Source organism: Scleropages formosus, chromosome 18 (genome assembly GCF_900964775.1).
Source record: "Scleropages formosus chromosome 18, fSclFor1.1, whole genome shotgun sequence".
Lineage (NCBI taxonomy): Eukaryota > Metazoa > Chordata > Actinopteri > Osteoglossiformes > Osteoglossidae > Scleropages > Scleropages formosus.
In genome coordinates this window covers 11,550,912-11,839,269 of record NC_041823.1, presented here as the reverse complement: position 1 = coordinate 11,839,269, position 288,358 = coordinate 11,550,912, and the positions used below count along the sequence as shown (strand labels likewise).

General features: G+C 42.2%; 10 protein-coding genes and 1 pseudogene across 19 annotated transcripts; 2 read left to right on the top strand and 9 right to left on the bottom strand.

Annotated features, from left to right (window-relative positions):
• Positions 1-23,780: 23,780 nt before the first annotated feature.
• On the bottom strand, positions 23,781-72,770 carry rapgef5b (Rap guanine nucleotide exchange factor (GEF) 5b). Of its 2 annotated transcripts, none has more exons than XM_018740757.2 (26): positions 72,199-72,770; positions 66,667-66,711; positions 66,245-66,351; positions 65,602-65,723; positions 65,195-65,363; positions 61,634-61,715; positions 58,948-58,996; positions 57,088-57,158; positions 55,289-55,417; positions 46,605-46,735; positions 45,753-45,853; positions 36,411-36,489; positions 35,370-35,514; positions 34,919-35,016; positions 33,033-33,063; positions 32,170-32,245; positions 30,857-31,006; positions 30,459-30,556; positions 29,568-29,690; positions 29,087-29,265; positions 28,217-28,307; positions 28,070-28,120; positions 27,522-27,609; positions 27,234-27,298; positions 27,104-27,158; positions 23,781-26,207 (listed from the first exon to the last, which is right to left on the bottom strand). In XM_018740757.2, exons 1-26 carry the CDS (start codon positions 72,379-72,381, stop codon positions 26,089-26,091), a joined length of 2,637 nt encoding a protein of 878 aa, XP_018596273.2. In that variant the 5' UTR covers positions 72,382-72,770; the 3' UTR covers positions 23,781-26,088. The 2 variants fall into 2 exon arrangements, with proteins under 2 accessions (XP_018596273.2, XP_018596274.2); XM_018740758.2 differs by having other exon boundaries at positions 30,902-31,006.
• Positions 72,771-78,871: 6,101 nt separating this feature from the next.
• On the bottom strand, positions 78,872-83,928 carry LOC108927367 (solute carrier family 40 member 1). The gene is made up of 8 exons (XM_029260068.1): positions 83,826-83,928; positions 83,541-83,608; positions 83,116-83,275; positions 82,736-82,851; positions 82,197-82,323; positions 81,301-81,561; positions 80,234-80,914; positions 78,872-79,131 (listed from the first exon to the last, which is right to left on the bottom strand). The coding sequence occupies exons 1-8, from the start codon at positions 83,926-83,928 to the stop codon at positions 78,872-78,874; spliced, it is 1,776 nt and encodes a 591-aa protein (XP_029115901.1).
• A 4,056-nt stretch (positions 83,929-87,984) lies between these two features.
• On the bottom strand, positions 87,985-97,108 carry LOC108927368 (sodium-dependent neutral amino acid transporter B(0)AT3-like). The gene is made up of 12 exons (XM_018740628.2): positions 96,931-97,108; positions 94,182-94,322; positions 93,291-93,425; positions 92,979-93,160; positions 92,413-92,523; positions 90,733-90,845; positions 90,442-90,570; positions 89,669-89,825; positions 89,341-89,545; positions 89,055-89,214; positions 88,774-88,936; positions 87,985-88,179 (listed from the first exon to the last, which is right to left on the bottom strand). The coding sequence occupies exons 1-12, from the start codon at positions 97,106-97,108 to the stop codon at positions 87,985-87,987; spliced, it is 1,869 nt and encodes a 622-aa protein (XP_018596144.1).
• Positions 97,109-104,374: 7,266 nt separating this feature from the next.
• fhod3b (formin homology 2 domain containing 3b) lies at positions 104,375-234,936 on the top strand. Its single transcript, XM_029246040.1, has 25 exons — positions 104,375-104,918; positions 116,410-116,516; positions 125,753-125,817; positions 172,183-172,250; positions 178,904-179,009; positions 196,809-196,903; positions 199,091-199,202; positions 200,611-200,705; positions 202,125-202,268; positions 202,933-203,186; positions 211,659-211,778; positions 212,833-212,967; positions 213,784-213,834; positions 216,825-217,015; positions 218,533-218,958; positions 219,664-220,562; positions 224,555-224,713; positions 225,777-225,959; positions 226,435-226,554; positions 227,216-227,377; positions 228,459-228,649; positions 229,168-229,360; positions 232,679-232,859; positions 233,186-233,350; positions 234,048-234,936. The coding sequence occupies exons 1-25, from the start codon at positions 104,754-104,756 to the stop codon at positions 234,128-234,130; spliced, it is 4,470 nt and encodes a 1,489-aa protein (XP_029101873.1). The 5' UTR covers positions 104,375-104,753; the 3' UTR covers positions 234,131-234,936.
• A 2,549-nt stretch (positions 234,937-237,485) lies between these two features.
• Positions 237,486-242,761, bottom strand: smpd5 (sphingomyelin phosphodiesterase 5). The gene is made up of 8 exons (XM_018740642.1): positions 242,471-242,761; positions 240,048-241,271; positions 239,644-239,719; positions 239,377-239,517; positions 239,066-239,155; positions 238,813-238,876; positions 238,390-238,549; positions 237,486-238,023 (listed from the first exon to the last, which is right to left on the bottom strand). The coding sequence occupies exons 2-8, from the start codon at positions 241,179-241,181 to the stop codon at positions 237,916-237,918; spliced, it is 1,773 nt and encodes a 590-aa protein (XP_018596158.1). The 5' UTR covers positions 241,182-241,271; positions 242,471-242,761; the 3' UTR covers positions 237,486-237,915.
• A 1,559-nt stretch (positions 242,762-244,320) lies between these two features.
• On the bottom strand, positions 244,321-249,371 carry LOC108927403 (speriolin-like protein). The gene is made up of 4 exons (XM_018740674.2): positions 249,026-249,371; positions 247,459-247,737; positions 246,725-246,864; positions 244,321-244,947 (listed from the first exon to the last, which is right to left on the bottom strand). The coding sequence occupies exons 1-4, from the start codon at positions 249,207-249,209 to the stop codon at positions 244,615-244,617; spliced, it is 936 nt and encodes a 311-aa protein (XP_018596190.1). The 5' UTR covers positions 249,210-249,371; the 3' UTR covers positions 244,321-244,614.
• Positions 249,372-251,524: 2,153 nt separating this feature from the next.
• LOC108927322 (RNA-binding protein 24-like) lies at positions 251,525-256,899 on the bottom strand. Of its 4 annotated transcripts, none has more exons than XM_018740556.2 (5): positions 256,334-256,687; positions 255,918-256,099; positions 254,417-254,540; positions 253,957-254,008; positions 251,525-253,166 (listed from the first exon to the last, which is right to left on the bottom strand). In XM_018740556.2, exons 2-5 carry the CDS (start codon positions 256,089-256,091, stop codon positions 252,833-252,835), a joined length of 684 nt encoding a protein of 227 aa, XP_018596072.1. In that variant the 5' UTR covers positions 256,092-256,099; positions 256,334-256,687; the 3' UTR covers positions 251,525-252,832. The 4 variants fall into 4 exon arrangements, with proteins under 4 accessions (XP_018596072.1, XP_029101900.1, XP_018596071.1 ...); XM_029246067.1 differs by adding an exon at positions 256,721-256,899 and having other exon boundaries at positions 251,526-253,166; positions 255,918-256,492; XM_018740555.2 differs by having other exon boundaries at positions 251,526-253,166; positions 255,918-256,684.
• A 168-nt stretch (positions 256,900-257,067) lies between these two features.
• LOC108927455 (E3 ubiquitin-protein ligase NHLRC1-like) lies at positions 257,068-261,928 on the bottom strand. Of its 5 annotated transcripts, none has more exons than XM_029260133.1 (3): positions 261,844-261,928; positions 259,079-261,472; positions 257,068-258,962 (listed from the first exon to the last, which is right to left on the bottom strand). In XM_029260133.1, the coding sequence occupies exon 3, from the start codon at positions 258,909-258,911 to the stop codon at positions 257,673-257,675; it is 1,239 nt and encodes a 412-aa protein (XP_029115966.1). In that variant the 5' UTR covers positions 258,912-258,962; positions 259,079-261,472; positions 261,844-261,928; the 3' UTR covers positions 257,068-257,672. The 5 variants fall into 5 exon arrangements, with proteins under 5 accessions (XP_029115966.1, XP_029115964.1, XP_029115967.1 ...); XM_029260131.1 differs by having other exon boundaries at positions 257,068-261,228; positions 261,394-261,472; XM_029260134.1 differs by having other exon boundaries at positions 257,068-259,253; positions 261,394-261,472.
• Positions 261,170-265,574, bottom strand: LOC108927369 (phosphatidylserine synthase 1-like; annotated as a pseudogene).
• Positions 265,575-271,022: 5,448 nt separating this feature from the next.
• LOC108927387 (uncharacterized) lies at positions 271,023-287,138 on the top strand. 2 transcript variants are annotated; one of them, XM_018740652.2, is made up of 6 exons: positions 271,023-271,213; positions 282,647-282,797; positions 284,239-284,352; positions 285,208-285,264; positions 285,991-286,095; positions 286,861-287,138. In XM_018740652.2, the coding sequence occupies exons 1-6, from the start codon at positions 271,173-271,175 to the stop codon at positions 286,993-286,995; spliced, it is 603 nt and encodes a 200-aa protein (XP_018596168.1). In that variant the 5' UTR covers positions 271,023-271,172; the 3' UTR covers positions 286,996-287,138. The 2 variants fall into 2 exon arrangements, with proteins under 2 accessions (XP_018596168.1, XP_018596169.1); XM_018740653.2 differs by lacking the exon at positions 271,023-271,213 and adding an exon at positions 279,967-280,055.
• LOC108927388 (membrane-spanning 4-domains subfamily A member 4D) lies at positions 275,212-278,033 on the bottom strand. The gene is made up of 7 exons (XM_018740654.2): positions 277,993-278,033; positions 277,329-277,495; positions 277,031-277,129; positions 276,472-276,528; positions 276,185-276,295; positions 275,664-275,780; positions 275,212-275,566 (listed from the first exon to the last, which is right to left on the bottom strand). Exons 2-7 carry the CDS (start codon positions 277,485-277,487, stop codon positions 275,534-275,536), a joined length of 576 nt encoding a protein of 191 aa, XP_018596170.1. The 5' UTR covers positions 277,488-277,495; positions 277,993-278,033; the 3' UTR covers positions 275,212-275,533.
• Positions 287,139-288,358: the final 1,220 nt, after the last annotated feature.

Here is a 288,358-nt window from a genome sequence, read left to right as displayed (position 1 = left end):
GAAACGATGCACTACTGCAGAAGACTTGCAAAAAGCAAGACTTTTTGCATATTCTGAAATTCCTATGGTGGCAAATTGGATTTGAGCCATCAAAGTAAGCATCTTACAGAACAGTTCCATGAACCTTGAACTCAGAGTGGTGCAGTGTTAATGCCCTGACCATGGCTTTTGTGCAGTATAATAATAATTATTATTCCCTGACACTTACTAACCTTCTCATATGACTGCTTTTTAAATTCATACCTTTCTAAATGTTAAGTGTCATGGCAAATAAGCAGATTCTGAAATTCAGTGGCAGTCTTTTTCTTCTCTAGTATCAGATCATCAATTAGACTGACAGTATACTTTTGCAATCTGCTGATATTTTTAGTCTGAATGGGCATGTGTTGTGAAATTTTGTCACATTATGCAAGACAAGAAAAAGTGTATAAAGAAATCTTCCTATTATCTATTGATTATGATCTGGGTTTATGAGTCATAAAATCTATTCTAGAAATTGCTGGAATACTAGAGTGGTGGCTAAAATGACTGCCTGTACTATCTCCAGCACCACCGGGCTTTGTTTTATAAATTTGGGGAGGATGTTAAAAATTAGTGGGATACATAGTTTGAAAAGGTGTGCAAAAAGTGGATTGAACCATCAACACTTTCATCCTTCAGATGAGGGACCATCTTGTGTTGGTGCCTCAGTTCTGGGGTTTTTACCCTCAAAGTACCCTTCTGCTAGATGGTTGATCACTACGCCCAGATCTTTGAAGAGTTTTAAATGTCACGTATATGCACATATTTCACATAGGTACAATATCGGATTGAAGTATCACTTAAGAAGGAAAATAAATAAATAAATGAATGAATGAAACAAAATTTTATTCTACTACCCAAGGACTCACTATGTTGTATTTTTATGAACAATTCATGGATGGTATTTGGGGATAGATCTGCCAAAATAAACAAAGCTTAATGAGTTTTTCTGTAGATTGATGTCGCTGCAACGGCCTCATTATTCTCTAACATGTGGCTGTGACACAAATGCATTGTCCTCCCATTTTGGGCATCCACCAGACCTCCCCTCTCTCCACCTGCACCTCCCCTTCCCAAGAGCACTCTGCTGCTACTGTCCTCATTTTAATGCCCTCACTTCAAACACCAAACCAGCGAGCAGGTAAACAGAGCACTAATCACGTAATATCGAAGCGCACCACATTCTCACAGCTCCGTTCCACTCTTAGCCTTGTGGAACATTCCTTTATTGCGTCTGCTCTGCCTGTTTTGAAGTTGACATCAATTAGAATTTGTAATAGGAAGAACATGTCAAAATTCTGACTTCACAGCCAGTAGGTGTTGAATTCGTATCCAAAATTCCCCAAGGTGTTCTCCTTGGAACAGGATGATCATACCGGAAAAGTGATCCTCTCTGACCCAGGGTGGTGTTTTTCATATCCAGTGACACACTATGTTTGAAGTGGTTTTTATTAAAGTATGTCTGTAGTTCTTCATTATGAATAGTTCCAAGTGTTTCACAGTGAGTCTTTGGTGTTAGAAAGGGATTATTTAATGATGTGGACTGAAGTAACTGGGCATTAAAATTTCAGTAGGCTTTCCTGGAGCGTATTTCAGCGCTAAAGCTGTTTTTTTTGTTTCAAAACTAAATTGCCAGAAAAGCTATGAATAGAATAAATAAATGTTATTTGTGAAATTATTGATTATTGTTGAAGCTGACAGTGCTTCATGGAGTTTTGGAGGTTGTGGATACGCTTTATTGTTTGTAGCTGCCAGTCATCCCTGTGATTCAATATTTATGTCCTCTTCACTGTTTGCAATAACTTTTATTATCAGAGCACCTGGCCATATGTCACTCTGTGACAAAGAGGGTTTAACACTGGTGGGTCATTCACTCCTACATTGCATAAATTCTCTTTCTTTTTGTCTTTTTCTCTGTTTATCCCTCTCTGTATTTTCTTTCTGTTGTACTTCAGTCCATAACAAATTAATGTATATATACATATGATCCTGTTACTGAGCGGCACGTTGCCTCCATATTTTGCACCTTCTCTAGAAGTAAATAATTTGAAATTTTAAGGAAAAAAACTCTTTCATTTTTTATTTTTTTTTTGCACAATCATTACATAAATCGTTCTATGCTATTGTTTCAAAATAAGTTCACTAAGTTGCTTGATTGGCTTTTTTTCTTTGACACATGGTAGGAATATTGAATAAAAAAAAGGAATAGAAAGGTAATCTAGGACAATCTGAACCCCAAGCAGTGAGAACGGAGGAGCCGCTCAGCTTGATTTAGTCTGGTGGTCAACAGTGGAAAGATGGCAGGAAGTGTCTGGAGTTGATTAATCTATAGCTCTGTCCCTGTGTGCATACTTTAGCGATTACTTCAGCGATTTACACTGTTTACATTAATTATATACTCCATCAGCAACAATATGAAAGTATTTTGAAAGAGAACAAATTAGTATTTAATTATAATTGTTTTCAGTCTCAACTTCAAGTTCAAGTCGTCTTTATTGTCATTCCTCTATACAGCTTGTACTCAGTGGAACGAAATGCCGTTTCTCCGGAGAGAACCTGTGCAGGGACAATATTATTATTTTGCAATGTTAATGTTACACACAGCCTTATGATAACAGTAATACTGTGGAACTAATGCTTTCACTGAATTTGAGTGTTTGAGATCAACTTCTTAGTTGACCCTCAGTCAAGAAAAGTCAAGTCTGAGTCTTAATGTATGACAGAAATCTATTGCTGGGCAGTTTTAAACTTGTAATCATGGGTTAATGAATTCATTTTCATGACAGCATAAAAACGTTTTATCCCTTGGATCAGAGACATTAGCCAAAGGATAATAACAGCCATACCCTCCGTAAAGTTGCGTTTGCCTGTGTAAACTCTTTAGACCAGCAGTTGGTGTCAGAAACTCTTGACACTAGGGTCATAGGTTGAAATAGAGTGTCCTTGCAGAAAATGCATGCAAAGACAAGCACCCTTGATGATAGTAATCAGTATAATAGTCCAATTTGTTTCTGAAAAGTATGTGGTCAACTGGATGACAACCAGTTAGACCAAGACAACCAGTTAGAGAGGACCAACGTCACCCTCCTGTTTGTCAAGAACAACCCCCATGTGCCTGGCGCAATTGATGTGGTCACTCCGGACAATCACTGCTTCAGATAACATGGTACAGGTAGTACATACAGGACCACAAACCAGTTTGGGAAAATCCAAAAAAGCCACATGATGCACACATTGCCAATGTAGACATGTATAAAGGTCAGAACCTAGTGCCACAAATATAGCTTAAGGACTGAATCATCTTGTGATGGTCATCACAAGATACTGCAGTGTTTAATTTATATTAAGCAGATGCAGCAGAAATGTGGATGTGAACATGCACTAGGTCCCTTTGCTTGTTGTGAAGTGACCCAACCATGACTGCGGTATCGTAACATTTTGCTCCAGTAGTAACTGCAGGAAGAGCTGCATCCTGGAGGCACCTCAGAGGTATGCGGTACTGGTAGGCGCTGGGGCAGTAAAAACATTAAAATATCACGGTACTACTTTAGGAGATATCACCCAGAAAAGGATTAAGGAAAATATTATACCTAATTAGGAAATCGCATTTTCATACATTCTTACACAGTTTTTTTAGATATATTTATATAAAATTCCCAGAATTAAGCACAATTCTATCAATGTCACTGAGTCCCAGCATTCTGCATTACAGAGTCATTAAATACACTAAAATCCAGGTGTGATCAATCCCAGCACCCATGATTAATGAGTACAGAGCAGAGTTTCTTTCAGACGGCATTTCTCAGATCAATAGAATCTTAGCTCACAGAAGAGATATTGATCCTGTGCAATCCCGTTCACCCTTTTACCATCTGCAGAAGGGATAATCGTCAGATCCAGTTAAAGACCCCAAGAAAATATTTCAATGGGCTGTGAATATGCCAGTTCTTATTGCTTCAGCCAATGATAAGGAGCAAATTGTGGTTAACCACTTGTGAGGGTTGTTAGTCAACAGAGCAATGACTGAAGACTCATTAAAAAAATTGTTGCATTTTTATATTGATAATATAAAATATTGAATATTGAATAAGTATTGAAATACTATAAAATACAAATACTATAAATACCATATATAGAATACTATATATAAACACTATAAATAGATATACTATGAAAACCCATATTTCCAGAATTCAGCTAACCATAAATATTTTATCAGTGTTCTTCTACCTTGCAATTTTAAATTTAAATTTAGATTTTTTTTTCCAGTTTTGTTGCTTCTTGAATGGTAAGCTGGTGAGGGTAAAAGGTTTTGCTGAATGACATAATAATGACGATAATTGTATGTTTTGCATGTGGCACACAACAAGCAGCACTTAAATAGCAAAGTTCATACTTATGCAGTCCAGGAGCCTTACAAGTTGTTTTTAACACTCTGACACCGTGACATTTGGAAACTTTATTTTAATTTGTACCACGAAGAACTCGATTAATGAGCTTAAATTACTGTTCAAGTGCTGCAAGTAGCTCTCAGTTCTCTTTTGTCTTCAGGATCAGGGGTCAAGTGTTGGTTTCAAAAAGCTCTGGCATGAGAGCTGCTGTAGGTATGTATAGTCCTTTCTCACTTAGCGACCACTTGCGTAAGGAATGATACTTGTACTTTAATAAAAAGTACCAAAAGAATCATAGAACTGAGGACAAATGTAAAGTCATTAGAATAGTACATTACAGTGCTGTTCTGTCTGTTCTTTCTTTGTTCCATGCATTGTAAGGGCTTTCATGCTCAGAAAACATGAGCAAATTTAATAAATATAGGCTATATTGTATCCTTAACACACACAGTCTGAAGCTGCTTGTCCCATGCAGGGTCACGGAGAGCCAGAGCCTAACCCGGCAACACAGGGTGCAAGGCTGGACGGGGGAGGGACACATCCAGGACGGGATGCCAGTCTGTCGCAAGACACCCCCAGCACAACTCGAACCCCAGACCCACCGAAGAGCAGGATTTGGTCCAACCCACTGTGCCACCGCACCCCCTGCAAGACTTGTAGGTTGCTTCATTTGGACCCTACAGTCCAGTTGCCCTGCTTAGCCGTGTGTACACAAACTTTTGACTGGTACTGTAAATAGTTTATGAAAACAGGTTAACGTCTTATTCTGAAGCAATTTTGAGTGAATGACTAACACCAGTTCAAACGTGCGTCAGGAACCCTGGGAGCTGTGCCCTGGAGAACAGCGGGATTCCTCCTCCAGCAAGACCTGCCTCTCCTCCAGACATTGGATTCCCGGCAACCCATCTAGTTTAAGGGATCCAATTTAATTAGTGTCTGCAGGATCTTGCTCAGCGCACACTCGCTCACCCAGCCTCCTCAGATCCCCGCAGTCAGTCTCCACGATTGCCCATGACTTTCCTGTGTAAACATTGCCTTTATCCTTAAGTACCAAACGAATGTTTCTCACCATAAATAAGCTCTGCACTTGTGTCTACCACCATCCTTTGTCTCCAAGTTGAATTACAACACACCATCAGTTAGCGAATGTGCGGCATGGTGGTACAGCAAGTAGTGCTGCTATCTCACAAAGCCTGGTTGGTGCAAGAGGATGTGGGTTTGATCCCCACTCTGTCTGTGTGGGTTTTCTTTGGGTGCTCTGGTTTCCTCCCACACTCCAGAGACATACTGTTCAAGTTCCCCCATAGTGTGTGAGTGACAGAGAGAGAGTGTATTCCACTGATGTATGGATGAGTGACCCAGTGTAAGTAATGTATCTAGCAGTGTAAGTTACCTTGGTGAATAAGGTATGTGGGCTGATAACACCACAGAAAGTTCATTGGAAGTTGTTTTGGAGATAAGTGTCTAATAAATGTAAATATAAATGTATGTAGTGAAGATGGTCCTGCACCTGTCTCTCTTGGCTGAGATCAATACCAGTTTATTGAGCAGGTGGTGGATGGGACTTAGCCAGAGGTTTCAAGTGAGGTGTTTGAACCAACTCTACAGGACAGCCAGGAGAGCTGCAGGAGCTCAAACCGTGTCCAGCAACACTTCAAGATGCGTCCTACCTGTCACACTTTGCTCACAGCACAAAATGTGACGATAGACCCTTTAAGGAGGTATTTTCCCAGGGGAAGTAAGATTTTAAAGAGATGTTCTGTGAGAGGGACCACTTTTCTACAAGCAATGAGCCCCATAGGCATGATCTGAGAGAGAGCGAGAGAGAGAGAGAGAGAGAGAGAGAGCGAGAGAGAGAGAGAGAGAGAGAGAGAGAGAGAGAGAGGTAAGCAACACTCCCAACTCCTGAGTGTATAGCGCCCCTTGTTGGAGAAGCACTTCAGTAGCCAGTAAATAACATTGTTAACATTTCTACCTTCCATAACATTACTACAGTTAGACAAATCATTGCATCAATTTGCAATTTACGTTGTACTAATATTTGGGAAATTATGTACATTTCTACATTTCTATATTTTTCTATCAAACTTTCACTGGTGGTTCATTATTTATTTCTTTGCACCCGTGATTGAATTCATATTCTTCTTAAGTGCGGTAATTACACTTTTTATTTAGACATACTGTACATCTGATAATCATTCTCATCTTGTGAAAGTCTTTGCCCACTGTTGCACTTTTAATTAAAATCTCCTAATTAATACACTGCAGATGAATTAAACTTTTCTGCGGATTGCTCATAATTAGTTCTCGACTAACGAAGAAACAAATAAGTAATTAGGTGCACATTAAGTGCAGTGACAGAGTGAGAAGTCCCAGGGTATTATTAGTTTCTCTTTGGCAGTGGAACGATCACTAGCCAGGATCATTTATGCTAATAAAACATGTAATTAACAGTGGCAGGATGGCCCTATAAAGCGGCCCAGCTGTTGGAGGCAGGAATTGCTGCCTGTTAGTGATGACCTTCCGTAAAGAGACACGACAGACATTGGGAGGTATCTAACACACGGCCGTATCGGTGCAAGGGGCACCCCTCGATCTGGTCCCGGCTCGTGCCACTGGACTATGGCTGATGGTAGCAATACTACGTAAAGAGATGTATGAACCCCTCAGCTTTAACCATTATTACATTTACATTATGAAATATGAGCTGCAATGTTTTTCCATAATGAGACCAATTTTATGTGATAAAAATGAATATTTTGTTGCATACCTGTTTTTTTTTTTTTTTAAATCCAGATCACCTTGATTTCATCCATTTAAGGAGCTGCACATTTTTATTGAATACTCTGTACTCTTGAAAAAAAAATCCCAGCAAGGCAAATGGGATAAATGCTGTAAATTTAAGATTCTCTGTACAAAAGCATCAGTTAAACAATACATTAATAACTGCACACTTGCATACTGTGTCATTAACTGTAATGTCATTTCTTAACATGGTCATTTTCATTCATGGATTCAAGCAAAAAAAATAAATACATATACACTATATATATGTATATATATATTTTAATTCTCTGGTACCTTCTTGTATACATCTTATGTTTTGTCTAAATTTATTTCCAGCTTGCTGTGATTAACCATCACAAAGGCAGTTGTGTCTGATGCAGAAGCGAACAGTTTTGGAGGACGTGAAAAATCACCGCCTCTATGGTTCTGGCCCATTGTGCCCCAATCAGAAAATGATCTTCCTCATTAGCATTTAACATGTTATGCTTTTCCAGCACACTATTGCTTAGTTTATCAAATATCAACATAGCTTGAACTAAATAAAAGAATTTTGTCCGAACAGTAGTATAAGTGGTTATCAGTCAACAGTAATTTAATTTACAGTCAGGAGTAAAAGCTTTGACTTCATCTCAGGACACATAATGACTTTTACACTCAAAGAGCATTTGTATTTCCTAGGTGGAACAATCAAATAGCTCACAGGAAGTGGGACCCAAAGTGAAGGGTTCAGATACAAAAGCCTGAAAGACTATCCAAAAACCTGGCCATCAGACAGACATTAAGCAACACAAAGAGAGCAGGTGATGCAGAGGAGCAGAAAGTAAACTCTTCTCTTTCCAGCACTGTCATGATTCCTCACTCTGTCTTCCAAACCTGTTATTTGCAAATTTAATGGTATTATAGCTTTCTCATCTACTGATTTGGATAGGATCCGTTGGTTCTACCGGTTCAGAAATTTCTCTCGTGATGTTCGTAGAAGGTCACGCTTTGACACGACTGTGTTGCGACGATGGCAGCTTACACACATGCAGGATTCTGATGCTGAGCTGGTCAAAGAGGAGTCTTCCTGATAACCACAATGGCTGCACCAGATACCCTCAAAAAGGCACGGTTCCTTTGGCAACGTATTGTTTCATGACGAAGGAAGCATCTCTTGGAGTCACCCCAAAATATAAGCCAACTTGATACCACCGAACGTGATGTGGAGCTCAGATGGGTATTTTTAGTAGGCTGTGCTCTTCTTTTCAACTGCTATGATGAAACTGTTGGAGCTGAAGAAGTTTCCCGACCCAGTGGGTGCTAAGAGCAGTGTGACAGCTGCAATGATGGTGCTGCTGTTACTCCACAGTCAAGTGCTCAGGTATCCCAGCTGGAGCCCCATGTGTATCTTCATGGGCAAGGAAATGTGTCACCTTGTCAGTCTCATCAGCATGACAGATACCCTGCTGATCCTGGCCTCATTCTACCTTCCGTTGTTTCTTGTCTGCAGTACTCAGATCGAAGTGGTTGATGGCTTTACATAGTGCTTTATAATGACGGCAGAGGCGTTCAATTATATATTATCTCTGACTGACAAAAGCATAGATCTAAAACTTAAGAAAGAAAATCTTTGAAGCCACTCCAGTTTAGCTGGAGGAAACTGACCTTTTCTCTTCCAGTGTTATTAAATTCACTTTTGAAAAAGGTTGAGGACATTATGGATAGTGTTACGTTTTATTTTATTTCGGCCTGAATTGGAGGCCAAAAATGCTACGGCTATGGATTTTGGATTTTGATGTGGATTTTGATGTGTTTATTTCCTCATTTCCTTGAGATGGATGACTTCTCTCAGTCATTGGTGAACTATGGCAAGTAAAACATTTCGAAGTCAAACTTGTACATGGTTAAAGAGATTCCCTGAACAACCCAGTTCCACCCAGGTCTGGTGTGCACAAAGTGCTATGGTGCTGCTGGCTTCCATACCTGAGCCATTGACATTGTCAGAAGCAATGAGGGGAGATAAAACGTTTGTGTTTTTCACTGGGTATTTGTGAATGATAAAAATAATTTTTGTGCAGGAGAATTATGAAATTGACAGAGATCAGATACACTTGAATTAATTGCATGAAAATGAAAATATAACAAATAGTTATTTATTTTTGTTTAGTCATTTGACTGACACTTATTAATAACATAAAGCTGCCTAAAATGATTTACGCATCTTTACAGCTGTGCGATTTCTATTGGAGTAATTCAGAGTAAGTACCTTACTCAAGGTGTAGAGCGGTAGATTTTGTTTCAGGCGTACACCCAGTCTGTCATGACTACCAGAAAAGCTTCACTTCATCCGACAGTCTGCTTTTGGGTATGACTTTATATCCCATTCCTATTATATCAAAACAGGACAGCAGTAGGACATCTGTGTGCAAACAGGCATCGAAATAAGTCCGGTGCCAAAACATTTTATGCTGGATAGGTAAACAAAAATATTCCTCTTCAAACTGTTAAAAAAATCCATTGTAATGATGTTTTAAAAAAGTTCATACAAACATGCCTCTGTCTTGCTGACATTTCTGTTTTCCTCTTCCGGCTTTGGTAGGGTTTTGAAAAGTGACCTCCAAAGCCCTGTTTGAGAAGGTCTTTGCCGAGAAAGTGCACTGCCAGGAGGAAGCAACCCGAACCAGCCAGACCACAGAGCTGGCCAACCGGCTGGTCAAAGGTCTCGAGGTATGAGACTCAGTGGCCAGTGGGACAACTGAGGGTGGGGGTGGGATGACTGCACCATCGTGCTGGTCAGCCACCTGGAAGGAGCTGCTGGGCTGCAGAGATTTGAGCAGCCTAGTGGCTTCAGGAAAACCAGAGGGGAAACAGGGAGTAAGTGGTAGACCCCAGGAAATAGCTGGACTGGATGATCTCCTGGTCAAGGTCCAACTCACATTTTTTTCTGGCCAAGACTGGTGAAGGCACTGGAGAGCAAAGATGTGGGCGGAAATGTTATGTTGAGATAATGTGTCATAATTACCACAGAGTGATATATGAAAAATATAACACTATTTTTTTTTACTTTTGAATTCAGATGTTTTCTGTAAAACATAAGGTTATCCATTGGATCATAGACCCTCTTCGTTGCTAATACCTCCCTGAGCCTGAGGTGCCGTATGAGTTCATCTGTAATCCCAAGTCGAAAAAGGAAGGGGCAAAGATTTCACTAGTTATTGATAGCAGCCAATAAATACTTTGTGTTCCTACTGAAGAAATGAAGGCAATTGCACAGTTCCTCTCTTTCAACATTTTTGAAAGTAAGAAACTGACAAAACGTTAATAATGCAGAAATGTTGCGAAATTTTTTTAAATACAAATATCGATGAAGACAACTTCTGCATGTGCATTTAAATTATTTTGGGGAAAATGACATGTTTCCATATGTATGTAACACTGATTTAAAATTCTGGAGAATGACTCCTAATCCCAAACTTTTACAACTGAAAGAAAGATATGTGTAAAACATCTTCAAGCAAGTCCATTCTGAACAGTGGGCTTTCTTATTTGGAAAAGTAAGAAATGATGGAATGTGGAAGGATGGTGTTTGAATATATCAAGATAAATGATTTGTCTTCATGCCATTGACCTGGAAGCAATGGAGTTTAGACTAATAAATCAGACACTCTATGTTAATCATTAACTTACTTCAAAAACCTCAACAGCTGTTGGAAATTAAAAATGGTTCACCCCAGACTGAATGATATTACAGGCAATCCATAATGCATTAGAATAAAATGGGAGTGATTTTTAACTGTCTTTGAATTTATTATGCATTTTCTAGGTGCATGATTTGTTGTTCAGGGGTCACAGAAGACTTGCTGAAGCCCCGAATAGATGTAAAATTGATTCTGAATGAGATTTTAACGTTTTGGAGGACTGCGGTTCGATGTGTTGTGTTTTTCATCTCTCCAATCAGCACATAAATATTATGCTTCTGCATGTTTGACTTGCCATTTTCAACATTTGTCATAACTGATACCTTTTTGAGTAACCGCTGCCTTCATGTGATTATAAATGAGAAGACAGTGTCGATCAAGGCCAAATGTAATGCTGTGACCATTCCGAATGCATAGGCTGCGCAGTTCTTACATTCAGTTTGCATTCAGTAAAGCAGCACACTGGACTTAGTGAACTGTTATGCATATTCAGGAGCTAAAATTGTCTTTGAGATACCAGATTTGTTGTGCAGGACAGTTCAGTAGGGGAATGTAAAAGTGAAACCAGTCTTCAATCATTTTGATTTAGTGTTTGTGATGAGACATGTACAACATATATACATGCGTTTACATGTATGCATGCAAAATAACACCTCTTCTGATAGAAATGCAACCTAAATAAGCCATGTTACTCGCTGTCTGTGTTGTGTCCATCTCAGCCAGTCTCAACCTGCTTCACGATGTTAACTGATTAGTCTGCTGAGAAATCTTAAAGTTGAGATGTCCCTTACAATAGAATGCTTTTGAGTTATACACTCTGATGTCTTTATTTTGAGAGATACGTGGTGAGTCTTTGCTAAATAGAGTTGTACCTATACAAATATGACTGTGTAATAGAAGCAGTGATATACTGAAACACACACCAATACTCTAGGGTCCCTGTACATGGAGAGCTGCCTCTTTCACATAGTCTAAGCAAGTGTATCAGTGGCATTGAATTATCTAATAATCTACATTGTTTTAGGTGTAATGCTGACCTAAAATTCATAATGCAAATTTTTTACAAGACGCTTTAGTAATGACAGCAGTTTTCTGTGTACATGCATAGATTGGTTCAGGGTTTCATAGCTTTAGGTTCTGAAGTCCCGAACAAATGAAAACTGTAAATTATGTTTTTGGTCAGTTGTTCTACAGCATAAAAATATTGCACTTATGAATTAATGATAGAATAAATTTGTTCACAGACGCAGCTGAGCTCCTCAGGGTTTATAGTCACTCCTGAGTACCATCCATGCTCCGTGATGCCATCCCCCTGCTGATAGCCAGCCTGGACCTAGTCCTCATGCTCATGGATGGTGCCACCATGGCAGCCTGGAGCACCAAGGGCTTGCCAAAAGACAGGATGTCCTTGGAGAATGCTGCCATCCTGGCCAACTGTGAGCTCTGGCTGCTCCTCGTCAAACACCAGCATAGGAAGTAGCATGAATTTGCAACTGGGTCAGACCCATCTCAAAGTGGTGTGACAGTGCCAGGAGGGCTGAGAGAGACTTTACTGAGAGTTTGTTTTGTTTTTGTAGAGCTACATCAGGTATCTGTTGACTTTCTAATTATGTCATGTAGTTCAAAAGTGAATGTGATCACAAGTTTACTGCATACTGTGCATTATGCTCAGCTTGTATTAAGGTTTGCAGCCCAGATGCGTTGAACTAAGTTTCATTCAGCAGAAGTTTTTAGAGTCACTGAATTCTCCTGGTCATTTCTAGTCATTTAAATACTACAAGCCATGGTCACATAGAATTAACTAAGATCCTGGAGTAGAGGGTCAGCCTGCTTCTGGTTCTGCTCCTGGGCAGAAATAAAATAAGAAAAGAACATCGGTTGCTGTAATCGTTGTAACATCTTTGCATCATAGGTAAATGGCTGTTAGTTTAAATGCTGCATTGACACTTACAGGTTCACATAGTTTATTCTAAACTGAGTATGATGACTTGGGGTCTTAAAAGGCTGCTTTTGATACAGTCATTCCATCTAATAATCAGCTCATTTGACAACTGTTAGTGTAGTAGTTAGAGCTGCTGCCTTTGGACCCAAAGGTCACAGGTTCCATCTCCAGCTGTAGTACCCTTCAGCAAAATACTTACCCTAAAATCACTCTAGTAAAATAACCCAGCTGTATAAATGGGTAAATAATCAAATACCTTCATAACATAAGCTGCTTTTGGGGAAAAAAAAAAAGCATGAAGTAAATGATAACTAATCTATAACAATTTTTCCCACTTTAAAAAATATTTGTGCATAAGGCTTACTAGTACCTTGAATTTCCCCAGAAAAATCTAATTACAGATTTTATCAGTCTTAATTTCATTTATATTTGTATACACAAAGGATGACTAATGCCATTTCTGACAAATTAGATATTTCCTGACAAATTTGCATGAAATTATCAGAATAGTCATTTCCATCTGAATGTTATTTTGCATGGACTCTGTGATTCAGAAATAGAGCCACTAGACTAAAAACTATGTTTTCAGGGATTTTTAATTTTAGATAAAATGTTTAATTTGTGTAGGTTATATCTTAGAGGTGTATGTATTGATCATACTTAGAAAAGTGTTGTTTGTGAAGGTTACAGCATCAGCCCCTTTGGAACATAATCTGACAACTTTCAGGGTAAGATTAGAGTTAGGAATAGGGATAGGGTTGGGATCAACCCTAAATTCATGTTTTTATCACTATATTACTTATAAAACTTATAATATCGCTTACAATTGTCTTATAATGCAGACCATAACACAGACGCAAGGATGTAATGATATTCTGTGCTCTCTAATAAACACGCTAAGAAATTTTGGATATCTTTCAGATTAGACATCCCGTATAAGTATGTTTATTGTGTGTTTTCATCTACCATCCTGGTCAAGTTTGATCATCTTATCTGCATATCTGTCCGATATTTGCAGAAACAAAACCTTATTGAAAATATGAAATTGCCCACCAGACAAGATAAAAGAGTGCATGAAGGTATAGGTAAAAGCACGGTGAAGGTATTTTTGCAGGGTGTGATGCCACTAAATTTTGGTGCCTTTCCTGCAACGGCAGCTGTGAGCGCCTGTGCACTTCTACTCTTTCTTTTGCACTTAGAAGAGTTACACAAACGTGAGAGAAGACGACCATGAGACGCATGAATAGGAAACATCTGTGGGGAGATTCACTGAACATTTCCCAGAGCTGTGTTTTCTGAACCCTGACAGTTCCTTGTGGTAAATCCAATAACAAGATTATTCCTTGTAGCTGACCTGCACGCTTGTTCTGCACGGTGATGAATACGGCACGCCGAGGCACCCATGATGGATTCGCCGTGGCTCCGCTCCTGAAGTTCATTAATAATTGGAATGTTGTAGAGTGTGAAGTAATGAATACTAATTACTCCTTTCATGTCGCACAGTGGCCCACAAACCAATCCATCAGCTGGGACTTTAATTTGGTGGAGTAATGATTCTATCGATAGAACATTAATTCCATCTTTTGAAGATATAGAGCTGAACCAGACCAAGGCCACAGAAAAGTTTGCACTACAATTTGAGGTGTTAGTTGACAATTGCTGGGTAATTAAAACAAGGAAGAAAATTGTCTAGTTCAGCTGGTTATTCTTAATTGAACCGAAATGCAGACATGGATAAATATTGGCTCCTGGGAAGAATTATTCCCCCTTTTTTTTAAAGATGCCATTGACTTAATTGATCATAGCTACGTTTGAAGGCATTGCAGTTTTCCGCATTCAGTCGAGCTGCTGGGCTATGGATCTGATGAAGGCCAGTGTTACGTGTAACTTATTTACATATCATCTAAGAAAATAAAATCAGGAGTCTAGTGAAAAAGTCGTCATAGATTCCGAGTGTACTTGCTGTGAGCGTCGCACACCCCATTATTCCAAAAAATCTTGCCACAGGTTACACATTAATAATTTTTTACAGGAATCCTTCAGGACCTGGACCCCTAATTTCCTCCACTCCTGGCAAAAAGGCTTCTTCATTCATGTCCAGATGGAATCAGTTGGTGTGGAGACCAATGGACAGTGGGGTATTTGGCTCTGAAGAGTCCTCTGCCTGTAAACTAGTCATTGGCACTAAGGCTGAAAGTCGCAGGATTTGGTACCGGGGTGACTTGTGTTGGTGTGATGTTGCACTAGTACATCTCGACCTGTGAAAGGGTGCTTCTCAATGCCATCAAGCAAGGCGGAGCAGTCAAAGGAAGTGCGAAAGGAAGCCTTCGGTTTCACAGAGGCCATCACCTGCTCTGTATTCCTCTACGCCGACCGGGGACAACCTGACCTTCCTGTCACAAACCACGTTCCAGGCATGGAGTCCAAGGGCCCTTCAGGGGCAGAGCTCTCCTGTCTCTTGCAATCACTGGACTTTTCTGCTCTGCCATTGCCTTCAGTTTAACACAAGAGAGAGCCTGCCATCCTGTCACATTGATTAGCGCTCACCGTTGTTTTCCTTTATTCCTTATAGACACTGGGGTCTGATGGGAGGGCTCAATGCAAATACTTGTCATGGCACATCTTCTTCCTTCTCGGTACAGTCTGGATGTCAAACAGTCCTCCACACCACTTATTTTTGTGACTGCAAATAAAATCTGTGGTGAAAGGAAGAGAAAATTCCTGTAGGGTCATCTTAATTCCAGCAGTTCTATGGATGACTGGCTCCACCTTGTCTTTTGGTGCTGCTCTGTTCCCAAAACCTTGACTCTAATATTTCACGTCTACTGTAAAGACCAGCACGTACTTTCTTTTAGTGACTGTTGTTAATAATGATCATTGCTGTAGCACTGTTAGTGGTTTTTATACCTGTGACAGCCCTCAAACACCTTTGAAAGCTAACCTTTGACGTAAAGAAAACTAAGGGTCCTGTTAACAGGATCATCGCAGTTTTTCCTGAGCCACTCTAGATAGAACATAAAGCTGGTTCGTTGACAGTGGGCACCGGAGGAGGACAATCGCTGTGACTACCAGGTCTTCATCAGTGCCGAGGCCACTGAAGTGATGAGAAGCGCATCATCCCCCAAGGTGTCCCAAAGAATGTCATCAAAATCAATGAGCCGCCTAATGTGCATGCAGTTTTCTTCAACTCCGTCCAGGTAAGATCTGAACTACATATTAACTTCCGTTGGACTTTAACACACCTAGTGCTGTAAAACTGAGGATGAATGGAAACTGCTAATGAAGTAGCACATAAAGTAACCAGTTAACTGTTCATCACAGACAGAAACACAGGGGGGACAATGGTAGGGTAAGGCCTACTAGGCTGGAGACCTCCTATTCAAATTTGCTATCGGGCCACTTATTGATCGCTACTGAGAATAAGATTAAAATTATTCTGACATTACTCTTGCAAAGAATAATGAAGAAATGTAGAACAATGTTAATGAACCTGAACAGACAGTAAAAAAGGAAAAAGATTGTTAAATGTATCTAATAGAGTAATGTTCACAAGCAGAAATGATCGGTTATGTCCTTTAGTTTGAAAATATTATTCATTATTGGCATCATTCAGTCTCAGCAGTAGTCTCCCGTCAAGCATAATTTCCTGACTTCTTCAAAAAGAAAGCCGTGATTTCACTTCTCAATTAGATTTTAATCTGCAGAAGACTGGCATTTATTTCTCAACTTTTTGTGATTCTGGTCACAACCAATTATGTTACCATAGAAATAACACAGGAATTTGCAGGAATAAATGCTCTTCATTATATTAACAAAACAGCAACCTGTATGAGCATATACACAGAATTCATTAGGTAGGCAATGAAGCATCACCCGAAATGTAATTACAAACAGCCAGTGTGACAGTTCACAACATAGCATAAATGATAACCATAATTAGAGCTGATGATGGAAGCAATTTGCCGAACAATACAGGTACAAACGATTGCGAACTTGTAGGATTTGTCACTGTGGGAGTGGATGTTTCCCCCATTTTATCCCCACAGATAATGGCTGGTAACTTGAAAAAGGACTCTTATTGTTTTCACCAGTGTGAAATGAGGTAAATTACAGGGTATAGAATTTTTTTACAGGAAAAACTTGCCTGAGAAGTCATGTAACTGTAATATTTCCAAGCAGAAAGTTTTTCTGCAGATATTCTCTGAAGGTTGCGAGAAAGGAGAGGAGGGGTTCCTGACCTGCTGTTCTTGTGTCAGTATGTGGGAGTCTTTACCCTCGGCACAGTAAAAGCTAGCAGCTCAGAATAATGGCAGGGATTCTGGATCGGAGGAGGAGGAGCTGTCTTTTACAGTGCGAAGGGTTTAATGTAAGTCCTGTTATTTATATAATGTCATTTAATTCAACTGCATTTAAAGGGAAAGATTTAGACCAGTTATAGTTACATAATAACACTCAAGTTTAACGAGAAATTTTTGCATGCCTTAAGGGCCCTTGTGGTATAGGTTTTGTTTTCCCTAAGAGATAAATGTTGAAGATCACAATAACTTTAACAGCATCTGACACTGGTGTCCTGAATAGAAAGCAGCTCTCCAAATATATTAAAATGATATAAGAAATACTTTATACAAACTGGCTCAAGCCTGCTACAGAAAGTATAGTGTCTGTAAAATCTTTCATGTACATTCAAGATATGACATTTCTGGTTACATCTTTTAAGAAACCACATTTACTTGTACATTTGGAATATGGTAGAGCCATCAGAGATGACTGGAACTGCAGACGCCATTACAAAAACCTGCAAGAACACAGTATATAATAACAAAATCCAAGAACAATTAATATCTGCAGTCTGAAAATTGAGTTTAATAAGCCCCTCAGGAGAGTTGGAATTTAAAAGTAAATACAGCATTAGAGTCAGCTTATTCATTACAAATGACTTCATACAACTTTTTTACAATACAGATGTTCTACAGCCCAAGTGATTTTGTACTTCAAGTGCTATTCAATGAATCCATTATGGTAATAATGCGCTTCAGAAGTGAAAGACTACAGTACAGCATAGTAAGTGACTGCTGCCCCCTACTGGCGACATCGCGTATTGGAGCAATTTAGCATAAATCTCAGCGCTTTCAGTCACATCTCAAAGGTGCGCTTCGGGATAAAATAATCAAGGGTCTAAGGGTCTGTTGCCAACAAAGCATAAAACAGCACGACATTCAAGAATAATTTTCTCATTTATATAAATTGGCATTTAAGTCACGATATAGGAGTACTTCCTTAAAAATGCATTAAGCTCATAAACTGGGGCGTAAGTGTATTTCACAAAACGACCGTTGTGGGTTTTTGACCCTTTGACCCCAAGAAAGCCCCATCATTCTTTTCTTCCTAAAATTGTAACCTCTGGATCATGTTGAAATTGTTAAAATGATTAAAACCCAATTCAGGGATACTCAAATCTTGCAATGTTCCTGTCTAACTCTAAGAATGTATCGAGTTAAGCGCTGAAAAATAGCTGAAGTAGTGATTTCTTGTAGTGGAAAACAGAAAAGCAATCACGAAAACATGAGCTTTGCCACAAAACAGAAAAATCATTCATCCCAAAACACAATAAAACACAATATAAACGTAGTTCCACACTGTCCCACACTCAGGCCCAACTAGTTCCTTCCCAAAGTCTGTCTTTACACAGAAGGCCACAGATAGCAACACCTGATGCTCATTCCCTCCCCATGTGAAATGAAACCAAGGAGCAGAAGTAGTAAAACCTTCTAGGTAAGAAGGCCTGCAGGTAGACGGTCCAACAGAACAATTTGAATGTCTTCATCCAATTTTTTTCAGAGACAGGGCACCCAGAAAACTGGCCCCTTCCATCCCTTGAGCTTGAGTTTCTACAGATGGTTCTGGTATGCAAAGTCTTTTATCTTCAGTGTTGGTGGGGTTGGGAGTCATCAAAAAAGCAGATGTAAGTCTGCACTTGCCAAGAGTTTTCGTTCAGTTTCCACCGTATCGCTGAGATGCCAGGATGTGATGAACACAAGTTGCTTTCGCAAAATCATAGGGACTTCTGAACAAACATCCTGAAAAATCCAAGAGAAACTGAAGTAGAATTCTGAATCTGATTTCAAGTTAAAGGGTAAGATCAGAGAGTAGACTAAAAACGACGAGCAGACGTTTTCACAATAAAATCGGCGGAAGAGAAAGGGAGGGTATCAGCCTACTTCAAGGTGTGATCACTTTCAGAATATGGAACGCATCACAAAATATTTTTTTTCAGACAGAAACAATCGTCCCTACATAATTCAGCAGCTGTTAATGTAGTGGTTAGATCTGCTGCTGCCTTTGGATCCACAGGTTACTGGTATGAATCCCAGCTCCAGCTGCAGTATCCCTGAGCAAGGCACTTACCCTAAATTGCTCCAGTAAAATTACCTTGCTGTATAAATGGGTAAATAAGTAAGTAGCTTAACAATGTAGGTCACGTTGGAGAAGAGCATCAGCTAAATAAATAAATGTAAACTCATCACTGTCACTACTTTGACAGTGCAAACCCTTTCTCCAATGACAAGGGTATAGAAATAGCAGGATGAGAAAAAGAAACCGTAATGTCCAAAAGTGCCCAATTATCATAAATGTAACAATCTTTATTATTTCCAGTGTATAATAGGGCAGTAAATCAATGAAGGATGGTACTGCGGTCTCACAGTGCCTAGGCTGGTCTGGTGCAGGCTCAAATCAGGCTCAGGCTGTGTGGAATTTGCATGTTCTTGCCATGTTCGCGTGGACTTCCAGCACATATGGATGTCACATTAGGAGAGAAGGGTTGCAAGTTCTATACCCGACTGTAGCTGAGGAGCTCCTCGTTTTCTTACAGTCTGGCTGAGCTGTGATAGATTTCTGTAGCGTTTCAGTGTGGTGAGGATTACTGCATGACCGAAGCCCTGAACATGGCCAAGCACCACTGCAATTGTTAAACTTCATAAGCACATAGTAAAGAAGGGTTAAGATGCAGTAACATGTTCAAGCTGCATGATGCACAATGTTTGTCACAGCAAACAGGAACAAAACTCCCTGGAGATTACATACACGAGTAGAAATTGACTTTTAGATCGTATTCACTTGACATTGACCTTTTGTACAGAGGAATACTAATGGATCACTCTAATTCGTCGTCCATGGCAGGAGAAATACACGTCTGGAGTATTTGAGCAAGGCCTCCGGGCCAATGCAGATTGCAGCCTTTGTAGAAATCACCCCGGGAAACGACAGAGGCACTATATGATCTTAAAAGTGCTCACAGGTAATCAAGATAGACAATCATTTTAAGCAATAATGTGATTCCCATTTGCTATTGCTGTCCCTGGACCAGAAGCTCAGTTGCTCTGATGAGGATGTGATGTTGAACCCCTTATTGTATGTTTCTTTAATCAGGGGCTGTGTGCATTGTGTGTATTGTGTTAGGCTCCTTCTGGCATCCATTAGAGATGTGCAGAACTCCTCCATTTGTCAGAATCCTGATGAAATATTACACAGAGTCCTGGAGTCAAGGTTTCATCTCATCCTGCAGGGTAATGATTTCTTCTTTAATCTTCGCCTGACAACAAGGTCCCACTGAGATTAAAATGATCTGTATATGGGATTGATGGTGTCAGTGCATTGATTGGGTAAGAATTATTTCAGTTTGTTTTTTGGCACCTTTTGTGTGGGCTAAACATCAGTTTTCCTGTGCTTTGTCTAGGCCTTATTGTGCAAGGTTGCTGTCTGGAAATGGCATTCAATATCATACAATGTTTATCATTTTTACTACATCACTTACAATTACATGCTTGTGCTACTCCTGTGAAAGCCTTTAGGCAATAACTCTGAATAATCCAGTGCCAACTTTTGATATTATTTTTAATATGCTGAAAGGTGACAATGTAGAAAAAACTCCAAGACTAAACAGATTCCACATTTTTACTTGTATATAATCAACATAGACTATAATGTCTATTTATACAATATGACCATGTTTTCTGTTGGGGTATAGTTTAAAAAAAAAAAAAAAAATTGTATTACCGAGTAGTCAAAAACATTCATTTCTACTAGAAAGGACTTGAAAAGAACTTCACACATGCCTGCCAGTGTATACAGTAGGTATGGGTCTCAAAATCCAAACACTACTAAGCATACAGACCACAGTTAAGCAATAAATAATCTATGTTAAACACGAAACAGGGAGGATGCTACAAATTTATTTGTTTTGGAGAAAAAAAGTGTAGAGTGGCATAGCGGCAGTAGCAGCGTAGGTTTAAATTCATCTCAGTCTGTGTGGCGTGGACACGTTCTCCCTGTGCTTGGGTGTTCTGGTTGCCTTCCACAACTCAAAGACACGCGTTTCAGGCAAATTGGTTACTCTTAATTGCCTGTTGTGTGTGAATATGTGAGTGCATATGTGTAGGTATAGCTTCCCCATGATCAACTGGCATCCTATCCAGGGTTTACCACTCCCTGCCTAGCATCCAGTGATGCCAGGATACGTTCCTGACCATCATAACCCTGACAAAGGAAAACAGGGAGTGAAGCAACAGTGAGGAATGCACATACTTCTTGTACAATGGTATTGAAATAAGCCTGAGAATATAGTTGCTAAGAGCAAGCTGAAGACTGCTAGGAGGCCCCCCACTCCACTACATTTCCCGATTGAAAGAATCTTTCACTTGGGAAGAACGTTAGGGCCGGGTCTTCTCATCTTTATCGCCAACCAACAGCTTGCTGGTATCATGGCTGGGGCAGATCCCTCCTTAGAGGACAGGGACAGAAGACCATGTACAGCACAGACCGCTACAATCCATTGCAACTAGCAGGGAGAGGCATGCTCAAAGTACGGCACAGGGGTCCCACCCCGTCTTTTCAGTCTGCACAGATCCTCTGGAGCCTTAGGAGACAAACTGTGGCTCCAGTTTAGCACTGATAAGAAATGTTTTGGAATAAAAGTTTCTCCAAGTTAAACTTTAGGAGGACAGAAGTGTTGGAAGTGTGTAAGTGCACCCCCTGCAGGCTGGACTGGCAGGTGCAGCCATTATGGTAAGAGTTTTATCGCAGCTCTAAGCGGTAAACACACACTTCAGCATTCCTCAGATCAGCAGCGCCAGTACTTATTAATCTCCTTCCTTACTCTCGATCAATAAACTTCTGCACACCAGCCCGTGAATTTCAGTTATAATGTGTGTATATAAAACATACATAATATGTATTGTATGTATTTAACTGAGTCTTGTGATCTGTTGTGTTTATGCAAAAGTATGCTGGATATGAACCTTAAACATTTTTAAACATTAACGTTTTTTTTTTTAATCCTGTGCTGTGAAATGCTTTTTGTTTACTCTGAGCTGTACTTGGCTTTGGAGAAATCTGCTAAAGGAATGATAGGTAATCAAGCCAACCAACTGTGAAAAAATTGGCTTCAAAACGTGCACGTATAAAGGTCTAGACACAAGTCCATGTAAAACAGATAACCTTAAAGCCAATGAAACTACTATGTAGTATTTTGTGGATGCAGGTAAAAAGTGACCACAGATGATTACATATTAAGAGATAAGTCCATAAAAAGAAATTAAGACATATTGCAAACTCAGCAATGTCCACTAGAAGTCACTGTGGAGCACAATCAGAAGGAATGACATGAGTACTAGTGGTTACCGTTCTGTATTGGCATTTTACATACATACATTTTCGGAACCGCTTGTCCCATACGGGGTCGCGGGGAACCAGAGCCTACCCGGTAACACAGGGCGTAAGGCCGGAGGGTTCTGATATAAAATATATCAAAGGAAGGTTATTGACGTTGTCACAGACTGAGCTGTGACAGGCAAGTTGGTAGCAAGGAATCGGTAAGATGCCGGCAAAATACCATCAACGAAGTGCTGAACCTTGTTGCTTGTTCACATGCATTTCACTTTGTACTGCTACATTACTTGTTTTGGTCCAGTATTCCATTTAACGCTTTCTGTTTGAACTAGATTGGGTGTCGGGAAAGGCCTACCGGTATCTGTCCGTTTGTCATTAACTAATAACATTTCTTTTATCAAAGTATGACAAGTACATGTAACTGGTTGTAAAAAGTAAATGCATTTATTGTTTTTAAAAATCATTTCTGTAAACTTTTTGCTTACCATTCAGCTATCTGGTATTCTGTGGTGTTTGGTACCTTGTATTGCAAACCAGATTCATTGAACCATTTGGGGTATTTCTAGGTGGGAGTCCTTGGGCACAACCAACTTGACAGGGATAGGGATATTTATAGTAGAAAATCTTTTGTATTGTTTGTATGTTTTAGTATTTATGTTGGATGTAATTTTTGGGGGGAAATGCACTTTGGAATAGTTGAGGCTGTTATGGTATAACCAGAAGGGTGGAGTTACTGCTATATAAGTTTGTATTAGGTCACTAGGGGGAGTTGCCAATTGATGCAAATTTACACAGACAGACTCTCATGCAGTAAATAGGAGAGCTATGCATTGCTGTTGATGCAACGGGTTAAGCTCATGGCTCACAGGCCTCCTGTTCTTTGAAACTTAATGTTTTCTTTTGTATTTGGCTGGGGTTAATGTGTTTTGAAGAACACCTTTTAGTAAAGAAAAATAAACCTTTGGTCCAACTACTTCAATTCTCCACTGCCGCCTCCATCCGTCGTCCATACCCTCACAGACGTACTAGACACAAATTATAATGCAAGATAAATGAGTCCCTTTACAGCTGTTTCGAGACTAGTTGCGTGGACGCATGTTATGATTTTAGATTTTATTTTATGATAAGTTTAATCATACAGAAATTACACAAATTTTCCAGCAACATAAAGCTGAGCTAAAACATTTAATTGTCACCTACCTGTCAATGCATCACCTACAAAGAGTTTTACCTTATGCAAAGACAAAAGAGATTGCGCAAAGACATAAAATGGTCTTGGTCTGTATGTATGTCACATAAAACCTTTAATCTGTCACTACATTTTTAAAATACTGCAAAAATATGTACAGTTAGAAGAAAACTTTGGAAGAACAAGCAACACCAACATGCTATAAATGTATTGCTTTCTCATTTTTCATTAAAAATTACTGTATTCTCCCACACATTGTAAGCATATTTCCAGTTGAAGTATTACAAAGCATTTTGTTTCCATGCACAGCAGTCTGTCTATGTGTTCTGAGACCCATGTCATATAGACTGAAACAAATGCATCTTTTGCATTAAAAAGTTACTTATTTCTGAAGGATTACTGTGTTATTCAACTGTATGAACAGGAACTATATTTTATTTTCAAATACTAAAACATGTTACTATTGTACAACATAAATAAAGGTATAAAATAAATAGCTGATACTGACTCAAAAGTAAATTCCCTAAAATATCTAATAGTCTGTGCACACATGCATACACACACGCACACACACTTCTTTCTTTAAACACAAATACAGCAGTGTCTTAAGTGCCCTGGTAATTTTACATGTTTACTTTATATATATGAACAGCAACTGAATTTCACTAAAAAGATGCAATTTCAATAAGCTCTAAAATAAATGCTTGAGAGAAGTGTAATAAATCACTGCTCTGCAAAACAAAGATTTGTATTTCATGAAAAAAAAACATCATTCATGTCTATGCCAGATTCTCACCCCATATAAGGGTCCACTAATGTGAAAGTGCCTAGAGTAAACCCAGCAAAGTGTTTCTGCTCAACTTCCCAGATGCTTCTAGAGAGGTTTTGCTTACGGTCACACTCTCCTTGCAAAAATTGGGGGAAAAAAACGACTCCTTCCTGTTTATGTAGGACTTGACTTTGTCCAAAACATTGTTTACCACAAAACAATGCATCACATAAACCTATCTAGTCCTGCACCACACTATTTTTTGGGTACAAAAACCATGCAGTGCACTCAAAAGCAGAAGTGTTTCAGCTGTCTGAAAGCATGGACAAAACATTACCTGTTTGCATAACATTAGTTGTACTGTACACTGATAAGTACATAGCAAACAACAATGCTACATTTTAAAACTGAGCACAAAAAACCATAAGAAATGCTTGTGGAATGAAAATTTAAATTTGTTATCTTTGTTCCAGTTATTTTGCTTGTATTGAAACTGTTGTGCAAGATCACTGTGACCCAGCATATGTTCCGGAGTTTTTGCTTATTTCTCCTACCACATGCTCTTGTGGGTATCATTGTACTTCTGATATTTTCAAAGGAGAGAATCCTGTATTCATTTAGTATCAAAGGAATCATACATCTCTTTGCATCACCCCTACTTTACTTGGCTATTTCACTGTGTTAGCTACTTTTATACCATTCAAACATTCCGTCTTGATATAATGGCTTACCATCTCAAACAGGTAAAAAGTTGTTTAAATTATTTTAATATTTGGCATGGACAAACTACAAATTAAAAATAATGTACTGTGTGGAAGCAGAGTTTGCTGCACATGGAATTTTTACAGCAGCATAGAAAAGCCTTTTATCCTGAATGTTGAGCACTAATAGTTGTGTCATTTTTGTATGCAATGCATTTATTCCATCTCTCTCTCTCACGCACGCACACACAGAGTAACCTTAAGGTCAACATTTGCATAATTTGAAGTGCAACAAGGGTGTGAGAACACGGGGAGGGATATGATGGTATCTGCTCATACACTGCATTGGGGAAACAGTCATACTGGCTGATGACGAACTGGATGACTATGATGAGGGACAGGGAACCTGTGGCAGCCAGTTGGTAATGATTATCATAACACTTAACAGACGGTAATACTGTTATTCCATAAACATGTTCACATTGCTGATTGATTTTGACACCGAACTGTCACTATACGTTGTTTCAGTTGGAAACTGAAAATGTGTATGTTGCTTCAGCCATGAGATATGAACCTGTCTTGACATTATAGAACAATACAGCCTTGAAACGCTGAAATATATTTTACTTTTGGATACTTTCAGACTAGAAATTTATAATAAGATGTTTGATGATAACAGGGGACTCCAGTGATGATTTAGACTGAGCATTCATGAAGCAGATGAAATCATCCTAGGTGTCCTTTGGTGATCAGTGTAGGATGCGTCTCCCCCCAGTGGCCAAAAAGGGCGCTTCCAATAGTTCAGGTCTAGCTTGCCTTTAACAGACTCTGCAATGAGTTCAGCAGCAGTTAATCCAGCCCATAATTTTCACTTCTAATGGTCGTATATCAACATATTCAGGGGGGCTTCTCCTTCCCCAAAAGCGCTTAAGGCAGGCGGCCAACTCACACCCGTGGCTCCAACCTGTGTGAGAGTTCAAACAATGTCTGCTGATTGTCAATGATGTGCAGGCAGCTGATGTAGGACCTCACTTCTGGGCTCTCCTTCTGGACCACCTCATTTTCTGAGAAGAGAGGAAAGCTTTCATTCAACAGCAGAAGGTAGGTAAAACCACAACAACCTTGAAATTTCAGGAGGCCACTGTGCTACACAGGGGGCACGGTGGCGCAGTGGGTTGGACTGGGACCTGCTCTCTGGCGGGTCTGGGATTCAAGTCCTGCTTGGGGTGCCTTGCGACAGCCTGGCGTCCCGTCCTGGGTGCGTCCCCTCCCCCTTCAGCCATCTGCCCTGTGCTGCCAGGTTATGCTCCTGCTCCCCGCGACCCCGCATGGGACTAGCTGTTTCAGATGATGTGTGTGTGTGTCATTATTGTACTACACTTATTAAGCTAGTGTGTTTTTTTTTTTTTTTTTTTTTTTAAAACAGATCCATGAAACCTTTCCCAACATAGGAGATAAAGCCAAGGTCTCAAAGGTAACACTCGAAGGTTAAAGAATTAATATTTTTCTACTTATCCCCCAGTTTTACTGTAAGGGGTCTGAAGCAGGACTCACCCTATCTGAATAGATCAAGGACATGTATGTGCACTACATTATTCATTTAGCTGACACTTTCTTCAAAGCAGCTTATAACAATTTATCCATTTATACACCTACTGGACCAATTTAAAGCAAGTTTCTTAGTAATGGGTACTACAGTTGGAATGACTATAATCCTTCTCCCTTGAGGCCCAAGGTAGTGGCTTGACCCACTATGCTACCTGCATGCCAATGAATTTATACTAGTATCCCAGCTGCAGCACCACTGGATTAGGCCTTAAGGCTTCAGTTAATGATTTGTTGTGTTAATGTATAATTCAGCACCTGAATGTACTATCTATACATATACTTTTCAGACTAATTTCTAATGTCCTGTTACTTTGTGATCACTAAGTCAGAAACACAATGTGTGAGTACTCACCCATGTGATCCATCTGACAGTGTCGAATGAGACGGACAGCATCAGCAATCATGTGCTAAGAGAAAAACAAGGAGGTTATACACAATCACCTGTCGTTGCTACATGCTGGAAAGGATCCGTATTTACTCACCAATTTTTCAAAATTAACCAGGTTATCAAGAAATGTCTTGTTGCCCTCATGAATAAATGTGATGTCTACAAGAGAAAGGAAACAAACATTTAAAAATGTTTTCCACTCATGAATATGAACAAAAGATGGGCAGCAATTTACAAAACAGGCAAACATCATTCTGGAAAATTTTATTACTTAAAATCCATCAATCTGTGAAAACACAATTTAGTTTACCAATTTCCTTGGCTTCTGAAATGTATCATTTAACATAACCATCATAACAAGTACAGCACTGTGAAAAATTACCCTTCAGGAGGAGTGGCATGAAAGGGATTTTGGGAGGCTTCATCTTCTTAAATGTGTCCCTGTAGACTTTATGATTCATGGATGGATCCTGTGAAGACAAGTCAAGGGTTGAGGCTATTGAGCTACAGGCTGCTGTGTTTCTGGTGTTATCTGTATGGGTAGAGGAATATTCTCCACACTCCACAGTACGCAGAACCTGTATTGGCTCAATACATTGTTATTCCGGTCAGGCCTTTGTCCAAGGTGACTTTACAATATTAGGTTTGCATACTGCTTACAATGATTTACCCATTTATACAGTTAGTTCATTTTTACAGGAGCAGTGCAGGGTGAGGATACCTTGCCCCATGGAAGTAAAGCAGGAGGACAAACTGGAAAACTTTAGATTGCAAGCTGTTGGCACTAACCACTATGCCACCTGGTGGCATTGATATGGAGATCTTAAAGGACATTTTAAAATTAATCCTCTTAAAAGTAAAACAATTCAGAACTCTTAACTGCTGTCTAAATCATATAACCATGGAACCTTAAGAGCAAGGATAACTTACAGTCAGCATTTCAAGTTCTGAAAAAAGCTTCCTGAATTTCCCTGGAACTTTCTGCAAAAAAGAAGGAAAGGAAACATTTTAAATCTTTGACTGCTTCTGTCATGAGTACTGTCCTACACCACATTCATCTGTTCTCTGGCTCATTACCTCCCAGGTCTGACTCAGCCGACTGACCGCTGCCGTGTTCAGGCCCATAATGATGGCGAAGAACGAGTTGAGGTTTCGTTGGGCTTTGCAGCTGAGGGGGAGAGACACAAAGGTCAGCTGATGGCGGATTTCACCGTTGTCACGTTAATGCTTTGCAACAGATGGTCCTCCATGACAAAGGAAATCAGGGCTTTTCTATTAAATCTGAGGCTTTCACTAGAACAATGAGACACACAAACTCCAGCTCCTAAAAAAGGTCCTGGCTTTGTGAACTGAAGGGATTGTTAAGAATCAGGAGTTTAAACACAAGCTGCATATAGGAAGTGACACAACAAACAGCAGGGCTTTAATGATCTAACATGAACAGCTGGAGGGAAAATTTTACCTCCCCAGCAAACACTGGCTTTACCTTCACCTGAGCCTGGCCCAAACTTGACTTAGTGTGCACCAGTGTGCACTTTTGGGAAATCAGATAGTGGCATGCTGAAATCCACAGTGATTTTACAGGTCATTCAGGTGTCAGGCAGCTCAGACACACTATAGAGAGACAGATGGAGTGGTGTACCCAGCTGTCCCAGTGCTGGCCATATGGCTCAAAATTGTACACAAGGCGGGGATATGGCATCGTGTTCCTACATCTGCTTTGAGACCATTCATTTGTGTGGTTCAGACATACCAATTAACCACTAGATATGCTTTTCCCATTTTTTTTCCCCTTCCAAGGACTAGTCCAGCCCATCTAAGAAAGACTATTGTGAGAATACTGCACTTTCTGCCTTCCCATTTTCTGACAGCAAAAATGAAACATTCCCTTGTATGTGTGGATATGTGTCTCTAATAAGGTATTATCAGCTACTGTGGGTCTCTTACTGGGCGGCGATCTTCACAAATTTCTTGAGCAGTTGCACACGCTTGGCAGGTGTGGAGCACAGAAGCACCTCTGTCATCACCCACAGCTGCACCTCATTGCAGCGCTGCAGCAGCAGCTCCAGCGCCGCAGTGCGCCCCCCACTGGCCTGTCGGCTCACCGTGTAGTATACCAGCTCCTGCTGCAGGGTTCCAAAATAGTAACAGCAGACATGCTTCAGGAAAAGTGCAAGCAACATTAGCCATGCTGTGCTGACAGTGTGTTACGGTGCACTTATGGGCACAGTCCTGTTATTGGGTGCAGTGATTCAGCTCCTGAACCAGGAGAGCTGAGTCTAACAGGTTTGCCAGCCCTCATTACAGCACCAGTGAGAGTTAACCAAGAAGGAGTGTTCAAGTGGTTGAATCAGGTGGCTCAGTGTCCAACTTCAAAGAATGTGCCACAGTTCGCCTTTCAGGGCTCAAAAGCCTAGTGCAGTGTTACCTCATGTACAGAGTTGAAGAGACTCCAATCAAAGTTGGTCAGGGCGACAGCTACGTCCCACGTGTTCATACTGAGCATGCGAACAGGTCTTTGCTGGAGCTCTGTGTTGTCTGTGAGTGGACTCTGCAGGAAACAAATACATGGCATGGTAAAAAAGAATTTCATAAAATAACCAAAATACAAGCTATACCACAACTGGTCAAAATTTTGTCAATTCACTCCAGATCAGAACTCATTTCCTGACTTCTTATGCATGTATTGAGACTGGGGAATAAAACCTGACTATTCATTTAGGTGATGCTTTTCTCAAAAGTAACTTAAAATGTTAAGCTACTTACAGTGATTTACCAACTTGTACAGCTGGGTAATTTCCACTGGTGGAATTCAGGGTAAATACCTTGAACACGGGAAATAAAGCAGGAAGTGGGACTCGAACATGCACCTTCTGAGTCTAACCACTACATTACCTGCTGGCCCGATTTGTGTTCCTTTGAAAATCAGGAACTTCAGAGGAAAAATTTCCTTTCAGCATTTCAAGCTCTGAAAAGCACTTTGGGGATGATCGAACGGGCACTGCTTTCTAGCCGTAAGTCCACCTGATGATTCCACCAAAGTAATGTCTGAACAGACTAATTCTCACATGCCACCGAAAGGTGACCTCTTCAGTGTCTCTTATGATCAAAATAGCTTCCAGAAGACAAAGTGGGTCAATAATTGAACCAGGATATAGTATCCTTGCAGAGACTTTATGACACAGTTTACAGAAAATCAGGCTGAGAAATCAGGGTAATATTTGATGCTTACAAGCAGGCTGCAAGAGCACAAATGGACTAGAAAACACTCAGAGCTGCTACAGCAAGATGGTTTCTTCTGATAGACATTGAATCATACCATTATCTGACTGAAATCCTTCCTGCAAATGAGAAGTCTCCTTGGAATGGATAAAGAGTCCATGTACACCATATCATGGGGCTGCAGAATAAGTTTTTCTGCACAGAAAGTACACATAAAAACAAACACGTGTGTTACACAGACAGGTTAAATTTAATGAAAAATAGTTTCACTTTATAACCTTATGGTTTCAGGTATAAAAAGTGAAAAGTTCAAGTAACGTCAAAGTGCTTAAGTCTATCATTTATGTAGAGAGTACAACTATGAGTTGCATAGTTTTCATACAACAAAAATGCTGGTAAATGTATTGATGAACATGGCACAGAACATAGTACCCTTTAAACCCCTGTCCTTTCTCCAAAGTTTGGGTCTTGAGGATAACGTCACAGAGAAGTTACCACCACTGTAGGACACTGTGACCAGTGCCAAGTCCTCCTCCACACCCTCCATCCTGTCCGCCACGGCGTCAAGCACCTCCTGGGTCACAGCTGTCACTGGGATCTTCACACTGAAGTAGGAGTCCACAGTCACGTAGACATGGCAGAACACTGGGGTGGGAGAAACAAAACATCACTGCACCATTCCTTTTATTTTATCCCTTCCCTTTTCCCCCCTTCCACCCAATCCATTGTCACTAATCACTGGTGTAGTGCAGGGTCATAGTGGTCTGGAGCCTATCCTCTAAACATAGAGCACCAGGACGTCATTCCATCGCAGAAGAAAAATCACACACTCACTCATTCACTCAAACACTACAAGCAATTTCACTTCACCTAAAACACCCCTTTGGACTATGGAAGGAAATCAGAGCACCTTAAGGAAACCCACACAGAGGGAGCTGGATTCAAACCCATATCCTAAGTCATGGCCCAGGAACCATGAGGCACCAGCACTATCCACTGTGCCGCAAACTAATATTTTGTAAAAATTTGACTATTCACTTTTTTTGATCATTCCTCTGAAATTAGTTATGCCACAGCCATTAACTGCCATTACTGTAATGCTAGTCAGAAAAAAGGTCTTTCTGTTGCAGTTCAAGCTGCAGTTTTCTAAAGCACAGGGCAAGGTCTAATCCATATTCTGAACACATGGGGCTGTAATCACAAAGCTGCTGTACTGACCGTGTGTGAGAACTAAGTCCCAATGACAAATCAGCTGACTGTGCCAAGCTGGGCACGAGGCAGAATTAATTCCATTACGCACCATCTGGGCTTTCCATCACACTTCATATCTGTGAGCGTCAAATCCTTCCAGGTCAAACAGCTCCAGCAGATCGTCTGTGCCACTGATGCGTCAGTGCAGCCATTTGTGGGACGCAAGGACCTTGGTTTCTAGCCGACAGGGCTTTGCGGATCTCACCTGTTGCGCACTAAAAAATTTGCCCTGTCCATGCAGAGCTTTGAAGGGCAAGTTGTACATCGTAACTGCCATGTGTGACACGTATGACGGGTACCTCGTGACTTCAAAGCCCAGGAAATACGAGCATGTGCCTCCTGGAGTGAAACTGAAATGCATACCTTTTAATGCTAATCTGAAAACCTCCAATGGCTGAGGGCCAGCGTGAATAACGAGCAGGCGCTCGTTCCGAGGAACTAATTCATCATGGCCGTAAATCCCCACGGAACTGCTTTTCCCTTTGGTCACCTGCGGCAGAGCCTCATACGTTCTTGGGTACATAGGAGGAAGAGAAATGCTGTGTTTTACTGCCTACCTTCCTTCTCCCTTTGTGCTCCTCTTGACTGCAGCCAGTTTTCCTTCACACTTGTTTGATGGAAGAGCACTTTATTCTGCAAGAAGAGGAAAAGTCAGTGCTGCTTATTTTATATTCTGAAAAGGTGTTTTGGAAGCATGGTTCCCTTGGGAAATGTGCAGACATCATCTTTGTTAAGGTTATATTTGGTGTGCAGAAATTGTGGGGGGGGGGGGGGGGGGGGGGGGTGTGTGTGTGACTAAATCTCATACTACAACCAAAACACCTCTGTAAGAAGCAAGAAAACTTAATTCTGTTTTCTAAATTGAAACAACATGGTTTTGGGTTAAGCCAGATCAAACTGTAATGCTCCTTATTGTTACTAACCATTACTTAACTAATGCCTTTCTCCACAGTAATTTACTATGTCAAGTTGCTAAGCTACTTTCCATTATTCAGTAATTTACACCTGTGTACTAAAAAAAGTACAGCAATTAAATTAAATTAATGGGGGAACTCATTTACATTTATTCATTAGATGATGCTTTTTCTCCAAGAGGCTTACAATGTTAAGCTGCCTACAATTATTTACCCATCTATATAGCTGGGTAACTTTTAATACAGCAATTCAGGGTAAGTACTTTGCTCAAGGGTACCACAGCAGTAAAAGATTTCCACGTGTGACCTTCAGATCTGAACCAACAGCTCTAAACACTACACTATCAGCTGCCCCATCATTCAGGGTGAATATCTTAGTTAAGAGTACTACACTAGGAGTGAGAATTCAAATCTAAGTCCTTCAAGGCAACAGCTCTAATGCCTATATTACTTGCTGCCTCAATAACTACAAATTAAACAGTAAAAAGGTTCAAAAGAGATTTTACCTTTCTGTGTGGTGAGTACTCATCCACTGTGCTAAGGAAGAAACAGTCCAATCAGAAGCATGTCTATGCATATTAAGCCAGTTTAGTAGAGATGAAGCAAGAAAATCTCATTACATTTGTGATTTCATGCATACCGTAGCATAGCAAACCTGAAAACAGTCGCCTGTGTCCACCCTATAATTAAATCGTGTACATTAACAAAAGTGTCCTCCGCAGGGCTTAAAGATCTCAAGCTGACCAGCTCAATCAGAGCAACATGCTAATCAGTAATCACAGCATGTCAATAGGATGGGTTGGTGCAAATGCTGCGCTTCATTCACTCCTGTCCCTCTGACCTGTCTTTCAGGCATGTAGGACAAAGAACCAGAGCAGGATATTTCTAACAACCTTTAGAACTTGTTCATTTGGACTTGGGCTTTTTGCAATAAGCATGGCTTGATAGAGATCCACCATTTCAACATGAATGCATTTGTGAGGCAGACATTGTTCTGCTAGTATACAAGGAACAAGGCAAATTTCAAGCCTGGTTCCAGTGATACACTATATCTGTTCCTGCAATGATTCTATATAGAATCAATGCCATGTACACTGGCTCCTCATATTGAAAAATCAAGTTATGAATTTTCAGAGATAGAATTTCCTACTTTGTTTTCAAATGCATTTTCCCTCACTTCTGAAATATACGTCTTGTTCAGTAAACACGATCTATGTCACTCCACCCAGCCAATAGGTGTCAGTAAAACACATACAGAACAGGAGTTTGAGAATACAGTACCATTATTTAACCCCCTTCCATAGTGTTTACAGTTTGTGTCTGGTGTTGCCGATTATCAGTGATCAATGCTGCATATGTTTACGGGATGAATCTGTGAACAATTTGCATTAAATAGGAGATTGAGGCCATGAAATGCTTTCGGTTTTAGATTATTTTTATGTAGCTCAGTGTTAATAAAAATACAAAATCAAGTTGTCTCAAACAATTTTCACAGATTTGTACAAAATCAAACTTAAACTGAGGGACTTTGACTTTGATGGTTGTTTTGATAGTGACCAAGTGGTAAACATGACATTAGGTTTGAAAAACTGAACTATGAACACACTTTCAGTTAATTGTATTAGTTATATGATGTTAGTAAGTGTATAGAACTCACAATATGTAGTGGAAACATTTTTAGGGGCCTTATGTAGCCTGTGATAAACTGGGCACCTCTAATTCAGGATTCACTGCGGTTTAGATTAAATTTCTTAAGATAACATCCAGTCCTAAAATAACATCTTAAAACACTCCTCTGAACTTTTAAAAGCACTTAAATACTTAAAAATGTACAAATCACTTAGAAACATATGGGAGTCACTGTGGCTCTACATCCACCAGTAGAAGCAATCTGTGTCACAGAGGGAGGTGTATGAGGACAGCTGTTCCCCAGGGGTCCATCCCAATTGATACTGACAGTCCCCAAGGTTCCTGGACATCCAGAGGGGGGGGGGGGGGGGTGTGGCATTGCCCCATCTCAACACAGAGCACTCCATATTTCTAAAACTCCACTCAGCTGAATACCCTCAGTGGCTTTCTGCCCATGTCTTTTAAGGACAATTTATATTAACTAAAAAAATCCTCTCTCTGTTTGACCAAAATCACACACTGAATAAGAGCAGGTGATATATTTATTTTACTTTGGCTCTATCATAAGCACTTACAATATACCATCAACAAGTCCCATTTGAACTCAAATCTGTGAATACGCAGTACATAAACTGCAAACATCCAAATTCTATGTGAGTGATCAAAGGAAATAAAACTGGATTAATCCTCATCAGATGGAGTGAGATGTATATGATTGAAGCAAAATTTCCTTGCATTATATGGATCTGCAGAGGTCACTTACTGTCTTCGAGTTGTACGCAGAAGCTTCTGAAATTCTTTTAAGTCTTTCTCCAAGGATGGGAATTCATACAGGTCATCCAACACATATCGATACAGAGTCTGTAGGACAATAAAAACAGCTCATCGTATGCCACAGTGAAGTTGTGCCCAGTATCAGCATTTCTATATTGTTTAAAATGAGGACCAACCCAGGCATGCCAGTTAATAAACCAAACTGTTACAGAAAAATTGCAGAAGGGGTTTAAAAGAGGATGAATATGAATCGGACTCAGACCAGCACTCTCCCTTGAGCGAGTGACTTATTCTCCTCCGGTTCAGTAAGTAAAGCCCAGCTGCTTAAAATGAGATAAAATTGTAAATTTGTGTCTTGCTGTATAAAGCTGAGCATATTGTATAAACAGCTGAATAGGAAATGCAGCCCCGAGTGCTTGTGTCCATCAACTGCCACCTACCTTCATGAAGATCTTGACATGCTCCTCCTCCCGCAGAAAGTCTCTGTACAGACCAGTCCACTGCGACACCAGGTGCAACACTTTACGCTTCCTGTAGAGCGCTTCCTTCCCCTCCTCCTTTCCTCTGTGCTTCTTAGCACAATAGGTAGGCCCAAAAGTTAAGGAACAGAGCAACTTAAATTGATACAGGACACTGGATTCTATTTCAGCTCTTGGGAAGGTGGGGCTCCAAGCTCTCCCAACACTGATTCTAAACACCTCTCAGGTGACACCTGTCAGCTTTCTCCAAGAGGACACGGTCTGTCACTCCACCAAGCTCGACTGTGCCCTCCATGATGACATACTCTGAACTGCCTGACTAAGAGCACATGCACTCGGTTTCAGCTCAGAACTCCATAGCTGACGTTTGACAGTCTCACAGCGGCAGCTGGGAACCCAAACCCTGGTAATACAAAACTGACAACATGCACTTTCACCAAGCATTTATCAATTGTTGCCAAGCTATGCATAGCCCAAGGATATCACTATCCAGTTAGTCAGTATGCAGTTAGGTTACGTTGTGCGTAAGGCCTCAGGGCCATTCACACCCATTCACCGTGTACCTAAGCTTTGTGTGTGCACAAGTCTCCCTGACCATCCTAGGGCACATATGCTACTGATAAATGCATCATAGTCTGGGGAACTGGGTTAACATTTAAATAACTTCACAGTAACACCAGTATGAAAATATAAAACTGAGAAATACTGCAAACATCACAAGTTTTATTTATTTATATAATTTAAGCACTTTGGTTTGAAAAGAGTTAAGCTGCAGTCATGAAACAGTATGGTCAGACACTCCAGCATTATTCATATTCATTTTGTTAATGGGTTCCTTGGTCTATAAAGAACACAGCTCCCACAGGATCTCAAGCCTGCGGGCATCTCTCTGCTCAATGAAACTGACTAAAGGACGACTATGTGTAGATGTCTGGGTACGGGCAGTCATCTTCAAACTGTACATTTAGCAAAACGGAGGTGTCACCCAACACAGAAAGATATTGGCCCAGTAGCGCCTGACACAAGTCGCTCGTCGACATGAACACCAAGTACGTCAGCAGGAAGTCATCCAAGAGCATGTCTGAAAGAACAGAAACTAGAATAAAAAATGTCCTGATGCAAAGTGGAAGAGCATGAATGAACACAAACTACATGGCATCTTTCATATTATTAAACTGTCAAATATTTAAAAGGCTATGAGCAAATTTGACCATTACTATTTGACATTTAGTGGCAATTTCATGTAATTAACAGAAGCTTCTCATACTGAGGCACAGCTCATTAAAGTGATTAAAAAAGGGACAGAAAATGTAGAAAAAACTACCCCCATCACCATGACATATAATGAATAATTATGAAATAATTTCTGGTCGATTCTGAAAAAGATGTGTGTCAAAAAAAATAAATAAATAAATAAATAAATAAATAAATAAATAAATTCTGCCACATTCATTTTGAATATGTGTGATGAATATAGTGGGCAGCTGGTAGCATAGTGGTTAGACCAGTTCAAATCTCACCTACTGCTGTAGTACCCTTGAGTAAGGTACTCACCCTAAATTGTTCCAGTAAAATTGCAGAGTTATACAAATGAGTAAATAATTGTAGGTACCCTAACACATTTAGTCACTTTGGAGAAAGGGTCAGCTACATTAATAAATACAGATGCTCCTCAACAAACAATGGGGTTATGTTCCGATAAGATTTTTCCACTTACGATGGGTTTAAGTAGAGAAAGAATACAGTACTGCACCTACCGAACATGATAGCCTAGCCTACCTTAAACGTGCTCAGAACATTTACCATAGCCTACAGCTGGGCAAATTTAAGCAGGAGACACACATGGGCATTTAGCCGACATGATGGGATGCAAAAACACAAAATTTAAAAAAAAAAAAAAAAAAAATGCTTCCAACACAGTATCGGTTATTTACACTTACAGTTGTTTACACCGGTTCACTTAATCGCTAGAGAGACTGCAAGTGTGGTTGGGTGTATGCTGGGGCTTGTTGCCATCGCCCAGCATTGGGAGACGGTATCACACTGCATATCACAAGCGTGGAAACAGATCAAAATTCGAAGTACAGATTCTACCGAACGCATATCGCCATCGGACCATTGTAACTTCGAAAAATCATAAATCAAACCATCGTAAGTAGAGGAGAATGTGTATAGATGATGTATGAATGAATAGATTAGTAAAATGAAAAATGCAATTATGTGACAAATACACCAAGAACAAAGACTGTTGAAATTACTGCGTAGACTTGGTTATAATTCCCTGTTATTATACACAAAAATTTGAAAAAGAATTTGTAAAACAACAAACTGGTTTCTGTTTTTGACAGGAGTGTATGCAAGGGTTTCCTCCATGTGCTCTGGTTTCCTTGCTCAGTTCAGAGAAATGTGTTTCAGGTGAACTGGGGGAATTCAAATTGCCCTTAGTGTGTGCATCTTTCACTGAATGAGCATGTGATTGCCCTGTGATGAACTGGTGTTCTGTCAAGGGTGAACCCTGTACTCTGCTTCCAGGATAGGCTGTGGACTGCTGCGACTCTGAATTGGGCAGTAATCGATAATGAATGAATGGAAGCAGTTTATTAACATGCTTCATCCTATGCCACTAGAGCATCTGCTGCTTTAATAAAAAAAAAAAAAAAAAAAAACAGCACTGACAGAAATAACCAAAAGGAACACTGTGTGCTTGGGATACTTTTCATCGTTAAAGTTACCAGTGGAGTGAAATAGTACTCTTATAAAACCAGCTGCATCTAAAATTATGAACTATAGAAAATATGAAGATGACGCCTGTATTCTGCAAGGAGCAGAAGGATCTGCTTTAATTCTCATCACAGATGTTGGTAGGAAGAAAAACTAATTGCACTTAATCATGTCTGCATCTATGTCTCTCTTCCTACTAATTTAATGCACACATTGTATTTTTTTTTTATGAGACGTACGTCACTTTGGAGAAAAGCATCTGCTAAATGAATAAATATACATGTAATTTTTGAATCGAGGTGTCACAGCAATCTCCGATGACATGTTCATTATGACTGCATCCCGTATTTGCTCTCTGAACAACAATTTTTGTTTACAAGATACAGTTACACTTGTTCTGGAGTCTCATATCACATGATTTTGAATACTAATGGTGTTCAGTTGTTTTTAAGCCAGTTACCAAAAAGACATCATTAAAGGTAATGCAGTTTAAAAGGTCTCCCTCTTGTAAACAAACACACACACACACACACACACACACACACACACACACACACACACACACACATTTTCTGAACCGCTTGGCCCATACAGGGTCGCGGGGAACCGGAGCCTACCCGGCAACACAGGGCGTAAGGCCGGAGGGGGAGGGGACACACCCAGGAGGGGATGCCAGTCCGTCGCAGGGCACCCCAAGCGGGACTCGAACCCCAGACCCACTGAAGAGGAGTACCTGGTCCAACCCACTGCGCCACCGCACCCCCCTTCTCTTGTAAACAGCAAAATATAATTACATGTACTGCTGCAAACAAATGGCAATTATGTAGCCTTGTAGAATGCATGGATCTGTCTAGTCCTGAAAGACTAAGGATTAGAATTTAAGAGGGAATACTTCAAAGAAATGGTTTAACAGTTTTTTTTAATGTCATGGAATTTTTTGCTGATGTATTCTGATCTAAATACAGGCAGTCTCGGGGTTACGAACATCTGACTTACATACAACCCGTACTTATGAACCACCACCCATAAAGCCTATTATATTAAAAATTAGAGTTATTGTACATACAGTGATAACAAATAATAACAAACGGGCACTACTTTGCGATGTGCATCAAAACATCGCACGTCTACAGCAGTTCGTTGGCTCATGAGCCCAAGGTGGGACAAAGATCTTGTTTTTCTCATTAGGACTCTCATGCCCACGACCTCGCCCCAAACGTCTGCACCTGCCCACAATCAGAGCCGCGGGGTATAAAGCCGCCGCACCAGCACACTCCAGTTGAGGAATCTCATTTGAAAAACCCTCTCTCTCCAGCGCTTTCAACTGGACCCACAACAACCTACCCGTCCTTCCAAGTCCATCATTCTCCTCAATTCCTCGTTCCTGCTCCTGATGTCTACGGCTCCCGACACTTGCATTGCCTCCAACATTAGATTCTCCCCAAGACCTACGTTTGTGTATCGACCAACCCATGCATTTCCCTGACCACAAATTTCACCTACTCCCTATGTACCAACAATAAAATCCCGTGATTGGGTCCACACACACACACACACACACCTCAGTCTCCTGCACGCTCAGTATGATACGAACCAAGTTGCTGTTAAGTGTATCATGTCTCTCCCATAAAAGGAAACTGTCGTGACCCAATACCATGTTACTGCATGCTAAATTAATTCAAATATATAGAAACATTACTCATCAAGACCTGTCCAGCTAAATTGGACCTTTCCAGAAAGTGCTTCACAAGCAAAAGACATGATAGCATTAAAGGATAAAAACATGTCTGAACCTTAAATCCTATTAGTGCCGGCATTTGCTCACTTCTCAGGGAGATGTTATAAGTGTGTTCCCTTTAATTCCATACACACTCCTCAGGGCTTTGTGTGTGTTCTCCTCCATGGAGAACATTCAGATTATTATGGTAATTTGTGGCGTGCAGCTGTAAAATCTCCACTTACTAACAGAGACACAGCAGTCATAAAGATACATTCTATAAACCCTTCACAGCCCTTGCCTTCCTTTGTCTTGGTCCAAAGAAACACAAACTAGCCTAGCCTTGCAAAAATTAGATTGCATTATTATTCAAACGTGAAATGAAGAGATTTTACTCCAGCTTTCACAAAAGGCAAAGCGTTTATACGCAAAAATATTTTACAAACAGAGACTTACTCTAACACCAGCTTCAAATTTATAAAAACTACAGAAAGAGAAATTTGTTTTATAATTTAGAGTAATGGGGTACAGCACTGACAACTTACTGCTTCACATACACCTGGAAAGAGATGCTCATACCTCACCTCTACATACAGTAAACAAACCCGAGCAGAACAAGCACAAGGGACGGCAAAAGCTGAATCACAGCAGCCAACCAAACTGCTGCAAATAATAAACAGACATTGAAATGCATAGTATCTGGAAGCTTTCTGAGAAATCCTGGTGTATTTAAATAACAATGCTAATGCAACATGAGATTACTACATCTCCATCCCTGGGTGCGAAAATGGATGACTGATGCAGCAATATGGAGATAAAGGCTTCATTAAGTGTCATTAAATCACCCCCTGTGGCTGTGGGAAGACTGCTGTTGAAAAACCTTTCTCCAGAGCTGCTGACACACTGACAGCAGAAAAAAGCTGTGTGCATCCAGGGAGACAGTCATCATTCACAGGGGACAAGAGCTCAGTGAAGCGTCTCTCCATTGAGGAGAAAGACAGGTCACCCGCACCCTCAAGAAGCTGTTCTCCACCTGGCCCCACCCTGCCCATGATGCTCTACTATCTCCTACTATACCCTAGGAGTAATCCTCTTATTTACATATGGTGACAAAACATTTAGACTTATTTTCAGGAAGTTTCAGAAAGTTGAACTTTCACACAAGAGTTATATTTCAATGTAAAGTTATACCGAGTTCTTAATTCTATGTACTGTACAGTGTTATGATAGATTATATGAAGAAACTGTGCTCAACAGCATACACAACAGCAGACCATGATGCCACTGCAATCTATAGCCCCTCTTCCCACCACTTCCACAAGCCCTGCCTACCACAAAACAAGTTTTGGCAGGAGTTAAGAACTTTAATTCCTGTTAGAAAAAGAGAATCAGATTATCTGGGTACCAGATCAGCATCATCTTCAGACTAAAAGGCATCTTATTCAAAGGTACACTGGGTGAGGACATTTGTGCAGAGGAAACAGTAAAACAGGAGAGAGTGCAAGGAAAAAGGAGCAATGATTTGCAACACAAGTGGCTCCAATTCACATCACATATGAATCTGGACTGAGAAAAGGGACAATACAATAAAACGGTGTTCATTCACACCGAAGACTAGGCTTGAGAGGCAGTACTCTTCACACATTTTGTACATAATGGTTGATATCTGTGTTAATGGCACTAAGCAATTAAAAAAAATCTTTATTAGCTCATTGGATTGCTGATAGTATTTTTTCCCCCCCTTTGCCGCAAGCATCCCAATTAACACATAAAACCATAATCCTGAACAAAAGTGATTATGGTATTACTACATTGACAGCATTCAATGAACTAGACAGCAGTATAGGAGGAACACCATTTTTGTATGAAAAGGAAAAAATTTAAATCCTTTCTCAGGCATGACATTACAGTATAAATTTATCTATTCAACTAACACCTTTTTGAAAGAAGATGAAGTTAGGTTTATGTACTAAGTTCCTAACAATTATTTACCCATTTATAAAATGGTGTAATTTTTACCGTTTCATTTGAGGGTATGTACCTTTTTCAAGGGTACTACAGCAGAAGCAAGGATCTGAACCCAGCTCCTCTATTTGCAGTGAGGAAGGCTGCTCCATAAATCTGAGGCTTTATTATATTTACCCTCATGGTTAACAATGGATATCCATCTTATGTCAGTGTCCTCTCTGTCTAGCTGAGGGATGCCTATTGGAGGACAAACTGGAACTGAGAATCCCAGCAGACAATATGTTTATATTGTGTAGCAGAAAAAAAAAATACACAAAGCTGTGTGTGAATGCTTTGCAACGCTGATGAATGCGTTAAACACTACACAATGACATACACATTGTACTCCATCTGTTTATTACAAAGATAGGAATAAATCAGGCAATTACATTGTTGATTATCAAGAAACATCTATGAAAAGCTATAAGAAAATACTGCCCACTGAGCAGGGATGTCATCGTCTTAATACAGCCTGGTCTGATATGATAACATTTGTCATAGGAAAGCCAGATTTTTCTACTTATTAACCCATATTTTCATCCTTTACCCTAACAACACAAACAATGCATGTCAATTTTCTCTGCTGCATTCTCCCCAGTGAGGACAGAGTGCTGTCACAATAATGATCTGTGTACTGCACAAACATCTCCAGATCTGTACCCTGCTGTCTCACAATCAATATGAACCCTCAGGGGCCTTGAGCCCGAGGGCTAAATAAGCCCAACCGGCTTCTCCCCATTGTCGCTGGATCCATAAGGAAAAATCTTAAGGATATATGCTGCCCCACAGTTCATACTGCATATCTTGAATTGTCAATGAATACTGTCACCTTAAAGAAACCCATATCACTCACAGAGTAGCTCGTACACAAACATGCCTTCAGTTTGCTGAAAATGCCAAATTCACACTGAAACACTGGTACTCACACTTCCATTGGAGAACCTAATGAGTCAAAAGTGACTAGGGATCAGTTCATGGATTGGGCAATTTCCATAACTCAACTGTTACATTTAATTTTTTAAACTGAGTTCCATGGAAACCACAAGAGTACAATGAAATGGAGCAGCAGGTGGTGGTGTGGTTACAGCTGTCCAAAGACCCAGGTTCAAATCCTGTTCTTGCTGCAGTACCCTTGATTAAGTACTTGAGCTAAATTGATACAGTAAAAATTACTCACCTCTCTAAGTCATAAATTGCTTAATATACAGAATTAACATAGGAAATTAATGATTCACCTAAATAATGGTTAATAAATTTTAAAGGACTTAAATTCTGAATATGGGGAAAATTAAGAGGGACAGATTTCTGCACATTTTCAAAATTTTTACAGTAAAAATGTATTTAACTGTGTGCAACTGCTCTAAATTTTTCAGCTAAGAAAAACATTACACTTGTCATGCTCTTTACAAATCTGCTACAGATGTCTATCTTTATTCCCAGAGTACTGAGTTCACAAACAGGTCTGCTATCTCTAGAGAACGATTACAGACAATCAATGGTACAAAAAATTTTACTGGAATATAGTCAAAACTGTCCCAAAAATGTTACATGCAATCACTTTATTCATACCAAATAAATGTAAACTGACTTCAGTACCATACTTCAGTGGTTCAATACAAAATACTATTTTGCTTGCAAATAAATATATACTGTAACAGTACTATACCACTGTCACTTCTAGACATGATATAAATGTCCTGTACTTATGCATATAAGTATTTTCACACACATACATGGCAAAAGCAGATGCAACCTTTTTTTTTTTTAAATCACAAAACGCAAATCACATGCAATCTGGTGAAATGCTAGTGAGCTCATCACTGCAGAAGTGGATCACGAACCTGTTCTGACCAGACTAGTGCTCCTAGTTATAGTATTTCTCACTATCGGATGGACATTAAGTCTAGGACGTGAATCCACAAGAAGACATGGTCTACTGTACATTTGTGAGTGAAATTCCCCACTTTGTTATTCAGAGGACTTCTGGGTAGCAGCCAAACTTAGCAAAAAGCTTGAGCAACACGTTACACTGATTAAGGATTTAAACGGGGACAGCACAAGCATCACTGAGAAGGTCCAAACAGAGGTCTGCTTCAACAGGCTTAACACACACACCCTCATACATGAACAGCTTCAAAAAGTATTATCAAACAAGTCATTGCTGAAAACAGGACTAACCCACACACAAACTGCATTAAACACAGTTAGCAATGGACATGAACTATGAACTCTGGGACAATTAGGCACTATATGAACATATCCTCCACTCTTCCCCCTTACAAATAATTCTAAATAATTATTCATCCATTTAGCTGGCACTTTTCTGCAAAGTGACTTACCATATTACATTGCCACATTTGTATATTAAGCTGCTTAAAACAATTGACCCCTTTATGCAGCCAACTAATTTTTACTGTATTAATTCAGAGTAAGTACTTTGCTCAAGAGTACTACAGGACTGGATGTTCAAAACATTGTCTCTCCACTGCCAGGTGATAGCTCTAACCACTATGCCACCTGCTGCCACATGCAGTATAGCACATACACCTAGATACATATAAATTTCTTTTAATTTGAAAGCAGGTATACAAAACAGAAAAAAGTGCACAAATCTCTGTTGAGGTTTGTAATACAGCAGGTAGCCTAGTGGGTGGAGTTGCCACCTTTAGACTTGAAAGACCCAGGGTTGAATCCCACCTCCAGCTATAGTAACCTTAATGAAGGCTCTTACCCTAAAATGCTTCAGTAAAAGTGACACAGCTGTACAAATGGATTAATATGTAGCGATTATATTTTCTTGTGCCGTCGATCCATACAAACCTGCAAGTCATAGAAACCTGAAGAGACAAATATTTTTAGTCCCAGTGATGCATCTGACCGAGCACTGATGACATGCTAATGATCTCATCCTGGGAGGAACATTCACAGACTCAGCATGTGGGGAAGAAGCCCTTCCCCGCCCCCCCTGGACTGGAGGCTCACCCACGAGCGCTTCCATCTACCCCCTGCAGCGGTGCCCTGGCTGCACCGAGACGACCAACCCCCAACATAGCCGAGGGAGCAGAGCATGACCATTTGATGGCACAGAACACAACCCCTGGACAACAGAGGGGAATTAATTTGAATAAACAAAAAGCACAGCATTGCAGCCATTTATGAAACAGGTCTAGGATTTCTCTTCATCACTGGTGGAGATATGGCTGCACCAGAACCTGGTGCAGGACCCCTAGCCATTGTGTGGCTAATGCTTGACACAAGGGGGTGGTTTGTGTATTTGGGGACAGCAACACTGGGCACAATGCCCCTTCACACTGCAGCGCCTGTGTCACCTGGCTCCGGTTGGCTGCACTCCCACAATAAAAGACAACTTGTGCATCTGACACATAGCAAAGCCTTTCTAATTGGTCTTAGAATCACTGAAAACCTGCCATCAAATCCCATACAGCCCTTAAAAGTGACAGCCTCTTCTACCACACCCATTTAGAACATACACAATATTACTTAGAATAATTTTATTCATTTAGCTGACACTTTTCTTCAAAGCAACTTCTTGTGCTAGGTTAATATACTAAGCTGTCTGCAGTGATATACCCTTTTATATAGCAGAGTATTTTTTACTGGACCAACTCTCGGCAAAGTGACCAAATGCTACCTGCTGCTGTAGAACATTTCTGACCCTTATTGTAGGCACATGTACCCCTAAGCAGTCACATACTGCAACGAATGCGTTCAGATGGAAAAGTTACTGCAAAGGGAAAAAGAGACACAGACAAAGACACTGACAGAGACAAAATGTAATGATAAATAAATAAATGTAATGTAATGCAAGACACACTGTGCCCACAGCAAATACCAAACAGGAGGACTAAATGGCTACAGTACCAGGACCAGTAACGCACCTGCCTCCTTGCACTGTGTCATCTCCTGGTTGCCATCCAGCTGCAAGTCACTCAGGAGGTGTTCCAGGATCCTCTCCGGCGTCCCGGACATGACCACATACCTGTCAGAGACAGAAGAGGTGCTGGAGGAGGAGTCGGCAGGGTCCTCGTCCACAGAGGATAGCGACCGACTGCTGCTCCACTCCTCCTCCTCCGTTTCGTCCTCGCCCTCCTCATCAATGTATCGGAAGTAGGGCACATCAAAGGTTGGCATGGACGGTGCCTCCGAGATTCCACTGCTACAACTGCTGTCATCAGAGCCTTCCTCATCCTCCTCCTCCTCCACCAGCGTGGCAGGCAGCAGCCCATCCTCCGGCCATTGGCTGGCCATCCTCGGTGTGCCTTCGCCCTCTCGATGCAGCCACTGTCAATGCTGCATGCTTTGGAGAGAGCACCCACCCCTCCCTGTGCAAGCTGCTCGCCTCCAGGTCCAGGGGGCTTCTACTGCATTACAGAGGAATGATCACGCCCCCTCCAAACACTGTCCCAGGAAGCTGCCCTTCTCGCAGTATGAGGACTGGAAAACTCCGCTTACTTACTGCAGCTACAGGAGCCCCTGCTTACACTCCCAGTCAGTGCAAACACTCACACATCTGTTTGCGTGTGTGTGTGTGTGTGTGCACAGAGCACTGCGGTAGCCTGGCGCCAAGCAGCTTGTGTGTGTGCATCCTTCTGAGTGCACCCTTCATGTGAGAAAGAATGACTTAGGGAGAGGGAGAGAGCGAGGCAGGGAGGGAATGGGGTTGAGAGACGAGGGAGCGAGCGAGAGAGCGAGCGAGGGAGGGAGGGAGGGAGGGAACAAGCAGGGCTTACCTCTTGTCTTTTTCATCCTGCCTTCCTTCCCCTGAGGCAGGGGAGGCCGGATGCGCAGACAGCACACGCTGGAGAACCAGAACATCCCGGCTGTGCTCCTTCAGACTGACTCGTGCCTCCTGACTGTTAGCCTGTGGTAGGAGAGGAGAGAGATACAGACAAATCAGAACATTAATGGAATATGGCAAAACCGTGTCGACTGCTTTGTCCCCTCAGCATACACCACAGACTGAAATGACTTCTTATCGCAAGGTCTTCTTGCATGAACCTTGTCACAGATTATCTTTTAATTATTATATCCAATTAGTAAACTGCCATCGCATTCATACGTATAGTGGAATTCTTTAATCTCAAATCTGTCATCCCGAAATTATCTGCCAGTCACGTTTGGTTTGTGTTTCCTTTCGATCCTCTGCGACTCCAACGGTCTGACTGCATCAATGGCATCTTTCAGAGCCCTCAAATACAAGGCTGCTCACTGCCGTGAGGACAAACAGGGGGAGATAAGATAACCGTTTGGAATCCCAGCAGCCACTGCAGTGGGGTCTCTTTACAGGCACCATGTTATCAGTCTTCCCCAGCCCTGCTGTAGTTGTAGGGAATTATACCCAACCAAACCCCAACTACCCATCCATTATGGAAAATATGTGTTCTGCAGTTCACAGGCCGTTCTATGACCACAGAACCTCAATGCACCTCAGAGGGCTGGAGAATCACTTGCCAATGCTGCCAGACAACCGGGACTGAGCAGAAACAAGGAATGAACACTGCAATCTGCCAACATGGAAAACATCTGACATGGAAGACGGAACCTTGTTCTTTGTTGCCACTTTCTCAACATACAGTTTAAGGAAAATAAGAGTGAAAACAGGCAAATATCAAAGCACACATACTAACTGTAAACCCATTCTCTTCTTCCCTATCTCTGCCTCCTAAGTAGAACATCAGCAGACCATCACTTATGACCATTATCAGGAAATGCTGATAGAGAGAAAATGCATCTCAATTCCCAACTAGCACTGATGTTTCTGTTTTTCGGAGAATCTGATAAAAATATGCTGCATCTTTCTAGTGCGGCATGCAAATCCAGCTGAGTTCAATTTTTTTTAAAGAGGCAGTTTTACTAACCAAGCAGTTTTAGAGCAGTTAATGGTTTCAGTCCAAGGCCAGTTCTGCTTGCCTTTACTCACGGATTAACTGCACACTTCTGAACTTTAAAAAAAAAAAAAAAACATGGTGGTTGACAAATGCTTCCCTACTTATTTTTCTTCTTCATTGTCCACATTGAATTCTGCAGTCACGTCCCATCACGTTTCATCGCTCTCACCTAGACTGATCGGTACCATTTCTGTCAGCCCTCTCCTCTCACACATCATCTGGATCGCCTGCCTACAGCTTTTTTAAACCCCCTGCAACCTATAGGCAATACAACTTGTCAGGTACTGGGAGGCCAAAAAAACAGTACTGCATGAGGATACATTCAGATGTGCGTCAATAGTGGGTGAATACAGTACATCCTATACAGAAATTCTGCAGATGTTACCACAGTGTATGAAAGGTGAATTTAATCATTTATCAAATGCCAAAAAGGGTATAAAATGTAAGTACCATAACATCAGCACAACTTGAATACTGTTAACTTTCCAATAAAAATAATTAATGATAATAGAGTATGACAGCTTAACATGTCAAGAAAGCTGATCGGTCAGGCAACTCGGTGCAGGAACGAATGTATAAATACATGTGCTATTTGCCCAATCCGTAGGCGAGGCTCCGAGACCAATTCCATTCATGTCTCTGTCACAAAACGTGCAGAAGAATAATAAGGTCAGATAGAAGGAGAGACGGGGGTGCTGTTTCGGCTTTCGCACATATGGCTGAGGGGCTTTATTGTGCAGATTCCTTGTCATAAAATACCTCCAGAAGAGAAATTCACAATGCTGTCTTTTGAAATAAACAAGTCTTTGATTCCATTTATGGCTGATAAGAGTGCCAGTCCTGTACTGTCATCCATCAAGGGTTCCACAATGGAGAGTTTTTTTTTTTTTTTTAAATTTCCACCATTAAGAGGGGGGGAAAAAAAAAATAAATAAAACATGGAGAAATTATTTTTTTTTCTAACACTTAAAGTACTCTCTGCACTCCAGCCTCAGGCCTGTGGTTAGGAATCACACAGGGGACTGTGCCATTGTGATCAGAAGCTAAGAGCTCTTCCCCAATCGACTCGGTACAAATCCAGCTGTAAGAGCTTTGAACCTGCCAGGCCTATGCATTGCCCTGGAGAGGCACGCGTACCGCACAAATCATATAAGATAAATGTAATATAAATTTAAATGAGGGCCGATATAACAAAAGGTCTCTTAGTCTCCTTCCAAGTATAAATCACTGACATGTGCAGACAGAAATTGAGTTTGATTATGCAGATATGAAAAAAATGAAATAAATTGGCGTATTGTAAATATTTAAGTTACAAGAAGAATAAAACAGAAAATGTGCAAGATGAGCAATGCTCGCTCATCATTGGATACTTCCTGTAGCTCCATTTGAACCGTTATCAAAGATTAGGTTCTGAACAAGAGCAGAAAATTGCTTCAGTCATACATTTGTCCAGTTCTTGTATCCATACTGAAGGAACGTAATGTGCATTTACTCTGAAGACCACTCAGTACCCACTAAAAACACTGCCATAAAATACACAAACGGCCGCAGCCCTAAATCAAAGCAGTAGGATATAGAAACAAAACTTAATCAGTTGTGCTTCTTAATTCTAAATAAGCAAAGCAATCAGTAACCATAACCCTCAGGTTCAAATAAACCCAAGCACCTTTTCAAGGAAATTTTGGCAACTGGTGGGTCATGGGATGTGCCTATAAGAAACAGCAGCCACTCACCAATGTTAGACAGTGTGGTGTTTTTAAATCACAAAAACACAGCATTCACTGTCACCCTGAGACAGAAAAGGATGGAAAAAAACTGCTTCTTCTCTCACTCCCCTTTGAGAGTCTCTACAGTTTCAGGACTTGTGAAGTTCAACCAAATTAATTATTGATTCCCCTGATGCTCTGCAGATTTTTTACTTTCCACAAGTTGGAAAGAACAATTTCATCATATGAAAGTCTTTGATTTTCACTCACAAGGCCTCCATTGTCTAAGGTGCTGAAGCCCTTTGTTTGTGTAGTTGTGTAATTTGTTGACCACTTCTAAAAAATATAGAACTGGCTCCACGGTCTCACTGATCAGGTCAAGGGGACTCAGAGCAAGTTTTAGTACAGCTCAGCTTGTGCAGTAGGAGAAAGCCACAGATGACATATGGAAAGCAGGGCTTACGCACTACATGTCACAGATGTACCTCAGTGATGGTGCACAGACTCTGTGTTTGTAAGGTTTTGTTCCAACTTACCTTTCAGCACAAAGGGTTTTAAATTCAGATGAAAAAGAGGTGCTCACGGTAAAGTTTAGAATGGTATGAGCTTACATTAATGTTGCTGGATTAGTATATCGAAACAATTAACATCAAACGTTAACATCAAATGTTAATGTTACAAATAATGTTTTCATTGAAAATAAATATGCAACATTTATTTCCTTTTCCAACTGGATATTTTCCTATACCTTTTCCTTTTAACAGCTAATAATGCTGGTATAGCATATAACACAAGGTAGTAGGCAGTAGTGTAGTCGTTAGAGCTACTGCTTTGTAATCAAAGAAAACAAGTTTGAAGCCCCACTACTGCCATAGTACCCCAATCAGTTTATTTACCCTATAAAGATACAGGACAGATTTAATAAAAAAAAAAAAAAAAAAAAAAAACATTTACCAAGTTTTTGGTTAAATAACTTGGTGCACAAATAACACTGTTACTTGAGAGATGTTAAATAATAGTAAACAGTGATGTTTGAACACATTGCACTAATCCTGTATTTTTCCCTAAAAATTTCTGGTGCATTGCAGGTGTTTTCAACCTGGATTCATATTTTGAGATAATTAAAATAATGGTTGAGTCAGACCGTTCTGGTTGTTTTCCACTCAAGAACAGACACCGCAATGAGTTTAGAACTGCCAAAGCTGTTATTCTTTGGATACACATGGAAAAACAGATAGCGGCAGGAGGAAAGCAACATGCCGGTATGGATTCTACTAACATAACTTGTCTATACAATGAGACAGTCCTGAAAGCACTCCAAGACAAACAGATCTATTTACACAAGAAGCTGTCCTGTAAAATATCACAATCTGGGCAGCATGGTGTCAAAGATAAACTACTGTTACTAACATTCAAGATCAACCAACTGTATTACAACCATGAAGTACAGTCTTAAACTAAAGGATGACACACGTGCCTGACTAAAATTTATGGGTGTCATTGATGGAGGTCCAACACCTGATCTGGACTGTCACAACATCAGGTTTATGGGGCCCAGAAGTACACTGCATATTCACATGAAATGACTATACTGCAGCAGATGGAAGAGCAACATTTATATATTTTTTTTAAACAGACACCTTTACACAAAGTGACTTATGTTACATTTGAATAGTAAGCTACTTGCTATAATTTACACAGCATTTATATAACAGGGTAATTATTACTGTATCAATTCATGGTAAGCAAAATGATCAGTAGTAGTACAGCAGGAGCAGAGATTCATAACCATGCAATTTCACTGCAAGATGACGACTAATCATTATCTACCACAGAATAACAATGATGGTAACCATCAAGCCACAGCCAACTTATAGGTACTTGTGTGGTTTCCATTGCAAAGGAGAGAACAGAAGTAGTTAATCAATGCCTTATTTCTTGCATGTTTTCCAGGTACAAACAGAGAGAACAAGCAAACGCCACACATCCTGGGCTGGATTTGAACCCAACTCTGGCTAAGCAGCCCAAGAACTGAGAGGAACTGGCACTACCTGCTGTACTGCCATAGGACAGTGATACATGGGTAAACACTAATAATAGACATGCTTGTACCCTGAAGGTTGCTGTGTCAAATCAAAATCCCAGCATTGCTGTAGCAGCTTTGAACAAGGTACTGTTCTGATGAACAGTAAACATTACAGCAGGTATAGTAAATATTTTATTAATCACATCTCCAATGGTAAACAAATGTAATTTGTTTCAATTTCCATGGCTTCACTACAGCTAGACACACAAAAGTGTGCAGATTTGCCATTTTAAAAGAAGCCAGACAATTTAAGAACATGTATCTAACGAGGGCAAAATGTTCAGTGATTAAACCAATCTAGACACTATTTTTCAACAAACAACAAATATAGATAACTTGCAGTACAGTGGGTAGAGCTGGTGCCTCACAGCTCCTGGGCTATGGATTTAGACATGGTTTGAATACAGCTCAGTCTGTGTAGAGCTGCATGCTCTCTGTTGTCTATGTGGGTTTCTACTTCATGCTCTGGTTTCCTCCCACAGTCTAAATATTTGTTTCAAATGAATTGGTGACTAAATGGTCTGTAGTGTTTGTGTATGAATCTGTGTGTAATTGCCCTGCCATGGAATGTTATCCTATCCAGGGTCTACCCTGCCTCACACCCTGAGAATTCCAGGACAAGCTTTGGACTACACTAACCCCTCACTGGAATGGATGTAAAAATAAACTATTACACATGAAATGAAAGAAGAGCTAAAAGATGTTGAACCATCTATAATTCTCCTTTGTTTCCATGTCACCATGTTTATTTGACCAATTGAAAAAGTGCCCTGGAGAAGGCCATTACCAGAATACTGTATAGGTCAGTGCTGCCGTGCTCATCTCAAAATCTTCCTGTACTTGACAAAACCGGGCAGAAGTGGAGGAGGTCAAGACATGGCCGCCTGGAGACTGAAATGGACACCTGCCAGACCGAGCTGTCTGTTGGAATGGAAACTACTATATTCTCCCTTAATATTATACTACTCCTGCTATCTGAAGTTTATCATGTCAATAACACTCCAAGGTCAAACTCCACAAATAAGAAACCAGCTTCACAGGGTCTCATACACTTGAGATTAAGTAGATTAATTTATATATTCATTACATTGACTCTTTTCTCTAAAAGAGGTTCCAACACAAGGTTGATATAACTAAACTACTTAGAATGATTTGCCTGTTTATGAAGCAGGGAAATTTTTACTGTGTGAATTAAGGAAAAGTACATTTATTAAAGAAGTACAGAATACTATTTATTACCTGCTGCAGGCCCTATTCATTTGAGAATAAATACACCATAAAAGCAAATGACATTTCCCACCATCTAGCTAGTGAAAATGACATTTACTGAAACAAAAGAGGCCAGTGTACAATTTTATCATCTCAAATGTGACATTCATAGCTGTTGTTTAAAAGAGGCGGCTTAAGGCATAACTCAGGGTGGAAAGGCCAAATACTGGAAATGTCCTGATAAAATAAAGTTTGGTATTCATCTTGGCATGAGGTATGTCATTCGGCATGCTGATCGACCCTTCCTGCCATTGTAAAGACTCTGTGCAGTGCACATCTGGAAGGAAGTGGGGAACTGGAGCCCAACTACTCAGTCAGTCAGGGTTGGGCCTATGCACGTCAGTTGGGCTTGAGAGTCTAGAGTTCATTTCAGTGTTATGGTGAGTCAACAAATCAAAAGAGGCTCATTACAACCTAAAACTGCTATGTACCAACACACAGAATAGCACAAATTACTAGAAAACAATCAAATTGGGAGCTAAGGTTAACATTTCTAGTGAAGTTATTCACAAAATACAGGCAGACTTTATATAAAAATGTAGAGTGTACACCCCATCTTTCCTGGAAAGAGCTATAGATCATTACTCTGGTCAAAGTGTTGACATATGAGGGAAAATAGTTCACAACATGTACCTCAGGATTTTCCGGTTTTTGTGTTTTCTGCAGTTAGTTACTTTTCCCCACTTTGCCTCTGTTGCTGGTACACATCAGGTAAACATCATTTATTTAAGCCATTTTCCCACCCAGGTGTACATGTTTTGTTTTTATAGTTTTGATTTATACAGCAATTACAGACATGAATAGCAATGGGTAACCATTATAAAAAAAGAAATGCTTCTTAGGAGAGGTACTTACAGTTTACAAACATTGTACAAAGAATCAGTACCAAATCCTAAAGCAGAAAAGTATACAAAATGCCTAAATTTTCCTTAATGTAGAGCAAGGCAGTTCAACTAGTTTGTTAAAAACAGCTATACATGTACAACATAAATTTCAATATAGACATTAAACACAATATTGCTGTCTGTTATAGGTTTTGTGTATTTCAGCCAAGTTTGCAAACCTTACAAAAAGGCAAACTTGTAGCAATTATTGCATTTTGAACAAAGAAGTGTCTTGCACTCCCAAGTCTAAACAGAACTTTAAACTTTCTCTAACCCACTGATCCCTTTACGGATTTGATAAAAGGTAAGGAGCCCCTGCTAGAAAAATGTGAAAAATAATTTACATCGCACTGAATTTAACTGAAATTTGATTACCTTGACATAGAATTGTCATAGATAGTAATACATACACACACTTTGTCTGAAACCGCTTGTCCCATGCAGGGTCACAGGGAGCCAGAGCCTAACCTGGCAACACAGGGCGTAAGGCTGGAGGGGGAGGGGACACACACGCAGGACAGGATGTCAGTCCACCACAAGGCACCCCAAGCGGGACTCGAACCCTAGACCCACCGGAGAGCAGGACCCAGTCAAACCCACTGCACCACCACGCCCCCGCAGATAGTAATAGCATAGTAAAATTTTTAATTTTGACAATGACAGAGACCATCCATGGAAACCAGGTTAAAAACTCCTGCTTCAAAAATGGGAAAAAAAAAGTTAAAATTTTATCATATTTATGCTTTTATCATCATCAGACACCTTTCTCTAAAGCAACCTACACTGTTCAGTTTGTGTAACTATGCTACTTAAAATAATTTATCATGTTAGAAGCAAGGTCATTTTTATGGCATCAAATTATGTCAGGTGTCTCGATCAAGGGTACAACAGCAGGAAGTGGGAAGCAAACTCGGGTCCTCCAACTGCAATGCACTGAGTAACCACTACACCACCTTCTTCACATAAATACTATGCTGCAGGAGTTATGGCCAAAGTATTTGTGAACCGGGGGCACGGTGGCGCAGTGGGTTCGACCGGGTCCTGCTCTCTAGTGGGTCTGGGGTTCGAGTCCCGCTTGGGGTGCCTTGCGGCGGACTGGCGTCCTGTCCTGTGTGTCCCCCCTCCCCCTCTGGCCTTGCGCCCTGTGTTGCCGGGTAGGCTCCGGTTCCCCGCAACCCCGTATGGGACAAGCGGTTCAGAAGATGTGTGTGTATTTGTGAACCACTAAAATTTAAAAATACACAATTAAATAGCATTAACACCCACAGAGTTACTTTGTAACTTGGTAAGGTGATCGCTAAAGTGTTCTAAGGTTACGCTGCATATGTGTACTGCATCTATTGAAACTGACTCCTGGAAATACAGCCTCTTCTTTGGAATTTTCTTGGTAAATTATTGACTTACGTCCACAGTTCAAACGATAATCCATTATAACACAATAGAGTTAAATGTATTCTCAGCTGAAATTATCAGGTTTAATTTGACAAATGCGAGATAAAGCCAAGCTGTGCAACAGTTTTTTTTTTCCATGCCTGCTGTAGATCACAAAGTATCACCCATGTTGCGACCAAGCAGGCTTACCTCAGCTGATAGCTGGGAGACTCTCATACCCTGGGTCTGGAGAAAGCGGCAGCCATCCTTTGCGAGCTTCTGGACCATCTCGAGCCGGGACACATCCTCCTTGTTGCGCAGGGCACAGAATCCCCCTTGCTGTAGAGCAGAGGACAGAGAGAACAAGTACCTGAGGCCACAGTCCCAGGATATGGCAAGGGCCATGATGCAAGGCACAACTTGTGGAAATGTTTGCACCAGGGCAGCTTTCCTTCCTGACCAGTACCCTGTGTGGTATGTGATTGAGCTCTAGGTGCACATACTGAATAACCCCTCTTTGGACAAGGAGTTTTTTTTTTTTGGTGTGTTTTTCTCCAATCCCTCACTACCTTGCACAGCTGGAGAGAGTGGGAAGGGGCTGGGCAGGGGCAGCAGGAAACATCTGATATCCGCTGCAGATCCCCATGGGAGTTCTGCACCCTTTTGGGAAACAGCCTGTCCAAACTGGTTGTACAGGGACTGATGCGATTTGTTTTGAGAGATATATTTTTAAAAAAAAAAAAAAAAAAAAAGGTTCTCTCTCCTTGGAGTATATGGGTGTGCAAGTCTGCCAAAGCAGGCCAGAGGTCAAAAGGAGTCTGGATCATACAGCTATCAGGGCCTGTCTGCAGTCTCACAGGAAAGGGAAGGAAAGCGAAGGAAAGTTAAGCGGAGCCCCAAGTTCATCTTTTGGACAGGTCCAATGTACCTGATGCTGCAGAAAATGACAGGTTATCCAGTTTGCCAACATGTGAAAGCACAACAGCAGTTTTGAAGGTTCCAGCAAAGAAAAACAAATTGTTAGTCACATTTATAAGTAATCTAAAACAAACAAAATTACAGCAATAGGACACTAACTGAAGTGAATTGTTTAATACAAACTAAGTGAATTTAATTTTTTGTAAAAGAAAGGTTAAATATCCAAGGAATTAAATAGAAGCAATTTGATTTAAGCATGCTAAATTAACTGGAAAAACTTCACTGTATTGCCTAGCAATTCAACTAAATATTGAGCAATGTGTTAATCCACCCACCATATGCAAAGTCATGAAGTCTGACAGTTTCATTTTACTGTCTTTAAGGCAACTAACAGTTTTGATGCATGCATTTCTTTGCCAGTTTTGATAGTGGGATGGATTCTTTTTGAATTTGCTATGATTGATTGGATTACATACATCTGGCATCTTGCAAAAATTAGTTATGTAGAAATGCAATGCAGAGCCAGACTAACAATGAAACTGTACCATCTGGACAGGATTGAGTGGAGAGTCTTAAACAACTAGGATAAAATTTAAGCAAGTCAAATAAGACATTGACACATTTTCCATTTTAATCCAAAACTGATTATCAGTTCCCCCCCCCATTCAGTCATGTTTTTAATTGGTTCATTTTCATGTTGTTTAAATTCTAATCTCATTCTTTTCTTTGTGGTTAATAACTCTAACGAGGACTTCAAAAAAAAAAAAAAACTATACCTTCATGTAGTATTTTACCGCAGATGCAGGTGTGGATTTTATGACCAGTACGGATAAATAAGTTGTCAAAATTGTCAGCTTCAACGTTCATCATACATTTGATTATTTGCCACAATATGTTGCTACGGGACACTAAACTTTGTAGTCATCTCAGAAAATAGCATCAAATTCTTGTGATTATTTATTAACTACACTGTGCTACAGTTTTTGTGCTAACATACACTCGTTCTGTTCTTAAAAATGGGGCACAAGTCCATCCAGAGGACTGGTTCTGAGACTATCTGGGAGAAGTTGGCATCATCAAGGGTTGCCTACCTTGTACTGTGCAGGGTTTTGAGAGTCATCCTTGGTCTGCTCAGCAGATTTGGGTTCATCCTCTTCGGCCCCTGTGGTGAAACCATTAACACTTGAAGCCTTCAGGTAACAGAGGCAATAGTGGATGGAAACACGCAGGTCTAGTAACACTCAGGTTGCAAAGGTTTCTTAAGTCATACTAGTTATTTTTTATTTCATTCTGATCACTGAGAATTTGCCCTTATCCTGAGAGATAAACACACAAACACACTAATACCAACCCACTCAAACCTCTCAGAAGGTATAGAACGCTACTCAGGTACTGTAAACATAAATATGACCGGAAAAAGTGTAAAATGTGACATGACGACCAAGTGGTTAAGGCGAAGGATTGCTAATCCATTGCACTCTGCAAGTCCCATTTTCATCAATGTCTCCAAACTCTGAATTTATAAGGACAGTCGGTAGCATACTGGTTAGCGTTGCTGCCGATATAAACAAAGGTCAGAGGGTCAAATCCTACTAGCTGTAGTATCCTTGAGCAAGGTACTTATCCTAAATTGCTCCAGTAAAAATTACCCTACTGTATAAATGGGTAAATAATTGTAAGTAGCTTAACATTGTGAGTCATTTTGAAATGTCAGCTAAATAAATAAAACATTCTCCATATCCATGAACTTAGTTTTTTTTATTAACTGAATTTAGCTTGAATACGCTAAAAAAAAAAAAAAAAAGTATGTTAACTCAAAATATCTGTTCAGATTGACCTTGAACTCAGAGACCCATAGGGGTTCTTGCAAGCAGGCTTCCTGTCTGTCTGTCCTTGACAGGATGGGAGTCCTGACTGTCCAGTTGTGCCCTTCCTCTTTTACTAACAGGCAGGATCCCAGCCCGACAGTGACTGCAGGCGCAAACAGTACGCTCTGTGCTCTCATGTCACTTCACATTAAGTCAGCAGATGAGAAGCTACTCTTTCCATGCGCGAGTTACAGCCCTCACGTTTAACTGAGTGTCCCACTTATATAGCAGATACTGGCGAGGGGGGGGGGGGGGGGGACATTCTCTCTCACACAGAAGTAATTGTTCAAGAGTCCAATGTGTGTTCCTTTGGGATATGGACTGATGACTTCTTAGCCTTTGTTAATTACTGCTGCTACTATAAAACCCAGCAGTGCTGCCACCTCCATATGGCTGAGCAAGGGAATAGATGAAGTGAATTAGGCTAAAAGCTGCAGTCTCAGAGGAAACCACAAATGGTGACGATGGGTGGAGCACCATCTAACCAGATCTGTAAATACTACCAGGACTGTCAACTGAAGGATTGCAGCCAGAAGTCAGCCACACCCTGAAAACTCACAGGTTCCACTGATGTCATGGGGATCAAAATGCATTAAGGTTTCCATAAAACTAGGTGGTTTTAAAAAGGGATACCTCAACATTGTATTCAATTATTTATTCATTTAGTTGACACCTTTTCTCCAAAACAACTTAACATTTCAAGTTTCAATAGAAACTACTTGCAATTATTTGCCTATTTAAATATCTGATAATTTTTAGTGAAGCAGTTCATGGTAAGTACCTTGATCAAAAGTACAACAGTACAGGTGGGATTCCAACCTGGGTCCTTCCAATGCAAGGTAATGGCCTTAACCACTGTCCTACCCACTGGTCCCTACACCACCTGCTACTGGTGTCCCATTTAGTATAGTACCTACCGTTTTCCTTCATCAGTTCTGGACCACCACAATGCAAACATAATACATCACCCATGTTCAGTGACCCTTTATCAGTAACATCAGCTCGCATTACCGGAATCAAAACAAAGCAGTGATATGTGTAAATATCAGATGATATAAGGGTTAGAGGACAAGAATAACTCACTTGTGTTCTTTGCTTTCCTCGCAAGAGCAATGGCTAGCTCCTTCTGCACCTGGAAGATTTTTGTTTAATTTTAATATATCTGTGAATTTAGCTAAAGATATTACAGAATTTTTATGAAGGTCACCAGAAGCTTACACTATGATCTTCTACATAGTTAAACTCATACAGAATTCTAAAAGGAAGTGGAATGGGGTAATTAATTCCTTTAATGAATATTTCACTGTGACAGACTTGGATCACATTCAGCATGAACCCTGCCTATGCTCACACGATAGGCTCCAGACCACTACAACCCTGCGCTGGTTTTTGATATCATCCATAAATCCATTATGTGATTAAATTGTAGATTACACATTTGTTGCACTCTCAGGGCCAGGGCAGCTTCACCAGTCTTTAAAACCTGGAATGCTTCTTCAGGAGCAACACACAAACCAAGTACTATTCTTTTCTTTTGGAAGCCCAGCACATACAAAATTTACAATAATCAGAACTAAAACATGCTAAACTTATGTTTTTGTACGACAGTGTTTTATCTCGTAGTCTTTTCACATGAGGAATGAACTCAGACCAAAAAGGCAAAGGGAGCTAAAGCTGCTTGGACTAGCTAAGAAAATTGACAGAGTGGATATAAATGCACCCAATCTTTCTTGTATCAATACATATAAACTGTGTGTGAAGGGTGAATGGTGTCCACCATCACCAGGAACCTTTTAGAGTCATGGAGACAGAAGATTACATAAAGAACTTGTCAAGCAGTCAATACATGTTTATGTCCTCAGGGGTCTGGGGTGACTCACTCCCGCTGGCTGCGGTCAAGCACATTCCACAACCTTTGCATTTAGGTACATATACAAATTTGCTGTGTGTAGTGTTAAAGCACAGAGTGTGTTGGGGGAAATTTGGCTGATTTTAAAAAAAAAAAAAAAAAGTTTTCCTAGAGGTGTTGAGGGTGACAGTTCACACAGTAACTGGGAGAAAGTTTCTTCATGGATTCATGCTGCAATCTTTGGTTAACAAAAAAGAAAATTGTTCATACAAAATGTAAACTCAGACTTTTTAGGATCACATTTCAGATTATCTGTGTCCTCTTTAAGGGAACAATCAACTAATGTAGTGGTAACAGAAGATGGGATGGGGCAGTCAAATTATCCTGACCATTACTCTTAGAAACAGTTTCAACATTTCCCCTGTGGGGGGGTTTAAACACATGCTTATAGAGAAACTAAGTAAGGCTTGGAAACCAACATTTTTTTTTTTTTTATACAGAGAAAATGAAAATATCTAGACGCTTCTAAAAATATGCACCTCGGATTTCTGGTTTCACTTCTTTAGCTTTGCTCTTAAGCAATCTTTAAAACATACGACTGCTTTATAACAACCGTGAGAGCGGAAGGCAGCAGCCGACAGAAAGCGTCTCTGCTGATTCTGCACAATTCCTAACAAGCACACCGACAGTACAGTTACTAATAAATCTGTAATATGTGGTAATAAATTGGCTCCTAATGGTTATGCTCTACTGACAAAACAGTTCTGTAAAAGACCTTGTCCTTCCAAGGTTTTTTCACTAACCTTGGCTTAAAGTATGTACTGTATACTAAGTACTACACTATTTAATTCAGTTCTCTCCCCCAAATTCATCGCCCAGTTAACAAGGAAGAGACAGTGACACAGAAATAATATGGGTCACTGTAGAAACCTGGGGCTGCATCTGTACTTATGACAGAAGTCTGAAAGAGCTCAGAGAATGATGCACATTATTTAAATCTCTTTCAGATAAGTTGTACCCCAACTTTACTGCATGTCAAAATAAAATTTACAGAACACAATGAATGAAGCTGAAATCATTACAGAGAACTAGATAAACATTGCAAATACAAGAGTCAGACCAAAGGAGGGTTTTAAAAGATGCATTTAGCAAAGATGCATGAGGATAAAAAGATTTCTAATTAAACTTGATGCCTTCCTTGATCAGTATAAAAACAAGGGGAAACTGACATTGTCTACACTGATGCAGTAAAAAAAGGACAGCTTAATTCTGTACAAGCAGGTAAACCAAAGACTGATAGTGAAAAGACACCAATGTTTGCCGTGAATAATCAGCTTAGTCTATTTAACACACATCATGGCAAGCCTGGGCTGCACAATGGGGAAGGGGATCCAGCGTGACCCAATCCAGGCAGCTGAAGGGGATCCAACGGGTTTCAAGTAAACTGGTGACTCAAATTGTCCAGAGTGTGTGTATGTGTGAATACACGAATGTGTGTGAGTGCCCTGTCATGGGCCAGTCTCCCCTTTAAGCTGTACCCTGTGTCACTCCATATGCTTCCAGGAGAAACTCTGGACAATCACAAGCCCTGCACTGGACAAGCAGTTAAGTGATAATGGAGTGATGGATGTTGACCCCATTCCTCATACATGAAAGTTTATTACTCTAAACATTATAGTGGTAAGCCATGGCTGATCTATGACCCTGAGCAGTACACTGTGAGCTCTATGAACATGAAATTTATTAAAATTTTTCACAAAGGTTATAGTTTTCAGCATTAATATGCCATAATGACAGTGCTGTTTCAGTAACAATGCAAAAGAACAACACTGCTAAGTGCTTTAAAAACCAGGACATCTCCAGGCCCAGCACACTGCAGGACAGAGATGTGGCAATGTCAACTGTTTGTAGGCATGTTACCGTGGAGGTCAGACGCTCCAGAGCCTCCACCTGAAGGATCCGGCTGCACTCCTCTGGTAGTACCTCCACCTCCTCCTTGGACCTGGCAATAGACGCACACGCACACACATTCATTTAGCAGACGCTTTTGTCCAAAGCGACGTACATCTCAGCAAAAGTACAATTTATGCATTACGCTGAGAGAAGGAGACATTGCTTGAGACTTTCATGTCTGCAGATAACAAGAATCTAGCCATCACTTACACAAAAATCACACTTGCTGTGATATGACACAGTAAGTACAAAGGAAGACCAACTTATTACCTATAGAAATTGTATTTGAATGCTTGAGGAGTATCTGTCGCAGTTTCAAATGTAAAAAAAAAGTAGGTATGCCAATTCTATCCAGAGAACGATTATGCCCATTCAACACAGTGGATAATAAGACATGCACTTTTCACTAACCAGGGCTTCGTGGGGAGTCTTGTTTTTATATCTTTGTGCTAGCAACTTGCCTTAAATTGTTAGTGCATAATATTTTGTGAAAATGTGGGTCCTCTTGGTTTAAAGGGTCAGCTAAGCAATAACTAATATCAGCCTAACAAGAGTCAATTTTGTTAGAAGACCCATTTTAATTACTGTACAAAAAGATTTTCCTTCAACTCAAAAACCACAAATGCAGGTCTGTGAGACAACTAATGCTATTCTTTCACTGCAAAATTTTGCTCTTGTGACAAAAATGTGTGACACTAACAGAAATGCTTTCAGAGGAAGTGGCACTAAAATAGCCATATCCACCTCCTTGTGTGTTGGAGAGGGGGCTTCCTCCCCAAGACCAAAGGAATGGATGTCTCTAGGGGTCACAAAAATAAGCTGACCCATTTTAAACAAGAGAAAACAAATTGAAAAGCTCCTGCCAATCCTTAGACGATTTTCCCCACAAATGATGTTTTTTGCAAAACTGAATTTGTGCAGGAAATCATGATAAAACTCCAATTTACATGTCATACGCAAAACATCTGCACACTTTCGGTTTGTCATTCAACAAAGGTACTCGTCACATATTACACTGGTCACTTCAACTGACACGTCTGTGGACACTGGCATGAAAATGAAGGCTAATCCAGTGCAAGGCTGGTTGTTAAACAGGCCCATTCACAGTAGTTTCATTTTACTAACAGTGATCATGACATCATTATGAGCGACCCATTGTAAGTAGTGTATCTAGCAGTGTAAGTCACCTTGATGAATAAGGTATGTGGGCTGATAAGAGTTCACTGGAAGTCGCTTTGGAGAAAAGCATATGCTAAAATGTAAATGTATATCAACAACGACAGATTTTAGAATGGCAGCAAGCTGCTTGTGAGCTCAGAGTTACAGTGCCATCTGATGGTTGGCAGCTGTAGCGCACATATTCTCTCCTACACAAGGGATTCATGCAAGAGGAGGACTAGCAGGGCAACCAAATGGGCAAAATTGTATAATTTATCATGGCATTGTAACTCTGCATTACAGGAACTCATAACTGTCATCACTGCATAGAACTACACTTTAAAACTAAAACCAGGATTTATTTCATTTACTATAATTTTATATAGCTAGGCAATTTTTATTGTAGCAGCTCAGGTTACATACTTTGTACAAAGATACTGGAGCCCAAGCAGGGCTTTGAACCTGTGGCATTTGGTCACAAGATGATGGCCCTAATCACCGTGTCATCTGCTGCTCCAGGCTCTAACAGTTCTCAACCTCCAGTTATAGCCATTATTTTTTATACAAGATTTTTTTTTGTGTTTTTATACAATGACACAGTTTGTTGTGCAAGATGAAAGATTGTTAAACATTTTTGTCAGTTTACAGTGATGAAGAAATGAGAGCAACATCAGATCACACCATTCATTACACTACTACAAAGAATATTTGCCATTTCCCTTGGAACATGTACCACGCAAGTTTCGGTTTAAAAAACACCACACAACATCCAGCATCATATTGTTTCAAACAGGCCAACAGTACCATAACTAATTTCTAACCAAACTAATTTCTCATCTGCCAACTCCTGCGGACAGCTTTGTGGAAGGAAGACTGAGAGGCGTGTATACCTTGAACACGCCTACCAGGTGAGTCAGCTTAATGACTGCAGCAGGAAGAGCACTCGCAGGTGAAACTGCCCCCCCCCTTCACTCACATCAAAGGAAACCTTACACGTGTCAAGCCTTCCTATTCCTCGTCCTGACTTTGTACAGCACGTCCTTTTAGAGCCTCACTCCGACATTCCTAGCAAACTCATTTTTGTGGTACACAATGTCAATGTACTCTCACATAAAAACACTTATCTGCACAGAGGCAGCTATACATAATAAAATTCCCATTGCTTCTAAAATAGAAAAACATTTATATCTTGTTTGTTTCAGGTGTCTAGCACCACTTTCTTCCTCACAAATGCAAATGAGATTCAAAGTATACACAAATTTCAGAAGGCCTGGGCTAGTCAAAGAGCTACAGGAAGGCAATTCCAGGTCAGTGAAAAGCACCTGCGAGCACTGAACATGTATTCCATCTTTGTTTTCATCATGTCAACTCCACTGTCTGTGGTGGGACACTAGCTCCTGAGGTGAAATTTACAATTTTGATCTGTTCCCGTGCTTGTGATATGCTGTACCATACTCTCCCAACACTGGGCAATGACTGGATGCTGCGTCTCGCTGCCAACCACGCTCGCGGTCTGTAGCGATCACGCGAACGAGTGCAAACCGATATTGTGTTGAAAGCGTTTATTTTGTGTTTTTGCATCCCATCACGTCTACTAAACGCCCATGTGTGTCTCTTGCTTCTGGTGAGGAGGAGGAGAGGAAAGCAATTACTCTGGAGACGAAACTCAGGACACTTGCTTAGCATGAAAGCGGCAAGCCGGTAATGGCTACAGCACGCGAGTTAGGACTCTTGCAATCAAAGAGCTCTACCATCTTAAAGGATAAGAAGTGAATAAATGATGCAGTGAAACCATCAGCATCACTAAATTCCACTATCACCACAAAGAAAAGAGCTGGACCAATTGATGATATGGAAAGATTACTTGTCACGTGGATGGAAGATCAACTACAAAAGTGGATACCGCATAGCCTACTGGCGATGACTGGTGCTATATTTTATCATTAAAAATCGTTTCGGTGTGGAATAAAAGCTATTCAACATTATAAAATAGGCTTTGTTTTAGATAAATTTAGCCAACTGTAGGCTATGGTAAGTGTTCTGACCACGTTTAAGATAGGCTAGGCTATGATGTTTGGCAGGTGGGGTATTGCATTCCTTTTCGACGTACAATTTTTCCCCACTTACAACGAGTTTATCAGAATATAACCCTATTGTTAGTCGAGGAGCATCTATGTGTGTGACAAATGTCAATGAATGGCATTACATAGGTAGGTTAGCATATGCCTTCACAAATCTTATTCACTGTGGTACTTTCTGCCATGTGTGTATATGGATACAGACATTTGAGTTAAAGCACACCAGTTCTTCCAATGGGACACTTAAGAGTTCACAGTAAACGTGCCAGTGTCAGTGCAGTGATTTACTCACGGGCTGCTCATCCCGGTCTGTACCGGGACATACGGGACCAGTTGCAGCAGAAGTCGCACTCCATTCTGCCACTCTCCCTCATCCTGGAACTCACAGGTTTTAGCATGACATTCCTCAAAGGAGAACTGGTAGTAGGTGTTGGAGTCCTCAAAGGATATCCGGTGATCCACTGAAAAGCAAGAGGGGGGTTTCAGCCATAACGCTTATCAACCTAATGCCTGTCAAATCACTTGTAAAATAAACTGCAATCTTGTCCAAAATGAACTTAAATGCACTGAAGGTTGCATCCAATAATATAAAGTCATAATGCAAGCAGTAAGGAGTACAGCTGGGTTTTGTTTTCCACAGAATTGCTTTTCCTGGGCTTTTGTGGTAAGATCAGGAGAGTGTGATTCCAGTGATCGCACCAGACAACAGGATGCCCAGCTCCATGATGGCCTGCCAGACTCCCGCAGCCGTTCTCCGGCACTGGATGAATGCACACTGCTCCGTGAGCCACTGCACAAGCTCCACACCCACATAGCTCCTTCTGCAAGCCGGAACAGAACATCTAAGTGCCGGAAACAGCTAGAGAACAAAAACACTTATCTCCAACTAGTCATACCTGCACTTTCGCCTGAGATCAAGGCATTCATGTGTTAAGGCTTACGTGCCAATTTGTTTTTCAGCACCCAGGAAATGTTTTTATTTTATGGGGGTTACTGAACAAGGGCCTACCTCTGCTTTGGATCGTCACAGTATCTAGGTTATATAGGCCCCAACTACACTGCATATTCAAATGAAATGACTATAGACTTAAGGAGATGGATGATTATTATTACATTACTAACACTTCTTTACCATGGAACTTTATCAGGTTTGTATAACAAGCTGCTTAAAATAATACGGTAATTTAGAAGAGAAGATTCTGTTGCGATACCAGCTGATTGCTTTAAAAAACAAACTTGGGTCTCTGATTCCACACAAAGGAAGGTCACCAAGGTAGACAAGGTATGACTGACCCCACCCCTCAATACTGATGCAAAAACATCAAAAACATGAAGGAGTTACCTGAGGATCCTTGCAAACTGGACTCTATCTTTAACAGGATAGGGTCCATGTGACAGGAAGGCGTTCCTCAAAGCCCGCCCAGCACAGGGTAAGCTGTCCGAACATCCCTGACACACAGAGACAAAAACAGAAACCTCCTTCGGTGTCACCTCCACTATGTACACTGTACACAGACATCTTTACTGTTGACACATATTCCACGTTATCTAAACACTATCCACACAGGTAAAGATCTTTTTTTGAAAGACAGTGGAACCTCCATAACAAGTGTATTCATCACACATTACGCATTACAGTTACAGTTGATTATGCACTTTCTTGAACTCCAAAGTGTGACATGCAATATATGGCATACACAAGTTCTTAAACATATGCTATATTAATGACAATATATAAAATTGCATGTATGTAAATTGTCATACCTTATGTTTATCAAAGGACGCACTTGCATCTTCAATGGATTCTGACTGAAGGTAAGACAAGCAAACACAAAAGAATGACTTTTTCCAAAACACTGATGTACAACAATGTCCATTTAAGAGAACAAATGTAAACAAGCCACTGAATAAATAAAAGTGTTATGCAGCCATAGTTGGGGGTGCGCTGGCGCAGTGGGTTTAGCCAGGGCCTGCTCTCTGGTGGGCCTGGGGTTGGAGTACCGCTTGGCGTGCCTTGTGACGGACTGGCGTCCCATCCCGAGTGTGTCCCCTCCCCCTCCAGCATTGCGCCCTGTGTTGCCGGGTTAGGCTCCGGCTTGCTGCGACCCCACTTGGGTCAAGCGGCTTCAGACAACGTGCGGGTGTGCGCGCGCGTGTTCGCGAAGCCGTAGGTCACAGTCCACACACAACTTTGCACCAGAAGGTTGTAACAGACTGCATTGACGGCAATGCAGTGTTTACACCCCAGAACAGCAGACTGGCCTATTTTATATGTCAAAGAGCTAAGAAAATATAATTAACCATATATGACTCACCATAACCAAAATGTTCATATCAATTAAGCAATTAAAACCTATGAAACTGCAACTGAACTCTACTTTTTAACAAAAACAGGAGTTTCACATGACAATGGTTCCGTCATCCCACAGCCATTAGACCAACCCTTAGTACTGGTTAGACCAGTTAGAAGTTGATGGTCCCAGTCCAGTTGTCAGCAGCTTTTCAATTAGCGCCTCACCATACCAACAAAACCATCAGATTTCTGACGGGAATGAGGTAAAGTTTAAATGGATTAAAATATATTTGCACCGTTCACATTAAAAGCATCTTGACTAATACAGTCAGAGCAAAGAGCAGTCCTGCAAAAAGACTGACTCCATTAAGTTTCACGTAGGAGGCAGAAACTGTACGGGTTGCTTAAATAAATCATAGTTGTTGTGGTGTTACTTTAAAGTGCCTTTTCTTTACAATCACATAGAACAAAAGTACACCTGTTCCAGTCAGGAGTCATCATCAACTTTAAAATTGAACTCTTGCACTTTTGCTTTCAAAGCAAAGGACACCACACAGAACCCCGTCAAGCATTATGCAACATACACTGACAAACAAAGTCATTGACAGGCATTTTTAATGATACGCTAAGTGGAGCGCAAAAAATTAAAAACACATTTTTCGGCCAATAAATGTGATGATATACTGGGACAGGTCCACACAGGTTTGCTGGATACTTCTCCCTTTTCCGCACCTTCTCCTGCAAGTGCCTGTCCCTTGCGAGTACATTTTAGTGAATCCATTTCAGTGTGGCACTCCTGCAGCAGCGGGACCCTGTCACAATGCCCCGGAGCCCTGAGGCAAAAGCTGATCTAGAGGGTTTTTCTTTTTTTTTTGCATATACAAAGTCCTCAGATCTGGCTGAGATAGAAGTCTGGCATTTTAAAGATTAAAATATTGAGCTGTGCAATGTCCTCTGCTGCTTTCTCTCCCCCCATCCTTTTCAACATGCAGTTTTTTTTCTATTTCAAGCTACATCTGTCAAGCATACGGAACAAACAGCAAAAAATACTAAATATACACATTAATTAATATTTTAAATCATATGCATCACAACATCAACAACACTATTAAACTGCATTATTTATTGCACTCCTTAGCCCAGCTCCTAGGATGTTTTGAGTCTTGTTGCCTCCCAAATTCTGAATTTATTTTGATGAACATCTGGCCAACACTTGAAAAACATTATCCAAATACATTTACATTTATTCATTTAGCAGACGCTTAGCAGAAGGAACATACATCTCATAGAAAATATAATTTGTGCATTCCATTAGGAGAAACAGACATGTGATTCTCAGTTTCTTTGATCCATATGCACCAGTGTTGATCACATGATTAGCTGCATAAAACTCAGAATAGCAACGATTCCTGATCACCTTCCTACTATTTTTTTTCTTTGTACAGTCAAACAGTTGTATTTGCAGCCTAGCACATCATTGGTATGTTTAGACTTTAGATGTAAGGGTTCTGCATACTAGACATACACTCAACCCTCATACAATGAGGTCCCATACAACAAAAAAATTGCTGCAATAGCTTAAGAAAACATATACCTTTCAATAGTTCTATTGCTTTTTACCCAGTCACACATTCATTTTACTTCCACAATTGCCATTTTATTCACTTTCATTCTGATATATCTAACTCTGTCAAGAAAGACTCCTTTTTATAGAACAAATTCATCTAAATGCTTCCCATTTCGGGGGGTGTGGTGGCGGCGCAGTGGGTTGGACCACAGTCCTGCTCTCCGGTGGGTCTGGGGTTTGAGTCCCACTTGGGGTGCCTTGCGACGGACTGGCGTCCCGTCCTGGGTGTGTCTCCTCCCCCTCCGGCCCTACGCCCTGTGTTATCGAGTAGGCTCCGGCTCCCCGCGACCCTGTTTGGGACAAGCGGCTCTGGAAGTGTGTGTGTGTGTGTGTGTGTGCTTCCTATTTCCCATCACACTGACACTCAAGTGAAAGAGCAGATTCAAACAATTATCAATTCTGCTGCTGAATTTTTTTCTACAACATTACGCTACTTACAATGGTATACACATTTTTCTTTATTGCATCGATTCAAGGTAAATATTGGTAACACCTGGTAATTGTATCAATTCAAGGTAAGTAACAGGCAGCACAGTGGCACAATGAGTAGCGCTGCTCAGCTCCTGGGTGGTGCAAGAGGACATGGGTTTGATCCCCGCTCAGTCTCTGTGGAATTTGCATGTTCTCTCCGTGTCTGTGTGGGTTTCCTACCAGTCCAAAGACATGCTGTTCAGGTTCACCCATAGTGTGTGAGTGACAGAGAGAGTGTGTTTCACTGATGTATGGATGAGTGTCCCAGTGTAACGAGTATCTAGCAGTGTAAGTCACCCTGGTGACTAAGGTGTGTGGGTTGATATCACTACATAGAGTTCATTAGAAGTCACTTTAGAGAAAAGGATCTGCTAAATAAATGCACGTACTTTCATCAAGAGAACGGGAAGTCGACTGAAAAATTTGTCAGTAATGCTACTCTAACAGCATGTGCTTTGCAAAGCGAAAAACATAGGCAGTGATTTTAACTTTATATCCTAAAATGTCCATGAAGTAAATTATCAAAATATCTCTGTCCAGAACATACCCTGTCTCATACTCCAGACCTCTATGACTTTGCACTGGACAAGTGGTCACAATGGGCAAATGAATGAAAATATAGGTTTAAAAATTGTTGCCGTTACAATGCAAAAAAATTTCATAGTTTTTGCTATAGGTTGCATTAGGGACTTCATGAGGGTGTTTTTTGTCAATATGTGAACACTGAATATGGACCCTAGGCTCAGCTTCTGCCTAAACTACTCCATTTTTCATGCCGACTCCCTTTTGTTGCACAGAATAAAGTGCAGATGCATTTAACTGCACTTCTGGGAGTCTTTCTGCACATTTATAACCTCTTATTATATTCACTGAATTTATACTCTTCAACTCCAAGTTGCTTTGGTGAAAAGGCTTTCCAAAATAAATTAATGTTAGCGTAAACGGTAACATTCTGACTAACACGTTACCAGTCCCAGGCAAGCCCTCCCCCACCCCCCCAAGGCCCCAGGTCAAAAACCAGAGGCTTACACTCAACCCTCTTCGTTCCGTGTTTAAAGGGGTAACGAGAGAGGGACGCCAACCTGAAACCTGAGGCTCTGAATCTTTGCACAGATCTCCAGCTGTAACATTCTGTAGCACCATACACTTACAGGAAACCAAGCCAAATGCTCAGACCTTGTAATTCCATGCAGGTTTTCTTTTTTTTTTTAAACTGTACATCTCACGACTATTTTTGCATTTATTTAGAGCTTTTAATCAATCATTTAAGGTGGTTTGGAAGGGAAACTGGCATTCCAACAATATTACTACTGCAACCCATATGTTATGTGAAATATCCTTAACATTACTTATTCCTCTAAACATTTTATTGTGCATCTTTGCTACAAAAATCAGGCTCTTGTACATTTCTAAAGGATGTTGCTTATCCATGTTGTGGTGTATAAATTTGGGAGGGGGGCCCCCCCATCAGCTGTAAGTGAGTAGATGCCCTTGGTTAATTTCTAAAGGAGCTGGAAGCTTGAATCCTTTCTGGTGCTTCTCCGCAGGCCTGAGGTGTCACTGAATGTTTCGGTTTCTCATGACTCATTAAAGTCCAACATCAATCCCTAGAGATATAGCCATCGATGAGCATGGATGAATGCGTTTATCCTGCACCGTTTCTTAAAAATCCTCCACTGGATCATAGCACAATGCTAGATGTTTATTCTAAGACTGCTCTGAAAATGAGAGGATCTCACCAGGTATCCAAGACAAAAGAACAGGCAGGATAGAGCATGAAAATCCTCTGCCTTTGAACCACAAAAACATTAATCAGGGATCAGAGAGCCCATAAGCACCCAATGGATGTGACGTCTGTTTCAAAGGCAAGCGCTGCAAGAGTTAATACATCATACATTTAACAAACTGCATGCTGTTTGCTGGGCGGGATCCGCCGCTGAAGTCAAACAGCAATCCCTCACAAAAGCTAATCGTAGGCTCATCCCATATTATAGCAATTACACACAATGCCAGGCTTTCTGTGGACATGGTGCCATCAGTAATTTAAATGCACTCTACAGCAACCTCAGAAATGGGCCTTCCAAAGAATACCTTACCTTTAAAAAGCCAAAACAGTAGACAATGTAGTAAATTTAAGCGGCGCAGTCAGCTGTATGCTTTAGAGACCGGATTTCCATGTTAGCGCTGAAACTAGCTCACTTCACGCTTATGCTGTGCTGATTTACACTTGCCAATAAACTTTAAAAGTATGTTACTGATCATGAAATCCTCAGATGACTGACTGACTGCTGGCTTACATTCCTAGTAATAAGTCTGACGAGTGGCACACGGGTCTGTTTTACTTTGATTTACAAACATTTCGCCTGTAAAAACTGATGAACCGCCAGGATCATGAGCAGTACACCTGTAAGACATTCCAACAGAATATCCTCCGGAGACCCAGCCAGTAACTGTTGACAACTGTAGTGTAGAGGACACATTTTCAACACTGAGTTCCAATGTGACTTACTGATGATTTATGCTAAGTTTTGAACGATAACCACGTGGTTGGAAAACGGACCTGGCTTGGACAAATCTTACTCTTAGTCGCCTCAGAAATACAATCTCTAAAAACCTTATTTTGTCAGGTCTCAAGAAGATGCATCTTAAGGAAACAAACAAGTTTGACTGCTTAACAATAACTTCGTTAAATAAAAGCCAGCAAATGTAATTTATATACTTCAAATAAATTTGACCTGGAAAAAACGTGAAGAACTATTGCCTTGCTCCATCCATGCATGGCTTCCTGCTCACGTGCAGAGATAGCAGGAAATTCAAATTGGGTGTGAAATCATGAAAAGGCAGACGGCTCCCGCACGGGACGCAGCGGAAAGGTGCACGCGGTGTGAAGAAGAAGGTGCCTCACGTTCTCCACACTCCTCTTCCTCAGAGTGAGCCCGTGCTTGAGCAGCGCCGGCAGCTCGCGGATCTTCTGCTTCAGGTGGACCTGCTCTCTGGCCTTGGAGCGCCACTGGCGGCTCTTCGTCCTTCCGTCCTCCGCTTCCTCCATCTCCGTGCCGCCGGTCTCCGTCCCCGTGCCCGTCTCCATCGGCGGAGCGCGTCCCCGGGTGGATCTTTCGCTCGCGCTCTCTCCTCAGGCTGCCATCCCTCTTCTTCGGCGTCTCGCGAACAGAAGAAGAACGAGGCGCTCGCGAGCGGCGTTGCTCCGCCCACCGCCCTTTCAGCGTTCGCGATCCTGTCTCCAGGAGGGCGCGAGGAAGCCCACAGGTGTGCGGGCGCTCTGTTCGTCACGCTACATCACTTCCACCTTCCTTGTCCCCGTCACGCGTCCTCAGCGCGCGCTTCTGACGCGTTTCTTCACGCTTTACTTCTTCGTTCAAACACGGTATTTGAAATTCCTGTTCTGCAACACCGCCACAATGGTCGCCGTGGTTGAAACTGGGAACTCGGTCATGCACGAGCGCCATTGCGCGCGGAGTGCTCTTTAGGTGTGGAAGTGACATCAAATGACCCGCTGCGAGTTACTACTTTTTTTTTATTTTTATATAGCTGTCCCAATTTTCCGTAGCCGCATGACGTAGCATTTCCATAAACAGTTACAATATATGGAGAAAGAAGTTTTACCATTTTGCACTAAGTGTGTAGAAATGGTAGCAAGTTGAACAGTATGGGCAACTAATTAGACATTTTTGATAACTATCTTCCATAAATTATGTTTAATCTCCGAGATTGCATGACGAAATGCAGACTATTCAGACAGCACAGAAATTGCTTTTCCTTTCACAGGGCTTATTATTTATTTATTATCTTACCACTTGAATGGTCACCAAGGTTAAAAAGTAACATGAAAACATTATTCTCAGCATTATCAAGGGACACGGATTTGTTCAGTTAGTCATCCAAACAGTCAAAGAAATGCAGACTGTCCATCACTTGGGACATGTCGCTATTATCTCATACTTTGGGTAGGGAGACCCTGGGCTGGACTTTGAATATTTCTACCCAGTTGTGTTATACAAGTCATTCATAAACATGAGCTGTCTCATACTAATGACTACTATTTCTTGCTAATTACTACTATAGTACTGACTGTAAGGTCTCACTTGCTCAACCCTCAATCTGTTGTAGTTTATTGGAATACAAACCAAAGAAACCATGGTCTGCAACTTTCAACGACAGCTAAACACACACTCTGAAGGGTGTTTAAGTGGCCCATCCAGTTGATAGAACCTTACAATTAAAGAGGTAAGCACCATGATGAGAAAAGTGCGAAAAACTGAATCTTGAACGCACACACACATCTGTGGACTTTTATCCTTACAGTATTCCATAGACAGAATTATCTGAGATCAAGGTTCCAGGAATGTGCTGCGTATGTTACATGAGAGAACAAATATTCTATGTTGTTACATAGTCTATGGCCAAAAGGATACTGATCACACACTGTCTGAAACCACTTGTCCCAAGCGGGGGTCATGGCGAACCGGAGCCTAACACGGCAACACAGGGCGCAAGGCGGGAGGGAGAGGGGACACACCCAGGACGGGACGCCAGTCTGTTTCAAGGCACCCCAAGTAGGACTCAAACCCCAGACACACCAGCGAGCAGGTACAGGCCAAACTCACCACGCCACTGTGTCCCTTGCTACTGTTCACACCATCACAAAAACATATTTCACAAACAGAGTTGATGATTTAATGCAGAATTCATATCCTCAACAGCAGACATGATGCTAAGAGGACTGTGAGCAGTTTATACTTTAAAATTAAAATCAATTAGACAAGTTTTTTTGTGTGTGTGTGTGTTGCACAGAAAGAGTTCTGGGGATCAGCTTCACTTAGGAAGATAAGCCAATAATAAATAAAGAACTTGTAAAGACTCCTTAGCTCAAACTGACAGTGAAAATAATTCATGTTGTTTACAGCGCCATTTTCCCCAGTGGACCCATTTGGATGCAAAGGCACTGAAAATAGTACCGACCGAATACAGGAATGGAGTGCTACATCATTATATAATACACATATTGTACAGCTGTACTTGGATATAAAAAATGCATGTCTGCTTTAAATATTTGGTAGTCTAAGTGCTTTTCACCCTGTGTTCTGTGGGATTTTTCAGTTTTATTTTAGTTGCACATATTACTTCTTCTCTACCTTTTGGTAGAACAAAAGAAACAGTAGACACTGAACAAGTTAAAACTAAATCCATACAAAAGTGAACAGATAAATTGAAACAGATGTGTAAATAATCTTTCTGTGCTACAAGAAGTAAAATTATATTTTTGCAAAAATGCATGTATTGTTATTCATGCTGTGAAAAGTCTGCCTTCATTTGTGATTTATTTCATACAGTATGCAACTTGTCCAATGAGTCGGCTCATCTAGCAACGTGGTTTGTGTGGTTTCCGTCAGATCCATTATCTGTCCTACAGATTACATTGCCTGTGGTTGCAAAGCTGTATTTATTTGATACCAAAGTTCTTGCAAGGTCTTCCAGGAGCATTTCTCAGCCACTGCATTTAAAAAAACACGACAGAATAATGATGAGTTTGTCTCCCAGTGGCAAAACAGGTTTTTATTTTCAATTTTCTCTAGAAGATGACTTGTACAACATTCTGACAACTTCACTCTATGAATGCATTAATATTAAATTAAATTTGATGGATTAAAGCTGACTAATTGCGGTTAGGACACGAAACTAAGCTTATATGTTGAGACCTGTCATAAAGAATGACTTCAAACTCTGGTGTGGTTGAGGCATCTACCAGAGACACAGAGGTGAGTCATATGGGATAGTTCTCTCACATGATTAAAAATGCCTGCCTTTCACTTCTCAGATTACCCAGTTTATTTTCATTTTGGTGTTGGTAAATGCGAAAGCGATAATGATACCATCATCGCTAAGTAGCATGAGTAAGCTCTCTCAGAGAAAAGTGAAGGAAGTGAGGCCCAGTCTTCTATGGATTAATAAACAAAAAACATTATTGGATTTTTCTGCATCTTTAATTTCAACGAGTTAACTCTGCTTTTAATATTTAGATATCTCGTCCGCTCTTAATTATGTATAATTTCACCATTGTATGCAGCAGGATGTTTTTACTGGATCAGTTCAGGTTACTTCTTTATAGAGCTCCACCCAAGACCTGAGCCAACAATCTTCGTGTTACAAAGCCGCAAAATATTACTTCGAAGCAGTAGGAGTGCTTAACCACGTAGCTGTCAAAATGCTTCACCACCGATGCACTCTCAATATTCTAGAATGAACTGTTGATGTCTGGAACTGTTTACCAAGGTGAATATGTTATTGCAGAAAACCTTGTGAGCTACCAAACCACAACACCTGACCAACAAATTATTCACCAATTAAATTCCAGATGTTACACTGAGTAATGCCGTCTGGGAATGTTGTGTTGTTACCCAAGTCAGGATGGCATTTCCTAACTCCCCCTGCTAATCAGCAGTTATACACATGGCACAACATCGGCACCTGGCGCTTTTTTTTTTGAAAGCGGGATTTATTTCAGAGGAAGTCTAATTGCACTGGAGCAGGTGTGTAATTATCATTTTTCTGCTAGGTTATTTTTAAAATTGCTGCTCGACTGACATTTCAATTAATTCAGTACCGGAGGTAAAATGAGCAGCTGACTGCAGTGTTCTCATGATGCACTGCCAAAGAAAGAGTAGCTCTGAGAAAAGTCAGTGCCCAAATGTGTCCCCTTCTTTTAAATGTCTGAGGGAAGCCCTTGTGCTGCTGGGAGTGTAGAACCTCAAAGAAATACTTGACCCACAGACAGATCATGTGTGGAGGGCAGTTTGGCTTGAAGAACCACTGAAAAAGGCAGAACATGGTGAGAAAATGCTCCTCACCTTGACATGTGACTGATGCTGTCTTTTGTAGTTTGGAGGGTAACCTGTAGCTTTCCTGATTCAAGCACCACTCACTGCTACCGCAGTGATGCCTTTGAGCGTACTATTTACCCTGAATTGACGTAGTAGCAGTAGCCATCCATATAAATAGGTTAAATGCCATAAGGTGTTATGGACAAATGTGTCAGATAGGTAACTCATTAATAATCACATTAATAGTAATGCATCTTTATTATCTTGATTCAGTATTGGTCACCTTCACACTTTCTACTTGGCCTTCTTTCTCACTGATGATCAACTAACAGATTAATGGAGGATGGAGTCTCAGTGGATGGATTATCAGTGGTTACTAATGGTAACCAGTAATTCACTGGTGTCAGAGGGTCCTGATGAAGCTACAAGCTTCAAGTCAAAATTTAATCTCCCTCCTTCAGTGGAAAAATGCCAATGCACAAAACATGACATTACATATACTATGTCTTTCTTCTGTATTTTAACACAAAATGATATGTTATTCTATTTTTTACAAGTAGTCTAACTTGAAGTTTGGTTTTCTCTTAACTAAAATACTAATTTGTGTTGCAGTTATTGATTTATGCTTTTGTTATTTGTCATTACCTTCTGACAAGCTGTTTGCAACTAAATATGTTTTTCAGTTTTAAAGTGCCATCTAGTGTACATTATTGAAAGAAACATTACAGGTGTTGAGCACAGTACAGGTGCTGGAAGGAATGATGAAGGAATACAGCTGGGCAGTTTTTCCTTGAGTTTGTGATCTCTTAATAAAACATTAGCGCTTTAAATACAGTACATTCAATAGTCGTTGTGTCTAAAGCTATATTATAAATAAATGGAGTAGCTGGTAATATAGTAGTTAGAACTGGTGCCTTTGGACCCAGAAGGTCACAGGTTTGAATCCCACTTCCAGCTGTAGGACCCTTGACTGAGAAACTTCCTCTAAATTGCTCCAGCTGTATAAATGGGTAAATAGTTGTAGGTAGCTCCTTCGCATTGTGAGTTGCTTTGTAGAAAAGTGTAACCTAAATGAATAAATAAACAGTAGTAATATACTGTTTTAACTTTGATAGCAAGTAATAAGGTGGTGATTGTTTTGGCTCAGCCACAGACTGTTTTTGAAAGCTGATTCTGAAATACAAAGAAATGTTTAATGTGCACTCTAAATTTGGTTTTGTGGCGAAGCAGCTGTGAAATCCAGAAAAATCAGACAATCGCTAAATATGTGTGTTCAAGGACAGCATTTAATGGCCATAAGTTTATTGTTACAAAGTCAGTCAGACTTATATGACCTCCGGTGGTCTTATATATGTGATTTCAGACAATGTGTAACAGAAATTGTACCTATGTTAACTGAAAAAACTTAAAAGTAGAAAAATGAAAAATGCATACGGGCTTCTTGTCAGACATAAGAGTGCATATTACACTGTAGAGACAAAAGATGTGTATCGTGAGATGAAAAATAACATGCTCCAAGTCCTTTTTCAAAAAATTCTCATGTATTGAGGTAAAGGTGTGAAAAAAGACCATTAAAAACTGATGAAGAATGAAAATTTGCCATTTGATAAAACAATTGATTGTAAACTCTGATATTTTCATTTTTGTTTTCAAACATACTGTAAGTGGTGCACAGGTATATATAATATAACCGTGGATTTCAAATACATGCCGTAACAACAAAAAAGAATAAAAACCTAGTGTATGTTATAACCTTAGTTCTTAAACTCCATTACCATCACTCCGATTTAATGCGAGGAAAGCATTTTCCATTCTGAAGCCATTTTTCAACAGGTAATAATGCAGTGTTCATACATCATGTCTAAATGTGTTCATTTACATCTTTGGTTTTGAACAGTATCAGTGCTTTAGTTTACTGCGTGACTTGATTTATCAAGAACTCATCACCGAGTTTTGCTGTGTAACAGGGCTCATGTCTTCCTGATCCATCCACTGAGAAACTGACCTGAAAAAAAGGTCTAAATCACGGTGTCGCCTCTACTCTCAGAAAGACAGATCTTCTACATTTCTTTCAATAGTACACAGTCGTGACACAGGGTTCCCTCATGTTCCCTTTGTATCTGCCTGGATTATTTCCAAGTGGACGGATCAGTAACATGCCTGCCACCCATTTAAGAACAAAGTTGCTTTGTTTCACTTTGGATGTACAGCTGTCTGGAATTAATATGTTATTGTCCTCTTTTTCATTGCTTTCCCATCACAAACCCTTATCCAGAGTCTTGCCATTGTTAGTAACAAAAAGAAGAATGCACATTCCTGTTGTTGTTGTATCTTCCCACACCAGTATGTTGTGGAGGGAATGTCATCCGTGATGAATCAGCTGCTTTAGATGTGTTAGACTTGTGTTTGCTGCCAGCGTACTTCCTATGACCCGTCACAGGGTGGTTCGCGTCTTAGCGTTGACTTGTTGAGGGAGGGTGAGTAGCATCCATCTTCTCTTCACCTGAGTTTGGGGATGATGTGAGAAAAAACTGGCCCCGGACAGCGAAGAATGGCCAAAGGGGAGCATTCGTGACAGACGCCAACAGACGAGACTAATTGAATGGCTGGGAGTTTCTCTGCACTGTTACGTTGGCAATGTGAAATGTGGAAAGAGTGGGATGAAAGATGTTCATTTCACAGGTGTGAAGAATGGGGCTCCGCTGACCACTGACAGCAGGTTCCCAACGGTGGGGTTTCTTATGTGTTCAGTTGCTGTTTTCTCTTGGCCTTGCGGGCATACATGAAGTACATGGTATGTCCAGCGGTGATGAACAAGACAGAGATGATGACCAGGAGGCCAAAGTGCTGGGGCTCGGGTGCTGAGATGACCATGATGAAGTGCAGTAGGTCCATTAGGTAGTTCATGGAGCTCTGGACACCATTGACCACACCCCGCTCTGACTCACATATGTTCTCCTGAAGGAGCTGAGTTACTGTCAGGTCAAAAGACCACAGGCCTGCAGAGGACAAAACACCAAAAGGGCTTTATAAATTCTTACCTAGCTTATTATGTCTACATAGAAACCTACATTACAAGCATTCGCTTCAAAATAATGTATTAATTATTAAAAAATTATTATTAAAAACTTGATTTCTATTGGAGGGGGTGCGGTGGTGCAGTGGGTTGGACCACAGTCCTGCTCTCCGGTGGGTCTGGGGTTCGAGTCCCGCTTGGGGTGCCTTGCGACGGACTGGCGTCCCGTCCTGGGTGTGTCCCCTCCCCTCTGGCCTTATGCCCTGTGTTACCGGGTAGGCTCCGGTTCCCCGTGACCCCGTATGGGACAAGCGGTTCTGAAAATGTGTGTGTGTGTGTGTGTGTGTGTGTGTGTGTGTGTGTGTGTGTGATTTCTATTGGACTTTTTACCTAGATCAAAATCAACTAATTTATACCTGGCCTTTTTCATTTTCATAAATCATGCCATTTTCAGTTGTTTTCTGTCACTACGCTTCTCCCTCAAGTTCAGAACACAAATGTGCTTGAAACTCTGTTCATAAGTCGTTGTTATACAGCAATTCTAGAGTACTGTAATTTTTACCACTGTGTCACAAAGAGTAAAAGTTTAGTCACAGAGACATCCTGTGATTTATTTTCAGGTTTATGTTCTGTAGAAGTCTTGGATATAGTTAAAATAACTGAAAAATACTTATTTTTAAAAAATAAAATTACATCAAATTTAAAATGAATAAAAATATAAATGTCTCAGACTCCTCCGACTTCTTTAATGCCAGCTGTTGACTAATTTATCTTTTAAACATTCATGCAACGTTCGTCTTTCTACCGATCACTGGCTGACAGAAACAGACAGAAGCTGTAAACACTGTAGAAGCGAGCTGAAAGACTTACGTAGAGATAAATGAAGGAAGTGCTTTTAAAAACAAACAAATAAACCATCAAATTCAAATCTTTGAAATTCCCTTCAACTTTTACAACATGTTGAGCCATTGTATGAAAGAGGAGTGATTCACTTTGATATAATGGTACTGCTAAAGGTGGCTCAGTCTTGAATAAGATTCTCACTGGCTTATTCTGAAAAGGACCTGTGGACGTTTTGAACTCACCAATACGAGCTGTGATCACACCCAGGAAAAGGAGGATGATGGAGACGTAAGACTCGGGTCCAGTTCCTGATGGAATATTCTCAAAGAGCACCGTGCTGTTGGTCCAGTGAATGGAGGAGCGGTCTGGGAGGAGTGGTTGGTTGTTACTGCCTAGGAAAGGGTATGTATGCCTTTTCCCCTGGCTTACCAGGCCTCCGGTCTCAGCTGCTGAGGAGTTGACCTCAGCAATGGGCACCAGCAGGCTGAGATCCATGGGGCTTCCAGGTGCGAAGACAGAGCACACACACAGAGTGAGGCAGCTCAGGTGCAGGCAGCTGGATATGACCCCGGTGTTTACCAGGCCATAGGCCTTCCTCAACTTGGTGAAGATGACGGTACCCATCAGCCCTGTGATCGCTGACACACCCATGAGCAAGCTGAGCAGGGAGCCGCTGATGCCCTGGGTGTAGGCGTAACCGGTGGTGATGCAGTCAAACCCAAGCACTGTGGTGTAGAGGAAGGCCAACCCCATTCCTGCCAGGAAGACGGGCTGCCTGTAGTAGGCCTTCCAGCCCTCCTTGCAGGTGCTGAGAAGCCATCTGATCCTCCGGAGACACAGTGGCAGGCTGGAAACCTGTTTCAGGTGGATGCTGGTGTTGCAGTTCTCTATGGCTCCCTGGGTTTCCCTCACCTTAGGATCCCCTAAAAATTTCAAGAATATTTACCTGCTAATCAAAATTTTTGGAGTAACCAGTAAACATAGCATATGCAATTATTCATGTATACACTTATTACATATTTTTCTATAAAAGCAAGGTATAACTCAGAGTGAAATGAAACAGATCCCAAAATATATTATCATCCCAGAACTATAAAAATAAAATCAGAAATTAGCCTTTTTAACCTAAAGAGTGAACAAAATTAAATTTTTTTCTGTTTTGTAGAACAATGCTGTGGAAAAATAGGGTATAATGTGACATCCTGACCCGAAAACACCTAGAGCATTAGCCAGCAGAGCACACCCATGTGCCATAAGTGCCAGAACATCTGCATCACATGGAAAGTCCAGCAGCCCACTCACTCCTCACCTGGCAAACTCTCTCGTTTCTCTTGCCTCCCCAGTGTGACCTCTTCTTCCACGTCATCCACCTGCGGTTTGATGGAAAGCGCAGGGACGATACGGTACACCCTGGACAGGAAGATGAACTCCACAATGAGGGATACAAGGTTCCATCCCAGGATGAAGCCACAGCCAACGACATTGGATGCCAGGGTCATGACCTGGCCTACAGCGAGTGGAGCCAGAATGTTGGTCACTTGATCAATTCGCCGCATGGTTGCATTCATTCCTATTTCAGGAGGAAAGAGGCCAGGTGAAATGGAGCAGGAGATATTTCATGGTTCCTGAGTAGAAGTCACAGTATTAGCCACAGAACAATCACTGAGTGCAATGAAGTGGTCTTGCTTACAGCATTATCAAATCAGAATGACAGTAAATAAGATTTTATTTGTTGGGAAATCATACCGTTTGATGGCCTCGGGATATGGCTTTTCATTTGTTAATTGGTTAAGTGACTTTTCAATCAGCAGGTAAAACACACACTGTCTGAAGCCGCTTGTCCCAAGCAGGGTCGCGGTAAACCGGAGCCTAACCCGGCAACACAGGGCACAAGGCTGGATGGAGAGGGGACACACCCAGGATAGGACGCTAGTCCATTGCAAGACACCCCAAGCAGGGCTTGAACCCCAGACAAACCAGAGAGCAGGACCTGGTCAAACCCACTGCACCACAATGCCCCCACACCCCCCTCAGCAGGTAAAACAGGTGCCTTCTTTTTAATTCAACAAAGAAGGATCCTATAATCTTCACAGGACATGACTTTTGATCCTGACATGCACCAGTGTCAATAATATTTCCTACAAAGTTTTTACCAATTGTTCAGATGCACTGTAGTGTAGGAGAGGAAGCAGTGTGGCTGTTTACCAGCGAGGTGTCCACGGTTGTACCCAGTGATGACAACGATCCAGTCCCTTTGAATGGCGATGGTCAGGGCCGTGCTTGCGAGGTTAGCCACATCTGCCAGGACGATCACCACCGTATAACAAACCACCTTGTGTGAGTCGTGTGATGCAACATGTTCAGAATGAGATGCTCAGCAGTACAGCAGAACAGAACAAAGCAACGAGAACATAAACGTTCAACCATTTCTTAAATGAAAAGTAACATTAAACACTGCTTCAACTCAAGGTTTTTTCGAAGCTACTAATTTTTTCAATATTTCAACTTCCAAAAACCTTGAAAATGAACTTAAATCTAAGAAGGTTTGAAAGCATTGTACTAAATTTCAGTTCCCCAGTGTTCAACCCAATATTATTGGATTGGTTGTCGCTAGCACACCTCTCTGAAATCATAGGGGAGAGTTTCGTGATGGACCTTAGCATCCTTTTGACTCCAGCTGATGTAGATTCCGGGGTATAGACTGTCTGAGCCAGAGGTGAAATTCAAAGGAAATGAATACTTACAGTCAACCATCCATTCCAAATCTGCTCAATCCACTGTTTGTACGAGAACACCAACATCAGCACAATGCTGCATACGGTCACCGAAATGTTCTGAATGAACAAGGACGCGTGGGCCACTGGAATCAAAGAGGGAAAGAAACTACTGTGTCAGGCATTATCCTGCTTCAAATTGTAATACAACATCATGGGTAATGTGATAAGGTCTTGGATTGCAGTTCGGTTGAATTTACAGCTTATCCTTAACATACCATTATTGAAACAAAGAATTTGCTATTTCCAGATACATATTAAGCTCAGTTATGGCCGAAGTTCTGCCATCAAGAGGGATTCTCCATTAATGATCGATTATTTTCAAACAGTAGGAACCACATGCAGCACACCTTTGTTCCTGGGGTTCCGGTCAACCCAGTCTCCGATTAATGCCCCGAGAAGCAGAACCGACCCAGCCACCACCAGGCCAAACACTGCAGTGAGCAGCAAGTTCCGACCGTACAGCTCGATCAGGAAAACAGAGATGGCGAAATGCCACATGCGGTCACCCTTCAGGAGAGGGAGAAACAGAATAACCCATGAGTGATGAAATGACAAGGTCAGTCAAAGGTAAGGTCCTCTTAAATGTGGGTCTGACAGACCAGACCTGTAGATTTCCCAGCTGTCAGTTACATTCATTAAACTATAGGCATTCTCTGAGGTTTTTAGTTACCTCGTTTTGAGTAATTTTCTTTGCTGGACATTTGACCCTAAGTGGCATTGTAGTAAATACTTGTTCTGTTGCCAGTTGTCCAAAAAACGCACCACTCCTTACCCACATTGACAGCGCTCCACTGACATAGATCAGGAACTTGGGACCTTTGAGGTAGATAAGGGCTGATCCTAAGGGAGAAATTCATTTTTGGGCACCAGTCCATCACATCAAGCTGTTTATCAATCTGAAATGTACAAAGTTCAAAGTCTGACCATATCAAGTTCGTATCGCATACTAACATGAAATGATTTATTTGGATGCTATGCATACTGATTAGCTAACTGCTGTTTCACTGATACAATGATTAACATCCTCGCACTGAGCTTCCAGTGTGGGCGACCTCACCTGGTATACTCCTGGCCTTTTTTGCCCGTGCATCTCTGATGTCATCGCTCTCAAACTCCACAACTACGCCCCCGCATTCTCCGGCGTCCGCTCTGAGAGACATCCCTTGTTCTAAATGACAGGTAGCAAAGTGTCAGGTTCACTTGACCAGGGATGGAGCTGCATTGTTTGTCACAGTTACGTGTCGTTTTAGCAAATTTGATTCTGTCCATGAAAGAAATCTCACCCAAAACAGACACATAAGAAAATTGCAAATGTATAAAACAGCAATTGAATAGAAACAGATGCATAAATATAAACTGTTTCATCAAATTTGACTTTGAGCCCCAAAAACCCAAGTTAATAAGTGCTTGAGCATCAGCTGTAGACAAGCTAATGCTTCAAATGTAGCAAATACTCTTAATGTCTGCTTCCTAAATATATGTTACTTCTGAGGAAAAAACTTAATTAAAAAAATGAAACACACTTTAAAGTTGTCATGGTGGAAAACTGAGACTTGCTGGTAAAGAATAAGAGTGAAGAGGCCACATGTTGTATGCATGATGTGAAAAAGACCCAGAGCCACAGCAGGTGTGAATCAGCATGACCCTGCCTGGTATGTCAGGTTAAATACCACATTTGCGGGTTACTTGTGAATCCTCACCTACACCAATTCGTTTTTAACGCATATTAATATACATTTACTGTTTGCGCTTCTAGATTTACCCTTTAACTTATTTATTTATTTTCTCAAAGAACATCTGCCTTCATATGTGCTGCTTGCATATCATGTAACCAAGCAGAATAAGTCTGTTACAGGAAAAATTATTAAACTCTTTTCGACATGAAATTTTTTATCGAATGCAGCTAAAAATCTGCAAAACCAGCGTTCTGATGTGAGTAGATTTTTATGCTGTCAGAACCACTACACTTCAGGGAAAATGTCTAGCTGGAGCTGTGGCAGTTAAAATTTGAGATCTGCCAAGAAGCATGAAATGTCAAGTATTTCACAACTGAGTAAAATGAAGAAAAACATTTCACATGTGTCATAAAGCAGAGCAAATAAATATTTTTTTGTTTCATGAAAATTCACTCGTGTATGTATGCATCCAAGTTTTCTTAATATTTCCAACAATGACATTCCAGTCGTTTCACATATAACAATAAAATAAGGTTACATTAAGAAAATAGAGCGTCTACCTGAGCAGCGATCACGATGATTATCAGCTGGTGGTCCGGAATTTCTTGTTTTATTCCATGTGTCCTGCATAAGGATGTTCTCCTGTTCCGTAGACTGGAATTCCAGCTACAGTACTGACACCAGTGAGTAAGAGGGTATCATTGTATGAAAGTGCCAGAGAAGCAAAACAGGCAGTAGGACAACAAAGACAGCCAGCATATTCCAAAGCACGTGACACCAGGAGGGCGGACAATGTCTCCATCAATCCACATCACAGAAAAGATTCAACTCTCTCACTTGTATGACATGCACCAGGGTCTTCAAAAGGGAAAAAAGAGAAAAGAGGCCATGGGCATTCATGAGAATGTGTTGGACCATCCAGGTGAATTGGCACCTAGTAGTTCCTGCATGTTGAGCTGTGGTCTACCTAAGGAGCTCATTTTAAATTTCTCAAAAGGGTATTAGTCTTGATTAAAGGTCTTCGAACACACTTATTCCTCAAGCACTGAACAACGTTAATGCAAAGCATAAAGCCTGTTCACTGAAGGCTAAACTTTGTCTGAGAAGCTGCATTGCTAGCATAGATCGTCAATACAATATCTGTATGAGGGCTGTGGGTCAATTACGTTACAGGGTCCTGTGTGCAAACTAGCACTAACTTCTCATTTTTCTCCTGTGTGCATCTTTTTATGTGTCATATTTGTTTATGATGTGTTATCCACACGTATAATATTGTCAACTCCTAGAAGCAATGCAACATGTGAAAAGCAGGGGACCCTTTCCCAGTAGCCTAGGAAACTCAGCATGCCTATGTTTTTTCGCACAGTCAGAACTGACTTTAAACAGAAGCTTTTCTGCAGTGAGCTCCATGGAACACCGTGGCACTTTACTGCGATTTACTCCTTGGTTACCAGTCTTCAGGTCATTATGGTTTCATGTAGCCTTGTGTTTTTATTGTAGCTGAACTTCCCTGTTCCTGCACCGTTCTCTTTGGTCTCTTGTTTTTGACGTTTTTCACCATGCACATAAATTTACGCAGCTGAGTCCACTGGTTAATTCTGTCTTCATTTATTGCTACAAATATATTTGTCATATTCCAAAAGTATAACATTTGGAAAAATGAAAATAATTTGTATTTTAAGGTTTTCTCTTTGCCATCCACATCAATGACTAGTTTTCTGGAAGAACTTGATCCTGTATACAGATGACGTGCTACTGTATATTGCTCTACATTTCTGAATGCTGCACACTGTGATTTTTATGTTATTTTCGGCAGAAGCAATGGCTACATTCAATCAATACCTAGTACAGTTAATTATTCTTAAGACACCAACATGTGGCGCTACTGTACTGCATGCACTGATATCTTGAAGCCACAGCAGTGCTGCACGGCAGTCGGTTTTAGAACACACTTTATCATGGATGGACTGCAATGAATGCCTTTAGTCAAGTCACATAGTACCATTATTTGTTTTTCTTCTTCATTGTACTAAACTCTTTTATTGTGGTAAAATACACACACACACACACACACACACACACACACACACACACACACACACACACACACACACACACACACACACACACACACATTTTCAGAACCGCTTGTCCCATACAGGGTCACAGGGAACCGGAGCCTACCCGGTAACACAGGGTGTAAGGCCGGAGGGGGAGGGGACACACCCAGGACGGGACGCCAGTCCGTCGCAAGGCACCCCAAGCGGGACTCGAACCCCAGACCCACTGGAGAGCAGGACCGTGGTCCAACCCACTGCGCCACCGCACCCCTTGTGGTAAAATAGTCATGCTTTAATTTATTGTGTAACAGCACAAACTTTTGAATCCAGCAATGCAAACAAATAAAATAACAGATAACAGTGAAATAATGTGCATCATTTAATTCTATAATAGAGGTTATAAAAATAATACAATAATAAAACAACAATGAAATAAAACACACAAAAAAAACTAAATAAGCTAATCGGAAGTTAAAATAGTAAAAAACAAAATTGCATGGCCTTAGGAGTTACTGCACTGTATTAAGCTGTGTATCTACAGAAAGCTATGCCATTGTCCATTGTCAACAACCTCTTGTCCTGAGCGGTGTCGCGGTGAGCCGGAGCCTTACCCGGCAACACATGGCACGAGGTCGAAGCAGAAGGAGATATTATAATCTAAATATTCTGAAATTAGTTGTTTAGTGGGGGGCGTGATGGTGCAGTGGGTTTGACCGAGTCCTGCTCTCCGGTGGGTCTGGAGTTTGAGTCCCACTTGGGGTGCCTTGCGACGAACTGGCGTCCCGTCCTGGGTGTGTCCCCTCCCCCTTCAGCCTTATGCCCTGTGTTGCCAGGTTAGACTCCGGCTCGCCATGAACCTGCTTAACACGAGCGATTTCAGGTGATGTGTGTGATGTGCAATTCTACAACTCACAACAGATTAATAACAGGCTCCAGCTCCCCGTGACCCTGTATGGGACAAGCAGTTTCAGATGGTGTGTGTGTGCAGTTGTTTTAGTCAAGTTACTCAAAATTAGTTTTGAAAAGCATTTTTAAGTTAAAAATAGTGATGTAAAGGGTATAAAAAATTTTTAAATATCTGATATTTTTTAGCTTTCTCGTAACTATGACTCTTTAATCCTCAGTTCAGACCTCCACCTCATTCATTTTTTTGTTACCATGGAATTGAAAACAAAACAAAAACAGATATCTCTGTTTTGGATCAAACATCATTAATAAAAGATTATAAGAAATAAGGCAATATAAAATTTTCCCTTTACAATGAGCATGAAGATATGAATAGGGATCATTACTATGGGAGAATTTTAGAAGCATTCTTGAAATTCTCCAGTGAAGTTTGGTCATTTAGTCATTTAACTCATTAGCAGAGATATAAGAACTGAGAGGAGCAAAAGGAAATTGCGAGTCTCTGAATATGTTGTAGTCTGAAATGACAAGAGCTGAAAATAGTGTCTGTCCTCAAGAGGAAAACAGGACAGTTCTACATGTCTGATACGTAGCCTTCATTCTCATAGAAACTGGGGGCACGCAAGCGCTCCACGCGCTTCTTCAGGAAATGGACAAATCTGTAGAGCGCCACCAGCGGAATCAAAATGCAGGGTACAGTGGAGAGCAGCACGCAGATAGCACACACCCAGCCGGGGTACGGCAGCACCTCATACATGGGAAAATCCACCTGGGGAGCAGATACCTCAGTTTAGAGAGAGCAGCACTGGTTGAAATTACATTATATCTTTTTGAAATGCATGAAGTGAATTGAGTCTTAATCATTTTGTCCCTGAACTCAGCAGGACTGGCCTGTTTTCATTTTTGATGATACACACACACACACACACACACACACACACACACACTTTCTGAACCGCTTGTCCCATTCGGGGTCACGGGGAGCCAGAGCCTAACCTGGCAACACAGGGCGTAAGGCTGGAGGGGGAGGGGACACACCCAGGACAGGACGCCAGTCCGTCGCAAGGCACCCCAAGCGGGACTCGAACCCCAGACCCACCGGAGAGCAGGACCCGGTCCAACCCACTGCACCACCACGCCCCCCTTTTTGATGATAATCTGAAGCAAAATAATGAAAGTACTTCTCTTGAATGTGTTGCAGTAGGATGAAGACAAATGAGCCTGTTTAGCTTATCAGGAAGCAATCTTATGTATAGACCTCAGCAGTAAAAGCTTAGCTCCAACTTTCAGATCTGGTCATTTCTCAAAATCTTTCCTGTGTGGGGATGCTATAGAGGTTTTCTCTGCAGCAGGCTGGACTTACATAGTTTGGGTTCCATGCAGAATAGGTCAGCTCCTGCATGGCCTGGATAACCACATAAGCCAGCAATACAACCAGCAGCATAAGAGGGCTGATGACCCTCCAGTTGGCCTGCCAGAAAATGTTGGGCCTCCGACCCGTCATCCATTCAATATCATCGCTGAACCTGAGGACAGATGGAAACACGTAGCCTACACCTGCATGTTTGATTACAATATTAATGATCAGGTACCAAAGAAGCCATTCATGTAAAATGAACAGAAACAAACCAGCTCAACACATACCTGTTAATTCCATAGACATAAGATACAGCAGTGATCTCAAAGAAGGCAATGACGAGTAAAGGCACAGATCCAACATAACTGTTGAAAATCTCAAGCCAGTAATTTCCTGAGCCCAAAGCAAAGATGAAGGAGAAAATGAAGTACACCAGGCACATGAACCCTAGGGAGAGGAAGAGAGTCTGCTAGTGGTGTATAGCTGAGTCTTGAGTCATTGTTCAGACAGCGTGCGTTATCACTAAAGGAGGCCTATGTCTGAGTTGCGTGTTAGCTCAGACAGCTTTGTTACCTGTGAAAATCTCTTTGGGAATGCATGTGGGAACCAGTTTCAGGTCAAGCAACGGTGTGAGGACACCTTCAAGGTTTCCAAACATGGAGGACAGGCCAAGAGTAAAAAGCATGATGAAGAAGAGCACAGACCAAACTTGGGAACCTGGCATCTTGATCACTGCCTCAGTGAACACGATGAAAGCCAAGCCCGTTCCCGAGGCACTCTGGGAAGAGAGATGATCTCAGTTTGAATCTCTGCATGATTACTGGGGTACCTGCTCAGAATATAGACTCAAACACAATACACATGACCCTTCTGGATAGAACAGAGTATTGAAGTTCATTACCTGGTCAAGGAAGGTCTGAAGATCACAGACCTTCAGATGAAGGTTTGCCACTTTGGTAGGATCTGAAGTATTCAGGTAAGTCAGCCAAGTCTCATAGTTCTCAATTGTTATGTTTTGGTCTCCCATATTAAATGCATTTGTCAGGGACAAAATATTGCTGTAAGTCATTAAGACACATATAGTACAATTCATTAAAAAAACTCATTGATTCCTGTAGCACGGTCCTGATTTCAGAATAATTTAATACTCTTATGCTGATGTACATGTGAGAAAAATGTCTCAGGCACAATAACATACTGAGTAGTTAAATCTGTTTTAATTGTTTTTAAAAACTATTGAACAATACTACTTTTTTAGATGTAAATTTGTGGTAGTCTTTGGAACTAACTGGTGTAATAATGTTTGCCATTGTTGTTTCAACATATTTCTTACATTCTTACGAGCTCTTTTTCTTCTTATGACAAAGTTTTAAGTACAATATTGTTGCAAAAATACAAATCATTTTATTACACACACACACACTTTTGGAACCGCTAGTCCCATATGGGGTCACGGGGAACCGGAGCCTACCCGGCAACACAGGGCGTAAGACCGGAGGGGGAGGGGACGCACCCAGGACGGGACGCCAGTCCGCCACAAGGTACCCCAAGTGGGACTCGAACCCCAGACCTACCAGAGAGCAGGATCCGGTCCAACCCACTGCGCCACCGCACCCCCTATTATTTTATTACAACTAATTACAAATGTTTGCATCTTCATGATATTAAACTCACTTGTTCAGGCAGTCCTCGTAGTTACTGTTAGCCTTAAATCCGAGAATGGCAAAGATTGGAATCGATGCATATATAGAGGTGGCACTGTTAATGCAGCCAACAATTATAGCATCTTGCTCGCAGTTGTTTCTGAAAGGTACAGATGTGTGCAATTATTCTGACAACACACGAATGAATGAATGAATGAAGTGAGCTGGTTTTCTTTGGAAGCATTGTCAAGCAATCAAACAATTTACTTCTCAGACATGTTTAACATCTAATTTATTTTTTACTCAGATAGATTTGTCTTACTTCTGAGGGTTATAGCTGGAGAAGGCAATGAGACCCCCAAAAGCCAAGGACAAGGAAAAGAATATCTGAGTAGCAGCATCTAGCCATACCCTTGGGTTCTTCAGTATTTCCCACTGCCAAAAGATACAGTCAGAGGACATAAGTGTCACTTTCCCATGAGACATATATGTATGTATATAAAATATATGAGGTAAACCTTATAAGTATCTATCCACATACACCGATCAGCAACAACATTAAAACCACTGACAGGTGAAGTGAATAACATTGATTATCTCGTTACAATGGCACCTGTCAAGGGGTGGGATATATTAGGCGGCAAGTGAACAGTCAGTTCTTGAATTTGATGTGTTGGAAGCAGGAAAAATGGGCAAGCATAAGAATTTGAGCGAATTTGACAAGGGCCAAATTGTGATGGCTAGACGGCTGGGTCAGAGCAACTCCAAAATGGCAGGTCTTGTGGGTTGACCCTGGTATGCAGTGGTTAATACCTCCCTATCAAAGTGGTCTAAGAAATGATAATGGGTGAACCAGTAACAGGGTCATAGGTACCCAAGGCTCATTGATGCACGTGGGGAACAAAAGCTAGCCCGTCTGGTCCTATCCCACAGAAGAGCTACTGTAGCACAAATTGCTGAAAACCATAATGCTGGCCACGATTGAAAGGTGTCAGAACACACAGTGCATTGCAGCCTGCTGCATATGGGGCTGTGTAGCTGTAGACCGATCAGAGTGCCCATGCTGACCCCTGTCCACTGCCAAAGCGCCTACAATGGGCATATGAGTGTCACAACTGGACCATGGAGCAATGGAAGAAGGTGGTCTGGTCTGATGAATCTTGTTTTCTTTTAGATTATGTGGATGCCTGGATGCGTGTGTGGGAAAGAAATGGCAGAAGGATGCACTATAGGAAGAAGGCAAGTCAGGGGGAGGCAGTGTGATGCTCTGGGTAATGTTCTGCTGGGAACCTTTGTGTCCTGGCATTCATGTGGATGTTATTTTTACACATACCACCTACCTAAAGATTGTTGCAGACCATGTAAACCATTTCATGGCAACAGCATTCCCTGGTAGCAGTGGCCCTCTTTCAGCAGGATAATGCACCCTGCCACACTAAGAAAATTGTTAAAAAGTTGAAGGTTTGACTTGGCCTCCAAATCCCCCAGATCTCAGTCCGATCGAGCATCTGTGGGATGTGCTGGAAAAACAAATCCGAACCATGGAGGCCCCACCTCGCAAGTTACAGGACTAAAAGGATCTGCTGCTAACTTCTTGTTGCCAGATACCACAGGACACCTTCAGAGGTTTTGTGGAGTCCATGCCTCGATGGGTCACAGCTATTTTGGCGGCATGAGGGGGACCGGTGGTTTTAATGTTACGGCTGATTGGTGTATATATTTGTAGTTCAGTTCAATGTGTAACATCTGGTCATCCAGTAACATGGTTGAGGACAGAGTCTTGAGTGTTGTCTGTTAAAGACAAGGAATTCAGGCATCTTTGTACCCTTATGCGAAACTAGAAAAAAATGTTCAGCTATAAAATTTGGTAAAACGGTAATCTTTCCTTCATTGACAAAATGAGTAGTCAAGTTAAATCCAAGATCTCTTGAAGGTATAAAACAGTGAATCAGCCCAAGTAAGTGATCCACTACATTACTCTGTGCAGCAACAGGAGGCTGACCTGGGGTGTGAACAGGTACTTCAGGCCAGTCATGGCACCTGGCAGGGTTAGCGCTCTGACGAGGAAGATGGTGAGAACGAGGTACGGGAATGTGGCTGTGATGTACGCCGCCTGCAGAACAATATTTTAGACAGTCCAATCTGAACCTGCAATCACGGTATACACTCCTGTCTTTCTTGCACTTGCCTTCAAACAAAAGGTTAGCAGTTCGGAAAAGCAATTATCATGACGTATCGCAAGGAATGCCACTGATTTTTTTTTTTTTTTTATTTTAAAATAACCTCCTGCTATTAATGACTGACAATGGCATAGCTGACATCAGGTTTGTCATGGATTGTGTTTATTTCTGCAAGGGAAGTACACGTATATGTAATTCATTCTACAGACAGACGTAACACTCTTCTTGTCATTATTGAGAGTAAAACCTGCATGAATGTCCTAACTCAACCACATTTTGAGTAATGTTTGCAGCTAGTTAAATACAAGTGAAGTGAAATGACTTTTAAAAATATGGTCTTGTAAGGGTCTGGCACTTTTAAAAGGTCTGCAGCCTTCAGTTAGCCCACCTTGCCAATGGTCTCAATGCCACGGATGAAACAGACGTAGACAATGCACCAGGCTGTGGCCAAACATATGACGAGCCACCACTGCAAGGAGCCACTAGTCTCAATGTTGGGAGTGATGTTCAGTGTCTCCCGGTACCAGAAGTAGTTCACTGGGCTGCTCAACTCACATTCCCTCACGTATTCTGAAAGATTAGCATTGGAGGTTAAAGTGTCACTCACACAGACTAGCCCGACAAAGTACGCCATGCTTTACGGATTGAAAACATTGACAGCTGTGTTTGTTTTCCTTGGATGTCTGCTCGACTGACTTACCTGTGAGGTTAAAGACAGGACATGATCTCCAAGGAAGTGGATTTTGAAATGAATGGAAGAAATACCACAGAACCCAAGCCAAGATGGTGTTGTAGAACATGCCTACCAAGAAGGACACCACCATCGAAGCCATGCCTGCAAAGGAGTGTATGGCTCATAAGGAATTGTGTTATACGCAACCAAATATTTTCATGGGACATGCACTGATGAGTGTCTGAACAATATCTTCCAACCAACAGTGATTAAATCCACATAATAACAAACCCAAACCCAATCCCAACCATCATGCAGGCTGTTAATCATGGATAACAATAGAAAAATTACCAGACATTTATGAGTAAATTATTGTCAGGGTTAGGGTAAATAGAACACGGTCTTCAGACTTTTGAAATGATTTTCCCCATATAAAATACAGTGTTTTCGAATACAACCAGTAAAGGCTTCTGTTGTACTGCTCCTGGTGCACCTCTATAAGTTGTGAAGTTAACATCAAATTACGTGAAAACTTCCTGCTGCTGAGAAGCTACTTTTTCATTTTATCAGAATTCACCCTTAGGTGCTGGAGCTGATCTCAAGTTAAATATTTTCCACCTTTACCAGTGTGAACTGAGGGTTTTGAGCCAGTTTCTACATTACAACTGTGTACGATACCATGCTTAACTTCAGACATACATCAGAAACCAAAAGGGGTTTTTGTGTGTTGCTAATTTCAAACTACAAAATAGAGTTATTCATTTCTATGCTGCAAGAGTCCGGCATTGTGCTGAATCAGACTGGAAAAAACAACCAAGCACGGCATACAAGGATTGGAAGTGAACAGCTTTATACTCTAAAAACTTTATCCTTTGCACAGGTTCTGTTTACTATGGACAGAACTAGATGCCCACATACCTACACCACCCAGGTAAGGTGAGATGGAGTTCCAGACCCCGATGCTTCCCATTCGCAGGCGCTGACCGATGGCTAGTTCAAGGTATAACAGAGGCAGCCCCTCAAACACCAGCGCAATCAAGTAGGGGATCAGAAATGCACCTGGAAGAGCAATGATTGTTTTCATATAGGTTTGTGCTGGACAGTCAAGCCCATCTAAGATATGGAGCTGTGACTGACTACATTTTTTTCTTTAGTTGCTGCCTTTGTCCAAAGTAAGTTTCAAGGTTAGATAATCAGCTTCATGCAGTAGGTTATTTTTACTGAAGCAATTTAGATTATGCTTCTTGCTCAAGGGTACTGTAGCAGGAGCGAGATTCAAACCAGGGACCTTCAGACTGCAAGGTGACCACCCTAACTACTACGCCACCTGCTGACTCATATCCCCTGTAAATTGTATACGAAAAGTACTGTGTTCAGAACTTAACCGTTGGCATGTTTGGTTGCAATTTTCAACCGAATTTATGTATGGAGTGAATTTTACAAATATAGCAAATATAAGCTGAACACATTTAATTATTCTCTACTGAACTGTTGATGGGCTGTGTGGAATTTGCATTAATTATCTTAATAATGAGAACATGAGTTGGAAAATCCAGTTTATCCATGCACAAGAAATCCTTGTGACAGTAAGCACTGACATATCCAATTCGTTGAGACTCTAGCTAAGAAAACGATGGGGTTGACTCGAGTCCAGAGTACATTGTAAATGCTCTCTGCAGCAACTGTATATTTGACTTTGACACTAAAACACATATGAGATGTGGCTGAACAAAGGCCAATCACTCAGCCAAGGAACTAAGACTGTGAATATCACATTGTTTTTCCTCACTGTAACTGTCAATGTTATCTCAATGCTGCCCTTGCTTTTCAGTATAAATCACATAATCACCTTCCAGTATCCAAGGAACCAATGACCAGCTCCCTATTATTGTTGTTCCAATAATATGATCAATGATTCACTGAAACTTTCAGCTGACAGCTATTATCTGTTGTTTCTGTGTAAAATAATGTTTCATTTTATATAGTTTTATTAATGTATTATTTTCTCTATTTTATCTAAAGTTTTATTTATTAAATTTTTTTTAAATAGTTACTTAATGCTGAATAGTTACTTTGTTGTTGCCTCAGGATAAACATACCTAGAAATTAATATATTCAGCAGAACCTAGTATATTTTTATGCATTTGGTGTTTCATTGTACTGATAAAAATAGACTGTTTCAGACAAGTTAATACTGCCATGAAAGTGAGCTGAAGGGTGGGTGGGTGGGGGATGGCAAAATTTCCCAGTTAAGGAAAAATAGTTTGAGATGCTGGCCCAAGATTTGATTGAGAGTGTAAAACATTACCAGATTTAATTAGTATTCCTATAAAGGTCTTCTTGGCTCTGGAAAAGAACTTGTATGGACACATAGGAAAATTCTGGCATAGTAAAACATGAAACTAGCAAACTCCTTGTTGACCATTAGCCACAGAATGAGTTGAATTATTTTTTACTTAGTAAATGATTTTTTTTAGTCTTAAAGAGAGACAGCAAAGTGTAACAAAGATTTGGGGGAAAAAAACTCTTAAACTCACACTGACAGCTTGAACTGTTCATGGTCACAGCAGTGCGGATGGAGCCTATCCAAAAATCACTGGGTGCAAGGCTGAGGGAGCTCAACTCTGCAGAGGAAGCCAGTCCATCGCAGGGTAATCATACACACACACACACACACTCACCCATTCACACACTATGGGCAATTTAGCATCACCAGTTCAGCTGAATTGCATGTCTTTGGTACGTGGGAGGAAACCAATACAGACACAAGGAGAACATAAAACCTCCACACAAACTGAGCCAGATTCAAACCTGAGCAGCCCAGGTGCTGTGAAGTGACACCTGCTGCACCACCCTGCCACCCTCATCTCTCTTACAAATAGCATTTTTTTTTTTTTACCAGTACTTCGGGAAATTAAAAATCCTGTTTCCACAAAATGTATTGCAAAGTGAAGTGATTGTTATACTGACATTTTTATTTCCTTTGTGGAAAGCTATTAAAAAATCACAGTCTAGTACCACAGGAAAAATGTGGGATAGATGCAGCGGATTCTTAGAATTCACATAACGCCACCCTTGCAGTGTTTCAGTGAGTTAACAAAGCATTATATATATATTTTTTTCATTTCGCTGACACCTTTCTCCAAAGCAACATATAAGGTTAAGCAATCTGCCCATTTATACCACTAGGTAATTTTACTGGAATAATTTAGGGTAAGTACATTGCTCAGGGGTACTACAGCAAGAAGTGGGATTCATACCAGCAATCTTTGGACCCAAAGGCATCAGTTCTCACCACTAAACTATCAAAATCTCGCAAATATCACAACCACACTACACGAAAGGTCTAAACTCTAAATGTTTTTGTTAATAAGGTTATAAAATAAACAATGTGACCACGTGAAGCTATTTTACAATGACTCTGAGAACTATGCAGATGCAGAAAACATATCATCGAAACAACAAAATAATCATTTGTAAAACAAAATGCATAAAACATTTTTAAGGAGAACTGAAAGTAATGGAAGTCTAATAACTGCTTGTGTGACACTAATTCTTAAAGAAATCAAATATGAAGTTTGTTCACTTTCAGTTTTTTAACTCTGGTAATATTTTTCGTATACCCTGACATGTACGAAACTATATGTATACGTATATATTCACTTACCTCCCCCATAGATCTGGCACAAGTAAGGAAATCGCCAGACATTACCAAGACCCACAGCAAATCCAATGCAGGTAAGCAGGTACTGAATCTTATTGTCCCATTTGGGTCTTTCACCTGTGCTCTTTGATACCTCAACGTTGGCAGTATCAGCTTTGACTTCTGTTCCCTTTGCGCTCATCCTGAGTGTGTCCTACACCCAACCCTGGTCTTCACTTATGTGGTTCTTCCTGTCCAGTGTGGGCTTCTGCAGTTTTCTTTGGAAGGTTGTCAGATATACCTCAAACCCTGGTATACTTTCTGTACTTGGATATCAGTCTCTTGTCTTGTATGGCAGGTGGTGGGGGTGAGAGGGTGGGAGGTGTCTGAGTGAACACTGCAGTGCGTTGAAGGACCTGCTGTATCACAGGTTCTTGACAGGAAGGGCATGAAAAGTGTAATAGTTATTTTGCAGTCAGTGAGAAGTGAGACAGCCTATTATAACTGTTCATAATAACTATGTGTGTATGTGCAAATGGGTCATTAAAGGGAGATGAAAGCAATTCCCAGTGCAAATGGAATTATGAGTGGTGGGATGGGGGAATTAGGGATGAGAGATTTTAAAACTATATAGAAAACTTTATCTTTAAATTTTTAAACTTCAAGATGTCTTAAAAAGGGTAAGGAAAAGAATGAAAGGGAAGAAGGAAATAATTTCAGGGGGGCTTAAAAACATAAAGAGCCAAAGGTGCTGATTTATCTGACATTTTGACAGGTTGCTGTTTGATTTAGAACCATTTCTGTTATATCTTTGTGAAATTCTATAGTATTTTATTTTTTTCCACTAGTCCTCCTAAGTTTTTGTATTTATGTTTAATAATTCAATATGTACTCCAGGGAAAGGGGGGGCGCAGTGGTGCGGTGGCACAGTGGGTTGGAGCGGGTCCTGGTGGGTCTAGGGTTCGAGTCCTACTTGGGGTGCCTTGGAATGGACTGGCGTCCTGTCCTGGGCGTGTACCCTCCCCCTCCAGCCTTTTCCCCTGTGTTGCTGAGTTAGGCTCCGGCTCCCTGAAACCCCGTATGGGGCAAGTGGTTTCAGATGATGTGTGTGTGTGTGTGTGTGTGTGTGTGTGTACTCCAGGGAGCCAAAGCAAACGCTGATGAAAGATACACCATGTACTGATGCAGTGAGGTGCTACAGCAAGAAAGACACCTTACACAACAGCACTGTATATAGTGTACAAAGCATGATATACAGTACAGAGCATATTCTCCTCACAAAGTTGGCATGTTCAGCATAGCATGACATTGAGTTAACAGTGTGAATGAAAATCAACATGCTGTGTCCTGCCTTTCAAAGAAAAAGACAATTATTAACAGTCGACAAGTATTTGTTAAAACCTCTGTTTTAACTAACAAAAACCTGCTGTATTTCTATGTCGCTTATGTTATTCTAAGCCTCAACATTTTCTCAGTATATTTTAAACCATAATAACTGGCAAGACAAGATTTTAAAAAAGACATTTTTTTTTGATTGTAAGGAAAAGACTTCATTTTAAGGCTGATGTTCTCTTTGTTTCGATCTTTACTCCTCTCTGATGCAAGTAAGAAACAATGCAGAGCAGAGTTCTCTTTTGTAGGCCATTATAAATATATATATAGTGTGTGAGTGACACAGTTTGCACTGATGTATGGATGAGTGAGCCAGTGTATGTAGGGTATCTAGCACTGTATGTCACCTTGGTGAACAAGGTGTGTGGGCTGATAGCACTACACAGTATCCACTGGAAGTGGCATTACTAAATAAATAAATGTAAATGTAATGTAAATGCAAATATTGCCATAGTGGTCCCCCGCAATCCACTGTCAGACTCTCACTTGCCTGATCATACCGCCTTTCCCCAGATATTCTTCATCCTTCAATTCCTCAACAATGGTTAGGGAGTCTGCACCAACATGACATTTTTCTCCTCCAGAAGAAAGGCTGCAAATGGACACAAAGTGAGAGGAAGAGACTGACTAATACGTTCAGCTGCCAGTCACTGTCACTATGAAATGTGCAGCTTATGACGGAAAAGGAGGGAACCCATCTGCTCTGCATTGTAAGGGGTCGATTTTAGCACCCAGCTCACCAAATTCACAATAAAATAATAAAGCTGGTATCCTGAAGGTAGTGCCCATTCGAACAGGTAGGGAGTGTCAATGGAATTTCATGTTTCCTGTTTCATATTAAAACCAAAGTAGATGGCTCTGTACAGTTCTCATGCTAGAGCCATGATACACAGAACAGGGGAATCGCTGTCAGGCTCAAAGTACAAGGACAGACATTATATTTCATTTACATTAGTTTACAATGTGTATCACCCACTTGGTTTTGAATGGGAATTTGACCATGGCACCAGTACTGCAAATGTATTTATTAGTCCTATCATTTAGTTACTTGATAATGTTTTGTAATCCACACTGATTTACGTGCTATCTAATTTGGGTTGACATATCATATATATGCGTGGATATTCCAAGCAAATGGGGGTGCGGTGGCGCAGTGGGTTGGACCGCAGTCCTGCTCTCCGGTGGGTCTGGGGTTCGAGTCCCGCTTGGGGTGCCTTGTGATGGACTGGCGTCCCGTCCTGGGTGTGTCCCCTTCCCCCTCCGGCCTTACGCCCTGTGTTGCCGGGTAGGCTCCGGTTCCCTGCGACCCCGTAAGGGACAAGCGGTTCTGAAAATGTGTGTGTGTATTCCAAGCAAAAAAGCAAATCAAGACCGGAAACTCATGAACAATCGGTGACCTTTACACTACATCACCTGTCCTAAATTATTGTAAAAATATTACTGAATGAAATTCACTAGGAAAGATTAAAATTCCTTTAGCTGGTATACTGTGATATGCTTTGTGAATGAAAGGAACTCTTTTTTTTGCAAATTAAGAACTAATAAGTGATAAGCTCACAAAGCCACCCTGCATTAGGGAACAGAATGTAAGGGCATAAGCAAACAATTGGATAACAAGAAAAGAGTACATTATAAAATGCTGACGGGTTTGGTGTGTGATAGAAAGCACACAGGCAATGTCTACGTAAAGAAAACAGCAACGAGAAAGTACAATGAAAAGTGTTACATTGCACAACCAAAGGGGGGCACGGTGGTGCAGCGGGTTTGTCCTGTGCCTGCTCTCTGGTGAGCCTGGGGTTCCGAGTCCCGCTTCGGATGCCTTGTGACGCACTGGCGTCCCGTCTTGGGTGTGTCCCTTCCCTCTCCAGCTCTGCACCCTGTGCTGCCGGGTTTCAGCAAGTGTATGTGTGCATAACCAAAATAAAAATAGCTAAGTATTAAATTACCACCAATGCTGGTTTTGAAAACTAAATTACTCACAATTATAAAAGCATGTATACAACAGATTAATTTTTACAAGAGCAATGCAAGGTACCTACTAGGATGCAATACTGTAGGAGCAGCAGTTCAAAGCCAAGTCTTTTCACGGAAAGATGATGGTTTGAACCATTCGATGTCCACATGACATTTCAGAATTTCTGATCATTTGACCAAACATGCTTAAATGTAGAGGACAGTCATCATCATTAGGGATACAGTGTCACAGTGGGTAAAGCTGCTCCCTCACTGCTCCTCAGTTCTTTGGTTGACACAGGTTTGAGTCCAGGGTGTATGAAGTTTGCATGTTTCCACCCTGTGTTTGCACCACACAGGCATTCGTAGAAGAAGGTGCTCAGATACCTCTATGGTTCCTTTCATTTGACAGCCTGGCACTTTCACACACATCAAAACGTAGATGAATCTCTCCTCATTTTCATTAGTGTGCGCCTGAAGCAGGTTTTTTGCCTGTACTATCCCAAATGGAGGGGAAACACACACGTATTTACCATATATGCGAAAAGTTCTAAATTGCAGCATATATCCAGCATATAGTTATAATATACTTGCAGGGATGTATAAATGTGAAGGGTAAAACTACTTTTGTTAAAACGTAAAAAAAAAAAAGTTAGAAGATATTTTGTTAATTCTAGGGCCATTTACATGTATTAAAGAATTTCACTTTCAAATGGCGTATCTCATAATAAATTTTGTATATACCCATAATTGAGAAATCTAATAGTTTATGAAGAAGACATCCATAAGATTTGCAAGGAAATGTTATTGGAAAGAAGTTACTGTGAGACGCAGAAGTATTTCATCCGCTCACTACATGGCTCTTCTTTATGTATATGGATATAATTGTTAGTTGTGATCTAAAATTAGACAGCTTTTTTTAAAATATGTAAACATTTGTTTTTATATGTTATTTACAGTTTGTGGATCTTTGTGTTGCAGTTCCAACTACTTAGACTAAAAGGAAATATTGGAGCTATTGACATAACTGATGTAATTGAAAATAAAATATTCTGTGAGTTTTTGATTTTGATATATGTAACCTGTATTATTTTTGTGACATCTTTGTGAATAATAATGTGCTTAGTCCTACTCGTGTAAAATCAGCAGTACTAGCAAGTTGTATATTGTACGGACTGTGTAGCAATGACTGATAATTTTTTGCACATTTTGAACATGTACTACTGATATGGTTATATTTGCTCACACTTTAAAAGCTTTTATCCTTATCCCATTGCTGAAATTTAGTCTATTACACTGTGTCATTTGCTTGGCAATATCAAGACCTTGTACGGTCAGGCACTAAAGTATTGTTTTATATTTAGCACATTTTATGGAGGAACGAGTCTGCTAGAAAAGTAACCAACAGAATGTGAAACTGGAATAAGCAGTAATACGTGAAAACTCAAACTCATTCTGTAAAAATGTAATTCAATTTTTTTACAATGTAATGTAAAATTTATATAATACCACCATTTATGCTGGTGCACATTATATCACAAGTAGCTGCCTGTAGGACTGAGTCAAATAGGAAATACAAAGATCAACATGATGTCTGATATAAAATTATACAAATTTATTTAGCTGTTAGGAGTTGAAGAGAAGTGGGTCTTAAAGAGATGTGTTTTGAGATGCTTTGTGGATCCTAGGAAGGATTTGGTAGCTCTGGTAGCGGTGGGCAACCGCGGCACTCTTGCTACAGGTTTATTAGGTGCTGTAGGTATCAGGGTGCTGATCCTTTGACTATCTTGTAGGCCGTAAGCAGACCCTTGAGCTTGATATAGACAGCCAGGAGAGGACGTTGGAGACAGATGAAGAAGCGAGATACATGGGAATGCTTTGGCAGATGAAATACTCCTTGTGCCACAGCATTCTGGATTAGCAGTAGAGGCTTCAAGATTGAGTCCAGAGGACAAGACTGGAAGGGGTTGCAGTAGTATAGCTGAGGTATGACCGTGACCTGGACAAGGTGCAGTGTAGAGTGTGGTGAGAGATAAAAACAAATCCTACAAATGTTCCACAAGAGGCATAGGATCAAGTTATGATTTCAGTGCACTGTCAGAAGCAGACTTCAGTCAATTATTACTGTCAAGCTCAATGGCTAAGGCTGTTACCTTCTAATCTGAACATGCCTGTGTCAGATCCTGGTATCAGTACCCTGACCATTACATTTTCATTCGTTTATTAGGCTAACACATTTCTCAAAGTAGCTTTGGGACAACAAAGGTGCTTCGGCAGAGCACAGGATTCAAACCTGTGTCCTTCGAATCCGAAGGGATTTCCACTAACCACTATGTTACCTGCTGCACCCCAAGCAACATACTTATCCTGAATAAATTCAGCAGAAGTACTGTGCTGCATGAATGGGCAAAACATAGTAAATCTGATTGCCTGACGTTTTACATCCCCTTGGACAAAGGTGTCAGGAAAGTGAAGATAAGTAAGCGCTGTAGGGCTGTCATTCATTTGTGAAACTGTGCCCTCTGTTGGCAGATGGAAGCATAGCCAAGAGTAACAACACTTCCAAGTTGCAGTGCTCTATCTCTCTGGAGTGGAGGCCTTACCACTTCCTACAGAAAAGTGGCAAGCCAAAAAAATCTGAAAAAGTCCACATCTTACACATTTGATGTAATACAATATCCTCAACCGCTGATCATAAATGCTCATGTCTGTTGTACTAATTTTGTTACACTTTTTTTTTTCACTCACGTAAAGGAGTACCTTTAACTGGAGAGTTCCACACATAATTTTGCAGCTTCCCACTAGTTTCTTAGCTATAAAAAGGAATGTAAATGCTTTCTTCTATGAGAAATTTAATTTTCGCCATGAAAACAAAAAAAAAAAAAATAAAAATTTAATTGACATTTGTGAATAAGCACAAATTTTGGTGTTTACACCTAATCTGCCATGTATCCATCAATCAATGTACAAATTCTCTCGCTCTTAATTCTTGTTTGCTGCTCATTATATTCAGCCTCTTTTTGGTTCTTTTTTCCTTTTAGTAAATTAAGGAAAGAACTTTGTAAAGACAATACTTTGTCTTAAGTGTGCAGTGTAACAGAGAAACTGCATGCATTTAAAGATCACCGTTTCTCTGGTGTCAGTTGTGTCTCTGAACCTCTTGACTGCCTGTCCATTGATGAGAACCACTGCTTTTGCATTAAGACTATTCTTTCTGTTTATGCAAATGCATAACACCCCCAACACACACAGGGGGAGGGGCCACTGCTCCTGGAACTGACAGCATTTTGCGCCGTGTCCGTTGTCTTGTGGAACACACTGTGTTGCCAATGACAACGGTCGTAGAGCGCCGGTAATAGACACCCCTGCGGAGCGGGTCGCGCGCTAGCGCGGGGGATGCGGGGAGGGTGGGAGGTGCCAGCAAAGATTCTGTCACTTTCTTCAAAGTTGTCTCCTGATACTTTGTATTCACCGCGCGCCAAGCCACGGTTTGTATACTCCTGGTTACTTTGGAAACCGGGGGGGGGCACGCATTGTTTCGGAGAAACCACTTATTTAGTGTCTGCCCTCTTTAAACTTCCTTCAAAAGGGACAATGTGTCACGTGACGAAATTGTTCGCCATTTAGGCCAGGGTCCAAACAAATTGAAAGTTATTGTCTTTAGTTTAAACACAAATATATTTCCAGCTATTAATTTACAGCCGCGTTGCACGGAGCGTTAATACGGCTTGACCTCAATACGACAATGATGCTGCACGCACAACCGAAAAGTGTGTTATTATTTAATTGGATTTGGGCATAAAAGTGCAGCTTCTGCGAGCGGTTTAAAAAAAAAAAAAAAAAAAAAAAAAAAAAACTCACGTGGCCACCAGATGTCGCCATTTCGCAGAAAATTTTGCCCCGGTGTCCCTGAAGTTTCGCTGTCAGTGCGGACGCTTCGGCTGATGGAGGGGGTGTGGGGAGGTGCAGGGAGGTAGGTGTGTGTGTGTGTCTCAGTGTGTGTAGGGAGCTCCTCTCTCTCCTCTCCTCTCCTCTCCTCTCCAGTGTCTTTTCTGCACACTCGGAGCGAGGCTGGCAGTCCGGTCCCGGCTGCAGCAGCAGCAGCGGTCGCAGCACCTTCTTCGCTCGCTCGCTCGCTCTCTCGCGATGTCCTCGGACCAGAGCGTCCCTCGCATTTCGGCGACAAGAAGGAGGAGATAAAAGCACATACACGCAGCAGGGGCTGGACAGAGGATGTCTGTGAAATATCAATTAGGCGAATGAATCGTGGGTCTCAGATGCGCGTTTCACACACACAGCATCCGTGTGCGTTCCTGAGGCTGAAGCGGAGCCGCATCTCCTCAACTTTGTGACCTCCTCTAATCTGATGTCTTAACTGCCACGGTGCCAGACACCCGGGATTCCTGATAAAATCGCACCTTTTCAACCACCCGCAGTCTTGTTTTGTTTCTTCTTTTTTTTTTTTTTTTTTTTTTTAACAAGCTGTTTTGCATGGATGCACCATGGCCACCTTCACGTGCAGGGTTCAGTTCTTAGATGACACCGATCCGTTCAACAGCACCAATTTCCCCGAACCGACGAGACCTCCTCTGTACACCTTCAGACAGGACCTTCCCCTGGTGGACCAGATCGCAGGAGTCCACAAGACCCTGAAAGCCCCACACAAGGTAAGTCCTTCACCTGTCGGCACATCAGCCAAGTCGACTGCACATATTGGGGCTTTTTCCCTGTTACTGCGTGGAACGTGCATCCAAGAAGGGAATGACAGCTGTGTGAAGCGTTTCCTATCCGTCTTGTAACCCGGTAAATACACCATGAGTCGCTGCTGTCCAGCTTCGTTCAGCTGAATTCTGCCGTCCAAGCAACTCCATCAGTTGGGGAAGGTGGTCAGGAGATGTGTAACAGAGGTGCGTTTCCACGGTTCTTTGGTGATGTACCTCTCTGCCCACGAGGAGAACGTTGTGAGCATTGTCCTGAGGTCAAAGGTGTAAAAACTATTGTAGTGTTTTGTGTTCCGGGGTGCTTGATAAATATGAGCACACATCGCGCCAGTTAGAATCAGTTGGCACCCTTTGCTGCAGATCAACAAGATGTTCATCCATCTTTTTGGATAAGGAGACTTTGGTTTTGCTGTTGGTGCATGAGAGAAGTCAGCAGGTCAACATGTTATGGAAGGATGAGTGGCATGCATATGGCATCTCCAGGGAAAAGGTTTCCCTGCCCCACACACCTGGTAAGAGTGTATAAATTATATGGAAACTGCTTGACGTTTATTACCAACAGAGACCCCCCACCACCACCACTTCCCTCCCACTTCCGCTCCAGATAACTGCGTACCCAGACAAAACTCCGCAACCTTCATGCAATGACACCTAAGCCATGAGGACAGCAAAACTGCGAAAAGTATACTGGGCCACATACCCTCTTAAAAATGTCATGTGAGGAGTTACTTAGCTTTGTTTAAATAGAACCAAAATATTGTTATATTTAGGTTTCTGAAATTATGTTTCTATAATAGGCATTTGCACTGTTTTTTAATCTTTGTGTTTATGTATTGTTATGGTACCGTTTGTTGTTTGTTTGTTCGTTCATAGGTAACTAACACTGCTCAGTGTAGTGGCAGACTAAACACCCTCTGAAGGAATGTTTCTGCTTAAAGGACAAAAGCCTAAACTTTTGCAAAAAAAAAAAAATAAGATGCCAAAGAACACAGAGCACTGGTTTCTTTTGACTTCAGTGTGGTGACCAGAAAATCAGGACAAGTTTTGTATTAAAGTCAGATCCAGATGGTTTGCATTACAGTTGCTGTCTTTAGACATAAATTGTGACAGTGAGATTTGAACATCTTTGATCAGATTCTTACTGTGATGCAACAGTTCATTTTAGCGATAAACGAAATTCCACAGTCGGCCCACCATAGGTGATGTGGGAAATACTTACTGCAATGAACCAGTTCTTTGATGAACTCTTTTTTTTTTACACATATTGCCTTTTATGATGGGGGTGCGGTGGCGCAGTGGGTTGGACCGGGTCCTGCTCTCCGGTGGGTCTGGGGTTCGAGTCCCGCTTGGGGTGCCTTGCGGCGGACTGGCGTCCCGTCCTGGGTGTGTCCCCTCCCCCTCTGGCCTTACGCCCTATGTTGCCGGGTAGGCTCCGGTTCCCCCACGACCCCATATGGGATAAGCAGTTCTGGAAATGCCATGCCTTTTATGATTTACATTTCAAATTTCAAAAGCATCAGCTTTTGTCTGTAGTATCCTTGCTTTGTTTTTATGGTAACTACTAGATTTTTTTTTTTTGAACAACACATTATACTGGTTCAGTATCTATTAATCAACATCTGTTTCCCATCCATTCAAGAGGCTAATGCATAAAAGTTAATGACACCTGTTCTGGCTAAATGTGCCTATTCAGATTAGCTAACTGCCATCCTAGAGAGAACACCTTTAATTAGAGATATGGGGGGGAGGGGCTGTTTTCTTCTCTGGGTCCCTGTGGTTCCCCGAAGGCCGGCTTCAAGCCTTTGGAAACCACAGATGACCAGAAGTACCAGACTCCTTTTTTAAGGCGAAGGCTCCAGGCCTCAAGAGTTGCAGTATGGGCTCATTTTAATTCAGCCTAACCTCATAATTGTATCATTAAAATCAGTAACTGACAAGGTAGGTCTTCACTTGGTGATTCAGGTATAGAATGAGTTCCATTTGAAAGGGAATTATAAAACTCGTGGACCCTGTAATCTTTGACTGTTACACCCCCCACTTTAGAGTCTGCAGTATCTAATGTTGAACAAGTATATAATTTAAGAATATGTTCCTTAGCATAGGGAAGGGAGAAAGCACTACTGCGCTCTGTCTGCCATGTGGAAAGAACCCTTGTCATGGCTGCTGAGTGAGGTCCCAGGGACTGACTCATTATTGATACGAAAAGGCATCCGTAACAGACCAAAGATGTGATTAGCAGGTCAGTGAAAGAGCAGCAGGCTGGTGCCAAGGCTTTTTTCGTGACTATGACATCAGCCCCAAATGTAGATGCATCTCATGCAAATGAAGTGCACTTCTTGACTGCATGGCCAGTATATGGTCTTCGTCAGTCACGCAGAGTCACTAAGAACAGACCGACATCCAGCATGGAAAGGGAAGGGGGAAAAAAAGCATTCTATAAATAAGCAGTAGATTGTATTTTGTTTGGCTTGCATGGCGCAGTTTTGGTGTATTTGTCATTAAAGTATGTCGATTTTCAGTACAGCTGTCATTTTCAGTTCTCTCTTCAACGGTTCTTCTTTTTCTTGTTTGCGCCCATTGACAGTCCTCCCGGAAGCGCTCTACCGTTCACGGTGCATTGTTCACATACTGTGCGTTGATGCACGGCGGCGCATCGCTCCTTTAATGGTAACCGGACACTGTACCACGGAAGACCAGCGATGTCTTTAAAGATCAGTGTCACACACGTGTGTACGTACACATATTTCACCGGCACACCTCCTTGCCCCAAGGTTTACTTCGTGCTGCACAGACCCAGTGCTGTTCCTTGCGTTCCACCGTCTGTAGCAGTCTGCGAGGGTTGTGGGAAAAAATGTTGGAAAGAGAAATGTTTTGAATGGCTTTGGCTGAGGGCTGACTTTATCTGCGCCATGTGACAGCCCTACCTTCCACCTGCCAGCTCGCCTTAAATGGATTAAATTAAACTAGCTTTCTTCTCCAACCGTGCTCGATAGTCAGGCTTTCCCTCCGAGGACTTGGAGTCCCTTGGACATCGAGAGAATATTCAAGAGCTGCTTTTCTAACTAGATGTGTGTGTCAGAAAATCACTAGCCGGAATAAGGACTTCTAAAGAAACTTCTCAAATGTTTTTATTGCATATGGGGTCACACAGACCTCAGTTTTGTTCAGAAAACATTTTTTAAATAGTTTTCTGTAGTCAGCAAATTGGAATACTCAAACATCGGTTGTTTTGGGGATGCGTCACGGCCTCAAGAATTGCGTCAGGAATTTATTTTGGGTGCCCAAAAAAAGACACGCAGGTCGTAATCAAAAGTTCATTTGGTTTCCCTTTTCCCTCCGTCTGTCAGATCGACGGGCTTTTGAAACCCATCTCTCAGCACAGCGCGGCCTGCGAGTCACGAAACCTTCAGGATGCGGCGGGAGACCACAGAGGCCTGGCTCTCGTTTGGGGCCGGCCCTCGCCCCATCGAGCTGGGGGTGGGAATGCTCCCGTGACACGGAGGAGAGGGAAATAAAGCTGACAGAGTCCGACGTCCCCCAGTGCGAGTGGCCCATCCCTTGAACACATGATCTGAGCCCCAAACCAACCGTACTTAAAAAGTGATCTTAAAGAACCGCAAAATAAGCAGAGAGCAGCTCCCATGGCAAAGAGCGCACATCACACGCACCCGCCGCCAGAACTGATAAAAAGCAGCGAGGCCCGTGGGCACCGTCACTTAGAGAGCGGTGAGCTGTTTGCAAAAAAATGAGAATCGTACGTCTGCGTGCCGTGGAAAGCATCCGTTTTCCTATGGATATGTCTTTTTATTTTCTGATTTCGAGATCATTCTCACTCGTTTTGAAGGTTGGGGTACCAGTCGTCCAGAGCCTATCCCGGAAACGGGCTCAAAGCTGAGCAGGGCACCTTGGAAAGGATGTCGGTCCATCGCGGGGTAGTCAGGGTCCTACTTTTCTTGTTGATAGTGTAGCGCAGCATCACCCAGGCAGACTCAGCGCAGCCCTCATGGGACACGCAGAGCCGTGTACCGGCATTATCCCCCATAGTAACTGTCTCCATGCCCCATGGTAGGGTTGCCACTTCTGCTCTTTTTGTTTCTGCCCGTGTGTATGGCGAATAGGTCAGATAGTTAAAAATAGCTGTTGTTCCAACATGGCGTATGAGAGAAGCAGAGTTTCACCCTTTCTCTCTTGATTGTGTTTTGTCTAAGGAGTGGGTTGGAAATGGACAGAACACCTGCATTTTCAATTCCCTCTTTCAACACGTGCACACCCTGTGTTGCCAAGTCTGTTGCATCTTCCAGCAGTTGCTCACAGGTCAGTTTATCAAGTAGCCTGGTTTTCCATCTCTCTGTTTTTGGTTTTGTAAATGGCCTTAGCTTTCCATCTAGGTGTAAATGTTTCGTAAACCGAAAAGGTTTCCAAAGGTTTTATTTTTCTTTTTTTACCTTCCGTTGGTGAAGGAAACACCACCACTCTGGCAGAATCTGATGTGGTGTGGTCGCTAAAGCTCCCACAATCCATCAGCAAATTACAACTCTTTCTGCTCTGGCCACTATGACTCATCCGCACTTTATTGATGCTGCAGGCGTGCACACACACACACACACACACACACACACACACACACACACACACACACACACACACACACACACGCACGCACTCACACGCACTCGCTGTCTCGCTTTCCCTACTTTCCCCTTCCCTTGGCTGTCCATCACGCTCATTCTTTTGGGAAACCATTTTTTTTTGCCTACATATTACTTTAGAGAAATTACAGAGGCCTGTAATTAGGAGCTATGTTAAATGCCGTAAAATATAGGTCAGTCCTCTGCCATGGCAGCGCATGGGGATCACATATTATGTCCACATTGTTCTGTTGAGCAGAAGCTGCGACAGTCTGTCTGCATAGAACGGACGAGTTGATGGGGACAGTGAACGGTACCATATGCCACGCTGAACTGATCCCAGCCATTCAGAAGTGTAAAGAAAACAGTCATAAAGCATAGTGCTTTGTACCCAACTTCACACTCTGCACTGGCTCTCCGCCTCACATTAAAGCGCTGTGTGGAGGGCCGGCGCTGCAGTTTTTGGTTCTCCTATGCAAGAAAAAATCCGGCATCCCTTCTGTCTCTAAAATAATAAAGGTAAACATGCATAAATATATGACAAATAAATATGTGACAGGTCCTGGAGTGTGTTTCTACTTGCTTGTATTGCTGTATTTATCTGTACCGTGGACAGACGGGAAAGCTTTTCACTGCACGTCGTACTAAGTACGGTTGTGTATGTGACAAATAAAATAAAACTTGAACTTGACAAGAAAATACTTCTGTTTCAGATAGATGCATACATATCTTGAGGAGAGGAAGGTAATGTTTGAACTTTCAGGTGAAATGTTTTTTCCGTGTAATTGTGTATCATAAAATGTATGCGAATAATATATATGCACAGAACACAAATTTATACTTTCATGACTGAAAAGTTATTTTCAACACAGGAGTTCCTTAAGGGAACAAGTAGGTATGTACTATTTACTACATAGGCCAACAATTTGTTTCATTGGACATGTTACCTGCAAAGTGGCAACATTTCAGTGACTAGGAGTGATGATGTAGCATACAGTACTGACCTAATATATGAGGCTACAGACCTTCAGTTTCATAATAAAACTGTTTCTATGTTATCAAGCAGTTTGGTGCCCTCAAACTTTGGTGGCTATAGGTGATTGCTGAGATTTGCCTGTAGGGTTTTCTGCATGTTGATTTCCCTAAAATATGAACAGTTTTATCAGGCAGCCCATTCATGTTCTCTGCGGGCTGTGGACTAAACTTGTCCTATCATGATAATTATCACACACACACACACACACACACACACACACACCGTCTGAACGCTTGTCCCATACGGGGTCGCGAGGAACCGGAGCCTACCCGGCAACACAGGGCGTAAGGCCGGAGGAGGAGGGGACACACCCAGGATGGGACACCAGTCCATCGCAAGGCACCCCAAGCGGGACTCGAACCCCAGACCCACCGGAGAGCAGGACCCGGTCCAACCCACTGCGCCACCGCACCCCCCCCGTGATAATTATATTGAATTAAAATATTAATAGCTTTATTTCTTTACCCTTAATGACTGAAGCAAAGATATGTCAGAGATATGTCTGACAAGTCATGATGTATGGATGAGTGACCCATTGTAAGTAGTGTATAGCAGTGTGAGTCACCTTGGTGAATAAGGTGTGTGGGCTGTTAACACTACATAGAGTTCATTGGAAGCCGCTTTGGAGAAAAGTGTCTGCTAAATAAGTGAATGTGAACGTGAAGTCATATTTTCACATGCCTGTATTCTCACTGCTTAGAGCAGGAAGACATAAATGACCAGAGAGGTATTGCGGTGAAAGGGTGAGGCCAGTCCTCAGTGTACAGTAGCGGTTTGGTCAATGTGCCACTGCCCAGGGGGTCACAGGTTCATATCCAGCTCTGCTACACGCTGACCGCTCTTCCTATAGCTCAAACCCCGCAATCCCGGACTGATCTATAACTGTCATCCCGAATGAGGCTCTGTGGTGGGTTCGTGTTTCTTGCTCTCTGCATCCTGCTCTGGATTGGCAGGCACTCTCAGGGAATGAAAGTCACTTCTGGGATGCTCGGTAATTACCAGTCCGCTCCACGACTTTGGTCCCTTTTTAACGTTTCCTTTTTTTTCCCTCCCTTTTTTTCCGGTCAAAAATGGCTGGTGTCTGAAGGAAATTTAATCCGAGGACTTTTCTGTCCTTCTCAAGGCCACAGTTGTGAGAAAGCTGAACTGACATGTCGACTTGTTTTTCTTTTCTTTTCTTTTTTTTTTTTTTGAGAGTCTTGCTGAGCCTCGTAGAGTTTGTAGTTCCGTACCGATTGCCGTGCGCCTGTGCAAGTCATTAAAGGCATCAATTTTCAGCAAGGAAACATAGCTGCAATGTTCTGACTCAGCATCTTCACAGTAAAATATTGATACCAGTCAGTGTGTGTCCGTGTGTGCGTGTGTGTGTGTGGCAGAGGGTTTTCTTCGGTGGGCATTCGCGAGTGGGCTCGGCTCAGGATGCTGACGTCTTAAGCGCGGGCTCAGAATAGACGCATGAGGCTGACATGTCTCCGAACCCGCTTGCACTTGCAGATAGCCGCTGGAAGAAAGGAAGACAAACTGGTGTCTGTTTCTCATTGAGTGCGCCACTGGCACTGCTGTTTTGCAAAGCGCCTGGTCGGCATCATGCAGGGAGCTCTGCTCGCAAGCCACACGTGACGTTAAAGCCCGGTAGTGTAACCATGGTCGCTATTCCCCCGAGCTCAGGGGTCCCGATAGGCTGCACCGCTTACTCGCCCCGTAATCCCATTTTAAGCTACCTTCTTGCATTCTCCAAAATTAAAATATGTTGGTCGACCTGAGAGCGATGGGTCAGAGCTGCGTAAGTGGACTGGGATTATCCCCCATGGTTCCAGTGTTGTTTTTTGCCAAGTTTTTCTTTTCTTTTTTTTTTTTGTTTTGGAGTTGGCTGCTCGCTGGGTTGAGGAGTATTAAAAACAATGTGTCGTGCAGAAAGGGGCCAACAGTGTTGTCATATCTGGTTCTTCGAAGCAGCTTGTCGGCAGCAAACTTTGGTAGCGCGAGTCAAAAAATAGACCCGTTTATGTTTTCGGAGCTGCTCGCAGTCCAGTGAATATGGTGCGCGGGAAGCGTGAGCAGCCCCACGGGTACGTAGCGTCCCCACGGGTGGAGAACATGACCACTCTCTCCGTCTTCCTGCTCGTGGCTTTGCCAAGTTCTGGTAGGTTGCTGCTGATGACTGATTTTGGTGGCTGTTGTGGCTGGGTTTTTTTTTATTGTGCTTTTCAAGCTTGTTTTTGCAGCTTGCCCATTCTCACTTCAGCAACCCAAGCGCCAGTTGGTACCCTTAAATTTAGTCCGACTATCTTTGGCATCGTGTCTGGATTTTCTGTCAGCGGAGGGATTGGTCTCATAATCGGCTGAGACGCTCGTCTTAAATAAGACCTGGCGCTGGCATGCGGTTCTTGCCTTTCCCATGCTTGGATTCTCAAGTCTGTTCGGTTCCTCATCGAGGAAGACTTGCCGGGGGGGTCTTGACTTTCCCCGCTGAACTGGCCCGCTAACTCACACCTACGAGTCTCTTTTTTTACTTTTTTATATTTATTTCTTAAATTGACAAACAGAACTGGGTCTTAAGTCTTCACTGAATCGGTGAACTGATAAAACACAAACACATGGATAGGTAATGCAGCACAAGTGCGGGCAGGTTCTGCATTTAGCAGGGATGATCATCGCATGGTTTATGTTTTATCACAAGACGTTTCAATAAGTCAACCAAATGTTTCAAAATTCTTACAATTATGTGGCATAGAAAAATGTTTTTTTTTTTCTAGTGGAGGTTAGGGTTAGTGGGGGGGGTTTGGTCTGTGCCTGCTCTCTGGTGGGTCTGGGGATTAAGTCCCGCTTGGGGTGCCTTTTGATGGACTGGCGTCCCGTCCCGGGTGTGTCCCCTCCCCCTCCAGCCCTGCACCCCGTGTTGCCAGGTTAGGCTCCAATTCGCCGTGACCCTGCTTGGGACAAGCGGTTTGTGTGTGTGTGTGTGGTATGTTAGTCACTTGAGTCCACCACATATTTGCAAATGAAGCTTGCCTAGGCCATAGCAGTAAGAAAAATTTTCTTGCCACATCTTTAAGAGCAATGAACATATAGTCCATACGTGTTTAATATTCTTCTCCCTTTGAATTACCTCGTCCTCTTTGTGTACCTGTTCTACAGATTTTTGAAATTTGCCGTGCAGAAGGTATTGCGCTTCCTTGCAATGACCCTGCCGTGTGACAAACACGCGAGGTTGGCCTGTATATGGTGTAGCGGAGCTGGGGCCAAATCCTGTTCTCGAACGTGAGCGCAGGGGTTAGAGACGTAGAATTTCTGTTGTTTAGTTCCTGTGTGGGGAGGAAATGACCTGAAAGCCCAGTGAGTGCTATTAAAGGTTGACTAATGTTTCATCTCAGCGTCCTGGAGTATTTCACTGCTGTTCGAGACAAATGAAGTGACCGCATGGATCAAAGTGCCGTGTCCCCGTAATGTCTTTGCCACTTAACAAGGTCTATTTCCCTCTTTTTTTAGCTTGCTCAACTCATTCTAAGGGTGGGCCTTTAACAGACGCCTGTTTGTGAGCAGAAGTGATCCAGGGTATTCATTTCAAAAATGGTTCTAAGAGGCCTCAGCTATCTTGTACTTTGTTTTTCATTACCATGGTAATCCTGTCTTGTGCAGAGTGCTGTTTAAAAAAGCGGATGTGAAATGAATTGTGTTTATTTTTTAAAGTTTCTCTAAATGTTCTGGACCCGTTGATTACCTTAGGACTAAAGGAAACCATAAGGAAAATAAATCAATGTTATGAAGACATACTTGACATACTTATTTGGTTGAAAACATGCTTAAAAACCAGATATGTTCTCTGAGGATGAGGTACATTTTTACCACTGCAAATGGATTCTTTGTGTTGTCTTTTCTATTGAAGTCCTTCAGCCTCGCTCGTGTGCTTGGATGCTTGGACATCCTGGACCTCTTCAGTCTTTACAGTATTTTAAACCCATAATATACAGTCGTCCACACATTTCTCAAACCTCTGCACTTTTGAGTGTCATCTTTTTGAGTATTGTAGGCTCGATACACAGTGTTGTGTGATTTCTGCTATAATGGAATCTGCAGCTGTGCATCCATTATAGATTCTGTATCATGTTTGTATTTTATGGACATTCACGTTTAATCATTTAGCAGATGCTTTTCTCCAAAGCAACATTCATCTCAGAGAACAATACAAAGAGTGCATTGCATAAACTGAAGGGCAGATTTGCATGCAGACACGTGATTCTAGAGTACAGTCAATTTGTCACATTTCACCATCTGAAACTATTATACATCACACAAGTAGCTGCATGAAGTCTTTTCCGCTATTAAACAAATTGCTATTTTTAAAAAAAAATCAACATAAACACACGTGTATCGTGCACTTACGAGATCAGGGGATAGGACAGGATTGCATACGGCAGTGGCACAAGGTGGCCGTGAGTCTGACCGTATGTTGCTCTCCAGTTTTGGGATGCAAAACAAATGTCTCTCTGTAAACACAGTGCTATTTAAAAATTCCGTGTTTGTTTTTAAAATTCCATGCACTCATGACACATGCTTGTTCAGTTGCTAAACAGCTACAAAAGGTTTAAAAAAAAAAAAAAAACTTCAAGAGGGTTAAAAGACGGAAGTTTAGTCCAGTACCTCCCCGAGGTTATCTCCTTTACTCCTGTTGCTCGGGAGTAAAACAGCTTATTTCAGTCACATCACGACAGGCCTTTCATCTCTGTTTACAGTGATGTGCACTGGTGTGCGCTGTGCTATGTCCTGCAATGGATAAAAGCGCCCACTGAATAAGTTTATAAATACAAATGATCAAACTCAAACACGTAAATGTCTGATGTGGACCGAGTTGCTCAATTCTCTGTGTCGGCGAAATTGAAGTGTGTTTTTCCTGTAAGCGTTATATGCAACCCAGATGAATATTGCAAGTATTGCAATATGGAGAGTGAATCGACTATCCCACCGCTGGTTTCTCTCCTTCTCCTTTGCCCTTCGATCACTTGTCTGTTATGGCCCAAATTGGGGCAGTGGTTGACTGGAACGGAATAAGGAGTGCTTGCTCCGGGAAGTATCTGGATGGATTTGAACATGCTCCCAGTTTACTCTCCCCTTCCACTTTCCCACAATTACCTTCGGTTTTAAACACCTATTTGTAAGGTCTTCTGATTTTGTTCCACTTTTTCCATCCATCTGTTCCTGTCTTCAATAGTCCAAGGATGCTGAGTTCACAACAGCGCAGTGCTTCAGTTAGCAGTGTCTGAACGGCGCCCCAGCCTGCTTGCGTAAAACACTTTGCACCCTTTTCAAAATGTAAGGGACAGTTCCTCCTTCCTATGGAAATTATGAGCGCTATGGAAAACACCTGCATAAAAGCTGTTATCCTCAGGGAAACAAAATCTTGATGATTTGATAATATTGTCTGAAATGAGCGCTTCGATGTCACCATGAAGGGGACGTTTTGTTCGTTGTTATGCTAGCTAATATTTATGGTAAGATTTTATTTGCCTAATGTCCAGATTAGTGTCCTTTTATGGCTGATATTAAGCCCACTGAGCAAATCACTGAATAATTCCACAATTTCAGGGTGTTGTTTCATGACAGTGGGCTAGAGCCATAGTGTGTGTGTGTGTGCGTGTGTGTCTGAGGAATGAAGAAAAAGTTTAAATTTTTCCAGTGAAGCGGTTCCGTTGAATAATTAAATTCACTGACTACATGCTTGGCCCAGGCTAACAAGCTAAGAGGGGGATGTGTCATGTGTTTCTCCTTTTGGCAGCTCGATGACTGCACCCTGCAGTTGTCTCACAGCGGGACCTACCTGGACCTGGAGTCCACTCTAGCAGAGCAGCGGGATGAGCTGGAGGGATTTCAGGAGGACGGCGGGTAAGTCCATGTGTTTCTGACCCCCCCCGTACAATCCCCACACGCACAGACACAAACACAAACACAAACACACAAACGCCACGTTGTTGATTATCACCTCTCTGACTTTGCCAGAAGGACAAATTGTCCAGGCAGATCTCTGAACTTGAGAATCAAAGACAGACTGAAAAAGCAAGAAGCCCATGATTCTGTGGACATCTCTTTTCGTGTGTTCCAATCTTGCGATGGAAGAGTTGAAGCTTACAGTAGCAGAGCTTTGGCTTGAATGTGCTTGCTCTGTGTGAGCAGTGCATATAACAGAAAGGGCAGATGGATTTTTTTCTGGAAAGCCATTTGAATGTTCAGATGACTGAATGAAAAGACTCAACGGTAAAAACAATCAGAACAATATTATCATTGTTTTAAGGAAAAAAGTTTTTGGAATACCTTGCCTCAGGATATGTATTAATTTCCTGCTTTAAAAGAACAACCTTTTCATATTCTCATCCCTTAATTTGATTCTGTTACAGTGATCAGGGTCATGGAGATGCCTGTTCTTGTTCAGGTTGAAGGACTTTCATAATGCCTTTGCCTGCCCTCTTGTTCCCCAGCTGTATGACATCACTCTCCATCAAGTGTCGATGTGGGATTTTTACTGTTAACAAGGGCCTTAAAATGCTTGAATGTCCAGAGGAACCCGTTCTCTACACAATGAACAACTTCTGAATGCGACCTTCAGGTCAAACACAACAGAGAAGCAGAGAAATCTGATACAACATTGATGTATACACCAGATATTGGTATCGGCAAACTTTAAGCCGCGCAAGGAAAGACAGAGAACATTATTTTATGTAATGGCCAGCTATGTCTGCCGACAGAAAGGAATAAAGGACCGGAATCAGATCGATGTCTTTTTAGTTTGAAGATGAAGACTGTACTTACTATTTAAATATTAAATGGTAAACCTCTTCATTATTGATCTGTGAATGTGGGTTAACATATTTAAAAGGTAGAGAAGTCATTTAAGAGTTTTTCAGGATTGTTTTAGCTTGCTACGGCAGCTAGTAGCATAGTGGTTAGAAGTGCTGCCTTTGGACCCAAAGCTTGTAGGCTTGAGCCCCACAACCAGCTGTAGTACTTTTGAGCAAGGTACTTTCCCTAAAAAAACTGCTCTAGTAAAAAAGTTAGCCAGCTCTATAAATGAGTGAAAAATTTTAAGTACCTTAACATTGTACGTTTGAAGAACAGTGTCAGCTAAATGAATAAATGTAAATGTCATGGATAGACAAAGTACTTTCTTGATCCAAGGGGGAAATTCACTAGAAGAATATACGCCACCCCTGATTCGACTGACACTACAGTTCAAGGAAAGCTTTTTATTCAGCTGTCACTCTGTCGGAACTACAATATTTAGCATTTCGTTATTTTCCTCCATTCCTGCATCCAGTGATTGTTATTCATAAGCCATGAACCATTCAACAAGGCAAGCTGAAGCTGGCTATTGTTACTAACACATATATCACACTAGATGATCTTCGTTTGATGGCAAGATTAAAGCTTTATTTATGCATGTGTAAGGTATTCACGTTATTAAAGTTGTTTCTGTGAATTTGTTATACTCTGTTAGTAGTTTGCCCACATTAGAATCTGCTCGAGCTGTAGTACCCTTCATAAAGGTACTAACCCTGATGTGCTCTAGTAAAAATCTGTCAATATATAATTGTAAGTAGGGGGGATGCGGTGGCGCAGCAGGTTTGGCCGGGTCCTGCTCTCTGGTGGGTCTGTGGTTTGAGTCCTGCTTGGGGTGCCCTCTGACGGACTGGGGTCCCGTCCTGGGTGTGTCCCCTCCCCTTCCTGCCTTGTGCCCTGTGTTGCCGGATTAGGCTCCGGTGCGCCGAAACCCCTCTCGGGGCATGCAGTTTTGGATACTGTGTGTGTGTGTAATTGTAAGTAGCTTATTGTAAATTGCTTTGGAGAAAAGCATCAGCTAGTTTGATCTATATTCCCATTAATTCAGTTAGGATTGTCACCATGGTAGGACGTATATACTGTATTTGGTTTTGTTACGGAAGATGCGTGACTGAAAGAAAATAGCCAGATTGCCACCAGTGAAGGACAAAAACCCTCTGACCTCAAGTGTGTATATTTGTCTTGTCTGATACAAGCCATGGCTCAGAATGTTGTACCACTTTTGGAAGTAATACATCCAAGTAAAGGCAGAAGTGCTGTTGTGCTGAATAATAAGCTCGTTTATAATAAAAGGTTAAATATTTTAATAAGCTATTGGAACGGATTTTTGTTGTGCGGGACCTCGTATGAGAAATAAACGTTAATAGAAATCATTTAGAGAGCTGAAGGGTCCTCTCAATTTGATCAGAATTACTTGTGTTATGACAGAAGGACGGCCAAGCGTTTGTCACTGAAGTCAAAATTTTGAGCGGTTACAGGAATGTTTGGTGTAGTGACCGAGGGTGAGTCTGGAGTGACGCCCGCTCGCTGACCTGCTCGTGGCAGCTGTCTTCGGCAGTGATTCAGCACCATCAAATCTGTTAGGAGTTGAGAAAGTAATGGAGCAATTACACTGGCTCTGCTCCGCCGGCGGTCTGGCGGGCCTGCCAGTCATCAACGTGCACTCAAACTGCCACAGAGGGCTTGTGATGTGCAACACAGCACATGCTGCATTCGCTCCCCAGCAATAAGGGAGATGGGCAGCATTGACAGGTTTGGATCAGGCTGTAGCCAGGAGTTTGGACGGCGTTGGTCTGGCTGTTCTGTGACCGTGCTGCTTTTTCATGTTGATTAAAAGAAAAGTTCACATCTGGCGTTCACACGTTTACACCTTGACATTGCTGTAACGCTGAAAAAAAAAAAAAAAAACACTTTTCCTTTCAAGCGTTTGAAATGCGGAAAGGCAGAGAATCTGTTTTTAATATGTTGGGTTTTTCAGTGCTTTCCATCAATCATGAAAAAACCGTTAAAAATCTGGATGCCTTTGCCATTTACACAGCTTTGCAATTAGAGAGAAAAAAAATCTATATCAACATTTTTCACTGTATTTGCACATCCATTTGTGTGGCTGTCTGCAGTATTTTGTGGGCTCTGTGCCCTCTCTGAGGCCGTTGTCCTGCGTGTGACATGAATCTGCACTCTGGTCTCCTACACGTCGCTGTCGTCCATGGCGACTCACGCTTACCGAGGTCGAGGCTCGGGACGCCCTCCTTTGCCAGAGCAAGAATGGCAGTTTGGGTCATTTTAGACGTGGAACACAATGCTGCTCCAGTGCTTTATTGTTTCCATTCACAGAGGTCAAATTTCTGCTCCTTTGCTTAGCACGAGAAAATATGCGAATGTAACTGGTGGATTTCTCATCGCATGAAAGCCATTCTGAAACATCTTTCCCACTGCAACTGGAGTTGTACACATCTTCCTGGAGACAGTGGAACTGTGTAACCCCCACCCCCACCTCCCCTTAGTTCAGGGAACGAGCGCCAAAGCTATTGCTGTGCCAACTGGCTTCGGTCGACTCTGAATGTTTGTTATTAAATCCATACATTGCCTGAAAGCACTGAGGAATGAGGGAGGTGAGCATTATGGGTAATAGCGGGGCAATTCTGCCTGGAGGGTTTTAATGATATGGATGTACCCGGGTTCACAGCCCCCAGAGGTTTCCACTGTTTTTTTACTAAGGCAATAAATGGTCCGATATGCTGACTAAGAGTTCCTGTTCCTTACCCCTCCTCCTGCTTTCTTTCATACGCTGTACTGTATTAAGGCAGTTATGTCACGTGATATTTCTGGTCACTGAGTGACCTTCATTTTTATGAAGGCATTGAAATAGTTCTTTTGGTTTTAATGATGACTCAGTTTTTTAAGGTTCGGATAGTGGTTATTAAATCCGTTTTAACATTCCTGCTTTAGTGAGAAATGGGGCTTGATTTCCCAGCGGTTCGCCATTTTAATTTGGGTTTTTGGGCTGGCGGTGGAAGGTTTCTCCTTCAATGCATTTTTCTTTTTTATGAGACGCAAATCATTAGGGAAAAATAATGGGAAATAGAGTGATTTGGCTATGAATACACGGATACTGTAACACTAACCTGCTTTTAGAAATAAACATATTAAGATATATATGTATCTGGATTGTTATAAGAAAAAAAATCACAATTCATTATGATCCAGTAAATAGTTCACCGTTGTGTTTAAAAAATTGTCGCTGTATAATATTAAACACTCAACGTGAGAAGCTTTGTTTGTTGTGGAGCTTGGAATCAACTTCACATGTTAATCGTTCCAACTTTTTGTATCTATTATGGTCCGAATTTTAATGTGATCAACAGGGGATTAACAAGAACAACAAACACGACTTCAAAAAAATAAACAAAAGGGAAACAGATGTTTCATTTTGTTTTAACATATTCCAGTGCTGTGGCACACTTTTTCAAGGTTATGCAGAGTATTCCACTAATCCGTGATGTGTGTTTTACGTATGTAAGTCAAGCTGTCCTGGGTTCGCTCTTCTACGCGGGACACTTTCTTGAACCAAGCCTTTATCTCGTAGGTCGGAACGTTCCATCCTGAGCTTTTTGTTGACTTATCCGTCTTGTTCTTGACAGTGGCTTATGCCAAATGGCGGCACTTGGGTCCCCAATATGGTGCTCCCCACATCGGTCACGTATTGTTGGCTTCAATACAGCTCGGAAGACCGGTGTCCACCGAGTCGTACAAATGTTAGTCACTTGGCTCAGCTACATCATGAATATCTCCATCACAGCTTCCCTCAGCTTCATTCAAGCAACCCGCTCAACGGTTTTTCCACAATGGTTAACACGGATTTGCCGGAATTGCGGGAAGTAGCGCAGTGGGGCTTTGTCACCTCAAGGGACGGACTCTGCGCTCAGCTGCGATTTTCTTGTGCGGCATAAAAACGCATGACGTCAACTGTGCGCTGCAGGGGCCGTTGGCCGCAAACAGGAGTCTGGTTTCGGCGCAAAAGGAAAATCCTTCAGCTCCGATGTGTGCATGTTTGTGCTGGTAATTCAATTCATCTGCCATCTGTATAAGTAGCCTAGAGAAGCCTATATGCAGCTGCCCTCCCGAGGCTCTTAAACAGGAGAGCTGTCCAATATAGCTGATGGTAATCTGGTTTCGAGGGTTAGCTGCTCTAAAAACTTTATTTGCTTAGCAGGTTTACTTGTCTGGTGTGACAAAGATAAGTTACAGCCATACATCCTATGTATGCTGCAAGCTACTTACTTACTTGGTTTTTACTGGACTTGATGTTTTCCTTACCCCACTTAAGGGTACATTAGAAGTATCCCCCGTGGCCCGTTAACCCAAAACCCTATTTTCAGCATCCTGTCCACCACCATATAGAGTACTGCTGCCTCCTCACAGAGGTATAGAATAACACATGCTTTAGAGCACCAGTCATGTCAAGTCTGGGTTAAATCCATCCCTCGCTCCCTTTTATATAAATAGTAGATGTGATGAAGTACGTTATCAGCATGTTTTTAAGTGATGGAAATGCTGTAAATAATCATTGCAATAATTAGCCATCTGCGGCAGTTTGTGTGGTGGTGAAGGACACAGAATTGTAGCTTCATGGTTTAAGTTCAGGGAAGGGGACCTGTTGTAGTATCCTTGAGAATACTACTTTACCTGATTGTTCTAGTAAAATACACAGCTTTATAAGTATGTGATATTGCTACCTTTGATATGTGTCAGTTAAGTGTATAAATATCAGTTAGATTTCATAAGTCAATTTTCATTGATTCTGAGACCTCTAGTGAATGTGACTTTGCTAGTGGGCCAAACAAAAATTCAAATTGTACATCAAGGTATAGACTTGTTTCAACAACACAGGGATGGGGGTTCCACCTTTCCCTTTTGTGGAAGTGTCAATATTAATGCTATTTCATTACATTTATTTATTTAGCAGACACCTTTCTCCGAAGCGCCTTCAAATGAACTGTATGTAGTGTTATCAGCCCACACACCTTATTCACCGTGGTGACTTACACTGCTGGATACACTACTTACAATGGGTCACTCACACACTATGGGGGAACCTGAACAGTATGTCTTTGGACTGTGGGAGGAAACCAGAGCACACAGAGAAAACCCACTCAGACATACTTGCAAACTCCACCCAGACTGAGCAGGGATCGAACCCACATCCTCTTGCACCACCCAGGTGCTGTGAGACAGCAGCACTACTCACTGCACCACTATGTTGCCATTAAAATGTGTGCTTGGACTAAAGGCTGCATAACTGACATTGCAATCACTGCGACTGTGTATTTCCCACCTTTCAGGCATTTTGACTACAGCTTTTGCAGAGAGGTGTTACTCTACCGCTGCCAAACTGGTTTACCAGGAACGGAATGTTCTTTAGCGTTCTCTCAGTCTGGGTTTCTACTCTGAGATACATACCATTGCATTCTGGATCTTCTCATCTACCAGTCAGTGATACTGCAGGTGTTGTGAGGTAGTGCTCTCACGGAGTGAGAATGCTACTGTGAGCTGTCTGCTTTGGAGTCTACGTACCATGAGCAATGCCGACCTTTGCCTATAACTCTTTTTGACTATGTCGTCTTCATGAGCTACATGAGGAACTCATCTCACTAGCAGTTACTCCAGCTTGAGCGTAGCTTTCTCAACCCCTTTGCTTGATTAAGTATACCTCACTTTGTTAGTCAGTAGTAGTTATTTAGTTACTTGGAACCGGATGCATTGTCTCAATCACAACGTAAATGCACATTTACGTTTTGCATTTAAGCATGTGGCAGAGCTTTTCTGCAAATGTGTGTCTCACAACAGACGCTGCTTAAATACAATTACTGAAGCACAGCTTGTTTGTTTGATAACACCATTTTCCATTTTACACATATTCCAGTGGGAATCTATAGAAGTGATACAGTAATAGGAAGGTACATTATGAATGTGTCAATTGCTCAGAAGGGAAATTGATCTGAATGAGACTTTTATCAAGTATTGAGAGTGAGCTCATTCTACCACATCATGGTCAAGATTGAGATCCAACAAGCTTTAGATTTTGGACCCCCAATGAGCAAGAAAGTGCCCATAAATGGACGTTCTTGGCATTTTTGCTGTGGAGTAGGGATTGATTCAGTTCTGTAGGTAACATGGTGATGGTAATTTGACTGTCTCTCTAGACCGTAAGCAGAGTCTTGAACTTGATGCTGACAGCTTTGGGAAGTCCCTGGAGAAACACAGGGAAAGGAGATACATGGAAATACTTTGGCAGGTTGCATACATAGCTTGGTAGCAGAGACCAGAAGACTGAACAAGAGGGCAGTGCAGTAAAAATCACCATAGCCTACAGCAGTATTTAGCCAGAGTGCAGTGTGAGGTACTGGCAGACTCAATAGAATGGATGAATTTTGAAGGACTGATTTTAACAAGAGTGAATAAAGATGGACTTACCCTTTCATGCCTACGAACACAAGTGGAGAACACGACGGAAGTGGAAGTCTTGTGGAAGTTTTCAATTTTTGCATGTGGTCACTATGAGCTGATGTTGACCTGATGGCACTTAACAACAAAAGTTACATGGGCAGCACATTTATCAAAAACCGCTTATATTTTATCCTGTTCATTCATTCGTATATCTTACTTGCCAGTTTACCCAGATGTATACCTGCCAAACCGTTCAAGCTGAAGCTGCAAGCTTTTGATCTCATAGTTCCTTAACCATTATGCTTCTGCACCTGTACCCATATCCCAAGTTCATCAGAGAAGCCATGTTCAGTTTTGCTTCAGGGGACAGATGCAGCCTATCTCTTTTCCTCTGTGAATCTCACAATGGTGCTCTGGTGGTCTCCCCACAGAGCCCATCCTCTACATTTCACTGTTGTTCAAGCCAGCCTTTTATAATTCCTTCATCATGATCTTGAGATTGCAGAACTTCTGCCCTGCGTTGTTCTAGCTTTCCTTCCCTTACCGTTCCTCACTCTCTCTCTTCCTGCCAGCTGTGCCACTAAAAGTACCTGTCTTAGCTTGCCTGTGACAGAACTGACGATCTTAAAGCACATAAGAGGCAGCGCTCTTAGATCCACACTGAGTAACAGCCTCTCAGATTGTTTTTGTCCTGGTCATTTTAAATCAGCACTGTTTATGATCATCCTTAAATGTAAGATGAAAACTGGGACTGCATGTAAACCTAAGAGTGACCAAGTCAGCTAGAGCTCACAATTACTGCAGTCGGAAAGTAACCTAGTGATCACAAGAAGGTCTTGTAACCTGACATTTTTCACACCCACAGCTCCCGTAATACCTTTGAGCAATGAACATACCCTTCATAGTTCCAGTAAAAATAGCCCACTGCATAAATAGGCAAAAATCCCCAAGTCCCTTTGGCTATAAGTGTCAGCTAAGTAACTAATAATAAGAAGAGCAGCACTGCAAACTCATTTGTGCCAGAAGTAGGTAGGCGGGATCTATATCTGACACGCAGGAGTCTTCAAAGGTGTGAATCACTAATACATTACTTTTTGGCATTCTAAATTGCTTAATATAAAATGTTTGTATGCATTTTTCTTTTTGTTAGGCTTGTCGTTTGGTTGCCTAGTGCACTTCAGAGCCATTATACTTCACTGTCCCAGCAGCTTCCAGAAGAGATGAGAACCTTGTGCCAGAATCTAGGGCCTGCCTCAACAGAGACTGCAGCTGATGGACTTTCCCTCCCTTAGTTTCCACTGTTGTTCATTAACAAGCTTGAAAAGTAAAAAACAGCAATTATTGTCTTAGTTTAATGCAAAAAACAGACTATCAGCTTTGAAAAGCTACACTGCACTATATCCCTTGTTTCTCAGATGCGTACCTATATATCTCTGATTCCCAGTGATTTAAGATCATCTCTTTAGTGGAGAAAAATATGTATTTTTGTTATTTGTGGGCTTAACTAAATAAACAAAACATAATTTTTCTGTAATGAATTTCACTTCTTAAGTCACTTTATTTCATGAATGTTGTTTAACTCTTGGGGGGTGCGGTGGCACGGTGGGTTTGCCCTGTGCCCACTCTTTGGTGGGTCTGGGGTTTGAGTCCTGCTTGGGGTGTCTTGCAACAGACTGGCGTCCCGTCCTGGGTGGGTCCCCACACCCCCGGTCTTGCGCCCTGCATTGCCGGATTAGGCTCTGGCTTGCCCTGACCCTGCTCAGGAAAAGTGGTTTCAGTCAGTGAGAGTGTGTGTGTGTGTGTGTGTGTGTGTATTTAACACTTTTGTATCTCTTTCACAGGAGAGGCAAGAAGCACAGCATAGTCCTTCGAACACAGCTGTCGGTCAGGGTTCACGCCTGCATTGGTGAGTTGTATTATGGTTTATTTCCTAGTGTCACAGCTGCAGATGCCGACAAAGTGTACTAAATTAGCAAATTATGAGGCAGACGGTGATGTCCTGGAAAAGAAGTAACCCCTGTTTACCCACTGTCTGTTTTACTAGGAAGTGTTCTGTACAGGGGGGTGCGGTGGTGCAGTGGGTTGGACCACAGTCCTGCTCTCGGGTGGGTCTGGGGTTCGAGTCCCGCTTGGGGTGCCTTGTGACGGACTGGCGTCCCGTCCTGGGTGTGTCCCCTCCCCCTCCGGCCTTACGCCCTGTGTTACCGGGTAGGCTCCGGTTCCCTGCGACCCCGTATGGGACAAGCGGTTCTGAAAATGTGTGTGTGTGTGTGTGTGTGTTCTGTACAGAGATGCAAATGCTGTGATGCTAAAAGACTGCAGCACACGCTCAGATATAAAACAACTGTAGTGCAGGTGACACACACAGCAGCTGGTTTATTACTTTGCTTGTGATGGATGTCAATGGGTTGAATAGATTTTTTTTTTTTTTCCTTTCTTCTCTGCTGTATCATTACGTTTAAGCTCTGCCAAGTTTCCATTGCCTCCACGTGCTCTGTAAATTAGAAGTAATTACTGTAAATATTCCAGAAGTCGGTAGGAATGCAGAGTTAACTGTCACATGCAATTTGCAATCCTTCATTTCTCTGGTTTTGTGAGTTTTTTTTTTTTCCATCTAATTTCTCACTGAACATATATAGAACCTTTAGCATGTGAGGTGTATTACTTGAATGGCAGAAGGCAGATCAAAAATCATTTCTTTCTTCCAGCACGCACACCCCAACACCTGCACCCCTATTGCTATATTCTAATTCACATACAGGTGCCAACACTACGTGTGCAAACAGGATAGTCTGCCTTGGAATCAAATTCTTCAATCATTTTTTGTGCTTGGTTTGGGTGGTACTGGGAAACTGGGTAACATTTTTCTGTGATGTTCCTGTTGAACATAGAAACATCTTGTTGTTAAGTTTGAAACAAACAAGTTGCTTAGTGAGATCTTATGATGAGAAAACAAACCTCAATTAGCTACGGAGTCACGGTAGTTTAGGTAATTATGATACCTGTGTACCCTATTATAGATGAACAAGCATCAATGGAAATATGACTTTATCTTATTGAACCCACTTATAAAGCGCCGTATTCCCAAGGGTTATAGCTGCACTACCTCCACCTCTTCTCTGGGTTTTCAAGACAAAGTTCATGTAAGCACACTTGATATGATAATTGCATTGTGAAAATGACTGAGTCAAGGATGTTAAGGTCTGTGCTGCACCATCCTCAGTCGTTCTTTTTTTTTGTTAATGCGGCCAGAACGTATGTCCATGGCCATCACTATATATTATAACTGTATTTATTATGTAGATAGTTATGAGTCATACCCAGAGATTCTGTTTACAGTAGGATTGTGCCAAGGCAAGGAAATTAAAATATAACTCCAAAATATGGTGCAGTGTGTCAATTTTTTTTTACGGTATGGAATACTGTAAGTACAAAAACAGAATGTTCTTCTATTTCATAGAGTTAAATAAAGTGTTTTCATTGAATGTAAAAATTCAACTAGAACTGCAACCACAATAAGCAACCAGATTAGTCTGAAGGTCAATATGACAAAAATGTCATTCATATTAAGCTATAGGTTTAAATTTAATATTGATGTATGAATGTATACTTTCCACATGTGTATGTTTTCTTGTCAAGATTTTATTTCATGTTACCACAGAATAAGTGACTTATTGGGATCATCAAACATTGCGTGAGAATATTGATTTTCACCAAAACCTTGAGCTTAGCATGCTGATTCAATATACAGTAGAAGTGTGGCTTTGAAGGCCTTTTTCCAGCTATAAATGAATACATTTAGTGGTTTTCCATTTATTGTGAAACTGCTTTCCATTACATCTCAATATCACTTGATCTGAGGATATGTGTACCATGACACAAAGCGTGCTGTTGCTTCAGTATTTACAGTATTTATTGAGTCATACATGACCACGGATTGATCACCGGTCTCTTAATCCCCCCTCTGTGCAGTAAAGGCTTTGGTGTGATTCATGCTAAAGGGGTGGTAGGACTGGACTCCTACCATCTCAGGTTTCTGAGGTCTTCTCCTTTGGTTGGTTCTTCAGGTTCTCATTGTTAGCCTTATTCGACTTATGAAAGAGCTACAAAAAATATGTAAACCACTGCATGAGTTACACAAACATATTAACAAATGTAGTTCAAAACATGGTCATATCTTGAGCATGGTTATGACTCATTTTCTATTCCCCCCCATCTTATAAATATTTGTGTCACTGGAAGTGAGAAAACATTTCCATTGGGTTTAAAGTTACACCATGTAGTACATTTTATACTGAGACATGAAACACCTCACAAAATCTAAGATCTTATAAATTATTCACTGACTCCAGTAACAAGTTTATTGCATTTTTTTGTCCAATTTACAAGACAGTAATTAAATGACAATTGTCTGTAGGTGGCTTTGATGTGTTAGACGGATGAAGTCAGCTGCAACCATTAAAATGTTTTACATTTTCATGCGCAGCCCTTAAATTAGAAAACAAGGTAATATGTTAGTTAAAACTTCTAGTTTATCACCTAGTGGAGGTACTTTCAGTGACTTTAGTTCGTCAACTCAGCAGAAATCTGTAAAAGGTATTTATATGGATTAATAATGGATTAATGTGCCCAAATGATCCTGGTTTAAAAGCAATGAGGGAAGTAGCTCTTTGGAAGAGGACTTGAACTGTTTCGTTAATGTGGGAAAAGATGAAATTTCGGATAAGTTTTATAGACCTTGTGCCTGCTGCAGAGAATCTCCTTTGCTAATAAGTATTGATTAATGGTGAAGATGAATGATGATGAAAACAATGATAACTTCCTCAGTGGTCCACATCCCCCCTGTATAGAGGCAAACTGTTTGATGACTGGTGTCTGATGGGTGAGGGTTTTGTGGAGCTGTGGACTCCTGGGGGTGACCCCTGGCCTGCTGTCCCTCTGGAGGGCTGCACTCTTTGGTCTTTCTATTTACTGTGGCTCAGCGGAAGCCATACATCAGGAAGTGGGCTGTTTTAGGGGGGCTTTTCTCCAGCACGGCAGCTTGATCTTTGGTGGTGTCGGGGGAGGGTAACGTGGTCTCATTCAGATTTTGTGAATATCTCTCTTTCTGTCTCTTTTTAGTGGGTGGATTACTAAAAAGTGACATTTCACCTCTTCATACGTGCTCTTTCCCCTGTGTTCTTGTGGTCCCTGGATCCGCCTACCCTGACCGTTTTGACATCTTTTCTCATGCATGCTCAACTCACTCAATGGCAGTGACAGAAGCACTGTTTCTGGACAACACCTCCCTTGCATGATTGAATGCTTGCCCACATGACCATGGGTGCTGTGGGGGGGGGGTTTTGATCTGGGTTTGAGGAGAGACAAAGTGATGGACCATCCCCCATGCACCCCCACCATACTGCCACAGCTCTGCTTTACTGTTCTTGGCAGCTTAGAGGAACCTAGGGAAACCCAGGGGACTGCAAAGAGATGAGCTCTTCTAAGTGGATGATGACCTGTTTAAGTTGACAGCCACCAGCTTCACTTCCCGGCTCCTGATGGAGTGAATCCGAGCAACTTGATTGGTCAGGGCCAACATTACCTCAGCCCCCTCATTCCAACCATTCTGTTATGAGACCACAGGACTGTGTATGGTATACTTGTGGTCTTTGTTGCTTATATAATTTTATTAATAACGGTAGGAACAAGGTGCACAAGCTCACAATGGTTTCTCTTTCGAAAACTGTATGTATTGGTTGAAAGTTTTTGAGCCAGTGGAAATACTTCAGCTTGAGCTTCCGAATAAACCCAATGTATCCCAGGGGCTATTCTCTACTTTTCTTAGGGGATCTTATTATCACAATTTCAGATTTTTGTGTGGTTACACAAATTGTCAAATGAATCGGTCTCCTAAGGCTGTCTGCCTCCTTTTCTTCAGAGCACATTCTAGCAGTAGGCAGCTGAAGTTACAAACTAGTTTTTAGTATTACAAGCAAATTAGTCTTCAGAAGTTCACATACTCTGAGCAACATTTTGTTCCCATTACAGATCTGCTGTTTACTTTAAATAGATGGGTCTGTTGATAAACTGTATGTTTTTTCTTATTAATAAAGGAGCATGGAGGTTACATTGAATGTCTTTCATTAAGGGTAACCATGTCCTGTGTCCTTATCGGTCTGTCTTGGACCTTAGGGTAAGACCCCATAACAGACAAGATTTCCTCCAGAATTTCCTCAACATTTCCTTATGTCTGAAGTAGCATATGGAGACTGATCTTAGCTGATTATAAAGAAAAGGGGGGGAGGGGGTAAAAAGTTGTTAGCAGGTAGCGTATCCTTCAGAATGTTAATCCAGTTAAGAGGCTGCTGGGGGCCAGTCTCAGCCGACCGGTTCAGGTTCAGGTTGACTGTGCTGTTGGATTTGAAACCTTCCCACAATCCCCCAGACCTCTGTCAGCTCTGTTTGGCTCAACAACAGGGGGTTAGTATTCAAGGGAAGAGACAGTACAGCAATGTTATGCAGCTTAATTCTTTATATTGTGTTGGTAAGTATTTTAATAACAACGCCATCTTACTGAATAATGCTGCATTTTTTTTTCTCTTTAAAAATAAAGACTTCAACAGATGTAGAGCAGTGACAGCCACCATACGATCTGTGATATAGGTGGACATGTACAGGTATATGCTGTAGGCAATCAGGAGGAATTCCATTGCCCACCATTGCGACCTTTTAATCTGTCTAGCAGACTTGGGCCAAGGGAAGACATTTCTAGGAGCCTTAGGAGCCGTGTTGATCCCCATGACATGTGAATGATGTTAGCCTTGTTTCTAAACACGTTCTCACAAGAGTTTGAAGGAGAGCTTACTGTTCATTGTCTCCGTTATGTGCGTCCCAGAATGCCGCGGATAAACAAGGCTGATGAGTTTGGTTGTTGTGCTGTGAGGTTTTGCTTTTTATTACGTTTAAATTGAGAACCTCTATTGTATATGTTGAGTATGCAGTGCTGATGTTTTCCCGAGTATGAGGTAGACACCCTTCTCCATCAAATGCCCCATTTTTGAGCAGGGGGCACCGGGATGCAGCAGACTGTGGGTTTTGATAGCGTCTCTAATCTGGGCTGGCTAATCATAGTCATTAGCACACGCAAACATATGGACATGGTCTGCTGAAGGACAAGGAGAGTCTGTTAACAAAAACTCGAGTAAGAGAGAGGAGTCGTCACTGAACAAGCTAATGGTTTATTAAGTGGTCCTCCTGCCTGCACGCTGTGACCTGCTGTAATCAACGGAGCCCAAGGAGTGGACGTCATGTCAAAATACAGCCCAACTAACAATTAGTTTCATAGAGTACGCTATACCACAAAACTCAATCAGCGCCCTTATAGTTTAGAGGATAAATGATTTGATATTTAGAGTGTGAGTACAAGCAGAGGTAATCTGAGAATTAAATAGGAACATTGTTATTCTCAGAGTAAGATGAGAAAATCTTTACCAAAGCCTATATGCTTGATTACCGTAGTCAGACCAGCACATTCGCTGGTGTTCCCAGCCTCCTTTTTTACCTACCCTCATACCAAGTCTGGGAATCCGAACTGGGACTGTACTGCAACGCGTCTCTGGTACTTTTACATTTATTCATTTAGCTGACACTTTCATACAGCAGGGCGGTTTTTAATGGAACAATTTAGGGTAAGCACTTTGCTCAAGGGTAATACATCTGACCACTATCCTACCAACTTTTCAAAACCCAGAATGACACGCTTGTGTGTTGTTTACTTTGTCAACCTGCTTTAAAACTCTGAGACATTCGCAGACAGGAGACTGGAGTGCAAAAACTTGACCTTTAGATGGCTTGACGTTCACTTGTGACAATCCACTGAGGTTTATGTGCATATTTATATTCTTTTACACTGTCCGATTTACCCCGAGATAAATTCTTAATTTAATTTGCATTCTTCTTTGAAGTAGTCCTATCTAGATCAAAGCATGTGCGTTCATAATTGAATTGGTACCCTTTTGATGCACAAAGAATTTAGAAATTCTTTTAGTTTGTGAGAGTGTCACTGTTTTCTCACTGCACGTAAATCAAGGCCAGTCTACCGTATTTCAGCTGAAATGCTTTCAGTCAGCAGTAAAGCAATTGTGATTAAGCACTTTTTTCCACGTTGGTTACTCTACAGGTTTAAGCCATTACGGTAATTTCTATAATTATACCACATTAGAGCTGGGAATTTTCAGCATATTCATAAGGTGTGCATAAGTGACCATCTCTTAGCCAACCTGTCACAGTTGATTTGCAAACATAATGTGGGTGCTAGTCATAAGAGCCAGATAACTAAACGGTTGTGTCTTTTTTGGTTAAGAACACTTGTCCAAATTATTTGATGGCTGGTGTCACTGGATTTTGCAAAATTTCTTGATATTGGATTTCTGAGCTTCATTTTGACCAATGTTCAGTCTGGTCCTGTGCATTCAATTTTTTTTTTTTTTTTTTTAACTTAGAAACATTTTTTTTCCTCCCAGCTCGATTGAATTTATGGCTAGTAAGAGTTTTGATTTAGTGCTTCTACAATATTTTTTTTAATTTCTGCATGTGAATATGCATGCGCTCATTTTTTTTGGCACTGGTTGAACATTTTGCACAATAATTACAGTTTATTCTTCTAGTAAATTAGCAATGAGGTGTTTAAAAAGAGTAATTGTCTTCAGTGTACTGAATGTGTCTTCATGCACTTACGCTGAGTTGCGTTTCCCTCCCTCAGAGTTGTGTCTCTGCCAATTATTTAAGGCCATGTGTTTGTGTGTCATGTCAACGCGGTAAATAAGAATTACAGGAGCACCTGCAGCATCATTCTTCCTTCCTGGCAACATTCCGGCTTTTCCATAAGCACAGCCAACAACGGGCTCATGGGTCCAAGAGACACACGCAAGCATGCATGCAGAACTTTGTGCACACGTACATACTCACACACACACTTTTCACACTTACAAATGCAAGAGCAACATACTTGGATGCAGATGACATTGACACAATATGTAAACACACACTGATATGCATACAGGCATACAGAAAGTCATACGCAAATATACGTGAGTGTGAAGAGATGGAGAAAAGGCCATAAATACACACACACAGACACTTTCCATTATCAGTGGAAAATAATGCTTCGTATTTAGAAAACTTTCTCGCATGCCAAGAAGTCATTGTGAATTTCAGTTTTTTTTTTTTCTTTTTATTTTGTCGGCTGCATAAGGGTAGAATGACTCTCCAAGGTTAACAAAGAATAACCTTAGATTCAATGAGGTGTCGTAAATCTCACGTTGTTTCCAAGCAAATCATCTGTGGAAATCATCGTAGAGGGGAAAGTTACAGCAAACACTCCACACAGAGTTCCCCAGTGCAAGTCTGCACTGATAGGTGGGATATTCCAGAACTCCTGGGGTAAAACTGATGCTATCGGAGAGACAGGAGCGTGTGTGTCATTGATATCAACAGGCACTGACAGGAGTCTGTGTCAGAACAGCTCTCACATGCCGGTGACTAACAGGCTCTTGTTACTGATCATATTTCAACATTCAAGACATAAAGAAAGGATTTTTTCCACTCATAAAAAAAAAAAAAAAAAATCTGTTCACAAAATGAACTCAATTTATTTTCCTCACTACTGATCACTTGTAAATATATAGTTATTTAAAGGTTCATAAGAAGCTCCCTTCCAGTATTAGTGTCTTAAATTAATCTTACTGGTCTGCTTTTTTCATTCAGATGTAATTTTTCTCTCATCTCATTTTTCTCATATACAATGTATATATGGGAATATCCCTATGTGGGAAATTCACAGGATTCTTTAATTTCAGAGAAACACACACAAGGTGATATGACCACACACACAAATGCGCACACAGAGGCACAGCTCTACCTCTGTCAGCAACTGTCTAACCCAGAATCAGTCGGTGGTGCACTCACTTCCACTTCCTCTCCTATAACTTTATCCTATTGGTTTATATTTTTCACATTCAGAACAGATTTAGCAGGATGTGATGTCAGAGTATGAGTTGTGGTAAATTTCTGCAGTCACCTGCTTCCCACTCAACCTCCTGGTACACCCACCCTTCTCCGCAGAGTACAGTTCATCACTGCGGCTCCACTGATCCATGTGGCCCCTCTCCTCAAACCATCCACTGGGGGTGTGTGAAAACTGACCCTTCTCCTGGACCAAAACAAGGAGCCTTCGGTCTGATTCTTACTGACAGTTATGACCTACAGTCAAATGACCGACTGACCGTACAATCAAAATTACGGTCCTTCATGAAGCAGACTTACCAAGGGCCAAATGAGACAACTGTCATTAGTATCATTGTTCAAATCAAAATGAAAACCTTATTCAACTTGGTGAAGAAAGCACAAAGATGAAATGAGGCCTATGAGTGACATTTTAAACAAGTAATGTAATACAAATTAAAATTTCTTTGTCAAACATGTAGAGCTAATTCATGATGCAAGATTTTAATTAAAGGTTTCTTGTATTAGATATACCAACGGAGGAGACAGAGACTCCTGTGAATCAACACCAGTCTTTGTCATATAAAGGAGTGAGGAACACCGAGACCGAGATCTGCTCCAGAATACAGAGGATGAGGGAATTTCTCCCCAGCGCAGGGGCTATCTGAATAATCGTACAAACATAGTACTAAGCCTTCTTACTTATAGGGCCAAGAGATGGAGGCTGTGAGCACAGGTGCAGAAAAATGTACAGCAGCTCCCTGTCTCTCTGGAGAAATGCTTTATCCAGAAAGATGCAGAGTGTTATGTCTGCAGTTCTGCCATGAACTACCTCTCTGCCCCAGCTTTGTGTTTTTGTTGGACTATGATTCTCTTCCTAATTCGATTGAGTTCGGGTCACACAGCCATCCTAAACATCAGCCACAAGCACTGCACACACACCAGGTCCTATGCTACCCAAGCTGGACAGGAGACAACGCAAGGCAGGCTTGTGTTTCGTCATGCACGCTAAGCACTGGCACACATCTTGCTTTTGATTTGTTTAATGCTGCAGTCTATTGGCAGACATTCATACAATAAAATACAATTTAATTGACAAAATATAAATCAACCATTTCCCTCAGTGAAGATTATTTGCCTATTTTTTCACCATTTGTTTTCCTTCTTGGTCAGTATTCCTGTATTATATTCCTGCATTCAGTCAAGAAATTAGGCATTTGAAGTAGAAGCCTCTTCTATCTATCAAAGTTTGTTTCAGTGTAAAAGAGAAGACACCAGATGGTTTACAGATTTAAAGCGTTAGTAGAGGATCAGCTCTTACCACACAGACTGAGCTTAAGCAAGGTACTTCTATTAGCAAAGCGGTAAATGGAAAAGCTGGGATACAGTGGTAAATGGAAAAGCTGGGCTACAGTCAGTGTATGAACGTGTTGAAAGAAAAGGCATATAAAGACTGAAGCACCAAAGAAAATAATTTATCTAATAATGTTCAGGATAATTTCCTGCGTTTTCCTCTAGAGAAGTAAATTAATTCAGTGAAAATTTTAAAACATATCACGACTTTTCCAGTGACTAACAATCACATATCTGTTACTCCAAGTCATAACTCTAGCTGATGCCATAGACAATGAAGATATATGCCAAATGCATGAGACGTCAACACAAAGAGAATCCCTCTCAGTATTAATTAAAGCCATTTAGAATATTTGTTATCTACGGCCATTCTCTGTCCTGAACTGTTCAGAATTACAGAACATTTTGTACTCATATAGGCACTCATTTCATATTCAGTACCAGTAATTGGAGACCCAGTTGCTGTATTCATAATAAAGCCCAGTAAGATTCAAGATGTGATTCTAAGGTCTCTACTGACAACAAAGTTGGGTTTCATTTATGGACGAAAGTCAAAGCTATAGTCAAAGCTATAGTTTTGACTTTGACGGATTTCGGCGAATGCGGTCATTTCCTAAGTCGACGGAGCTCCTTGGGACCGGTTTGATGGAGGGTTTGTTTATGGAAGGTGATGGAAGGGGTTAGAGAGGGAGTAAGAACAAGCCCAGAATGCTGCATTCGACCAGCAGGAAGTGAGGCCCGCCAAGAGCCAGAAATTACGCTAAACCTAGTCCATGGTGAATGTGTGTACTGTGAAAGCGATGTCAGTGGGAGCCCCGTGTGGATGGGGAGAAGAGCAGGGATCATGTTCACAGTAGCGTCTGTGTTGTCAGGTACCCCCCGCTGTCTCCAAGCCTCAACGGGGCTCCCATCGGCCCTGCGGATCATGACCTTCTTCCTCCAAATTCCACCCCCATCCTTCCCCGATATTCTGCCCCCTGCTTACTGTGATGCTTGAGCCTCAACTTCTTTCCTTTAAAAAAATAAGTTTGTTCCTGCTGTCAGTCTGGTTGCATTAATGTGGGGATTGTGAGCACATTTCTGGTATCCCGCTATGAACAAAGTGGGCAGCTTTTATTAAACAGCAACCTCTTTGCTTCTTGTGCTTCAAACAGTGCTGCCTTGTACTGTGGTATTGCATGCCACAGATGTACTGTAAGGGAACATCAGACGTTCTGCTGCAGAGCGTCAGCAAGTATATGGCCCTGGGGCTATTTTTTATTTGTAATTGATAGGAAGGAAGTATGGCTGATTGCTTGGTTTGATATCTGAACAACATGCTTGCCTGCTAAATGAACTGTACTGTATATCACAGATGTACTGTAAAAGGTCCATTATTAAATGATGCAGCTATACCAGTTTGCTTATAAAAAAAATAAAATAAACAGTGTAAAAATTAAATACTTCTGTTGTGTGCCAAATGAAAATAAGTTGGCCACCACTATGCGGCCTTTTTTCAAAATGTTTTTTAACATCAGTTTTACAATACCTGTAACGCTAACTTGGATACTTGCAGAACCCAAGACCAGGTTCAGTTTAAAAAATTGTAATCTATTCTGTTTCAAGGACATCAGAATCCTAATTGTGACACTCATAATCTGTCATTATTTCAAAGTACCCAGACTTTTGAAATGCTAAATATATACTGTATGTGCACTTTGTCTTAAGGCAAAGACCTGCAGTATTATCACAAGAAATGATGTTATCAAACAAGTCACCTCAGAAGACCATTGCAAAACATCTCCTGGTTCAGATGGAGCTGAGTTCCCAAGGAAACCGTGGTGGCCACCCAGGGTTCTGAAGAGGTCCGCCGTGTCCGGGCAGGAGAGGATCGGGAGTCCTTTGTTAGGCTTTTTTCAGAGGGAGAAGACGAGGGTCACGGATATAAAAAGAACAGAAAACGCCCCGTTTTGTGTGAACGCTAGCCAAGAAGCACATTTAATCCGTTCTGGCGCAGCACTCCGACGGCTTCATTTCCAGCATCAGACTGACATGTGGTGTCAGACACGCCATAGCTGAGGAGTTTTTTTGTCTTTGTTGAATATCAGCTGCTCCACATGGATGCACAACACACATCTAATGCCTGGATGTTGGATTTTTAACACCCTAATGCCCCTGTCCAGCTTTCATCTATGAAGCGACTGAGATGAATTTTTCTTTGATGCACAAAATGCTAAAAGATCTCTTCCTGCTCTGTACTTTTACCTATCCTGATCGACTTTAAAAGATTCTCACTCAACACAGAAGATTTAAGTTGGAACTTGTGCTCTGGATGTGTCAGTAATTGTTTTGTCCTTTCAGCAGAGGATCATTTCCTATGTGTTGCACCAGAAAGTGCTTTTTATACAGTTAACCGGGGGTCACTAACTAAATAAATGGTACTGTGGAGCTGATCTTACTTTAATGCGTGTAAACAAGTGGTCCTTTAAGCCTATAATCGGACAGATTTTGAATGGGAATAATTGTGTTTAAACACGAGTGCAAAACTACCACACTCAAAACTCAAACACTTGGGTAAGTGTGTGGCTTTACAGTGTTGAATTTTCGCATCTTACATTGTCATGCTGCCAGCCGTGTGTTATTATATTTTTTTCCCAATACTGATTACCCTAATGCTGTCATCAGCAGTCGGGGGGTCTATGACCACAGCACCTCCAGACACAAACAGTAACTCACCAAAAGTCTCCCCAGAATTTCCAGATGCATTTTTCCAGCCGTTAGGACCATGACTCCTTATTTATTTGTTCTGGTATTTAGCCTGTCACACCAGAATTCTTTTTATATTCGTTAAACCCAGCTTCCCTTCTTCCTGAACAAAGCTTGTAAAAGGAATCTGAGGTGCCGTGCATCATCTGAGTCAATGCAGTTGTCAAGCTGGAGGTATTTCAAGCATATATGTCATTATTTATAACAACAGCTACGGTGGAGAATTCATTTGGCACAATTAGAGTCTGAGATGAGCTACGGTGTAATGTGTTGTTTTTGCCTGCATGAGCTCAGAACATGTTCCCAACTGCCAGGGGGGAAGTAAGACATTCTCACATAGGTTCATGGCCTAGAATTTGACTGCCTACTGGTGCGTTTGTGTAGTGACATTTTCCTTTTGATGAGGGCTTTGTGCTCAGTTCAACATATATTTTACTGTGTTCTTTTTTGTATAATCAGGCTTCTATTTTTTGACCTGGACTCCATGTTCAGTTGTTCAGTTACCTCTAGGGTAACTTGGTCAACATTACCAGCACATCTAAATTGTTTCTTTTAATAAAGAAACCCGAGGCTGTGTGTGTTCCTTGCAGCTGAAGACGTGCAGGCAGAGGTTTAGGCAGTAATATCAGGACACTGTGCCGCTTTAGCCCCGGGGGTCTGTCCGACAAAGCTCCCCAGCAGTGGCAGTGGTGGCAAGAGGCTGGGAGCCAGCCACAGTGCTGCAGATTCCAGAAGGCTCTCTTTGGCCTCCAAGGAACCCACAGTCAATGTTCCTCTACACAGTTTTGTAGCTAAAAGTGGTGCACATACACTCTTGACCTCACATCCATGTCATCTCTGACACATGCAAAAACATGAAATATAAATAAGCATAATGCAGAAGTGAGCAATGAGTTCTTCTGGGTATATAAGGAGAATCAGAATCCCATTTTCTTGTTTGAAACTGTTTTTGGCCACCTTCATTCTGCACGAAAATCTTGGCGCGTCCATTAACACGAGTCTATTAATTCAATGGAATTGTGAAAAATTAGCTTTGGATTGCATTGAGAATATTAGGAAATGTTTGTGTTACAATAAGTGGTGCATTCTCTCTATTGTATTTCAGGATTAGTTTATTCTGTAGCACAAACCTGTGCCAAGACAGGAAAGCCCAAAACAAACAGAGAGGAAAGTACACAAAAGTTTAATGAACTAAACAGTGGGAAAGTTGCAATGCAGTGCTTGTGAACATTAAGGAACACACAGGTGCATCTGTTTAGTTTGTTTAATAACCAACAGACAGTTATGGAACTCTTGTTGTCACAGAGCCAGACATTTCTGGAATACAGCAGTTTTACGATGCAGGGCCCAAAATAGCCATTTATATGAGGAGCATGCAGTATTTTTAATTAAGTTAAATGAATAAAAGAACACAATACGTAAAGCCTAGTTGGATCCTGTTTTTATTTTTCGAAGAGTTTGGAGAAGTACGTTTGTAAGGTGAAAAGGGCATTTCCACCTTGTAGCTTTGAGGGATGGTCACCAAGACCCCAGCATATTTTGGGTCTCAGTGAAATGTTTCACTCAAGAACTCAGAATTTCTTTGTCCATTTACGTCACAGTCACGTCACAATGTCCGGAGGCCGTCTGCCTGCAGCTCGGGGTGTGTTACTGATTGGTCACGTAAGTGTGTGCGGTGCATCTACTGTATTTGCGCTTAATGTTCCCTGAGAGTACAACTCTTTCAAAGGACCACTACTGTTTTGTTAGTTGTTCTGCCCAGACCATAAGTCTCCATTCTGGTGAAACAGAGGGAGAAGACGGGGGTCACGAATATAGAAAGAACAGGAAACGCCCCGTGGTACTCTCTCAAGCTGAATACTTAGAAACAGTTTGATTATCACATTCCTCTGTATGTGTGTGAAATTCAGTACTCTGGGTCCACTGGTGAGTGAAATTCTTTTTTTCCCCCTACTGTGCAATATTGTAAGCACGTTGCAGATTGGTTAACTGAAAAGGGGACTTACTGTAAAGACTGTCCACATGTATCTTGTCACTGGCAGATGACCTTACGCTCTCTTCTATCAGCTGTTTTAACAGCAGCGGTAAACGCGAAAATGGCCCTGTAGAAACTACCCTTCCCGTTTCATTGGTTTAGCATCTCGGAGTGTAGCTACAGAAACTAGTGCACAAATGTTACAGTATTTCTTGTAAACATTTAATGTGATTATTAATGTAACCTTATAGGCTACATGACTGCTGAAGTGTACTGGTGTCCTGCTCGGGTTGTACCCTGCTTACACTTTCTTATGCTTCCATACAGGGCCTAGCACCACAGCCCTGCCTTACTATAAGTAGTTATTGATAGTGAGTGAGTGAGTGCGTGAGTGAGTGAGTGAGTGAGTGAGTGCGTGAGTCTAAATATGACTATATAACAGTGGTATGTTCTCAGCAGTTCCTGGGAGTAAGTCATTTACTTGGCTCTTGTTTTTCGGAAACAGTGCATCATGGGAAAGAAGACAAGTCAGACAATCAATCTCAGATGACGCCTTTTCAGCTGTGCCGTTTTGTCATCACCACGGAAATATCTCTCTGTCCTCCTCTTTGTTGCAAGTAATTCTAGCATTCGCTTATACTCACTGTTGGGATCAATAGGGGTTAACACTCCCTCACCCAAGACTGGAACCTGGTGACCTCATAGAGGGGCTCCACAATGGTCATGGGACATCCCCACTGAAGGAAAGAAATTATATTCTGCTGCTGCCAATCAACACCTCAGCAGGGTCCTGCCCTGTCTCCAGTGAGGTCACACAAGTCTTCCTCAAAGGGAGGATTTTTTGTTTAAATTTATCAGGAAATTGAGAACAGACTTCCTGAAAACAGTTTTGATTATCTTTTAAAAATCTGTTTTGTTTATTTTTTTTTTGCTTTTTTTAGGCCTGCTTAAAAAATGGCTTAAGGAAAAGGTGAGACGAAAGTATGTAAGTGTTGGGTTGAAGGCCCCAGATGAATAAGGTATAAGCAGTGAGATTCTCATACACACAGACACACAGATTTTACACAGAACTCCTTTGATTCACTTGCCTGTTCAAGTTATTCAAGTTGAGACAAGGAGTGGTGGTGTCCCATGTGGCCCCAGAGAGGCCGGGGCTGTGGAAATGAGATGAAAGGCGGGTAGACAGTACCTTCTCAAACACCCCAAAGTGGGGTTCTATAGCTTTTGTCTGTTGGACCCTGTTGTCACTTCAGAGGTGACCTTTGATTGCAGAAGTAGGATGTGTGGTGGTCAGTTGCATGTGTCATCTGGGTGATTTATTGGACTTTTATCCATACCTGTCTCTTCTGGTTTGAGTCCAAAAGCAACAGGGCATTGACCTCAGCGCCAAAAAGTACAAACTCCATATCGGATCAAACCACTTTTACAAAGTAGTTTGTTATAGCTAAAGTCACAATTTGTTCTGCAAGTGTCCAGCTGGCAGCTCTTCAACAATGTAGGTAGTCACTGCTGCGTGTTACATTTACTGGAACAGCATTGCTGAGTAAACCGACTTTTAAGCTTTTTGTTTAGCTGCTGGAATTTTCTGTATAAGCTCTGAATTGTGATGACGTAGTATTTTGTTATTCTCTGGCTAAACACTGTGAACATAGTGTCATGACACCTGGAAGAATATAAGGAAAAAATGTGAAAACGGTAGTATGACTGTAGCTGGTCATGGTTATTTGCAATTATTTCAGTCACACAGTGCCTCCGCGAGTGTCCTTCCTTGAAGGACTCCCTGCTCTTAGCAGGCAGTATAAAGTCAGCCTGAAAGATCTGGTCACTACACAGGCTTTGCCTCCTGGTAATATTTGGACGGTTCTGACTTTGGCAGTTCTGGACTGTGAAAGAAGCTATGCAGGAGGCCCATCTCCCTGAATTGAATCGGGATCAGCTAGAACCCCATACTTGGCCATATCACTCTGCATCCTCATGATGTTATGGCTTTGCCATTTCAAAGCCACAATGTAGGCGCTGTCAACAGAATGATTGTCTTCCCTGTGGGCATAAGCGAGCACTACTGCGCAGGCTTTTAGGACTGACCGTCAAACGGAGAAAAGGGGACATTGTGGTGGGTGGCAGGCATTGTGTGCGGGTACCATGAATGCTATGATGGTGAACCCTTAAGGAGGAGTGGGGGGTGTTTAGGCATGATTAACCTCCTGCCAGATGACATAAAGGGCCAGCATGATGTATGGTACTTACTGGATTGAAAGTAATGTTGGGCATTCTGAAATTAGAGTCAATGAGCTGTTTGTTTGTGAAGACAGAAACCATAGAGAATTATTTGTTGTTAGATTTACTCCATGTTATTTGGAGATTATGAAAAAGGCGGCTGAATTTTATCTTTGGAAAAGCTAAAATTTGGCAACTGGAGAATAATGAAACTCTTCAGCCCTTCACAGGAAGAAAGGTTGACATTTGTTTTAGTAGGAGGAACTGAGAGAATATTAGTTTTCTCCTATAAGAAGAAGACACATTTTTCATTTTTTTCCCCCCTGGAAACCAAAATGTACCATAATTTATAATAGTATTTATTACTATACAGTGTCGTAATCTCTGTTAAAGTTTCCAAACTGAAAGCTCCACATCCGTTCTAGATATCAGCAACATTTAGTGGCAGTATACACAAAATAAGCCGAACTGTGTGCGTATCTGTGTGTCTGTAAAATATGTAGGGAAAGCAGGCTCTGTAGTCTGTGGTGGGCTGGATACTTCAGCTGGAGGGTAGGACTTCATGCTGGAAATTCTCCCATTTCATTTACCTTTCAGTATTGGTTTTAGGGGGCATGGTGGCGCAGTGGGTTTAGCCGGGTCCTGCTCTCCGGTGGGTCTGAGGTTCGAGTCCTGCTGGGGGTGCTTTGCGGTGGACTGGCATCCCATCCTGGGTGCGTCCCCTCCCCCTCCAGCCTTGCGCCCTTTGTTGCCAGGTTGGGCTCCGGTTCGCCGTGACCCCACTCGGGACAAGCGCTTTCAGACTCTGTGTGTGTGTGTGTGTGTGTTGGTTTTAACTGCTCCATTTGTCAAAGTGTGAGAAGACTCTCCTGGAGTTCTGTTCTGAGCAGCTCAGTGTGTTTAGTCTTTCTTTTTGCATCACGTCCAATGACACAGTGGTCTACAGAAACTAGAATTTATGTTTTTTCCTGAAAAGCTGCTGTGTCTTTTCCAGCTCGAGAAGCTTCCCCAATACAGCATAGCAGGACCGAGACATTCTGGACAAGCCGGCTTATCTCCAGATGGGCCTTGTGCCCCCCCCCCCCCGCTCCTGACTTCTAAAAACTGAAGCGTTTACTCTGCAGTGTTGCTGTCAGTCATCATAGGTTTAAGACTGTGTTTAGTTTCCAGGGTTATTCCCTGGGGCGGCTAGATGGGGGTGTTTTTCCTCCCTGCAAAAATGCTTATTAAAGTCTTTAAAATGCAATAGATGGAGCCCACAGGAGAAGTCATTTTCTTCAAGGGCACATTTTTAATGTAAACTTATTTACATACACATCTGAAGGTACTTGGCTGAATTTCAGTTTGTGCTTTTACTCAGGCAGATATGTGAAAGGGATCCCTTGCTACACTGCAGTATCTGATGTGCATTTTTTTTATTTCAGTCAATAAATCAATCAAATTTTATTTGATCTGGAATACCCTCTAGGAATGGCTTCAGAATAGCTGGCCAGAAAAGCATGTGTAATCCTGTAACTCTCATCACTCTGTCATTTTAATAACTATCACAGAATACCAGACATAAGATTAAAAGGTAGGAACATTGTAATTACAATACCATTTGAAAAAAATCTGGGTGAACTTCATTTTTTTCCTTCTCTTTCACCTTACCTGGGTGACAAATTAATTAAATATATTTTGCTTCTTTCATATATATACTATATGCACTTCTAAAAATCATTTTTCATCTCATTAAAGGCTGACAGTTGTCTTCCAGCCTGCAGTTTTTAGAGTGGAAAAAAATGTGAACTGGAGGTTATCAGGCATCCGTCTCTAAAGCCTGGATCAAAGGCATGGCCATAGGCAGCAAAGGGAAACGCTGGGCTAACTACAAATGCAAGACAACCGTGTGTTAGCTGGTAAGCCATCGTCAGTCTGTCTCTGCGACTCACTCAGTGTGTGTCATTTTTCTATGTACTTTATTGTGTTGGATTAAAAAGCCCAGGATTCCAGTCAGTTTTCCAGCTCTCTTTGTGTCACTAAGGGCTTGGGAAGGGAGTTAAACAGGTTCAACCAGGACAGTAAGGCAGATTAAATGGTTCACTGCCCAGCTGGAGCAAAAATCTCTTGGACTTGGGCCTCCAGGCCTGTAGCTCAATAGCCCTGCCATACTGCAAGATTATTGCATTTTCAATTATAGCTCATTTCATTGTAAAAATGCAGTCTGTACTGTTCTTGCTGTTTTTGGAAGGCAAAATTTGTTTTTTTTTCTCCCTTACTTTTGGAAGCATTGGATCTCAGACCTTCGGCAGCTGATTCTATCACTCAGTAGGGAAAATATAGTCAAGGGCTGTGTTGCATGCAGTTGCGATAATGTGCAGGGTGTTTCCAGTATTGTTTTTTTTACTCTGTAAAGTCGAAGTTGATCGGAGCATCAAGGAAACAAATCACTGCTCAGTTTTGGTGGAAACCAATTGAGGCGTGAATATGCGATTTAGCCGAAAAAGAAGTGCAACACAGCTGGGTTAAATCTCCCTCGGCTCTGAGTGTGACATCGTTTTTTCCTTGAGCATCCAGTTTTTAATTTCAAAACACGCCTGTGTGAAGACTTTCCACCGCTTTCCTATGGCGGCAGGCTGGATCCTGTCCTGTCACCGGGGCAAATGTTCAGGAAAACTTTGTGAAGATTTCTGGCCCATCCTGAGGCTCAGGAGAGCATCAAGTGTCCCAGGACATCTCTTTCCCTGCACGAAGGAGCCCGTTTTCCCACCGCTCCTGGATAAACAGTCTGCAGTCCGCACTTTTTGGACAGATGCAGAGTGCGTGGCTGGCGGATGTTTTTGTTTGTCGGCGACCTCATGCTGACGACTGCATTTGGGCCGTCTTGGCATTGGCATGGTACCAACGTGAGCGACAGAGGGAGCGCCCTGTAACGGAGCTGTTTGCTTTGGCCCAATCCAGTGCCCTTGCCTGGGAGTCCAACGCAGCTTCGCGGCCGAGCCTCGTGCCAGCCCCGTGTTTTCCTGTGAAACATATCCCAGACAGGTCAGTGGTGCTGCCTTTTCTCAGCAGCAGGGACCATGGAGCCCTGAAGGCTGTCAGCCAAGTCATACTAAAAGGCTGAGCTTGCTTTGTGTTGCATCCTGGCAACACAGGTTCCCCCATCCCTGACTCAGGAACAGTCAGCGTCTGGCCTTCAGCGCCGCTGTCACCCGAGGCACACTTGTCTGTCTCTAAGCATGAGTCTTGTATTTTTGTGTAATTTAAATAATTAAATCTATAGGCTTATTTTTTGAATATGAATGCATTTGAGATATGAACAATAAAATATGTGCGTTGTATGAGATTTTGCTCTGACGAAGCAGAATCATGAGGACCTTTTCGTTCAAATGGGGTGGGGCGGGAGAGAAGAGTAAGATGGCTGAGATTGACAACAGGTTCAGTTCCAGCAGGAAGCAACGCACAATCAGCATAAGGGTGGGTTTGTGAAATCACCTGTCAAATGAAAGGCCACGTTCTTCCCTTCCCTCTGCGACAAGGACAGCCATCAACAGAGACGCACACAGAGGGGAGATTTGGGATAATAACAACCCTTTTCTAGTTGGCTCGCTCTACTGCCGCCAGCTGAACAGGATTGTGGGATGGGATTTCATAATTGGGCAGGCCTCACACAATGGTCCAGTCACATGATGCAGCATTTGTGTACAAGAAATTTGTGCTGTGTGTGTACTGTAATGGAAAACCTCTTCTCTTCTAAGTAATTATTGGATGCAATAAGTGTTTCTCAGAATAGGACTTTAATACACATTTTAAAATATTTAGATTGGGAGCCAATGCAGTTACAATATTTTTGAGTGCTAGAGACCACTGTCCATTATTATGATATGTATGTACTTTTAATTTTCAACAGTTTAATTGAGAAAATATGAAAATTGCATTGTCAATAAACAGTGAACAGATGTAACGAAGAAAAAATGTAAATACAATTTTTGGCAAATGTCACAATGAACTTTTGAAATAAACATGGAATTGAACACAGAATCTAAAATACAATAAAAGTATTTAACAAAATATATAATCCAACAGACAGAAGTATATTAAAGAAACAGCATTCTGGCTTTAGAAACAGCAAATTCTTCCCCCTTACGACAAAATTTTATGTGCTCTCTATAACGGGCTGGTGTTCACACAATGTAAGCATGAGGATGAAGTTTGTGGTCTTAAGTACTGTTTTGTACGGTGGAAGTTCAATGGGCCGTTGATGCCCTACCTTGCACAGCTACCCTGCAGAAACTCTTTTCTTTAATCCTTCCATCTTGATGCCCAGGAAGGTGCCAGGAGGGTTAGGATGACCAGACTTTTCCGTGCCTACTGGTGTATTGGTTTTTTTTTTCCAATGTTGAATCATTGGGATGTCGTAACATCCATCGTTAGGGTTAGTGAAAGAAGTGAAGTGTTACATGACAAAAGTCTAAAGTGTAAATGTGAAATTCCCTATCTTTACACAGTAGAAAGTACAGAGAAAATCTGTAGCAGAACTTGATTTTTATTTACCGGGATGCTTTAGTGATCCAGAGATGGAGATTAGGAGAGAAAAGCCAGACACAGTGTGAAAAAGGGGGCGAGGACCAGAGACTGGAGATGAGACGTAGAGAGTGGGAAAACTATAAACTATTGCTACTTTTTTATATGAAAGGGAGAAGGTAGTTGGACATTATAAAAACAAAATGTTTTGTGGAATCTCTACAGAGAAATTTGTGTGTTAACCCAACAGTAGCTTTCCAATGTCTTATTATTATTAAATTATGCATTCACAGACAGTGGAAGCATTACCTCATAGAACTACCCAGCTTACTGCTTTCACCAAAACGTTTATCCGAAGTGACAGTTTCACCTGCTGAATTTTTTACTGGAGTAGTTCATGTTACAATCTCTAGTCAAACATGCAATAGCAAAGTATCTCCTGGGCCTTAAAGAACCCCCTCGCATTACAAGAATATGTCCTGTTCCACCAACCGAGCAGCTGCCTGTGCTTCAACTGTCTTTTTCATTAGTGGATTCACAATGCAGTCATTTCCCTTTAGAAAACACAGACCATATGAAGCCAGTTTGCATCATTGCCCGGATGACTCCCAGGGTTGGGAATGAGTCTATCATACCACATGGCCAAAAGTTACCCCCTCTGACGTGCCAGTTGATCAGCACAGAACAAAAACATTTATAAAAGGTCACTGCTGCCTGCTAGGCTGTGACACAGACAGTGATAACTGCTGTACTGGAAAGAGGGGTCTAAAATAACTGGTGATCAGTTGACACTATGAGCATCCATGGGCCAGGACTGCGTTAACAGTTGGCCGCATACTTTCCTTTGAGGTGTTTTACATTATAAGGGGGAGGATGATCAGAATTGCTCACTGCTTCCATAGATTGTTCACTGCAGCAGCACGAGGGCTTGAGTTTAGACAAGGCTACTGCATTTTCTTGCTCTATTTCTTTTTAAAACTATTATGCTTCCCAAAGCTGGATAGTATGTACTCTAAGTTTATATTATGTTTAATGCTTAAGTATATAAACATTAACCTCTCAAATTTAATAAATATAATCATGAAAAGATGATCACTGGAAGAAGAAACCATCACATAGACCCCTGTACTCATGCATTCATCTTCACCGTGATTCAAATTTAGAATACCTGATAGCAGCAATAGTTACTTTAAACTTTTCCCATGAGAATGTTAACACTGAGCAGGTCTTCATTGCATCTTTATCCTTGGATGAACTATGTTTCTTTGAAACAAGTCAAAGCAGTTTGCATCTAGATATGAATAATCATTTAAGTAGGGTCCTAGGATCCATCTAAATATGATTTTCTTACTCCCTGTCAGCATTTAAATTGTGATTTTTATACTGTTATGTCAAAGTACACTGCACAGATTGAAACATTATATTGCATAGCAGAGTGTAAAGTGTACTGTAAACCAAATGTATTCGCCAGTAAAATATCTCCATCCATCCATTTTCAAAAGCTGCTTGTCCTGGTCAGAGTCACGAGGGTTCAGAGTCTATTCCAGAGTCAGTGGGCACAAAGCTGAAAGGGATACACCCTGGACAGGATGCTAGTCCGTCGCAGGGTATCCACACACAGACACAATCATTCACCGATTCATACACTCCATATCCAGATTTTTAATGTTTATAGTGATATGATTTTTAAAAAAATTAAATACTAAGTGATGTCCAGCCTTGAGTTCGAATCAGTCGGATTTAATTTTAGCATGCAGAAATGCAGTACAGTGATTTAAAAAGAGAAAGGAAAAAAACAAGAAAATACTTTAGCAATTACCTCAGTGCATTTTTACACAAATCTGCAAATAAGTATAAAATTGTGATCCCTAAATACTGGAAAATAAATAAATTTCTGTGGCTGTATGTCACATGAGAAATTGTCTGCCCTAAATCATTTTCAGTAATGCTTTAAGAGTGTTACATTCCCATGGCTCTCTGCGTTTCTTCAGTGGGTGTATTCAAAACAGCTGCTTTCCAGTTAAGGACTGAGATATGTAGAATGGGACAAAGTAGGTAAATAAGTGAAAATGCTTCAGTTGCTCTGCACAAATAATAATAGTATCTAACGCCCTGGACAGTTAAAAGACGTGTGCATGATTGTGACCAGATGGACAGGCAGTGAGGACGAACAAAGCCAAAGAAAGCTTAGATTGAAGGGCTCCGTGTTGGCCGTGGAATCGATAGTGCAGGAATGGCATTCCTTCGGGGGGTTATTCGTTTCTGATCTGTAATGTGCTAACAGCCTGACATTACGCTCTAGAAATAACTTTGCTCTTTAGAGCTTCAGGAATTCCTACCACTTGTGCTGGGGAGGGGAATTGTAGCTGGAAACTGTGTACGGATGGTAGCAAAGCTGAATTTTAAAAGAATGGACATGAGTTTTTCACAAAATCAGACAGCCTGTATGACTCCAAACTTGGGAGCAGATATTATGTTATGTTTTGCGTGTAATTTGTGGCACATGCTGCGTGTGATTAGGATAGATGTCTCCTGAATTCCAGTGTTAAGAAAGCTGTTCTGCTTTGCGCTGCTTGATGAAACAATGATGAACTGAGTCAACATGAACATGTTTACTCTTAAGACCTCATGTCAAAAAATGTTTGCAGTAATTGCAGTTTGTCCGCTGCTGCTTCTGTGCAGCTGTATTCAGCTAGTCACAGTGGCCTCTTGCCATCCAAAAGCCAAGGCTGGATGGTGAATAAATGTAAATGTAATACACTCCACCTGCAAGCACCTGGCAGGCCTACAGGAGCACTTATTCAGATCTCAGGTAGCAGTAGGTGGAAGTCCTTTGAACAGAGAGATCCATCCTTTACTATGGAAGAAATCCATCCCCGGCTGAGCCAGCCCTTAATTTTTTCAGCAAGCCGGGTTACTCACGTGGTAAGCACTTTCTGTTTATTTTTCCGCAAGTACGCGTGGGCAAAGTGGACGCAGCTTAAAGGACCCAAAGAGTTAATGCAGAGTTAACGGAAGGAATAGTTGATTGCCCCATTATAATGTGATATCCCATTTCAAGAAAAATTAGCCTTACAGCTGCACAAAGTATAACAGTGATATTTCAATGGTTTTACACAGCATCAGGTGTTTGTTTTATTCATTTAATGTACCCGTTCTGCTTTGTAGTTGGGGGGCGTGGTGGTGCAGCGGGTTTGGCCCGTGCCTGCTCTCTGGGGGGGTCTGTGGTTCAAGTCCCGCTTGGGGTACCTTGCGACGGACTGGCATCCCGTCCTGGGCGTGTGTCCCCCGGCCTTGCGTCCTGTTTTGCCGGGTTAGGCTCCAGCTCGCCGCGACCCCGTATGGGACAAGCAGTGTGTGTGTGTGTGTGTGTGTGTGTGTCTGTCCCCTTTGTAGTCCAAATCTTAGCATTCTCTTACAGAAGATCCTTGTTGCCGATCCACAAACATCCCAGGAAAGACTTATATTTAAAGGGTTATAATCATTGCTTGCTCTAGCTAACATGTCTGCTCCTTTTTTCTTTTTAGTCATGTGATATATCAAATAAATAAAGTTTATATCCTCCCTTCCATCATTCCAGTGTTTTGCAGAGCCTTTAAGTTTGAGAAAGGGTTTCTTCACCTCCTGTGTTTTTGCCACCTACTGCAATTCACTGGCTTGTGTTTTCTCATTCTGGAGCAGCGATAGCTGTAGCTTAGCGTGGCCTGATACCACTGGAAGGACTCGTTGCTGAGAAATTATCACCGCTTGCTGCTTTACCTTCTTGGCTCACAGCGTGTGACCAGGAGAACAGGGATGACTTTTCCCGCTGAGTCAGAAAGTGAGTACTGTTTTATTTCTTAGATGCACCGCACCATGAAATGAGTTCTGGGTCGCCACTTGTCTTGCCTTTTATTTACCACACATCTGCTGTTAGCGAAGACATTTTTACCCTCCAGCTCTTGAGTATTAAAGCGGGTTTTGCCAGGTGTGGAGGAGAAGAAGTCTGAATCGGCAGATTATCTTGAACATTTACCGGTGTCATGCCTTGGTATGCGCAATAAAGGGCACTGATCAGAGTTCATTTCCAGGACATTGATAATCAGACTCAATAGCTGTTGGGCGCTCCGTCACAAACTGACCAGAAATCAGAATAGAGCTTGGTACAACCCCCATATTTTTCTTGTCAGGTTTGTAGCTGCTTGAAATTTTGATGTTTTGTCATGATTGAGCTTAACCACATCCAGGTGTGCCTGAAAGAGTTTGAGCTCTGGAAGGGGATATGCGGTAAATCCCTCAGAGAGACCTTTTACATTTGGTTTCTTTTTCTAGGTGAACAGAGTGGAAACAACAAAAATATGTGGTGGACTCCTGTGATGAGCAGAAGGAGGGTACTTAAATGTCCTTTCTTACAAATAACAAAAGATTTTGCTGGATAGCGTTGCCTTTGAGCAGTGATCTGAGCTGTGTGTGAATTTTGATATCTTTTAATTGTCCATTAGTCCTACAGCAGACACTAAATGCCCCATGCTGGATCCTGAATTTAAAGATGCGACAGGATGCAGGACGCTAACCGTGTGGATGCATGAAACAACTTCCAGGTTGCACGGGATTAAGCAGCCGTGCTGAACGGCATTGAATATTTATGGAGATCAGATGGATTACACTGTTTTGTCTAAGGGGTGTGTGTTTGTTTGGGAGTGCTCGTGCTCACTACGTATGAGCGAGGTTTTTGCATAGGGCAAAAGCCTGTGCCACACCACAAACTCATGCGGCCCAGGGTGTGAGCTGCAGGCAGCATGCCAGGGTGCAGGAGGAAAACACACACATCCCCGAAGGCTGTTTCTGTGCTTTACACTCCATCCTCACCCTGGAACCAATCCCTGTGCCAACAAGCGTTGCGGGCAAAGACCATGGTTAATTTATCAGCCATGTGACATTGCTGTACACGCAGGAGGAGGCTCGTCATGTCACACATACACCTAAAGAACCATGTCTCACACACACACACACACACACACACACACACACACAAAGGGCATCTCTTGACTTCTCACTAAAGCAACCCCCATTGCTGTTTACATGATCATAAGGATGTAAAAGCAACAAAACAGCACCTGATCTGTGAGAGATACAGTTGGTCAGATCAAGTGACACAAACATCTCATCTTTAATCGTGTTTTCACTCTCTACTTGTTAGATGACCAGGGTTGGAAATTTCGCAAGGCATATTACGTTAGTGTCTATTTCAGGGGTATGGTGACTTTAAAGAGCCAAACAACAAGATAATGTTTTCCTGAGGTGGCATGTTATGGTGATGCTTTTAATGGCTTTTATGTAGTGAAGATATCAAAATAAACTGCTTTTTAGATGGCATGTGTAGCGTTTCTCATGGTAGACCCATGCAGTGACACTTCAGCTTTTCCTTTGGAGCTAATTCTCAGCCTGTGGTAGCACATAAACTCATGCTGCTCGCCCCAGAGCTTCCTGTATGGGTGTTTTCAAAAACAAGGGGTTGCTCGCCACTTGTGTTCATCGTCACACTTAGTTTGTCTCCCTGCCGCCACTGCTCTTGCTCTTCGCCACGCAGTCTAGACTAATCCGCATGAATCACGCAGGTATGCGTCTCCGCCTCTGCCTCGACACACTGTTGCCTTTGAATGGAGAGGGCACCTGTCCTGCTGTTTCTCAGGCCCACGCCACGTTCCAGAGCCTCAGTGAGGGGACACCCGCGCAAAAGATTTCTCCTCACTTTACTTTTAAGCCACTGTGGTATATTTTGGTGGCCGTTAGTAATTAAAAATTGCTTAGCACTGTCTTTGCCTACTTATCACAGTTAATTTGCTTGAACATACCAAATGTATTCATTAAGATGTCTTCCAGAAACAAAGATAGATAGGTGGACATCTGTCCACCTTGCAGCTTTTTTTTGCTGACGTATGCCCACATGAGTTTTAGACGAAAATAATCAGGAAACAAACACTGAAGGGACACACAAATTGTAGTGTTTATTTTAAAGCTCTTAGGCTAGAAACACTCACACCATTTAAATGTTACATACATAGTGCTTAGCGATAGCCTGTTGTCATGGCAACAACCCCTTGGCATTGTAAAAGGAGTTGTTTATTGACTCTTCCACCAACTCAGGGCAGGTGATCCAGTTAGTGACCTTGGGAATGTCTTTGTGTGTGTGGCAAATAGTGAGCGTGGGAAAAGAGTGACTGAAGAAGAGTGGCAGGGGACCCTGGGAGGGGCAATGGAGAAAGGCCAAGGGTGAAAATCACTGTAGCAGCATTACTACAGCATGACTGTACTTTCATGTGCTTAATTAGGTTGAGATGAGTGAAGAGTGAGATCCACAAAGAAACACATTTGGTCTAAGCCTTATATACCGTATTACTGTTTTGTTGAATAATTATCTTTTATCCAAGATAATTTAGAGCTTCAGCCACTGATACAGCTTATTTTTCTTTGAGCAATTTTGGTTGAAGTCAACTGCTCAAGGATATTAAAGCTGGGCTCCTACTGGGACTTGAACCAGCAGCCTCAGGGTTACAAGTGAATGTGTTTAATTGCTTCATGAACTACCTGCACACGTTTATACCAATACACAGATCACTTCCTCTATCCCATGTTCTTTGATAAGCATGTTTTGCAGTGGCTAACTATGATTAGCCTGGCATACTCCCCATGAACGAGCAAGTTCCTTGGTGTTTATGTCCTTCCCAGGAGACTGTTGTGAAATTGTCACACCACTTGTTGCATTGCTGAGAGACTAGTTACGTAAATGATTCCCCCCAAAACATATGAGAGCGTTCTTGTTTTTGATCAGGGGATTGTGGTCAAACCTGGCCACAGCTCTCTCCTGCGAGGAGTCTGCATGTGCCCCCATACCTGGGTTTTCTCCATCTGTTAGCGCTCTCTCACTGATACTGACGGATCACGTGGCACCACAGTTATCATCTGCAAATTGATTTTTTTGCTAATTGATATATGTCATATTAATATGTATAACATATATGTTTAACATATATACAATAGTCCCCCCTTATCCATAGGGGATATCTTCCAACACCCCTAGTGGATGCCTGAAACTGCAGATAGTACCAAACCCGATATATACAGTTTTTTCCTATACAGAGAAAAAGAAACAAAACTAAGGTCCGATGCCCAGGTCCTCATAAGTATTGATTTTTTTAAAATAAAGTTTTTATTTTAATAAAAAAAGAGAAAAAGGGTTATTTGAATACAAGCACTGCGATACCAGGACAGTCGATCTGATAACCGAGACGGCTACTAAGTGACTAACGGGCAGATAGCGTATACAGCACAGATACGCTGGACAAAGGGATGATTCACGTCCCAGGCAGGAAGGTGTGAGATTCCATCATGCTACTCAGAACGGCGTGCAATTTAAAACTTATGAATTGTTTATTTCCGGAATTTTCCATTTAATATTTTCGGACCACGGTCAACCTCGGGTAACTGAAACCGCAGAAAGTGAACCCGTGGATAAGGGAGGACTACTGTATTTAAGTATCCATCCACCCATTTTCAATAACCACTTTTCCTGGTCAGGGTTGCGATGGTCTGGAGCCTATCCCAGAATCACTGGGTGCAAGGCTGATGGGGGTACACCCTGGGCTGGACATCAGTCCATCGCAGGGTAGGTCTTTATATTTGCATATTTTTCTATAAATATTTTCCTGTTCTGTATAGGGAATAAGTCATCTAAACAATGTTTACTGTATGACACAAGAGTTTTCTACCTTCCTCACACCCCAACATCAGTTCCAAAAATGGTTTGATCTGAGTACCAATTCAACTCTCCAGGCATTTATTGATCTAGAGTACGGTAGCAAGTTAGGGACTGACCAAAGTCAGTCAATAAACTAGGCATGTGGATTGTGATGATAATAAAATAATAATTACAGGCTCTGTAGCATGGGGACATAATTATGCAAGCATGAAAATGAACCTAATAATACTAAACATAAAATTGTATGTATTTTTATTCATTGTACAAAATCAATACCACTGGAAAAATAATTAAAATAGTTGTCATATGGATCTCACTGCAGTGTAATGAAATTCATAACCTGCTGAGTCAAATCTCCTCTTGACCTCCTTCTTCTTGAAAACTCTTAGTGTTTTCACCTTCAGCACCTATGCTGAAAGATTCTTCTGGGATACAGGAAAGAACCATTAACTTTTAGATATTTCACTGTTTTATAACCTTCAGTTAAAAGTTAATAGTCCCTTTAAGGGGAATGATTGAAAACAAAAAAAAAGCTATTTACAGTAGAGAGATTATATTTAGATTCTCAGTCAGTGCTTGTTGAACACTCACCGTTGTCTACTGGGGTATTAAAATTAGAAGGCACAGCTTGTTCCTATTGGTGTTACAATAAAAGCTCATTAGTAGGTGTTCAGCAACACTGCTGTTACATTCTATTAACCTAAAAGTTCCAGTGCCTCTTTTTTTGGCTAGTCATTACATTTATTGTATGTTCCAAATACAAGATCAGTTACAACAATAGTAGTGACAGTTTTAGTAAGTGTCCCTCATAATGTGTTTTATGTGGAGAAGTTTATGGGGTACAGTACTGGTCATCCCACTAAAATGCACTATGTCCCTTGTAAGGTTTTTTATGTCTTCAAAGAATTGAGTGAACAGATGAGACACAGTTAATGAAGTTTGCAGTGTAGTTTTATAGACTGGCCTGGGTCGCATGATGCTTCATTGGGAGGGAGACGGTATTCTGTAATTAAGATTGTACGAAGTTACGGAAAAACTATATAGACTGAAGACTGCTGCAATGGATAAGCTGTTTTCATCCCAGTTGCCTACAATAAATGGAAAAATGTAGCTTGAGTTACCAGCGCTTGTTTAATTTGAACATTTCACTTAATCAGACATAAATTACAAAAGAAGCATTGAAACCCCATTTTTTAATGTAGCAAATAGCCAAAAGTTGTCTTGTTCTCTGGGTGAAGAGACGCACATTTTCTGATACTCAGCTACTGCGGTAAGCGTATATGAAATTTGTGTGGTGCATTTAATGGGTCATTAGATGCTCATTTCAGTTTTGCACGGAGAACTGACTAATGATAAGATAATATGGCTTTCACCTAGCCATCTAGAGTTCTCCCTTGCATTATCACATTCTCTGTTACGGGGGAGACATGCCAAGAAAATAATGTTATGTGTCTAACCAGATTCATAAAATGAGATGAGGACCAGGAATTGGACCATGGTGGACATGTGAATGGTCAATATTAACAGGAGCTCAGTGGATCTGAGTCAACAGAGTAACCATGGCAGTGGCCAGCAAGGCTTGATGACCCTCAGGAATGTGTGGAAGATTACAGCTTGTGTGAAATCCAAGAGGGAATCCTCTAGCCCCAATAACCGTATTGAAAGCAAGGTTTAGTCCACCTTGTAGGTGTCACTGAAGGTTGAGACAAATGGATTATGCATAATCTGCTGATGTAACAGTGCTAGAAAATGCCAGATGGCTGCTTTAAAGGTTGAGCTAGAAAGGCACACAAACTTCATTCAGGGTACTACTTTTTGTATTTAAACTGTTTAGCCCAGTGAATGTGTAGAGTAAGATCCACTGTAATTCTCTCATTTCCTTGTCTGATTTGTCATCCATTATATGCTGTGAAGAATGATGTACTATAAAACACCCATTAGTAATTCAAATTGTAAATTTGTAATTGTGTTTTTGAATATTGTATTGATTTCTGTGTTACAAATGTTGTATGCCTGTTAGTTTAAAGTAGACACTTCTCATGAGCTGAAAAGTATTAGTTCACATTAGCTTGTGCTTTTTTTTTTCTTTTTTTTTACATTTTTTGTATAACGTCAACAAAATGTTCAGTAGATCAACAGAGGCAGATAGATCAGTGGAACTTAGTGATATGACTGTGGTCAGAGCTCTTATTATCTCACACTTGCCATGTTAATTTTCCACTTCCATTTCCCCAAGCTGTGCTCTTAATTACCGTTGATTTTAGGTGGCTGTATTTTAAGGTGTTATTAAGGGTGAAGTATACCTGAGGTATGGAATAATGCCTCGGTAGGATTTTTCAATTTTATCTAACTACTTGCATGTTTTGGCTTAAATAAACCATTTTCAAGTTTTGACTTGTCAAGTACAGTTTCATGCAGTGAATGTTGTTTACAAGACATTCGGTGATTCAGTGGCAGGTCAGATAAACAAAGGTATATTCTCACCAAGAGGTTTAACTAAATGAAGGTATTTCCATGGTTGCTTCCCAAAGTTTTGCATGAGTCCCATGTACTTTTCAGTTAAAAAAACACGTATCCAGGGTGCATAGCATTAGGCCAGTATTTAAATAGATACAGTGCCATGCTCCCACTGTTGATTTCTCACAAGGGCTTGCAGTAAGAGCAGAGGAGGATCACTGAAGTGTGTTCTCGCCAAAACACGCACACAAGACTGATTTATGGATTCTCAGTGCTATCAGTGGGTCACCTAGAGGACACCTGTATCTGGAAAAGTGACAGCTGGCTTGGCATAAGCCTTCACTGAGGACTATGCTCTATAGGCTTCAGTGAACCAGCTTAGCAGTGGTCCCTTGTCTTCCTCTCCCTCTTCTAATGTCCTTCATTCTATTCTCATCGTCCCTCTAACTCACCTTTTCACTCGTATCCCTGCTCCTCTATCCCTCATTCCGTGTTTCCCAATGTGTTTGTTGGGGATCTTCCTGTGAGCCACTGCTGGCAGTTGAACCCAGGGAGAAGACAGGGATCTGAAACTGGAGGAAAAACCCAAGCCGCTGGCACCAGTTTAAGTCCAACAGAACTAGACGGGTGTTTAGCTTTATTAGACTAGTCACCGCTTTGACTGACATTGCAGCTAATCCTTACCTTCAGTCCTAATGCTAATAATCAGGTTGCACCAATAAATATGTGTGATGTGTGCAGAATCCTCAATGTAGAATATTTCATATGATACACATACAGATTCCAAGAGATAACACCATACAGTACCTATAGTAAGAGTTTTTGGCTGTCACTTGTATTTACATGCCTAAATAAGCTGGTCTGTACTGTGTTCCACTGAGTGAGTGAATGAAAGGATAAACTCGGAAAGCAGATTATCGCAAGACAGCGCCCAGAGTGTGTTGTGGTCAGTTACATCAAGCTTAAGTGGCTTTGGTGTGACATTGGAGGGGTGACCTCATCTGACAAGCCCATTTGAACATGCCACTCAGGGAGAAGCTAAGCAATGCCGTCATCCCTCTTCACAACTTGTAGTTTAGCCATTGAGTCGGTGTGGTTTTCTCGTCAACTAAGTACCACTTGACTTCAAAATAGCACAAATACAAGTCATCAGCTGAGCTTGGTGGTCAACAAACAGTTTACCGGGGAGACCGAGTATTTGAGCTGTCAGGGATAACGCTGCTTAGGGTATCCAAGCAGAACAGGTAACAAACTTTTGTAATTATTATTTCTTATTTGAACTAATGCTTTTGTCTGTTAACATTTTAGCATCCTGCTCAAGGGTCCTACACCTGAGTTTGTCCCATGTTGTAAAACAAGCAACTTTTCATATTAAGCACCATGTGTCCTGCTGCTCTTTATTTCATTTTGTCAGATTCTGCTACCAACATTTCAGTTTAGGGTAGAAGTAAGAAATGATTCAGCCTGATTCTAGAGCATCGGTATTGAGAGCCCTCTGTGTCTGCGTGAATCTCTTCTGACCACACTACATGACACTAGTCACATTGAATTGCTAGCCTACTGCCTGCGGCCATGACGTAATAGTGGCTGCCATTGGAATTGTGACCTGGATCTTACATCAGCGGACATTTACCATCCACTGTCAAGGAGCTCATTAGAGCCGAGCAATGACACAATGGCAGTGAGGTGAGAAGTGCTGATCCTTTGAGGTCGAGTGCCTCGGTGTTCCTGCTGCTCCTGGATGGCGAGCCAGAGAAGTTGGAGAGTTGCCCAACACCACATTTGCTCAAGCTGAGCAAATAGGCTGGAGTCAGGGACAGAAGTGCCTTTGAATGCACTGTGGGCATTAGTACAAATAGTGGATTACATCCCATTGCACTGACTCTGCCGAGTAACACACTGTATTCATGTTCTACATTACAGGAATAGGATTAATACCCAAATATATGTAGTACACATTTCCTGTTCTAGCCCTGCTGAGAATCATGCTAATGGCACTGGAAATCCAATGCTGCTTCGGTCATAAATAAACAAACAATGAGTAGAAATTATCTCCCCATCTAGCAGGGATTAGATTTTTACACTGTTGTAATTATTTTGTTGTTTCAGTTAATCCTTCCATCCAAAGCTACTTGCAGTTTTATCCCTTCCTACAACTGAGTCTTTTTACAGAGGCAATGCAATACTGTCTGCAATATTACAACAAGGCCCTTCCTGACACTTGATCTAACAACCACCGGCTTACACATGTTGCATCTTCTTACAGGGGGATCTTGTCTCAGCATACTTTAAAATTCAATCACTGGACACTGTGCGGTTGAAAAATTCACTTTGAATTGCATATCTGGCCGAATTGTTGCTACTGTTGCTGGCAAGCCATGCACAGCCAGCAGTGCACAATGCCATGTGTTTTCCTTGATTTTTATTTCAGTGAAGACGGATGACATGCTGACACGCCCAAGCGGATTCGCACATGTGACACATTTACAGCTCTTTTTGATCTCTAAAAAGCTCTTAGAGTTTCTGCATTTTTCCAAAACCAACACTCGGAATTACAGAGTCACTGTCCCGTATTACTCAGCTTTTAAAAACGCTTTGGTCGGAGGATTCTTGCATTGAAACTGTGACGCCGTGATCTTTTCTTTTATCTTTGTACACTCGAGAAGTCTCTGCATATTTCCCTGTCACGCTCCAGACCACATCTGATTCTCCTTGTCTGCTTTCGTCTCTCAGTTAATCGAGATCCCAATCTCTCAAGCACTGTGGTGGGCTGGGTACGTTCCTCTCAGGTGGAGGTGATTACACCCTGGGCCGTTATCCAAGCCAAGGTGGGGCTGGGGACAGGCAGCAAATGTCATTGGAGACACGTGCTGAGATTGTTTTGTGCAAAGTGAGGTTGAGGGGATGACTGAAAAGACTTTACATTATTAAAGACCTACCAAGTTTCTCTTGAGTCTTTTTACATCTTCAGAGTAACATTCCATGAGTGTTTCTTCTGTCGAAAGCAGTTTGCAGCTTTTACACATTTATAGAACTTGATGTTTTAGTGGGACAATTTAAACAACACCCTCAAGGGCACAACAACAGGATTCCACTTGTGGCTCGAATCTTTGCCTCTCTGCTTCCTGCTGCCCATAACGGCTACTGCCCATTGTTGTCAGCTCCTGACACACATCTCTGCTCCATCTCCCTGAGTTTGTTGGAGGATGGAATACACTGACATGTCACTCACACTGGATAAGAGTGGTAACTGAAAGTAAATGGCAGTAGCTTAATGACATATTTTTAATTCAGTCATATTGGATGGAGATGAGGATGCCTGCCAAGTCATTGTTGACAAATTCCTCTGACTTCAGCTCACAAAGCAAGAACTTTAAACCAATATTTTCACAGCCAACAAAAAAAGACGAAGACAGGGGCTGAAAATCCCCATAAAAGGGGACCTGCAGGAACCACCTGTTTTTTTTAGGGGCATTTATGAGAGTCCCTCTGTGGAAATATGGCAGGAGCACATGTGTGCGGACGTGTGGGTTTGCAGACCTGGCTTTGAAATCCAGCACTCCGGGTATGAGTTTTTTGCAGCATTGCGTGTTTTCACAGACCAGCCGTGTATTTTATGTTGGGTCGTAGAAGCTGTCAGAACAGAGGAATATAGGTGAATGGCCCCTACTTCAGCATTTACTTACATTGGACCATTTAGCATTCAGAGCCCCTTTACAGGTCAAAGTCAACCAGCTTGGTTGTTTATAGACTGCTCTTTATTATAGATGTTTGCCAAATAGTAACACTTCATAAAACTGACAACTAATTAACAAAGTCTGAACAATTGATATAGGGTGGGTGATAGTGATTTGCTTAATTTGGCAATTAAATTGTAATTTGATATTTGGTTAATGATTTGGCTGTTGTGAAAGAAATAGCTATGGATCCCCTGTGGTACCTTTTGTTGGATGGGAATTAATTTTTTCTTTCTTGCTGTGTTCTTGTTGTTAGTGTGATTTTTCTAATTGTTTTTGGTCTGGTTTAATCATGTTAATGGCTGATGTTGCATTTACTACATCTCTGCTCAGTCACTACCTCTTCCAAATGTGTGATGTATGGAAGTGAGACCCCACAAAATCTTTTGTGTCACAGTCAGTACAGGTTTGCTCCTGGACTCAACACTCAGTAATACCTACAATAGAGGTTCCCAAGTAAGGCAGCAGGTGGCTTAGGGGTTAAAGCCCATGAGCAAGAATAGGACCTACATTCAAAGTGTAGTTCCTGTTGCATACCCTTGAAGAAGGTACTAACCCATAATTTATTATTAAATGCTACGATATAAATGGGCAGACAATTGTAAGTAGCTTGTTATTAAAAACCTAACTTTGTCACATACACATTTTCAGAACCGCTTGTCCCATACGGGGTCACGGGGAACCGGAGCCTACCCGGTAACACTTTGTCACTTTAATCAAAGACATCAGCTAATTGAATAAACATTACAATGTAATGTGCTACTACTAATTGCAATAATTCTTCAATAATTCTTCAGTAATACCATTGCTATCAATATACTCGCATGGGGTATATTATATGTTTTTACAACACTATGTCTATAGATATTATAGGATGTACAATATAACATGTAGTGAAATGCTGGGAGATGAGGGATCATGGGATACCACCATTGTCACGTCCACGCCCGCACCACAGTCGACAGCACCTGACACCAATCAAGCACCTGACTGACCATTCACCTTTAAAAGACCCTCCTCAGCTCCCATACACTCGTGGAATCTCATTTGAGACAATTGTCATCCTGTGCTGTGTCCTGCTCGTCCTCATCCCTTGTTTCCTGTATCCATGGTTTTTGACGCTTTGCTTCGTCCCCTGACCATGTCCTTGGATGCTTGCTCTCACTCTGACTGCCGATTGACCGACCCTTCGCTTTGTCCCTTAACCACATCCTTCGATTCTCGCTCTCACTCTGACTGCTGATCAACCAACCCTTTGCCTGTCCCTGACAACGAGAACTCGCCTGACCCCTTGATTCCAGACGAATGATCCTGCACTTGAATCCAACCGTCCCAGCATCCTCGGTTCTGCGTGATAACCATAGGGTCAAGTATGCTGAAGAATATTTTCTAGGGCGTCACTCTCCCAGGAGGAAATGTTATAGCTGAGAAATGTGATCTACTTAGAAGTCCTCATGGGTCAATGCATTCCTCATAATGTTTTTAGACATCTGGATCAGTCGGGGGACAGGGGGGTGTAGTGAGGTGGTAGCGTGGCATGGCATAGCATAGTGGGTTCGGTCAGTGACTTCAGGGTGGTGGGTCTGGGGTTCGAGCCCTGCCTGGGGTGCGTTGCCATAGACTGGTGTCTTGTTCAGAGTTTTTTCCCTCCCGCGTTGGCTTTGCAACCTGTGTTGCTGGGTAAGGCTCCGCCTTGCTGCGACCCTGCTCAGGACAAGCATTGTTGATGATTAATGGATGGATGGATCATTCAGTATTACAGTAGGCTGTCTTATCAAGTTGTAGGGCTGTGTTTATCTGTACAGTATCATAACATCATGAGATGTCTGTGAACATTCAGGATTTGTTAGGGTTGGCCCTGTTACTGAGATGACAGATAAGAGTTCTTTTTAAAATGGACTCGCACTCCAGCATCATTTATGGTGACAGCGATCTATATAGCTTTATATCGGTGCTGGTAAATCCCAGTGATGCAATGCAGGCATTCAAAGAGTTGAGGACAGCTCTCAGCTCCCTCGCTGTAGGACTCTGACAGGAAGTGAAGGGACTGCGCAGCCCCTGTAGGTAAACCGGGGCCTTCCTGCTGGATGCATTCCCAGCGACAGACCCCGCTGCTTGTGTGGCCAGGAGCGAAGCTCACTAATCAGAACCGTTTTCCTCGCTGCCGAAGCCATCTGTCTCTCATCAGGGCTGAATTAAGTGGCAGGAACAAATTCATTAAGTTGTACATTTGCGCGCACGCATGCACAGTTACACACTTCACCGTCAGTCCAGGAGGAGTAAGCCTCTTCCTGTTCTAGCTGTTACCATCTTTTGGAACAGGTTTCAGCATTATGTTGGTCTCTGGTGCTCGTATGTTAAACGCATATTTTTTCAGACTTGTCCTATTGTTTCCTAAACTTCAGATGAAAATCTTAATCTAATCTGTTTATATTAATCTAGTTTCATGGACCAGCCGGACAGGCTCCACCACTCAAAAGACTGGCACAAGTCTGCTCTGCTGTTGAGAAGTGTCTTCCCGTTATAACTCCTATTTTAATTAGTAGCAGAATGTGTTTTTGGCAGCAGTCGAAGGCTTTATATACCATCAAACAGGTGACTTGTTCAGAAATGTTCACACACCCAAACAAAGACTGAACAAATCTCATTTTACCCTAACGGGTACAGTATGTGTTTGGATATGACCATCCGAGAGACCCTCTTTTCAGGAAGCGGACCCAAGCTCTTCACAGAGGGAAGGAGCGACTGTTGCTAATTAGCCTCCTGAAGGCTTGTAACTCAGCCCTAGAGTTTCTTGGCAGGGAGAGCAGAAATAACAGGAACTGAATGCCAGAGACCAGAGTGGTGGGTACAGTGCATTAGTGGATCAGATCAAGGTTTCACAGCTGTGTAGTCAGGTTCTGCATTTGGAGCCTGGATTGGAGCAGGTTAGACAGTGCAGCGAGTATGAATCCCGCATGTTGCACATGGATGGGAGCTAAGCAGGAGTCCATGGAGAGCTCAGGAGTAAGGCCTCTCACTCATTGCCTTTGTCTGCACGCTTCTTCATCCCCCAGGGGTCTCTAGGAGTTCCTCCACACCGTGCATAGACCCCATTTGTCATTCTTTTCCATTAGTGGGGCTGCATGCAGGTCGAAGAGGCCAGTCCTTGGAACCAATCAGTGAGAGAGAATGTTTGTATCATGGCTGGCCACCTTATTGGCATGGGAGAGAAAATCTGACTCACACTCATTGTTTCAGACCATGGATCTGCTACTGATGCTGGTGGTACCGAACAATTACTTTGTTCAATGACAAAGTGGCGTGAAAAAGAGCTTGCTGTCACTTGAAGATCGTACAGACAGTGATACAAAGGAATCATCCAGGTCCCCGCTAAATAAATACAGCAAAATCATTTAATAAATGCAAAGAATTAAATCTGATTCTGGAGTGGATGAATGAATTGCAAGTCATTTTCCAAGCACATTTCATTTTATTATTACATATCTCCTTGTGTGTGTGTGTGTGTGTGTGTGTGTGTGTGTGTGTGTGTGCGTGCGTGCGTGTGTGCGTGCGTGCATGTCTGCTGAGTCTGTAAGCGGGTATAAACAGGGCGGAACCGAGCAGTGCCTGCAGCTGCTGTCAAGTCTCTGTGGTATCTTACTCAGGGGTGAGAAAAGGCCCCTGCCAAAGAGACTCCAGACACCGTTCCTGGGTCAGTGCCTGTGGCGAGGGAGAGGCCACATCTATTGATTCTGCTCCGTCACTTTCTGTGACTCGTAATAATTATTATTACTACCGCACAACACAGGAGTTTTCCAAAGCGTTCCAGAAAGGATTAAAGTGTATTCTCATCTTTACTGGGAAATGGTTGTTTGTGCTGCTCTGTTGGAGGAGATGGTGGCTTTATGGTTCTGCTGACCACATTTCTGTTCCACAGTTTCTTGGTGGACATCCTGTACAGTATTAAGACCCCACTGATGACTGATGAGAACAGTATTCCATCAAAGTACCAGTTCGCTTGGCTACATTTGCCTACATTTTTGCCTGCATACAAATACACACACATACATCCACATTCATGCACACACAAACACACACACAAGGCTATATTGCTGTCCTGGGCTCTACGCTGCACCCCCCATCCCCCCAGGCTGTGTAGCCATAGCAAAAGAGAGGATTATCCCATTCCGCCTGCTGCTGAAAGCCCAAGGGGTTAGTTCCAGGATCCTGTCAATGTGTCCCTCTCGTGACCATGGCCATTCTGCACCTGGTTAACCCCCAGTGGAGTGCTCTGCCACCCAGGCCAGTGCCCCCCTTATCGCACTTTCCATTCCAATCCATCAGGAAGGTTGGGGGCCCGGCAGGGATCAGGCTGTGACCCGTGGATTCTGTGTTGTTTCTGAGACTCAGGAACTCCGCGAGACTGAAGTGATGAAGCAAACTGTGGAAAAGAGTCAGTGGTTTGTTTTGTTGTTACTCATAACTGTGGAACCACCATTCAGGAAGGGAAAAAAGCCTGAGATTTTTTTTTTTTTTTTTAATTTTAAGGTAATACCTATCCAGTTATAAATAACAGCTTGATTTTCTTGACGACTTTCACTGTGCAAGCAAGCTCTCAAGAAGATTTTGGCAGATGTAAGAGTTCTGTTGTGCACCTGAATTCCAGAATTTGCACTATGGTGCAGAGGCTTAACTGTGGTCCCGTGTTGTACTCCTTCATCACAGTTATTCTCTCCAGTCATAAATTTCTGGCACTCATCTCCCCCTCGGCAGGACAGGATGCTTCAGGGAATGTCACCACAGTGCTCACCCCTCTAGGGCCATCGTTGCAGAGTGTCTGCTGCCCTCCTCCCCAGCATCTTTTCCAGCTGCTGTCATTGAAAGTTTCACAATTCAAAGATTCATTCATGCACTTATTTCTTAGACTAGTTTACCTTTGTCCTCTGGCTCCAGTTACTGTTTGTCCTCCATTCTGTTTTACTGAAACCTAAGGTTGGAGCAGAAATTATGGAAGCAACAGTTCAGAGGGACCCAAAGTTTGTGGATTGAACAAGATCTAGCAATCCATCACTGAAACAGATGAATAGTTTATAATGCAGACACTTACAAATCAGCCAGCATGAAGTCGGGAGGGTTTACACTATACAGACAGTATGTACACCCCATGGAGATGATGCAATGTACAATTTTTTCCTCGCGCGACCACATCCTCAACTCATTTCGGAATTGATCTGTTTGACTTGGATGTGGCGTTGCATCAGCGCTAAGTTACAGCACCTCTGCGACATGCGTGCATTCCTTCACCTAGCCACAGCTTTCAGATTTGTTTCACGGCACAGAAAATGACAAATGTGGTGGACCATTGATTCTGAAGTGTGTCATACTTTGTTTCTGCGAAAGGGGGTCCGCCACAAATCTCCTGACTGGACGGGTCTGGCCAAGCCACGTGTCACAGGGGTTTGGTTCCTGTTCCCTTTCCTAAGGCTTAGCTGCTTTGTCCAGCACTCCCCCCCCCCCACCACTTACTCCCCAGCCAGAGCCCCCATTCTCAGCTCTCCCAAATATGAGGAGGGAAAAAGGGCAAAGCTGCGTGGGCACTTATCCATGCCAGCTGGTATGGAACTAATCTGAGCCGAAGTATTTCTCATTAAAACAGAGGCTCTCTGTGAGGCGCGCAGGCGTGCGGACGCGGGCCGGCAGGACGAGTGAAGCGCTGTCTGTTTCCACAGATGTGCTTCATTTGCGGTCGGCAGCGACGGCTCTCTGACAGTTTTGCCGTAGCCGAGGCTTTGGGCCTGCACGTCGGAACAGAGCGGAGCCTCCTTGTGTAAACAGCACTTAAGCAGTACAAGAGCTTACACCGTGCGTGGATTTTTAGCGATGGCTTCTGACACCAAGTTGACTCGGAAGGATGATGATGGTGATGGTTAGCTTGGCGGTACTAGCTACCGTCACATTGGAGGACTATTGAGAAGGATCACCATGGAATTCTTGCCCAGCCAATATAACACGTTCACTCCCTTCAACGAGCACATATTGTGGAGACTATGGGCAAGACATGGGAATCATAAGGGTAAGAATTCCACTGGAATGCAGGAGATGCCTTGATCTTATCTTTTTGGCACCTGTGCATCCATACGTTGCAGATTAATAGCCATTTTTCTCTTGGAAGGACCAAGGACTCAAGAGATAAGAGATAAGTGGGAACTGGGAGCTCAGAGATTTGTTGGAGCCCAGTTCCAGAGAACAGAAGCTGAGGGACCACAGTACCTTCACATGATGAGGGGTATTAATGGTGGGCCTTGAAAAATCTTGTAACTGCCTTCACTTAATAAATTTTCGTCTCATTTTTCATTATTTTGGAATAAAACGAATAAAATCTTTTTACCCTGATAGATTTTAAAGTTTTTCGCAGAAAGCTTTGCAGTTCTTCAGTAAAATGTATCCTGCAGTTAGTGACCTTGTGGTGGAAGTGACTGCCCACCCCCCGCCCCCCCCACTCCTCTTTCCTTAGAGGCGTAGCAGATCAGCTGTTCGTAAACGCTTAGATAGCCTCGTAAATGAAATTCATACCCACAGCAAATTGGTCTTGTGCTCACTCTACTGTTACGATCTGCTAAATCAGAGAGGCCTCTTCCCACCATACTATGTTTCAGCGGTCCTTTGGTGAGGTAACGCATGGGGGAGAAGACTGAGAGGTTAATCCAGCAATTAGCACACAGTGTCATCTAAACGTCGTAAAAACCTGTCTATGGATATTCTTACAGGTACACCTCTTATGATAGAAGTTTGCTTGCAATGCATTCAGGGGACGAATAATAGTGTTTAGTGTGTGGTGCAAGAGTACATGGGTTTGATCCCCGCTCGGTCTGTGTGGAGTTTGCACATTCTCACTGTGTCTGCGTGGGTTTCCTCCCACAGTCCAAAGACATGCTGTTCAGGTTCACCCATATTGTGTGAGTGACAGAGAGAGTGTGTTCCACTGATGTATGGATGAGTGACCCAGTGTAATTAGTGTGTCTAGCAGTGTAAGTCACCGCGGTGAATAAGGTCTGTGAGCTGATAACACTGCATAGAGTTCGTTGGAAGTTACTTTGGAGAAAAGCATCTGCTAAATAAATAAATGAATGTAAAATGTAAATGTAGTGGTATTATTAGAACTTGCCACTCCGTGATATTGGTCAGCAGTGTCATCTTGTGCCGCACTCGGGATCAGGGTGTACAATGACTGCCCAAGATCTTCCTCAAGTCACTTTGCCCCTAAAATTATTCCAATGATCCAAATGTTGACAGGAAATGAGTCACTTAACTGTAAGGAGTGATGGTTCCTGTTTTCACTCTTTTTAAGGGAATATTCTGTAAGCTGTACTGCTAGACTCAAAAATAAAACCATAAGTCTTCTAGTAGTCTTTATAGGAGGCACAATATGTGTAGTCTTATGGACAGTAATGGCCAAAGGCTGCAGTAAACTCAGATTTTGCACTGTGGTGGGTTGGCAAATATGTGAAGATGTCATTCAGAAATCCTCTCATCTTTTTAAATTAGGACTAATAGTATTTCATGACATAGCAATGGTGAAAAAGCCCTCTTTCCAAAAATGCAAACAAATGGCTTTTCGGGTAAATATTTTCAGCTGTTTTCTGAGAGGCGTTTTCAGTATTCAGTCCCTTGACATTTCTTTCCAGTGAAGCAATGACTTGAACATTATTGTTCCAGTCTGAAGAATCCGCTGCATATATTTCTTCAGCACCAAAGTGTTTATTAACAGATTCATTTTCCTCTTCCAGTGAGTTATAGGGATTTGGTTTGCACCTCCAGTTTACTAAGCTGTTGCTGTCATCAGCCTTAACCCTGTGTGCCAGCGTGACATCTGCTTCATTCCTGGATGGGAATAATCATTTTGCTTGGAAGCTGCTCTGTGAAGGGCTTTTGAAGGTACTGCTGTGGTTGAAATATTTTTTTTGTTGCTCATGAGTGGTCCTGTTCTTCCCAGTGCAGCACAGTGTGTGTAATTGGACAGATTGTGGCCCCTAAGGAAAACTAAAGAGAGGAGTTATTTGGACTGTACTTCTGCCTTTGTTCGCCATTGTCCAGTGTGCATTTGAGGATGTAGGCCAGAACACCAGCTGCTCTGCATGCCGGTAAACAAAAACCTTATTGTGTGCATTAAGGGGGGGTCTTTTAGATTGAAAGTATGCACATCATTTCACATGTGACCTGGAGCGTTAGGGAAACTTCAGTTCATCCTCAGAGAGAGAGATTCCAGGTCAGTGGTTGGAAGAGGATGCTGCAATGGGTGCAATGCTGCTGCCCTGATAAACAACACATGCGGAAGACATGAGGGAACATGAAACGTGAGAGAGGTAGTGGTGATTGTGTCACTGAAGTGCTGTACAGGTAGTGCTAGAAGTGGACATAGAGACATCACATTTCATGATTATGAAACCTTGACTTAGAACCAGAGGTCTGTGAGTTTCTATCCTAGGGTTTTAGACCTATACCCTTAGTGTCCTTCAGCTTTATGTTTATGAGGCTATAGCAGTAATAGCTTTTATTGGACAAATGATTTCAAGAAATGTCGGATTAGCATCCAGATAAAAGTTAAAATTAGTCCATTTACATTTCCATTTCCATTTATTCATGTAGCAGACACTTTTATTGAAAGCAACATACAATTCAGTGAAAACAAAAGTGCTTTTCGCCAACAGGTGGAGAGACAGATGCAGATATGACTCTCAAAGTACGGTCAGATAGTTTGATGTGAATGTTTAAACTTGCATATGTTTTATTGGTAGGTGCATATGGAATTGATTTACAGATTTAAAACCAGTAACATTACACAAGTAGCAGCATATAGAATTGATAGGAAATACAAAGGTGTTTGTGACAAATGGTGTAATGTGAATTTACGGAGTAGATAGGCGATCAAGAGAGAAGTGAGTCTGACAGAGATGTTTTGAGACCCTCCTTGAACATTCTGTGGGATTTAGCAGTCATGAGTGAGGGAGGGAGGTTATTCCATTGGAGCCAGAACTGAGATCCTCTGGGCTTTTGATTTTGGACCTCTTGTGCATGGGACCATCAAGCAGCCAGAAGTGAAGGAACATAGCAATCTGATTGGGGCATAGTAAGCAATCACGTCTCGTAGCTATTGGGGAGAAGATTCGTTAATGGTCTGGTAAACCCTAATCATAGGCTAAAATAAGAAGACCAGCTACAGGCGCTCAGTGGAGAGAGATAAGGAGTTGCTCAGTTGTTAAGTTGGTATTAAGGCATGGAGAAAACGAATGATCTTCCTGTCGCAACATTCGGTGCATTGTTTGTAAGACTAGCGTCTCTTTTCTTCATTATTTTTTTTGTTTTACATGTGTTTTATATTACGCTGTGCTCCAAAATGCTTTGCTTATTTTCCTCATTATTGTCAATTTTTTTGGCTACACCAGATAGTGCTAATTAAGACTTCAAATCCCCTGCTCTCATTGCAAATTCTGTTCCTGAGAACCGGAAAAATTAAGTAGCTGCTGGCTGAATTGAGGCGATGAGAGACGAGCACTTTCTCGTGAGTTCCGTGCCAGACAGCCTCCGCTCAGAGGACACTGCAGACGGGCTAGCGATCCAGCCGGGAGAATCCACACCTCTGCCCACGCGGCTGGCAGACATCCCCTGCTGTCAGCCCTTCAGCTGTCGGGGATTTGTTATTCCGGAGGAAAAGAAAATAAACGCAGGATTTTGGTGATTTCACCCTCTCCGCATATTGCATTGTACACACATTTGCACATACTGTACATACACTGACACACACATATATTCCCTGAGTTATGATGCAGAAGCAGGATGATACTGATCTAGGGCAGGATGGGCCCTCCAAAATTTTGTCTGCCAAGATGTGTGTCCCAATCACCCCGTCATGGCACACACATAGTGGGCATCCAACCAACTCCAATATCCTGCACTATCACACGCACGCATGCACGGGCACGGGAAGGCAACGATACTCTGCCGTCCCAGTCAAACTGAGCCGCAGTGGTCAGTGCTGCTCTGGAATGTTAATGAGTATTGCTGTTTGGTGGACGAGCAGCAGGACAGGAAACTGACCGCAGTGGGACAAGGTGCAAGTGACGGCTTCGCAGGCGTGGGTGACAGCTCCGCCACTGTGTGTGACAGACGCAGCAGGCCGCGAGCCGGGGGTGGTCGTGGCTCTCGGCACCGACTATGAAAGGTCAGCGGACACAATTCAGCACGACAGGGATTTCACTTCCTCTTTCGTTGTGGGAAGGAGAGCACGTGGAGGGCCTTGAGAAAAAAAGGGAAAGTAAGACGGAAAATTACAAGCGTGTCCCAAAGTTTCGTTGGTTTCAGCAGTGGTGCCGTCATACTGCTGTCTGTTCATCCATAGAGTCTGTGATGCTGGCAAAAGTTTTTGTGGTTCCCTTGACGCAGGGGGTAGAATGAGGACAACTGTGGTTGCTCTATACTGTCACACACTGGTAGACAGGGTGAACTACAACAAGACAGCCAGGGCACATCAATGCTGATATGTAGGCCTGATGACTAACCACCAGACACCTTATTCCATGTGCAGAGTACAGACTCTGACTCAGTCTGTTGTGTATTGGAGGTTGACAGGCACATCTTTTCGAGTGGGGCACTGTAGATAGGAGCGCTCACAAAGGTGACGTCAAGGTTTTTTTGTTGATTCCAGAACCATTCGGCTATTTTGCATCCATTTCAGAGAGACACAACAGTTATGTGATTCTGGCAGCATGAAAAATTTCCCAGTGCTTCATCTTTACAGATCTGCAAGGGTGTTGAGTGCTGCTCTTAAGGTGGGAATGGCAGAGTACTGGGTTCCTGGCCTTGCATGGAATGGAAAGTGGTCACGGTGGTGGACCTGTATGGGTGGAAACATGCGAGTCTTTGTGAAGTTTAGAAGAGCTAAGGTTTGCTTCTGACCCAGGATGGACTCTGGAGATCTCCAGTCCCCTTAGGAGTATCTTCTTTGTGAGCCTCATTAAAAGTGTTTGGGTGGGGGCCATTCGTACGGGCAAGTGCAGGCAGCCGGGGCCCGTGATTGGCCCTCTCTGGTCGGCACATGGAGATGCCAACAGGAAATGGCAGCTGAAATCGAACCCTGCTCATTGAGCGCCAGTTCCTTTCCCGCTTCTGCCCCTTGATTGTCGATCTTCCCTCGGCAGGATCTAATTTCCCAGCTGTTATGTAAAGAATGCTGCCAAAGACTGATTGCAGCAATCAAGAACGTATTAACGGAAGGGAAATAAAATGCACAGATAAGCCTTGGTCAATTCATATCTTGTTACTCTTGTAAAGAAAATGATCAGCAGAACTTTTTAAGCCATTAAAAAAACCTTGGATGTGGTTTCTAGACATGCAAACAGTAGAGAGTGCTTTGTTTTCCAGTGTTTGTGCTCCAGTCACAACAGCATTATGATGCTATGTGATAGTGTCCTCTACCTTTTATCTGCCGCTTTGTGAACTCTTACGGAGACTAATACTGTCGTGCACCGTGACTATAACCGTAACTGACCCATTTCCTCTGTTCGCTGTCTCCTTCTCCCACAGAGAAGCTGTACAACTCAAGTGGGCGAGAGCTGAGACGTGCCCTGTTCTCCCTCAAGCAGATCTTTCAGGTAAAACCGGTCACATGACACCCGGCTTTTGAGCCAGAGTGTTTCCGCCAGGCCTCACTCACCAACAGATCCCTAAGACAACCTCACATGCACACACACTCTGCACTTTTTGCTCTCTGTTTGTGTGCTACCCAGATGTGCCCTGGCTGTCTAGGGTTCAGCTGCTCGGTGTAAGCTGGCAGGGCGTCCCAGTCTCAGGAGATCCTGAACCTCCTTGGAGAACCTATAAAAATGGTGGTTTTTAGTTCTCGTTGACAGGCTGAGGGAACTAAACAAGCCAAATATAATCACTGACCAGTCGATATGTGTGAGAGGGACTCCCGTAGATGTTCAGGCTTTTTGAAACAAACACCTCGTGATTTCGGACCCCTGCTTACAATCGTAAGTGGGGCTAAGAGTTGGTTCGTTACTTGAAAATTAAGTTAAATATAACACAAAGCAGGCAAGGGGCTTGTCATCAGTTCTTCATGCGGCTACTCGTGTAACGTACGCTGGCAAAAACTGTTGTACTGGACCTGTTGACTGGAGTCAAGAGTCATTTGTCTGTATCTGTATCTCTTAGTCTGATGGCAAAGTGCATTTTTGATTGAGTTGAATGTCACTTTGGAGAAAAGCATCTGCTAAATGGATAAATATAAAGTAAATATCAGCATACCGGACAGCAGCTCCGTGGGGAGGGAGACAACAGCGGGGCTTTTAAGACAGGAACAGAGCGGCACAGCGGACTGTCCCTCTCTCACTTCCAGCCCTTCCCTCTGCTGAGCCAAGACACTTTATGCTCCCTCCTGGGCATTTTGAGACCCCTGGCAGTGGTATTTGCGACATGTTGTAAAGGAGAAAACACAATAAATAACTGTGCCCGGAACAAGACCAGGGTGCCGGTGCTCAACCGCGGCCCCGGAATCCCCGGAAAAAAGTTCGTAAGTTCAGGACCCACTATAATCTAATGAGTCTGATTCCGGTTTCTGGGTTTTAATTCATTTCCAGAGTCCAAACAGATTTTTATGTGTGTTACTGTTGCTTTCTGTCATTTAACGGGGGTCTGCTTAATTCATTTGAAACCTGGCCTGGAAACAAGTGAGCTCCCCCAGTGGGGAGAAAAGAGAAAACATGCCCAAAACCCCCTCCAAATGACCCCAAACGGCGCGCGAGTAACACATTTTCCGTTCTCCCCGTTAGCCACGCAATGCTCCGAAGCCCCATGAACACCAGGCCACTGTAAATCACCCGCCACGGACAGGTGTGTGAGCCACATGTGGTTTTGTCATTAAGTTGTGGGGGTGGTGTGGAAGCCCTAGGAAGCAGACAGTCCAGCAGGCGGACGGTGTCTAAGAAACGCTACTGTTCCCTGAACCCAACACGGGATGGCAGCTCGATCATAACCAAAATCAGAGCACACTTATCCCCTGTTAACTGCTCTTAATTTGTTCCTGAAAACCAACTGACTATCATAAAACCAGATAATAATATTACTTATTCCATTATTTTTATAGGAAAAATTCCAGTTCATCCTAAGCCCTTCCCAAGTTCACCCCAAAATCGCTCTAAAGTTGCCTTTTGGTATAAGGAAAAAGTAGTTAACACAATACAATTTTACGCCGTTATACTTTCATCCAGTGCAAAAAAACTGAAAAGTCCATTATTTTTTTAATTCCATCGCTTTTCCACAAAGTATTTTTGAATTGTGCATGTGTCCAGGAAGCTTTTTTAAATCACATTCACAGTTCTAGTAGCAAACATGCCTGTATCTAAAAACCTTCCTCACAATTCCATGACTCAGTTTTTGTTTAGTCCTAATTTGGAACAGAGGTGAGAACAATAAATTTTCTCTTTATTTCATTCTATTTTGTGTTTAACTTTTTTCTCCTACTTTATGAATAGATGAAGAAATTAATTATGTATTTAATACATCCTATTTTTGCTTCTTGGCCCCTTCACTGCTGCTGCTGCTGATGGCATCAGTACCCCCATAAGGGTCTAATGTATATAAAGTCATCCATCCATCCATCCATCCATCTCCCTCCGCTTATCCGGGACCGGGTCGCGGTATATAAAGTCATTTTTAAGAAATTTTGATTTTGTAAGTAACCCCGATGTAATAGTGTTCATGGACCACCTTGATAAAGATGGAGACTATATGTCACATTTAAATGAATAGCTAAATATACTGGGTTTCACATAATTGCTGTGAAATTATTATGAATAGTTTGTAATCTGACAGAGTTTTTCAAGATTTCAGTGAACCACTAGGGAATCTATCTAGCCCTTGTTTGTGATGTTATTGCAATCACCTCGAAAAAAGCAAACAGAAGTGACAGCATCATAAATTAAGATGTCAGTTTTTATTTGCATGTTGAGGTTCTTTGAGATGTAGTTTAGATAGGCTGTCAGAAGAGATAATAGTAAGAGCATTGTGCAGAAAAGAAATCCACAGTCATATGTCCACACGCATATAGAAAATGAATCAGTATCTGTCACTTTAGTGAAAGTTCTCTTTCAGGTTGTATTTGTCTCGAGCTGAAGAATTGGTGGTACCATGTATTACAAAGCAAAACCTGGCAGTTTCTACAAAGCCCTTTGCCGTACTGTCAAAAGACCCAGATTCGAGTCCCGTTCCTTACCATACATGTGCCCTTGAGCATGGTACTTTCCCTGAACTGCTCCAGTGTTAAATTACCCAAGTGTATAAATGGCTATTGTAATACCATTCTACATAGGTTAGTATGCAGACCCAGTAGTGGCCTTGAACAGAGGCGTCAGCTAAGTAATTTACTCATTTTATTCAATATTCAATTTATTCATTTTGCTGACACTTTTCTCCAAAGCAACTTACAATGTGAAGGTTACAATTATTTAAGGGTAATTTAATTTAATGTAATGCACAATCTGTATTTTCTAAGAGCTGTACGTTGCTTTGGAGAAAAGCGTCTGCTAAATGAATAAACGGAATTTTACTGGAGCTTTTCAGTATAAGTACTTTACTCACGGGTACTACAGCCAGACATTGAGACCTCAGCAGCAGCGCTAACCACTACACTGTCAGCTGCCCCAGTAGTAGTTATGGTCAAGCAATGGTTAAAAAATTCATTACAATTAATGATAGGACCCAACCCTGTGAATCAAGCATGACCTCATTGTAAAGCCACACTCTGTACATTCACCATTTCTTCACTTTACTCAATCATTCTGTTAATGAGCTACATGAAAACACCATATTACAGACTTTTCTCCATTATATTCACATCCCAGTGAGACGTGAATATCACACCACAGTTGTTCGCGCACACCCAGATTCACTGAATCTTGTGCTCATCCAGTTCACTCCCTTCTGTTTCTGACCGAATAGCACACGTAAGACTTCTCTGAACTGTGAGTCAGCATCCCTGTGATCGATCAGACCCCACTGGACAACTCTGGGACCCAAAAACCACTTGCATTTGTTTCCAGGAAGTCAAAGCCTAACTCCGCATTGTCGAGTATAGTGCTAAATTAATTCGGTCCTTGCTTAGATCATCCTCTTGTAAGGATGTTGTCATTTTATCATGTAAGGCTTTATGGGAATAGAGCAAAAATAGTTGAAGGACACAAGTGAAGGCGATTGAAACCGCTGCATTTAGTCCTTTCTGGGGCTTGGGACCCCATGTGCAGCCATGAATCAAGCTGGGACACTGATTGCTCCTAACGCCTCTTCAACCGCTGATTTAATGAGCTATTAATGTCAGCAAGCAACTGGCTCGTAGCAACCACCAGCGGTCAGGACAAAACAAGGGGGTTTCTATGGACACAGGAAATTGGGTTTTTTGGAGCATGCTGGGTAATTTATCCCCAGTGAGGGCAGCGGGTACGAAAGTGTGTTACTCTTGCTGTTTCGCAGATGCGGATAGTGATCAAAGCAGCATTTGCTTATTAAATTGAACTTTTGCAGCAAGGTGCGAAATGTTCGCTTCCACATTTATATATTCAGCGTCTCAAGGGGTATCACTTACTAAACTAAATTTACTCACCTTTTAGCACTGCAGTCACAGATTATTTCCAAGCAATCGTTCCATGTTTTCCTATCAGAATTAGTTTCAAGAACCCCGTGCCCCCTGGAGCAGCTGTGTGATTAAAGTGAAACGCAGTATGAATTTCAACTGTAATTTTCAAACTGCTGTGCTAAGGGTCTCTTTGTTGTGATTATAATGATTGTCGTGATTAATACAACGTACTACTTCATACTACAACTTCAAAACAGCTATAAAACGTTCCTTACTAGAATTTTTCTGGAGATAATAATCAAAATCTGCATAGATTCCAGTCTTACAAAATCAGCTTTTAAATCTATTACAGCACTTTAAAGTATGCCGGAACATTTTTTTTAAACCTAGACACAAATTAAATGATAATATAGTTGCGCAAGAATTAATTCCCTCTCTTGGATCTCTACCTTTAACTGTAATGTCATAATGGGAAAAGCTCTTGCAGACGTCACTGAGTTTGATGCTTGTCAAAAACAGTAGGCTGTTCAGTCACATCTGTCACATCTGTGCTCAGACTGAGCGAAAGGGGCACGTGCCTCTGAAGAGGGACTGCCATGCATCGAAATAAAGACTGGTGGAGACTTGTACTGCTGAGAACTCTTGTCACGGCAAATATTATTATAAAACCTGCAGCAAAAATATTCCTGGCCTCAGTGTAATATAGCGGAAGTATTTGTACTGCACATTACATTATATGAACAAGATGCAGTCTTAATTTATGGCATAGCTTCCTTATTTTACAGTTGCTTAAAATATCAAACTAATTACTTAATTTAGTTCTTATCCTGAAAAAACTAGTGGCGAGTTTCCACTTGAAGATAGATTGGTAGGAGAGGCGCAGACAGGCAAGAGGTTGTGGTTTGTTTCAGGACACATCTGGGTCTGGGATATGGGATATGGTCAAAGCATGGGGTCAAGCCAGGGGGCAGCCTCGGGGTTGTGGTTTCAGGGGTGGGAGGGGTGGTCTGCAGAGTGATGAGGATAAGTGGCTGCACTGATTCGGGGGGGGTTCATCAGGTGGATGTACGCTACCCTTTGCGGAACAGAAGATTACACTGACGTTGACGGAGGCTGGAGGTCAGGGGTGCAGACTGAGCACCAAAGGTGTGGAAGGACAAACACAGGGGGTCAGAGGTGTTTTCAAACCTAGAGGTGTATTGTGGTTCGGGGCACAGGGTGGCAGCAGGTTAAAAAAACTCTGCTCACATGCCACTGCCTACGGAGAGTTGCATAAGGAGAGTTCCTGGATGGGGTCAGGTCAGTGAGGTAGGAGGATTCTGGCAAATTATGAGTTTTTGACGGACAAAGAAGAACATGTGGTTCTGCAGATGGTAGGATGCCAGGATCAGTGCCATCAGCTGGGAGGAGTTGGTATGGAGAAGCTTCCAGATTCTTCAGATGATCACAGCATTAGTCTGTGAGTCAACACACTATAAAATGTGCCTGTTCTTACATCGTGTGTATTTTATTTGGGTGCAGCGAACCCCAACATCAAAGCCCAACATCCTATAAAAAGCAGAATCGTAATGATAATCATTGCACCGAGTGCGTTATGAGCGTCTGGCCTTACAACTTTCATGTTTAATGACATGTCACGTTACATTTTACAGCGTGATTGAGAGCATGACCTAAGTCTAAAGTGTGACCGCCCCAGGGAAAGGCAGGGACCGCGTTCGTCGCCCAGTGACTGGCTGGGGTCTCGGCCTCACATCTGGTTCCTGTGAAGTAAAAGTTATTAGCACAGAGGCGGCTATTTTTGGCCAAGAATGTGTAGCCGTTTCTTTATTTCTTTCTGTTGCTTTCCATTTTAGTTTTTTCCTCTGGTCAAACAATGATCGTGTTTGTAGGAGTGGTAGAGCTGAAACAGAATTGTTTTTCTTTTGCCTTTATTTATTTTCTCATCCTCAGTGCACATGTATTCTTGGAAAAACAGATGGCTCTGTTGAGTGGGGTAGACCTGGCTGTCGGCAGCCATCATGTCAGCTCTAATTGACTCTTGTTAATTGTTTCCTTCTCAGGGAACTTTATTGGACTGCGGCTTTGATACAAAGACAGCACCTGACCGAACCTCCCCCGGCATCTCTTAGTTTATAGCCTGTCACTGAGACTTTTACAACATTTTGCTGAGTTGGTTGTTTGATTTTTTTTACCGCTGCGATTCATTCACACCAAACTTCATTTATCATCCCTCCTTCATCTTATTTTGCTTTTTCTTCTGTGCCATCATTCACGGTGTTGCTTAGCAAGCACGTTCATCCAAGTGTAGAGGTAGCTTACAGTTATTACCCGTTCCTAGGTATTTTCATTCCGGATATGTACCCTCCTAAAGGATGCTGCAGGGGGGCCAGTTCAAGAACTTGAACCAGCAACCTACATGTTACCCCGGTGTGACCTTCACCAGCAAATGCTCTTTTGCAATTTACATCTACAGTGCATTTATTCACTGAGCAGACTCTTGTCTCCAGAGTGACGTACATCTCAGAAAACAAATCATTTGTTTCTTTGAGATCTGACTCTTGAACACAAAAATGCCTTCTTGCCTTCTTCTCTCACACCCTCCAACTCCGCTGAAGAGCAAAGCTGAGAACGGTGAAAGCCGGAGCCAACGCTGAATCCCCTCCTCCCGTTTTTCAGGATGACAAGGACCTGGTGCACGAGTTTGTGGTAGCAGAAGGCCTGGCATGCCTGATAAAGGTGGGAGCGGAAGCAGACCAGAACTACCAGAACTACATCCTCAGAGGTACTGTACCCCGCGTGTGTCATTCATTGCAGGGTCCTGTCATATTTTTCATTGCTCTTATTTTCTGCCACACTTAAATAACCTGGCACTGAGCCGTTCTTCTGAGAAACAGCAGCAATTGAATACTTACTGTATATGCACAAAGGAGATGCGGTGGCGCGGCAGGTTTGGCTGGGTCCTGCTGTGTGGTGGGTCTGGGGTTCGAGTCCTGCATGGGGTGCCTTGCGATGGGCTGGCATCCTGTCCTAGGTGTGTCCTGCCCCCCTTTAGGTTTGTGCCCTGTGTTGCGGGGTAGATACCGGTTTGCTGCAACCCCGCTTGGGACAAGTGGTTTCAGTGTGTGTATGTATATGTGCAACACATGGTGATGTCATCACCGTTGTCAAGTAGCATGTGATCATCAGGGTCACTTTGTTTATCCGCCTCAAACCTCCCCTCCTCATCAGCTGTATCTCAGCCCTCACTGGTCAGGTGTGTAAAGCGAAGTGAACTCCTTCTCTTTTAGTGCTGTGCTATCATCAAGTGGGGTGTGGGCTTGAAAGGCCCACTTCAAGTTCACTACCATTTTACGGCCCACTGCAAGAGGGCAGGTCATGCATGCTTAACCACCCAATATAAACTCTGGCAGGATGTTGCAGATCATAAAACTAATCCCACCCCCCCACCCCGCTCCCCTTTTTCTGACATACCTTCCCTCTGCTCTTGAATAAAAGGCAGTTTTGTTACTTTGCTGGTCAATATAATAAAGACTTAAATTGTTAGTATTATATCACGGAGGCCAATATGAGTTTAATAACCAAGGACATGTCTGAACCTGCCTGTGCCTCATTGCACTCTGAATTTCAAAGCTCAAACACATTCCCTCCCTTTTTTTCTTTTGTTATTTTAATACTGAGGTCAGATCTCAAGAGAAGGCTCAGTTTTTGTCGAAGTACTTTCTTTCAAGCTGCATACAGCTACCTCCAGCCACTTCGAAGCAAGAGGTTAGAGGTCAGCAGGCAGGAATGTGTCACAGACCAAGTGAGACACCACAGCCTCAGGACATACAAGCAAGCCAGATGTAGATGGGTCCTCCGAATCAAAGTAAAGGGTAATCCACGTGGCAGAGGGCACGCTGCCCTTGAGTGGTCTGACCAATGACATCAGCTGAAGGTTTCTCCGGTTCCGTCTGACTCCCTGTGTGTTTGCTCTCCTTTGTTGTCTGCATGATGGCTGTGTTTTGAAGGAATGTACCGGCTATATGTTATTCTGCGATCTGTCGGAATATGTTTGTATTTATTTTTTGTTGACTTTTTGGCACAGCCAGTTGATTCCCACAGGATCTCTTTACATTTTCCACCCTGTTGCCATGAGAACCCCACATTGCCGATGTCCCTGCTGTCCTAGTAACCTGATTTAATTCTGGTATTCTTTCTCCACAACCGTAGCAGAATGTTGCCTGTCACTCCTTTATTTGTTACTATTTATTAAAACAAGCACAAACCACATGGAAACCAAGATTTTTGTATGCAGATATTGCGATTAAGTGTAGAACACACACACAGACACACTTTCTGAACCGCTTGTCCCATACGGGGTCGCGGGGAACCAGAGCCTACCCGGCAACTCAGGGCATAAGGCTGGAGGGGGAGGGGACACACCCAGGACGGGACGCCAGTCCGTCGCAGGGCACCCCAAGCGGGACTCGAACCCCAGACCCACTGGAGAGCAGGACCCGGTTCAACCCACTGCACCACTGCGTCCCCCTTAAGTGTAGAACACTGGTCTGTAAACATTTTGTTTAGGCTCAAATGAGATAATCCAAACAGGGATTCCCCAAAAGATCCTGGAACTATATACTTCTGAAAGGCACCAGTCCATGTTAAAGAAGCACTTAAAGCATATATTTCAAAAATTTTGCATTGTTTTCCACCACCCTTTGAAACTAGTCAGTCAGTGTAATCTTGTTTTCGGCCGAACACAGACATCGACTCTGGAACCGCTGGATTCTCATCCCCCACTCGGTGGTGCACGGGGAGAGCTTTTCCTCTTTGTTTCTTACACAGTGTGAATATGTATGCTGGCTCTGCTGCACAGGCCCCTGAGCTCTGTGTTTTGCTGGCTGAGGGCCCCCTCTCCAGGAGCCTAGCATCGGGCCCCAGGGCCGGGGCCCAGCTCCGCACTTGTTGGCAGAGAGAGCCGAGAGAGGGGTAAAAAAAGGGTCGGAGTCACCGGAATATCCGTCGCTTTTGGAAGCCAAAACGTACCCCTTAGATCTCAGCATGGGCTCTCTGGTTTTCTGCGTACTAATTAGCGGCTCGCAACATAAGCAGTTTTTACTGTGTCCAGCTGCGCGTCTGTGCCGGGCCTGCCTTGTAACTACAGGGTCTTTCTGAAGGCAAAGACTGATGGGCAGTATTTCCACATGCTGCCTGAAGGAAAGACGGGGTTACTGTAAGTGTATTACATACAGTAGTCAGTAGGTAAACCACCAAAATGCCATACCAATATACTTTGCTTTGCTTGGGTGGCATTTGGGCCGAGAGAATGACACAGTTCTAGAATACCTGTCCCCCCCGGGCCTCTGCCCATGCTGTCATAGGTGAGGACATTCCCATGGGTTATCCTGTGAAGTGGTGCCAACCCTGGGACCACAGAGGTCCCAGGCAGTTAAAGGTCAGGGGTCCTGGAGTTTACTTTCATACTCCTGTATTATTTCCATTCCTGCAGTCCGCGTGCTCAGCTACCATGAATAACTGCGGTATGATCTTAATAAGGCCATGCTCAATTTAACCTGTTCACTAACCAACTTGCCAGGGTCATTTATGAGCTGCATTCAGTCCGTAGTCAATCGTGAGGCAGCCAGCGCTTTCTCGCTCTTGATGGACCCTCCGACCAGAACCTTTATCTCGTTGCTATATGGTTATTAATTTTCACGATGGCATGTACAGTAAGTCATCTGCTGCTCCTGATATGTCTTGTAATTGGGGACAATATTTCTCCATTCATTCATTGTCAGTACCCGCTTGTCTAACGCAGGGTTCTAGTGGTCCAGAGCCTATCCAAAGAGCATAGGGAGTTAGGTAGAGTGCATCCTTCATGGGAAACCAGTACAATGCAGTGGGAATAGTACATCATTTTTTACATTTTTATTGATGGTAATCCCATGCATGCTCTGCTTGATGAACTTGGACACCACAACAAAGGAACATCCTAGGTAGAGTCTTTAACACAGCACAGCTCTTCTCCTCTCCTTATCCCCGTCCAGTCACTGCTCCCATAGTCCCGAGAGCGGCTCTGCCGCTGATGTGAGATATCCTGCTTTTAATTACACGCCTGTTACAGTTCAGACGTAAGTTGAACCACCTCAAGTTCCCCACTGTGAGTGTGCGTAGGAGACGAGCTCTGCAGGAGGGAAGGAGGCCGGACTTCCTTGCGTTTCATAATGTCAGCACGTACAGGACATGGATGAGGCTAAGCGGTAATCGAACCCATCGCGGCGCTCCTCTTTCAGATGCGTACCTAAATTCAGTGTTTGGTCCTGCTTCGCTAATTTGAGTTTGAGTTACAGGAGCAATGCAATGTGCTTTAAATTAAGCATTTCTATGTATAAATCCAGTATGCGTACGATAAATTCCCGATCCCTGCAGAGTATTTGTTTTCAGAATATTTTCGAGCGCGGTACATATACCCTAAATGTATACTTGTGTTTTAGTTACGCCCGTGTAATAATTTGTAGGTACCGTTTTGTTATTCAGTACTATTATAAGCTAAAATTCAGCCTGTTAAACTGTCTCTTTTCTGGAGATCCCTCTTGCCTCAGAACCGAGAGTAAACATCCACAAATTTAATTTTCTTTTTTAAAAAGCCGACCGCTTTCTGCTATCCTGCGGCCTGCAGATTCGCAGCGTTTTCAGCTGCAAGTGCAGAAGGAGCTTGGGAAATGGGGCCGTTGGCGGTCCCGTTTGGAAAGAGTGCGCTGTCTGGCTGTGTCGAAGGTCCGCGGCACCGGGATCTCGGCCCCGTGCCGCGCCACACTCACTGCATAAACAGTTCCCCCCAGCCTTAGCCCAAGCGCCAAGCAACCGGCAGTTTGTGTCTGTGCGTGCGTGAGCGAGCATCCGTGCGTGTCGGCTGCCGAAGGGCCCGCGGCCTGAGTGCGCACATGTGTCTCCCGTGGTTTTTTCTCAACCGGGGGGCAGGGGTGGGATTTTCTTGAGTTGTGTCTCTGATTTGATCCCGGATGGAGGGAGGAATCTCCAGGAGTGGTCGAGCTCCTTTCATAGAATATGACATTCCATTTCGTTAATGAGCTCCGTATACTTTCCTCTCCATCTCCCGCCCGCGGCTCCCCAGGACCAGCACTGTGTCCCGTACCCCTTTGTCTCAAAGCCCGGTCTACCCCTTATATTTCTGGAAGCATTTGTCTCAGCTGTCAGCAAGGAAGGTCATTTGCCGTGGATTCACCAGAGTGCGCTGATCTCCTGCATGGGCAGGAAACTCAGAATGTAGCTGTTTCACCTCCTTTCACAATGATAATGTACAAATTAATTTATGAATATGAACATTTATAATAATAAAAACAGTTGTGGGAAAATCACAGAAATATACTGAAATGTAAGCACTTTTGCAGGCATTGCAACAATGTCAGAATTCCCAAATATTGTCACAAATCAGACAGAAAATGAACAACAGAGTGCTTTTATGTTACCATATGTCCTTGTTCAGACAACTTTGGTAATTAATGCAGCACTTTAGATGTAGTTCATACAGTTTAACACAACTGATCCACCCCAGTGTAACAGAGCAGCTGAGATAATGTATCTTATATATTAAACAGTTGGGTCCTCCTCAAATTTGATTTGAGGAGTTCTGCTCTCGGAGGGGGGAGCAGTGGCGCAGCAGGTTTGGGGTTCGAGTCCTGCTTGGGGTGCCTTGCGACGGACTGGCGTCCTGTCCTGGGTGTGTCCCCTCCCCCTCCAGCCCTGTGCCTTGTGCTCTGTGCTGCCGGGTTAGGCTCTGGTTTGCCACGACCCCGCTCGGGACAAGCGGTTTCAGACAGTGTGTGTGTGTGTGTGTGTGTGTGTGAGTGAGTTCTGCTCTCCTGTAGTTCCTTCCCATCTTGCATCCCTCATCACGGTTTCTTATTTTCGTAGCAAAATGTCAAGTTTCAACAAATTTAACTTGGCAATGGCTTGTGGAGGTGCTGTGCAGAGAAGGTGCCATTTTTGCATGTTGCCCTGCCTCAGGGCCCGTTGAGTTCCCTCTCTGGTGCTGGCTCACTCAGTTTCTGTTCAGGAATAAAGTAATAGGACTCGATCAAACTTTAGGAAACGATTCCATCTTTGGTGTCTCCCCAGAGCCCGCTGTGCTCTCCAGGCAGGGATTTTTGTGCAGTCATGCTCTGTGTTGGCCTGCAGTGCAGAGTCTGTTCTCCCAGAGAAGCCCTTGCTTCATCACATTGGTAGACATAACAGTGCCCCCCCCCCCCCCCCCAAATCAGGCCTGGGCCAAAACGCTGTGCAAACCTGACACTGCCACTCCAAGCCACAGATTTCTCCTTTTTTTGCTGGAGATGAATTTTCATTAATTTGCAAAACCTGAAAAAACCTGCCAGCGCAGCTTAAAATTTCTGAAACGCTGGGGACAAGTGGTTAATGAAAATGGATTGATGGATGGATTTGTGAGACAGCACTTATTTCCAAAGCTCCAGTAAAATCAATTAAAAAAAAAAAAAACAGGTTAGAGACATTACTTCTCTCAAGCAATGGGTTTCGATGATTGGCGTGTTGGCAGGGTGATGTTTTCAGCATTATGCATTACTTTGGACGAAAGTGTTTGCCAAAGGACTAACTGTAATGTAAGAAGTGTTTGTCAGTATTATATACTGCCTACAATTTGTTCTGCTCTTTGTCATCCTCCTCCCCTTCATCATGTCTCACTATTCTCTTTCTCAAACCTCTCAGACATTCAGGTTGAGAAAGTTCAGTTTGGAGTTGACATATGGAAGCGCTGTTAGATTAGCCCGCATCGCTTTCGCACAAGATCCTCCCAGAGTGACACAGGAATGTACCAACCTCACCGTGATGGACTTGTCTTGGATACACTTTTTGAACGCTCAACGTTCCTCACCAATAAAATGTTTACTTTGGCAGCAAGCGTATAACATGTTCTCAGAAGCGCATGAAGTATAATTTTCAGTCCCATGGCCAAATTTGTAAGTCACAATTGTCAAACCATAATGCTGAGTTTCAGGAGCGATTTCAGTGGAGCCTGAAGGCTTCTCCGTCCTGCAGCAAAATCCGGATGGTGGCGTGAGGACAAAAATGGACACGCAGACAAAACATCTTAAATAGCATGTGTTACAAAATAAATAGAGACACTTTTTGACAACAGAGCTGTGTGCGGTGGTGGAGGTCACAGGTTTCTGCACGTGGCGATCACTTCCCACTATAGCTACCATTCTCTAAAGTGCCGTTATAATTTACTGCATCTCAGCTTTCTGTTTATATGGCAGGGTTAGGTAATGTCACGCGATTACGGCTCTCCAGTGGCTTTTTCGTGCGGTGGGGAAATCACAGGACAGTGCGTGTTTTCTTTTGTGCTGCCCTTTCGCCTTTCCATTCCCATCATATTAAATCTTTTCGGAGTCCTTGAACTCGGCTCACGCCTTCATATTTGTTCATGAGTTGGTTATTTGCTTTTTTCAAGTTACACATCCCTGTCTGCTTCCTGTCAGTCCAGGTTGAAAGAACCCTGGTGAACTTTCATGGCAGTTGCTGTGTTTGTACACAATATGACGTTTTTTTGTATGAATACATAGGACGCACACATTGTCTGAACCGCCTGTCCCATTCGGGGTTGCGGCAAATTGGAGCCTAACCCGGCAACACAGGGTGCAAGGCTGGAGGGGGAGGGGACACACCCAGGACGGGACGCCAGTCCATCGCAAGGCACCCAAAGTGGGATTCGAACCCCAGACCACCGGGGAGCAGGGCCCGGTCCAACCCATTGTGCCACCACACCCCCACTATGAATACATAAAATATATAAATGTCATTGCAAATTATAATATAAATGCTTTCCACTGTGGGGGTGCGGTGGCGCAGTGGGTTGGACCGCAGTCCTGCTGTCCGGTGGGTCTGGGGTTTGAGTCCCGCTTGGGGTACCTTGCGACGGACTGGCGTCCCGTCCTGGGTGTGTCCCCTTCCCCCTCAGGCCTTACGCCCTGTGTTGCCGGGTAGGCTCCGGTTCCCCGTGACCCCGTACGGGACAAGCGGTTCTGACAATGTGTGTGTGTGTGTGTGCTTTCCACTGTGTGGGGGGCATAGTGGCGCAGCAGATTTGGCCTGTGCTTGCTCTCTGGTGGGTCTGGGGTTCGAGTCCCACTTGGGGTGCCTTGCGATGGACTGGTATCCCGTCCTGGGTGTGTCCCCTCCCCTTCCGGCCGTATGCCCTGTGTTGCCGGGTTAGGCTCCGGTTTGCCGCGACTCCGCTCGGGACAAGCGGTTTCAGTCAGTGTGTGTGTGTGTGTTTTCCACTGTGCATTGGACACAACAACAAATTAAGGAACATCCTTAAAATTTCAGTTTTTTTATCATTCTTTTTGCATTGCAGTTTTTTAACAGTTGTTGGTCTCATACGAAATAATTTTAATAATACATTTGTATTTACACTTATTCATTTAGCTGATACCTTTCTCCAAAGCAACTTACAATGTTAGGGTTACAGTTTTTACAAGCTAATAAAAATGTCTCCGTGAAATGGCCAGCCTGCATTACCATACCTCAGACATCACCCCACGCTATAGATCCGCCCTGCCAGTTCTGTCAGTAGGTACTGCTGCTGTTGGCTTGTTTGTCAGTCTTCAGTGTCAAAATCTAAATCATTAGCCACTTTAGGTTCATTTGGGTAATTTCAAATGTTTGTCTGTGACATTACAGAATAGGGATGTTTTGGGGTGCTGTGTAAATATATAGCCTGCAGCTGCATGTCCTCACACTCACTTTAACTTTGGGATCTAGACCCTTGTGTGCAATCCTTGAACCCACCCTTGTTTGGCCTCTTTCAGTTTTCCTGCTGCACGGCTTATGTCACATGACTTATTTTCATATGTGTGTGTTTGAATGGGTTTGTAAACTGTGTTTTTTTTCTGTTGGGAAGGTTCCTGGGATCCAGAAATTGCCTTTGCCTAAATCACTGTGAAAGGCTGATCCTAACCTGGTTCCCACTTTCCTTTCACCAGTGCTCCTTAGAGGTCATAAAGAGCCCTTTGCTGTTCTGCTCACCTCCTGTTTGAGCTCCTGGCTCATAAATCCCTGCCCTACTGGACAGGGGGTCTCTGTTCCTGTAACTGCTCCACCACTGACGTCCCAGCGAGCACCAAGCGGCGCCATATTAAACAAGTCGCAGACAAGCGGACCTGATCGTAGAACATCTGAATGTCGGAAGGAGCCGACGGCCATGCGGAGCAAGACGCGGGGAGCGAGACCCTTGCTCCTGTTGATTTACGGGAGCTGGTCGTGTGTGGCGAGAGCCAGGAGGCACTGGGTTGTAATTGCTCTGGTGATTAGCACAGTAAATGGTGAATAACTAATGAGGGGCCTGCCTGCAGCGAATTTATGGCACTGGAAACAGCACTCCAAGAGGGATTTAATTTGCCTGAGCAATAAACCCGTCTGGTCGTGGGCTGAAAGGTCTAAGTCAAAGCAAAATCGGCAAGAGAGAATAAAATCAAGTATAATAATGACATAATTATAAAACCGACTGTGTGCTCGTGCAGCACTGCTGCCAGAACAAAACCACACTCACATTTCAGTGTCCACCACAAAAAAAAAAATGTTATTTAAAGCTGTGCATTTTGAAGTGTAGCCTTTACAGCACCTTTATTACATGAGTAACTAGGGGAAATGTCCAGGGCATGCAGTAACACCCCCGGCCTCTCTGCTTTTATCTGCGGCAGCGGCATTCTGCCAGGCCTTTCTCATTTGTATCGCTCTGCGCATTGCAGAGCGGTGAACGAAGAGGGCGCTTAATGCAGAACAGAACCAGATAAGGACCTGTAAGTCGCATTGTAAAAGGATAAAGGTTTGGCCGGAGCTCCGAAACCTTCTGAAACACATGTAGCCGGCGTGACGGACGCTTTCGGAACTTGGCTGACCCAGTTTTTCGGTTGTTCAGTGTAAATGAAAGGAAGAAGGAGGAGATGGAGTTGGGAACAGTGGGAGGGGGTTCTTTATTTGCTTCGCTGAGCCCCTTTCGGAGGCAACATGGCAGTATTCTGGACAAGCACACTTAGGATATCTGCTTGTGTCTGTGTTGTCAGCAAAGCTATGAGACTTGCAGCTCCCAGGGATTCGAGAGCAGACTCCTGTTGTTCTCTTTGTTTAAGCTTGAATACCATGGTAAAAGAAAAGTGTTCACTGAGCATGCTGACAAGAAGGGAAGAGAGCTGTCTTAAATATTAATGTAGGGGCTGATATTTGGCATATATCTGTGCCGAAACTTGGAGCGCGGTATGAGAATTTTAGTAACCTCTCCAAGTCGCAAGGCTTTAAAAGCATCGCAACCCTAAAAATAAATTTGACTTTTGAGGCTCAAGTAAACACATAACCTAGGCAAGAAGATGAGCCCATGTTCACACATGCATGTGCACACTGCAGAATAAATATACAAAAACCACACTTCCAGATGTTTATGACTGTGACAGACAGATTTCCGTAGCACGGTCACAGTCGATAATGTACAGCACATGTTGTCAAGCACAAAAGAGAACAAAAGTGACAAAATGAGAGAAGCAGGAATAAGCAACTGAGAAAGGCAGTGTCACCAAGTCATAAAAAGAACATACTGTATATAATCGCTACAGTATATCGAAGCATTTGAGTCATTTTGCTTGCTTTTACATGGAAATTCTTGCTTCAAGGATAGGCAGTTTGTCCACCAGTATTAACTCACGGCATCTGTGTATCCATGCACACAGGATTGATTGTTAAAGGGTGTTGTTGTCCAGTCAATTGTTTCCATGGAAACTGTGTTTACCAGCAGGACTACTCATGGTCATGGTGCAGAGGTACTTCCTGCTATGTTCTTCCAATCATTAATAAGGTTTTCTAAGAACAGAACAGCTGGTAGTTTAGTTGTCCAGTTAAGTACACAAATGGGGCATCAGTTTGGTTTTTCATATTTCTTACTTTGTACTCTTAAAAGTGCTAATCTTGTTGTGAAAAAAGTTTAGAATTGTCTGGATTTCTGCATGAATGCCTCCTGAAATGTGATCTGATCACCATCTAAGGTCATAACAATAAATAAAGACAGTCTAACTTAACCAGCAACACACACAACAGTTTGCATTGCTTTCTCTTCATTGTTCAAAATGTTAAAACAGTAAAGATCATTGGTGTGAACCTCTACAATAGTAACCTCTTGTGTAGAGAGTAACTGAGGTCAGGTGTTCCATTCAATTCAAATGTGGGTTTACCCTGCAAGGTTGAAGTTTTCAGAGGCCTCACCATCTTATAGACAGACAGACAGACAGACAGACAGACAGACAGATAGATAGATAGATAGATAGATAGATGTCTTTATCTGCTTACTAACTTCTTGCTCAAGAGTAATGTTGCATATAGAAAAATTTGGTTTCATGTTCAACGTCATGAAGAAATTACAAATGCTGTCATGAAACAAAGAACAGGAGAAATGTGGTGGTGTAATTACCTGCTCTAATGACCCTCATTATACCTCTGCCTTCTCAGTTGCCAACTTGTTTTTGCACAGCACATTCCTGAGGATCTACTTGAGCAGGTACGCAGGTGTGCAGATAGGATTAAAAAATAATGCAGCCATACTAAGCCTTACACATGCACAGCTATGATCTGCGGTATATTTATGTAGGAGACTGAAAACAACCTGTCAGTATTGTTATGGTCTCATTGCATTAGTTATGTTATTTTCTGAGAGTGCTATAGTGATCGAGTGGGCTCTTGGAAAGGGTCACTCACTTTCCCCTTCATTCTAAGCCAGAGACACAGCTTGCATGCAGAGCTGAAGTTTCTTCACAGGTGTAATTTGTGTGTGTGGATATATCACTGTTATTCACTTTGTAGTGTCTTGTATTTCTCTGTAGAATTTTATACTGTATAACAGTAGTGCGAAGAACAAGCCGGTAAGACCAAACCCTGACACCTGCTCTGGTACAAAGTGTGAAAAAAACCTTCTGTACTTGCATCATGAAAATAAAATGGGACCTGAAAAAAAAAGCTGTAAAACGCAATCCAAGTTTTCAAATCTGCTCCACAAGATTAAAAATACAGTTAGACTTTGGTAGTGTTCTTGGTGGAAAATAGGTGGACTTGGAAGGAAAAAAATCCATTTGCTTAAATTATAATTTGGCCACAAAAAAAGTTAGTCACCATAATAGACTTTCAGATTCCTTGAAATTTTTTATTGTCTTCCCCATGTCATGAAATTTTAGAGAAGTCAAGATGCGCTAGGATGCGATGGTCAATGAAATGTCCCTACGCAAGTCGTTACGTCTACCGGCCATCACTTGGCAGCTGTATGACAGCTGGTTTGCAAAGCATACGCTGCAGTGGCTCTCGTTCTTTCTCTTTGCAGTTAATCGCCTTTTGATAAATGCTCGATGATGCAGTTTGCTTTGATGTAGCACAGCAACGGCAGGCCAGGTTCTTCGGCTCGGTTCGATCATTCTGCCAGAAGCATGAGGCCGCGTGGAATGTCGAGACTGACATGTTTTGAGTAATTAGCTCAGATTGATAAAGGAGGGGCGGGAGCCACCGCAGTGCTCATTGTGTGCCTGCTGCTGCTGCTGCTGCTGCACCTGGGAATCTTGGCCCGACCGCAACACATAAATAATTATACATACCCCCCACGCAAGAGAATGAGCGATGGAAAGATTGGGGGGGGGGGGTTCAGAACCATAGGGGCTACCATCACCAACTAGGTTCTGTGCAAACAGCTTAGGGCGCATTCCCTCTAGCTGGGACTGGGAACCTGGCACTGGCCAGAGCAGGGCAGCCCCAGTGGGATATTAGATTGTTTCCGATATAAAGTCAAAGCGGGACTGGAACCCTTGCCACAAAGATACACGGTGGAGTCATAGCACAGGGACAGAGTATGGTTAAGAGCCCAGGTGCTTGTGTGCTTTTCATGCTGCACTTGTGTTCCATTTTTATTTATTACTGTTTTGATTCTGTTGCTTCGTACTTGATTCTTTTATCCAATGCAGCACAGAGATTTATTCATTTGAACAGCTGCGGGTTCTTTAGTCGAGAGATTCAGGCTAAGTTCAAAGGTGCAAAAGCACAGCCCCTTGCAGTCAATGTCCTTGAAAACACACTATCTGCTGCCCTCCCAAGCGCCCCTTTACATGTTCTGTTTCAAAACTCAAAAAGAAATTTTATCTCATCCTTACATTTACATTTGTTCCTTTAGCAGATGCTTTTCTCCAAAGCGACGTACAAAATTACCCCATTCTGATGCTGTACATGTGAACAAACTTGTAGTGGAAATGGTCAAATGTCCCTACTGCAGTGTGACAAAAGACAAGTGTGTGATGATGGGGATGCACTGCTAGTTTTTAAAGGTTATTCTGCAAATGCAGCTTTGTGCTTTATCAAATTATTCAAATAACAGCTAGTGACCCCTGATCTGTTGTAATTTTAAGTTTAAAACAGTTAGTGTTAAACATAGACTGTGAAAGTGTTTTGAAATCGATCAACTGTTTATGGTCATGTATTCCTATGAATTCAGTACCAGTGCACCAACATATCAACATGCTTGATACAAATACGTTCAAAACAGTGGTTGTCCAGAATATATGCAATGTGATGTCTGATCTATGGGCCTGTATTTGCCCTAGATAATGAAGCTGGACTATGAGTCTAAACATCAAATAAAGAAATGGAATATTTGTTCCATAAGCATAAAATTGATGTACTTGCCTTGTAAAAAAAAATACTTGGGCACTGTACAGCACTCAGTGCCAGGTTTGCATGTTTTAGACTGCAGACATTTAGCAAGTCCACGCACCCCTTCTTTGCACGTGTCATGAAGTGTGTGTTTGTAGCAGAAGACACAAACCAGTGCAATCTTCGAGTCTCATGTATGTTCCTGGAATCGTGCGGATTACTGATTATGGCCCAGTGCGAAAGTTTCATGAAATAAGATTTAGAGCTGAACTTCATGAGTTGGATATCTTCAAAAAACAAGAATCTCGTAAACTGATCCGTAAGAAGCAACGCATTCCTAGTTACAATAAAGATTCCCTTAATAAACAAGCGTATCTAATAGCAAGGTATTAAAGACTTGTGAGCAAGGCCAGAGTCTATGACCAGCGCATAGTGGCTTCAGCCTGCCTTCATCAGAGGGCATCTGCACCAGTTGTTCCAGGATCTTTCTCCTCCCGCAAAGTCACTGTTGAGTCTCTGTCTTGTCTGTGCACTGTGGAAAACCTTCCTTGACAACAAAAAGCAGCAGTACATACACTTTGCAGCTCATTACTGTTGCAGAGTACATGTCTGTGAGGAAGGGGGTTTATGACTACTTCTGTGCAGCAGTGGTATGTATGCCCTAGTGGACGACTGAGACTGGGAACCAATTTAATTAGACTCTATAAAGTTTAGTGCTACATGGCATATAGCAAGTCACTTGTAAAATTCTGCCACGAACATCCCACATGCAGATCTATATCCCACGTGCACAGTATTGTTCCTCACGCTTACCATTTTCTATTACCTGCTTTGTTTTAGTGGTAGTATTTTTGAAGAACTCTTTTGTTAGCTAACTTAACTACCTGGGGGCCGCGGGTAGCTTAGTGGTTAGAACCATTCCATTACGCTCACAAGACTCAGGTTTGTAACCCTGCACTGACTGTAATATCCTTGAGCGAGGAACTTAACCTGAATTGATAGAGTGTAAGTCATCCAACCATATCAATCATTAAATAACAGTAAATGGCTTCAGAAAAATTTTACAATTGCTTAGGAGAAAGGCACTGGTTAAATGAAGAAATAATAATACCTCATGTATTATTATCATTATTATTATTATTATTATAACCCTAAGCCTAAATCCAAATATCTGAGTTTAATGCCGTTTCATGAATCTTATTTCCATCAAGAACCTGACTTTGAGGCGGGCGGGTCGCGGTTGAAGTGTTGCTGTGGACCAGGAATGCTGTCTGGTTTGCTAGTAGCTACGATGATGGTGTCCCATCATAAAACTCTCCCAGAAGCAAAGGCCCACCTTCCTGTCCTTTCAAAACGAGGCAGAAGTGGCCAAAGACCCCCAAAATGAGATGTCAGCGGTAGATGATTAACAGTAAAGGCTGTAAAGTGGGGCTTGGGGGACTGGACAGGGGATGTCGTGTGCTGCTATGAGTCAATGCGGACATGTTCATCTGCTTCCTCCCTCTGCTATTTTTTCTCTCTCTCGAGGAAGCTCCTGTGTGTCTGGTCCCAACATGCAGTCTCCCTCGGCTCTTGTTATTGGATAATTTGTTTCTCCTGTTACAAATGGAAGTCATGTCGAGGCCCCTGGTTGGTTGGGCTAGTCAAATATTTTGCCCTCGGTTAAAGAACACGCCAAGCCCAACCCGGTGTTGTTCTTCGCTGCTGTTTTGCCCTTGGTTGAGAACCTTCCCCCATTTAGGGCCCATCTGGATCCCAGTCTTTTTTTGGGCAAGTTTCGCTTGGTGTGTGTCCACAAGGAAAACACAAACTCTGCTGACCTCTCAGCTGCTCGAGCCAACGTCGCTCCTGGCGTTCATGTGCGGATGTGTGGCTGCAGCACAAACAGAGAGGCTTTGGGCGGTGCCCCAGCACGGACCGTGCGTTTGTTTCATAACTACACGCTCCCTTAATAATACCAGCATTTCATTGCTCAGATAACTCGTTCCTCAAAGAGCATGCCCTTTTACCCGTTTTGCACAGTTTCCTAGCTTACTGGTGAAATTTATCGACCCAACTCAAGGGTACAACTGCAGGGCCTTGAATCAGCAACCTTCAGGTTACAGCTCTGTACCTTTACACCTCTGTTGCAATTCGCTGTTAGAATCCAGAAAAAACAGGAACCAACCAGCATTTCTTCTAATAAAGCAGTGAATGAGATGCTGCAGATCTCCACAACTCAGGTGATGTTCTTTCCATCAGCAGGCAAACAACATGCTTCAGTTAGTTGATGTTGTGTTACATAATGCCTTTGTATAACAAGACAAGGGGGAAAATAGCATTTTTAATTAAATGGAAGAGAACAGAGTCCAAAATACTGTCTGCGTACCCTATGCCCAGCAGATGAAAACACACCTTCAGCCTGTAGGTGTGTGAGTAATGTACTGCTAATGGAGGAGCTGTGTACTCTGTGCTTGATGTGTCTGTGATCCTTGTGATTAATGATGATCTTCTTTGCTGACGGGAAAGCGTGTTCGTCACTTCGCAGGGAAGCCATGGGTTTGCACACACAGGTGGGGAGTAGAGGAATTTTAGGAATGTCTGCCATGCTACACAGTGTATACAGCGCAAATAGCGTGCCTCTACAGCAGGGGTTTTTTATGTGTATGTAGACAAAATGAGGGAGTAGAGATGGGAAGGGTGCAGAATTTGAAATGTTTGTGAGTTCAGAAGAGCCACACGTACACATTTGCACCTTCTGTTCATTAATCATTAACAGTTTGTGTGTGTGTGTGTGTGTGTGTGTGTGTGCGTGCGTGTGCACGCGCGCGCGTACACGTGTTTTGAGGGTGAGAGGCACACTAAAATGTGTGTGCAGTTCAACTAATGTCAGCAGAGAGAGAAGTAATTAGTAGTCACACATTAGCCTGTGAAAGAGCGCCACCCATCGGTAGCCCCAAGTTTTACACACCAGCCTGTAACCCAAAGTCAATCTGATACATCACCTGAGTTCTGAACAGAGAACCGGGGGGTTTGGATATGGCACTTTTTTCATTCCTCAAGAACATCTAATGTATCAGAGACAAAATAAAGAGGGCGTCTCTCCTAGCATGAGACAATGAATTTAAGTAAGGACAATAATTTCGTTGCCAATCATAGCAACACAGTTTACATTCACAGGGATTCAATGTAGAAAGTGTGGGAAGAGGAAAATAAACATGCACCATGGCAAATTATTGGTTTGGAACGAAAGCCTTAGAAAACAGGGTAAACCATCGGCCCTGCAATAGTAAACCATCTGCCTAGATATCTGTTGAAAACGCCAACGTGTTTGTGATATTGTATTGTCTGCAATAGCTAATGTTTTCATGCATGTGTCACATGGTCAAGACCTTGGGCTGCTTGGCCGCCTAGTGTTTCTGTTCCTGCTGTTCTTCTCAACTTTACCCCCATGAGAACAAGATGAAGTGCACAATGCTGGTCCAAAATCCACAAACTGGAGTACACTTAGACTGATTAAATGAAGTTAGCCTGTCAAGACAGCTGTAGGGTCTCGGTCAGAGTGTACATTTATAGGGTCAAGGTGGGCCTTCCCAAACACCATTAAAGCGGGATTTTAAATTGACAGTGAAGGACTCATTTCTTGTGATAATGAAGCACTGGGCCCTAATATGAAACAGAACTGGGTCTTGCTGTGTACCTCTGGAGGGAGAGAAATTCTCTGTTGGCAGAGGAGAAGAAAGAAAAGCTGCTAGTGACAGCAGAGCATGAGATAGTCAGGGGCAGAAGGTTAGGACATTTTTTGGCGTGATATGAAGAGGAGCTTTGATTTATGGTAAGATAACTTCACTGTGAACACTGCTATAAACAGTGAAGAAAGATGATCACAGCAGAGGCTGAGAGAAGAAAGAGTATCTGGACAGCATACCTGTGAAAAATAGAGTGCGGTCAGGTTGTACGGCATCTTTCATGAGTCCAGGTAGAAGATGAATAAGAACAAACATAATGTTGCAGGAGGGTGGCATCTCCCCCACTGACTTCCCTTGACTCGACACTCCTAGACAAGAAGCTAGGGGAGCACGCATTTCTCTTCTCCCCTCTCACGTGGCCTTTCACTCCTCTCCATCGTCTTTTGTCTCGTCCCGACTCCGCGGCATTTCTTAATCTGCTCTCTGGGGACATCTGCAGTTGGAACCGAGCAGCTGGAATTCATTGCACTTGAAAGAATTGCAGCGCAGTTTTGGTCGGATTTGGTTACCATTGTTTTTTTGTGTGATGGGGGGATTCTCCGTCTGCGTGTTTTGATTAAATTGCCATTAATCCAACATCTGGGGCTCAACTGGACAAGGAATGAGTTTATTTCTTAGCCATTTCACATTTGAATGTGTCTACATACACGTCCACTCTTGTCGAAAGTGAGTCTCTCTGAGCTGGACTAACCCAGGAACTCTGGTTTCATTCTACTTATATGTAATGATAAAAGGTCGGCGGCAAAAAGCAGACCAAAAGCAGCGTACATTTGCACGTGTAAACATTTGAATTGCTCATTTTATTGTATCTGCATTTTATTGTATCTACTCATTCTTAGACTGTGCCCACTTTGGTTTACATAATTTTCCATTTTAAAGAGTGGGGGAAACCTTGAAATGCCAACACCTTAAGATTAAGGAAGTTGATTAAAGTCCAATATGAATGGTGGTGCTCGAAGTCCAGGAGAGGGGTCATCACAGACACGGCCTCACGGTCATAACCTCTCCTTAAGCAAGAGTCACAGATGATGATGAACTTTGCAATGAAATTAAGAAAAGCAAAATGAACCACTACAGCTCCTCTCTCTCCCTCTCTCTCTCTCTCTCTCTCTCTCTCTCTCTCTCTCTCTCTCTCTCTCTCTCTCTCTCTGTTTTATCCAAAGCTCTGGGACAGATCATGCTCTATGTGGATGGGATGAATGGGGTCATTGGTCACAACGAGACCATCCAGTGGCTTTACACACTCATTGGATCCAAGGTACTGTATACATTCACACATGGACATCATATTATTTATTAGCGTAGTGGTCTCACTGTGCTTACATTTTGCATGTCACACGTATTCTGTAACATATTTATACAGCTGATCCCTTCCTGGGATAATTGAGGTGAAAACACCCAGCTCACAAGCACAAGAACAGGAATGAAAGATTCCCTGGTCACAGTCCAGTTCCGTGGTCTTTATTCCATATGGTGGCCAAGATCAAACGCATTTCTGCACATTACTGTGACACTGGAAACCCATCATGCACCTCACCATGTGTACTTTTAGAATAAACTGATGGACCCCGCAGGTCTTACTTGTTGATATCACACCCAGTTGTTTTCTTTTCCTAATTAGTCCTTTCACACTTGATCTCATTCTGGTTTCTAATATGGTAACAGGATGAAGATGCCATAAGCAAAAACAGGGGAGTAAATTCTAGGAACTGAACTGAGTCTCTTTGTGAGAGACTGCAGGTTTAGCCATGGCCAAGTCTACCATGGTGTTCACTTCTTTTTCATCCTTCTTTCTGGCCCAGTTACTATGTGAAATTGTATTGTGATGTTGTAGACTAAGGGCTACATAGTCATTCAGTTCCATTCTACGTGTTCCCGCGTTGGTCTGCGCTATATATTGACTTGAAACGTTACACTGGGAACCTATATGTTCGAACACACAAAGTAAGCTGTAAGCTCATCTCCCCTTGCAGTATTTTTTAAAAAAACACTCAGCTTTGCGAGATGGAGGCATTGTTACACATGACAGGCGATAGCTCTTCTGTAGATGCGGGGTCATTTAAGTCCTTCTTTATGAGTTATTATGTGTGAAGAAACATCCTGGAGGATTTAATCTCCACTATAACACCGGTCAAGTCAAAGGTGGAAATTGGTGACGTTCCAACTTCCATTTGATAAAATGTTTCACACAATGGAATCATAAAGATCTGGCAAGGAATAAAAACGAGGAAAGGCATTAAAGAGGTATTACTGCTCTTTGCCTAAATGAAACGGACCATTACTGGTTCTGCTGCGGGCCCAGCGGTGCTGTTGATCACAACCACCACACCCGCATTGTCCAGGGTTCTGGAAGGCTATGTGAACACTGACAGAGTCCAAAATCACACACATAACACATGCACATCCTGCAGCAACTCTGATTCACCAACCACCCGATTTGTCAGTGTCACAGGCCCCGATTAACACTAACTCGACCACAGCCAGTAAGTATACAGGCCCTCAGCCACCATATGTCACGCAAATGTAGTCCAGCCTTGAAGCTGTACTGACTGACTTATGTATGAAACTTTTCAAAATGGGACCTTCACTTCCACATGCTTTCAATGGCTCTGAATGTTGGAACCCAGAAGAAATTCTTAAAATGCAAGCCCATCCAGTTTGAAGGATCGCCTTGGGCTCCTTTGAACAAATTGGAATACATTTCCCTCCAAATGTTATGTGGAAGTCAGTGTGTGTTTTGTGTGTTGGTGTGTTTTTGTAGTTTTATATGTTAGAGGCTCAGTGTGCAGCTGGGGAATTTTCATGTAGTTAAACAGGCTGCTGCGAAATCTTCTAATGAATCTAATATGTGGTCTATAGATCAGAACCAGATCTCAGATTCATATTGTCTCTTCCCGCTTCTTACCAGACCACCCTTTCTGCAGCTGGTACGTTTTAGAACAATGAGCTTTCAGATGAACATCCTACAGGACCAGAGGAAATCCCATAATGAATCTGATGTTCACTGTTCTCTTCTGATGGTCACTGTTCTTGTCTCGTCTTGTCTGCACATTTTGTGTGCCCATTTCCACAGCTGCGGATGTTAAAATGACTCATCACTTTTTTTTTCTGCACAACCCTCTCAAAGTACACTTCATGGCAAATTTGGATATGAATTCTAGTTTTGGAAATAAAACCAAAATGTCACACACTTCCCCAGCACCCTCCCCCAACCAGGGCCCTGTGCATCATAGCAGACTTTTATCAAAGCCATCCATTCCATGAGAAACAGGAAACAATGAGCCATTATCAGGTGTCCAGCAGTAAGAAAATGCAATGATAGAGTGAATATCAAGGGATGCCATGCTACCCTGTTCCCTCCAATGAGGCCTGCCAGTGTCACGTGTGTTGTCCTCCATCAAAGATGACTCTCAGATCTGAGCTTTGTTGAACTCCCTGTGTGCAGTTCCGGCTGGTGGTGAAGACTGCGCTGAAGTTGCTTCTGGTGTTCGTGGAATACACCGAGACCAATGCTGCGCTGCTTGTCAGGGCCATCAACGTCGTGGACACCAAGAGGGGTAAGGAGATAGCTCATCATCTCATCCCAAAGAATGTGAGGTACACATTTAGAGAGCTTTATCTTCTTTAAGAGAAGGACAGCAAATGCTCAGACGACACTCGAAACATTCATATTTCAACCTTTTTGTTTTGCTGTGCATTTTAACCTTTATTACTGTCACACTCGCCAATCAGGAAGCAAAATGTCCTCATCAGCTGAAGATATAGCAGCCCCTTGATTTGGGATTTACGCATTCAAAGACAGTGAAGAAATAGTCTGCTGCTGTAAACAAAGTGTTTTATTTGTCCCATTAAAAGTATGTGGATGTGACAAGACAAGCATTTTTTGGCTGTTGTAACTGCTACGGTAGACGTTCAGCGATGAAGGACCCAGGTGGGGTGCAGACACACAAGATTCCCGTTGCACTAGTATGGAATTTGACAGCAATTCCAGCGACTGTAGATCACGTACTATCGGACTCCTGTTACAAAGAAGCTGGAGGCGTTTCAGGTTTTATCGGCCACCCCTCCATTGTGTGTGACTCTGCTTATTGGAAAAGACTGTAACTCTCTCTTGTGGAGGGATTTGGTTACCTCTGCAGCTAAAAGCCTCACACCGTGCTCTTCCCCCAGGGGGAAGTGGCTAGCCTGCTTCGCTTCCCCCTCATTCTCACTCTTCCTGATGTTACACAAGGAAAGGTAGAAAAAGGCAGACAGGGCTGAGCCAAAGGTCGAGCCATGCCAGGGACAGAGCGAGTCTCTTTGCCACCCAGCTTTGTTACCTCTGTTGTCCCTCTACTGTGTGAGGCTGACAAGCAGGTAGGACCGCAGTTTGCCTCCCACTCAATGTCAGAAACTCTACACCGTACCCCTTTGAAGCGTGGCACCTCCTTTGCCTTTCAGGGAACGATGACTTTGGGCACCGGAGACCGAGGATCACTCTCTTCTGCTTGCAGAGCACACTCAAATTCATTCCATGTGTCCTCAGTGTTTCCCTAGAAATTTTTCCTAGTGTAAATGGCAAGACGCACTAGTCGCATATTTCGTGTTGTCAGGAAGGAGAGGCAGTGTAAGCTAGCAGGAGACCACAGGTTTTCTATTTTTCGAGTAAACAGCCTTCATTTTGGTTATGGTGCATAATTTTTAGCACACACTATACAGATATCTGTGGAAACTCATGTAGTAAATGTCCTAGCTGTGCTTAATCAATGGTAAAGGAACCCCTGATTTGTGCAAAATATTGTAAATTCATTGAAAGAAATAAAGTTTCCCTTACTCTTGTAAGGTAAAAGCTGGGATAATCTGTAGCTCTTCTTGTTTCTGTTCTCCCCATCACCTCCTGATACACAGTACACTGCAGTCATTATAAACTGTTAGTGGAGCTACAATTCTGACCATTGACACTCTGGTGACTTCACTTCTCTGTAGGCTGTAAACTGTGGTCAAATGCCATGGAGATACTGGATGAGAAAGATGGAACGGACACTGAGCTACTGGTCTATGTCATGACTCTCATCAACAAGGTCAGTTATTTAGACACTATGGCACTGATTTGGAAAATCAAAAATTACCACTAATTATATAGCTTTTAAGGGGGTGCGGTGGCGCAGTGGCGCAGTGGGTTGGACCGGGTCCTGCTCTCTGCTGGGTCTGGGGTTCGAGTCCCGAGTCCCGCTTGGGGTGCCTTGCGGCGGACTGGCGTCCCGTCCTGGGTGTGTCCCTTCCCCCTCCGGCCTTACGCCCTGTGTTGCCGGGTAGGCTCCGGCTCCCCGCGACCCTGTATGGGACAAGCGGTTCAGAAAATGTGTGTGTGTGTGTGTATATAGCTTTTATTAGGTTGGTGCTTTTGAAATATGCTAACTTGTACTATTATTCCTGTGTGTATTATTAATATTAAGCTCAATATTATATCTGGATTTTTGTTCTGTGTTGCACCATGCTCTCCGGAGAAACGACATTTCATTCCACTGTATACAAGCTATATAGAGGAATGACAATAAAAACAACTTGAAGTTGTATTCCAAGTGTTACTGTAATTACTCAGATTGGCACTGGGATAGCAGGTGGTATAAGAAACTGGACAAGAGACACAATAAGCGTGCATTCGAATTGCAGAGGGGTTCATTCTACTTTACTGAAGCAAGTACAATACTTCATCTGTATATCATCTGTATCAATAAGTAATCTGTATAGACCATGTGAGTAACGTGTAAAAATATTGAGCTCTTGGGCTGAAGTCGTCTGCTCCAAAGTTAATCAATAACATGTGAAATTATTGCTGGTCTTGTGCTTTTACAGACCTATCTTAGCTCAGTGACAGCCTACAAGCATGCTATTGTGCGCCAAAAGCATGCAGCCTGTTTTGAACCAGCATTCCATTTATTTGATAAAAATATTGGCAAGCAGTGGTTATAGTAATATAATTTATGACTGAAATGAAATAAAAGATGATCAATCATTTGGACAAAATATTTTCCACTGTTAGTGAGTGTATTCACAGGGCAGTAATATTAAATTATTTTTAAAATTTCTTTTTTTATTGTTTGTAGATGGTTTTATATAACGGTCGTAAATTTTAGAATTTTTTAAAAGCAGCGAGCTTAAGGTTTTATTTGTTATATTAATGTTCACAGCTTGCAAAGGATTGAAGCCAACCTGGGCAAAATATATTGTAACTGACAGCTGCAGCAAAGCCAAATCTCTGTATTTTGAGCAAAAGTAAAAAAAAAAAGAAAAGTGATTTTTTAAAAATGTCCCAGCCTGGAGTTTTTGCCAGATTATAGCTTTTGTTGTTCTCCTTTGTCTATCAGTCAAATGTGGATTCTGGATAAGATAAAAGACCATGTTGTGAATGCAGTCATGCAAAAACAAGTTGGCATGAAACAAGCGAAGAGATAGCTACTGCTCCTGATGCAGCTTCTTTTGTATCTCCATAATACCAGACACTGGCTGGTCTGCCAGACCAGGACTCATTCTATGATGTGGTGGACTGTTTGGAGGAACAGGGCATCGAGGGCCTGGCCCAGAAGCATCTCAGCAGGAAGGGGACAGACTTTGACCTGGTAGAGCAGTTCAACATCTACGAGGTGAGCACTCAGTCCTGATCTCAGACTCTACATCACTTTAAAAGGAATGGCATGGCTTGAGTTTGGCTTTCTCTGTCACACTTTGTAAGCTGGTGGGGGCTGCTGTGGGTTCTCAGCCGGAGTCCTCGCTCTTTTGAGCTGCAGAAATGGCTGTTCCTTTTGGAGAATGCCAAGAAGGATTGCTGTGAGAATCTATGTAAACAGCAAAACACAAGCCACCCAGCAGCCATAGTCCCTTCTTGAGTAATGAACCCATTGATTATGAAGTGAAATCATGCCATTGGTTCAGAATTTATGCATTTAAGGAAATGTGTATTATAAGCTGGGGGGTGCGGTGGCGCAGTGGGTTGGACCAGGGTCCTGCTTTCCAGTGGGTCTGGGGTTCGAGTCCCACTTGGGGTGCCTTGCGACGGACTGGCGTCCCGTCCTGGGTGTGTTCCCTCCCCCTCCGGCCTTACACCCTGTGTTGCCGGGTAGGCTCCGGTTCCCCGCGACCCCGTATGGGACAAGCAGTTCTGAAAATGTGTGTATTATAAGCTTATAAAAATACCTGTACTGAACAAACATGAAAGCAATAAAATGAGGCCTTGCTAATACAAATGCAGATTGACTGTAGGCTGTGTTGATCCTATGGTTGTATTGACTGGCTCCATTTTGCCCCCAGGTGACCCTGAGACATGAGGACGGGGACGACGACAGCCAGCCACCACCTGTCGGCCGTAAGGACCGACGACGAGCCAGCCTGGGAAGCAGTAATGATAAACGGGGCTTGGAGAGACGCCGCAGCCGAAGACACTCCCTCCACAGTGGGAGGGGCCACACCTCCGCCCCCGCCTCCCCCAGCACTCCACATTGTCGCACTCAATCAGGACAGTTCTTGCCTTTTGCTGGACAGAGGGTCCAGGATGTGTCTGAGAGGTAAGGAAAGGAGGGAGATTCTTCTTAATAATTACTAAACGCATTTAAACATCATTAGTGTAACTAGGAATGGGATACACCAGATGAGTAGCAGCGTTCTGGATGAAGAGAGAGAAGAGAAGAAAGATTGCAGATGCTGGGAACCTTGCCAAAGTGGAGCTGTAGTACTCCAGCCTAGAAAGAATAAGAGTCTGAACATGTTCAGTTGCCTTGTGATGAAGGGATAGATCTTGTGGATGTGGTGGAGAAAGAAGTGGCAGAACTTGGTCAGTGAAAAGTTGTAATGGCTATAGGAGTATAGGAAAGCCATCTGGGGTCACATAGAGGTTCTTCCCAGTAGGTGAAGGTGAGAGATTGATGTTTTTATGAGCAATGCTGAAAGTAAGATCTGTCACAGGGAAGCAAAAGGTTGGTAAGGACATCACATTATAAAAGGTTCAGTTCAAGGTAATGGTCGTAAGGAGATGGATGAAAGGCATTTTGAGATCTAGTCCAAAATCTGGAGACTTAAAGAAGGAAATTAAAGAAAGATTTGAGCATTGACTGTGCTCAAGCTATAAGAGAAGCTTTAAGAGGATACAACCATAATCATGCAATGAATGTAAGAGAGAATAGATGATGTCCACACATGGATCCTTGCGGCACTCCTTGGAGAGTTTATGAGGTGAGAGTATGGAAGCCAGGGAAACTCATTTGGTTTACCTGGATGTTGATTTCCCTTAGAATTATGACAATTCTAGAGAAAGGAGAGGCTGATGAAAGGTAGAATTGATTTGTCCAAGAAGTCCTCAGATGGACCAAGAAGGGGGCAATCTAAGAAAATTTTGTGAAGAAAAATCAATTCAAATGATGAAATGAACAAAGAAGCAAAAGAATGCAGGGTAATGAACATCCTGTTGGACAGTAGAAGGAGGCCAATAACAGTCACCTGCATCCTGAAGCTCATGGACTGTGAGGGAACATACACAAAGAAGAGAGTTATTGCTGTGGAGTTCAGCAAGGAGATCCAGGTTTCTGTCAGAGCTAAAAATCTAGGGAGAGATGAGACGCAGAGGCAGTGATGAAGTCAGCTTTGTTGGAAGCGGACCAGCAATAACATAATCTACCTGAGATGGAAGAATTAGGATAACGGAGATCCTAGGTTAGAATTGGTGGTATGTAATCCTTTTACTTTAGGGAGAGGGGCTGTGTAAATCCTTACTTGAGAAGACAAACCAATTAGTCCCTATCAAACACATGATGACTAATTGATGCATTAGAGGCTTTGATGCATTAGAGAGAGCTGTGTATATAGCGTTAGTTTATGGGTAGATTTAAAATCAAATCTTCCTTCACACTGTCTTTCTTGATACAGGGTGATTGACCACCCTTGTTCTCAGTCCCGCTAATATTTAGTTCAAAATAAAAAACTTAACCTTCAATTAAAAACTAAAGAAGGGACTGACTATATTCAGTCTCCATACTAAGAAATGCAGCTTCCCACATACACTTCCCACTTGGCTCTTGTCTTCCTACTGGCTGTATTTGCAACATTGGGAGTAAAATGTGTTACTGTAGGTGTGTAGCAGTTGTGTTGTGCAACAAAGAAGGTGAAAGATTATTCTATTATAACCAAGAGAATATGAAGAAGTCAGAATTTTATGATATTTGAAAGAGTGGAAAGGACTTGGAATTTAAAGCTGACAGCTTGATTAATTTCCCCATCACTTGCTGCCAATGAGCTTCTCAGAGTTGACACTGTATAACAGAAGAATCTTGAGGAAACAGCTTGAAGGCAGCCAGATATGAGCAACCCTCTCGGGTATCTCATGTGGCTGTGTTTGTGTGAGTTCCTGACATGTTTGAAGGAGATATCTTTCTTCATAGCTGGTCTATTTAGGAGCTGTGTATATAGCGTAAGAAAGGAGGGTCTTTGTACAGACAGTTTTGACGTTAATGTGTGGGATCTTCTCAAATTCTTAGTTACATGATCCAAACACAGAATGGGTTAGGTTGCAGTAGAACTGTCTTTGAAATAAGTACATTACACTGTATCTTACATCTTACTTTGGTCTTTGGTTTTTTCCGTTGTTTTTCATGGGCTACCTATTTTTTTTTAGTTATTAAAGTGAATAATGTTAGTAAGAATTACAATGAACTGTTTAGACAGTTCCCCTTCCTATTATTATAATATGTTACTGTTCTTCATTTCTAATGGATCGGGTAATGGGTCAGAGTTATATACCAAATCCTTCATTAATGAAAAATAATAATACAATATGTTATAATAATATCCAGTCAGTGGAGGTTTTTTAGGTAAACGGATGAGCTTCTCAGTCTTAATTCTCCGCATGGAATGTTGGACTGAATGTTGGAAAACAATTTTTTCTTACTGACAAGAGTAGCTCAGCTTATATAAAGCTACAGAGCAGTGGAATCCAAACTCACTGACAGGTATTTGGGTTGTAAGCCATTTATCCCAGTAGTATTATGCCCTGGGTCTCTAAAACTTTGTGTAACAATAGCCTAAACTAAAGAGGTTTTATCTCTGTACAAATTATTTAAAATTGGCTTTGTCTTGTTCACACTCTTTTTTTAAATGTTCTTTATATCACCTAACTATCTAAAAGAAGGGGGGTGCGGTGGCGCAGTGGGTTGGACCGCAGTCCTCCTCTCCGGTGGGTCTGGGGTTCGAGTCCTGCTTGGGGTGCCTTGTGATGGACTGGCGTCCCGTCCTGGGTGTGTCCCCTTCCCCCTCCGGCCTTACGCCCTGTGTTGCCGGGTAGGCTCCGGTTCCCCGTGACCCCGTATGGGACAAGCAGTTCTGAAAATGTGTGTGTGTGTGTATCTAAAAGAATTCATTTTCATTAAAAACATCTGAATTATAAATTTGTCTTGGATTGAAAAAAAAAAAAAACAGCTGAAGTTAAGTAAAAATTAAAATGTGTCCGTAATTAGGTAGCAAAAATAAAGAAACTTTCTGGAAAGGGCTTGAGGTATTTCCATTAAGAATTGTTTACATATTTGTGTAAATTGTTGGAAAAAAACTGAATTATTTTGTTTAAATTGCCAGAATTGAAAACAGCTGTGGTTTATTGTAAAATTTATACTACTTATTATTGGATTTGTGGTTATATGTCTGTTGTTTAGAGAATCACTGAAGAAGGTATGAAACTGAAGGACAGCACTAATTATGCTGAAGAGTTTGGTTCTTTGGGGTCTTAGAAAAAAAGTTAAGGAAAAGTGCATTGTTCTTGGTTTTGGCCATGGAGAATTTGCTTTTGTGAAAATAATAGAAAGTCCCCAGGAAGACTGGTTGTGAAAGCAGCCTTGAGTAAGTGGATGCATTTTGACAATCTGTCAGTGAAAGACATTCTTTATTGTGGACTTCTGCAAATGGGCCATAGCAGCCTTGAGAATGGAGACTGACCTTGTTTGGTAGCCCCACAATCCCATGTAGACACCAGATGCATTAACTGCATGGGTTAGATAGATGAATGATGGATGAGTAGGCCTTTTGTGATGACTAAGTGAATACTTAGAAGTAGTTAAGTGTAATAGTTGTACTGGTGCAGAACTTTTCCATGAATTGCCTCCAGTGTCTTGTTTTACTTGTGATCAGTTGTGTACATTCAAATGCCATCAACTTGAAACAAGCATCAGTTTATTTGGGAGCTTGGTCAAGGCGGTTTCCTGAGCTGTTATTTCGTCATTATTTTAATTCTGAGCTTGTTGTTGTTTTTATTTTTTTTATTTATTTTTACTTTTATTCATTTTCAGCCAGAAACTCAGATGAAGATTTAATAGCGTATTTTCTGTTTTTTGAGTCTACCACCTATATCAGCAAGAAAACGTTTCCCCCACTGCCACATGTAAATCAATTTTTATGATAGGCTGTTGTCTAAGGGTTGTTATGGCTGTACATTTTAATGACTGAAGTATAGACTTTATATCCTAATGGCAATGAAGTCTGATATATTTAGCACTTTAAATTTGTGACTAATTTCAATCACACAAACAGATTCAATGTTTTATGTCTTGATGTTCATGTCTTGTCTGCTGTTTGTTTCCATTTTGTCTTTGTGTAATTCCTCCTCTCCTTTTTGCCTGCTGCCTACGTCCACACAACATTCTGCCCTTTGACCCCTCCTTATTGCACAGAGAGGAGGAGGGTGAGGAGGAGGATGAGGAAGAGGAAGGGCCTTCAGATTCAGATAGCACTACTAAGGAGGGGGAGGAAGAGCCCCTGTCAGAGGGGGTTGCCAGGTACTTTAGGAAAGTAGGTCCCACCTAAGTGAAACCCTCCCTCCTAGCACATTTGTCCCCCTTTACGCTCCTGTCTTTGCAGCATGTTTGTTTGTGTCCTATTCACCTGTCCTTTCGTTGTGTCCCTCTCTTAGTCACCTGTTTTCGCATTATGTTTGTCCCTCTCTTTTCCACCTACCCTTTGAGCAGGTTTCTATAATCGCAAGTCTACACCTTATTTGCTGCAATCCATCATAACAAGAAATTATCCAATATTACAGAAACAGATATTTCTGAGCACTGAAACCTGGCAAAATTATCAGTTTAGAGCTGTTTTTAGGGGCCTATGATGGAACTTCTCGATTGTAAATTATTCTAACCTTTCATATAGAGGTCCTCACAGAGAGTTATGAGTACTGTATCATCAACTGCAAAATGTGTGTTAACAGTAAAAATGTTTTATATGTAGCTACATTATTATGTAGGTACATAATTACAAGGAACTGCAGCAAGTAGACTTTCATATTAGTTAATAACTGATTTGGAATTGAGAGCCTCTGATGATTTGTGCAGAATTCAGCATAAGACTTCTTTAACAGCTTTCTGTTCTTTGACTAAGCTAAGACCCTACTTTTGCAGTGCAAGTACAAAGTTCAGCCAATAAGGTATATTCTGTTTGAGGGAGGAGTCTTTGTTGAGAGCCCCGCCCATGCTGTACGGTCAATTGGAGTCAAAGGCTTCTATCTTGATCGCTGTGAACTGTACTGTAACTTAGATTGGCAGTTCTTTTTGTGATATAACAATAACACAACAATGCCAAACTGACATCAGTTTTTTCCTTACATATTTCATATTTGTGTCAGCTCCTTGGAAGATTTCTTCTGTTGAGATAGTAGACATTTTTCATCCTAAGTGAAAAATGATCTTGGGAAATATGATATCCTTTGCTTTTCAAAAGGTAATGACTCGGATATGTATTGTACAGTTCTTTGCTATTATTATTTTATGTTAACATTTGTATTTTTTTATATGCATTGACCATACTTGTAGTCTTATGATGATCACTTAATGTCATTACTCAAAAAACAGGAACAGCACAAATTTTCAAAGACACACTAGTGACTTTGAAACCTAACAATCATGATCTTTTTAATTATGGATCTCTGACATATTGATGTGTCATATGGACTTAATTTGAAATTCATGTTTAGTGTCATGGGTGAAAATTTGTTGTTTTATTGTTAAGAACTAACACCAGGTGACCGCTGAGCCATTCATGTTTGCAATCCACAATACTTATCATCTGAGTCATGATCTTCCAGAGTTTATACACTTTCTGTGTCTGTTTTACATCATCTTCTTCCTTCTTTCTATCCTCCTCTTCTTCCATTCCAGTGGTGTGATGCTTGTGACCCCAGCAGTAAACATCAAAACTGAGGCTGTTAGCTCAAGTTTGCCCTGTAACTGCCCAACCAACATGATCCCAGAGCTAAATGCAAAAAAAGGAACTGTCAGCTTCTGTGTGTTTTTTTGCAATGAGGTCATATTAGAAATAATTTCCCCTAGTCTCCTGCTTTTTGTGCTATTTTTGTTTGACATGGTGCCTTTCTTACTGCTGAAAGAATTGCCGTTATTATTTAGAACCAGAGGGATTTCAAAGGTATTCCTTCAAGTCTACTGTTATCAAGAGAAAACACTCCATCCAAAAATCACAAAATTTGCCTTTTATTGTGAAAAACACACTTTTATATAAAAAAAGTGTTGCCTTAGCAGTTATGTAAAGAACTGATATTTAAATTTAATGCATATAAAGTTGACTTTTCTTGTTGAAAACAAGAAAGCCTCGAACCCTTATGTATGATAGTTGATTTTGAATGAACAAGATACAAAATATCTGACTTCTAACTAAAAGTTAGCCTTGCTTTATTATGGTCTTGTCGTGGTCTTTCCGCCCTCAAAGAACAACGGAGGAAGTTCTCTGAAAACTGCTTCCTGTTCTGTCTTTGTGGATGTTATTTCAGACACTTGAGTGGCTACATTTTTTTTTTTTACAGAATTGCTAGTACAATGTGAAATCTTCTGTTCATTAACATTTGTGGTCTGCTTGGCTTCATGATGGATTTGATAGCTTTTAATGTGCTCTAATGACTTGAGTCTAAGCCTCAGAGTTGGTTTGTAAGTCTCCGGCAGATTGATTGTGTACAGAAGGAAGGGTTTATGTGAGGGTATTATTTTAAGAGCCAAATGTGTCTGTGTTGTTTTTAGGAGAGGTCCATGAATGGTTGAGTCCGCAAGCAAGCAGTTCCTCTTCCTGGCTAACTTATTTTCTGTGGGTCTGATGATCAACACTTTTGCATTTGTCACCTAAACTTTATAGACTATGGATCTTTAAGTAACATGAAGATAAGTCTCTGTAACATAGCGTATTTATTTGAGCAAAGTGGAAATGCCATAGGGTTAGCTAGACAATGGCAAAGGGATCATTTATTTCTCAACTTGTACTTACAGCAGCAGTCAAAAGAGTGAGTACTCCTGAAAAACCTGGGCAGTATATTTATGGGACAAAGTGGACAGGAGAGTGAAAGCAAACCAGCACAAGTGTCCTGTATCTCTTGAGAACTGCTGCAGAGGGTCTGGGAAGACATCAAATTTTTAAAGTTTTTTTAAATTTTTTAATTTTTTTAGACTCACATGTAGACTCACACTTTGGACCAGCACTGTATGTCACCTAGTTCTGACCTTCTGTGGCTTAGCAGAATTCCCAAAGATAACTTCAGCTCTACAAGTATGGTATGCCAGTGCACCAGATCAAAAATCAGAGAGGAGCATTTTGGAAGTTATTGTATCAGATAATAGTCTCCATTCAACACATCACACAGTATAGGAGTGCAGCAGAGGCTTGGGAAATTTCCACTTGGATCCCTTCATTTCTCTTCTTAGCTTCTAAGAAAAAGGCAAAATATGTTCAAACCTCAGATCTGCACTCCAGTTTTAAATGAGGCAGCAGATGTGTGGGTTGGGATGATAATAATTACAGAAGTGTGTTGGTCGTTGGATCTATTCTTTGTTCCTAATTGCTTAACCTCCTTCCTCCTCCATGCCCTCCAAACTGTTGTCTTTTATATTTATGTTTATGAGTTTGTGCGGCTCTTTATTCCACTGTAGCATAGTTCATCTCCCAGCTGACTGACATGCCTGTTTCCATTTTTTCCCACTTCCTACTTCCATCCGCTCACCCCCTGCAGAAACACAGATGTGTTTCACTCTCAAAATATAATGCTGCAAAATACAATTCAGCTACAGTTTTTTATAGTCCTGGCAGGTAAAGCCCACAAGATATATAATGGTTGAGTTGAATTTTGGCACATTTCTTCTTTGCACCCCTTTACCAATGCATGCAGTGGGCTGGCTGCAGGTGAAATAAGTTCACTGAGCTGCCTGGGTTAGCAGTGCCTGCACTAGATTCCATCCCAAAAGCAGAAAATGATCTAAACTTTGCTTTTAAATTTGTCGTCTCCTCAAAATCATAAAGAAAATTGTTGTGCATTGCGTATGTCTGTTGTTCACTTTGAAAATAGATATGGAGACCTGCAGCAGACATTAGGAATGCTTCAACAATACAGCAGCCACAGAGCACATGACTTTTTACTGTAAAAAGAGGTTTGCTGAGATGTGGGTTTAAGTCTTAATAAATTAACAGAAAATCACAACATGCATGGTGCTTTGGTCTTGCTGGGGGACATTTCAGAAAAGCCCCACGTACCGTCTCCAGGCCCTGGCTACTTGATGCACGGAAAGCACCAGCTGTGCAAAAGGCAGAACAAAGGCAGGGCTATTTGCACCAAGGTCAGCTCTTTGCTGGCAACACCGGTTGACGTAAAAAGGATAAAATGACACAAAATCCACTTAGTAGTCCGGCAGCTCGCATATATGGACAAAAATAGCCCTCTGGCTATAACAGGCTTTCCACCTGCAGTTCTCATTGGGTGGGACACCTGGGTGTGCTTGGTCTCATTGTCATCCTGAGCCCTGAGCTGAGCAAATCAGACTAACCACCTTCCTCAAGGGTACTCTTCCAGAGCTGCTTCAGGAGCTATAAACGTTAGTTTTCAAGTTACAGATTTGTGCCTTTAACCACTGTGCCCCTTGCTGTACCCAGTCCATTGTGGAATTTCAGGCTTCATGCCGATGTGTGTCCTGCTGTCTACTGTCCACTGTCAATGTGTATTGCACCTCTCTTTTTAACAGGAACTGTGGACACGGGAGCCTCTATTCTAGCCAATCCCACACCAGCATCAGCGCCCCATCCACACCCATCAGCCGCTATTGTGCTGCACTCTCCCCTCCAGCGGAACCCAAAGCAGACAGGTTAGCACTTATCCAGGAAACTCCTCTGGCTGTTGAAATGGTGACATTCTAGAAGAACTATGTGAGAACAGTTAATTGTTCAAAGTTCACTAAGATGGGCAGCACGGTGGCACAGCAAGTAGTGCTACTGTGCCACAGTACTTGGGTAGTGCAAGAAGACAGGGGTTCGATCCCTGCTCAGTCTGTGTGGAGTTTGCATGTTCTCCCTGTGTCTGTGTGGGTTTCCTCTGGGTGCTCTGGTTTCCTCCCACAGTCCAAAGACATGCTGTTCAGGTTCCCCCACAGTGTGTGAGTGACAAAGTGTGTGTGTTCAACTGATGTATGGATGAGTGACCCAGTGTAAGTAGTGTATCTAGCAATGTAAGTTACCATGGTGAATAAGGTGTGTGGGCTGATAACACTACATAGAGTTCATTGGAAGGTGCTTTGGAGAAAGGTGTCTGCTAAATAAATAAATGTATGTAAGGTAATGTTTAAAAAAACAAAAAAATTTCCTGCCCTGAGGAAATCAGAAAGCAAAAATATCAAACTAAATTAAAGGTTAAAAAATTACTTTTAAGAACTATTGAGTTTCTCCCAGATGTTTTGAAATAAGGTTTTTAATTATGTGATATCCCAAGGTTCTTACGTGGCTGCAGATTTCCTACGCTAGAGTTCAAAAACTGAAACATTAAATTCTATAAACACGGATCTCTTGACAGAGTTTGCTGTACTCCATTCGGAGCTTCCCTCAAGGCTTGCTTTATTCCAGAATCTCCCACACAACAGCCTAGTTTTAACAGCATTTGTAAAACATAATCTAAGAATATCCAGCTATTCCCAGTATTAGACACTGTAGAAAAAAAAAAATTTATGCTAGAAAAACGATTTTGTCTCTTTCTTAAAGAGAGGGATAAAGTCAGCTGAGGTTAAAACAATAAAATCTCTGATGTTCTGGAATTGCTTCAGCGTTCCTGTGGTTGAAGTGATTGCCGTTGACTCATTGTTGCTATTATAGTACTGAAAGGGTGTTTTTTCTCATCTCTGCTTCCTGTCCTGTTGTGGGGGTCCACAGACCAGCCCTCGGGAGTTTGTTGGCATCGTCATACCGGCAGCATCAAGAGTCGCTGGCTGCAGAACGGGAGAGACGGCGCATTGAGAGAGAGGAGCGCTTGCTCAGGATTGAGCGTGAAGAGAGGGCTCGCTTCAAGTGAGTGTTATGTCAATGGAACAGGGGGTGAAATCAATGCATCCATGCATTCATCCATCCATCCACCCACCCATCCATCCATCCATCCACCCACCCATCCATCCATCCATCCATCCATCCATCCATCCATCCATCCATCCATCCATTATCAATAACTGCTTCTCCAATGCAGGGTTGTGGTGGTTCACAGTCTAGTGGATGACATGCCATAGGAACACCTACATCGAATCTAGTGTGCCTTAGTCTTACAAGTCTTGTGCTGCTGTTTACCACTGTATTACTGAAATTTTTGCCTTAAACACAAAGCCAAGCAGACTTTCTAATATTTCCCATAGAATTATTAAACCAAGGGAGGAGCACTGAAGGAAAACCACATCCATAACACACTCAGAATGCAAAAAATCAGGAAGCCCCTTATTTTCCACAATTAAGCAGTCAGAAGGCTTAGAACCCAAGCTCCATGTAAACATGCTGGTGGTGAGAAATGCTGGAAACCCTGTAGTGTGCAAAGAGTTGTGAGGTGTTCTTGACTCATTATGGTCAAAGGCAAAGAGAGGAGAAACCCTGGCAGGAAGAATTAACGGGCGCTCTTGCTGGCCATATAAAGCCGCGCTCTGGATGCAGCCCTGGCCCCCGTCATGGCTCTGTCGTTGTTCGAAAAAACACTCCCTGGGTTTAGCAGTGACTAATTAAATTGGCAGATATGATGCATTATTGAAATTGCTGTAACTTCAGCAGCTGTCACCATTTTCAAGGCACCTCACCTGGCTGCATATACGTATATTAAACCCTCACCTGTCTGTTTTTTATGTTCAGCCGGGACTATGTTGACAGAAGGGAGGAGGCCAGACAAGCTCGTGAGGAGAGGTACGTCTAACTGCAGTGATGCTGTGCTGTTCAGTGGCTTCTGCTGTTCCCTTGCCTGCAGTATGTTCCACTTCTCTGTAAATGTCTGGGTCAGAATGGTCTAGGGTATTGTACCTGATACCTTCTCAAAGAAACAATGGCAAAACAATGCAAATCACTCATGAATAAAGTTTGTCTATGATCGCTGATTACACACACACACACACACACACACACACTGATTATTTATGTATAATATCTATATTATTTTCTGTGATTTATTTCTACGTGCACCTGCACTGAAAAGATAGCCAAAAGCTGATTTGATCATTACAATATTTGTCCAAACTGTTGGTAAACTATTTTTGCGTCTTGTGCAAGTGTCACATTACATCTCCATTTATGAGTCTGCAGTACTTTTCGTGATGCACGTAAAACGCTGAAATATTTGATCTGACGATTTACTCTCAGTAGCACTGTGATATCCAGTGTTAAGTGTTATTTGAAGGAAAATAGTTTCTTTTTCAAACGTCTTTGACTAAACAGTCATACTATGATATTTCTTAACACTTTTAATTAGAAACGACCACATTCTGCACAGACATGTATGAAAGGTGCGCTCAGCCTGCTCTGTTTGTTCAGTTGGTTTAGCTGATCCTCAACAGAGAGCAACGTTAGTGACTCTGACTTGAAATTTGGCCTTATAATTGTTTTCAGGTGACAAATATGCTGTAGCTTTCCAAAGCTATTTCCTCTCTGGGAAAGAAAAGAGGCCAGCTGACTTTCTGTAAATCACACAACTCTTTGTGTAAACTCAGCACACTGTGTAGTGTAGGGTTGACCGGGAACTCCAGAACAGTGACCTCACCTTCCACGAGCTTCGTACCACTGATTTCTGTCAGTTAAAACTCACGGGTGTACTCTGTTTACTGTCAGTGGCACTCTGCTGCGTTTCTCCTGGACGTGAAGATCCTCAGCAGACATACGTAAGCCATCAAGCAATTTCAAAAACTTGCTGTTTGAGCCTTAATTGCCAAAAATATGACCGGCGTGGCCTTCTTAGAATGAGCAGAGTACAGTCAGCTAATAGCACAATAGGTTCTAAGCTACTGAGCGATTTAAGTATATTAAGGAATGTAGAAGCAATTACTCATGATTTCTGTGTAACTGATCAAAATGTAAAGACAGCAATTTACTCCCCCGCAGCAGGGAATACACTTTTGTGCAGGGAATAGACAACAGATGTCGAGTCCATTGGGATCAAAAAAATTGCAGCTCTGCATTATTTATGGGTACCGGGGACTTGCGAGGCATGTAATACATTAAGACGTTTCACAGAAACACACCAAGGTGTGTAATTGACTTTGCACATGAACCAGATAATACTGACGTATATGCCTAGTGAAGAATGCAAAATAGCTTTGTGTTGCTCTATATCTGTGTGTGCTTTCTCAAGCACGTGGTTCACTCATGGGTCATGCATGATGGGTCATTTTAGTTTCAGCTGGTTTGCGATAAATATCTAATACAATACCGTTGCCTAAATGTTTAAATTAAACTATACAATAAGATAAAATTTAAGACCTAACAGATGAAATGGCATGCTTGACAAGGGACATCTGGGAAATAATTCATACCCCACTTTGTTTTATGTAAAAAGCATAATGCAAGGTACAGAAAATGGCAATGGTTACTTTCCCTGTTGAAGTTTTATTACATTATTTCCTTTTAAAATATGATCTGGGGATCGACATCTGAAAGGTCTCAGAACACTGGATATGCTGGCCAGATTGAAATGCAGGCCTTGAGTTGCACTGGACAAATAAAAAGGACATTAGCACTTTTTTTAAATAAGAGTATTGTGTAGTTTTTTTTTTTTTTTTTTTTTATATGAAGAGCTATGGGAATGGGACTTTCTCCTTCCTGGAAGGGATACAGAGCACAGCAGATTTATACCGTTTACAGCACATCTTGAAAACGTTCAGGCTGATTTACCTCAGAGGTTCAGACGTCGCCCTGAATGGCCAAACGGGCTTTAATATTTTGTCTGTTGATGATGGCTTTATAGAGAACTGTAGGGGCTGTAGGAAGCTAGACAGCAGAATTTTTGAAAGGGCTACAAATGCACTACTAACACTACTAGTGTGATACTAATGTGATAATCATATTTGCTTAGAATTAAAAAATGTTGATCAAACCACTGAGGTTTCTGAGCTGACTGGATATTTAATTTACACCTGTGACCATGTTTTCTTTGAACCATGCACGGTATAAAGGAGTAGATGTCCTCAGACATACAGATGATTGTCTGTGGAAATAAATGGGCTCCTTCTCTGTCTTACATTAACCTTCTATTTTCAACAGAGAATGTAGCGCTTAAGGACATGGACTTGTGTAGGTTGTTGGTTCAAGCCCCATTCTCTTCTCTCACTGTAGAACGTTTGAGCAACATACTTACCCTGAATAACTCCAGTAAGAATACGTTACTGAATACATTACACCAGGGGCACAGTGGCACAGTGAGTAGTGCTGCTGTCTCACAGCACCTGGGTGGTGTGAGAGAACATGGGTTCAATCCCTGCTCAGTCTGTGTGGAGTTTGCATGTTCTCCCCGTGTCTGCGTGGGTTTCTTCCGGGTGCTCTGGTTTCTTCCCACAGTCCAAAGACATGCTGTTCAGGTCCCCCCTAGTGTGTGAGTGTCACAGAGAGAGTGCGTTTCACTGGTGTATGGATGAGTGACCCAGTGTAAGTAGTGTATCTAGCAGTGTAAGTCACCATGGTGAATAAGGTGTGTGGGCTCATAACACTACATGGAGTTCATTGTAAGTTGCTTTGGAGAAAAGTGTCTGCTAAGTGAATAAATGTGTAAATGACTGTAAAATATCTTGGACCAACATGACGGTTAAAAGTAATAATTGTTTACTGTATATATCTTTTGAGAACAGCACTGTCTAAGCATCCAGTTAGTGTAATTAATTTGGTAACTGAACTAATCCTTCTTCTCTGGGTAGGTACAGACAGGTGGAGAAGCTGGCTGGGGAGGAATACGAGAAGGAACGCTCACGAACGGCTCCAAGGGGTCGCAGCGAACTGACCCTGAACCTGAGTCCACCCCCCTCCAGCTCGGCGTCATCCCGCTGCAGCACCCCATCCTCTGCAAATTCCCAGCAAGACGTCTTTTCGGATCTGCCACCGGCACCAGGTAAAACACAGTACTTGATTCTCCAGCGTCACAAAACTGATGCCATGCCACCTGTACATCAGGTTTCCCTGCAGTGCGCTCTGCAGGTAAGCAAAAAGGCAATGGCTCAGTCAAGTGAGAAATTGTTAAATTATTTTAAAAGGCAGTGGTAAGTCGAAAAAGCCATAAAAAACTGTTTTTCGGGCAGCTGTGACTAAGATAAAGCAGCTAATCATTAACAAATTTTGAACCTTTGCTTGAAGTTTCCGTTTTCCATTTTCACTTTTTCACGGTGAAAAAAAGTCTTTTTTCTTTGCTAGTCTTGTTTTGCTCATCACTTTGGCCGGGAAATAGAAGCCGGCGCTGTAGTTATGGCAGGACGCGCACTAGCGATGATGCCGCATTGGCTTTTTCCGCTCAGTCCCAGCTATCCACATTCTTGTTTCAGTTTGTAAAGTGCATTTCAGTATCTGCGAACTGTCAGCAGATCTGCCTGATATCTGCTGCAAACAGCAGAGTGTGATAAAGAAAAGGAGCCTGCCAAACCGAGGTGGAAACCCGTCATTATAGAAGGCAAGCATTTAAAAGTAGCAGAAGAAATGAGAGGTAGCGTATCCATGTCACGTCACTGGATCTGTCATGAGCACTCTGCAGATGACCAGATAGTAACTGAAGCTCTGAGTCTCACCACACGTTGCAGATTCTTTGCGAAATTTACCGTGGTCCTTGTGTTCCGCTCAAAATTACAGTTAAGCAGGACCGAAAGAAGACAGCAACACGAGCTTTTATCTGCCAGGTTTTTCCAGTGTTTCAACTCATCTGTCAGAAAAGGCAGCGCCACTCTTGAACAGTCCCGCGGTTATAAAAAGTTGTAATTAGATATAGATAAACACGGGTGTTTACTTTGGCTCGGCTGCGGGTAAAATGTCTTAATGAGCTTTGTGCCAATTTGATGACAAAGTGGAAAGTTTTCGGCTCCGGACGTCGGGCAGATAGAAGCCACAGCCGCCGCGACTTGTCTGCGATTGCTGCGTGGATCGGGCTGTGGTTGGGGAGGGCGTCTCCTCCACGAGATGAGGTTTCACCCATCATCCTCCGGCTTCCCGGCTGTGGGAACGATGCGGAGGGTGGAGGAGGTGCCTCGGAGCTCGGCGGTGCCTCGGAGGCAGGAGCGAGGTGCTGCCGGGAGGTGTGAAAACAATCCGGAGTTTCATATGAGAAACATTTTTAAACACCTTTTGCCATGGAAGGCATCCTCATTTTCATGCTTATCTTTCAGAGAAAGACCCAGATGTATTCACTATAAATAACTCTCGACTGATAATAATTAGTATTATCGTTACCTGAGGAATGAGCCACTCTGTTTAACCTAACCTCGCAAAGGGGCCTAAAATTAGGGTTTGACCTCTTTTCTGTTGAAGCACTGCAGCAGACCGCTCTGGTAGGCCTACACGTGTGCTTCTACAGTATGTTCTCATTCCAAACACATGCTTCTGTGACATGGTACATTTTCATTTATTGCTGCTGTTCCTTTTCAGCGATGGTCAGTGAACCGGCCCTTTCGCTAGGCGATTCCACCTCCAGAACCGGTTCAGAACCAGAGCCAGAGGCAGAGCTTCCAGAACCTTCTGCTGAACCGGCGGGAGATGAAGGACTGCACGAGAGGGACGTGGTTGTTGAGGTTGACCTCAAACCATTAGGTGAGCGGACGGCTGCTGTAGAGCAGGATGGGAGGGAAGAGGATGCGGTACAGCGCGCACGTGAAACGCAAGTGGAAGTGGAGTCGGGACCCGAGCAGGCCGCGGAGCGGGAAGCCGAGGATGTCGCCACCCTGAGTGAGAAGGAGAGGCAGAACGAGGAGCTGAATGAGAAGGACAACTGTTCGGCCTCCAGCATTTCGTCCACCAGCAGCACTCTGGAACGGGAGGAGAAGGAGGAAAAACTCACCTGTGAAAATGAACCAGGTGAGCGAGGTGTTGCTGACCTTCACAGGGTAACCAGAAGAATGAATGATCTCGGTAGACTCATTTCTAGAAAAAAATCAGCGAGTCTGAGGTGATGAAAGAAAAAATAGCTACTCCAAATTATGACCTGGGATGTATGATTGTACCTACATTATATAATGATAATAATAATATTTTAATAATAATAATGCTAGCTGCTCCAAAATTAACATACAGAATTTTACAAATGTGTCCGGTTAGTCTATTTTATCCATTGATCCCAAATCAACTATCGATTGTCCAGAGCAGGGTCACAGTGGTCCAGAGCTTATCCCAGAAGCAGAGGGCATGACTCAGGATGTATCCTGGATAGGATACCAGTCCATACAGGGCAATTAAACACACGCACATACAGACACTACAGTTTATTTAGAGTCACCGGTTCACCTGTAACACACATCTTTGGACTTTGGGAGGAAACTGGAATATATGGAGGAAACCCACATGAAAACACGTGGAGAACATGTAAATCCCACACAGACTGAGTTAGATTTGCACTCAGGAGCTGTGAGGCAGCAACATTATCCACTGCAATAAGAAGCCTCATACTATGATTTATTAAAAGCAGTAATACTGAAAGCTTAGTAGTAATGTTAGCCTGGAGGTGTGAATTCCATAAGAATCAGTAGGTACTAAAGCTGTTTCTGTGTTTCTGTGTGACTCCAGGCCAGTGGACACCGTGCATGAGAGATGTGGATGTAAATGAACAGTGCAGTAAGATCCTCAATGGGAAGCTCTTCATGCTGGATATGTTGTACGCACAGAACAAACCTCCAGTGGAGGGTGAGGAGAAGGAGGGCAGCGAGGGCAGTGAGGGGAAGGAGACTGAGAGCCAGGACTTGTCCGTGACCAGTCTAGCCAGCAGGATCTCAACGTTGGAAGCCAGCCGCCAGGCCTGTGAGGAGAACGTGAAGAAGATTGACCTGGAGCAACTGGACAACCAGGGCAGCGTGCGAGCAGTGGCTGAAAAGTTTGGGGACCTGATGAAGGGCATGGTGTCACCACCAGAAGCCGACGTGCCAGAAAGGCAGCAGCTTCCATCAGATAGACCCATCAAGAAGGAGTCTGACTACATCTGGGACCAGCTGATGGCGAGTCCCCGGCAGCTCCGCATCAAGGACATGGACTTCACTGACTTGGCCGACGAAGATGACGTAGACATCCTGGATGTGGACAATGTAATGGGTTCGGGAGACCCAGCTCCACCTCCGCCCCCACCTCCCTGCCTCAGCTCCTTGCCACCTCCTCCACCCCTGTTTGGGTGTCCTCCACCCCCTCCTGTTCCTGGCCTTATGCCACCACCCCCACCCTTCTCAGCACCTGCCCTGCCCCCACAGCCCCACCTAGGCTCTCCACAGTTGGGGCGGGGCGAGCCACCCACCTTCTTGAAGAAGAAGAAGACTATTCGGTTGTTCTGGAACGAGGTTCGGCCCGTGGAATGGCCTTATCGCAGCCACAAGAGGTGTAAGGAGTCCCTGTGGTCAAAACTGGAGCCAGTCAAGGTGGACACCAGCAGACTGGAGCACCTCTTTGAAAGCAAGTCCAAGGAGCTTCCTGTGACCAAGGTAACTTTTCAAAGGCTTAAAGGATATTACTGTAAAATCATAGTCTGGTCTTCAGTGCACTTTATTCTTGACAGTTATGAGCAGATGAGTCTCTTTATTGATTTCTTCCCTATGACAGTGTCATCCACTCCCTCCTCTCTGTTTTTATGTATGATTTTATTTGTTTTCTTTGGTCAGACTGGGACTCCTCCGCAGTAAAGGAATTCAACTGTAACTTGACGGTACTGGATTTGGAATTCTGGTCATGAGAATATGGTCATTAAAGTGTCTGCAACATGTGCAATGCAAACTGATTTATAGCAAGACAGAACGTTGGTTTACTGTTGGAGTAATGAAGACATTTGAGTGGTGCTCACTAAGCTGGTGCTCTTGGCCTTCAATTTATGTACTTAGGGATGATTAGCGCCACCTAGGGGTAACCCTCCAACATTTCAGACAGATTCATTTAGGGGCAGCGCAAGACCCTCTGATGTGAATTTACTGAACTGTAACCGCTTGCAAGGAGGGAACTGCTTTTTCACTGCGAATCTTAAGTTAAGGCGGCTCATATGATAGGAATGAAATTCACAAATGAGATTAATTACTGTGGCCTCTTCCCTTCTCCACTGGTGTGTCAACAACCAGCTATTAGTCATGATTTTCTTGTTGGATTTCTTTTCTTTTTGATTGATTTGAACTATTATTGCGACATTTTCTGTGTTCTTTTTGATAATAATGACAATAATTTCATTATTGTTCAAGTTTACTTTAGACTCTAATCCTTGGGTAATGTTCAACTTCTTTCAGCCCATCTTCTCTCTAGTTAACTGCACATAGATACTAGAAATAAAACAAAAAAAACTGATAAGCGGTATAAGTTGACACACTGATGGAAATGACATAGATTCATAACTGCTTTTTTGTATATTTAGAGAACCTGAATCCATCAATCTCTTACATGCTCATAGGTTCAACAGTTGCTGGAAGATTTAAGTTATACTTAATCATTTTACATAAAATGAAAATATCCTCCCTATTACTGTGGGAAAGTTTGTGTTGTGTTTCCCAATACCCTGGAGATGTGACTTAATCATGTTGCAGTTCGGGGAAAAGCAGGCCCCTGCCTTCCTCAACTCGAAATCCACAACAGCTGGGTCCCACGTGGCCCCTGAGGTGAGCTGAGCTGGGACAGGGAAGCAAGAGCGGTCACCAGGGTTGCAGTGACCAGCACAGCAGTATACACACATATATAAGAAAGGAAAGCACTTTGCAGTTAAATTATGAAGCACATCTTTATAAGATGATATGGGGTAGAAAGTTTAGTGCACAGCCTAAATTTTATGTCAGTATGAAAGGTCACTATATGTTATTAATTCTATAATTTTTCTTTAATATTAGAGGCAAGCTAAAAGCTTTCAGGAAATTCTGGGAAAAAAAATAAATAAATGCAGGTGGTAAAATCATGTAAACTGCAGCTGCATTGTTACACTCAGTATGTTTTCTATTAGCCTCTGTGTGTAAAAGAACCTAATTTCAGGTGAACATAAATTCAAAAGATGTTTTTCTTAATGATTGGTGTGTTTTCAAATTTAACCAGAGACTGTTCCATCATACCTGGAATTTGAATTACTGTCCTGATCAAAGAATCTTGATCGTCCTTATACCGATAAAACTCAACAGTAGTGTAGCTTTATGGTTTGTATATCAACTTTATGGTATCGGTATTTCTTCTTATATCCCCCAAATAAGTTTGCCTCTTCACAGCTGTTGTCAATTTTAGCCAGTTTCTAACCCTACAACCACCCCGGGCTTTGAAACGTAGTAAACATGACTCTCCCGCACCCCATGGTTGAGAAATAGTCCTCAATAAAACACAATTAAAAAAATAGTGCAGAAAATGTTGAGGTGCAGGTGCATATTACATTGTGGAAGTATTTATAGTAATTATGGTTTTTATTCATATTGCAGGAAGTGAAATCCTTGTTAGTTGCCCACATCAAAGACATTCTGTTCCCGTTCACTTCAGTGTGAGAAAGTCCTTCTCCTGAACTGATTTCCTCCGGTTTGAGTCTAAAGATAAAATTTGTAGTCATTCAGATGTTGCCATTTTGCTTCAAGGAGCACTGCATATTATTATCCCATTATTATCATCATAGACTTGGCGTTAATGAAGTTCCTCCAGGAATTAGTGCAGGCTTCTCTCCTTGTGTTCCTGTCAACAGGAAGGGAAAAGACAGGGTGTAAATACTCCCATTGTGGTTTGATTAAAGTAGAGAGATTAACATCAGCAGATGCATGTAACAACACCGTGCCAGAAAAACACAGCGTCGAACTCACATCCACTCTAAAACCGAGAGCATACCTTTTTAACTTTGTAGTGGCGTATTTGATATACTTATACAGCCAAATTTATCTGTGCGTTATCTAAATATGGTGAGAACATCTGGACTGGCCTCCCTCCCTCAGAACTGCTGTATCCCTTCCTCTACCAAAGAAGGGTCTCAAAACCCATTTCTTTCAATCCCTTCTCCCTCCTGATCTCCAACAAAATTTTGCCTCACATCATCTACCATGACCATTTATGTACTGTATTTGTTGTCTGACCCTCAGCGAATCATCAAAATATGGCATTGAACACACAGGCTGTGCTTTGATAATTCTGTCTGTATCTAGAGCTCTACATCCGTTATTGAGTGCACGTTTGTTTGCTCTGAGCTCTGTGATGCTTTGGAGGAAAGCATGTGCTTAATGAATAAAGGTAAATTGTATTGTAAATTGTCAGTTGTATAGACACTGTAATATCATTTTAATCTCTTGTTGCTTTCCTGGAGTGGAATGTATTACAAGTGGGCAGCAAGACCTGAGACCGTTGATATAGTGCTTAGGACAACAAGGCAGGCAGCATTGCTACAGCACGTTGTGGCCACCGGTCGAACAGTCATTTATCAAATCCTCAGGCAAGCAAAACAGTCGAGCTGAAACCCATGAATCTGCAGCAGAGACTGCTGGAAGATTAGCGAATCTCACCCTCGCTGGGTACCCAGCATTTTCTGCCTTTTTTGGTCTTGATACTGCTCAACTATGCCACTGCAGATTCCCTCTGCTTTTTGGCATATTTTTTTAACATGAGCTAAAATGTACGTTTGGGGGCACGGTGGTGCAGCGGGTTTGCCTGGGTCCTGCTCTCTGTTGGGTCTGGGGTTCGAGTCTTGCTTGGGGTGCCTTGTGATGGACTGGCGTCCCATCTTGGGTGTCCCTTCCCCCTCCAGCCTTGTGGCCTGTGTTGCTGGGTTAGGCTCTGGCTTGCCATGACCCCACTTGGGACAAATGGCTTGTGTGTGTGTGTGTGAAATGTACATTTACATTTATTTGTTTAGCAGACATTTTTCTCCAAAGCAGCGATATTTCTTGAAAAACAATACAACAGTGTACTTCACCAACAGAAGGAGAATTTTGGATGCAGGCACGTGATTCTTGTGTGCTGTCAGTTTAGCTCATACTACAGTATATACCAGGATACTTTATGTGAATAGCTTTGTATAATTTTTTTTGTTGCAGATGGATGCTTAAATATTCCTTTGATATTTCTATATAATGGGGGTGCGGTGGCGCAGTGGGTTGGACCACAGTCCTGCTGTCCGGTGGGTCTGGGGTTCAAGTCCCGCTTGGGGTGCCTTGTGACGGACTGGCGTCCCGTCCTGGGTGTGTTCCCTCCTCCTCTGGCCTTACGCCCCTGTGTTCCCGGGTAGGCTCCGGTTCCCTGTGACCCCGTATGGGACAAGCGGTTCTGAAAATGTGTGTGTGTGTGTGTGTGTGTGTGTGTGTGTGTATTTTTATATAGCTCAGTGAAGAATGATTGTTGATAATGTTGATATCATTATTGGTTCATTATCAAACGTGAAGAATTACTATTCATTATGGGGATTAAAACTGTTCGCACTCACACTCTGTTGTGTAAAATGTGATGACTTGAGTCAATACTTTTTTTCGCTCTCTTTGCTCACATCTCCCAGAAAACAGCAGCTGATGGCAAGCGCCAGGAAATCATTGTTCTGGACTCCAAGAGGAGCAATGCCATCAACATTGGGCTCACTGTATTGCCACCTCCACGCACCATCAAAACGGCCATCCTCAACTTCGACGAGTATGCACTCAACAAGGAGGGCATTGAGGTGAGAGCGAAGGGGTGGGAAACGCCATTTGTGACATCCTCTCAGGAGGAGCGTACTACAACAACAACAACAAGTGAGCTTGATCCGTTTGCCGTGTCCTGCTATTGAACAAGGTGCTCATATAGTTAGTCATATTGTCTCAGTTTACTGTATCTAAAACACAGTAATACGCTTTGCACATCTGTGGTTAATATTTTACACGCAACATTTACTGCACTATTCCTGGCAAACAAAACCATTTTATATATATTGTGTATTTTGAAACTGTGCATTAGAAGTGATGGCATTTGATCCTGATACTGCTTTCATGTTATTTGACCCTTGATGGTTTAACTGCTGTACTAAATAACTCGTTTGCCTTTCGTTTTCCAGCATTTAAACTCTCGTTCAGAAGGCTCGCTCTAAGCTTGGATCAAGTTCTTCTAAACCAGAAGCCAGTAATGATGAAAAACATCTAGAGTTAATGACATTAGACTATTACTTTGTTTATTAATACATTACTCCAAGTTTCATTCCCGCACAAGACTTTTTTCAAAACGTAATAGTTAACATTTTTGTAAGCTGTGCTATTTTTCATGAAAACATTCACACTGTTGTGTCTGCACATGCAGCTGACCCACCTACTCCATAAACCAAAACCGTTCCAGATGTCAGGCTAGATTCGTAGACTTTAAACGCAGTTCCCTCTTGATTGGAAACTCTTGACCTTTAATTTTCTTCCACAGATGTACACAGATCATTTTTATTGAACAATCTGGATAATTTAATTTCAAAGCCATACTTTATAGAGAGAGAAAAAAAAACTGTTCTGGCTTAATAAAGTTTTATTTTTTGTGGATTCTCTTCATCCCATTTTTAACATTCAAATTATAGGTAGGTCTGGATTAGTTCATAGAGATATTTTCTCCAAGGTCCTGACTCAGGAGAACAAGAACCAGTACACCTACCAATTAAACTTGTATTCTTTATTTAAAATTGCGGTTCCAGTTCCGATGGATGTTAGGATTCCTACCCACCCGCTTCGCCTTGGTGTTCATCCACCCTCCTTCTGTCTTCTTTATAGAAAATCCTGACCATGATCCCCACAGAGGAGGAGAAACAGAAGATCCAGGAAGCTCAGCTGGCGAACCCAGACGTGCCGTTGGGCAGCGCCGAGCAGTTCCTCCTCACATTGTCCTCCATCAGCGAGCTGTCTGCCCGGCTGCAGCTCTGGGCCTTCAAGATGGACTACGAGGTTATGGAAAAGGTCAGAGCAACCTTCCCGCATGCTCCCCTCTTTACATAACCTGCCATTTTATTGCAGCAAAAACCGAGGCAATATACAAATAACAATAGTGCATCCTCTGAAACGCCTGTGTTTTTATGTACTAGAAATTTATCACTGACCTCCTCCAAAATTTTTTCATTTAAACCTGCTAAATATTTATCCTTAAAATCCTTGGCAAAAGGAACTACCAACAGTGTAATTGCTCCAGGATGCAAACACTCGGGAGGTGTATTTTAGTAGTTTACAAGGAATAACACTTTGTGCTAAAGAAGAAGCTGCATAATTAGAGGCATGTTTGTTTGCTCTTTAATATGGCCACACTGGCTAAAGACCAGAGCTTTACTCAAATGTTTGCAGATGTAGACAGCTATAAAAAATGCACAGCTGAGGTGCACCTGTTCAGTGTTTGTCCCAAACAAACAAGCCGTGCCCCGCTCCGTTCCGCCCCCTGCAGGAAGTGGCCGAGCCCTTGCAGGACCTGAAGGAAGGGATGGACCAGCTGGAGAAGAACAAGACACTGCGGTACATCCTGTCCACGCTGCTCGCCATTGGCAACTTCCTCAACGGCTCCAGTGTGAGTAACACGCCTGCAGTCCATTTATCGGTCACAGAGGATGGGGAGAGAGCAGGGTGGAACACAATGCAGGATGGAGTATCAGAAAGGAGTAAGCACCACTTGTGAGAACTGTCCACCTGCTTTGTGAAATATTGGAACTCTGAAAGGAGTAACGGTTATAAGGTGTCTTTGGCTGATCACAAGAGAATCCCTTTGGAAAATGGAGGAAGAAAAGTCAACAGCCTGAGGAATTGACTTTGAATTGGCAATTAACTCAAAAATTGTGTAAGGCTTCAATGACATAATCAAAAGCTAAAATAATGCTTGCTTGGCTGTATATGCATTTACCATATAAGAGCAAAAGCATTGACAGTAAAACTGACAAAAGGAAATGAACTGAAATAAACTAAAGCTCTTCAGTTATATACAGGAAGACTACAGTCGAGTAATTATGTGACCATTTAAGGCAACTGATCGTGGAGTATCAAAGTTTATTTAAGTGCATCTTAGCAAAAGGGGTGAATGCTCATATAATCAGTTACACTATCTGTGATCTTAGATGCAGATTATATTGTGTTGTTCATTGCTGTGAATTAAAAATAGGCAGAATACTTTTCTGCAGCCACTAAATGCCTGTAATAGGTTTCTTGTATATGTGTCTCTGTGTTTCTCTTTTCAGGCTAAAGGTTTTGAGCTAAGCTATCTGGAGAAGGTTCCGGAAGTAAAGGACACAGTGCACAAGCAGTCCCTACTACACCATGCATGTAGTATTGTGGTAGAGAATTTCCCTGACAGCTCAGACCTCTACTCTGAAATCGGGGCTATCACACGGTCAGCCAAGGTACTACTACCTGCAGAACTGGACTGCGTAACTGCATGCGGCAAGATTAGGACATATTAATTCTCTCATTAAAGTAAAGGAAATAAATTGCGTTTACGTATCTGTTGTACTGGAAATATAAGCTGGTTTGTGCACTAGAACTGATCCAGTTGCATGTAGTCCTTCTGTGTTAGAACTCTACCAAAAATGGATATTATCTGGGTTCAGATCCCAGCTTGCACTGTAGTATCCTTGATCAAGGTACTTACCCCGAATTACTTCAGTAAAAATTACCCTGATGTATGAAATGTATAAAACCCTCCGGTAAAATCATTGAAAGTAACTTGGTCTACAAAGTTAACACTGTATGTCATCTTGCTCAGATAAATAAATAAATACGTAGAAAAGTGGAAACTGCTGGGAAACAAGTATCATACAAACTCACACAGAGGCTGAAATTAAAATGTGTAGTGGATCCAACACTTGGTAAACATGCTGGCCTCTGCAACCTTATTGCATGTTGTTCACAATGACTTTTTGCGGCTTTCCTTCACCCTACGGAAACTGTTCCCTTAAAAATGTGTCTATTTTAAATGTAGATCACTTCCTAAAATGGAATTTACTTGCTACCAAGACTGGCACTCATTAGCTCTAATAATTCTCAAAGGCACACTCTTTTATTGTCTTTCCTTCTTGTTACCGTGGCCAGCTGTGCCTGCCAGCTCAGCGCTGTCCAAGAGGGTCTTTAGACTTGGCTGTAGGCAGCTTTCCTTGCGTTGGCCTGGTGCCTGATGGTGATGAAGGTGCCAGTATAACGGTACCTCTCCTGCCAAGCGTTTGGCTTCTAAAAGGGGCTGTTGTGCCCGCCAGCAGGGATGTCCCACCAGCCTAAACCCCTAGTACCTCTTTTTCCATCGGAATAATGTGAGTTAGGCAAGCCTCAGCTGGCTGATGTCGCAAGCCAGACTCGGAGTATAGGGTCCAGGCTGCGCTTTGGATGAGCACAGTGACTGGTTTAATATTTCAGTACCACCGTGCTCCTGTTTTCTGTCAAACACAGGTACTGTAGTGCAGATCCATTTTCTCGTTTTGTTTTTTCCAGGTGGACTTCGACCAACTTCAGGAGAGCCTGTGTCAGATGGAGAAGAAGTGCAAAGCATCATGGGATCACTTGAAGGTCATCACCAAGCACGAGATGAAGCCAGCACTGAAACAGAAGATGTCAGAGTTTTTGAAGGACTGTGCAGAGAGAATCATTATTCTGAAGATTGTACATCGTAGAATAATCAACAGGTGTGTTTTGGAGTGAATTTTAACCTAAATGACCTGTCAATATGTTTTCAGTGTAGAAATACCTCTAAGTGGCAAGAAGTACGTGTTTTAGATTTTTCTATACATTTTAACCATTTTACATGTTTAACTAAGAATGTCCAGTTACAATTGTCAACAAGCCCTTGAGACTAGTGCAGGGTCATAGTGGTCTAGAGCCTATTTCAGAAACATAAGGTATGAAACAGGGTACATGTTGCACAGGGCACCAATCCAGATTCCATACAGTCTGAGCCAAACCCACATACACAGAGCTCTGAGGCACCAGCACCACCCACTGAACCACTTTGCTACCCATAATTTTATCTTGGTGCAAGGCAAATTGTCGTAGTTTCACCTGTTCTACAGCTAAATATTTTACTGTAGCAACTGAGGTAAAGTCATGTTCATTCATCATGCTGAAGAATAGTTCCGGGACTTAAACTGTCAACCTTCAGACTGCAAGAACATTCCCAACCGCATACAAAATGTTTGGTCTGCAGGTTCCATGCCTTCCTGCTGTTCCTGGGCCACCCTCCATACACTGTGCGGGAGGTGAGCATCCATCGCTTCTGCAAGACCGTGAGCGAGTTTGCCCTGGAGTACCGAACGACGCGCGAACGAGTCCTGCAGCAGAGGCAGAAGAGGGCCAGCCACCGCGAGAGGAACAAGACTCGTGGCAAGATGATCACAGATGTGAGTGTTCCGTTTCTCCTTCATGACTGCATCAGCATCCTACAAAGATCTGAATGGTTGTTTGGCTTGGATGCTTGCCACCAAGAGACCCACAGTACTAGGTTATCCCCAGAGGAAGACTGCCAGTTCATAAGAGGCTATTACATGAGATCTCCTTCAGATGGCCCTCTGTGCTGTAACGGGAGGTCTCAAAGGCCCCAGGAAGTGAGACACAGTTCATTAATTAAGGGTCACCTGGAAAGGTCCTAGTGACCTGCCGTCAAGTGCTACATGGAAAGAACAGGCAACAGCCCAGGGAAGCTCTGTCTGCATACCATCTGTCACCCTTTTCTAAGTCAAGGTGGTCTGTCTCCATGGCTGTAATACAAGACTTGGAGACATATTCAAGATGAGAGTGCCGGATATATGATGCATATTTTATACTTGTCAGGCTTATTATTTATGCTGGCTTCGAACTTGGTGTGTTTCTTTTACAGACACTGTGATGCGCTGTTTGCATTTTTTTTTTTGTGAACCAGCCACACACACAGTAAACATTTCTCAGCTGTTCGCTCTTTTCTCTGACCACCTGAAGTGTCCTGTTTGGATTCCTTCTCTCCCAAAGACAAAGAATTTCTACTCCTCTGTCTCTGTTGTCTTTCTGAGCTAGATATCAAGTCTGAGCAAAATCAAGATCCATCATCTGTAAACCGTAAACTGGGTTGCTTTGAACTGACAGCATTCTGACAGTAAACATGAAGATCATGTTTGTTTTGTCTGTTTAGGGAAATTTTTTGTTTTGTTTGATTTAATCTTGAGAATGAATCCAGTCCAGATATTCGGGGGGGGCATGGCCTAGGGAACTCCACAAAAACCATACAAATAAGCATTCAAGGACAGGAAAGAAGAGCCATCTCTTGTCTCAGTGCCACTTTTCCACTTTCCGCTCATTTCACGAGTTGGGTCACAAACCATGCTGTTAGCCAGCAGTTTAATTTAACAATTTAATTTTCCAGAAAAAAAAAACTGCTGATGCATATCATTATGATGAACATATCTGCTATGACACTGGATCTGGCGCTATTATAAAGGGATGCTGTTGGGTTCTTGGGCCTTCGGTAGTTCAAGAATGCTTCAGGCATCTGTCTGTTTTGATTATCACTTTCATGTCAAGCACAGACTGAAGTGTTTTTATAGAGTAAATTGGTTCAAGTTGTGTGGAAGGAACTTATGTTAATCAATATGACTTTTGGTCAATTTTTTTAAATGTTTTTTCCGCTTAATCAATGGTTATCCTGCTGTTATGTGCATCTACATAAGAGCAACAGTTGAGTGACCAACTGTTAGTTTGTGATTCAGTTTAATGCAACATAAAAAATGTGGGTTTAGGACACGGCTGGCGAGCAAAACTTTCTCTACTGATTCCCAAGGGAACGCTGAAATCTTGGTTGGAAAATAAAGGTCATTTGCTAACGTTGCCATGTAATTAGTCCTTGCGCGGTTCAAGAGTTGCCGGAAAAGCCACACACGCCACAGCTTCCAGAGGTTTGTGCAGCCACACTCTGAGTGTTAGCCTAGAGGTCAATGGGGCTCTGGGAAAACACGCTCATTCCTTTCCCGCTGTAGGCCTACTGTATCTCTTCTTGACACAGTGTGGGAGATTGGGAACTGCTCTTCAGATCAGAGGTCCAAAGCAGAGAGATGTTGCAAGAATGTCCTTCTTTTGCACAATACACCTATGATTCTCTTTGTTGTAAGAGCGGTAAAACAAATGCTAACCATTTACAACATTTAAAATGACAGTCCAATATTTTTCCCCAAGTTATTAGTGAAAACTCTTGTTTTTTAGGTATCTTCTTATTTTCCCCACTAAGAAATGAGGAAGTTGTCTGTTGTTTGGAAAAGCTTTACTTTGTGTCCCCTGTTCTGCTAGGTTGAGGATTAGCTGTAATCCTGGCAGGGGATCCTTGTTCTCCTCCCTCAGTCTATTTACTGTGTTTAACACTTTCTTTTAATCAGGTTTTCTTTGGTTATTTCACTGGTCATTTCCCTCTTGACCATTTGATCCCACCGTGTCTCCCCCTCAGACTTTTTTTCTGTATTTCCTTTCTACAGTTTGAAGACGAGAACATCGAGGTATAATGTGTGTGATTTGTGATTTTATTTTAATGTGCATGAAGCAAATGTGTATGTAGGTGTGTGTGATGGCAAAAACAGTTTGATGTGCTTAACAGCACTAAAATGCCACCAAGCTAACACAGGCCTTTCCTCTTGTGTCTTGGGATATCCTCGACTTTCCTTTTTTCCTGTTTGCTTTGTCTCCTCCCACTAATACCAAGGAAGTAATGATGATTTTGTGATTGAATGACTACAGCCCAGAGTGCCTTAATGTGTTCAGTTGAGTACCGCTGGATTGTTGTGCTTTAGCATGTAAAATGGAGGTCAGCTGCCAGGATCCCATATAGGGAATGACAAGATGAATGTGAAAGTGCATCAGTGTTGGGTGGTGTCTGGAAAAAAGTAATGCTTATATTAAAAAAGCAGCACCTCGAATTATACTGTATAAGAAAAGGCTGGCTTAATTTTTATGTGTTGTCTACATGATTCAAAGGCACCAGTCTAGTGGTGCTGTTCATTTTGCAGCACTCTCCGAATTTTCACTGGAAATGTGTTTCCACATCAGAGGGGTTATTTGTTTACAAAACATATGTTATAGAGAAATATTCTTCGGCTTTACAATACGTGAAGTGGGTTTTGAATTGATTGATAGCTCTTTGGGCAGACTCAAGCGGGTTCCCACAGCTTAGTCAAAAGGGTAGCGATGGGTTCCGGAAGTGACGTAGGCATGAGTGGTGCGCACTTAGCCTATAAAACAGGGTAACTGAGACCTGCTTCCTGTTTGTCCCGGCAAGCATGGCTGCTGGAGGCTGCGAGTTTTCGCCAGACTCCTCTTTGTTGTGTTTGTTTTTATTACGTGGTGCCAAAACAAGTGAAATGTGCAATAGTTAGCGGCACAAAATTTTACACCCCTTATACATATAGCGTATGCTAGACGTAATACGGTCGCTGTACTCTCAGTGACATTCAGTAGGAAAAAGAAAGATTACATTTATGTCCAGCAGGGGGAGCCATAGCGTCAAGAAACGGTTTTAGTGTGGTGGAAACTGCACTACGTGATGTACTATAGAAATTAATTTTAAAGGAATAAAAATGGAACAAAAATATATAGTTTGCTTACTGTTACAAAAATGGTAATTTTCTTGAAGGACTTTTTTTCCCCTAATAGGGGGACACATTGGTGACTTGTCTGTGTTTCTTTGAACCCCTCCCGCTGTGCAGAATGCAAAATTCGGCGGCCCGCCATCGGCAGGTCAGGACAGCTCAGCCCAGGGCCTCCAATCGGCCGAAGATGCTGCAGAGCATGAGCACATGAAGGCGGTGCTGCGGACCAGCCTGCAGGGCAGCGATGGCGGGAGCTCCCTGGTCCCTGGGCTGCGCACGCGCACACGAGCCTCCAGGGGTGAGAGACGTCATCACAGCAGATCGCCTACAAACTGTCCGCTCTGGACATTAAATAGACAACTCAAGGATAAAACAGAAGAGTTCCACTTGGGATCTAATAAGCATTTGTCCATGTCTAATGTACAAGTCTGCCTTTGGCTCATTCGTTGTGTTCCTGCAAGAAAAAGTTATATTTTGTTGGTGATTGATTAATTATATCAGTATTTATGCTGTCTTCAGCATGTGTTGATTATCTGGATCCACTTTATGGGCTAGGCTGAGTTTTGTCACACTCGGACTCTGGATGCTCACACTGCCTTATCTTCCGTCCCCTCCCTCCTACAGTAGGCCGCATGGGCTCGTGGTCAGCGGTTAACGATGAGTCGCTTGTGACCACAGAGGATACAGCAGACGAGATCATGGAGCGCATTGTGAGGTCAGCCACACAAGGTCCTAGCCATCGCACGCTGCCCCTCGAGAGGAGGAGGTCTCGAGCCAACCGCAAGTCACGTGAGTCACACGCTATTGTGTGTGTGTGTGTGTGTGTGTGAAGGAAAAAGTGTACGGGCATATCAACCTCAGGAACCAGATCCCCTCTTCTGTCTCTAATTCAGGGCCACCATTTCAGTTCATGCCCAATTCTGGGACAAGCTTATTAATAAACATATTGATAATGGATGAATAATGAATGAAACAACAAGTCAAGGTTGCGGTTTCTTTTGCAGAAATCCTGCAAAAGAAAAAAATGCTGACAGTCATTTTGGAATGTTTGTGTTTTTTTAAGCACAGCTCAATGTCTACAGATTTTCAAATAATTCTCCATCAGTGTATCTGTATTAATCTGGCAGGCAATGCATACACAGGATGCCAAGCCTTTACAACATGGTTCATGCATATTTATTGCCTGACACTGTACTCTCTTCTTTCTCAAGTTGGAATTTATGCTTTCATAAATCATATTTCTGATCTGTAGCAAACAATGAAAAAGTTTTTGGGCTAATTCCAGAATACTCAACCCCATTATTAATTAAGGTACAGGACAGACAATATGTTGTTGAACTACTGTACAGTTATTCAGTGCTGTTAAGTGTACAATAAAACTGATCCTCTGAAAGTATATGTGATAATGTACTAATAAGCATGTGATAATAGGGTTATGCAATATGGTGATTATAATCATGGGGCTGGGTATACTTCATCCCTGCAGTGAGAAGAACACGGAAAGGAGGATTGACTCCAGAAGAGGCCCAAGCACTTGGTCTGGTGAGCAGCTCCGAGATGCAGGTGTGAGACAAGCGGTTCGGCGGTCCAGTGCGCAGTCTGCACCACAGCCTGGGAAGGCCCCGTGATCCCTTCCCTGACCCCTGCGGTCTCCAGAAGGAACCCTCTGACTCATGCACTGGGTACTGGTGTTCTTTCATGGCCAGGGCTTGAGCCAGTATCATCTATTGTGAACAGCAAAGGATTGTGAAATTGCTCATTGAAATTGAAATTGCTCTATTTTTGTCGTGTTGAGAGGACTTGTGAAATAATTTAGGAATATGACATTATTTCATCAGCCAAAACCGTGACAATGGCCAGATTAAACAAATGCTCTTCCTTTAGTGGGATGGTTGCTGGAGTAGCTAAGGTAATGTACAATTCTCAAGGGTACAATGCTAGAACTTTCAGATCCAGAAACCAGCATTCTCACCAGCATTGCTGTACATTACCTGTGTTTTTCCCATAAGGATTTATTTTTAGCATAGGCTATGTGCTGCACCACTGAGATGTTTACAGTATTTTGCCCAAGGTTATTTCAGCAGTGTGATTTAAAAAAAAACCTTACCTTTAAAGTAATATTGTCATTTCATAAATCAGAAATCATGCTCCCTCAGCTTAGAACAAGGTTCACTTCCACTGTGGTATCCCAGCCTATGTAATGAACCACTGTGTGGTATTTTTTAAAGATTGTGATAGCATTTCATACCAAACAAAGAGCTTTGAGCTGGAATGTCTGCCCCAGATGGAAGAGTGGAGGTTGGATATTGACAGGAGCTGCAAGAAAGGATGTCTAGGATAGGTGGAATGTTTTAAAGGAAAAATATACAATGTTTTGGGCAGAATAGAGGGTGAAAACATAGGCTGTTTCCTCTATTGTCTTAATTTTTATCCCTGTTGGTTATGTATTTGTACAAAAAGCTCACACACCTGTATGCAAGTAGGAAGGTTAAGACTTGATATACAACACAATCTATATTTGACTACAGGTCTCGGTGATTATGCTGCATTCTTAGTGATCAATGTTGCAGAGTATGACTAAGACAATTAATCTTATGAAAACTGCACATCTGTGACCTTCTGACCAATATCCCCTTTAATACAGAAATGTGCACTATTAAAACAAAATACACTTTTTGTAATCTGGAATGAATACTGGCAGAATGCTAAAAAAAATGTTCCATCTGCTGTTCATGTTATTTTTGTTGTACATGACTCCTTAATTGTCTATAATTTTTATATAGCTTTGTTCTACTTTTTTTAAGCAAAGGCAGGTCTGAAGCATTCAGTGCACAGACTTAAAACACTACAGCCTTCAAGTATAAACTGAAGTGTAGGTCATGGTCATCATATGAATACTTGTCATGATAGGATTGTATGATCCAAAAAAGGTCAGAGACAGGAGTCAAACCAGACTCCATAAGAGACTGGATTAATATTTTCCAATGTTGCAAAAGGACATATAACCCTTTTGACACATATAGAAAAAACAGACCTGGACCAGCATGGATGATGGAGATGATGATGATGGAGATGATGAAGGATGAGCTGCTGCCATGGCTTTGTTATGTTCATTTAGTAGCTGGCTCAAAAGACTATTCAGGCATAAGACCAATTCTGTGAAGCATTGGGACTAGAGGCCAGAAAATGTGGAGAAATTCTTTCCTCTCAATGCAGACTAAGGTGAAAACAAGTATTTAAACATCAGAAAAGATTAAACACATTTTGAAGGGCTTCACATGGATGAGTGCCTTTCAGAATCAAATTTCTGTACTTATGTAGCCACATTTCAGGGAGAAACTCAAGTGGATGTAATACTGTGTAATGTAAGAACTGCTTGAAAAAGTGCATTGGTACTTTCATTTCATAAAAACTGGGCACACTGATCTAGTCTGAAAGTCTGACATCCACCACTCATTTAACAACTGTGATGTTTCTTTGTTTTTTCCTTTTCCAAAAGCCTCGGACAATGTATTCAGTCCTGTTTCTCTGCTCTTTTTCCCCAAGAACAACGTCAACATGAATTTGCCTTTTATAATTTTTGAAACAACAATGGTTCTACAAATTTGTTTTACAATTATTTATCTTGAAGATCTGTTCATATATTGACTGAATCACATCTTAATTTGTATGGCACGATGTCATTTCTAGTTTCATTTTGATGGACTATTAGCAAACAGTTATACATTAAAAAAGTAGTATGTATTATACAGCACCTTACCCTTTGTAGTATTTCTATTGCAAAATAGTGTGATCAAAAAGTCAAAGCTGTAAAGTTAATAGAAAAAATATATAGAAGCAAAAAAACACTGTAAAATTATGTAAATGTTACTCATTTTTTCCCCCCTTTGTATGATTTTTTTTTGTACTTTGTGTAGCATAGTGTATTATAGCCAAAAATACAGTAGCAGTGTTATTCTGTGAATTGTAATTTAAGAGAGTTTTCATTGTTAAAGATCTACAAGGCACAACACTAACAGTAAAGATAAAAGGGAGGTTCTGTGACATTTAATTTTGATATTCAGTGAACTCTTAAATTCTACATTTTTACCCTATGTGAACTTGAAGTACATTTAGGACAGTGTGAGCGAGTCACTGCCTTGCAGTTCTGCAAAGCCTTAGGAAGCCTTTAATTCCTCTGTCCCTCATCCTTAGCAACCACCCCAGCTGATCTCACCCATTGTTATCAGTGCCATTTTGGGTCAACAGTATAGGGATTCTGGTCAAGGAATCATATTGCCACAGCTAGTCTCGCTCGTATAGCCACCACATAACAGTATGTATACACATGTTGCAATAAAAAAGCTGTAATGAACCAGTGACATCTTGCACGTGTTTCATTACGTTATATGCTCCTTGACATCGAGGCATGAACTTTGAATACCCTAACATTCTGAAATATTTCACATTTACATTCTGGATCAATCAAAATTGATCTCTGTTTGATTCAATATTCAACATTTGGGTCATTAGAAGGAACTGATTTTTTCTTTCAATAAAGGATTTGAGGGTTGTTTTTTTAGTGAGTGGAATTTCATGCTTCATTTACCACTTCTGTGGCAGCACTCAGTTCTGCCAATGTTTTATATAGTGTGACAACAGCCACCTTAAGACCTTTCATCTACTTCAATTAAAAAAACTGACTTATTAATCCCATGACCATGTTGCCATATGCAAAATCCTCCTTTCAAGTTAATGGTAATGTAATAAAAAGAAACCTACATTTTGCACAACATTTTTGTTAAATCTAAAAGTTCAGTCAAACATTTTCTCGGGAAAAAAAGAAGTTGGAAGAATGCATTTTAGCAAAAAAAAAAACAAAGTCTTTAACCTATGAAATCACCCATTCAACCAGTTAATAAATTACTGTCAAAGTTTGCCTTTGCTTTGTTCATTTATTACAAGTTTATTAACATACACTGAAATTGTTCTGGAAATCTTCAGTTTAAAAAAAAAAAAACATCATCTTTTTAAAATATATATTTATTTTTTACATACTGCATATAGGAGGCAGCAGTGAGTGATCATCCACATAACCCAAAATCTGAAATCGCTACTTTTTCCTATTTTTGTTCTTAAAAAAAAAAATCTCCCTCTATATCAATAAAAGTGGAAATACTGGAAGACAATTATTTGAATTTTTTGAAAAACTGCAAGATTTTCTCCATTAAGGTGCGTAAGCAAGGACTGTACAGTTGTTCTTAGAGACCTCTGCTGGCCGCATCGTCATGAATAGATGCTCCCCTGTGGTCCATTTGTCTCATACCTCACACGCCTTCCCACAGCACGCCGAGGGCATCAGATGTGTCCAGGCATCAGAGGTCCGTTGAATCTGAGTTCAATGTGACGTTCATCCTCAGGCCAACAGGAATGTGGTCCGTCAGGCCTGCAAGCTGTGTCACAAAGGTGAACTCCTCCACCTCCTATAAGAGGGGATATGGTATTACATCCAAGTTAGGGTAGCACAGCTCCTACAATGTACCAGGTTGAGGCAGCAAACCACCTGTAGACCTTTTCTGTTTAGTTGCGGTGCTCTGCTTAATGTGCGTTTAGTCACACTTAAGGTGGCTGTTGTCACACTATATAAAACATTGGCAGAACTGAGTGCTGCCACAGAAAACAAATAAAGCCTGTAAGTCCACCAATGGCTGTCTCTCACCTAGCACCTACACAAACCCTGAGGACTGATACTGTGCATCTATTGCCCTACATTTCCTCAGTAATCATTCATCGTATCACTATGCGCAGAAGGCATGAAGTCAAGCAGTAACAGGACACAGGCCACATACACTGTAGCAGTGCTTGGCAAGGGTGCTCTCTCGGTACAGGATGTAGTCAATGCGCCGGCCCACCCAAGGGCTGCCACTGTCAGGGTAGACCATGGATGATTCATCCAAAGGCACAGGAGGTGATATATACTGCTTCCGTAACTCTTCCGTCTCCAGGGTTCTGGTGATGAGGGGTGGCAGGTAAAATAACTCATTACAAAATAAAGAACTGTTTTTCGAATGACCTGCTTCAACTGTAAAAAATTTTCAAGACATGTCAAATTGCATCATGGATACTTAGGGATATTACTGTTTAATGTTAACACCAATCTTATCAACTCCAGGGAGTTGAGTTAATAAAGCTCAAATTTCAATACTGCTAAGAAACATTTCCAACAATGTTTGTTTCTTCAAAAATTTCAGCATAGTAAAAGATTATAGTACTTCTGCAGGCGTTCTGGAGTGCTCACATCCTCGTGGTATAAAGTTGGCTGCTCCAGCAAAGTGCCTGTGTAACACAGTATACAGTGAACATCCATTGTACTCTTGCTTCAGATAACTTCACATAAGATTGTACTGTGAACATCTGCTTCTTGTCAACAGGCTGTAAACTTATTTATTATACAATGCTGAAGGAAAGACAACTGTTAAATTGTACAGTACTAACAGGGTCTCAGGTTTGGAGGCAGATACATACCAATGACCCATGGCTTTTCCTTCCCTTGAGCAGCTCTACATGGATCCCTGTAGTACTGAAATACATGGTGACTCTGCTCCAGGACATCATCTAGCCAGGACAAAAGAGACATATAACATATGCTAAGCATCAGTTGCAGTAACGTCTATCAGAGGGCACTGCCGTGTCATAAAAATGAAAAGGCCAGAGGATATCTCGTCTTGGCAATAACTGACAAAGACACAGTGTATTTAAGTCTTTAGTGCCCCTAAGTAGAGTTTTCAGGCATGTGCAAGAATGTGTTTGTTTGCTGAACAGATATGAGAATGTACCAGGAGAACAGTTGTCAAAGTTGAAGTCCCCACAGAGGACATCAAACACTACTACTTCATCAGCTTCTTTGGTCCTGGTCTGGAACTCTTCGATCCACTTCATGAGCAAATTCAGCTGCTCACACCTTATCTCCCCTTCACCTGCGGCACAACACACCAAGTTAGCCCACACCTTTTAATTCACTGTAATATCAAGCTGAAAAAAAGAGAGCAGGAATCATGTAATACTTAAGTGCATAAAATGATCATAGAAGGAATATGACCCACCTTCTGGGGCATGAAGGTGTGTGCAGTTAAAATATCCAATGACAGGCTTCTGTCTTTGAGTCAGGCCAATAAAAACCTGGGAAAGACAATCATCAACCGTAACTAATAGAATGAAAAATGGACAAAAAGTTAATTGGGATAAATCAATACATTAAGCATATACAATTAATAAAAGCATATTAAAGAGTATCTGGCCTGAAAATACTGCCGCTAGAAAAAGCAATGAATAAAAGATACACTGCAAATACTGCATAAAATAACCAACTCTAAAATGTTAATTTCAAAGTTGCATAACTAACCGCTTAAGAAACCAAATTGTAATTTCCATCTCCGACATGCTCCTTGACCAATCAATTAGTTACATTTTCCTTTGACCGTAAAGTAAAAGCAGCAAAGACTGGCACCTTGACAGAGAGCAGGCCTTTGGCAGCGAGCGCATCTTCTCCCCGCCCATTGGGGTAGCAGTGGTACTCCGCCTCCAGGATCGGGTAGCGGCTGGCCACAAAGAGTCCACTGTTAAAGAACTTGAAGGAGCAGCAGCCATGAGGCTGGAAGGCATAGGCACCCACGTCATACAGCACATGGCCCAGGATGGTGCTCAGGGCCTCCTTGAGCCTGTGAGCCGCACGCTTGTCAAACACCTCCTCCAAACACACTATATCCACGTTGGGAGGGAAGAGAGTGGACACCTCACAGCGCACATCATCATGCTGGTCCTGAACCCGGAATGCCCTAGGAGCATGTCCCTGCTCCCTGCTGCTGTGCTGGTTGGACTTCAAGCTACATTTGGTCCCAGAAGGTGGGACATCACAGGAAGGTAAAGTGGGGCCCTGCTTGTTCTCATCAGGCACACTTCCGGTAGTGTCTCCAGAGCCAGTCCATGCTACAGTCCCATCCACACAGCCCTCACTGGAGCAATTAGCCAGTGGGGACTGCATATAAGAGTCCATGGCCCCATAAGATCCTGGCAAGTGCTGAGAGAGCAGGCTGTTGGTAGGACTAAGTGTACCGCTACTGCTGGGTGTGTCAGCAAAAATGGAGATGTGCGGTCGGCTGATCCCCTGTGCGATTAACTGTCCAATGGCAGCTGCCCGCCTCTGTGAGTGGCCCAGATTGTTGAACCGTGCTAGGCCATCCGGCAGCAGGCACACATTGCCAGCGACAAAGCTAAACGTGGCCTTGCCCCCGTTGTGCAGCCATGACTGCGAGCACTCCTGGGCTTCTGGGTGCACCACTCTCTCCTGGTGGTAGGAGAATGGCCGACGGACTGCCTGAAGGGGCGCCCAAAGCAGAAAGCCGAGGAAGGCGATGGGGGTGCTGATGATGAAGAGGGCAAGTAAGAAGAGTACACCGAAGAAGACCCTGAGTGGATGGAGGTAGCATTCTTCCTCACGCCGCTGGCGCCACTCCAGGCTTGTCGAATGACAAACAGCCAGAAGACGGTCCAGGAACCAAAAGCAGGGCATGATGAGCCCCCAGCCCACGGCATGGAGGCCTTCCGCAAACCCATTGGGGAAGGGGGACTCCCGCAGCGCCATAGTTCACCTCCACACACTCACAGGCAGAGTTCCAGCTCCGTTTCAGCTCATTGTCACCGTACCTGCCATGGCAACACCCCTGCACAAGACCTTCAAAAAGCAGAGAAAACACCTGTAGTTTCCTTAGAGTAACAAATTACACAATGAAGAGAAGCGATTCAAGACGTCTCAACCGCACTGAAGGAGAATGTGTGAATAACACTGCTTACTAGGAGCTGGTCATTTCCTTAGTCCTATAAAGATGAGAAAGTTCAACAGGGGTTTTCAGATCTGCTGACCCATCTTTTAAACACTCATCTTATCCCAGATGCTCCCTTCACATAAGATACATAGAAATACAAGGACCTTGTTTGTTTATTTTGTATCACTTGCTGGCTAGCTAGCTGATATGTTTGTGCAAAGCTTTGCACAAACATATCAGCTAGCTTTCCAGCAAGTGATACAAAATGTTTGGAGAAAAGAGAAGTGCTCACACGATCACAAGCTCACGGTGAAGTTTTATTTTACAGCAGCAAAACAGAACCCTGGGAAGGGACTGGATACCATGATTTAACAAGAGGAAGTCAAACAGATCAAAGTCAATCTACTGATAAAGAATCAAGGCTCAACAGCAGCTGGTGAGACTATTGACATGTACCTGTAACCACTGCCGCAGGACCCTTCGTCAAGGTATTTACCCTGAATTAGTACAGTAACAACACTGTACTCAATACGTATCTGGATTTTTTTTTTTATTTAAAGTGAAAGTGGTGATGAAGTGGTTCAGAGAGTGAAACGGGTTAACTAGCCCCGAAAACGTGATACCTACAGGTAACTAACCTTACTGAGTAGTTAAGTGCGTAAATATAAACTTTAAAGTGACATTAATTGATAATAACTTCGTGAAGACAACGCCGGCAACTGAAAGTAAGTAGCTGTGCGCTAGTTAGCTAACCGGAAACTAGACCGTCGCTTCAAAGCACTAATCTGCTGTTACTTTGTTTCAAAGGAAACGCGTAGCCAGAGAATGTCACTATTACTTATTTCATTTTTTCTTGTAATCTCCGAGTACCTGAGCTGTTTGGTTTAGTTGACAGTTCAGTTGTGGCAGGTTTCTCGTTAGCTTCTTCAGTGTCTGGCACTTTCCTAACCTAGCTCGCGAGCTAATAATGCGGAAATTTCACCAACTTACTATCCAAAACGCGCCATTTAACACTTAAATATTTTACATAACATCAGGTGTTGGAATATAATTGAATATATCCATCCACATCACCGATAAACCTGTTGAAGCGCGTTTTGAACGTTACCTGTTTCCGCCGTAACTAACAGTGTGAGAGACGTTGCGGCGACAATCCGAGAAAAGACGCGTTCAATCCACAACTAATCGCTTCGGTCCTTAAAAAGTGTTTTGTTTTATTAAAAGGTTTACAGTACTAGTGGTGTTCAGTTGTACGAGCTCATTCCGAGACCGCCCTGTCTGTGTCTCTCAGTCCCTTCCTCGTCCAGGTGGAGCTGCGCGACAGGTCCGACAGGTTCACAGGTTGTCGAAGAAACCACAGTATGTATGGAGCACAGTGTTGGCCAGACCCAGAACCAGAAACAGCCTCTGCTGATCTCACAGCGCTCTTTGAATGGCGTTTAGGAAGAAATATACATCATGTATTCAGCAAACGCTGTTTTCTCCAAAACGACGTCCATGATCTCGCAGTGTGTGCATAATGATTATGATTAGTAGAAAGAGACATAGTTGCAGACGTGTGATTCTTTAAGTACAGCAGTTTACTTTCCACCAACTTTGAACCAACGTTCATGATCGCACGAGTAGCTGCATAAAACTTTATCCGAATATCGACGATTCCTGATCACCTTCCTACATGTACACATTCATAATAATTTAGCAGACGCTTTTCTCAGACAAAATACTGTGGCGCGAAGAAGGACGCAGAGACAGTGTTCATGTCGAGCGTTTTATTTGAAACCGACACCAGGGAAATCCTGCTCTCGATCCGAGGATACCACTTCTTTCCCGTCACAGACAGCCGCAGTCGCTCCCTTATATTCCCCGCGCGCCACCAAACGCCAACCAATTACAACACACGCATTTCCCGCTAAAACACAGTAACGCGGGTCGTTACAATTTGTGCATTACGTTGGGAGAAAGAGGGACATGATAGTTGCAGACGTGATTCTTAAGTAAACCCAGTTTCCCAGTAATAATTTTTTTCTGATACATATAAACTTTTGTTACGTTAGGAGTTGCTGCAGCAAGTTGCAATGTAAGCTACCTACCATTACCCACCATTTATACAGCAGGACGGTATTTACTGGAACAATTTAGGTATGTAAATGTATTGTATTGCTTGGGTAATACATCGGGAGGTGGGATTCAAACCTGCGATCTTTGGGTTCAAAGCAAAGGCAGCAGTGCTAACCACTATCCTACCAGCTTTTCACAATACAGTGAAACATTCAGCAAATGTCTTTACTCAATATAAAGTTCAGTGTTGTTTTTTAATCTCATTTCCTCACTTATTTTGTATGTAACATAAGTGATATTACATTAAAATCTGAAGCTCCGCAATGGATTGCTGCTTTAAATTCCAGTGGACTGGTGTCTGAAATACAGTAACTTGCTATACTATGCCAGTAACAGCTTGTACTCTTATTTTGTAGTATCAGTGCTGTGGAAGAGAAACAACTTTCTGGTAGCTAAGCAATGAAAATAAACACTCCACTGTACATTTCCACTTACATGTTGCATTGTACAAGGCATTCTTTGAGATTTATAAAGCTTCTGAGAGGCTCGGCAGGCAGTGCTGGTTCTTCACCACCCTTAGGCTGTGGGTTTGGAAATATGTATGAATCTGGCTCACAGTTTTTCTAAATTGTGTGTGTGCAACATGTGGATATTAACAATAACTAAATTACTAACTGGTTATTTTCTGAAGCGATTCGGGTTGATGTGGAAAACCCACAGACAGCCACCGTCACTACTGTCAAACCTCCACACTCAAGTGGCCATGCAGTCCGTGTTACACAAAGTGGAGTTAAAATACTGCAATTGGTTTATTATTGTGTATCAAAATATCAAACCCTGAGTTCCTAAGAAAAATATAACTTATTGATAGGCAATGTCCATGTTTGCTCTTTATGCCCCTCTGTTCCCATCCCTCCTTGAGCAAATATGACCTCTAAAGTAATAATTTGTTGGGTCATTTGTTTCTGAAAGAACAGACTGAAGTTCCCAACCATAAATGCACCTACGGAAGGTATACAAATCAATTAGAAACTCAGTGGAAAATAATGTGGCACAAAACACTATAAGCAGTGCAAAAAGAGCAATGTTTTATAAGTAGATGGAAAACATGTTCATCTGAAGCACTGCGTTCTGAAACATTTTTTTGGTGCGTGTCACTGAGAAATCAGAGCATGTCTCTGAGACTTTGACTGACTACCACAGGAAGAGGGGCTTGTTGTCCTTTCGGGCCATGAAGCACAGGCAGCTGAAGAGGGTTAGTAGGTCCTTGAACATCTTTGGAGGTGCTATTCTGATAATCATTTTGCGCAAAAAGTCTGTGTTGGTGTAGCCCAACTCCTGTGCACTGTGGCTGTCAGGTCTGTGCCTGAGGACACCAAAGGTATTTATGATGATCTCTGTGACTGAGGGGTGATGAGTTTGACTGTAGCCTAGAAACTGAAGATCTTCCATCAGTTCGAGGTAACGCTTTGTCAGCGCGCAGCGGTACGCCTCGTCCACCTTCCCCGTCAACGGATGCTTGGACACCTTACGAAGAAAAAGGGGCAGTGAAAATGAGAGAGGTGGCTGTGTGAGTCACTGAATTCTCAGTCATTACTGTGAAATGATGGAGCTCCTTTAAAATCACACCATCAACTGTCAGTGCAGTTCAGGGCAGCTGTGTACAACTGGACAAGTCAATAAAACAAGTCTGGGATGTTTTATTCTTTACACCACTAAAAAAAACATGTTCCCTCACATAAATTTTTATAATTCTTTCCTCAAGATCTACTAATAAAAATTCTTCATTACCCATAATTTAAATAGGACAAATAAATAATGTGTTCTTGAGCTGTACAAGGTTCACCCATTTTTTCACAAAACATGCCAAATTTATGCTTATCTTTTAAACATGAAAAAAGTTCAGAATATACAAATTGTTCCAGAGACATTTAAATCTAGATTTAAGACCTACATGTTCAAAATCACTTACACATAACAATTTAAATGGTCCCTCTTCTGTCCCCTCCCTCCATTATTTCCGTTACTATTACTGTTTTTTTATTCTGTTGCATGGCAAAATAACTGAGCAGCTGTCCCATTATTAGCTCTCTTGTTCTTTTATTAGCGCATTACCTAAGAAGGCATTTCTCATAATTACCAAAATCATTTACATTTATTAATTTAACCGATGCTTTTCTCCAAAGCAAATTACAATGTAAAGCTACTTAGTTATTTATCCATTTATACCACTAGGCAATTTTACTGGAGCAATTTGGGGTAAGTACCTTGCCCAAGGGTACTACGACTAAAGGTGAGACTGAAATCTGCAACCTTTGGGTCCGCAGGCACCAGCTCTAACCACTATGCTACTAGCTGCCCCCATTATAAGTAGTAATCACTTGTAACACTTGTAACCCTTCTCTGTTGAGTCATTCATGAAGTATCATTTATGACAGGTGAACAGTGTGTCAAATCACTTGAATTAATTCATAATGATATCTCCTTTCAAGAGAACTTTTATCTTTTATCCCTTTAAACCTTAAATTGATAAGTAAGGCTTTCCTTTGCACTTACAACTTTTAGCACTTAATTTTTGTTTGCTTTAGAAATTATTATTATAAATAAAAGTCACAAGATTTCTGAATTCCAGGCACATGACAATCTGACAACTAAATACACAAAAGCATCACCTCACACGTTTGCATGTGTGGAGAGGAGCTGCTCACCATGTATGGTGTTCAATGACACTAAGTGTCACATTTCAAAATTAGATTTACACTCTTGCAAGACATTTTTTGTATGAACCGATAGCTCATTATGCAAATTTTAGGGAAGAAATTAAATCTCCTCATAAGTCTGAATTCTTGTCAATGGAGCTTCTATTTTACGAGGAAAGCCTATCTGATTAACTTAAAATATGCTCCAGTGTTTTATCTAATTAAGACATGTATAAGAGGAACAAGTGATTACAGGTGATTAACTGTGCCTTGCTAAGATAATATATTATAAAGCTGCACATTTTATTTTACTCTCATGTATATTATTACAGGGGTGCGGTGGCGCAGTGGGTTGGACCACAGTCCTGCTGTCTGGGGTTCGAGTCCCGCTTGGGGTGCCTTGCGACGGACTGGCGTCCCGTCCTGGGTGTGTCCCCTCCCCCTCCGGCCTTACGCCCTGTGTTGCAAGGTAGGCTCCGGTTCCCCGTGACCCCGTATGGGACAAGCGGTTCTGAAAATGTGTGTGTGTGTGTGTATATTATTACTCCTTGTTATGCTTTCAGCAAACAGTCACCCAGCTCCCCAAAGACATTTCTGACTCATACCTGAACAATTTTATCAGGAATGTTGAGTGTCGTGAACCCATATAGTCTGGATTGCCCCTGAAATACATATGCCAAAATTCTGCGGTCCAGCTGAAATGCGATCTCCCCCAATAATCGCTCTGGTTCATTAGAGGTCAAGTCTATGGGATAAGGAGAGAATGAATTTCATTTCCATAAATCAACAACAAACTTTTTATTTATCCCTGAAAACCTCTAAGGATCTTATAGGAATAACATAAAGACCACCACGGAATTTTGAATTAACATTGGTATCACATAAAAAAAAACAATTAATGCCAGTGATATAGTTAGAACTACGGGAGTCACAAGGGTGTGACATGCCCCCAACCAAAGTATTATTCTCTGTATTGTTGCCTTTAATTTTTGGTCCTCACTAACATCTGGCCGGTTGTTTCGCTTCTAGTTTTTACTAATAGGCATGTTCAGCGTAATTCAGGACTACTTTCTTGCAGTATTATTATTGAAGTGCTCCTGCAACACTTGAGGGAAATGATAAGAGAGAAAAGAGCATATACAGAAAATTAGAATTATCAGTAGATACCTTGTGCTGTAATGCACTGGAACTTTAATTGTTCAGAAGCCAGATGTAGAGGAAATACATTATATATTTATATATATATTTTCCACTAATTTTTTATACATTTATATTACACTTTTACTTTGTTTTAAACACATGACCAGGGTTATGTGTATGATAGCAAAAATGATCATACCTTTTAAATCATGATACATGGTAGACTGACTAAGCAAGTCCTCATGCTGAAGGGTGCTTTTGTGCAGGCTCCTCTGGGCAGACGATTCCAGGCGTTTAGCATTATGGGACTGATGAGAATGATAGGCACCCTCCTCCTGGTGAAGTGTGCTTCTGTCCACAGCTTCCTTAGTCATGGACTTCAGGATCAGGGGAGATGACGTTCTGTGTGGTGTACGAGTCAAGTTATCTGTGAATTTGACTTCATCCAGGGTTTCAGTTGCATTAACAGTTTTATTTCCTGTGACACAAAAAATAGAAATTACCATTAACTACCCTGAGAGCTTTCAGCATATATTTATGCATGTCGGTAGTTTGCAGCTTCCGAATTGGCCACGTGCTTCAGGACAGTCTATGAATGTGTTCTAAGTGACCCAAATTTGCTCTTCTTCCTCATAATACACTTTGCGCAAATGGTTACGTGAGATCATTTGAGGATAGCTGATTTAAATGTAACATTTGAATCTTAATGCATTTATTTTTTGTGTTTTGAACCAGAGAGGCAGTTAAACGTCTCCCCTTTCTGTTTTTACAGACAAAATTTTCACTCTCACTCAACATCATCAGTTTCACCTGTGCCCTTATTGCTATGGTATTATGCACTATTGTAATATTAATTATGAAAATCTTCAAAAATTACTGAGGATGATGAATGAAACTATGACATGGAAACAAAAATGTATTGACTAATTTGCTGTTGCCTTCAGTTGAACTGAACTTGGTGGTAGTTACCCTACCTACATATAAATGTTAATTACAATTATAAACCAATGATCAGCAGAAAACTGGGGGCACGGGGGCGCGGTGGCGCAGTGGGTTGGACCGGGTCCTGCTCTCCAGTGGGTCTGGGGTTCGAGTCCCGCTTGGGGTGCCTTGCGGTGGACTGGCGTCCCGTCCTGGGTGTGTCCCCTCCCCCTCCGGCCTTATGCCCTGAGTTGCCGGGTAGGCTCTGGTTCCCCGCGACCCCGTATGGGACAAGCGGTTCAGAAAATGTGTGTGTGTGTGTGTGTGTGTGTGTGTGTGTGTGAGTGATCAGCAGAAAAGAAAAAGACAAAGGGAAAAACTACCATAGACACACAGAAAGGTAATTTCTCAAGGTCCAAGGCCTCCAGGCAGTACAGATGATACCATACAGGTGTATTGAGGACAGGAGTGTCTTGCCTTAATGTACATGTAATGGAATGAACAATTTGACCTGTATATTGTATATTCTTTGTAATATACATCTTAATTATATTTTCTTGTGTCTGCTGTCAGTTTTTTCCCCTTTATTAAAGAGCAATACATTTGTAGTGACCGCTGCCTTATTCTGATGCAGAAGATTGACACATCAATCATTTACTGTACTAATATAATTCATAACTGCAGCTGATGCGCACGATGCATGTACAGCAACAAGGCCGTAATGCAGATTCATTTTTAATGCGTAACAGTTTGCAGGCAGGTCGTCGCTACAAGTAAAGACCGTTTAAAAAAATTTACGTGACAAAGGAAAACGAGACACATTGCATCTGATCAAAAGCAATGACCTGAGAGCTCAGTCTTGCCGTCGGAGCCCAGAAAGCGGCTGCGCAGAGACAGGTTCTCCTTCGCCACGTCCAGCAGGAGGCGCAGGTCCGCGTTCGCCTGTCTCAGCATCGTGTTCTGCCAGCGCAGCAGCTCGTAGCTCTGGCCCATGTCCTCCGCGATGTCCTGCCCTTCAGCCCAAGACATCGAGCGTCTTTCTCTGCTTCAAGCTTGCAGATCTGCTGAAGATCGTCGTGTCCCTCAGCCCGCCTAATGAGCCATTCCTCTCTAAAGAATACCAGATTATTTAACCATTTTTTTCTCAATACCGCCACAAATTTTTGAGCTCAAAATGGGACCGGAAGTGGTTTTGTTTGTAGCTAAAAAAAAGTGACCCTTCAAGCCTCAGTCACAATGAGTAATTACGGACGCCCTTCTTCGAGTTATTCGCCGGTAAAGTTTCGTCAAAATGTCACATATAGCGAAAATAAATGTTAGTTTTTATTAATGTTAGTTTTTATATTTTATATTAACTTAGTTTTTATATTAACTTTGTCCTCACGATTACTGACTGATTCACGTGCAGTGTGCAACGTTCCTCCCCTTATTGCCATTTTCCGCTTTGTTTATGGTCACCATGTCGGTCTCCATGGTAACAGATACATCTTCCGGCTTGCGCTGTTACAGTCGCACGAGAACGCTGGACACGAGCACGTGACACCGGACACACGTAGACACCGTGGCTGTGAGTGGAATTAAAGCGGTTTCACCCTCCAGTCGTGTGTGTGGGGTGCTTACCGACGTCTGTTGGCTTGCCGTGTAGATACGGCCCGCCTTCCTTCTGCTAGTTTCTTCATAGAAATGTCAAGAAAATGTGCAGCAATTAGGAAAAGTAACTTGGGAATTTTTTCTATGTCTTTTTTGATGTGTGAGTATATTAACAATGTAACATTTAAGATAAGTGGTGGTTTATGGGAAACCTAAAATTTTTGACAGAACTGCAGGGAAACTGGGCAATAATCAGATGTGTCCATTTTCTTTACTGTGGTACTAAGCACAAGTGCTTCACAAACAGTGAGGAGGAAGTAATGCACAATGATGAACTCTACATGTACCGCACATGAACATGATGTGGATTGTTGCCCAAGGCCTGAGCAAGAACTATTATATAAATGTACAGGTTTTAGTATTTTTATCCATTTTCGGTTCAATTTATTTTGCACCACCAGCGGTCATCAGAGACGAATACGAGTGCTCAAAGGTTTCCGAGATTTTGGGGAATTATTTTTTGACTTTTGAAGATCATGTTCCAGGTTAACACATTGTAACAGATTCATTAACTGGACCCTTAAGTATTATAAACCGTACAAGAGTTAAACAGATGAGCACATGAAGTGACATAAAGCGAAACCTGATATCTCAGTGGTCAAACAGTAGTGTTCAGTCACATACCTACCTGGGCGCTAACAGACGGGTTGTAGTTCAGACTTGTTTTTTTTACTGCCATTGTCCTCTTTACCTTTAAAACAAAATCCAGCTTCATTAGATATATTTATTCTTGCATGTGCTAATATTTTTTGTGCATTTTCCCTAAATTACATTTATTGGTTTAGCTAACACTTTTCTCCAAAGTGACTTACAATGTTAACCTACCTACACTTACCCATTTGCTCAGCTGGGTAATTTTTTTTTTTATATATATATATATACACACACACACACACACACACACACACACACATACACACTGGAGCAATTTTATGGTAAGTACCTTGACCAAGGGCACTACAGCCAGAGGTGAAATACAAACCTGCAACCTTTGGCACCAAAGGCAGCAGCTCTAACCACCACACCACCAGCTGTCCCAGCAAAGAGGACCACTTTTTTGGAAATGGGGGAAGCAGAAGGCAGCAGAAGTTATGAATACCTCTGCAATGCTGTGAGCAGTATGTGTGCAGTAGACGGAAGGCTGTATGGGCTGGAAAACCCTTCCCAAGTTTTGGTTTGAATTGCTTTCTTTAGCAAAGCGTCTAGCAGCACAGGGGACTGGATCCCACCACCTGGGAATAAACCCGTTCTTTTGATTGTACTGTGTAATGTGGTATTTGAAATCATCAGTGGGCCTTAGTATGATTATTACAGTGATGCTGGGCAGATATAAAGATGTAATCCCATGATATTAGAATAGACTCCTCTCTGTGGTGCTAAATACTTAGAGGACAGCTCACTGGCTATTTCAGTTTGCCCCAGGAAGCCCACAAAATTTTGGGTGGGGCTCAAACTACTCACTCCAGGACAGATATTCAGCATTTGCAACACACTGGTTTTCTCACTCTTGACATCCCCAAAGAAGAAGACAAAAACATTCATTTTCTTTATGCCCTTTCCTATTAAAAACTTTCCTAATAACTCCACCACTCCACGTTAAACATCAGTGTCCTGGTACAAGTGTTTAAAACACAACAGAGGCCAAATGTAGTAAACTTAAACACGAGTCCTGTGACAAAGTTTTGCAAAAGTATTGTTTATTGTCTGAAGTATTGTTTCTCTGCAAGAAACAGTTCAAGTATAAAAGTTAATTTAGTAAAAAGCAAAGCTTTCAAAATTAAATAAGAGAATGCTGTGTACACTGAAGCATTTGTTTTAAACAATTTTAAAGAGAAGCAGACATGAGGAAAATTCTACTGGACAGGACTGCATTTACAATGTGTTATGCATTACACATTCAAGTAAAAATTAAATTCTTTAAATAAAACCCAGAAAAGAAAATGATAAACAATGTGCATTCAGTTTGTATGTTATTTAAATCCTAGTTTTAAGCAAAACCAAACTGAAAACCCATTTGCTCAAAGATTTGTGCATAAAATAAAAACATTTATGTGCCAAATACAACAGTAAATCCTTGATTCAACTGTAACCCTTAACTGAACAAAAATGTGTATTCAGAAATAAATATTCTTTCAATACCTCAGTCAAGTGTTAAGGCAATTTTAGTGCAGACCTTTGGTTTAATAATGGAAACTGCACCACTTTTACTTATGAATTCTAAATTTTACAAAATTCACCCCTTTTAAGCAGCAGTGTCACAAATCATATATATATTATCTTGGCATCACACTTCCTCCTGTCATATTTTTGCCCCAAGTGTTCACCTACCCAGAATCCCCCATCCTTTGCATGTCAGAGATAAGCAGGTCTGAAACAGATGGACTGAAAGGTCTCTTGCGGTGATCTTTAGTCCCTGGTCTCAAGCCTCTTGTCCTAGGGTTGAGACGAGACCAACTCTTGCAGTGGAAGGGGGAGAAGAGTTTAGCCTAGACATCTCACCGTTGGAACGCATACAGCCCATTCTAGAGAGGTATTAAACTGGAGTCTCTGGAATGGTTCCCACTGATCTGTTTTTAATGTTTGGATGTAAGCATGAAGTAGATGTTTTGGGTGACTTCAGTCAAGCCCTCCATCTCATAGATTTCTGTTAAAACTAATCTTTGTCAGAGAGACTACACACACACTTTATCCCTCCTATGATAAAAAAAAATAATCTTTTCAGTTTCATTATATCCACTGTATTCTTTAGTTGTACAAACTCCCACAATCTTGTTTATTAAACCCCAATCTGTTGAGATGCTCATAGGAAAATTACCTTATAATTGGAATGTTTAATTAGGCATTACTGAACTATCAACTTGTATTTTTAATTTGTTTCTGTTGCAAATTTGCATTTCTTAGGAACTGCGTGCTGAAAAGCCCCAGAATTATACCATCAACAACCTTCATACTATCCTACAACTCTCAGCATCATTTGCATTATCCACCCCTACCACAAATTGCTATTGCATGTGGTCTGCCTGCAGCAGTTGGGGGGGGCAGTGGCTGAAGGCAGTAGCAACTGCAGTGGCTGGTCCTGGGGTGGCAGGCCCCAGGGGCTGTTGAAAAGCCAGCCCGTAACTAGCTGCAGGGACACAGGCAGCTGGGGCAGGGGAAGCAGCATAGGGGTACTGTTCATAAAGAGACGCTGCGGCGCCTGAATACTGCATATAGGCCATGCCACTGTAGTCAACAAAAGGAGAGGTAGCAGCTGGAGTGCTGGCCGTGCCTGGGATGTGGGAGATCACCATGCTGGGCTGGACCCAGGCCTCTGGATACACAAAGTGAGTGGGAAACCTGCAGGAACACAACATGGGTAATAGACATCCATTTCACCACTACACATAGAAGACAGTCTAAAAATATATACTTTTTCCTTTATTAAATCCCAATGAAATAGCTGGAACGTGATTAGGATGATTATCAATCATCTGAAAGTTGGTAAAAAAAAATTGTGGCGTCTGAACTGAATTGATCACTGGGAGTATTGAGACATAAGAGCTCTCACCACAAACTTCTGCCAAGCATGGCGATCCATCATATGTCAACATCCCTGGCAGCAGAGTTGTGTTAATGCTCTGCCCTGTTCCAGCCAACCAGGGCTGAGGTGTGCAGCATGCCAATATGCCCCCTCAGAGAGCAATTACACTGAGCCCAAGAAACATTTCCATTCCAACTAGCCTCCCCCCCACTCCTCTGAAAACCACTGACTCACCTCACCCTCCATCATCACACTCCTCCCATTTTCCACTTCTTTGTGTATCATATTACCTTTCTTCTCCACTACATCTACAATTATGTCAAAGGCTAAACTGTTTACAACTGTCATCTCTCTTGCTAAGGGTCAGCAGAATCCAGGGGTTTATTTGCCTGCACAATTGTTCCAGGTTGGGCAGCAAGTAACAGATGAGAAGGGAGCAAGAAAATGTGGAAAAAGGGGAGGTATAAAAAAATATTTTGGATGGCTCCAAGGACTCCATAAGCTTTCGCAAAATATGATCCATACAAGGGACTAAAATCACAAGGCACAGACACAGTAAAGAGAAAGCTGTATTGCAAAAGTCAGTTAAGCTGCAGCATCACTTACTCATAGGAACTTCGAGTGAACGTTGGGAGGACAGCAGGAGTTCCAACAAAGCCTGGGGGGGGGGGGGGAAATTGTTTTGACTTTCCCCACAAAATTCTTCATACCCGTTTTACTGCATCCAAAAGTTTCCCCAAGTACACTTTTACAATAGTTAGCTGGTTAATTGCTTTTCATTCCATTTTCAATATGCAGCTCAATTCAAGTCAGAATTCTACTTTTATGAAAATTTAATATAAATTCCAAATACGGTTAATGAACTGAAATAGGAAACTGATTACGTGTGTAATCGATTATTCCCATTCAAATGTTATCCTTCTCTACCAGCCGAAGGTAACTGCAGTTTACTGGAATATAATGTCAATAGTTTCCTAAATGTGTCATTTTTCTGGCGAATACTTATCGTCTCTATTGTTCAGTCAAGGTGTGGAATCATGTTCTGACATTCAGCACATCCCCTCACCTGACCTCTGCTTCCTGGGCTTGGCCCCTAAATATGCCAGATTGACATTGGCCTTCCTGCCATCGATAACGGGACTGGGGTCTCTGCAGGCCCTCTGTGCCGAAGCTCCATCTGCCATTGTAACCTTGGACCAAACAGAAAGTGAGTTGTCGATCATGTGATGACGACAGACATAGAGCTTGGAGCGAAAGTAGAACCAGTTTCCAAAGTAAAACGCAGTAGTTATCAGTCAGATTCACTTAAAACACCCTTTTCTTACTCTGCCCTTTTTCACTTTCTATGTGCTGATATTATCTCAATTGGTTTAAAAAAAAAAAAATTGCACCAAATGTGCCATTTTTAGCCAACATCTGACCATCAATCTCATCCATCAAGCTACCCTCTCTCAAACATGAGAAAGTATGGCTCATACTGATAAAAATACAGAGAAGCGAGTTCTGCCAAGATTAGTAACATTTACATACAGTATGCGATGTACTGGAGCAAAAGGCAGTATCCCGGTTAAGGCGGCCTCTTTACAATTTGAAGGTCCCCGATTCGAGTCCAATTCCTGCTGTTTTACCCTTTATCCAGGTCCTTACAATGAATTGATACAGTGAGAATTTCCCTGTAAAGTTGATTAACACTATAATTCACCCTGGAGAAAGGCATCAGCTAAAAAAGGTGTAACTACTGTACTATAGTATTGATTGTCATGTGCAACTCAAGTTTACATGATTTAATCATGAAAACCTGCAAAGTGCCCAACATCTATATATAGACCAGTGCAGTGTAAGCAACCATAGAACATACCGCGTCCTAAACCTGAGCTCTTCCAATAATCCCAACTGCATCGATGGGTGAAACAGGGTAAATGTCAGTAAACTACAGTCAAGTCTCTTGAGTTTGTGTCCAGTTTTAATTTATGCGTGTGATTCTAAACGAAGGAACAGGAAGCCACCGAACAGGTTTGAAGCAAAGAGGCGTCGTCCGTTTTGTTTGTCACATTAACAAACATACCAGAAATACCCTTTGAATTACTTCACACTCTGCTGCGCAACCAGCTTCTCGCACACGAACACCGCTCTGCTTGTTCGCTCCTCGGTCACTGTGTCACAGTGTCACTATTGCCATGAGTAATATTAAAAACTCCCGTGTGAAGTTACATTATTTTCACGTCGAATGTTGACAAACACGGGAAAAAAAAAAAAAAACGAGGAGCATTCGAAGGGGTGATGAGCCTTAAGTTAATTAGCCTGATGAGCAATCGCCCGATTTACCAACAACAAACTCAACTGCCTGAATCCCCACGATTCCAGACAGACTGTCTGAGTGTGAATTTATTATTATTTGCCGTTACTTTACACTATTAACTTAAGTAACTGTTATAATCGTGTCAGCGGAACGCACGACGAGACCGAACGCGGCTCAGCCGGGCTCCGCTGGGGGCGTTGAGGGTCGCGAGCGGGCACGTGCGCCCACGCGCAGGCGAGCGCACCGTCACTAATTAGAAGTTCGGTACCGTACTCACGAAGCCGTAGCCTCTGGACCTGCCCGTGCGTCTGTCGGTGATGACGGCCGCCTCCCGGACCGCGCCGAACGCCTCGAAGTGCCTCCTCAGGCTGGTATCCGTGGTGTGGTACGGCAGCCCCCCCACGAAAATCCTCGTGTGGGTCGTGTCCTGCGGCGCGTGCATCTCGACCTCTGCTGCCGCCGTACCGGAGAGTGCGCGAGGCCAAATAAACAAAGTAATTATATAGTACCCTTACATTTTAATTACTGTCTAGTGAAGTCAACCATCATAAATGAATTAGAACTTAGGAGGGAAATTTATAATAAAAAATGTTTTCACCAAAAAAAAAAAAAAGGCTAAACAAGACTGAGGTGTCGGGAGGACCAGAATAATTAAAGCACGTGGTGCTTAGCGCCTCTACACGCCGCGGCCACTCCGCTCGCTCGCTTAGCTCTGTCCGCCGCGTTCATCCAGCAGCGCTGGCGGACCAGGACTCCGCCCCGCCCCCCGGGAGCGCCGCCCTCCACGGCCCTGCGCGTCTCCGCCGCCACAGCCCGGTGACTCGGAGCTCGTCGAGACCTCAGCTGCTCGGGAGATTCAGTGGGAAAAGTCTCACACAGCGACTGTTATTTTGTGCTCCTTCCCCCCTGCGAGTGACCCGCCTTCTAGAGCTTTTAATTGATCACACTTCACTTGGGAATGTTTTAAATTTGCTTCTTTTCATTCGGAATTTTTTCACTTTCCCTTTAAATGTTTCGAATAGTTGGTGGCACGGAGGACAGCGCAGGGTAGCGACGCGCGCGCATACTTACCCATTCACGCACTACGGTCACGTTAGCGTCGTCAGTCTTGGACTGTGGGCGGAAACCAGAGCACCCCTAGGGAACCCATGCAAACATACGGAAAACACGTAGAGCTGGGTTCCAAACTACACCTAGCCTGCGGCGCTCTATCCTTAAAACAGACTCAGTGGACTTTCATAAAGTTAAACTGCCTGCATTTACAGAAAACGGTTTGTCGGGGTGGTGCAGTGGGTTGGACCGGGTCCTCCTCTCTGGGGGGGTCTGGGGTTCGAGTCCCGCTTGGGGTGCCTTGCGGTGGACTGGCGTCCCGTCCTGGGTGTGTCCTCTGGCCTTACGCCCTGTGTTGCCGGGTTGGGCTCCGGTTCCCCGCGACCCCGTATGGGACAAGCGGTTCAGAAAGTGTGTGTGGTTAGTCAGACACTAAGTTTAAACAATTATTCCATGCATGGTTTTGTACATATGTCCACACTACAATAACGTAGTTATGTAATTGGTAGACAATGTATTCATTGCAATTACCATTATTTTATATGTTTCCCCACACACAAGACACACCAAAGGAACATTTGTGGCTTCACTAGTTTATTTTGTAATAAACACCAGCATCAGTTTGGAAGACACCACAAAGACGATTTAGGATTGTTTATTATATAATATTACAGCAATCAGTTTCAAATTATCACAGGTACAATATATGTGAAGAGAATCAAAACTTCGTTCAGCTGTGAACTCTGTGCTTAGTCTGGCAAATATGACACATTGACTTGGAATATTGATGCAATTATCTCAAAAGAAATTATGCAAAAACTGCTTGGCTCGGTGTACGTGGGTGTTTTTGATTGTTACGTACTAATGCTGTCCCTAATCTCTAAAGGCGTATGCTTGTCTGACCTGTGAGCTGTACCTGAGTGAATAAACTTATGAAGTTGCAAGCAATCTCAGCCTCCGGGATTTTAAAGATTTATTGCTCGTTCCTCGTCACATCTGAATTAGCTGTGTATATTTTCACGGCGTGATCACCACTGTCTAGGACAATCAGCGTGTTCTGCGCTGTGGCCACAAGTCCAACAGGGAACACCAAACCGTGGCTTATTAGTGCAGTGAGGACTGGGGAATTGTTTAATTTCCCCAAACTCCAGATCACACCCTGTTCCACGTCCGCCACAATTACATCCCCACATCTGTCAAATGCCACAGCGGAGGCAGAAAATCGCACTGGAGACACCAGGCTCAGGCCAAAGCTGTCAATCTGAGAGAGGAGGGTGAGCTCCTTGCTGAATAGTCTGAGATGATCAGACCTGGAACCCCTCTGCTTGTCTACCAAGCCCTCTGCGTGCTCCACAATCACAACATTCCCGGTAACCGGGCAGCAGGCCACCGCGCGGGGACACTGCAGCTCAGCGAGAGCCACGCGGTTCAGGACCGTCACGCTACGGGCAAAGTCCACCACAATCTCGGAGAGCGTGCCCGCTCTGGCGTCCGTCACCAGTATGTGCCCCCTCTCATCCACAACCACTCCCCAAGGTAGCTGGAAGGAGTCCCGTATCATCACCACACTACGCCCCCTAGAGGTGAACACCTTCACGGCACAGTCACCTGCGTCCGTCACCACCACGTGGCCGCTAGGTGCCACGGCCACACCTAGGGGGTGACAGATCTCTGCTGGGGTGCATCCTCGCTGCCCAAACCCGTGCAGCCGCTTGCCCTTAGGGCTGAAGACCACCACCCTGTTGTCACCATCGTGCACTATTGTCAGTGCCCCTGAGGACGGGAATACGGCGATCGCTGTGGGATTGAGCAGCTTTCCCCAGCCCCCAAAGGCGAAGCGCAGGTGCAAGGACCCTGTCGCTAGGCCCCCGGCGCAGCTGCTGGTGCCGCGACCACAAAGGGGGCCGGGGGTCCCGCGCAGCAAGAGCTCAGAGAGCTCAGACAGGGGCAGGCAGTCTGACACATTGGCTACGGCATACAGGCGTCTGCAGAAAGGGCACTCCAACCTCGACAACAGGGGCTGCGAGAGCACAGAGAGGCACTGTGCACAGAGCACGTGTCCACAAGGGAGCATCCGCGGCCGCCGCTGCCCCTGCTGCCCGCAGAAAGTCTCAAAGCACACTTTGCACTCCAGCAGATTGACCTTTATATCACTCAGGACCGCCTCTGCCCCCAGACGCCGGCACCCAGGGGGGCTGCGGACCAGAGACATCTGGCCCAGTATTGCAGCGGGTTGTTATCCCTGCTCCAGCTGCTGTTAAACCTGCGGCAAAATCAGAAGAAAAGAGAAAGGATGAAGGAGGGCAATGGAGGGACAGAAGGAAAGAGATAAAGGCAGAGACAGAGACACAGACATGAGGGTATTTACAGTCCACTCACCTCCAGTAGGCCCACGTGTCACATGACTGTGACTCAGTCTGATGGCGTAACGGGGAGCATTTTGCTGCCCCCCTGAGGCCGAAGGTGGAGTTGAACTTTCCTAACTCAGCTCATGAGTGATGGGTGCAACATGTGAAGATCTGCTTGTCCACCATACAGACTTTAGGGATGTCAGCTTACACAAAAAGTAATAGCACAGATGAGCACGCTTATGAAAATATTGTAATTACTCAAAAATAAAAAGGATTGGAAAAACTATACTAAAATACAGGGGCAGCAGGTGGCTTAGTAGGTAGAGCTGCACCCTCCAGTTCTGAATTCGCCTCATGCTGTAGTACCCTTGAGCAACATGCGTAACCTAAATTGTTCCGGTAAAAATTACCCAGCCAGATAGGTGGTAAATTACTAAGCTGTTTTGGAAAAAAGCCTCAGGAAAAGAATCAAAGAATACTGTTCCATATGTAATAGACATAAGTCACCCTTTTACACTTCGTACCATTACACAGTACATAATTTTACAGAGAAAATTATTTTCTAGCTGGCTGATGAGTATACAGGTTACTCAATTCACACCTTCCTGAATACTGTACAGCAGCTGGATACAGCTGTGTATCAGCCCCGTGATAGTTTTTCCAGTGATGTACAAGAAATGTGTCCTGTTGCATTATTTATGTCATCAAGGAATGAACAATTTATACTGAAAGTAAAGCAACAGATCAGTGCAAATTAGTAAATATCTTTAATATGTAGAAAAACATGTTCAGCTGATTAAGACATCTTAAAGTGCAATATCAAAAAACAATATCCAAAAACTTTAGGAACCTGTGTCACAGCACAGCATTTGGATTACACAAATAACATCAAGGACTGCAATTTCACTTGCAGAACACTGAAAAAAACCCACCTAAAATCCATGTACTGTACAATCAGGGAGGAAATTGTTATGCTCTGTGGTTGGTCAAAGCAAGTGTGCATGCATTAAAATAATGGACATAATTTCATACATTGCAGAGCTGAAATTACATTCAATGCAGATTCTGGCTTCTCAGTAAATACTTCTGAAACTGGCTTTCAAAATTAATTTGCTTTGATTCAAAAGGCCCTCATAAGGGCCTGAATGTTGCACAAATATACACTGCCACTGAAACTGCCAAAACCATAGATCACTAGAGGGAAAACCAAACTGGTAACACACTGTTACAGCAATTCTTTTCCTCTTTTACAAGTTTTCTACACATGCTGTCACCTGATAGGAAACGGGAGTGTATCATTGTGCTTCTTACAGCAAAACAATGAGAATGCCAGTGGAGACATACAGGGAAAGATGCCCCAGATGATCACCATTGCATTCCAAACAATTACCATGACATTTCACGTACATAATAATACTGCAGCTAGCAGTCTCAAGTGCTTAATCTGTACAAAGACTGAAGCTCAGAAATATACATAGCTGCCTATTTATGAAATTCCACAAATACATGAAAGGAAAAACCCATTTCTATGATGTCTAAAATTAAATACCACCAGAAGTTAGTTCCCTAATACAAACTGCTCACAGCTTGCAGACAACAGCCCTTTCCAGCTTAATTTGTCAGTTAGAGGACAGAGACATTCCCTTCAAACCAGTGGGTATTAAGTGTCTATAACAGATGCAAAGAATATATCACTGATGACACACAGATCCAGAGTGGCCCACAGTCACCCAGAGGCAGATGTAACAGCAATTCCAGCTTTCAGACATGTAGTTTTCTAGAAGTAACTAGGTCCCCAATTACATGGTAGGTGCCCACTATCTCTAGTAGGGGGAATCAAATCATGATCAAATACATATATGGTGTACACACTATTTCTCACACACATCCTGATTAACAGAGTAGGAGCAGCAGGTGGTAGAGGTGCGGGATGCCAATACGCTGTTTGGAGAGAACATTTACTGTAAGTTCATGAAATAACACTGTAACAAAGTGCAGGCATCACGTGATGTCAGTGTCTAAATTGCTTCCCTCTCATCCTTGAGAGATTGAACCTCTTCACCTTCTACTCCTACAAGCTTCTCTGGGAGCTGAGGAATGGGAAACTTAAATGCAGCTCTTATCTCTTGTTTGCTCTCTCACTGGTCCTCCTCCACTTGGAGGAGTGCGCTGTTCTCCCTGCCCCCATGAGAACAATAAAATGCCACGATTAGCACACGAACTGAAAACTTCAGCAAAGATTAACTGCTGTGGAATTTATAAATTAAACCCATTTCACCACAATACAAAGTACAAAAGGAGATTAAGTTACATGCGTCACATTTTTCTGCATTTTTTTCCCACCTTTAGACTTCTTTTCAGACTTATGATGTTGGACGTCCTTGTCACCATTATCACTGGTGTTGTCGCACTCAGAAAAGCTCTGGTGGGAATAAGTAACATTGTATTACTTTCTATAGTTTATAAATGCCTACAAGTCTGAACTGTGTTGTACAACAGAGTGCCAATTGAAGCTAGGTGCTCACCTTGAGATTAAAGCCATATTTTTCTGCATACCACACCATGCCATAGAGACACAGAAATGTAGTGAAGGCCTGGGGGGGGGGGGGACCATGTTAAAAAAAAGAGGCTGCAAATGTATCAACCCAGGGCACAAATTCTTCCGAGTACAAGTTTACCAGAACACCACTGAGAACACACTGTTTCAATAAGGCAAGATGATATTTTGTCACTTGACGGTTCCAGGTGATTTTTTTAAAAAAAAAAAAAAAAAAGATTAAAATGTGGTCTTACCACACATAAGAGCCATAAGATGACGTAGAGAACCTGGGTTTTTGGAGAACAGGTCCTGACCAAACTTAACACAGGCAAGTGCTTCCAGGAATGCAATGGCTCTGAGAGAAGGCAAAGACAGGACACATGCAGTTCAACACAAATAGCTCAACTGGTTTACTGAAGCTGTAACTTTGCTGGGAACAGTAAGTATCATCCCAGGGTTGAATAGAACAGGAGACAAAGCTCTGTGGCACAAGGAGAAAGCAGACATCTGTATCAAGGCACAGACCACCTGACACCTCAAGTGACCAGAGGACCAGGTCACTTCTGCATCACTGAAATAATCTGACACTTTAACAACTCAGTGAAATGATGATAACCTGTCACAAACAGAAGGTTCAAAGTCTACTTTTCTACAAAAACTGATGACACTTGAGCCAGTTAAACTAGACAGTAGACCTTCATATTTGAGTGGATCAGGAATGGACACCTGGATTTTTAAAGCATCATCCAAGCGATGGATATGACCAGTATATATACTGTACTATTGACTATAGTTTGCACCACACACTTGCCACAAATCTGCCATTAATCTCATCAAAAAAGCCCATATGAAGAGGGCGGAATGAGTGCCAAGAGAATGGATTATTCATAAATAACAAAAACCATTTTGTTTGACTTTACTTTTTTGCACAAAAAATTGCTTTGTTCTAAGTGATGCTGCAAGAGATACAATTCAACACTTACCCAAAGACCCAGCATTGTGTTCCAACTCTTTTGCACTGTGTATCAGTGAGGTATGCATAACATTGCCTAAACACAGGAGAGGGACGAGAAAAGACTTTCACAATTTATTGCCTTATTTCCCCAGTTTTAATGTGCTAAATATGTGGCTGTTGTACTGGACAATGATGTAATGCTTGGACACTGGATTGCTGAACCCAGAGACAAGCCGGAGTGTACTGCACACAACTTACATCATTCAAGCAAAGCATAAAGAAGGCTTTATGTACAGATTATGGGTAAAAGCACAATATCTGCAGTCAAATTCCCACTGTACTTTTCCCTTACACCTTATGTTTCCTGTAATACCTACATACAATTTACTTTGTTGCATCACACCCTGGTTTTCCAAAATCTATGCTAAACTGCCAAAGAGTGCTACTTCTGTGTCAGTTCTGAGGTTGATGAGGTTAATGAGCATTACTGCACAAGGAGGGCAAAATTCCCATAGGTGTAATTACCATGCAGAGGGAGCAGGAGACATTTGAGAAGGTAAGAAGCTTGAAAGAGATTGAGTTGGATGCTGCAAGAAGCCTCTACCGTACGGTTGGTGCGGTGATAATGCCAATGAAGAGGATCCGACCCCAGCTGAGGGCATGTGATGCTTGGAACACAAAGATGTGCTTCAGGAAAAATCTGTTCAGTTCCGTCAGCTGCGGGAAGATGAAGACAAGTTGATACTAATTTTAAAACTTTGATTTTAGAAGAAGTTAACTGCTTGTAAATTGCACATGTCACAGGCCTGTGAAAAAAGACAAGCTGAACAATGTTGATTACATACAGCATTTCTCACTGTATTCAGCAACAAGCTGGGAAGACTGAACTGACCTGCCAGACAATCATGAAGAGGTAGATCCCCGCTATGCGCTGGAAGGACGACTTTGGGTCAAACCAGCGCACGTAGGTCCAACTGGCTGGTGTGAACTGCAACACAGCTCACTTGATCTTCCCCGTGGTCGTGTGAATGGCCCTGTACATGAGACACACAAGAAAGAAAAAAAAAAAAAAAAAATATTCTGTGCATCAACCAACAAGTCATAATTACCATTTCTCACATTTTTATCTAAAATTAAATAACTAAGCTTGCTAAACCAAACAGTCAGCATGGCATCAAAATCCGTTTGTTACTCTATTACAAATTAGACCTTTGAAGTTACACAAGGGCTCTGGTAACAGCCTACAAGAGAGTCACAGGATAATCATGCCGATACCAAAACAACCTGATCACTCCCTATCACCTCTCCTCTTGTTTTACTGTCCCACTTAGAAGAATTCCAAAATCAAAGGCCTGCACATTCTCAATTTTGATCCCAGTGTGGTGAAAAAACTTGCTCTATTCCTCAGAACTGCTGAATCCTTCCCTTCATTCAATAAGGATCTCATCTCCATCTCATTTGTCCCAATTTCTAGACAGCTACACAAATTAGTCCAACACCATATTATTTATGTATTCAGAATTTGAATATTACATTTATATGTATTCATTTAGCTGACACTTTTCTCCAAAGCAACTTACAGTGTTAAGGAACTTTTTACCCATTTATATAACTGGGTAATTTTTATTGGAGCAATTTAGGGTAAGTACCTTGCTCGAGTTTACTACATCTGGAGGTGGGAACTGAACCTGTGACCTTTTAGGTCACAATATAATTTCGATAGGCAACAACTGGAATAGTATGTAAGACACCATTTATGGACAAGCTGTCCTTTGATAACAATGTGGATGGCTCTAATACGCCGTTTGCAGCAAAACCTGAAGTAGACGTACTTGATACTGGCCCAGTGATACGTTCGCATCTCCAGAAAGCGGCAGATTGTCATGCCTAGCCAGATGCCTCCTCTGTTGCACAGGAGGATATCCAGGATCACCTGGTCCAACCAACATTCACCAAAGTTGGGCAGCAGGTGCATGAAGAACAGCTTTGAAGAAAGAGACAAGGAGATGTTTTATAACCAAAAAAAATACAACCAATCAATAAAAGTCTAAACGCATATTATAATTAGATGTCCTTTTGTTCATCACTTCTCCGTGTTCCTTAATATCAAGCTTACCATTACATATACTCGGAGCATGAGATATTACACAAGCCATAAACGAAAAAGTTTTTCAGAAGTGCGAAGATGTACAAGTTCAAAACACTGACCTGCCTTAGTAATATTGGGTAATACTCAAAACTGAACTTGGCAGAACCAAACCTCAACATAATACAGATGATCCAGCAACAGGCTAATTTTTCTGTCCACCAAACAAGGCAGCCTCCGCACCTCTGTGAGATCCCAGGTGATGCTTATGGTCCAGCAGAGTCCATAGCTGCGGATCAGCAGCGGCTTCATGGCCCAACCCCAGAAGTGGCTGAAGGCAAAGATGTCCATGTGGCTGAGGATTCGCTCCCAGGTGATCACATGACAGTTCACTGCATATTCCTGCAAAAACCACCAGTGCAAAAATGACACAAAATGCATTCAGATGTTAATCCTGGGGTGGCATGGTGGCACAGGAAGTAGCGCTGCTGTCTCACAGTGCCTGGCTGGTGCGAGAGGACATGGGTTCGGTCCCCGCTCTGCCTGTGTAGAGTTTGCATGTTCTCCCCATGTCTGCGTGGGTTTCCTCTGGGTGTTCCAGTTTCCTCCCACAGTCCAAAGACATGCTGTTCAGGTCCCCCCCACAGTGTGTGAGTGACAGAGAGAGAGCGTGTCCCACTGATGCATGGATGAGTGACCCATTGTAAGTAGTGTATCTAGCAGTGTAAGTCACTTTGGTGAATAAGGTGTGTGGGCTGTTAACACTACATAGAGTTCATTTGAAGTCGCTTTGGAGAAAAGCATCTGCTAAATAAGTAAATGTAACCAGTAACATTCACACTTTGACGACGGCAAAGTGAGGTGTAGTTCTCTCACCATGATATCAGCCTCCCGCGTAGCATAACGTAAGTTAGGGTCCAGCCAGTACATTATACTTTTCACTTGGTCCCAGCTGAGGAAGATGCTGAAGACCAGGAAGAGGAAGTACATAACACTGAGACCTATTAGTAAGGCCAAGACACAGAATAAGGCATTATCTGTATGTGATTATGCAGGAAATGCAAAATGAAGTTGACTACAAATTAGGTGAGGAGGCTGTGGACGAGCCCTGAGTCACGCTACAGAGCATTTTACAGATTATGTCGAGCTACCTCACGTACGCCTAAGGCCCAAGTAACCACAGCTCAAAACATGCTACAGACTGATAAGCCACCCCTACATTTTGTGTAAAAAAAACCACTGTCCACGCTGCTCAGGGAATTACTCTGCTGTGTTGTCTTGCTGCTTGAAGCCACCGTGCTCACCCAAGGATAAAGGCAAAGCAAAGCTGTGTTGAATCTGAGACGTGTGCAAAATTTGACATGGCCAGAAGGTTTACACGACACTACAAAACCTGTAGGTAACTCACACACACAGTCTGAAAGTGCTTGTCCCACGCAGGGTCGCGGCAAACCGGAGTCTAACTCGGCAACACAGGGCGCAAGGCTGGAGGGGGACACATCCAGGACAGGACGCCAGGCCATCACAAGGCACCCTAAGTGGGACTCGAACCTGGCCAAACCCACTGCACCACCACACCCCCATCCCTATAGGTAACTAATCACCAAAAACCATGCGCCATATTGCTGAATGGGGTCTGGTGAATGGACCTAAAGAAAGTATTTTCAGAAGTAATTACATTTTTAATTAGCATGTAACAATGTATAGACTGCCTACTTACAGTTTGGCTTATGTAAATTATGAATCCACACTTTAAAATATTTTTCCCCAAACACACAGTAGCAGCCAAAAGTGTGAGTACACTTGCGGGGGGGGGGTTATGTCTATGAGGTGTTCAGTTTAAAAGTGTGATCAGGAAAAGAGGCACCATGTCTTCCCATCTCTTCTGCAGCAGTTCCCAGAGATGTAGGACAGTTGCGGGCCACTGCGCTTCTTCCTCTTCCGGCCCATTTATCCCACGCAACCTTTGCCCAGGTGGACACACACTTTTGACTGGTACCGCATTACTACGCGTACTGAAATGCGGCACGACCCCAAGGGACACAAGATCCGAAAGAACTCCGAATTCTCACGTACTCCCCAGGTACAGTGAGCAAAACGGGCCACACCATTGGGGAAGGCGAGGACGCTTACGACGAGAAAGAAGGAGATCACCGAAACGATTCCCACACGGAGGTTGCTGTCGGGATCTGCGTCATTCCTAACAGACACAAGCGAACCATTTGCAGCGTCCACCTCCACGGCGGAATTTAATAAGTTACAATGACGATTTTAGGCCCGCAGCCCACCGCTTGGACACGACCAGAACGACCAGAAACAAGATGAGAGTCTGTCTACGCTTAATTGCATCCGTTTGACTGATAACTATAAGTAGCGCGCACTTGCGGCTACCGCGAACGTGGAAAAGACCTTGTACGCATGTTCAAGTGCTGTCCTCAAGTGGGACACGTAGGACCCCACATGCATTTCACCTCTCTTTAAACTGCTGCGATTCCTCCATTTTGTAAATTGTGTCTAGTCTAGGCCTGTCCCGGGTTGACCTTCTGTAGCCTCTAAATGGTATTTCAGCCTGGTCTCAACCATGTTTCATCACCCGATATCTAGTTACCTGGTGAGAATTCACTTTATATATAAAAAAAAGTGTAAGTGATCTCGGACAAGGGTGTTTATACACTGTATGTGACACGTAGGGTTCTTTTCATAAACCTTTCCTCTGTACTGATGGGTTGTGGTTGTTATTGAAAGCCCCTCCCCCTCAAGAGTTTGAAGACACTAACTGCACGCACGCACACTCAAGAAGAGAAGGTGGAAAGACGTTCAATAACTGAAAGGTTTGAAAGCGGATCAAAAGTTCAGCACCAGTTGCATTCGCACACAACCGGAAGATTCTAGAGGGCGTTGCCTACAAACTGCGCATGCGTGGATTCAGAAGGCGGGAGGAGACGATTTTCACAAAACGTGAGAAGTTAAATGGTTGCAAGTTCTTGTTTGTTGAGTAACAAGGGTATAGTGTTCAGGTGTTGAGCTGCCATCGGTCAAGACAGCAGTGCAACCCGACAGAACCGCACGGACAAAGTCGCTCCCTTACGATCCGACCCGCTCACCTGCTGAACGCGAAGTACGTGTCGTGAGGCTGAGCACGGTGGCCGTGAGCAGCGTGATGGTGTGCGGCTTGTAGAAGAAGTTCTCGATCGTGATGTCCTCCACCTGCTGCTCGTTTATCATGCGGAAATGGAGCCTGTAGTTCACATCGTCTTTGCTCAGAGTTCCGATCGCCATAAGGAGGGGGAGTCTAGGCTCCAGCCTCAGCGGGTGCAGAGTCGGTTGTCCTAGTTTAGAGAAACCTCGTCGGGGTTGAGGGGGAGGGGCTGTTTCTTTTAACTGAGAAACACCGTGGACAGTCACTAGCAGCACAAATGATCGGGGAGGGGGGAATAAAGATTATTAAACAACCTTGCCGAACTGCTGCACTTCTAGCTTTTACCAACGCGGGAAAAAGTGTCTCTCCGCTACATCCGTTTCAAAATATACCAAGTTGAGCAGCACAGGCATGTCTGTCGCCACATATGTGCATAGCGTTGACAGACAAGGACAAACTGAACGTGTACCATTCCTTACTGCGGCCACGTGAGAGAAAGTGACGTAATGGAGTCAGGTGTTGAGTGCCGTGGGAGCTCGAGCTAGTAAAAGCGCTTCGGCAGACCACCTCGGCGCGCGGACGCCCTTAACAATCACGGGTCCATGAGTACTACCCACAGCGGCCCCGCTTTGCACAGATGGGAAATGTTTCGGGTCAACATCCACGTACAGACGTACGCTTCTTGTTAAACATCTTGAGTGAACACCCTTCTAGAGAGTTTGCATGCATGAAAGTTTTTTTTAAAAAATTTACTGGGAGCTAATTAATCAGAATTGCGTTAAACTGGTCGAGACGAAGCGGCTTCAGCCTGTGTGTGTGTAGTTACTGTTAAAAGCTAGTATTGGTCCAACACCAGTCCCACTGAACCTGTTGAATCCCATTTGTCAGATGTAGTGAAATACTGTCACCTGAAGGGGGCAGCACCGCACCATCTGAGATATTAAGTCACTCCACACGCAATAACGCTTCCGCTGGTCTTGCGTGGCCGCCGGGTGTCGCTGTTGTCTGTTTAAAATAGTGTTTCCTTTAGTTATCTCACACACAGCGCAGAAGTTTTCTGATACATAATCTGTTTTATGAAAAAGATGGATCAGTAAAGTGCAATTTTTTTAGCGGACGTTTTCTATTTCACTGTATAGATTTACACTTACTCTCACATATAATAATAATACAATAAATTAGTCCTAAAATCACCCCCCAAAATTTTGTAGTTTTGCTTTCAGTTTTTTAGAAAAACTGAAAAATTTTGTTTTCTGTTTATATCCGAGTAGAGTTAGCATAAAAAGCAATAGAAAATGTTTCTGAAGGATTTCTGCTATATATAGTCCAGGGGTTGCACACATTAATTTAATGTGTATGTATCTGGGTTTCTGTTTACCAGGGAACTTTACATTTAACCTATTCTCTGCTCCAAAGTGACTTAAAATATTAAACATCTTACAATAATTAATTCATAGAGTTGGATCATTTTTCTCTGGAGCAATTTCGGGTAAGTACCGGGCTCAAAGGGTATTGCAGAATGAACTGGGAATCAAATTTGGGATGTTCAGGTCCAAAAGTGGTGGCTCTAACCACTACGGCACCTTCTGTCCCAAGTTTAAATTTTTACTTTGTATAACATCACTCATTAAATCTGTCTGTAAATGAACATCAGACAATCTAAGAAATGCTGGTATATGCCTTTCACATGACACAGGAACAAGACCATAAGTGAGAGAAGTGCTTAAAAATGGATTTGGGAACATTTAAATGTTTCAGGTTCTGCTGGGTGGAGATCAGCTTCCATTTCATGCAGAATAATTCAGGCATGTGAATCACAGAACTTCTAGAGTTCATCTGTGTAGATTAATCAGGTTGTTAGGAGGGTCTATGGTGCTTGATGGGTGTTGGGTTCTAGTCAAACTGATTTTTTCTTTGGGACCTACTCTGCCTTCACCCTTTTAGCCATACCAGGGTTATGGCTCCCAAGCCCTTTCTGTGGTCAGAATGTGAACTTCTAAAGCAAAACAAGGAGACATGTATCTGAACCACTTCCTTTTTACCCAGCAGCCCCCTCTCATACTATCTGTCTAAAGGGCACAAATGGTTAAGAAATACACAGATGGATGCAAGTGAAGTTAGTGATTCTGAAGTTGTGAGACATGTTCTTGGTATCTCAAAACTATCTTCTGCTTAATTATTTCTATATAACACTTAAACTCAAAGTGGGATGGATATTAAGGATAAATCTTAAACACTTCAAAGCACATAGAACACTGTAAATGGGGTAGTTATAGCAATATAGTATTGAGCAGAAGCTCTAGAGTCAAGAGAAAATGTCAGTTTAATTTTTTAAGGGATCAATATTTTGTTTCAGCATTTAGTAAATTCTGCACATAATACCTTTAAATTGTCTAAACAGGTAAATCAGACAAAAATTAAACAATTCAATCCATAGGAAAACAATTCTAAATGCTAAAATGATATTACTAGCATTAAGTTTGAAGCATAAAGCAATAATTGCTATTTAAATCCAAGTAATTACTGTTATACTATATATACTAAAAATCAAGTACCAGAGAATAAGATAAAAATTTGCAGTCTGTAAGTAAAAGACAAAAGTCAGGATCATTAACTCAGTCATTTAAAACCAGAAATGTTTGTATTGTAACTAGTTGTATTTAATAGTTAATTTAATAGTTAGCAGAACAGTGCACAAATGTACAAGGAAAAAAATGTTTTTGTATCAATTAAAACAGGTCTTAGACGCATAGTTAAGATACAATTCAGTGGAGCAAAAATTTAAAGTATGCTAACAAATAATAAGAACAATCCAGCAAAGCTCAATTACCTTTATCACCACCTGTCATGTTTCCATCCACTGGACAATGAGTCTGAGCACCTCTCTAAGGTCCCAGGAGATGCCAATGGTCCAGCAGAGGTTACAGTCTTCATGACCCAGTCCCACAAGGTTTAGATTTCTATGTGGCTGAGAATTCAATCCCAGGTGATCACAACAGTCCACAACATATTCCTCCAGAAACTTCCAGAACAGCAGCAACACAATGTGCAGCCACATGCAAAAACACAGCGCACTGATACCTATTGGTAAGGCAACAGAGTATCAGTAATGGAATGAGTGCAAGGCGTATTACTACCCAGTCTAGTAGTGAATTTAGAAGTAGATGTCATTTCCCCCCCCCCCCCCCCCCCCCCCCAATTTTTACAACAGCTACTTTCAGGACCTGTAGAACAAAAACAGAACAGACACTGTTCAAAACAGCCTTTGATGCCAAGGGATAAATAAGTCAAACTTTTAACAGAATATGCCTTTGCACTGTATCTCTTGTGATACATTTCAAAATGTGTGTATTATGGGGATATTCTGTGGAAAATCTACAAGACGGACTGAGACAGAGAGGCTATGCTGTTTATTACTTCCAAAGAAACAATTACACTCTATTGGTAAGTTAATGTTTTTGCTTAAAACACCTGAAGATTCATTAAAAAATAAAATAAGTCATAGTTCAGGTGAAGTTAACATTGCACAAATTATTTGATTTATACACACACATCGTGATTAAATCAATTCATCCTGACAAACAGAGAAAAGAAGAAGGAACGAAAAAGGCAGGTGTGTGTTAAGGACAAACACTTTGTTTTACAGAGTCGGCAAAGTTTCTCAAAGTGAAAGATGAATGGTCAAACAAGTCCGGAACTTTGTTTGTTTCTTTTTTTCCAAAAAAAAAAAAACACCAGGTAACACTACGCATTTTAAATTATACATAATAAAACAAAGAACACTAAAAGCCACGTCTCCGGGAATTTTAAGAGAGACCACAAAGAGTAAAAACCTGAACGGAGCGGGGCGCCGCGCGCGGACTCACGTGCTGAAGGCGGAGGAACGGAAACCGACTGCGGGGAACCGAGTGGCCGGAAATAAACTGAACTGATGCCATTTATTTTATCATACAGCGGCTGCGACACAGAAAGTGACTGGGAAGAGTCAGGTGTTCGCTGCAGATCTGGTTGAGCCGCGTGTGGTCGTGTATGTGGAACTTTTATGAGCGGAGACAGGCAGCTGGTAGCGTAGTGGTTAGCACTACTGCCTTTAGACGTAAAGGGCGCTCCTTCGATTCCCCACCTCCCGCTGTAGGACCCTGACAACGTACTTACCTCAACTTGTTCCAGTAAAATTACCATCTCTATGAGTAAATAATTCTAATCTTAAGAGGGACGATTGCTCTAGGGAAAAGCGTCAACTAAACGGATGACTGCAAACCTGAGAAAACCTTTCACAAACATGGTTCCGTACTGCCTCAGTCAAATACTATCTTTCTTTGTCCTGGTGGCAAATTTTTGGTTTCAAACCTGCAGGAATGTGCGTAAACATCGACGTGTATTCCTCATGTACACGACGTTAGTAAAACAGAACGACTTCAGACGTGCATTGTAACGATCTGTGTTTAGGCGGGAAGATTGGTTTATTGGAAATCGTTGCATTATGGGAAAAAATGTGGAATGCAAGTGTGCAACCACTGGGGGCACTTCTAGGGGAAATGATGGAGTGACCGTGTTCGCTAATCTGTTAGGAGTACTCTGGGAGCGCTAAGGTTAGTTAGAAGTCTAGATCTGGGAGGAAACGAGATCTTCAGAGTGGGAGTACTATGTTCTGGTGTTCAATAAAACCTTCTAGAAAAATGCTGCTGTGCGTCGTTTTTCGCTCTATTGAAACCTACGCGCAGGGTGCCACGGTACCGCCGTTACTTGACCTCTACAATCTCACAGAAAGCACTCAGTGCACCCCCTTCAGTCGTAAGAAAGCACCGGGCCCACAGGGACACTGTTATTCATTCTGAGCCCTGCTTCACTTTAATGTTTATATCACTGTACTGTACATGTTTCTCCAGCATCTCAACGAACAGATCTCCGCCTGTAATTCTACTCATGTTCAAAGCGCGTGCAGTTGTTGTTTTTCCCCCTCACGCTTGATGTCGCTGTTTTGCGTTTCACAGCAGTGTGAGTGTCCTTATTTGACGAGCTTACATTCAGTTGCACCTATTTTGAGAACATTTCACAACAGCACAGCGGAACCGCTTTTACTTCCTTAATACTCACATCTCTTTGTCTTTTGGTTTCCCCTAAATCTCACTTTCTCCCCATTTCTGTACGTTTTGATGGGTTCTTATTTTTGCCTATGTGGTTGTTACTAAGAGTGAGCTACTGTTTGCAGCAAGGTAGGCTCTCATTGTGGGCATGATTGTGTAATAATCATAAAAGGCACTTTTAAATAAAAAAACTGAAACAATCCTGGCCAGTAGTAGTCCAGTTTCAATAACTGCTTTGTCCTGAGGTCATGGTGATTAGGTGCCTGTCCTGGAATCAGTGGACGTAAGGCAGACGGGGGTACACCCTGGACGGAGCACAAGACCATAGCAGGGTAGACACAAACACACAAGGGCAACTTAGAGTCATCATTTCACCTGAACTGCACATCTCTATTCTTTTATATTTGTTTGTGTGGTTTTTAGTCACAGATTTTAGTGGTTTGGGTTTGTGCACTTTTAACTAATATTTTTAACTTATCTGGGTTTTATTTGTATAGTGTTTTATTTATATATTTTAATGGCCTTGTTTTATCATGTGTTTCTGTGCACTTTGAGTTTTATACTGATGATTATTCATGTGTATGTCTGTTTTGTATTTATTTGTTTTTAGGGGTATGATCAAGTTTTGTGTTGTAATTTAGAAGTATTTTATGTTTTGAAGGAAGCATGTATTATGGTGATGACTTCGGTTGGGCTGCTACTGGGGGACAGTCCTTTTGGTATGTTGGTGTTGGGAAGACATGGGTCAGTTATATATTTTGAAGCCAGAAAGGGATTGTTATGGGAAAGATTTTGTCTTGACAATGTGTTTCATGTAATGGTTACTTAGTAACTTTGTTGACCAACTGTAGGAAAACGGTGTTGGGTTTGTTTGATTGTGGATTTTAATGTATTGTTTTGGTTGTGTATTATTGATAACTTTATTAAATAAAGTTTGAAAAATAAAAAAAATACAAAAAATCTCTGGATTGTGGGCAAAAACCAGAGCACTGTGAGAAAACCCATGCAGACACAGGGAGAACATGCAAACTCCACACCAACTGAGTGGTCATTGCACCCATGTCCTTTTGCACCACCCAGGCTCTGAGAGGCAATAGCGCTACTCGCTGTACTACTGTGCTACCCGTTTAGCTGATTTTGAGCTAAAATGCATTTCTACTTAGCAGTGTATCTACAGGTTGAAAGTGTTTCATAGGAAAATATTGTCCCAGTTAAGGAGCTCATAACTGCGAAACATGCAGTATAGCAGATCATCTGTATTTATGTGTAAACTTACCTAAGGATAATTTGTGTATGCACATCACATACAGACCTAATGCTTAATGCTTTTTGATGAGCGAACAAAATTATTGAAGAAAGTGGAACTTTCTGGATCAGATGTAGATAAATACTGTTTAAACTTTCTGTTAGTGAGCGCAACCTGTGGAACTATGATATGAGGTCTTTCATCATGTGCACACGGGAATTGTCTCCATAACTGAGACAAGCGTGGAAAAACAAATGACAGAGGACATTTAAATGTTTCAAGTACTCCTCAATGGATATCAGTTGCTGCTCTATGTACTACAGCTAAGGCCTATGGATTGCAAAACTAAAAATTTCTTCTGAGCAGATCAGTCATGTTGTGAGGAGGGTTACTGGATGCTTGGTGGGTTTGGGGTTTGAGGTTTTAATCTACCTGTGATCTTCTTTGTGAAGCCTGCTCTGCCTTCCCTAGCATAGCCCTACCACGTCAAGGCTCATTCTGTGGTCAGAATGTGAATGTGAAATGCGACAACAGCATGAGAAGACGTAGATCTGAACCACTTCCTTTCAGCCAGCATCCCTCTTCTGAAACTATCTTATCTTTCTCTAAAGGGCAGATGAGTCGGCCACAGAAAATTTAGCAACAAAGATGCTATAAAGATGCACAAATTGGTGCAAGTAAAATTAATGATTCTGAAACTGAAAGGAAAAATCCTGGCATCTCAAAAAAAATTTTTTCCCTAGTTCAGAATGAAATTCGGCAGGGGGTCAAGGAAAAATTACAGTAAGTAGGGAAGTTAATAAAAATGATCCAAAACAGCACTGAAAATTTTCTGAATTGAAAATAGGCCCATTGATAACATTTATAAAATATTAAGATAAAGCTATACATTCTAAAAAAAAACATAATTTTTCTTTATCTTAGTTTTTATTGAAGGACAAAAGTTTTAATATACAGTGTTTATGTAGTGAACATAAGATACAAGCATTAACAGTGTAAAAATGCTGAAAAAAGTTCAATGGGTACAAGGCATTGCATAGCAAACACATGGCAAATCTAAATGCTAATACTACATTACTAAACAGTGATTAAGTGTGGTACATAATGTAATAATTTTAAAAATGAGCAGTTTCCTCAAATACAGTAAAAACCCCAGGTTCATGTCATCATTCATTATTCAAAATTAAATTGTACAATATGTATATATATACAGTATATATATGTGTGTGTGTGTGTGTGTGTGTCTATGTGTGTGTATATATACATATGTATATATAGTACATTCTGGGAAATTCCTGACTTCTATTTTTTACTTTATGTTGTCTGTAAAACCATAATGTCACATACTACGCTGCATATTTACATTCAGTACTTCACTATGCCATATGGCAGTTGTCATGATTAACATGCATCTTGCAGAACTAATAACTTTCAGGCTTCCATGTATTTAAAGTTGATCAAAGGCTGAAAGGAAAATAAAAAACATAATAATTTGACTACATTTTGATTTTATGCCTTGTGGAATCAAACAAATTATGTCAGAAACACATTTTTAACCTACCAGTATGTTGAAGTGATTTCTGCAAACTGCTTTACTCTCCCAGAAAATTAAAACCACAGCAATAATTATCTCCAGGAACAGGTGAATTGCAATCATTACATCAATCCCCGCAGATAACTGTAAGGAATGAGGCAAAGAGTTTAAATTCATTATAATACATATACAATGCATTTGGTGACATTTATACTATATTCTGTAGTTCACAAATGGATATTACCTTCACCTTTACATCATAAAAGGCACCACAACTAAAATAAGTTTAACTGCCACGCATCAGTAACTGAAAGTAAAGAATAAGCAAAGCAAAAACAATAACTAGATAAGAAACAAAAATAAAGAGTGATATTACTGATATATTTTACAATGTGAGGTGATTTCATATATAACAGGGAGGAAAGATTACAACATAGTGATTTTGTGTATCATAGTTTTAAGAATCTTTCTGTCAACAACGCAGCTGAGAAAGACACTCATCCTACTGCTGCATAGTTATATAAACTGCTGTGGACTGGAACACTTACCTTATATATGCGATGCAGTGCATAAGGATTCATTGACAAAATGCAGCATAGCACCAAAGCAACAATGGCACCAAAGAAGCTCATGATGTTGAGTGAGAATGAAAATTTTGCCTGTTAAAACAGAAGCAAGGGATAAGTGAGAGGTAAACTGCCTGCTCAGATCCAGAACACAAAAATATATACATTCAAATACAAATACTAAATTTAAACTTGCTATCCTTAGAAGAACATACATAACCATTTTGTACACAGTGTATTATGAAGAAGGAAAAATGACAGTCACTTACTATGCACATGTTTGGTGACTGTGCTGCAGCATATGTGACCAATCCAGATGCTACAAACTAAGATTTAAAAAAAAAAAAAAACATGCTGAAAACCCACTGTCTGAAAGCTGTATTTACACTGTTTAGGCTAGCAGTGGCTACGAAGATTTATGTGTGAAATTAAGTGTGATGAAAATATCACTTGGACATACTGGTTTCCTCAATACAGGCATAGGTCCATTTGCCTGCAAAAACTGCACATACAGTTTTTAAACATCTAAAATTATAAAGATTTGAATACTTATATCCTTTCACAGGTACTTATGCAGGATATAGTAATATTAAAACTCTATCAAGTACAAGCTTTCTAATTTAATTCATGAACCACAAATGCAGGTTTTATAAATGCCTGTTCCAAGAAAAATTACATGACAAGGCGAAATTAAAATATTATTTAAAATCTGAAATGGAAAGATACATTTTAACCCTCACATGGCAATCAAATAAAGTTGAACAACATTTTAAAACTACGAAACAGCTGAACTGCAAAAGGAGAAGGAGATCGTAGAGGGTATATCACCAGGATGCTGGGGATAGTGTATAAAGCTATCAAGGCAAAGTCCTCTGTCCTCAGCAGTCCTAGGCCGATGATAAGTAAAGCTGTGACAATCTGCACCGTCTAGAGAAGAAAGAATTTTAAGAATGAGAAAACTCTATGTATTAAACTATAACTTAAAACCACGAACTCAAGGAACGACAGCGTTGGTCTCACCATTTAGTCCCTTTGCTGACCGTTCGGCCTTTTTAATTAAAAAAATTAAAAAATAATAATAAGTACTAACATAAATACATGAGTGCACAAAACATTTACAACTCACCCCCAAGGCTTTCGGCTGTCCTTTGAGAAAGACCTTGTATGTATCTTTAAACACACAGTGGAACTTCTCAGGAGGCATCTGCTGGACTTCACCATGTCTGCCCCTTATCAGAGGTATAGTGATGATAATGCAGTCATCACACTTAAACGTTTTTTCCATAATTGTACCTGGAAAACAGAGCTTTTACTGTTAAACTGACATTAATGATTAAACAGGACCAGGATTTCACATCACAGTTCATTCAGCAAAGCAAGTTGTCTCACCCGAAGCTCCAGTTATAACTGAGAAAACAAGGGTTATATTCTTATTAAAATTAAAATCAGACAAAACTGCATAATTTCCCTGCAATCCCACACCAGTTTCGACTTTTTAAAAATAATGGAAGCAGCTCTTAACTGAGCACGTTGTCAGTGTACAAACTGGCACAGCCCCGTCGGTGAAGGTTATTTACATTCACAGAACGGACTCCACGCAATTGTCTAAGAAGGACATGATGATATTACACTTTTACTTCAAATTATCTGCTACCAATAGGACACGGAAAAATGCTTCGGTTATTCAAAGTTACATTAAATACAGTCAGTAAATATTATAGCTAATGCTAGGCTATTTGAAAATTCTTTAAAAATTAATCATGTAATTATTTCTTCATAATTAGTGTTACCTCCAGCAGAATTTGACCTGGACGGAATGATACTGCGTCTGGTCTGGTAACAGGAAAACTGCTGTGAGGACCCAGATTCTCTCTCTCTCACACACACACACACACACACACACAGAGTTCAGAAGCGACTTGTTAACCACAAAGGCGAGAACAGGACAGTACGTAAAAAAAGAGGAACTTATTTAGTGTCCAGAGACATGAAAGCAGACACATTTAAAATCCGTCCCATAATTGTATATAAACCACTTATAAAACATATGAAGTCACCCAATGTTGAGTTACATCTTTTAATCAGCCTCATTAACCATTATCACAAGTTCTTCGGTTATCTTTGGAATATTATTTTGGAATTATTATTATTATTATTATCATTATTATTATTAGGTCTATGGGCCTCATTTATTATAAATGAAACCGGTTGGATGGGTGTGTGCGACCTGAATCTGACATTTCATCATCATGTTCTGCTCTTTTCTAGTCTCTCTAGAACACGGATGTGTATAAAATGCAACACGCAAAAAGTCTCTAAGACGGGTGGTCATTAATTCAATGCGTTCTCATACCTGGAGTGAAGGATTTTGCGAAGTTTTCCGGCACTCAGATGAAAGGAAGAATATTTGTGATGGATTAAAGTAGCGAATTGGTCATATTTAACGGGAACACAGCCCAAAGGTTGACAAAATGCAGTGGTGGTGTACATGTCCACACACACACACACACACACACACACGCAGTGAAGCCGCCTCTACCGAGCGGGGGTTGCGGCGAACCGGAGCCTTACCCGGCAACACAGGGCGTGAGGCTGGAGGTGGGGGGGGGGACACCCAGGAGGGGACGCCAGTCCATCGCACCCCAGACCCACCAGAGAGAAGGACCCGGTCAAGCCTGCTGCACCACTGCCCCCCCCTACAACCGTTGCGCCATCGCTTAAGCATCGTTGTGACTAACAATACATGACATAAATATGATTCAGTTATGCGTTTTACGTGCTGGGTTGTGTTCAGCTGACTTCACACCGCTCACAGCTGGGTTTTAACTCGGTTCGTTGAATTTCATCCAGCGTTCAAGCAGCTATAACGTTTACCTGAGAAGTTACTACACCGCGGGATGAATTGTAGTGTTTGTTTTTTTTTTTATGTTCCAATGGCTCATGAACCCAACTGATGATGATGCTTCAGAATCTGTGCAATCCATCGGAAACCGTCCGCACTGTCCCGATATGCCATGCATGGGTAATTTCTACCATGCAAACTGTTTAACATCGTCATATTAGCCCATTTTATAAATCATAATGTACTCAAGCCACAAAATAGGACTGGGGGTCGAAAATGTCGTTTCTGGTTCAATCGCTCAATTATGGAGTGTCTCGTGTGTGCGTTTTTTTTTTTTTTTTTTTTCCCCACTGAGAACCTGCGCTCAGATCGGTGACAGTTCAAGCGCGCGCTTGCGACACGCAGGTGTGAGCCCGCGCGCTGCCCGAACACTCACCCCGCCCTGCTGCAGATAAACCTTTGAAATTATTAAGATCGAGGGGCCACCGCTGCGTTGCTGCAGTCGAGAGCCACGTCAGGCAGAAGCACGGTCATGTTTTAACTTCCCCCTTGTGGTTAACAGTTTGCTGCGGTTAACACTGAGCACTCAGTCAGTCAGTGTGTCAATAGGCGAATGTAACGTTTTGCTTTGTTCTTACCCCCCCCGGGAGCGAACATTTCACGTTAACTGGACCTGTAAAGGATTGGGCGTGTTCCGAAGCTGAAAAATGTGTGCGGGAAGGTCCGACTTCTAGGCGAACTTCGTTCAATAAAACGAGCGTTGAAAGGACAGGATTTGCTCGGAGTGGGTGGGTGGGTGGTCCCCGCTTTACGACGTCCAGCACTCTTCTTCCGGTCCGCGTTAGTCGGGCACCACCCACGTGCTCTATTAGCGCCATTCAAGAGTACGGGGTTGTGCAGTGAGCAACAGCGCCCCCTTTCACCGCCCCGTCTAGCTGCCCTTTAACTGCAGGGGCGCGAGTTACACCATAGAGCGTCACTGATGTGTGAGCGAAAGACAGCAAACACTCGGTGAGTCCAAAAGATCGTCATAAAAATAATAATGTTATGTCTATTAAATAAGATACTTAACAGACGTAATAATATTAATAATTTTCAGTTATTAATGGCGCTGAAGTACTGTGTCTAGGTCAAATCGAAAGCCTGAGAAATCTAAGATGATAAAAATTTGAATATTGTAATAATATTATGAATAATTCGCCTTTGTTTGCGGTTTCTTTCTCCTGCAGCAAATGTGTATAATTCGTTCGGCTAAAAACTTCCAGTGAAACATAACATAAATAAGCATGATCATGATAAAATATGACCAGGAACAAATGCACGTCACTTAAATTACTTACTTTTTAACACGATACCTTCAACAATGATCCTTCCTGCCATTTCCTGAAGCAATTGCATAGCAGCAAGCAATATTGGCAATAGCAGAATGTTAATTTTGTGATTTTAGTATCAATAAGTAAAGATACCTTGTAGGACAGAACTCTGACTGCGCCGAAGCCAGGCGCGTTTTTTACCACAGTAAACTACAGGTAGTCGACCGACACGTGTGGAATACTGGAATCTCATGATGTCACAGTATAACAGAAATAAAAATGAGAGTAAATAATTAATCAGTTACGTTTCACAGGTTTGAAGCCTGAGAAAAACTGGACTGAAAAATACATTTCATAACCCGTTTGTGTCTGTTTCTGCAGCACAGAAAATGTCAAAATGAATGATATTTTAAAATTATAAGAAAATTATTCGGGGTTTTTTTGCGCAGGAAGAATAGCCTGAGAAACACGGGGAGAGCTTTAAATTTAGCAATGTGCTGAAAGGGTTTTCAAAATGTCCTTAGTGATCAAGAGAAGATGTGTGATCAATTCAAATCTGAGCGCGACACAAGAGAGCCGCTCTGTCAGTCAGTCGCCTGCAGCAAATTAATATCCTTGAGCAAAGTATTTCTCCTCAGTTGTTCCAGTAAAATCACCCAGCTGTAAACGGATAAGTAACAGTAAAAAGCTTAACCTTATAATTCGCTTTAGAGAAAGCCGGCCCTCAGCTAAATATGAAGAAATATGAAAACTGTGATTATTAAAAGCATATGACGGAGCTGTAACGCAACGTTAGTACTTGTGTCTGCAGGGTTTCTTGGGTTAAATATGTTTCTCAAATACTTGCTTTTGGCTTTTGGCAATTTCATTGCAGGACGTTGAAGAGCATGGAATTATTGCAGGAATTAGAAGGCTGTGTCAAAACTGATGATAATATATCAAAGTAAAATTAATTACTGTCAGTAGTGTGTCACTGACAGCTACAGTCACTTTACTGGCTGGTTGATGTTTCTTGTAAGAAGGAGAGGTGGTTAGACCTTGAGGAGCTGTTGCTGGAGAACACACATGTGGATGTGTTGATCCAATGATGTGGTGATGGTCTACGGTTGTGTCCAAAGTGCTATCATTGGATTGTTGGCTCACAGATGTTTTACTGTTGCACAACAGGTTTTATGTGTAAATAACCATCACGCAAAAGGTGGGCTTCCTTACTGGAGCTGGGGACAAAAACATGTTCTGAGGATTTACTTGTGCTGTTGGTACAGATGGTTAGGTTGGTCAAGATTATTCTATCTCGGTCTTGGGAATCCTTATCGGTGGTGACAAAAATATTTGAAACCAAAATGTTTAAAAATCCTTTAATTACATCTGACTGCAATTTGCAGTCAGGTCTTGATGGGTGATGACCTTCTGCACTAAAAGGAAGTGGTCTTGTCCAATGTGCATGATTAATGTCACATGTTGCTGTTGTTATACAGCCTTAATAGTGTCAACAGTAATACACACACACACACACACACACAGTCCAAAACTGCTTGTCCCAAGCGGGGTCACGGCAAGCCAGAGCCTAAGCCTGCAACACAGGGCGCAAGGCTGGAGGGGAGAGAACGCACCCAGGACGGGACATCAGTCTATCACAAGGCACTCCAAACTGGACTCGAACCCCAGACCCACATGAGAGCATGACCCAGTCAAACCCGTCATGCCACCTTACCCCACCCCACCCCCTTCCAATACACACACACACACACACACACACACACACACACACACACACACACACACACACACACACACACACACACACACATTTTCAGAACCGCTTGTCCCTTACGGGGTCACGGGGAACCAGAGCCTACCCGGCAACACAGGGCGTAAGGCCAGAGGGGGAAGGGGACACACCCAGGACGGGACGCCAGGCCGCCGCAAGGCACCCCAAGTGGGACTCGAACCCCAGACCCACCGGAGAGCAGGACTGCGGTCCAACCCACTGCGCCACCGCACCCCTTCCACGGGGAACCGGAGCCTACCCGGCAACACAGGGCGTAAGGCCGGAGGGGGAGGAGACACACCCAGGACGGGACGCCAGTCCGCCGCAAGGCACCCCAAGCGGGACTCGAACCCCAGACCCACCGGACAGCAGGACTGCGGTCCAACCCACTGCGCCACCGCACCCCCTCCCCTTCCAATAGTAATAGCCAATAACAAATAGTTTTCCCTCTATTTTATTTATGGGGAATTATTTAAGTATGTCAGTACTGCTAATAAACTCACTCCATGTTTTTCCAGGGGAAAGCAGTCCACCATGGCCAGCATTGAAGTGGAGGAGGACAGTGAGCTGGAAACGCCTCTCTTCAGGCAGTACCATGCCAGCGAAATGCTTCCAAGCAAGAAGCTTCCACTCCACAATCTGCTTGTGAAACAGCCCATGTCCATGGGGGTAAGATCCCTCCATCACCATATTCTCTTATTTTGCTAAATAATAACTTCAGGTTTTGACAACTGTTCTGTAACTGTGCAGCAACATCTGGAAATGCTAAATGAAAAATATGAAATATGCAACATGTTTAGCAGACTATTTTGTATCCTTTGAAAAAAGTGTTCTCTTTAAAATTAATCTTTGCAATTCTTTATTTCAAGATTCTTTTTTTATCAAACAACATTTGCCACTGAGCCAACTTGCCAGATACTAAACTAAAATGAAGAAGTGCCCGAAAGGGGTTTTGATTGTCACAGGTTTTAGGAAATGAATTTTAGCTGTGCAGAGTTTTTTTTTTTTTTTTTTTACCCTTACAGTTTCAAAATTAGTCCCCTTATATGAAGCGCTGTGGATGTGATATGAGAACTGCAGAACCAGAATATTCTTGTACGCACTAACACTTCGCTTATAAGGTCAAAGTCAAATTTATTTCCCATCTATATTATTAGACTGCACCATGACCCTGCACTGAATAAGTGCTTACTGATATCCGATAGATGGATGGATGGATGGATTTTTAGACTGTTCATTCTAGTAAATTCAACAGAAAATTGTCCACTCTTAGATAATCTCCCATGAGATTACAGCAATTATAAATGGATTTGATCAGTACAGTATGTGGTAGATACGAAGTGAATATTCCCTTCTCTGAGGGACAACGTAGGCATATTTTGTGTGCATGATCAGAATCCTGCAGTTCACATCATGCTCTCCAGAAACAGAAACTGGTTGCGGTACTGGTGCACATTAACGGTGCTAGGGTGTCCAACACTCGGCAATTAAGTAATTGAAATGTAAGTAATTTATTGATGACAGCTGAAAGTGAGTTCTGGGTTGCTAGTAAGGTGCCACGATGCTTTCTGCTTCAAGCTCTTTGCATATACCTGGCTGGTCATAGCTCTCTGCCACAGTGCCCCTCCTCACTCACAATAAGTTAATGAAATGTGAACTAGGATTTGATTGACTGCTAAGCACATGCAGCCACCCCCCCCCCCCCCCCCCGGAGTTGACAATCTTCTCATTTATTTGAAACTGCATGAAGATTTGCATTGATTTCTGCAACAGCCTGCGGATGCTTCTCGGCCTTTTGGCTCAGATAAGACTGACAGCACCAGTCAAAAGTTGGAGTCCACTTGGAAAACATTTTTTTTTTTTCCCCATGAGGCTTTCAGTACATTTTAGTTAGGAAATGAGGTGCCATGTCTTGCCAGCTCCTTTGCAGCAGTTCCCATAGATACAGGACACTTGTGCATTGCTTTGCTTTCACTCTTATGTCCAGTTTGTCCCATACAAGTGTTGTCCATGTTGCCCAGGTGGACTCACACTTTTGACAACTACAGTATATGCAAATTCATATAATTTCACATCTTTAAATGGTATCTTTCATTTCAATTTACATTAGGCTGTGCAGACAGTGTGTGGGATCATGATTTTTGGGCTTGGAGTGACCGTAGCAGTAACACCAACTGACACGCTTGGTATTGTTCTGAGAGTACCAATTGTCACTGGAATTCTGGTAGGCCAATATTACTGTTAAATTTTATGTTCTGTCTAACAGTTCATGAAAATTATATCGTTCTTCTTTTTGCATGATTTTTGAGTGGTGGGAAAAATAATATTTTTCATAACAAATGGTTACTTGAATATTTCTGTAAACAGCACTATTAAATAGATATACACAGTTATAGTCATTTATATTTCTACATTATAGGCATATGTACAATACTTGCATGCACGTCGACCTTTCGTCTAAAGTTCGTAATTACACTATTTTTTGCCGAAAGTGATTACCTATTTCAGATAAAAGTAATTACAGAGAAAATAGTCGTTTCTATTTGTTTTCGGCGTAATATAATTCGATTTTTGTGAGAATGGTACAGACAAGTGTGAATGCAGGCAGCTGAAAGTACAGCTGTATTTTAGCTGACCCAGTTCAATGTGACCTGATCAGGGTGCACTTTGGGGCATCTTATTGAAAGTAAGCACAGAATAAGAAGATGGCAGGATAGTAATACCATCACATAGTTAAATGTGGAGTTACAGTTGTTGTAAATGTTGCAGCAGTGACTTATGAAGACAAATCAAAATGACGACTTGTATCATTATGAATACTGAGAAATAATTGTCATAGGGCCAAAGAGAGAATGATACAGTCTGGGTCTCCAAGCGTGCAGGAGAACCCTGACTGACTTAGCTGCTGCCCATCATGCCCCCTTTTGTGCAAATAAATAGTCTGGAATTTTTTTTTTAACAAAAAAAAGTGTGCATGTAAAAGCTATCAGTTTAAAATTAGACTTGCGAGGTGTAATTCTCACTTACTCAACTTGCGCACAGCCTGCTCTTCACTTCATTTTGTTTATTCTTTCTATAGTTTTTCATTTCAGGACTGTTGTCTTTCCTGCTGTTCAAATTTCCTGTACTGCTGCCTGTGAGTATTAACTTTACTTGAGACCAAGCTAATGAGATTTTTAAACCTCTAACTGATTTTTCTGGCAAACAAGTGGTTTTACCGAGAAATCCTTAGCCACTGAAAAATCGTTAAATGGTCTTTAATTAGGGGGTGCGGTGGCGCAGTGGGTTGGACCGCGGTCCTGCTCTCCGGTGGGTCTGGGGTTCGAATCCTGCTTGGGGTGCCTTGTGACGGACTGGCGTCCCGTCCTGGGTGTGTCCCCTTCCCCCTCCGGCCTTACGCCCTGTGTTGCCGGGTAGGCTCCGGTTCCCCGTGACCCCGTAAGGGACAAGCGGTTCTGAAAATGTGTGTGTGTGTGTGTGTGGTCTTTAATTATTTTACATTGAAATATTATTGGGGGGTGCAAGTGGCAACGTGGGTTTGGCCAGGTCCTGCTCTCTGGTGGATTTGGGGTTCAAGTCCCATTTGGGGTGCCTTGTGATGTACTGGCGTCCCATCCTGGGTGTGTCCCCTACCCCTCCAGCTTCGCGCCCTGTGTTGCCGGGTTAGGCTTCAGTTCACCGCAGCCCCGCTTGGGACAAGCGGCTAGACAGTGTGTGTGTATTAGTATTAATAATGAGAAATTACAGAATCTTGACAAGTTCCTACTATAAAAAGAGTTAATATTACTCTCAGTAAGTATCAGTAAGCTGCTATGGATGTACTTCTGAAACTTCATTTTCTATGTCAATTATGTCCTTCCAGATTTCTTACACTGTCAACATTGGCAGTCTGGTTGTTGCAGTCACTGGAATGGTGCTGCTGACTTTTGATTTGTTCTCCTGGAAGTCAAGTAATAGTCAATACGAGGTAAGTTTTAAAGATAGCAACCTCAACAAAAAGCATCAGACAAGAATATTTCAAAGTTATATGAAACCATACATTGTGAAATTGACACTGCACACAAAATAACTCATGATTTAATCTAAGTATCCAGCACAAGGTTTTCCTTCTTTGTAGTCAAAGTACTGATGATTCAGATATGATGTAATTCACTGAATCATATTAACTTTTTAGTTTTTGATTAAAATCAATAAAAAAATCAAAAGCAAAGAATCTGAAAAATCAAAACTGAGCCCAGGTTGTGTGTACTTTTCTATAGTCATTGCAAGAAAAATCAAACATTCTTATAGCAGGGAAATTATCCTATACTAATTGTGTACTGATGTTATTATTAGCTGTATCATTCCATATCCAAATGTTTACTCGATATCTGTCCTACTGAACTGTAATCCCAACAAAAGTATCACAACTGCCGAAACATACAGAACCCAAAACGTGTCACAATTTCTATATAAAACTTTTACTCAGCCAGGTATTTTACAGTAAAAATCCCCCCGCTTAGTCCTAACCATGTTTTTGTCTGCGTATCTCACTGTCCTGTGGCAAACAACCGTATTGAGCATACAGCAGAGCCCTTCGTTCAAACGCGCAGCTTGCCTATTACAGGCCCGTGCCCTTAACCGCACCACTTCCTGATTCCAAAACAAGGCACATTAAAAACAGCACACATGCACATGCATGCACGCACACACAGACACTTGCAGTGACCTGTACTCACTGTCCATCGAACAGGACTACAACCGGGTGACAGCCCTCATCCTGACTGTGACTCTGCTGGAGATTTGCATCACCGCTGTGCTTCTGCGATGGCTGCATGTGGAGTACAAGGGGGGCTCGGTGGCTTCGAAAAACTCGAGTGGCTCTTGAGTCGAAGAGCTGGAGAGATCATTGTTAGCGTTGCACCTTTGCCACAGGGTGCTCGTCTGTAAACTCAGTGGCCTTTACTGCAAACGCTTTTATGCTGTGTATTTCAGCTCGCCAGCATTCACTGATCGTTTCAAAAATCTGAATTTTAAGCCAGAAGATTTTAAAATGTATTTTCTCAATTAAAATTATATCTATCGAAACAGTAGCTTTTTTAGGATTTCCATTTTAAGTGGTTAAATAACCCATTTTTCATTGATCCTGTGTGAGAGACTAGGAATGAAAGGTTAAAAGCTGTTGTGACTGTTGACTGTATGCTGCATTATCAATTGTTATTCAGCTGCTCAAGAAGCATATATATATATATTTTTTTTTAATAAAGACCAAGTAATGGGTCCTTTTAAGAACTTTTAGTGTACTTAGAAAATAAGAAATAATCAACAATTCACTTTATTCTACTTTATCTGTACTGGGTTAGAAGTTTTATTGCTTTAGTGCATTATGTTATAATTTGTACTTATTTTTATTAATAAAAACATTAAACAATGGTGACTTTATTATTTTCAGTTACAACTGTCAGGACCCATAGGAGTAATACCCCCAGTGAGCACAGGAGGCGCCGCTAAGCTCCAACAACTCAAACCCGCACACCTGTTTGTAACGTGACAATCAATAATCAACAAGTATTATAGGAGCACACAACAGAGGCAAGATTGTGGACTCTTGATCAGCCATCTACTGCCTTGCTTGCAATATCCTAGTGGGTCTTGTTTACTCATCAGTTTCCCAAGTCACATTCCTTGTGTGCTTCTGTTCCAGTCCTGAGTTCCTGTCCTGTCTGCACCAGTTTGCTGTACTCCTGTCCAGGTCTCATGTTCCAGTCCTGTTTTCCATCATGTCTCTGTGTCCTAGTACAAGTCAGGTACCCCTCTTCCGGTTACAGTCCTTGTAAAAATACCCTGCGTGTCTCTTTGTTCCGTGCTCATCGTATCACCGCTGCCCCCCATATCCCAATTTGCACTGTGCACTTGAGCTCACCATACTTTAAGTCTCTATCTGGATGTTACAATAATACACGTCCACGCGTGAGTCACGTCTGGACGTTACAATTACACTAACACACACATGCCTAGACCTGTGTATATTTTCCTTGAACACATTTCTGTTGCTGTTAAATAATCCATTAAATGTAGACAAGCATTCATTTTCGAATGAGTTATGTAACTCAGAATTAATATTTAAACATACATTTCAGTCTTTTCTCAGCTTCACCAGAAATTATTTTAAGACTTGGTTATGCTTTGGCCTAGGTCACTCTGAAATAATAATAAAATACATTTATTCTTCCATACACTAGAAATTACGG

Bases quoted from the DNA above. Each gene is read 5' to 3' on its own strand.
- rapgef5b (XM_018740757.2), bottom strand. From the start codon at position 72,381: ATGGAGACGGGCACGGGGACGGAGACCGGCGGCACGGAGATGGAGGAA. The intron at 35,515-36,410 runs ATATCTTTCTGT...TTTTGGGCCTAC, and splicing joins TGTCAGGCGCTACTGGGCCA to CTATTGTGCTAAGAAGCACA. The intron at 28,121-28,216 runs GTAATGAGCCAG...TCTTTTTTGCAG, and splicing joins GGCTGAGTCAGACCTGGGAG to AAAGTTCCAGGGAAATTCAG.
- LOC108927367 (XM_029260068.1), bottom strand. From the start codon at position 83,928: ATGTCTCTCAGAGCGGACGCCGGAGAATGCGGGGGCGTAGTTGTGGAG. The intron at 83,609-83,825 runs GTGAGGTCGCCC...TTTCTCCCTTAG, and splicing joins AAAGGCCAGGAGTATACCAG to GATCAGCCCTTATCTACCTC. The intron at 81,562-82,196 runs GTAAACAGCCAC...CTCCTGAAATAG, and splicing joins CAACCGTGGACACCTCGCTG to GAATGAATGCAACCATGCGG.
- LOC108927368 (XM_018740628.2), bottom strand. From the start codon at position 97,108: ATGAGCGCAAAGGGAACAGAAGTCAAAGCTGATACTGCCAACGTTGAG. The intron at 94,323-96,930 runs GTAAGTGAATAT...TTGCTCTTCCAG, and splicing joins GTGCCAGATCTATGGGGGAG to GTGCATTTCTGATCCCCTAC. The intron at 89,215-89,340 runs GTAACAAAGCTG...TCCTCTCCCTAG, and splicing joins TCCCAAAGAGATTTTCACAG to GGTTCATGTGCCTGGTGTAC.
- fhod3b (XM_029246040.1), top strand. From the start codon at position 104,754: ATGGCCACCTTCACGTGCAGGGTTCAGTTCTTAGATGACACCGATCCG. The intron at 203,187-211,658 runs GTAAGGAAAGGA...TCTTTTTAACAG, and splicing joins GTCCAGGATGTGTCTGAGAG to GAACTGTGGACACGGGAGCC. The intron at 227,378-228,458 runs GTACTACTACCT...TGTTTTTTCCAG, and splicing joins CTATCACACGGTCAGCCAAG to GTGGACTTCGACCAACTTCA.
- smpd5 (XM_018740642.1), bottom strand. From the start codon at position 241,181: ATGGCGCTGCGGGAGTCCCCCTTCCCCAATGGGTTTGCGGAAGGCCTC. The intron at 238,877-239,065 runs GTATGTATCTGC...TGTGTTACACAG, and splicing joins GGAAAAGCCATGGGTCATTG to GCACTTTGCTGGAGCAGCCA. The intron at 238,550-238,812 runs GTACTATAATCT...CCTCATCACCAG, and splicing joins ACTCCAGAACGCCTGCAGAA to AACCCTGGAGACGGAAGAGT.
- LOC108927403 (XM_018740674.2), bottom strand. From the start codon at position 249,209: ATGTCTTGGGCTGAAGGGCAGGACATCGCGGAGGACATGGGCCAGAGC. The intron at 247,738-249,025 runs GTCATTGCTTTT...TTTGTGTCACAG, and splicing joins CGGCAAGACTGAGCTCTCAG to GAAATAAAACTGTTAATGCA. The intron at 244,948-246,724 runs GTATGAGTCAGA...TTTCTTCGTAAG, and splicing joins TTCCTGATAAAATTGTTCAG to GTGTCCAAGCATCCGTTGAC.
- LOC108927322 (XM_029246067.1), bottom strand. From the start codon at position 256,091: ATGCACGCGCCGCAGGACACGACCCACACGAGGATTTTCGTGGGGGGG. The intron at 254,541-255,917 runs GTACCGAACTTC...GTTTGGTCCAAG, and splicing joins GCTACGGCTTCGTGAGTACG to GTTACAATGGCAGATGGAGC. The intron at 253,167-253,956 runs GTAAGTGATGCT...GTGTTCCTGCAG, and splicing joins TTCACTCGAAGTTCCTATGA to GTTTCCCACTCACTTTGTGT.
- LOC108927455 (XM_029260132.1), bottom strand. From the start codon at position 258,911: ATGTCTCTGGTCCGCAGCCCCCCTGGGTGCCGGCGTCTGGGGGCAGAG.
- LOC108927387 (XM_018740652.2), top strand. From the start codon at position 271,173: ATGCTGTTTATTACTTCCAAAGAAACAATTACACTCTATTG. The intron at 271,214-282,646 runs GTAAGTTAATGT...ATGTTTTTCCAG, and splicing joins GAAACAATTACACTCTATTG to GGGAAAGCAGTCCACCATGG. The intron at 285,265-285,990 runs GTGAGTATTAAC...ATGTCCTTCCAG, and splicing joins AATTTCCTGTACTGCTGCCT to ATTTCTTACACTGTCAACAT.
- LOC108927388 (XM_018740654.2), bottom strand. From the start codon at position 277,487: ATGGAAAAAACGTTTAAGTGTGATGACTGCATTATCATCACTATACCT. The intron at 276,296-276,471 runs GTAAGTGACTGT...CTGTTTTAACAG, and splicing joins AGTCACCAAACATGTGCATA to GCAAAATTTTCATTCTCACT. The intron at 275,567-275,663 runs GTAGGTTAAAAA...TTTTCCTTTCAG, and splicing joins GAAATCACTTCAACATACTG to CCTTTGATCAACTTTAAATA.